This window comes from Ambystoma mexicanum, chromosome 3p (assembly GCF_040938575.1).
Source record: "Ambystoma mexicanum isolate Mex_15411 chromosome 3p, UKY_AmexF1_1, whole genome shotgun sequence".
Lineage (NCBI taxonomy): Eukaryota > Metazoa > Chordata > Amphibia > Caudata > Ambystomatidae > Ambystoma > Ambystoma mexicanum.
Genome location: NC_090925.1, coordinates 757,799,564 through 758,087,921, shown reverse-complemented (window position 1 = coordinate 758,087,921; position 288,358 = coordinate 757,799,564). Strand labels below are relative to the sequence as shown.

The 288,358-nt window shown below is 47.1% G+C and overlaps 2 long non-coding RNA genes across 2 annotated transcripts; one reads left to right on the top strand and one right to left on the bottom strand.

Annotated features, from left to right (window-relative positions):
* Positions 1-120,624: 120,624 nt before the first annotated feature.
* LOC138580815 (uncharacterized) lies at positions 120,625-267,556 on the top strand. Its single transcript, XR_011304350.1, has 3 exons — positions 120,625-121,141; positions 212,135-212,233; positions 267,210-267,556. It is a non-coding gene; the product is annotated as an uncharacterized lncRNA (long non-coding RNA).
* LOC138580814 (uncharacterized) lies at positions 161,276-288,142 on the bottom strand. The gene is made up of 4 exons (XR_011304349.1): positions 287,972-288,142; positions 177,409-177,487; positions 165,133-165,252; positions 161,276-161,521 (listed from the first exon to the last, which is right to left on the bottom strand). It is a non-coding gene; the product is annotated as an uncharacterized lncRNA (long non-coding RNA).
* Between the last annotated feature and the right edge of the window lie 216 nt (positions 288,143-288,358).

Sequence of the window (288,358 nt, the reverse complement as noted above, 5' to 3'; positions counted from 1 at the left end):
TGACACTTTTCAAAGAAGGAAGGACATTTTCTGGACAAAATGGTGTGCACTTTTAGCAAAAAAAGCTACTGCTGTAAAGTCTGTCTATACATTTTTACAATGCTCACTTGTGCTGGTCATTTCCAGTATACATTGGGCATACTAAAAATGCTGTGCTTGTCTTACTATGCAGTGCACATCATCAGAACCTAGAATATTCATAACACTATTTTTTTTGTCCTTTTGTGAAATACTCAAATGAGAAAGGAGAAGGGGACACATTACACCAGTTAGGCTGTCTGACTGTTTTGCATAATGTCAGAAAGCATGCTTGGAACATACAATGACCATAGATCTTTATATTTAAAAAAACATGTCTGTAGGAAGTTATGCTTGAATCACTAAGTAAATACTGCACAGTGCGGTTGGTGCTCATTTAATTCATACAATAATAATAAGGCTGTCCGATAGTGAATATATGATTCACTATCGGACAGCCTTATTATTATTGTATTAGTTTAAAATGGCCACAATACCTGTCACTCCATTCTTCGTTTTGCCTTTTTGTGTTTTACAAGAGGAGGGCCAGCGTGGCTGTTCGCATACTGAGTCCACAAGGCACAGACACCCTTGGAGAATTAAATAAATAGGTTACCGGTCACCAGCCCAAACTGTAACTGCTCAGCTGCAGGTACTTTAATAAGTTTGGTCTTAAGTTATAGCTGTTGAACATTGTGGGTCGTGTGATTTAGTTCTGCAGGTTGTAACATGACCCCTAGGCTGGTGTGTGAGGGACTTAAATAGGGAAGGGGCACCAAACTGACAGGCACCCATACCCCAGCCCCCCCTTGCACCGATGTCAGATTTAAAGTCGACCCAACGCAATGGCGTTGTTGCCTTGCGCTAGTGCTTGGGGGGCTTCCTCATAAAGCTGATGTCTTTGTGGTAGCAGTGCGTGGCAAGAGCTTTCTAGGGCCTGTCATTGCCTGCAAGTCTAATTATTATTGTGTCTAAGTTTCTGTGTGGTCATATGCTATGTGTGCACTGGCACATCGAGTGGAGGGGCACGCTGGCCACAAGCCACTTTTTGGGTGTATCCCTCTGTGGTCTTGTTTCTCCTCTTTCATTGTATAAGTCCTGCATGTCTGCACATGCACGCGCTCTACACAGTGTGTGCAAGTGTCCTGTGTTGTTCATTTAGGTTCACATGTGCTTAGGCACGCCTTATAGCCAGGGCGTTAGTGAACCAGAGATTGCAATACTTGCAGCTACAGGAGCTGTCGGTCTTATCCTCCCAACAATTATCCACTATTTTCCCTATGTTATTGTATCAATGTTATTATTATCACACATTTCAAGGGTTATTGACTGTTTAGCTAGTGTTTGCACAAAGTGCCGTCCCCTTTTAGAGAAATAGTATTATCTCAACATTTAGGAGCTCATTACGAGTTGGGTGGTAATGATAATAACAGCTGCTACTGCTACTTTCCAGCAATTCATCAGTTAGTTGGGAAAAACATCAGACAGTATTTCCATTAGATATCACCAGAGTTATTAAGAGCTGGATTTCCCAAACAGAAATCTGCAATTTTTTACCTCCACCAGAAAGGTGGTGGTAAAAATCTGAAATTGGTCCCAAAATACAGTGAAACAAGTTCTTAGATTGGATCATTTTAAGCGGTCAAAAGGTCAGCATCTCTAATGCCCTTGCATCAAGTAATGCATAAAAGGGTCAGAATGGTACCTTTGTACTTTCAAAAAAGTTACAGTAGTGGCATGGACCAGTACTGTACATTATCCATGTCCTCCCTCTGCAGTGGTTGATGTCCGCCAAGTAGAAATAACATGCTGAGATCAATTTTGGAGTAAGGTTAGTTTGTGAACTTATTTAATACAGAGCACTGTGGGAGACAACAAAAAACACACACACAACAAAAAACCCTGTTCAGTTTCGATGACCCCCCCCCACCCCAACCCCACAGCTCCTCTGGACAAACCTGACTTATGCCTTTGTGCCCAGTTAGTTTGAATACAGGAGCATGGAATATCACAGAGGGAGGGATATTTCCATGAAGAGATAGGCAGGGTTCTACCTCCCCCATTAACACAATGCTTTACTCAGTGAAGCCAGACAGTCCTAGATAAATCAAGGCCAGAAGCTCAGTCTAAGTAAGATCATTATGCAGCTGCAAGCAGTGAATACAATTAAGCTTTGCATTTTCTTTAGCAATGCAAAATGTATGAAGGAGGTGTAATGAAGTATTTGATCTGACGTTAGTATATCTTCCTTGTAACATTTTTGCTATAGTTGCCACAATGGGAAACACCTACAGATGAAGTGAAACATAACATTATAAATAGTACACATGATTTCAGGCCCTGAGGAAGCTCATTGGTAGAGTGAAACACATGTTGGACAATTCTCCAAGTTCTATCACACAGCTGATCCATGTGTACTGGATGTAATCCTAATGTGTGTACCTTTCTTGCATTGTTCTATTAAACCATTTTGAGTTCTTCTTATCAATATAGTTTTGTCGCGGTTTATTACGCAGTCACACTCAACTCAGGGAGTTCCTTTCCCCCCAATGAATGTGGCGCACAATAAATTACTATGATTTTGATTCAGTTCAGTTTGGTAAGGCCTCCAACCCGTCTCGAACCCAACCTCAACAAGTACCCTGTTCCACAATGGACTAAGAACCAGGCCGATGTCTAGTCAGAATATATATATTTATCAATTTATTTAAACCAAATTTGACAAACGGACTAACATCAGACTCCAATGCTGTGGCAACACAACAACAAAAATGACTTCCGGAAAGGCACCAACATAGAGATAACACTGAGATATGCAGTCACAATGATTTCTTTTTAAATCACCCACCAATGCAGAAAAATAACAATTCAAGACACACAGTGATGACTGATTTGGTTGTAACACTTTTCTCCCAGCAACCCCACTCTCCAAACATCAATTAGGCTTGACCCCCCTGAATGGAAGGCCAGTGGCAGAGAGTGAGAACACAATGGGAAAATAGTTTTAGGATTGTAATAAAATGGCTTCTTTGGAAAAAGGGATTCAAGAGGAAAATCTTTTTTCTTTTACTTCTTACCCCAGGTGCAATACGAGGGAAAGAAAAGCAATGTGAATTTTGTTTTTTACGGCACCTAAAAAGAACCACAGGACTTTGTGGTTTTGTTCAGAGCACAATGGGAACAAGGGGCACTTTTTAAAAATTTTTATTATTATTAAAATGTTATAGTTTAATTTTTTTAACTTTTCATTTGTCTCCAGCTTTCCAAGGTTTCCTTTTAACTCGTTACAAGTTTGCCAAAGCTTAGAATTTCTTGTAGAAATTGGAATATTGTGAGAATGAGTTTATGCGATCTGCCGTTAAGCATCTCCATCCATCTCTCTTTTGTCTCCATCGTCTGTTTACCGATCTTGTAGTAGGTGTCAAATCTGGATCTTTGTTCAGAGAGTTTGTTGCATTCCATTAGTAGGTGGAAGAGTGTTTCTGATTGTTGAGTATCTGAGCAAAAGCGGCAAAAGTGTTGGAGGAATTTGTCTGGTTTTGGCTAGATAAAAGCGTGTTGGTATTGTGTTCATTTGGATTTTCAGGTATATTGCTTGCATTTTGGCATCAGGGAAGATGGTCAGGTATGCTTGTAGTTCGTTAATAGATCTGATATCTATCTTGCATTGTAGATTGAGGGTGTATTTTGTTTTCTCTTCCAGGGTTTTTATCCAATCATTTTTCATTATTTTTGTTTTTGCGTGTTGTGGACGTAGCGTGAGCATTTAGTGGGAAATTTCTTCTGTTTTCGTAAATTGCTCTAGATTGTCTTTCCACTTGGCAAGTATCGTGTTGTTCATTGCTCCATCATGGGTCTTCAAGATTTGAATTGCTGGTGTTTTCTCATCGGTGAGGAGCTTGCGGTATAGGTCTAGTTGTTTCCATAAGACGATTGGGCTGATGGACTGTACTGCTACTTCGTGTCTGATCCTAGGCATAGGGAAAGAAGGTGGCAGCTGCAGGATCTTATGCCAGAAGAATGCTTCTAATTTTGTCCAGTCATAGTCCGTTGCGTTTATCATGGCTTCTGTTCCATAGACTATTGTTGGAATCACCTTTTGTTTATAGTATGTAGTTATGGGTTTGAATGAGTATTTGCCAAGTTTTCGCTGGATCACGCATCCTTGTCTTGCCAGAGACTGGGTCCTTTGTTCTAATTCAGAGTCCACTCTTTTTCAGGTTTGAATTGGTTTATATGGATTCCCAGATATTTGAATGTTGTTACTTCTTCAAGCTGGTTGTCATTTAGATAGATTTTTAGTTGTTTCCCATTATTATTGATCGATCTGGTCAGTTGCATAATTATTGTCTTCTTTGTATTGATGGTGAGTTCGTTAAGGTTCATGTAGTTGCTTAATTGACTGAGACTGTTTTGTAGGCCTGAAGGTGTCTTGTCCAGGAGCATAATGTCATCAGCATATGTCATGATTTGTCTTGTCCAGGAGCATAATGTCATCAGCATATGTCATGATTTTGACCGGTGTTGAATTGATCTTTAGAGGGTTGAGGGTTGAGGGCATCAGGTTGTAGATGAGTCTCAATGTCTGTGGTGAAGAGATTGTACAGTGTAGCTGCTAGGGGGCATCCTTGTTTTAGTCCATTGTTAGCTGATATTTTCGGAATTGTGTGGCCTTCTCGTGTAAGTCTTATTGTTATAGAGGTGTTTGAATAAAGTTGTCTGATTGGCCCCAAGATGTCATTAGGGCATTTCCATTTTTCGAGTTTGTTCCAGAGGTTTTGCCGAGATATCCCATCAAAGGCCATATGTAGGTCTATGAAGGCTGTGTAGATTTTTGTTTTGTTGTGTATTGCTTCATCTTTTATCAAGTTTAGCAAGAGTAAATTGATGTTTGTCCCGACATATGGGGTAAAGCCAGTTTGTCTTGTTGAAAAGTGATGCGTCTCCGTTGCCCACTGTTTGAGTTTTATTAGTAGAATCGACGTGAACAGCTTTCCTAGGGGGTCAAGTAGTGCAATTGGGCGGAAATTTGCCAGATCTTCTCTCGATCCTTGTTTGTGAATAGGTACAATGGTTGCAGTTTTCCATGATGTTTGTATCCGGTTCAGCTTGTTTATGAGTGTCATGATATTCCTCATTAGGTTGGCCCATGAGTGCGGATCTTTCTTTATCATTGCATTTGATGTCCCGTCAGGACCTGGTACACAGGAAATATTGAGTTTTTGTATCATATCAAAGATGCCTTGATAGTTGCAGATTACTGTCCGCTTTATATTCTGTCTCTTTGCTTTTGTTTCAGTTTCTGATGTCCGGGCTTTGTATATTTTTGTGTAATGTTCGATCCATCGCTGTTCTGTCACATTTACTGTTAGTTTTGTTGATGTGCTGAGTTGTTGTTCAGCAGATCCCATAGGTCATGGAGGTTATGTGTTTTGTAGGTTTCTAAGATTTCTTCTGCATCTTCTTGTAGTATCATCATGCGATGCGTTTTAATCCAGTTGTTGTAGTTTTGTTTTGCCGCTTTTATTTTAGTGAGCGATTCTTTGTCTTTCCTTTTCTTTAGTTGCCGCACGGTTTTTCTCAGTGCCCTTTTCCTTTTGGTGACGTCCTTGTTGTAGGAGAGCTGATGAGTCTCTGAGGTTTGTTGTGTAGTTGGTTTGTAATAGGGGTGTCATGGTATTAGTTTTATGACGGTACGATAACCTTCTTGCCAAATGACGGTATATCATGGTTATCGCGGTATAGCCGGTGGAGTTAACTAATCTTAACAAATATTTTCTAAAAGGTCATAAACTGTCAGATTTATCATCACAAACAAAGCCAGGCACCCAGGACCAGAATTGGGCTTTTCAAACATACTTTGCACTGAAATGTCACCCCTTGCTTCCACCAAACACAAACACACGTGTGGAGAGGAGGAGGGGAGAGCCCTGCTGCGACTGGCAAAGCAAACTTAATAGCTTTTCTTACGTGGTCATTTAGGCTTTTGGCTCCCCCACTGGCTACTGGTGAAGATGAACATGTTGCCATCTTGATAACCTGCACGCCACAGATCAATCGAGGCTGATGGTAGTATACGCGTGTGCGCATGAACACACACACGCACTCTCTCTTTATGTGACAGCCTTTAGTTTACTTGCGGGCCAAAAGGTGTTCAGTAAACACGGACATGTCACCTTTGGTATGGCAGCAGTGAATACCCACAGAGATGAGTGAATTTTGCAGTGTGACTTATTATATGTAAATTCAATGATAGAACCAGGGAAATCCCCCATTGTCATATGTTTAGCAAACTTTATCCATTATAAATATATAAACCCCAAAGCCGCCATCCCAAAGTAAACCGTTTTCCTTCTTGGCACTGTTTTTATTCTTCCTATTGCTAACATATTGATTGTGTCAGGCACGTGTGGTTTATGGAATGGCATTAAAAACTGCTCCAACTGAAACTACTTGGCAGATGGCACATCCAACAGTGCAAGACTGCACAGCACTTGCTTTCTGCAGCCTTTCCAAATCAGACTGAAAAGCACACTTAACGGTATAAACGGTATACCGGTATAAACAATGTGACGGTTATTATTGGTCAATTAAGTGGTTCACGGTATCTTTAACGGTATACCGTTATACCGTTACATCCCTAGTTTGTAATAGGGTTGAAGTAGCCATTGGTAGTTTAATTTCTGGTCGTCAGGTAGAATGGTTTGCATGAATTGTCTTGTGAGTGAGGTTATTGCTTGTTTGGTTATGCATAGTTTTTTTCCAGCTGTACAGACTTCTAGTGGGATAGGTCGAATGGGCTGTGGTCGGTGCGGGATGTCTTGGCCATGTACGACTAGTTGGTTATGGTTGCTCCTTGTCGTTGTTATTATGCTTGCTGTTTCTACTGTGGCTCTCAATTCTTTCGAAAGATAGATGTAGTCGATTATGGCGGATTATTTGCCTCGGGACCAGGTGGGTAGAGGCTTTTTGTTTCGTCCGTAGGATAGTCGATAAGTAGTAAGTTGCAGATGTTGATTTCTTTTATCCATTTTTTTGCACGGATTGTTAGTTTTTCGTTAGGAATAGATTGTCCATCTTTTTGCCATAGATCGAGATTTAGGTCTCCACATAATATGAATTTGATTCCTGCATATTTGCAGGTGAGGTTGTCGATTGTTATGAAGACACCATCCAAGAAAGCTTCGTTATTGATTGCAGCTGGGTTCCAATACAAGTTCATAATTGAAATTTTTCTTTGATGTTGAGTTATAGATGGGTCGGAATCTGGGCCTCTTCTTGTTGTTATTTTTATAACTGTATTTTGTATCCACGGGTTGATGTTTGTGGTTTCCAATATAGACCATGTGAAATCGATCTTGATTAATGTTAACAGACCTTATGAGGGTCTACCTTTAGTTCTTACTGGGGCTGGGTTGAGGAAGGCTAGGAAGCCGTTGCAGCATGGGGTGTTGGAGAGCCAAGTTTCTTGAAAGCAGATGATCTGGTATGAGTCAAATTCAAGTGATGAATCGTTTAACAAATGGGAGTTTACCCGTGTATTCCATGAGCACAGGGTCCAAGTGTTTATTGTGTCGATTGGTGGTTATGAGATGTTGCTCAGTTCTGTGGCGTCTGAGTAGGTTAGACTGTCTTCTGATTCATACTGGCGTCTGATCGGACGATCGCTGTTATAGCTCAACCTTGTTTCATCACGGTTGTTTGTACTATGCACTATGGTATGCTGGCATCTGACTTGGCGATCGTTGTTGTTGTTGGTTGTATCAGTATGTTCTCGTTTGGAATTGTAGTCCGCGGTCTTCTTGAAGTGGCCGCCCACAATTGCGAGGTTGTTTGGGTTATTGTGTCGTTCCTTGTGTTTGATTTGATGTAGGGATGCTTCTAGGGTTTTCTTCTGTGATGATTTCTCTGTGTTTTGTTTTGATATTGGGCGTGCAGCTAAAACCAAGTTTATGTAATGCATCTCTTGATATTAAGATTTGATCCATGGTTGTTTTGTTATGTAGTTTTAGCGATATTTTGTCATTGGAGTTATCATCTACAAAGGTGACTAGGTCAATGTCTCTGGTGCGAAGTTGGTTAAGGTTTGGGATTGCTTGAAACAGTATTAAGATGTTTGCTTTGTTTAGAACCAGTTTGGTAGACCTGTTAATGATATTTTCTATTTGCACCGTGTAGCTCTCTGTTGACTGAAATGGGTTCAGGAATATTGGTTGGGATAGATCTGTGTGTTCTCTCGGGTTTTGCCTCCCGGAATTTTCTTGTGCTGAACGGGTTGTTGAATAGGTGGTTCCGGTGCTACGTCTTGTTTCGTTGGCTAGTGAGGTTGAAGAGATTTCATCGTATGCTGGCTGTTGGATTGAGATGTAGGTTGCATCGATCAGTGATCTGTCGGAGATTTGTTCGCACGAGATTGTGTAACTGACAGAGTAGTTTGGTTGATATTCGTCAATGACTATTAGACTTGAGTCGTTCAATTGTCTTTTTGTTTTCATTTTTTCTTGTGTAGGTGGGTCCTTGTGCGTCGTTAGGTAGAGTAGATTGTCTGTTTCCGGACTTCGTTCCTTATGTATTATCTCAGTTGCAGCTGCTGGTTCTTTACTTAGATTTTGTGCTGATTGGTCCGGTTGTTTCGATGTAGAGTTCTTAGGTTGATTTTTGGGTGTTTTTTCTGTGGTTGGATTTTTGGATGTTTTTTCTGGGACCAGTTTTGGTATTGACAGGTTTCGGAGGAAAGCTTGTGAGCCCGTTTGCTTTTGTGTTTGTTTGGTGGGTTTCCTTGTTGGTTCTTTATCAGTTTTCCTTGTCGGGCCGAAGATACCAATGGTATCGTTGTCGGTCGTGTTTTTTGGGCCGTTTATCGGCTTTAATTGCTCTTTGCATGCGTTCGATGGGTTTTGTTTTTTGGGTCGGTGAGGATGTTGAAGGTTCGCTTGGTGTTGATCTGTGTTGATCAAGGTTCAGTTTTTCTGGTATTATACACGGTGGTATGTTTTCTTTGGTGAGTTCTGAAGTATGGGTAATTGTTGTTGTTGGTTTTTTGAGCAGTGCCATGAGTTCTTTGGTGAGTTGGATCTTTCTTCTTTGTCACCTCGTGCCATCTCGAATAGTCTTTGTTGCCAGGTTCGGGATTGTTCTGCTTCAGAATCTAAACATTTTCCTATTGTGTTTATAAAGTCTTCTGTGTGTATTTGCTTGGTATGGATCATTGCCAAGAGAGTGGCTTGGTCTCGTATATTGTCTTTTATTGCTTCGTGTAGTTTAAGCAAGGGTACCATGGATTAGGAAACCACTGCCAGCAGCATATTTTGTAATTCTAGCATTGTTGTTGGAATTCTCTGATTTTCGTTGTGGTCATTCTGAGGAGAGTGTTTTCCTCTGTCGCCAGTTATTGGGGTTGGATAATTTGTGTCGTTTCCTTGCGCTGGCGTATGAAAGGATTCTTCGACATCATACTCGAATTGCGTTGTTTTTTGTTCCTTTTTTATTTTGTAATGTAAATGATGTGGTGGTTCTTTGTGAGGTCTTTGTTTTTCATGATATTCGCAGTTCTGCAGGTTAGGTTTATTTGGTAGTGGCGTCGAAGTGCAGGACGGTGTTGCTAATTGTGTTGGATCGCCGAAGATTTCTTTCCTTCTTTCTGCACTATTCATGATGGATTCTATTTCAGTGATGTCTAGGGATAAACGAGCTGCTTTGCTTGATGCTGTATTCAAGGGGAAGTTGAGAGGTTCTTTTAGTAGTTTTTGAGCTGCTTGGGTTTGTAGCCAATGTAGTTTTGCCTGTTTCGCTTTTTCTTTTTTAGTCATCGCAGCCATCAGTGCTCCCGGGGTTTTTTCGTTTGACTTGATTGTTTAGATAGTTCTTCATTATCTGTTCGGTGTTGGGTGTTCGTTGATGTTTCAATTAATGACAGAATTGTGGTTGTGTTTGATTGTCTTTCTCTAGTTGAATCATAGGCAATGTTTGTTGATGTATTGGGCTGGATTTTTGCGAGGATTGGATCTATATCTGTCTCGCTCCGTTTAGTTGTGTCTTTCAGTTCTTGTTGCATTTCTGGTTGTCTGTTCGCTTGAACGTTCTCGTTTTCTTCTGTGTGCGCCTTGGTGGTTGGTTGGTTGGTTTGTTTGGTCGTTTTTTCCTGTAATTTGTTGATTTTCAGTTTGGTCCCAGCTGATTGGGAGCTGTAGGTCTTGAATGCTTTGCTTTCCTTGATTTATTTGGGTCAGGCCTTTGGGTTGTGCGCATTCTGGTTGGGGTGAGGGTTCAATTAGATTTTCTGAGGAATTCTGTTCCAGTTATCTGGTTGTTTGACTATTCTGTGATCTGGGATGGGTGTTTCTGGATTGTTTTGGGGGGATCGATTTTCGGTAGGATGTTTGCTTGAGTTCTTCTTTTGGAATGCTTGTTCCATTGTTGTTTGTGAGGCGTCTGCATGAAGCTTTCCTCTAAGACTTGTGTTTGGCCGTGCTGTCTGTTTTTTTTGCAATGAGGCAGACATGTGGATTCTTGACGTCTCTAGGGGTTTCGCTGATTTTGGTATTGGGAGAGTCCCAGTTTGCATTTCAGGGTGGAAATGTCTTTTAGTGCAGCAGTGGAAGGATTGGTGGTGGTCGAGGTTTTCTTGTTGCAGTGCCCGGGATAGGACTAATGGGGTGCAGGTCCCTGTAGTCTCTTGTATTCTGGTAAGTTCAAGATCGAATGTGCACTTTGGGTGTTACAGTGCGGTACAGGGTGCTGGGCAGGATCAAAGGGGATAAGGTCCCTGCAGTTTCCTGTGTTGTGCAAGTTTTGAAGTTTCTTGTTGCAGCACCTAGGACAGGATCAAAGGGGAGCAAGCCCCTGCAGTCTCCTGTATTCCAGTTGTTTTGGGTGTTCACATTGGCCAGTATGCTGCAGCAGAATGTTCTGATCAGGATCAAAGGGGAGCAAGCCCCTGCAGTCTCTTGTATTCCAGTTGTTTTTGGGTGTTCACATTGGCCAGTACGGTGCAGCAGAATGATCTGATCAGGATCAAAGGGGAGCAATTTTATTTTGCACCCTGTACATGCAAAGGCACAACCAGGTTTCACACATCTGATTTAAAATGAAGGGGATCAATGGGGAATTTCGTTTTTTACACTGCACACTCACGTGGAAACAGGGTTTTGGGATTAATTCTTTTGGCAAATCTTTATGTCTATACCGGCTCAAACACACTGGTATGAGCTTGTTGGTTTTGAATGCCAACACGACCCATCCCGTTATTTCTATAGGGGAATTAATTGTTTTACTTTAATTAAATATGCTAAAGATCTACACAAACAAGTAGGATATGTTGCTATGGGTAAATAACTAGAACTTTACTTGAAAAGTGCAGGGCCTACACAATCTATGGCCTTGCGGATAGTTTTACTTACAGGAGAGGCCTTGCAATGGGCATCAGGGAACAGCAGGGCACTGCTGGGACAGCACAGGTGTCAGTCAATGATTGTCTCCTTTGAAGCCTCCGAGGGGTCCCAGTCAGCTTCTATGTCTCCTGATTCAAGTCTCCACTGCAAGATTTAGGCCTCTCTGCTGGGATGATTCTCGCAAGAGTTCAGCAGCAGGTTGCCTCCCGGAAAAAGTGAAAAAGCCAACCCAGTTCTGAGTTAGGACAAGTGTGGGCGGAGAAAGCTTCGTCATACCAATTTGACAGGTGGGCTTAGCTTGGAGAACACTCTAAAAATCTATCAACATGGCAAGTACCCTAAATTTTCTAATCTTTACATGTATGAATATATTTTTAAGAACTACATTTTAAGGTGAATCAGATGATGCTAATCTGAACTTCGGCACACCCTTCATGTGCAGAGATACAGTTTTTCTTCATTTACTCGGGAGCCGTATCAGTGAAAAATATGCCATTTCATAAAATGTTCATTAATAACTTCAGTTATGTTTATCACACAAAATCATTTAATAGTATGGTTCAAAGGGGGTTACTATCACCAAAAGTCTGGAATGGTCGTTGTGGCATCTACGCTGTCCTTTTTATGCAATAATATCTATTTTTCCATTCACTTAAACTGCTGTTTTTTTCTTTATTTGCTTTCAGTTTCATTTTCCCTTAAGCATGTGACAGCCAGAGCCTGGCTCATGTTTATGTTCGTCTCCCCATTCAAGGCCTGATAGAATCTTTAATGGACATTTTATAGGAATTGTGACCTCAAATTTACTTCTGCTGATAGAACGGGCCTGGCCTTATTTGTATTTAACGTGGCCTACTTCTAAGCAGTGTATTTCTTTCTATATTTTGAAGTAATGATTAATAGCTGACAAACAGGCCCCTTGCTTCAGGGCAGCAGAGGAAAGGTCTTGGAGGTTAGGTTTCATCTTTGGAGAAATGACCAGCTCATGTACCCTGCAAGCAATGCCCTTTTAAACTCAAACACAAGGCATTTTCCATTCATTTCACAGTTTCAAAATACGTGAGTATTACTTCTGGATTATCCCTATGTATAGGGAAGTTATATGAGAAAAACCATGTTCAAACTTTGAAAGTCTAGTGAGCACTTTTTCTGAGCATACTGTCATTTGGATGAGGGAAAAACAACAAGGAAATTATTTTATTTCTTGTAAATGCAAGGAGCTTGATTTCAATTTCAATGACTGGAGCACAATCTGGTATTATATTTGAGATAATGTATGCACTGCTGTCCCTAAGTACAAGTGCCGCTCCCCATGGATTGAGTAAAATGGCATTATCAGCCACATGTCTTTATTTTCCTTGCTGAAATACATTGTGGTTTTTGGTTCAATAGGCCTCATGTCTGACATTTCCATTTCTTTGCTGGCTTTATATTTCAATGGGCATTTATAAATCACTCTGACCTCTTTATTTCTGGCCTTCAGGGGCTATATTACACAACACACATCCGTCTCCTGGCTCTTTGATTCCAATGAGACATAAAGAAGAGCAAGGAGAGAGTGGGGTTTCTGTTTGCTTGTGGCCTGAGTTCATTCCAGGGATCACCGTCGGAGCACATCCACTCTTTTCTCTGTCCTGAGGGAGTGGCACTCTGGTCTGCACTGAACGCTTTTTGGATTTTGGGTTTTGGTCCTGGACCTCTCCCTTAACGGTAGCTCCACGTTTGGCCTGTAAAGGCAAGGAGTTATTTAATCTGCCGAGAATAAAAAAGAGGTTAAGCATTTCCTACAGTACTAATTTCCCCGGTATTGATGTGGGAATTGACAACAAAACAACGAGTTATACATTACATTTCATGTGACCTATACAATTTGAAACAATGACAATTACTCTTGGTAACTTCCTAATAAGTATAAGTTGTTCTACTCCCTGTAAATGTGTGATTTTCTCAGTCTGGGTTCCCATTATTTACCTTTATTCTTCAGATGGTTCCTGGCTCTACACTCAGTGGGTTCTTCAATTAGTCGCAAGTTCTGTCTGGGATGACAGCTTTTCAACTGATTGATATGAACCCATTTCTCTTCCGTCTGTTCTCCTTTTGTGATGCAGATTTTATAGGCGACAGGTGAGATTTTATCAACAATTTCAAAAGCACAGCGCCAGGAGGGGAGGAGCTCCCACTTTTTCATCTGGTTCCTTTGGAAATTGTACAGGTAGACCCTGTCTCCTACTTCGTACTCTTTCTTGGTGGTCTTTAAGTTGTAGTGAGTTTAAGTCCCCTCTGACGACTTTTCAAAATTTCGCTGACTGTAAGCAAAAGAGTGCTGAAGGTGTTTTTGTAAATTCTCAATGTACTCATGGGTCATGGACACGTTGATCAGAGTCTGCTCTTGAGTTCTGTAGAGCAGATGCTGAGGTAGCACCATTTTTCGTCCTGTCATGAGCTTGAACTGTGCCATTTTTGTTGCAGAAGATGGTGTAGACCTGATGTCCATCAGGACAAGTGAGAATCGGATGTCCCAACTAGGTCCAGAGTCTGCCACAAACTTCTTCTAGATGACCACAATCATTTTATTGTACCTCTCAACTCCCCTGCTCGAGGCTGCGTGGTAGGCAATGTGGTGTTTTCTCTTTACTCCTAGTATCTTCCACATCTTTGTCATCACATCACTGGTAAAATGACTACCTCGGTCCGACTCAATCCTTTGGGGAAGACCGAAACGAGAGAAAATGTGATTGATCATTAGGGCGGTAGATGTTTCCGCCTTGCAATTTGGGGCCGGAAGACATTCCACCCACCTGGTAAACAAGCATGTCACGGTCAACATGTACTTGTTTCCTCTAGAGGAGCGAATCACTGGCCTGATGAAATCGACTTGCAAGTCCGACCAATGCAGCGCCATTCCCCTATTCTGTAGGGAAGCTCTGTGTGTGAGAGAACTTGGCTGAAACTGAGCACACACAAGACACCCCTTTAAGTATAGGTCAAGGTCCTGACCCATGTGTGGCCAGTATGCAACCTCTCATAAGATTTCTAAAGTTGTATGAAACCCCCTATGACCGGCAGTGGCCGCGTCATAGGTGTGATCCTAGGCAAATTACATTATCTCTCTGCCTCAGTTAATGTATCTAGCAAAACTGGAAGTGCGTAAAATAGTGATTGAGAGTTTAGAGTTACAGTCGCAACAAAAAGGCACTAGGTCATGTGTCTGTGCTAATGATTTGTCAAAAAAGAGGTGGTTGATAGAGCTTGGAATTTCAGTACGTTCCAAATTATTTAATTTAAATATTAGAGAGTGTGTGATAACACGTTGTTTATTACTCCTGGTAAGTTGCAATAAACGTCAGTATGCTCATCAATTCAGTGGGCCCTGAACAATAACTTGTGGTAAAGCTAACAAAAAGTCATCTCAGTGAGAGCTGCAATAGGCAAAGATGTGCTTGCACCATCCTGCAACTCATTGCGATACATGCATACTCCTACGTCCCGTCCACATTCCTCCATACTTTTGGGACATTCCTTCCTTCAGGAAGGGCCCCGAGCACTTCTTAGCATCAAAAAATGCCTTCCTGAGCTCCGCCCTGCGCCTCCCCCTTCAGACCTTTTCTCTGTGTGGTCGGGGTCAAATGCACTTGCATTGTGGGGATTTTTTCATCTTTTTCCCACTTGTCCTTCCTCTTCCTGCTCCGGTTCCACGGTCTTCTTCACCTCTGTCTATGCCGGAGCATCAGGAATTCGTGACCTGTTCTTCGTGTGAACGTTGCTTCGCTAGGGCGAGTCCCCATTCTTTCTGTCTGAAGTGCTTTGGCCCGGAACATTGGTGGGGCTCTTGTCTCTACTGCGACTCACTCTCTATCTGAGCACTCTAGCGTAGGCTCATCAGGTGGGAGGAAGTGTTCCAACGGCTACCTCCTCCTCATTTACAGCAGTTCATTGATGAAAAAAGGAGCGTCTGGTAAGTTCCTTCCTTTTTAGGGCACCCCAGCCAGGGGACTCCTTCCCGGGGTTTTCTGGGTCCAAGAGGGGTGAGGTTTTCCCTGAGGTATCCCAGAAGTGATCTAACCTGGATACCGAAGTTTCCACCGAGATCCCCCGCCAAGGGGATAAAACTGCCAGAGATTCCTCCGAGGTTTCCCTTCTGCGAACTAAAATTAAGCCCAAGATTTTTGGTAAAGTGACAAAAAAATACTGGGATCATTTCCGAGGATCCCCAAATAGGGGCTATAATTAAAACCAGCAGAATCGAGGGGTCCCATCCTGGGACTCTGGCTAACAAGTGTCAACCTAAGCTTTCAAACAAGGAATCTTGTAGTTGTACCAGTCCTGCTGAGGGGGCAAAGAAGGAGGGAAAAGTCCCTAAGTCTTTAAGCACCGGTCCTGCCGAGGCTCCCTCACAAGGGGCTAACACTTTTTCTGAGGCTTAAGGTGCTGAAAAACGCTCCAGGTCTTCCAGTACCGGCTCTGCCATGGTTCCCTGTCAGAGGGCTAAAATTGACTTCAAAGCTCCTACAATTCCTGTGGTGACAGTGACTTGATAAAAACCTGTGACGCATATCGCTTCAGGCAGTCACATAATGGTGGCCCAACCCACGTGGACAGAGGAGGCCATTTTGATGACCTCCTCCAAACCAACTTTTTCAATGGCTGGGGCCGATCAGCCTTTTCCAGAAAACAAGGATAATAGAAACCCCTTTCTCTCGCCAACTGACTGGCGTGCAAGGTTTCTGCTGCCACAAACAGTCTCACTTCCTCCTACGTCCGCTCCTCTAGTTTATGTGGATCCAGCTGGAGGGGGCGATCTTGGCAACCTGCCTCAATGCAATCTTGGGGATATGCCCTTTCAGAGCTGCCTCTACCCACTCTTCTGCCCAGACCTTCCTCGAAGGACGCGTTCTTTTGCAGTTTTCAGGCCCTCATGCACTCAGACCCGATGAAGGCTTACTCTAAGGATCTGTTCAAAGATATATACCCTAAGCTTCTCGAGCCGCAGCCTGCTCCTCCTCATCAGCAGGTTCCGGTAGTGCCACCTCCTCTTCCAGTGGAGCCTCCTCCTACACTGCCACCTTTGCCTCCGCTTTCACCGGTTTTTGCGATGCCAGTGGTGCAAATGGCTATGCCCAAGGAGTCTGAGGTGCCATGTTTCGCGGATCATCCTTCTGTTCCCGCCAAAACAGACAGGGAGCACGCAGACCAGGATAGTGAGGACCTGCCCCACTCCATCAGAGCTTTTCATGACCGGGTTTTGGATATGATGGAGTTGCTAGAAAATCAAGAGGGAGTTCTCTCAGGAGCATTAACCCTTACATAACAGGAGTGCACAAGTCTTTTTCTTCAAAAAAGACGTGCTGGCTGAAGCCCGTAAGGTCTGGGAAAAATTTCATTCTGGGCAGCATATAAATAAAAAGATTGATGCTCGCTATAAGCTCCACGCATCGGAGGACATACCCTTGGCTGCCTGCCCGCTTCCTTCATCTACGGTAGTAGCAGCAGCTACACTCCAGGCTAAGTCTTCTTCAACCTCCTCCACGGCCGCCTGACAGGTCGTATCCAAGGGGGACAACATTCTGGATCGCATCGGGCAAAAGTTTTTTTCCAATGCAGGTCTTCAGCTGCGTCAAGCGAATACTGAAGTTATTCTGGCGGCGGCCAACCTCATGCTGTGGAGAGTTCCAAGATTGTATCCCACAGGACAGGCTGTAAGATTTTAAAGAGTGCCTATCTGATGCCAGGGTTCTGGCTCAGGACCTGCTGGAGGCCACGGCCCATCATGTAGACACATCTGCTCAGGGCCTTATGGTCGGAATTGATATTTCCCCACAGACATGGCTTCTCGCCTCACATTTCTGACGTTTCTAAGAAGTCACACTACCTGCTGCACCTCCTCATAGGTATCCTTCCTTTCCTCTCCTTCCCCCAGAAGCTCACTGTCTCCAGAGCCCTGGTTCTCTCGAAGCTGGACTACTGTAACAGCCTCTACCTAAATCTGCCTACCTCTACTCTCCGCCCTCTGCAACTCATCCAGAACAGGACTGCGAGACTTGTCCTTGGCCTCAAGCCCCAGGACCGCATCTCTCCAGGACTGAAATCGCTACACTGGCTCCCCTTGGCTGCGAGGATTAAGTTCAAAACCGTCTGCATTGTCCACATGGCCTTCTGGGGCCTGGGCCAAAATACCTTCAACTCTCCCATCCTAAATATCTTCCTTCTCGTGCACTTCGCTCATCCGCCTCCAACTCCCTCAGGGTCAGCCGCTTCTCTAAGCAACGAGTTGGTGGGAGATCTCTCTCTGCCGCAGGGGCCTCCCTCTGGAACAGCCTTCCTGCCTCACTAAAACTTGAGGAGAACCATCTCCGGTTCCGGAAGTGCCTCAAAACCCTCCTCTTTGCTTCTGCTTTCTCTCCCTCTCTCCCCTGCTAAATCACTGAAATTGTACTAAATCAGCAACTGGGCCACTCACCAATCTCGGTCCTTGGCCCAGCCTCTCTCCCCTACACTGCCTTCCCGGCAACCCCTGCACTGCGGGACTGTCTCTGGATCGCTACAGCCCCCCTGCCCAGCACTTGTAAGCACTTATCTTGCACTTGCCACCAGCTGGCCCTTATTATTTATCTTGTTCGTTACTAACCGTGTACTGCACTTTCCCCCCTCCCTTTCCCCCTTGCACTTTTCCCGTCCCCTTAACCTTGCACTTGCGCGATCTGAATGACACCTGGCCTAGTAGGATCGTTGTCTGTCTCCCTTTGTCCCCCCCCTCCCTGCCTCGTCGCGCCTTGAAACACTTGTGCATAGGCACGTTACAAATGCCATATCATATCATATCATATCATGCTACAAAGTTCTCAAAGGAGGTTCAATACAAAGTACTCCACCTCCCCTTTGAAGGGAAATAGCTTTTTTTCCGCTCCTCCACCGACACGGAACTCAAGAAGACAAAAGCAAGCACATTGACTGCTAAATCTTTGTCAGTCCTAGCAAAGCAGCCTGCAGCTAAAGCGGCCTATACACAAAGGTCGGGGACCCAAACAAGATCTGTTTCAGGTTTTAGAGGTTTCCGGGAACGTCGAGCGTGCTGAGCAGAAGGCTCCTTTTCTCTCAGTCCTCAGCCTCGGGAGCTCTTGCCCCCAATAAATCATCCAAATTATGTTTTCGATCGGTCACACAAGACTCTGGTGGGAGGACGTATATATCATCTCATCTGGAGGCCTGGAAGACCATAACAGAAGACTGATGCGCTTTGTCCGTCGCCCGAACGGGCTACCACATCTTCCTTCCTCATACCCCACCAACTCACCCTCCTCTTCAACAGACTGGGTCTCCCTCCCTCAGAGTTGAGATACAAAAACTGTTGAACCTCAGAGCAGTGGAACCTGTTCACTTGAGGGAGCAAGGGGAGGGCTATTACTCATGTCTGTTTACAGTGCCCAAACCCAACCAGGCTGGTCTGTGCACTATCCTAGACCTCTCCAGCCTCAACCTTTTCCTTCCCCAAGAAAAATGAAACATGATCACACCCAGCCAGATAAGGTTCTCTCTCCAGAAGGGCGATAGGCTCAGTGTGGTAGATCTCCAGGATGCTTATATGCACATCCTAATTTGAGCCCCACATCGAAAATACCTTTGGATTTCTGTGGGAACAGAACATTTCCAATATCGAGTGCTACCCTTTGGTCTCAGCTCGGCACTGTGTGTCTTTACGAATATGATGGCAGTCATCGCAGTGTTCCTCAGACTGCAGGGAGTTCATGGCTATCCATATTTAGACGATTGGCTTCTGTGGAGTCCTTGCCCCCAGACTGCAGCAGTCAATCTTCAGTTTCTTCTCTAGCTCCTTTTCCAACTGGGGCTGTCAGTAAACTGGCGTAAATCGTCTATGATGGTGGCCCAGGACCTGATATGTCTAGGATTCCGTTGGGATACCATTAGTGCCAGGGTTTTCCTAACAGAGGACATAATTGCAGATTTGTCAACCACGTGCCATCTTTGTCTAATCTCCTCCCACAGGCAAATTCGCACTACTTTGTTGATGGAACAAAATGGGATCTAAATGTGCTCCTTACTGCTCTGTGTCACAAGCCATTCGAACCACTGCTCAATATGGAGCTTAAGTTTCTCTCATGGAAAGTGGCCTTCTCAATTGCAGTTACATCTGCTAGAAGAATAAGCGAGCTGCAATCTCTCTCTGTCTTGACCTTTCACAAGGATAAGGTTGTGCTTCACTTTCTTCCTTGTTTCCTTCCAAAAATTGTCTCGGAGTTCCACATAAACCAGTCAATCTCCCTCCTGTTTTTTTTCCTGGAACCAGGTCTTGAATGCAGAAAGGGTACTCCATAAAATAGATGTCAGAAGAGCTCTGAAGTTTTATCTTCATAGAACAAGTGATTTCAGAAGATCCCCACAACTGCTTTGTTACTTTCTTGGACCAAAAAGGGAAACTGACTTCAAAAGCTTCAATTTCACAATAGATCACTTCGTGTATCTCAGAGGCTTACACAGTTCAAGGCCTTCAGGCCCCAAAGGGCGTTCATGCATATTTGGTCCGAGGCAAAGCAGCTGCTGTTGCCTTCCAGAAATATGTCCCTTGGGGGTCCATACCCAGGGCTGTTTCGTGGGCTTCTCCCTCGGCTTTTTGTAAACACTATTGTCTTGACCTGAGCTCCCGGGCTGATGCCCAGTTTGGCTATGCAGTTCTTAAAAACCTGTTCCAGAAAGGGGAATTTTCATCCTCACGTTTCTCTGGTTAGTGTTTGGGAATCTCCCAAAAGTATGGGGGAAAAGGGACGGGATGTAGTAGTATAACAAAGTTACACACTGTAGTGACTACCTAACTCCTAGTCCATAGTCCCCTTTCCTCCATATACCCACCCACCCACCTTACCCTCTAAAATGTTTCCTCTATCTGCTAATGGACCTTCGACTTTGATGATAGAAAAGGACTGAAGGGCGATGCACAGGGCGAAGCTCAGGAAGGCGGGGTTACAGCCACGTGCGGTGGCCCCGAGTAAAAATAAAAGGATACAAATATGTTTTTGCATGCTTCAACGTGCACCGGTCCTGTCCCGATGGACGGTATGCCCCAAAAGTATGGAGGAAAGGGTCCCCAAGAAAAATTCAACATGATCACACCCAGCCAGATAATGTTCTCTCTCCAGAAGGGCGATAGGCTCAGTGTGGTAGATCTCCAGGATGCTTATATGCACATCGTAATTTGAGCCCCACATCGAAAATACCTTTGGATTTCTGTGGGAACAGAACATTTCCAATATCGAGTGCTACCCTTTGGTCTCAGCTTGGCACTGTGTGTCTTTACGAATATGATGGCGGTCATCGCAGTGTTCCTCAGACTGCAGGGAGTTCATGGCTATCCATATTTAGACGATTGGCTTCTGTGGAGTCCTTGCCCCCAGACTGCAGCAGTCAATCTTCAGTTTCTTCTCTAGCTCCTTTTCCAACTGGGGCTGTCAGTAAACTGGCGTAAATCGTCTATGATGGTGGCCCAGGACCTGATATGTCTAGGATTCCGTTGGGATACCATCAGTGCCAGGGTTTTCCTAACAGGGGACATAATTGCAGATTTGTCAACCACGTGCCATCTTTGTCTGATCTCCTCCCACAGGCAAATTCGCACTACTCTGTTGATGATGGAACAAAATGGGATCTAAATGTGCTCCTTACTGCTCTGTGTCACAAGCCATTCGAACCACTGCCCAATACGGAGCTTAAGTTTCTCTCATGGAAAGTGGCCTTCTCAATTGCAGTTACATCTGCTAGAAGAATAAGGGAGCTGCAATCTCTCTCTGTCTTGACCTTTCACAAAGATAAGGTTGTGCTTCACACTCTTCCTTGTTTCCTTCCAAAAATTGTCTCGGAGTTCCACATAAACCAGTCAATCTCCCTCCTGTTTTTTTTCCTGGAACCAGGTCTTGAATGCAGAAAGGGTACTCCATAAAATAGATGTCAGAAGAGCTCTGAAGTTTTATCTTCATAGAACAAGTGATTTCAGAAGATCCCCACAACTCTTTGTTACTTTCTTGGACCAAAAACAGAAACTGACTTCAAAAGCTTCAATTTCACGATAGATCGCTTTGTGTATCTCAGAGGCTTACACAGTTCAAGGCCTTCAGGCCCCAAAGGGCGTTCATGCATATTTGGTCCGAGGCAAAGCAGCTGCTGTTGCCTTCCAGAAATATGTCCCTTGGGGGTCCATACCCAGGGCTGTTTCGTGGGCTTCTCCCTCGGCTTTTTGTAAACACTATTGTCTTGACCATAGCTCCCGGGCTGATGCCCAGTTTGGCTATGCAGTTCTTAAAAACCTGTTCCAGAAAGGGGAATTTTCATCCTCACGTTTCTCTGGTTAGTGTTTGGAAATCTCCCAAAAGTATGGGGGAAAGGGGACGGGATGTAGTAGTATAACAAAGTTACTCACTGTAGTGACTACCTTACTCCTAGTCCATCGTCCCCTTTCCTCCATATACCCACCCACCCACCTTCCCCTCTAAAATGTTTCCTCTATCTGCTAATGGACCTTCGACTTTGATGATAGAAAAGGACTGAAGGGCGATGCACAGGGCGAAGCTCAGGAAGGCGGGGTTACAGCCACGTGCGGTGGCCCCGAGTAAAAATAAAAGGATACAAATATGTTTTTGCATGCTTCAACGTGCAACGGTCCCGTCCCGACAGACGGAATGCCCCAAAAGTATGGAGGAAAGGGGACTATGGACTAGGAGTAAGGTAGTCACTACGGTGAGTAACTTAGACACCAAATAAATGTCCTATCTAAATGAAGAATGCACATTGTTGCCCAAAAGATGCACAAATAAGTTGGCATTTAATGTGCATCTGACGAGATGCAAATGTTTCTGGAGGATCTGTCAAATGCACACATTAAATGCGCAAATGCTGACAAGAACATAACATTACGCATTAACATGCCCACCCCATCAGATGCCCCAAAAAGGAGTGCAAGTACCATAAAAAACAATCCAGGTGTTTCAGACAATGTATTTATGGTTCATTCTCTTATTGTCTTACGTGCATAGTAGGTCTCAGAATAAGACAACAATGCATATATTTAACTGTGCTGAGTCTACTGTGAATCACTTCCAATAGGGGAAAAGCTATACCATTTAAATGCCTCAGGTGGTAGTTTTGCCATGTCATTCAGGAGTGTCGCTGAGCGATGTCTATGACTGTGTTGCTGTAGAGTAGGATTATGCATTTAATTCACATAATTGTGTAAAAACTGTCAGTGTGATTGCTAGACGGCAACATAGAAAGTCCTCTACTTCCTAATGTCCTCTCATTGTTTTGACCGTAAATATTGCAAGATGTTGAACCACTGAAATAAGGCTGGGGCGTATGTTGGCATCATGTATTGCCCAAAAACATCTGAGGAGACTTGCATGTCATTGACACTAACTGGCCAGTGGCATGATCAAGTGGCAACCTTTCATCAGTGTATTATCCATCCTCAAACTGTTGTGCACTAGCATATTACTATTAGATGTAGCTCTCGGGGGGTGCGCCATAATAGTTAGAATTTGCATTCATGATTATGTTGCGAGCATCGCACATAATCTGTACAAGCAAGGAATGCCAGCGTCCCCTGTTACTGTACAAGTGTTCTATGTCTGCAAGGGTATGAGGGCCACACACATGGGTGCATTCATTGGCACCACACTGGCAGAACCCAGCTATGACATAAAATGCTGTCACTATTTCTACCCTGGTACATGTATAATGAGGCTTGTCTATATATACCCTGCCAGAGGCGAGGATCGCAGCAAGGCCTGTGAATGTGAGGATTGTGACATCACCACTGCCACACGACTGGTCCTCTGAAAGGAGCCTGTGGCCAAGAATTGCAAAGCTGACAGTACCTTGACTAGTGATGTAGCATGTTGGGGAGGTAAGGGCCCCTTCCCACTAGCACATCATCTGCCGTATAATTTGGATTAGGAAGCATTAACTCTTTGTTACCTCATAATTATCCATTGAAATAAGGTGATCCTCCTACGGGATATCCTTTCCCTAGTCATCCCCCAACTCATCAGAATGATGCCTACTCGTTTTGCCATTTTGGGACTCTGTACCTGTCTCTCTGTGCTGGGCTTTTATTCTGTGTTTTTGGGTGAGATTAGGGCACACTGGGCCTCATCACGAGTTGGGCAGAGCAGTAAAATGCGGCGGTAGCGCTATTACCGACACATTTACCGTCCCACCCAATCCTGTGTTCTGGGGTATTCACCTCTATCTCTGAGCTGGAGGTGAATGCGCCGGCTTCAAGGCCATTTTCTGTGCTATTACCGCTAGCGGTAATAGCACCCCCCAACTCCATTGGGTACAAAGGGAATTGTGATTTACTGCCCCCGCAACTCGGCATCCGTGCGCAAATTGCATGGGACTGAGTTGCGGTAACACTAATTGCACTGGGCGGTATCCTGGCGCAGTTAGCGCCAGGATACCACCCAACTCCTAATGAGGCCCAGTGTCTGCTTCCATGGTTGAAAAAAATTAGTTGCACTCTTTTCTGGGCCACTTCCTGTGCATTGTGAGAGGAGCAAATGTTGATCATTTTTGGAGCACATCTAGTGGTCGGGTTTTGTGAATCATAGTTTTGGTGCATTGTTGCTTACTTTCTGTGTTCACTCCCCTTTGCATGCTTATTAGGTGTATTTGCGTGCTTGCCACTTACTTTATGCAGCTTTAGCACACATTTTGCTCTCTTTTGAACTGAGAATGAGGCACATTTATTTATAGCACATTAGTGGCACATTTGTATTTTTGAGCATGTGGGCCGATGTTTCGTAGTCTAAACACAAAAGGGTGCACTTTATATTATAGTTCGTGACACATTAAATGCAGGGCTCGCAAAATCTCCTCCCCCACTCGCATAGGCAAAGAGATTTAATGAAAGGCACAGACCATTTGCATGGTCCTCGCCCTTCGTGGCGAGCAGAGGGATGTAATTTTATGGTTGCAGCTTTCAGTTGTTGATTGGCAAAAAACGGTATTTCTGCATTGTTATTTATAGTGTTCATTTTGTAAATTTGTATGCTTTTTTTTCTTTTTCTTTTCTTTTTTTTTCTAATTTATTTTTGTAATATGTTGGAATCTGATTGGTTTGCAAAAGGTTACATTTTTGATTTAGTCAAACGCAAATAAAACAAATGGCCCTCGCCCTTCATGGAGAGTATGGGGATGCGGGTAACGTTCATTTGCTATTCACTGCAAATACACGTTCTTTGGAGTAAATAGCAAATACACGCTTCACTGAGCACGGCTGGCCTCTGGGTGGCAGCATTTTACCAAATATAAATGTTAAAAGTTAAAGATATTTGTACCGCGCACGGTCACCAACGTCGTTGGTCCCCAGGTACTCTGGCTGATCTGCAAACGAGAAGGTAGGATGTGTTAGTAGGGTGAAGAGGGAGTAGGATAGTGAGAGGAGTCGTGTCCTTTGGCAGCTTCAACTCGGCATACACCGGGTGCTGAGCTTTTGGTGCGAGTATCGGGGGATGTCAGTCCTCGTGTGCTGTTGGTGTGGTTTATGTGTTGTGGCAATGTGGTGATGGGCATGCGGATTGCGGTGCGAGAGGTGGTTGTGTTAGTGTGAGTGAGATAAGTATGTAGAAAGTTTAGAGCTTTTTCGGTTAGTGGGTTAAAGCTTTCAGCCAATTGCAGCATGGCTGAATGCCTGGGCCTCTGGATTCCTACCTGGTGTGGAAAAGGCTAGATTCGAGAGATCCGCACAGTGGGGGGAGAGGCCAACACTCAGCTGAGCAGCTGAGCATAGCAGCCTGCTTCGACACCCAACGGGGGAATGGAAACTCCGACCTCACTATACATAGTTCACAAAAATGCTACAGTAGACTCGGCTCACCAGAACACAACAGGGAATGTTGTGTTCTGGTTCCTCTAGTGATTATCTCTTGAAATGTCTTATGGGCTGTCGTGGGGTGCATTCTGATCGAGTTTCGTTGTTTTGTGGGGGCCGAGGTCAGTCTCTTTATTCATCATCGATAAGCGGTGTGGGTGTTCTTTATGGGTGGTCTTCTAGTTACGCAGTGAAGTGCCAGGATTTGAGCAGTTTCCTGAATGCTAGTTGGTTTCTTGTGTGCCGTATATTCTTCGGTATGTCATTACAAGTTTTCGGTGCTTGGTGAGAAAACGAGGATCCTCCAAGTTTTTTTTTTGTTATAGAGTTTCGGTTCTAGGCGTATGTCGTTGCTTGATCTGAGTGTTCTTGTTGGCTGGTGTAGGCGTAGCTTGTCTCTCAGGAATTCTGCACCTTGGTTGTGTATTGCTCTGTGCGTGATGCACATGGATTTGAATTTTATTCGCTGTTTTATTTGTAACCAGTGCAGTATTTTTAGCGCAGGTGTTATGTGTTCTCGCCGCGGTAGTTTGAGAAGGAGTTTGGCCGCCGCATTTTGTATGCGTTGTAGTTTTTTTTAGAAGTCATTCAGGCATGCCCAGGTATAGGCTGATGGCATAGCCTATTCAGGACATGACCACAGCAATGATGGTAAGAGTTTTGTTGGCGAATGACAGGAACGGTAGGATCCTTTTTGCTGCTCGTAGGAGAAAGAACCATTTCTTGAGTAGAGCGTTTACCTGTGGCTCTAGGGTGAGGTTGTCGTCCATCAGGACCCCTAGGTTTTTTACAATCGACGATGGTGTTGGTGTTAAGCCGAGTTCTTTTGGCCAGGGGATGTAGTTGATGTCTCCTCCGGTTTTTGTGACGATCATTATCTCAGTTTTTCCTAGGTTGATTTTGAGGTGGTTCAGGTTCATCCAGTTAAATATATCCCGTTGGCAAAGCTCTAGTGTTGTGTTTTCTTCTCAGTGTCTTCTATTTTGAAGATTATTTGTGTGTCGTCGGCGTAGTTGTAGCAGGTGAGGCCATGTCCTTTGATGATTTTGATTAGTAGATATAGGTAGATGTTGAATAGGAGCAGGGAGAAGGATGAGCGTTGTGGTATTCCGCATGTGGAGTCTCTTGGGTTGGATTTAAAAGGTTTCATCCATACGATTTCCGTTTTGTTTGTTAGGAAGGATTTGATCCATAGTAGGGCGGTGTCTGTTATTCCCAATCCTTCTAGTCTCATTATGAGGATGTCATGGTTGACAGTGTCGAATGCAGCGGATAGGTCAAGAAGTATCAGGGCGGTGCTGTAGTCTGAGTCTGCGTTTGTTTTTTAGGTCATCCCATATTGAGAGGAGAGCTGATTCTGTTCCTCTTATTGGTCTGGATCCAACTTGTGCCTGATCTAGTAGGCAGTGTTCTTCTATTAATTCTTGGGTTGTTTTGTAGACGTACGTTTAGCAGTTTGGCTACGTAAGGCATATTGGAGATGGGCCTGTAGTTGGATAAGTCCTCTACGTTTCCTGTTGTGTCTTTGAGTAGCGGCCTGATGTACGCCGATTTGAAGGCCTGTGGTACTTTACCTGTTGAGATTGAAAGGTTGAGGACATTCCTGTTGTATTCCAATGGAGTTCCTTTTTTGAGTATTGATTTGTATATTTACGGGGGACAAGGGTCTTCGGGAGAGACTGATTTGTTGCTTTGGTTTACCAGTTTGATGAAAGTCTCCACTGATATTTCGGGGAAGCTTTGTAGTTTGTTTGTGTGTTTCTCGTGTGGGCGTGTGGGGTCCATGGTGTGATCTCATGGTCTGCTGTATGGTTTGTTGGATGGTAGTGATCTTATTTTTGAAGTGTTTTCCTAAGTCATTGCATAGTTTCCTCTATGGGGTTGGCGTGTTGTTACATCCTGGTGGGTTTTCTATTTCGTTTATAATTTTGAAGGGTTCTTTTTGGGTGTTTGGTGCTTTGAAGATTTGGTTGTCGTAGTGTTTCCTCTTCGCTTTTTGAATTTCCTTTTTGTACGAGCGGATATGTTGCAGAAATTTCACTTTGTTTGCAGAGTGGTTGTTGTTCCTCCATTCTGATTCTAGTTTTGTTTTTTTTCTTTTCATGGCGCTGATTAGCGTGGTGAACCATTTTGCCGTGTTTTTTTTCCGTGATGGCGTGAAGAGTTTTTCTTTGGCGATGTTGTCTAGAGTTGTTACGATCCATATGTGGGGTACGGCTACTTTTTTGTCCAGGTCTGCTTCTTCCATAATTGATGCTTGTGGTTTGCTAAGTTCCAGGAGTTCAGTTAGGTTGGAATTTTTGATGGTTCTCCAATTTCTTTTCATGGTGGCCGGCGGTTTGTCTTGTTTCTTGTTTAATGGAATGGCCATTGTGATTATGAATGGGATGATGAGGTGGTTGCTCCAGAGTATTTGAATTGGGGGTGCCGTGGTAATGAGTTTGTCGTTGGCGAAGATTGCATCAAGTGTATGGCCTGCTGAGTGAGTTGCTCCTTTGACTAGTTGTTGTAGATTCATTGCTGCTAATTGGGCGGTTAAGGATTTTTGTGTGGTTTTGGTTTCTTCATCGAACCAGATGTTGAAATCTCCGAGGATGATCAGATGATTGTACTTGATGGCTAAGATGGTGATTTCTTCCGTGAAGGTGTCTACAAAGGTTGCATCATAGGTTGGTGGTCTGTATTTCAGTATGAATTTCAGGTTTGTTTTGGGGTTTACTGATACGAGCAGTATTAAGGATTCACACTTAACAGTGTTTAATGGGTCTTCCAGTTTGATAGCCAGTTGTTCCTTGTGTATGATTGCTACTCTCCCCCCCTCTTTTGTTTTTCCTGTTTGCTTGGATACATTTGAAGTTTTCAGGCAGGCAGTTGTTGAGGGTGATCTTGTAGTTGTAGTCTAGCCATGTTTCGGTTACGAATAGGATGTTGATGCCTCCGTCTGATAAGAGGTCGTATATTTCGGTTGAGTGTTTGGACATGGACCTTGCATTTATTAAATTACAGTGGATTCTCTTGGTGTGGTAACGTTTGGTAGTAGTTTCTTGTTCCGGTTTGTGATTGTCTGGTCGTGGTGATGTTGGTTGGATGAAGAACAGCGAAGGCTGCTTCTTCATCAAAGAGGTTCACTAGGTTGGTAGTGGGACTGTTTAATTGTGGCGCATCTCCAGTGATGGCGATTGGTTCAATGTCATCAATGGCTTCTTATTCCTTGAATCGATCTGTTGATGGTAGGGTTGTTGGTTACCAAGGCTTCTTCGTCTTGTCTGGTATGTGGTGGCTATCGATGGTGCCCTTCTGTTCTTGTGATGTATGGGGTGAGTGGGTAGGTATCATTCCACTCTCTTTTCGGGGGTCCCATCTTTTTTCCAGGTGTTTTGGGGGATCATTTGTGTGCGTCCACATTCCAGTGTTGTGGGGGTATCAAAGCTCCGTAGTTGTTGCGAGGTAGGGTGTAAGATATAAGGATTTTTCTCTTACAAATTTGTTCTGGGGGTAACCATGTTTGGCTGGGTGTTTCCTGCATTTGAGGCTGCTTGTGCTGGGTGCCATTGGTATTGTGTGTTTGCTGCCATTGTTGCACGATCTTCTTCTTTTTCTCAGCGTCCCTTTCTGTGTCGAGACATTTTGGTTAACGGTGCAGAGGTAGTAGGGTAAATGGTCCTCTGATGTATTGTACAAGGACAGTATTGATGTTTCTCTTTAGTCTTGATGCGCTTGGATGCTGTCTGGGTCAGTCTGCCCTTCCTGTCAATAGGATGGGATTGTTTCCTATGGGTGCACTGTCGGGCCTTAGGTACTAAGCCTGCGCCTAACAGCTTAGTTAAGTACAATACTCATCACAGCCAGATTTGAGATTCCCGCACAGTGGGAGAGAGGCCCACACCAAACAGGTCAGTTGAGGACATTACTGAACATAGCTAGGTTGGAGATTCCTGTAAAGTGGGAGAGAGGCCTACACCTAACAGGTCAGTTTCCTATGGTTGCACTGTCGGGGCAATTGGATACTAAGCTTACGCCTAACAGGTCAGTTAAGTACAATATTCACCACAGCATATTTGGGATTCCCGCACAGTGGGAGAGAGGCTCACGCCTAACAGGTCAGTTGAGCAAAATACTTAACCCAGCTAGACTTGAGTGTCACTATAGTTGGAGCAGTTGTGTACCATATTAAAAAACACAGCTAGATTTGGGATTCCTGCACAGTGGGAGAGAGGCCCACTCCTAACAGGTCGGGTCAGTACAATACTAAACACAGCTTGATTGGAGATTCCTGTATAGTTGGAGAGAGGCCTATGCCTAACAAGTCAGTTGAGCAAAATACTAAACACAGCCAGATTTGGGATTCCTGCACAGTGGGAGAGAGGCCCACGCCTAACAGGTCATTTGAGCACAGTACTAAACACAGCCAGATTTGGGATTCCTGTATAGTGGGAGAGAGGCCTACGCCTAACAGTGCAGTTGCGCAAAATACTAAACACAGCTAGACTTTGAGTGTCACGAGAATTGCAGCAGTTATGTGTGATATTAAAGCACAGCTAGATTTGGGATTCCTGTACAGTGGGAGAGAGGCCCACGTCTAACAGGTCAATTGAGCACAGTACTAAACACAGCCAGATTTGGCATTCCTGTACAGTGGGAGAGAGGCCCACGCCTAACAGGTCAGTTGAGTACAGTACTAAACACAGCTAGATTTTGTCTGTCTTGATGGTGTGAGCGAGGGAGGCAATGGGGAATAATCACACTGTTTATAATGGTTTGCTTAAGTGGCTAGGATTCTAGGGTAGAGTATTGGCTCCACCCCTAACCCAGGCCACTCCTACCTTACTGGTCCTTGTAGTTGATGGTTGACGGCTGGCCACTGGCTTCCCCACTGACACCCGCCGACAGCGTCTGGAGCCGCCTCTGTTGCAGCCGCCCTTTGCTGTGGGGCTGCCGGGAAGAGGGTTGCCCTGGGAGGGTCAGTTATGCCAAGAGGGCCAGCCAATCAGAGGCACGGGCGGGGACGAAGCAAAAAACACGCAGGCCTTATGCCGAGAATGGTTTCAAATCCACTGAGATGAGCTGGGGGAGATGGCCAATCAGGGATGGTGGTAGGCAGGAGGGGGAGGAAACACGGAAGGGGAAGAGGGCTGGGGAGGGAGCACGGACAGAGCACTAGTGGGCCTGGGGTTACCAAGATATGGATGGAAATCAAGTGGTCAGGGGCCCAGAGGGTCTAGGAAGCTGGAGAAACACTCATCCGGATCAGCGGTCGGAGTGCTGAAATTCTCTCACTCTTTAACAACAAAAACCTTTATGAAGGGGCAAGGGCTTTTTTGGGGGGTGAGTAGGTAAAGGAACTTGCTAGACCTGTCGACTAGTGACATTTTAGAGTTTGCAAGGCTTGATTGAAGTGATGAGCAGATTTGAATCTGGTGATATTACTCTACCTTATTAGGTTGCAATAAACAATGCGTCAACACACATTCTCCAGCCACCTCTTTTTGGCAGACCATGAAACGGTGATTACTACGGGAAGTAAGTGATATAAAGATGTAAAAAGCTTGGACATTCTGTTGTTCCTAGAGGCGCTTGAGCTCACTGTGATGCACAAGTCTCCCGAGTTAACAGTCTTAAAAATATAGATGGAGGTTTGCAAATGGTGAGTTGGGGATATTGAATATGTGTGGGCAAGGGTTTCAAATTTGAAGAGGCTGCGGGGTTAGGGTGGCTGATATCACAAAATGCAACAAAATAGCAAATCTTTTTAAATTAGGGCACGTCCCCTGACATCATATGCCACATCACTTTTATTGTATGGTGTTTTTTGATCACACTAAAAGCACTGAGTTTTGGTGTGAATGGAGAGGAAAGAAGCACAGGGCGGGTAGGATATACGAATGGACGCTCCAGTGTACAGTTTTTCCACAACTCATAAAGGCGGGGAACCCGAGCGGCTCTTCCACTCAATGCCTGTCTTGTTTCTCTTCCTCTCATTGCCCCATCTCCACCCTCCCTCTTTCTCTCTAGCTGACTGCCTGAAATGCTACGAATGCAATGGTGACACCTGCAAACCCAGCCAGTGCGACACGAACGAGAACCGGTGCATGACCTTCAGAGAGGACGTCGGTATGTGGGCCAATCCCCAACCAGCGCTGGGGGTGCACGCGAAGGCTGCGCACCCACATTTCTCGGCCCTTTTCCTTCTCATTGTAACACCTTGACTTCTTTTTCCAAACTCTTGCCCTCTTCCCCCACTCCACCTTCCCTTCCCCTCTTTTACTCAAGCCGCCATCCCAAATTCCGCTCTTCGCCCCCAAACTGATGTGAAGGGTACAACTTTGCGATCTAATGCTGGGCAAGCAACTTACAGTATGAGCAAGGGGTATTTATGAAATGCTGTGGTAAAAAGGACATTTTAAAGAACAATGGCTCAGTGCTATTGGTCAGAACTTGATAGAATTGGACACTTTATGGGAGATGAGTTTGTGTAAAAAGATATCTAATAAAAACATCTTGCCAAGAATGGTGCTGATGAGATAATCCACCCATCAGGCAGTTTTATAGTAATGAACCCCTAAGTAAGCCTATGCAGTAACAACCCACATGAGGCCGTACAGGCAGTATTGACCTCCATCCAGAAGAATATGCAATAATGATGCTGTAGCGCTGACGCGGTCCATGCGTTAATGTCCCCTCAAAAATATCACCGCAATATTAAGCCATGGAACCTTCGGGGGACACCCCTGCAACCCCCATATTTTTTAAAGGGAGCGGAGGACACCCCCGCAACCCGCGGTTCCATTTACCCCATAAATTATCGCCATTGATAATATCGCCTATGGCCTTACCCAAAAACCATATATATGGCGATATTATTGGTGGGGATAATATTACCTGATACCGCAGGAAGTGGCTGGTGCAGCTTGCTTGAGGCTCTGAGTGCTTTGTGGCGTCTTGAGACAGCTTGACTGTTGACCTGCTGTTGCTGGAGTGGGACTTGCACTTGTATTACATTCTCCATGATTTCTTGTTCCCATTATACCCAGTTAGCACATCACAGCCAGGGTCCAGAATGCACAGTAAGTGCATCATCGCCTGCTTCTGTTACCCTAGTTACATTTTTCATTGGGCCCAATTAGCAAATCGTTGTCAGTGTCCACACTGCCTCTTTCACACAACATTGTCGCTGCACATTACCACAGATGCAGTCATTGGCAGTCCCCATGATGCCAGTTTCCAAGATTCCCAGATTGCACATCATTTTGGCTTACTGCACAAAAACCCAGACTCGCTTATAGTAGAAAAGGTTGCTTTAATGTGACAGGCCAAAGCTTACAAATAACCGCTTACCTGGCTCCATGGCCTTACAGACTAACAAAATATTTTAAACAACCAATTAATAATTCAACACTTTAATTTTCCCTTACAATTAAATAATTAAATAGTTCCACTTCCTCCCTAACTGTCTCTTTGTCCCTACCTTCTCCTTACCACTTCTCAAGGCGTCCCGCTTTCTCCCTGGGGCCATGCCCCTCCAGGTTCAATACCTGTTCCCCCGGGGTAGCCCGCTTGTGCAAACAGCACCACCCCCATCCTTTCCTTCGCCATTCCCCCATTGTGCTTCCCTCCCCCCACATCTAAAGGGGCCATGTCCCCGCCACCAGAAAAACCCTCCCCCGAGGTGTTCTTTCTGCCCCACCCCCCCCACTCCTTTCTAGTTCCAACTCTTTACCAAGTCTCTCACCAACCAGATCACTCTGACAAATAATACGTTTTTTCAAAGACTGACAAATGGACCCCATCCTCCCTAAATATCATGAAGCCTTCATAAACTATTTCTTTGTGGTCCAAAACCTGTACTGCCGCCGAGGCACACAATTTTACCATCTCTCTGTTTATCCCCTTCCTTGCCCGTTCTATCGCTCCCTCACTTCTCGTCCCCCTCCAAACTCTCCGCAGCAACAACTTAGTCCAAATTACACATGCTTGAGGCCACATTTCTCAGACCCATAACAAATCTCTTTTCATCTTTCTAAGAAGAGCCACACCAGTATCTCTTACCAGGTAATTTTCCCCTGCATGAATAATCACCCCATCTGGAGACCCATGTGGCCTCATTACAAGTTTGGAGGGAGCCATGGAGCTTTTAGCTCCATGGCTGCCTCCAAACAGGCCTCCTTTAACGGGTTCCTGCAATGGGGACTTAACGGGTTACCTCGACATAGGAGGACCCGGTAAGTCCTTCTTGCAGGAACCATTCCCCATTCCCGTTGAGCCCCCATAGGGCTCAATGGGAATGGGGAGGGAGGTAACAACGGGCACATTATGAGTGTCCCATTGTTCCCCTCCCTCTTCCCCTCTTCCCTCTTCCTCCCTCTTCCCCTCGCGGGACCCGGAAAGGACGCCTGGTTTTACCAGGCGTCCGATCTGGGTCCCGCGAAGGGAACCTCGTAATCGGCCCTGACACAATGAAGGGGGCCGGTCCCGTACCGCCAGGGTCATAATGAGGCCCTATGTGTTCCTTCAACCCAGCCAACATAGGCAGTAACTGATCCCAGCGGAGCCCCCCTAAACCGGACCATCTTACCAATATATCCTTATAGCTGCAACCCAATTGCCTGCCAAAAACCCTTTCTATGCTTTCTTCCCCGCCCACTTAACAATTGAATGGCCGACAATCCAGATTTGCACCAACTCCCCTGACCTCCGAGCAACATCTGAAAAAGAAATTACAAAATCACTTACAAGTCAAACCAACTTACCACAAACCACTCTCCTTAGGTCCTCTGTAAGCTTCTGTCAAACATCCCCTTTACCAAATCCCCTGACATACCCTTTGTATCTCCCGGACCTCCAACGCCCCAATCTTTTCAATTTATCCTCCGAAAAGCCCAGCCTACTACCTTCAGATGCTGCACCCATCCTAAAGGAATGTGTTCCAAAAGCCTCAGCCTTTTCCCCCTACTGCTACCAGAACCTTTTGTAGTACCGCCAAAACTTGTGCCGCTGATACCGGCGCCCCATCCTCATGCTGAAAAACCAAACCTGTCTTCCCCCCCACACCGCTCCTTCCACACCAAACCTGTCTGAACCGGGCATAAATCCTTGCTCCCCCTGCCCAGCAAAACCCAAGAGCCCTTTCCTTTTTGATCTGTCTTAGACCTCTTGATCTTGATGTCCAAACCTAACTCGGTAAATTGAACATCTTCCCATCGCAGTCCACCTACCCCACTTTTTCCCCCCACCAGCTCAGAAACCCTAAATGCCCTGAAGAATAGCCAAGTAAAGCAAGTCGCAAACAACTCTCCTTCACAGGCCGACCAGCAATCCCCCGCTCCCCCACAGCCTGACACAACCTTGTTAGCAATTCCACCCATACCGGTCTCCTCTTATCCTTTTCCCGCTTACTTTCCCTTGCCCATCCTTCCAACATCCTGTTTGCCATTTCTCCACCGCTCGGCTGAAAACCCCAAAACCAAATCCCATAGAAAGCAATCCCTGCCAATTTCCCCGTTATAGTTGCCCTGGACCAGCCCCTATCCATGCACCTCAAGAGGAAGTTAGTGACATCATCCCTTCTCCTTTCTTCCGCATCCCCCCTACCCTTCCAACTGCAAGCTCCCCCTCCTATAAAATCCTCCCAAGCTCTCCTGTATGCCTCTCTAGATGCCGGGGCAAGCGAACCCTCCACCAATGCAAGCGCTCTCAGCTTCCTATTTTCCACAGCTCCTCAGGAATCCGCTGATCCGCATCTGGAGCCAATCCATGGAATCTCTGCCATTGAAAACGAGATAATGCATCAGCGATGCCATTATCCTTCCCTGGCATATGTGTTGCCTTAAACACCACATTCCATTCCATGCAGCGCAGAACGAACTCTCTCATCAGTCTCGCCAGCCTCTGATCCTTTGCTAATTGCCTGTTCAATACATGAACCACGCATTCGTTGTCAATGTTGAAATTCACTTTCTTGTTTTTCAACTCCTTCCCCCACAACTCCAATGCAACCAGCAAAGGGAAAAATTCAAGAAATGCTATACTCCTTCCTTCTTTCAACCAACTCGATGGCCACTTCTCCGCACACCACTTTCCTCCCCAGAACACTCCAAAACCTCCCGCCGCACCTCCCATGACACCGGATCTCCCTGCAACCACATGGACATTCCGTTAAAGCTCTCCAAAAAGCACAAACGAATTCTAAAATCTTCCCGCACTGCACCTGATACTCTTATCCGATGATGTGGGCACTTAGCTCCCGCCATAGACGACGCCATGTTTCTACAAAATGTCCACCCTGGGGCCACCACCTTGCATGCAAAAATCAAATGCCCCACCAATCTCTGCATTTACACTAGCATCATTTTCTTGGCCCCCACCGCTTTCTCCAGCAATCCTACCAGTTTGCTCACCTTGTCGTGCGGCAAGCGTGAGGTCATGGCCACCGAATCCAGTTCTATCCCTAGAAATGTCAACACCACTGCCGGCCCTTCCGTTTTCTCTTCCGTTAGCGGCACCCCCAACTCCCCCCTCAAAACCTGAAACAGTTTTAGGATCTCCTCGCAATGTCTCTCTCTTTCTGCCCCGCTAATGAAAAGAAAATCATCTAGGTAATGCAGAACACTTTCCCAACCGGAACTGTATGAAAAATCCCACTGTAAGAATTAACTGAAACGCTCAAACAAGGCACAGGAAATTGCGCACCCCATTGGCAAAGCTTTGTCGATGTAGATGCGGTCTTCAAATTGCAAACCCAACAGCCAAAAATCCTGCGGGTGCACCGGCAACAACCTGAAAGCCGCCTTAATGTCACAATTGGCCATGAAGGCCCCGCACCCCTCTTTCCTCACCAAATCCACGGCTTGGTCCACACTTCCATATACAACCCCACATTCTTCAGGGGCAATGAAATCATTGACGGACATGCCCTCGGGCCATGACAAATGGTGTATCAACGGTGAACTCCCCCGGGGCTTTCTTAGGCACGACACCCAGCGGGGATACAACTAAATCACCTGGCAGATCATCAAATGGCCCCACTATCCTCCCAGCCGCTATTTCCTTGCCCAATTTTTGTCTTACCACCTCAACATTTTCTTTGGCTGACTTCAAATTTTCCGCCCAACAACGCACCATTGGTTCCTGATAACTTAGCCTTAAACCATGACAAAATCCCTCACTCAAAATCTTAGCTCCTTCCCTGTCCGGATAAAATTCCAACCACTTCTCCAGCACATCCAACTAATTGGAGTAAAAGACTTTCCCCACAACCCCTCTGCCTGACCCTCTCCCCCTCCCCCTGTCTCCCTGTTGCAATCACTAAGTGAGAGGGTGTTTCCCTGCACATTTGCTACATTCATGTCTGAACCTACAACAATTTCTTGTGCAGCCGTCCTTATTTAATGCCCAACACGCTGCTGATGACTGCCCTCTGCCTCCTCCCCTGACCCCCACCTGGGCGGGGCGACCAAAAAGGGCCGGAAAGGCACAGGCAGACCACTTGCTGTGTGCAATGTCGGGGCAGGCCTTGTTGGTGCCATCCATTGCAGCCATAGATCCATGTCTATTTCCCCCCAAAAAGCCTGACTGTCCTCAGCCATTCTTGCTCTGAATTCCTCATCATAATGCACCCACGCAAAGCCCCCGAAACTTGTAAACGCCTTCCTGATCACATCCATATACTTTAGCAGAGCCACACATCCCTCTGGAAATTTCTCACAATAGACACTGGCGTAAATAATAAATGCCGACGTCCAGTTTTCAATTGTCACTGGGACTCTTGGGCGCAAGTCCAACTCTCTCTCCTCTTCCTTATAACCCTCCTTTGCTCCCACTTCTCTATGAAGCAGCTTAAACACATCCACAAATTCCCCTGCCTGAATCTTATCCTTAGTCGCTGCCATCAAGTGCACCCCCAAAGGTTTCGTGATGCCCATATAAGGTAGCTTTTTCTCTTTGCCCTTCACTTCAGCTTCTTTTTCTTTTGAAACCTGTACCTCGAGCGCCAATGGCTCAACCACCTTGTCCGTTTGTACCTCCACCGAGCAATTTCCTTTTTCACCCCCCAAGGCTCCAATAGCCTGTACACCAATCTCTCTCCTTGCCCCTTGCAGACCAGACCCTTCATTTCCTGCCCCCGTTCTCGCATCCCCCCTCTGCCATGCAGTTGAACAGTCCCTTTCCTGCTCACCTCTTTCCGACCTGCCATCGCCTGTCTGTGGTCAGACCTCCACTCCGATGCTCCTCATCTCTTTTCTTACTGGGCTCCTACTGCGGGGACAAAACAAGTCAGCAGTCTCACCCAGCCAATTGTTCCCCCAACCTCTTGCCCCCCAGGCCTCCTGCTCCCGTCTTTCACAATCCCACCTAAAACCCCTTATTTCATTCCCCCCTTCCTTACCGCCCTATAACCTTCATCCTCCCAATGCCCCATATATTCCTCAATCCCAACTTCATCACCCCTGAAATACTATTGCTGATGCGAGCTCATGCTCAGGTTGCGTAGATCGTCTTCTTGTGAGCCCGAAGCATCCACCCTGCCACTCCTTTGGCGTCTTCTCGGCAGGGCTGCAGAAACCCCTTCCTGGTCCTCTTCTCTCGAGCGAGGTGTGCTCTCCTCCACCCTGTGGTCCTCATCGCTACGGGCCGTGCTGCGCCCTCGAGACTGTCCTCACGCTGACCGAGGAGGGGCCATTCCTAAACCCTCTCCATGTTCCTCCTATTGAACAGCAGGGGCTGCGCAGCGCCCTCCGCCAACAGTCCTCCTATTCGGGGGGGCCATTCCGTGCCCCTCCCTAACCTCACTAATTGATGGAGACCTTGCTCTCCTTCTCCCACCTGCACTCTTCCACAGGTATTTGCCCCCTTTACCCCTCTGTCCTGATGCCCCACTCTGCGCCACATCACCCCCATTGATGTGGCTCTCTTGACCTGCCCCTTTTTGGACACTCCTCATAACCCCCCCCTCCTCCTGGTCATTATTAACCCCAACCCTAACTGGTTCCCCACCCAAATGCATTTCTCCCCTGGATGCTCTCCTATCAATCTCCCTCCTCAACCTTCTGCCCCTGGATTCCCATGCCTCCACTCTACCAGCCGCAGAGGTACAAGCCACCACTGCCGCGAGAGCCCCATCTGCCGCTGCTCTATGCTGCAGCCTGTCCCCACCTACCTCCCCTTCTCCCGTAACCTCCACCTCCGCCCCTTCCAGCTGGATCTTAGATGCCCTGCTAAAAATCTCTAGGGCCTCCCTCAGCGCCCTGGCATCCTTCAAGCCTTTCTTACTAGCTCCCTGGCCCACCATAGTGCCCTGATAATATGACTGTGCTCTAAATATGCCCTTTCACCTAGCAACACTAAAACCCCCGAGCCAGCACCTACCTGTGGACAGCTACCCAGTACAAAGGAAAGCTGAAACACACTGCCTCCTGGAGGCACGCGGGCTGCAGCGCACTAGAAGGCCGAAAAAATTGAAACAGTCCCTTTAAGGAACCGCACTGCCCCCTCTGCCTATAGACAGCTACCGTGCCCGGATGAACTCGCAGCCAGGAAGCAACACTGGCTCCTGCGTGCACTATCAAAACCCTACCTACAAAGCCACACAAGGACCCGTGGCTCGGATGCACCAGACCTGATATTAAATTCACGTGAACCGCTACCGAGGAAACACGTGAGGCGGCACCTTTCTCCCCACCCAAGCTGTAAACCCAACAAGCTGAGAAAGAAAAACCCCTGCCTGAGCCACGTACTAACTGAGACCGCAGATGACTACGGTAAGAGGGGGTACCATATGTACGGTATCCCTACTATAATTAAATTTACTTACAATATAAATTAGAAAGCTAACTATACCTAACCTCCCCCAATAACACTACTTCACCTCACCTATGCTAACCACCAGCACTGAGGGCCCAGCTATGCAGGAAGGCTCGGGAGCAGACGACCAGGACTGATCAATCTGACGTCCCAACCGTCGGCTGCTTCCTGAACCTTCCCTGCCCCTCAAATACCCCCCAGTGGGCGCTCTGCATGCAGGCCATCTCGCTGGCCTGTGAAGCGCCAAAAATATCCCTTGGAGGAAACGCTTTGCGTTCCCCCCGGAGCTCCCCTTAACAATTTCCATTATGCCCAAATAGCACACAATTTCTATGTTCAGTTATGCCCACTTGGTAGAAGATTGTCAGCTTCAGAATCTAATGACCTGGATCTGGTCTGGAGAAAAAGACACCCTCACCAATTGTCTGATTCTCAAAAAAAAGAGAAACTGACTGCACACGGGAATTGGTTGCTTTGTGGGGGAGTTTGGGAGCAAAACACGCAAAAACCAAGCAGACAATATAGATGATTTGCAGCAAGCGTTTCAGAAGCTAGACGAATAAAACACACTGGCGAGATAATGGGCAGAATCAGTGTGAATGTGGAACATTTGCTTCACATGTGACCCACCTCCATGCTGTCACAAGCTGCTTATATACTCTACAGGACGAGATTGCACCGCATAGCGCCAATGTTACAAAGAGATCCATGTGTATATAATATTGGCCATTGAAGAATTGTCCATGATAAAGGTGATTGACAACTTGCAAAGGAATACATGCATGCCCTTTCCTGTAGCTCCAATTATGCAAATGAGGCCCATCCAACACCAATACTCACAAAATGATGCCAGGGCCCACACTGCCATGAAGGTCCCATCAACTCTGACTGCCACTTTGGTCCCGATGTCCCCAAGTACCATGCCGGTGCTGACAATCCTGAGCACCTTACTATTTTCAACACTGCCATGCAGCACCCATTTTCCCAGGCAGCCATGCTGACCTCAGTGCCAGTTTTCATTACTCCCATGTACGAAATAATTACAATTTTGTATTATTTCCAATTAGTACATCATGACCAGCTCATTTTCATTAAGTTGTGTAGAAACATTTCGAGCAGTTTCCATGATGCCTACTTAGCATATCATTGCCAGTTTCCATATTGTCCAAATAGCAAAGCATTTTCATGTTTATTAATACACATTAGTACCAGCGATGGTCAATCAGAATGTAACAAACATTCTGATTGGCCCTCGCCGGGGCATTACCCGACCGGGAATCCCTCGACCAGGATTCCTATCCTTTGTTTCTGGCAGGGGGTGGGGCAGCCCCTCAGCCAATGAGGAGGCTCGAAACAGAGCATTCCCTGCTGCAAGCCTCCACACAGCTGGAGGCTGACATCTTCCCCCACTGGGGATTCGGGTATGTATTTTCTTTCTTCCAGCCCCAACCCCTGCAAACTATCCCTTCCCCACATCCCCAACCCCACTTACCTTCCTTTTTCTCCTTTTTTTTTAGAATGAACACGCTGGGAACACTTCTGTCCCCAGCGCATCCGTTCTCGATGAGCGCCGTGGAAACAGAAAACAGACTCCGTTTTCCCTTTCCCGGCGCCGCCATTTATTTGACTTTTTTTCAGTTCTGTAAAGCTGCCTTGTTTTGGGACAGAAAAAATGCAATTAGTACCCCCGTCTTGCGGGCCAGGGTTCTAATAGCAACAAGCCCCTCGCCGCTGGGGCATTACCAAGTCAGGTAATGCCTAACTATGGGCCCCGAGGCATTACCTGAGTCGGTAGTGCCCCCTTTGCTCGGGGCTTATTGCTTAAGTAATACACATTACCAATCTCTCATTTGCCCCTTTAGCACATCGTGGCCAGTTTCCATTATATCCATTTGGTGCATTATGTACAACTTTCATTGTGCGTATTTAGCACAATATTGCTTGTTTCCATAATGCTAAGTTAGCACAGGCCTTCCAGTGACGTGTAGGGATTCTCACTCTAAAGAAAATCGGGCAAACAGATATAATTTATTAGTATTGATCCCCTCTAATACTATCAGCAAATATGATCATGTTAGGCAGGACAGCTATTAGGCCTTCCCATGTGCACAGTTGCCATATCACTGAAGGCATAGAGTTCACAGCCAGTACATCTTTGGCAGTTTCTGTTCAGGTCCAAATTAGCACGTCATTGACAAGTTAGCACATATTTTCAGTTCTCATAATGCCCCGTTAATGCATCATTGCTAGCTTCTTCAATACTTACTAAACACATCATTGCCAGTATCCATATTGCGCTGTTCTCCTGCTACCTACACTCCACAAGAACAAACCTGGATGCCCTTGCCTCAAAGGACGACAAACACTGTAGATGAAGGAAAAAGTGTTTATCAGGAGCCACTCTTCCAGGGTTTTACGACACAGCACAAAGGGGCACTCAGCCCTTTCGCCTCTTTCCAGCAACACCAGATGTATAGAAAAGGTAGGTAGGCTGATCCCAATCTTTCTTGTGCCCCGCCAAACAGACATAAAGGAACATCATTTGCCCCTGGTGAAGTCAGAACATTGTTGCTTAGTGCCGATCTGCTAAACAATAGTTTCTGTTCGTCCAAAGGTCTCCTGCATGTCTTGTCTCAAACATGTCAATGCCCATGCAGTTGGGTAATGCCCCCAGGGTCATAGATAGATGCTGGAGCCAAACAAGGACTATAACGGAGTCACGAGGGCCTTACCCGACTGATAATGGCCTACCTCTGAGGGTCATATTGCCATTAGTACCCCGGCATGTCATACCAGGGTACTAATTGCAATTTTTCTCGAGTTGAGAAACGGCGCTGCGACCGTTTCTCGTCTTGAGAAAAAAAAAGCACTAAAAATGGACGCCGGGGATCAGAAGAAGGGACTACATGTAGTCCATTCTCCCTTTCCATGGCAGCCATTGAAATGATTGGAACAGGGAGAAGGGGCTTCTCCGTTTCCATTGAAACAATGGTCGGGAACGGCGCGAGATGCACGCCACACCGTCGCTGGGATTACCATCAGGTAAAGCTCCTAAACGTACCAACTAGTGCGTTTATTTCGTTGACCCTTTTCCGCGCTGGGCACTAATTCCCAGAATTGCTACTTGCTTACACAAGGTGCTGAGAGAGCACATTCTGCACCAGTCACAGAGATCGTCCTCCTTGTACAGGAAAAGCAGGGGTGAGGGCTCAGCTGAACTTGAGTGCCCCTCAGAGAAGAGGAAAAATAAGAGTGAGCCAAATAAGTAGCAAACTCATTGTCAAATGATGTCCTCAAGCCTTGAATTGGTCTCCAATCACAAAATAAGTATACTCCCACACATGCAGCAATGCTAAAATCACCTGAAAATGGCCACCCTTCCAGAATGTAGGCCATCGCTCTTGTTCAATCATAGTCATAGAATTTCTTTTGTGAGAAAATGTGATTAACCACAATAGCACAATAGGGTCTGAAATGAAGATTTGATGAGCAGGAGCTAAAACCAGCTCCAGGCTGTTGGGCATCACCCAGTAGGCATCACATACCACTGGGCAACAGCAGACTGCAAATCTAAATCCCAAATGAGATGCACATTAACGTTTTGCCCATTGTGTATCATCCATTATATGTAAAAGTGTCCTAATTCCTCTTTGTTTACATTCTCCAACAGTCAAAGTTAATGTCACATAAGCATGTTTGTAATGCGCCAGTTGGCCTGTAGTGCCAAAGGTAGTTTCTGGTAACTGTTGGTTTTAAGCTAACCATGCTCTCCCAGGGTACAAGCAGGAGCTAAACAGCTTGTCACAATTGCGAACCCTGCCCAGGGCTGCACGCTATACCAGAAGATGGCGCAGGGTGGCTATTACACCTGCTGCTTTCCAAAGCCTACTTATCCCTAGTGCTCAGTAGATCACATACCAGCTCCGCATGTTATATGGTTTTAATGTTTCAAATCATTGCCAAGACCAATCTGGCAATGAGACTATCCCCATCACCTGCGGTCAAATCCTGCAAACTACTTACCACTAAACTGCCCATCTCTGACTCTCGAACTCTTCCAGCACATATTATTTACAGAGCCCCATGTCCTTTTGGTGCATTCGAGGAAGACATTTCCATAATACCATCCGACAACACCAAGGCCTCCTCACAGGTATTACTGCTCGGGGATCTCACCCTTGCCTTCAACAACCCCAATGATCAACAAGCCCTAGCGATAGCCAACATGCTCTCTGAACATGGCTTTACCCAAAGAGTGACCCAGCCCACCCATGATAAAGGCAGAACCCTGGGCTGGGTGGCAGACTTAAACTGCAATGCCTCTATAACCTCTATCACTCCTCAACTTTGGACTGATCACTTCCTCCTGTCCTTCACCTTGGTAGCTAATACCCCAACCATGAAGATCTACTCCATAGCTCCCTCCTCTCCTCACAAGGAATAAAAGGAACATTCCGGTTGATAAAATCTTACCTCTCGTAATCCCCACCCTCAACTCTCTGCCAGCCTCAGCCGACCCTTACACTTTAGTAGAGGAGTATAATGCTACTATGTCTAAAGCCTTAGACTGTATCGCCCCACTAAAGTTGCAGAAAAGCAAACTGAGAGCTCACCTGAACTCCTGCTTCACTCCCCAACACAAAATACTGAGAACAGAAAAGAGAAAATTTGAGCTCCTCTGGAGACATCCACCTACAGAGGAAAACAAAACCAACTTGATCAATATCTCTGCCCAATACAAAAAAGAAATCATATGTACTAAACAAGAGACATATAATAACAGGATTCACCAAGCCAGCTCAAATACCAAGGAGCTTTTTGTGATCCTAAGGGAGATGGAAGCCCCCATACTGCCCACAGACAGCTGCCTGCAAGGTAAACCCTGGTGTAGCAACATCCAGAATGCCCTTTCAAGCAAAATCACCCTCCTCCAGAACAAGATTGCTGACAAAAGAGCGAATTTACCCAATCCAACCTCACTTGCCAGCACTACAACGCAATCTACCAATCCGCCTCATCGCTTCAGATTCAGACGAGTCTTCATCCTTGAGGTAGAAAAAATCATCTCATCGCTCAAACCTTCAAACTGTCAGGGAGACAGCTGCCCAGCCCAGCTTATCAAAGATGCTGCGAGAGACTTGGCACCTTTCACTGCTAAATTTATTAATGCCTCTTTCTCATCCGGCACCGTCCCTAACAATCTAAAGGAGTCATGGGTCATACCCATCTGAAAAAACAATCTCTAGACCCATCCATACCCACCAATTACAGGCCTATTACTACAGTACAATTCCTTCTCAAGATCTTAGACAGAGTAGATTGCCTAAAAATACAGAAGTATCTAGAGACCAATCACTTCCTGGGAAACCGACAATCTGGTTTCAGGCCTCAACATGGTAATGTAATTGCACTGATTGATCCCAAAACCCAGATTGATGAGCTTAAAGGCAAAGGAAAAATAGCTCTGCTACTCCTCCTCGATCTTTCAGCCGCCTTCGAACTGCTGGACCATAAAGTACTATGTAAACATCTCGACTCAGTCGTTCACTTTTCACAGGAAGCCATAGCATGGATCCAATCCCTTGTGGCGTGCCGCAGGGTTCCTGCATCTCGCCAACAATGTATAACATATTTACAAAGCCATTGTTCAATGATCTCGACCTTCTGGGTGTCACCTACACTCATGCAGATAACACTCATACGCCTCACTGGGGACTATGACGAGGACACTCCCTTTTAAATAAAATGGATCTAATCATACAAGCATGGATGGCCACCCATGGCCTATGCTTGAATGACGATAAAACTGAGATCCTTTTACTTGGAACCACAGTCAACCTGAACAAACTTAACTCCAAATACACCTCATTTAACATAGATGGAACCACATTAAAGTGGTAAAAGAGATAAAAACTCTAGGTTTTTACGTCGACTCAACTCTCACACTTGGCAAATGCGATGGCTTCAGCCAAAGCATATACCTGCAAGCTGATCGGAGCCTGCAAACCGTTCCTAGCCAAGGTCAGCTGCACCATTCTAGCCAGAGCCCTTATTTTCTCCAAGCTTGGCTATTGTAATGCCTTGTTCTTGGATGCAAGCAAGCAAATTACCAATAATATCCAAATCCTCCAAAATAATGCCATCAGACCTGCAAAAGGGTATCACCTAATACAAATAACTGTGATTATATGTGTGTAACTTTGAATATGTATCAGCCTTGAAAAAGACGCACGGGTCGAAACATGTGTTGGCTGACCTTTTTTGGACTAAGAGTCAACACTATAAATACAAGACAAATCAAAAATCTTGCACCAGCACAAAATGCAAAAACCGTTTGGAAAACAAAAAAATATTTTCACCCAGAACCGAATTGCGAGGTAACCAGGGAAAACCCCATTTTGTAATTATGATCATAGCCTCCATTGGGCCCACTTCCGGGACCCCATCGATGTGTAATTCAATAATTAGCTACAGTGAGTCCTAGCTGGGTGCACTCTGCTCCCTACCAAGTGTATCAGACCTGGTTGAACATAGTCCACAAAGTGGGACCGGTGGAATGAGTGCTCGTTTGTTGACCTGCACAGGACTCCTGGGTGATGTTAATAGTCTCCCATGGAAGTAAGTGCGGTATCAGGTAATAATGTCCCCATACATAATGTCGCCGGGAAAAGCCATTGGCGACATTATATATGGTGACATTATGTATGGGGACGGGTTACAGGGATGTCCCCTGCTCCCCTTGTAAAAAAATAAAAAATCAGGACACCCCCGCATGTTCAATGTAATAATGTCTCCGCAAAAATCGGAGACATTTTTGTCAGGAGACATTTTTGCGGGGACATTATTAATTACATGGAACTGTAAGTGCAAGGCCATGATGCTAGTTGTAGTTCCATAACCAGCTCGGAAGCCCGTTTGGAAGAGCGATAATATTTGTTTTCCCCAAGTCCATCAAGTAAGCTCCTGTACTAGGTGCGTAATAAAATGCTTTGCCTGTGTGTGAAACATTACAAGTAATCTATAGTTATGAGGATCAAGTCCTGAACCCCTTTTGTACACAGGATTTATTGTGCGTTCCTTCCAAGATGGTGGCGTTTCTACAGACTGACCAGTGGAAGAGAAGAGTGTGTTCAAGGTTTTCCCCATTTCTTAGGACAGAGTTTGATTACAGCATTACACAGACCATCTGTGCACAGAGCGCTTGAGTTTTTGTGTTGCTTAATGTTATTTTCACCCTTGCTTATTGTACAGGACTGGGCACTTAGCCGCGTCTACCTATGCTTGTTTATTGTTAGCGCTGCGCTGCATCTCGGTTATTCGCTTCTCCCAATGTATATCAGAGATGGGATAAGCTTTTACTTAATCTTGCAAATTACTATCGAGTCATAATGTTGATGTTTATACCGTCTCCCTACTGTAACAGTTTTGTCTGTGCTTTCTACTTAAAGTCCATCTGTATATTATAGCTTTATAGACCTGCAGCGAGGGCCGTACCGGGCGTTTTGGGGCGTAAAGATGGAGTTAATGGCTCGTGCGAAGCGAGGGCCTTTAAAAAGGTATGAGGGCCCATAACGACAGTACGGCCCGAGGGTGACGTATATAAAGCTATTAGAACCCATGGGCAAACACACAAAAATGTTATGTAAAAATATATTTTTTTGGGGGTTAGCTTAAATATTCCACACGGAATATTTAAGTTTATAAAAAACATGAAAAACAACATGACAAAAAGAGAGGGATAGTAGAGAAAGGATAGTTGAGGGGGTGAGTGAGTGCACAATGAGAAGGGACGGGTCACAGGGAAGGTAAGTGAGGGAGCACAGCCTGAGGTGAATGCTCAGGCTCACGGAATGGGGCGGGGGGAGTGAGGGACAAGTAAAGGGGTACCTCTCTGACTTCACTGCGACCCCCAGCCATCATGCATTTAAACAAAAACGGAAAAAGCATGGTATTTGTAGGCAAGTGTTAATTTAAAGAAGGCCACTAGAGGTTGGTGAAGCACTGTTAGTGCTCAACTTTCCGAGCTACAAAAAAGCAAAGGCCAAATTTGCTGGCTATAATGAAACTACCAGCTATTCTGTTTCTTATAGCCCACAAATTGACCAATAGGAAATGGGTATTCACCGGCCCAGGGTTCTAATATAGCTTTATAGACCTGCAGCCAGGGCCGTACTGGGTGTTATGGGCCCTGAAAACCGAGTTACCTTTAACGAGGTATGGGGGACCATAACGTCCGGTACGGGCCGAGCAGCAGGTCTATAAAGCTATTAGAACACCCTACATTTTTTATGACAGTAGAATACATGAGACATGGTTAATTGAAGTAGAAAGAATTGCCAAATGATACATACAAGTTGCAGCCACATTGACTTGATTGTGTTTTTATTTTTATAGAGTGGTGGAAGGTTATTGGGTGGGAGGAGTATGCAGTTGAGGAGAAATCAGGTGTGTGTATGCCTGCCCAGTGTTCTAATTAAGCACCTTTCAGGTGCTTTTTTTTACACTACAAAAAACATAAGCATTGAAGTAGCAACACATTTCCACCACGCATCTGCACACACATAAACTTAGCATGCAATTTATCAACTTACATTTTCATATTCTTCTTCCCCATTACTCATTCCCATACAACAGTGCACGTAAAATGATTGCGGCAGAAAATGAAACCTCATGTGCTCTACATTATTAAAACATTCTGCTTTTACTTGTCGGCTATTTCAAATGCTTTCCTTGCAAAAGTGTTTCTTCCTGCTTAACTTGAGTGGGCGGTGCTGTGTGGCTCACGTTGGTTTCCTACGTGTAATACGTAACAGAACGTTAACTCTTTCTGTTCCGCAATTACACAGAAACCAATTTTTCAGCTTTCAATGGCCCACACCTGCAGCGCAGCCACAAGTAAGCAACGCCACTTACCATTGCAGGCTGTAATCAATCTGCGGGCTATACCGGTTTGTATAGCCCGCAGATTGAACAATCACAACCATGCAAACACCACTAGGGTGTTCTAATTCCTGGTGCAAGGCTGTGTTCCGAGCCGCTTGAGTGCTGCTAAGCAGCACTCCCTTTCCTTCCAAACTCCTCCTTCCCTTTCCCGGCCCCTCATCTCTTAGCACCTGTGTAGTTTCCTATGCGGGTGCAAGGGTGTTTATTTTTTATTTTTTTAAAGAAACTTACCTTACTGAGCGGCGCTGCACTGTAGTTTTCCAGTATGTTTCATGTTGATGATGTAACGTCATCAACATTGAAAACGGACTTGAGAAACTACGTTGCAGTGCCAGGCTGCGCCGCAAGGTACCTGTTTTTTATTTAAATAAATGAAACACCATTAGCACTCGTATATGAAACTACAAGGGTGCTAATGGCGATATGAGTCGCAGTGGCAGGCTGATCCTGCCGGTAATGGCACCGCCACCTACGTTAAGGGATCCTCGCTTCGCTCTGGCCGCTAACTTTGGGGGGTGGGATCGGGAAGTTAACTGCAGGGCCAGCCGCTGCCATGGTTTATATCGTCTCATTAGGGTTTCTGTGAGAACATTTTTACCGGAGATTGATGGGAAGCATAATAAAATACCAGTGATAGAAGACACACCAGAGCAGAAGTGGCCAGTTAAAATGACCTGGTGACAGTGACTTTCTTGTTGTGCTTTCTATCCCACTCCTAGGATCCCCCACTGGAGGTTGCACCACAGCCTCGCACTGCAGCGTCATCAAGGAGAAATATGAGAACCAGTCCACCTGCTGTGACACAGACTACTGCAACAAACAGGAGTAATGCGCTTCTTCCGGTGCATAGCCAATGAAGTGACACCAGCGGCGCCAAATAGGAAACTAGAAGAGTACCCTTCCTGACAGCGAGGACACCTATCAGACACCCTTCGATGCTCAATCTGAATTTATTTTTATGAACATATCTATAAACATTTCCTTTCTTGCTCACTAAGACCCAGATCCTCTACTTTGTTATTTTTCTGGTCTGCAGTTGTTTTGTATCATGTATAATGACATGATTTGTATCTATGTAAATGTTTTCATGCACTTATCTAGTTATGTGCTTCAAAGTTAGGTCCCTAACTCCATCATAAAGTATGGAGGGCCCTGGGCAGTCCTGGTAAGCCAGCCTTCCAGGGTATTTTTGCCAGACCTGTGAGCTACTTGGAGGCGGTACACAGTGGCGGAGTGGGAGTTGTCAAGTGCGTATCCTGGTCCATGCCCACTCGTTTATTCAGGAGAACTGGAGACCGAGTCAACCGATCTTAATTATAGCGACATGCCCTGGCCTCTACCATAACACCTTCCCCTTTCTAGTTGATGCATTCGAGGGCAGGAGAACGCAACCTTAATATGATTCCTGGGCTAGTGGGTCTTTGCAGGGTTCTCTTTGTTCGCAGGGATCTGTACATAAAAGCGCTAGAGAGGCCTGTTAGCAGCAAGAATAGAGTGAAAGTCAAGGTGCACTATGAAGCCATGGGGACCCGTATGGCAGCAAGAATCCCAATGCCATAAACCCAAACTATACTGCTTGACTAGCACAGTGGAAGCAGCAGGATGGGGAGCAGCATTCCCAGCACCTCACAGTACTGCTACGGAACCATTGCAGAGCCTAAGAAACAAGTTAGAACTTGCAACTGATGCCATGTTGGAGGAGGACAGAGTCCTGGAGAAAAAGCCCATAAAAGGCAGAGAAGAATAGATGGAGGGAAGAGGCAGTTCTCTGGGAGCCAGTGAAACATGCACATTCAAAAGACCAACCAGGGACCGTAAACGCATGAGAAAAGACCCAAACACCAGAAACACTACAGACAAACCAGCTCACCGAGGCCGACTAGTTAGGAGAGAAGCTCTCTAGATGTTCGATAAGCTTCGTACGACAACTAAGCTATTACTACTAAAAGAGCTCAATAGGTGGAAATCCTGAACTGAAACTTCCCAAGAGGGGTACTGTGTGCTTTGGATAGTGAGTGTGGTACTATTGAGGGGAGCTCTAGATCCCTTTAGTAGTGAGAGGGGTACTATATCCCTTGAATATTGAGGGGAGCTCTAGATCCCTTTAGTGGTGAGAGGGGTACTATATCCCTTGAATATTGAAGGGAGCTCTAGATCCCTTTAGTAGTGAGAGGGTTACTACATCCCTTGAATATTGACAGGAGCTCTATATCCCTTGAATAGTTAGAGGGGCACGGTTTATGGTCTTTCCATCGAAAGGGTTTCCATTGAAACCCTTTCCAACTAACATTTTCCACCCCAACCTCCGTTTTTTACCCTTAGAACCCCACCCCAACGAAAAATAAACCTTTACTCCATTCACATATGCATTTGATGCAAAGAAATGTGCATTGTATGCAAAAATTTTGTTGGCAAGAGTTTCGATGGAAACCCTTTCGATGGAAAGACCAGATACCGAGGGGCACTATATCCATTAAGAGTGAGTATGACACTATCTACCTTATTGGTGCAGAACCTTATACCCTTGGAGCAGGAAAAAAGGACGGGGCATTATCTTCATGGTTGGATTACAAATAGCGAGCTGGCCATGATATCCCTTTGAGAGTGAATGAAACAAAGAAGCAGCTAGGTGCTATATCCTTGTAACTTTGTTTGAGAACTAAGAAGTGGATGCACACTATATCTTTGTAACTGTGCTTTTGGGAAAGAAGGTATCTAGGTGCTATATTCCTGAAAATGTGTTGAGAATGCAGGTCCGGGGGACCAGATGGAAACCAGAATTGCTACTAGAAGGAGAACATGGACACCATATAGTTTCACCTACCCTGACATCTTTTAGAATTATAATTATAATTGCTCTTTTATAACGCGTTTAATACCAGCATGTGGTTTCTAAGCACGGGATTACGATTTAAACCTGTGTTGCGCTGCGTTTCTTGCATCCAAGACAAATGCGCTGTCCCTGAGCTATCCTTCCTCCCCGAATTATTATGCAGATCATTCCCAGAAAGGAACACTAGTTTTTAATTGTTGATGACCCAATGGCATTCATCACAACCACTTGCTGCATTCAATAAAACAAGCTGAAAGATACTATTTGGTGTCACTTGTTTTGTGCTTATGCAAAATATGCATTTATATATGTAGAAACGTGTTATGTATGAATGTATGCATGCATCCATGTATGTAGATGTGTCTGTAAGCATGCATGTATGAATGGATGTATGCAGATATGTATGTATTGTGGTAAGGCCAATCAACACACACATAACAATGAGATAGGATTTTCCTAACTGTTTATTAGAGGTTAAGGAAAATGTTGGACCAACCTCCATACAGGATCTGGGCTGTAAACTTGAAATGCTAAGGGAATATCTGTATTTATATATGATAGAATGGAACAACACAAAGTGGGGTCTGCTCCAGATGTCCAACATCTTCGGAGGTCAATGTCCAAAAGAAAGCTTTCACTGTTCTAATTCATTGCCCCACCCATCCTCTTGGGGCACACTATACTATAAAAGAATTGTTCAAGCGATGTGACCAACAAAAAGTCTGCAAACCTAATGCTAAATGTCTTTAGCCTCCAGTCTACCCTATTCTTCAACACAAAATGTTCCAAGGTTTAGCCAGTACAAGAGTTGGATAACCCTAATTTGCAAATGTCCAGGCCTACGTTATCAAAACAAAACTCTTTCTTGCTCGGAATGGTTTGGCAGGGACTACGCACAGTCGGAACTCTCTGCAATCTTATTGCTTTCGCCAGCTCATTGAAGGTCTCTCCAGGTATCGGTTCCGTATATCAGGTTCACTGGTTCCCTCTGTGAGGTTCTGACTGGTAGTTCTTCCTCAACCTCAGTTTTATTTTATGTAGGAAGTTTCACTGCACACTCATTGTCCCTGCACAACCATGGCATTCACAGCTTTCACTTTGGTAGGTCTCCCTGGAGCTTGGCTTGAATGGGTATTCTGTTCCCCCCTCATTCATGGTCTTGTTCAGGCAGGTAGTTTATGCAGCCTTTTAAGATTCGCTCGCCAAGGATTTCCCCTTTCCTAGGACTTCTGCTCCTTGGACCTGGAGTCTCCTTAGGACCAACCATCACTCGCCTACTTAGTCTCCGGCTGGTACAGACTTTAGGTTAGTCCCCGGCAGAGTAATAGCTGTAGGATGGCCAATGAAAGAGCTACCTGTGCTTGTCTAGCACGTCCAGGAATGGTGCAAAAGAGTCACAGTTTCTCCCTCCATTTCCGTCTCCTTCTTTCCCACCTTTCCCCTTCCTTTTACAGTGCCGCAGGGGATGAGGCACTTGACCATGCTCATGGGATTTGCCTAGACTTGATTTGGGATGTCTCAGGGCTTGGGATTGGTCCAGATATCTCAATGGGTTTCCAAAGGTCCCTAATAAACTTGTTTGCCTCTTAATCGGGGGACTTGCCTCACCTGTGTGACCGGCATCTATAACTGCAAGTCACAGTGTTGCCACCATCTTGGAAATTCTTTTGGACTGGCAGGGGCATCTGACACACTCCAGAACACTCACCTCGTCAGTTTGATGAAACTCCTTTCAACTGCAGACTTCTGAAACCTGATGTTTGTGAGTTCAAGACCTCTTCCTCAGCTGTTTTGCAGGTTCATGCTTGTAGTCATCCAGTACGTTTTCAAGTGCATGGAAATCTGGCTCATTTTGCTCAAGATGGAACAAAAAGGGCAAGGGGGGCAAATGTTACAGTCGAATGGAAGTCCATGGGGACCACTCTCTTTAAGCAATGCTGGCTGTGGCTTGGGTGGTGTTATTGAAATGGAGGCACTTGCCCCCTGCTAGTATTCTGAAGTAGGAAACGGTATCACCTTTGTGGTTCTCCTACTGTGCCTTGATGAGGAACACAAGACTGTAGGATCCCACTCCTTCCATGGCGTAGTGGCTGCTTCAAGCCAGTCCCTAGCGGCTCACCACCCTCGCATAATAGGATGGGGAGTTCCTGCAACTCAGCATAGTATGCATGTAACTACAAATGCATGTTTGCATACATGTGTACATGTATGAATGTATGAGTATGTTCATATGTGTATGCTTGTGTTCAAATATAGGTATGCGTGCAATTATGCATTTATTATTTGAACAAAAGCGTTTTACAAGGAGTTCAATGGACTACCTATAAAAAGTAAAGTTAAGAGAGGGGGTGTCTAGAAAATGGCAGCCTGCTAGCCGAGCTCCTGTTTTGCTAAGGTATCCCCGTGTAGACCGGGCCCCTCACCAGGAAAGGAGTGGACAAGTGCACCCTGGAGTATGGGGATCTGAGAGAGTGCTCCCCCAGCAAGAAGTGGCCGCGAGGAACGCCAGCGCAGCTCGAAGAAACTGTAGCCACACAGAGTCAAAGTCGGTAACTGCTGTGGCCCCATGGAGGCCTAAGGCGTCAGTACTGGGAGCACTCCAGGAATGCCAACAAAGCTGACCACAAGCATGTTCCAGGCCGCGGGAGGTGAGCTGCGAAGTCTTTCAAACCGTTTGGAATGGAGGAGCTTATAGCTCTGTAGGGGCAGCCTCCAAGCAGGAAGAAGTAAGCGAGGCCTGGAGAGGACACAGCGATGCTAAGATGTGGTGCCTGCGGTTTCCACTGCCCGGTGGAGCATGGAGGCGGTGGGACAGTGAGTGCTCCAGAGTGAATTGAGGCGCTGTCCTCGGTACAGGCCTCCGTCAGTGGAATGGGTGCTGAGAGGCAGCGCAGATTGCAGATCTGAGGGGAGCTGAGGTGAGCAGTGGGAGTGAGGAGAGGCCTGTCCAGCACACAGAGGGAATGGAGGTGAGAGGTAGAGGGGGCCACCATCTTTGGCGGGACAGACGGGAGTGGGGCGCTCTCCCTCCCTCCTGTGAAGAGGAGATCAACAAACTGCAGGGGTGGCAGTGATGGCGCCAGGCACTTTGGAGGCGAGGTGAATGGCCAGAAATAGGGGCAGACCCGACAGTGGGACCCTGTGGTTCCGACACAGAAAATAGACCGAAGAATACACAGTGTGGAGCCCAGGGGCTGCTGACCGGTGGTAGACTGGCGACTGCGAAGCATGGAAGAATGAGGGAGCAGTCCACCTGGGTTGACTGGGGGATCCCGTCGCAGAACCTGCCCACTAAGGAGGTGGTTGAGGAGTGATTGCAGAATGGGATGCCGGAAGACGGGGCAAATCCTCAGCATAGTGGGTAGCACACACACCAGTGGAGTGTACTGGCGGAGGACTAAAAAGTCTGCCATCCAGTAAGCAAGTTTGGCAGGGGGTCACGGCCAGAACAATCGTGATACAATGAACTACTGACCCTGCAGGCACTTAGGCGCTAAATCAGGAGGTCTGGAGTGAGCTTTTCCCAGACTATTGAGGGGCCTTTGTACGGGTCAAGGGGTGGGGAGAGGAACCAGAGGCAAGAGGAGTCTCCCTGACCACCCTTCCCCCGCAAAAACAGCAGTCCAGAGGCCAGCGGGGTGTGTACAACATCCCCAGATGGCTGAGGACGGAAGGAGATTCACAGAGCCTTCACCGCCTAGAATCAACGGACATTCCCAATGCCAGACAAGGAGGAGGTGCTAAGGAAAGAAATGGGCCTGCATAGATTTGCAAACATAAATAAACAATGATACTTTCACACTGCGCATATGTCCAAAGTCTTGTTTAATGCTCAATCGCATATATTGAGTTAGATTCTGAGTCACCCTGACACGTGTTTCGAGCTTCTGCTCTTCTTCTGAGGCTGTATTATTGTATGTCATGTGACATCCAAAAAACAACGGCATTTAATTTGTACACAGAATTAGGGGGTTGGGGGACACCAGGTCAAAACATATCATGTGACATCAGGGTTGCATGCCAATAATTTAACATTTTCCAGCGATTGATCCAACATTTGAAAAACACATAACAATAACATATTGATATTTCACTGCACCATATATCCAAAGTAGCAACGACATACACATGGGGAGTCAAAGACCCAAACCCAGTTTATGAATCAAAACCAAAGACAAAAGCGGAAAAACATGAAGATAAACAGACAAGAAAAATAAAATAAAAGTAGAGAGTTCATTGTATCATAATAATAAAATGTTTAATAATAGTTATGAGATGTATGACACCATATATGCCAATTATAAAGCCTAGTGTACCTTATAGGCTCTTGAATACAACTTCGACCCTACAACAAGGAACAAAACTGATAATAAGTATCCCATAAATTGATACAAACTGATAATACACTGGCCCTCATTACGACCCTGGCGGAATTCGGAAAACGATGGCGGAAATGCAATACCGCCATCGAATAGCGCTCGGTGCGACTATGACCCGTCACCGCAAAGTACGAAGCCACTAGCGACACCGTAGTGAACGCCAACGCCAACTGCACCAAGCACGCGCGCGCGCGCCATGCCAAACCGTAAACACCACCATGGCGCAAGGGTACGCCAATTCCGACCCTAGCGGACATGTACCTAACGCCATCAAGCATGGCGGAATGTACCATTCCGCCATGGTGAGAAGTACGGCATCGCGAATCAACCGTAAACGGCCCCACTGAGTGCCTGTACACCGCTCCCTGCCCACAAAGTACAACTCCCCGTAGGTGCAATGAAGCCACAATGCAACCAGTGAAATGTACAAGTCACCCATGCATGCCAACGAACAAAAGAAACACAAGAGGGGCCAATGGGAGCTGCAGGGCACAGATGGCACGAATACAGAAGCCATCCCAATGGACATGACCACAGTCCCCCACCAAGAAACGCACGCAAACACAGGCACCTGTGACCAGCAATATTCCGAAAATCACATCATTCCACCAGTCCACCTGGCTGACCGGCATCTGTTACACAAAACCCAATCCCCCGCCCCTGAGCATGACAACATTCAAACAGTCATATTGGCAGCCCCCATCCCTGACCTCACGGGCTTCGTAGGCAAACGCGCCCAGTACAGTACCACGCAACTAAACACCGAAGCTGGAACCCAATGCAGATCTCCTCACAATACATCGCTCCCCAAATAGGCATATGCCACATCACTTGCAAAGAAGAACGCTACACGGGCCAAATCAGAATAGAAATTTAATGCACAACAAAATCACCAAGCCCATACAGCCATTAGGCCATGAACTCCAAAACACATTTCACCATTGTGGGCTGCATCCGCAAGAAATGACCAGCCACTACTTGTGTGACGCCCTGTTCCATCATGGTACACAGAGCCACATTCACGTACGAAAAGGCAACATGGAAGCGCACAGAACCGCAGGGCCGTCCCAATGGGGAGGCACTAGTCCAGCTGAAAGGCCGAAATGTTGCTCCGAGCCACCAGTACTGCGTAAGGGCATGTGGCCCATTGGCGATCGTCCCATAAGATCGTAATGCTGCTCCACTGATTAACACGAAGCAGCAGGTGTCGGGAGTAAAACCCATCTGCAGGAGTGGCATACAGATGGCAGTGGCAAAAGGGGAGGAGATACCTGTCAACCAAAAGAAAAGAAAAAGAACAGAATGGCCATCAGAACTACATTCCAACAACTCACTTCAATGATCACACTAAATCCACAGCCATATGCATGCTAGCCCACTCCAAAGGTTCATCACCACCCAAAAACCACTTGCGACTCATAACTATCTATATCGAGGTGTAAACACCATCACAAACGAGTGTACCTGTGCATGCGTCTGTCAAAACAGAATCCATCAGATGGGATTGGTAACGTGCATGGACACAAGTGTCTGAGGGCGCGTCGAGACAGGGAGGGCTCAACAAGGCCAGATAGACGATGGTCCCACTATGGCAGCCCTGCATCACATAGCGTAGGGGAGGCGGATAGATCCCAAGAAGCCCTGTACATGGCAAACTCTGTATCAAATCACCTGCCCATGCATCCATTCATCATTCCCTCATCCCGGGATTAAAACGCCTGAATATTTACTCACATGACATTAGAAATATCCATTGAGTCTGTGCGTTATGCAGCCTGCGAAATCCACAGTGCCCCAGCCCGTAATTCCAGTGTAGTGAAGTAACATGTATTTGGGAACGTCCGGCCTCATCGCCCACGTCGCCATTGCGCATCCCAAACCATTCATATCAATCATTGCATCCTCGCCATGGCCCCTGTCCCAAGGACATTGAACAATAGTACGTTATATTTGCAGTCAGACCTGTGGGCATTTCCTCGCCGCCAGCTGAAAACCGAAAGCGCCGCCCTTCGAATTCCTCATTTGCAACATCACGTCGAAGAGGCATCTGTGGCCGTTTGAAATCACTAATTAATCCATCGAGTGCGGCTGTGTGTGAAAATGGCAACTGCCTTCACCCACAAATGGGACGCCCCGCCCGTCGTTGCAACTCGGTACAGTGATGCATGAGGGCCCACCGTTACTCGAGTACTACGTTCCACTGACCCTTCACAAGTCTGTTCGCGACTGCACAGATAGTATGTGAAACAATGGGACCACAGCAGAATGAACATATTAACCAATGTTACACGGCCATCGGGTACAAATACATGATTGCAATAGCAAGATGCCATTCCCCGAATTGCAGCGTTGTGCGCGGGACGTGCTCGGCCAAAGGGGAGAGCAGTTTGCACAGGTGGAATGAATCACCACAGGTGGAGGCCATACAGCCTGATAACACATAAATTGCACAGCCAGTCTCCTCCCACAACCACACCGAAATGCTACTGGCAGGACTCGCGATGTTGGCCCTGGGGGACATGATAGCACTGCAAGTACTCCAACTCCAAGAAGAAGACGAACACCAACTACAACCGGCCGCACGGAGGAGACGCAGGAGGAGGAGGAGGGCAAGGCAGGGCCAGCAAGGGCCGCCAGCACAGCCACTGTCACCACGCAGGCAGCCCGCAATCCCACGCCTCCGAGCACATCCGTTCAACCTCACTGATGAGCAGATCCACACCCTCTACCGTCTGGACCGGGACACCATAGCCGCCATTGTGGACATGACACAGGCTGATCTCGTCAGCATGATAGATAGCCCAACCGCCATCCCACCCCTACTGAAGGTGGTGTCTGTACTACACTTCCTGGCCACAGGCACCTACCAGCACACAGTCGGACAGTTGCATGGCATTTCTCAGCCACTGTTCTCACGGACACTATTGCAAGTGCTCGATGCCCTCCTGCAGCACGCAGACGACTACATCTCCCTACCATCCTCGGAGCAGGAAATTACCAACACAAAAGTGGGATTCCATGCACTTGCCGGCATACCGGGTTGCATTGGTGCCATCGACTGCACCCATGTGGAATTGGTCGTCCCACATGCCATGGAGGCCCAGTACCGCAACCGAAAACAATTTCATTCTCTGAATGTACAAATGGTGTGTGACTCCAACAGGATCATTACACATTGTTGTGCCCGATTCCCTGGATCAACCCATGATTCTATGGTCTTGAGGAACTCTACAATACCACGCTACATGGAGCGACACGCAGGGAACAGATCCTGGCTACTCGGTGAGTCTCATTACATGCATGATAATGTGGGGTATGTGATTCGCCAATGACCTGGCAGGAAGGGGGGGGTGTGCGTACGTAGCAATGGCATTCCACATCATACGTTTATCGTCCACATACAGGTGATGCTGGATATCCACTGAAGAGATGGCTCCTCACACCAGTCCGGAACCCACGGGACCAGCATGAGGAGGACTACAACCATGCCCACTCACGTACCCGTGTAGTCATTGAACAGGCATTCGGCCTACTGAAGGGTCGTTTCCGCTGCCTCAGCAGGTCTGGCGGGGCACTCCTGTACCGCCATGAGAAGGTTGCAAAGATGGTGATGGCATGTGTCATGCTCCACAACATGTGCGTACGTAGAAATGTGCCCATGCCCCCTGACGCAGAACTGCAAGCACCTGATGATGGTCATGATGAGGGTGGGGATGTGGCAGCACCTCAAGGAGTCTGCGAGGCACCGGAGGGCCGTGACATTCGTCAGCATCTCATTGATGTATGCTTCTAGCACTCACGCCTGGTGGCTGATACATGCACTGTGTGTGTCTGGGACATGCACAATATGGACTGTACGCCTATGATGGCCTAGTACACAAAGATCAATGTCCACACATCTCATTGGTTGATCGTGCACTGTTTATGGCATATGTGATATCATGTAGTACACCCTATCGACCCGCCACCCACGTGAGCCCAACACACCCCCTCCACCCTCCTACCTCCCCCCCGAACACCAGTGTCCAAAGATGCTCATTGTCAGTGGGCTGTCGCTATTGCAAGCCCCCTCTGCGGGTATCAGGGGCACCCCTGCCTGTGGAGCGCAGGTTCCTCCCGGATCTACGTTGGGGGCTGCCCTGGACGGAACTTGCAACGGATGATGTCTCTGCCTGCTCACGTCCATGCATGTCCCTAAGGGTTTGCGAGAGCTCAGTGAGCACACGGCGCACTGCGGCAAGTTCGGCACATACGTCCTTGGACGTCGCATGCAGTTCCCCCCTCAGGCTCTCGGTGCTTCTCTCCATTTGGACTCCCAGGCTCTCGGTGCTACTCTCCATTTGTGCCCTTAGTGTCTCTGTACCTCTCTTCATTTCTGCCCTAAGTGTCTCAGTTGATGTTTCTATGTCTGCCTTAGTGCCCCCACATTCATCGGCATGGTCCTTGAGGAGCGTGGCCAGTTGCTGCTGTTGCACGATTAACTGGTCGAGGGACTGTTGCCTCTGCTGGGCAATGGCCATTTGCGGGGGTGTCACAGAGGGGCTGTTGTCCTCATGTTGCCTTGCCACAGGGTTTGTGGGGGATGGCCAGTCGTCGTCTTGTGGGTGCCCCTGCGTGGTATCCTCATGTTGTACGGGATGGGACAGACAGGGGGATTGGGACAGGTCATGGATGGATCTGACTTCGACATCCCCGTCTTCTGTGTCGGAGCATGCTGCCATCAATGGGGTGTCACCTATGGTGCTGCTGCCACCAGAGGCAGTGCCTTCTGTGGCATCCATTGGGGGGACCTGTGGTGGTGGTGTTGTGGGCATGCTGGCTGCTGGGGTGCCTGTTGATGTTCCCTCCTCTGTGCTGCCACCTGATTTGTGCTGCTGCCGTGTCTTGATGCGTGCAGCTGAGGTGGAGGGTCTTTGGCCGTTGGTCTTGGCCCTCTTTGCAGGTGTGCTGGTAGGGGTGTCCTGATGCTCGCCGTTTGGATCGGACCCTGTGGTGGAGTAAAGGAGGGCGAGGGTTATTAATGGGTCTGTGGGTATTGGAATGGCATTGTATCACATGCATTGGGGTGGTACCTGAGGGTGATTTGGGTCGGGGCCTTGGAGGTGCTTTCATTTGTGTGTGGGGTGAGGGTGCAGTTGTTTGGCAGCCTGCAGTTAGGGTGTGCCTGCTGCACGTGTAGTGCGTGTTTTAGGGGTTTTTAATTATTTATGTATTTATTGTGGGTTTTAACGTGCGCTATCAGGCCGATGTGTGTGGACGTTCTCCTGGACATGTGTTTCTGTTGCACTATGTGGACACATGGTACTTCACATGGATGGACTTTGTGGATTTGGCATTGTTTTATTTGGCCCACCTACCTGAATCTTCGGATGTCTGCACTCCTTTCTCCATCCCTCCGACTCCCTCTATGCTCTCCATTCCGATGGTGGAGGCACAGATTTCTTCCCAGGGGGTCAACTTGATGGGTGATTCAGGACCTCCCCCGGTGGCTGTGGCAATGTTGCGGTTGGCAGAGAGTATGCTGCGGACGCGTATCCGCAAGTCGTCCCATCGCTTTCGGCATTGCTGTGGGGTGCGGGGTGCGGTCCCCACCGCACTTACCCGCTGTGCCACCAGAGCCCATATGGCCTTCTTGTTTGCAAGTGCCGTCCTGGTCATTTGCGTGCAGAAGACGACGGCAGCATTCTCCTGGAGGGTCTCTGTTAGCACGGTGAGTTCCTCACGGGAGAAGTGGACCTGCCGCTTGCGATCGCACGCTTTCTTCGCTACTTTTCCCATTTTTCTTGGTTTCGCTAGGGTGGATGTCGGGTTGGGGTGTGTCTCAGGGTAGTGTTTTTAGTGGTTGTGTGGTTTTAGTGGTTTTATAGGTGTACGGCGGGATGTTTCCCGTTCCGGGCCCATGTTTTAACTTCCGTTTCCGTATATTTCCGGTCACCGTACTTTCCGGTAGGCGCACACTGCGGTGTCCGCTGTGATGGGTGGCGGTATTGCACCTAGGGCGCCGTACGGCGGTGGTGTGGGCCGTTTTGGGGTCATTTCCGCCATCGCGGACTTTGCACTTCCGCCATGCCGTGGTGCTCGTGCCCGATGGGTCGGAATGGGCCGCACTTTGCTCCTTCGTGCAATGGCGGAAACGCTATTTACGCTGTGGCGGTCCGGTCAGTCACTTTCCGCCAGGGTCGTAATGAGGGCCACTGTGTTTATCCCGATTTCATCCCTATTCACCAAAGGGAAACAAGTGACAAATGTACCCATCAATTTAAATCTTCCTATACTGCTATGACCATAAAAGTCAAACACTCACCTATTTATATTCAAGTTGGGTGTGGAGTTGCAATACTGGTATCTATATGTCTTCGCCATTTGCGGTGAAATAATTGTCTGTTGACCAAATTATCCATGCCAAATATAGTTCCTACCCGATTCTGCACAAACAATATAGCGTGCATTGAGAGGTAAGTGCAGGGGTGAAAAGAAAGACACAAAACTCCCTGATCAGGAAAGTGGCTCACACCAACGCTTGCAAAGTCCCCACCAGATTACCTTTCCTAGTGGATGAACAACCGCCAGATCGTGTGATTTGCAAAAGGAGCATTATTCCAATCCAACATACCTGAACAGTCAACCTTTTGGCAATACGTGGGGAGTTTCAGAAACGCTTTACTCCGTCGCCTAGGTAATATAAGCTTTGATGGGCACAGCCCGTCACTGCTCAGATAGGACAGGGTGCCGAAGCGTCCACCATCTTCGAAGGGGTTGTAATGCTTGCTACAGCGTTACAAATGTATGATCCTTGGATTGTTTATTACATCGAGCTCGATAGTTCTCCAACGCTCTGCTACTTCTCTCAAATTGCCGTAATCATGGCGATTGAACGCTTGTGACCATACTCATTGTGTGGTTGCTTATACTGTTCTCATAGCAATATAGCACTTCACCTCACTACTTATATAAATATTAATGCAAACATTAACGCTGCCGTAGTCATGGTGATGGCACGCTTGTAACGTTCGCTGACGCGCTACTACTGCTCGGATATATCCGTAATCATGGGGATAGAACGCTTGTAACCATACTCATTGCATGGTTGCTTGTAGCATTGTCATAGCGATATAACAATTGACCTTGCTACTTACATCATTATTAATCCAAACATTAGCATTGCCGTAGTCATGGCGATAGAATGCTTGTAACCATGCTCATTGCGTGGTTGCTTATACCAGGCTGTGGCGTGGATGACTTCTTTCCTCTCCGACCGACCCTCCCAGGTCCAACTTGGGTCCTTCCTCTCTGATATCTTTTTCTCTACCTGTGGCATCCCCCAGGCTTCTAACCTCTCTCCTTGGCTGTTCAACCAATACCTGACACTCCTTGCCCACCGCATCGCTGCTCTCTTTCCCAATTTTCAGTGCTATGTGGATGATAACCACTCTCGGCCTCCTCCTCTCCTTCCCTCATCTCTGACTGTCTGTCTGCTATCCAGGAGTGGTGTGCCACCAATGACCTCTGCCTTAATGCCAGTAAGACTGAGATTCTACTCATCGGCACACCCTCTCCCTCCTTCCCTGCAGCTCTCTGGCTGGCCTCTCTTGGCCCTCTTCCTGCTCCCACCTGCAAGGCTAAAAACCTCAGGGTCATCTTCGACTCCACACTCTCCTTCTCTCCTCACATCTCCGACGTCTCTAAGAAGTCACACTACCAGCTGCACCTACTCAGAGGTATTCTTCCTCTCCTCTCCTTCCCCCAGAAGCCAGAGCCATGGTTCTCTCTAGAATGGACTATTGCAACAGCCTCTATCTAAATCTGCCTGCCTCTACTCTGCAACTTATCCAAAACAGGACTGCGAGACATGCCCTTGGCCTCAAGCCCAGGGATATTATCTCTCCAGGACTGAAATCTCTGTACTGGCTCCCAGTGGCTCCAAGGATTATGTTTAAAACCCTCTGCATTATCCACAAGGCCTTCTGGGGCCTGGGGCCACATTACCTTCAACTCTCTCTTCCTAAATAACTTTCTTCTCGGGCTCTTTGCTCAGCTGCCTCCAACTCCCTTAGGGTCAGCCGCTTCTCCAAACAACGAGTTGGTGGTCGATCTCTCCTTCCAGCCTCCCTGAAACTTGAGGAGAACCATCACCGGTTCCAGAAACACCTCAAAACCTTCCTCTTTGCTTCTGCTTTCTCTACCTCTCTCCCCTGCTGGAATTCCCAGCCGAATCTGCACTGGTTACCTGGCCACCCTTTCTGATCTTGGAGCCAGGTCCCACCTTTTGCACACCTGCCCTGCCTCCCTGTCAACCCCCTGCACTGAGGGAATGGTTCTGTATCCATACAGTCCTCCTACCAGCACTTATGTCTGCTCTTACCTTGCACTTGCCACCATCAGGCCACTTTTATTCATCGTATTTATTCTTCTTTCCCATGTACTGCACTTTCCCCTCTCCCTTCCCCCAGGCACTTTCCCTTTCTCCCTACCCTCGCACTTGCGCGATCTGAATGACACCTGGCCTAGTAGGATCGCTGTCTGTCTTTCCACTGTTTCCCCTCCCTTGCCTCGTCATGCCTTGAAACACTTGTGTATAGGCACGTTATAAATTCCATATCATATCATATCATATGGTGTGACACATCTCATAATTGTTATCAAACATTTCATAATTATGATACAACTAACTCTTTACTTTTATTTTATTTTTCTTGTCTGTGTATCTTTGTGTTTTTCCCCTTTTGTCTTTGGTTTTGATTCATCAACTGGGTTTGGGTCTTTGACTCCCCATGTGTATGTCGTTGGTACTTTGGTTATATGGTGTAGTGAAATATCAATGTTATTGTTATGTGTTTTTCAAATGTTGGCCCCTACCCCCCTTATACTGTGTACAAATTAAATGTCTTTGTTTTTTGGATGTCACATGATGTACAAAAATACAGCCTCAGAAGAAGTGCAGAAGCTCGAAACACGTGTTAGGCTGACTCAGAATTTAACTCAACATATGCCATTGAGTATTAAAGAAGACTTTGGAAATATGTGCAGTGTGAATGTTTAATTGTTTATTTAGGTTACTTAACGTTGGTGGTTTGAGCAGTAAACCCCGCAAACCGGTATACTCACCTTCTGCTACTTGTCCCTATATAATGCACACCTAATATGATATATTACTCAACTGTATAAGCACTTGGTTTTCCAGTCTCTCTTCTGCTCACCTTGGTTAGATTTGCATACACTACCACAAAGGAGAAGGACAGAGTGGAGCAGATAAAGGGGAAAGGGGTCAAAGGAACGAGAGACCCGGTGGAAGGTGCTGCCAAAGGAGATATACCTGACATCCTTGCAGAACTTGGAGTAATGCGATCTGAGGTGAAGTCAATGATAGAAGAACTTAAAGGGAAAAGACTAGAGGCGTTAAAAAACAACCAACTCTCAGCAGATATCCTGATGTTAAAGTACTATAGTCAACTGACGACTCTAGAAAAACAGAGTAGGGAACTTGAAATGAAGATGACCAATGTGGAGAACAGAGAAAGGAGGTGTAATCTCTGGATTTTAGGGGTTCCGAGGTGAAGGTGAAGCGCTGAAACAGATGTAGAAGACAGTCCAGGAGATAGTTGAAAAGTAAGAAATAGAAGAAGTTATCCAGGAACTCCACTGATGGAGAAAGCAGGACACTACTAAGGAGGATGGCCTGAGGAACATACGGGTTAGCCTGAGGGAGATCAACAGGGTGCCGCAGGGTAATGACTGAACACTCCCCCAGGGGCGCAGGGGGTCAGAGTGTTTCGATCATGAGCCTGCCATAACCTAAGGCCTTAGGGATGTTTTGTGTGTGATATTGTATGTTCATGTCCAGAGTGAAAGTTACATAACTGAGATACCCAGAAAAGATGGTGTTGGGGAGTGGGGTGGCGGGGGGGGGGGTTTGCCTGCACCCTTACCTACTGCCCTGGGAATCATGGGTGGGTGCAGGGATCTGGTGTAGGAGTGGAATTTGTGATGGAAAGGCTTGGGGGAGGTCTCCTGGTCCATTTTCTGCTTCACTGACACATCCTATGACAGAGCGACAGAAGCTCTCATTAGGGGAGGGACTGACCTCATTTCTGCCTGGCCATGCTTTAGAGCGTAGGGTTAGGGGAAATTCTGGCCTGTACTTGTTATTGGGCAGGGGTGAACAACAACAGTCCTGACTTGTGACAGACTAATATGGACATGGCATCCGGGAGTGTCCTTAGAAGTGTGAGGGCAATGGAACAACTGTCCGGGGTGACAGAGCCTCAGGCAAATACAAGAGGCAGGCGCCAAATAGGAAATGTAGGAAAAATTAATGTGAGGCTGAGGACCAGACGGTAAAGAGATCAAGGTAGGAGTATGGGGTACACAGTGCGATGGGGAGCAGTTGCAGGGATGAGTATGGAGGAGGAAGAGGGGTGGAGAGTGGGCACCCTCAATATAAAGGGACTGAACTCAGCCTTCAAAAGATCACTGCTAGCTAGGGAATTTAGGAAGGAAAGTGTAGAGATACTCATGGTTCAAGAGACTCACTACTGGAAGTGGAGGAAAGAGATATCAAGGGGATAGGGATTGGGCCCTCTTTGTGGTCCTCCCCGGAGATGAAAAAAGCAGGGATTGGCATAATATTTAGCAAATTATTAACAGTTGGGGAATTTGAAATCGCAAGCACTTGAAACCTGGGTGGACTGGTACATATAGGATATGATAGTCATTCCTTTAAGTGCATACTTTTTTAATGTATGCAATAATTATTTCAGACATTACAAAAACATCACAGTATGTTAGTGTGTATCAAAACAACAGTAACAATTCATTGAACCAGTCAGAAGAAAATTCATAAAATGTAAACTCAATCCTAAAAACAATGATAAAAGTGCAATTTGCTACATTCCACAGTTATATGTAATTGTTCAATTCTCATACTTCTACCGAACTATTAGCATGAATAGTCCTTTGCACAGGTATAGCACACTAATCCGTAAAGTGTTTGGTGTGCCCAAAGGGCAACCCAACAGCCTTATCATGGAACTAAAGCACACCACCACACACGCTACTCCCCCCAAAATGCCCGAGATCATACTCGGGCAGCACAGACTCAGAACACGCACACTCCCTTTAGCATTCATCTCCACACCCTTGCAGGTAACACTTAGGAACTGACGCCTAGGTTCACGCACTCACGCTAAGACCTGCCGCCCGCCACACACTATTACCCACAAGCGCAAAAAAAGGGCTCTGACGCTCGCTCCTCCCAGACATCACATGACCAATAAGACTACTCACAATACCAAAAAGCTCATTCCAACTACCGACCTCAAGCCACCTCAATCAAAAAAGCTCCAACACCTCAAATGTGCTCTATTAAATGTTCGCTCACTCAACGGCCACGCTTTAGAAGTCAATGATATTATTACCAGCCAAGACTTAGATATGTTAGCCATAACAGAAACATGGTTGCATTCTGTCTCTGGCCCTACTATCAGCCTAGCTGTACCGCCAGGTTACTCGGTCTTACGACAGGACAGATTAGCTAATACGGGAGGTGGGGTCGCACTTATTTTTAAAGACACCCTAGCCTTAAGACAGACTCCCACCACTGAGGAAGACACCACTGACATCCTCTCAGCCAAACTTACCCTTTCCCCTAAAGACACAGTAAACATTCATGTCATATATAGACCCCCAGACCCTGTCAATCCCTTCACAGGCATAGTTAACCATCTCATTGGAAAAAACATCAAACAAACTTCCAAAACACTGCTTCTAGGAGACCTAAACCTTGGATACAATGACAAACTTGACAAAGCAGCTACCACTCTCGCCAGAAACCTCACAGATCTAGGATTCACACAGATAGTTACTGCCCCGACCCATAATAAAGGCTGTATCTTAGACTGGGTGGCAGATCACAATTGTGGCTCCACCCTCAACTCTAACACAGCCCTTCCATGGTCTGATCACGACTGCCTTCAATTCTGCATCCCCATATCCTTATACTCCAAACCACTAATACACGCACTGGCTAAGCTAGCCAGCACCTCCTTTCTCCTCTGACCCCAACATTCTAGCAGAGATCTTCAAAGACACCCTCACCCATGCCATCAACGCCGCAGCTCCTCTTCAAAACAAAAAAGAAAAAAAATCGTTTCACTCTAACTCATGGTTCACGGAGGACTTATTAAATCTACGCCAATGCAAGCGCCAAGCCCTCAAAACATGGCAGGCCAATCCCTGTGATGCCACCAAAGTAGACTTTCTTTGTATTTCTAAAAAATACAAAAGTGCCATATTTAAGGCGAAGTCAGAAACCTACAATAAACGCATCATGGAAGCCAACTCCCACTCAAAAGAGCTTTTCAACATCTTTAAAGAGCTCACCGTCCCCCCAATCTGTACAGATGAGATTGTTAAGGATGAAGCCTGGTGCAATAGCATCCAACCAGCGATGTTAAATAAAATAGACCTTCTTCAAAACAAAATAGCAGAACACTTCAAGGCTCTGTACCCCCAACAGACCCTCTCCGTCAATACCTCTAAAGATAAGCACTGCTCCAAATTTAATTTCTCTCCAATCACCGAATCAGATGCTCTCCACATCCTCAAACAGCTCAAACCATCTCAATGCAAAGGCGATATATGCCCCCCAACATCATTAAAGAGTGTGCGGCAACCCTCACACCGATCATCACAGCATTCATTAACGCCTCATTCAAGACGGGCAAAGTCCCTGACAGCCTTAAAGAGGCGTGGGTATGCCCGCTCTTAAAGAAACCAACCCTGGACCCTGCCCAACCTAACAACTACCGGCCCATTACAACGGTTCCTTTTCTTCTAAAAATCTTAGATAAAGCTGCACACATGCAGATACAGTCCCACCTGGAAAACAACTCTGTCTTAGGCAAAAGGCAGTCCAGATTCCGCAAAGGTCATGGCACTGAAACCGCTTTACTAGATCTGAAGAACCAAATTACCCTAATTCTAGATAAAGGCAAGCCGGCCCTTCTGCTCCTCCTAGACCTATCGGTGGGATTTGACTTAGTCGATCATGCCATCCTCACGAACCATCTCACTCAGGCCGCACATTTTTCAGAACAAGCCACAAACTGGATCACCTCCTTCCTCGAAGGAAGAGTAATGAAAGTGTTTTCCAATATAGCTAACGCAGAGCCTACCACCATCAGGTATGGAGTCCCTCAGGGCTCATGTACGGCTCCTACCCTCTATAATCATTTTACCAAACCTCTCTTCGATAAATTGGACGCACTTGGGATCACATACACCAACTACGCTGACGATACCCAAGTGCTCCTCCCGCTCACAGGACTCTACCATCAGGACGCAGCCACCCTCCAGAATATATATACGCCACCATCCAAGCATGGATGGCCACGAACAGCCTATGTCTTAACGGAGATAAGACTGAAATTCTCATCCTTGGTCAAAAATCCACTCTCACGAACCTCGACCCACTCTACACCAACTTCTGCATAGACAATTGTGTCATCCCAGTTCTACCATCTGTTAAAACACTAGGAGTCCACATTGACGCCTCACTCTCCATGGACAAGCAAGTCAACTCCATTGTTTCTGCCTCCGACCCTTAGCACTAAGCTCATTAATGCCACCAAAACTTTCCTAACCAAAGATAACTGCCTTTCTATTGCCAGAGCCACCATTGGAGCCAAACTAGATTATTGTAATGCGCTATTGGCTGGCACCTCCAACTCCAATCTCAATAAACTCCAAACAACACAGAATAATGCACTAAGAGCAGCTCTCAATATACCAAAAAGGGACCACATCGCGCAAGCCAGAAAGGCAGCACACTGGCTACCCGTCAAAGAGAGCATTACATTCAAAATACTTACCACCGCACACAAATGTATCAACCTGTCTGCACCTTCATACCTGTCTGATACGTTAGCCAGATCTCACTCCACCAGACCAACTAGGCAATGCCACACCAACCAATTTAGGGTCCCACGCATCAAACGAGCGAGAGCAGGTGGAATAAGTTTCCCCTACATTGCCCCTAAGCTATGGAACGCACTACCTAGCACGCTCAGAGCAGAAACCTCTCTCACTGCCTTCCGAAAAAAACTGAAAACCACCTTGTTTAACTAATTCCTCTTCCTCTGTGTCGTTTACTCTTTTCTCCTCCTATACTGTAGCTACTACTCTTCTCTTGCAACTAAGTAATGACTTCACTGTATGCACGACAAGTCATTTTCATATCTGTAACAAGCGCCACGATGCCCTCTGGGCTGCCTGTGCGCTCAACAAATGTGAATAAATAAAGAAAGAAATAAAGAAATAATACTGCGTGGTTTCCTTTCTAGCAGCTCTTCTAAATGACTACCACTCTTATCATCTCTGTTTAGGGTCTATTAAATCACCCTCCATTTTCATTTGCAGCAGAAAGACAGTCCTCAATAGAATAGTACTTGTCTTCCTTAATAGGGCTTTCTGGATCAGCCCAACAACCTCGGGTGACACCTCGCAATGCGTTTCACATCTCCTTTAATTCACTGCGGGGGCAATATGTATAACAAACTGTTACTACCACCTTCTAATATACTTCCCAACATTCTCAAAATGAACACGTAGTCAGTGAACCTTCACATACCTGTGAGCCGTGTAGACTACTGTTCAGGATCTAAGCTCTGCCTTCGGTGCATAAACCTGTCCCTGTTGTTTCTCCTTCCTGTTGTTCGAGTAGATCACTACAAGACCGGGAACAAAATAATCACACATACTTATTAGATGCTATGAATCTCGTCAGTCAAATACACAAACACTGTGGTACATATTGCCCCTAGTTACTTACTTCGCGTATATGACAGCAAGACATTAATTAAGACTGTCCATTTTAACTGTTCACAAGTATGATCCAGGATAACATAATGTGCCACAATAGGGGCATCCAATACTTTGTTCCGGATGCAACTCTTGTGTTCACTTATCCTTGTTTTTATTTTTCTTATTGTTTTTCCACTGTACATCAATGGGCAAGGGCACCAAAAGGCGTATACCACCCTCTCTGAGTTACAATTCGTTAGTACTTTTTGTTGCCATTTCGTCCTCAATCCTATATCTATCTCTTTAGATGTACTTGTAGAGTTACAACATTTACATTTACACATGCTGTGTGGCCTTTCGCATTGGCCCTATCCCACATAGACGGGAGGCTAGGTTGTTTCTGTATTTTGGGGTAGATGTCATTGCTCATGACTTGATCTCTCAGATTGTTGCTCCTTTTAAATGCCATTACCGGTGCTTCCAGTTTTTTTCCTTTTTGCATACTTCTCCAATTTTTATTAATTATTCTGTTAATTTTATTTGACTGATCTGAGAATGTGTTTTCAAACACTAGTCTGTTGTTTTCCGTTTCATTTCTTGCGCTGTATTCCAAAATTGCATCTCTGTTGTTATTGTTGACTCTCTTGCAAGCTTTTTTGAAATGTTTCTGGGTATCCTCTTTTTGTATGTTTCTTTTTGAGTTTTAATACCTCCCTGGTGTAGTCGGCTTTTACAGAGCTTTTACACCTTAACCAGAGGAATTGTCCAAAAGGCACATTTTCCTTAAATGTTAAGGGTGGAAACTCCTCAAACTTGAGTAGTGCGTTCTTGTCAGTTTTCTTGTGGTAGGGTTTACCTGCCAATTTTTTATTTATTTTTTCTTCATAGATCATTAAGTCTAGAAAGTTCATGGTACCGTCATTCGATTCCACTGTAAATTGGAGACTTCTGTCTTGGCTGTTAAGCAAATCAATGAATTTGGCTACATCTTCCGTGTTCTTCCCATTTCATACAATCAGGACATTATTGATGTACTTTTTCCAGACTGTTATATTCTTCTTCTAGTTTCCTCCAACATTTCCACGTATAAGTTGGCTACACTAGGAGCTACTGTTGCACCCATCATGGTATCGTGGACCTGTTTATAAAATGTGGTCAGAAATGTAAACTAGTTTTCTGTCAACTTAATTTGCACACACCACAAAATGAATGAATGAGTGTTTTTAGGAATCTGTTTCTCATGTAGAACTTCTTCTAGCATCAATAGAGCTCTATCTTGCTGTATCATCATGTAAAGTGACATATCCAAACTGATTAGGGTATCTTTAGTAGAGTCAAACTTCATCCCTTCTACCAATTTGATAACTGCAGTAGTATCTTGTATATGTGACTTCATACATTCCACTAAAGGTATTAAATAGATGTCTGCAAATTTTGATAGAGGTTCCAACACTGAATTGATCCCCAATACTATTGGTCTACCCGGACGAGTAGTGAGATTATATGTATCTTGGGTAAAGTATAAAACAATGGTACTCTGGGATTCTCACTAGTCAAAAAACGTACCTCTTGTTTGCAAATCCACCCCCTTTCCAGGGCCTTTTCAACTTTTATTTTTATAGTTCTTTGTAATCTTGTTGTGGGGTCCGTGTCCAATTTGGCATCACACATTTCAACTTCCAATTTTCTTAAGCATTCACCAATGTATTTATCTCTGTCCAGGACCACAATCCTTCTGCCTTTATCCGCCTAGCATATCACAATTTGCTCGATATTTGCTAGACCTAGAATCACTTTTCTCTCCAAATTCGAAATGTTCTGAAACAGTTTCGTGTAAGTATTTTCCATTGCCTCGAGTTAAGTCAAGACTCTTTGTTCGAACACTATGGCTTCCGCACTATGACTGGATCAGTGGTGTGAAATCAGAGGGCGGTTTTAATCCCGATTCATTAGTAGTAGAGCCGAACTCTGCATCCTGGAAAATATGTACAAGAAACAGTTAGTTGAACATTAAGTTGAACATCCTCTCCAGACTACTTATCCTGTTTACCATGTTGCCTATCAAAGTTCCAAAATCCTTTTCGGAGGAGATCAAGGTTAAGCATTGGAGATTTTTAAGTAGCGATAAAAGCGAGGATAGCCTTCCGATCAATGGTGTTACCCAGAGAGAAAGGAGGTTCAGGGATCCCAGATATCGATTGCTATTACAGGGCAACTCCATTGCGAGTAGTTATAGACTATTTGAGAAACACGCTCCACAAACAGTGGGTCCAACTTGAAAACAATGTGGTTCGGGCAGTGACAATCAAAGGGTGGCTGTGGGTGCCCCAAAGGGTGGTGCCCAAGGTCATGTGGGATCATCCAGCCACTGGACACTTCTGGAAAGTGTGGAGAGACCAGAGGTTGAGGGACATGTCACAACTTAGCCATTGGCCAATAGGTGCATCTGGGCCCCCCGTTCTTAGTGGAAATGGAGGACCCTGTCTGGTTCCAGAAATGTTTTAAAGCAGTCTTAAAGAGGGAGTGGGGCAGCCCGGGAGACAGGTCCCCTTCATAAGCATTCAAGAGTTGGAGGTTTGTCTGGGGAAAAATTGGAAGGGGTCAGTTGAGCGCCGGCTAACTCTATTGGAGGTGAATGGCCCGGAACAAATATCGACCAAAGGTAAATGAGAGGTAGACCGTGGGCGTACTATATGAGACTCAGCATGGGCAAGGGTATCTAGACTATATAAGAAGGTCTCTATTGTGAGGCAATATAAGCTCTATAGCCTCAAGCTCTTGCATAGTTGACAAATTCCACGTGCAAGATTAGCAAGATGTATAGCAATACGAGTGGGCGATGTTGGAAAGGGTGTGGCACGATGGCCACATACTGGCACATGTGATGGAATTGGGAAAAGGTTCAGGTTTACTGGAGGGAAGTCCTGTCATAGATTAAAGTGTATGAGGGATTATAAAGGAGGCTGTGCCCCTTATTATTTTATTTGGGCTTCCCCCTATAGAAGAGGGATTTCATTAACTACCACATATGACAGGTTTAATGTTATTGGGAACGAGAGCATACTTAGCGAAAAACTGGAAGTGAAAACCCACCATCCAAGAGAGTGTGGCTTAATAATGTCAAAGAACTGTACCACATGGAAAGAGTCACAAAGAGGGTTCAAAATCTTGCTAGGAATATAGAGGAGGAATGGTACTTCTTCTGGACTAGGGAAAGTAAAGGAACCCAGCCTCAATGCAAGTAGCATAAGTTCTACACTACTTGTTACCATACAAGTCTGCTAAATGGTTTTTACAGGCGATCCCTACGGAATAGAGTTGGCAGTGTTCCAACGGTCCACGTAAGAAAGTAGGTGGTTCACATAAGATTGTAAGCTGTCTTTAAAAGAGTTTGATTGGTCTGTATAGTAATGTTTTTTCCTGCTAACTGTGCCTTGTGAATTTGATATAACATGTGCTGATGATGTGATATAAAATGTGTAATGCCAAGATGTTTATTGGCATGGAGCCAAAAGCAGAGGCATGTTCATTGGTAGTGGCCCAAAAAAGCAGTGGTAGTGGTTAGAATGAAATTCGACCGAAGGGTAAGATTGGGGGTTGCGAGTTGGACTGATCCTAATATAAGGGTCTAGGAGTGCTGTAGCAGAAAAGACTCCAATACTGAGAGTCAATAGCTTTCTAAAAATCTTTAAAATAATGGCTTTTAGTTTTGAGAAACCCAACCAGAAGCTCGCAAAAGAGTGTTTGACAGCTGACGTTTCAACTGACAAAGATATAGAATCCAACGCAACGTCGAAATCACCAATAACCAGTTCAGAAATTACAGACAAAAAAACATGAAACCGAGCAAAAGAATCAGTGATCATCATCGAGGGCCGATGCTCTGGTGCTACAAATATTGAAGTTGGTACTTCAGATAGTATCTTCAGGCAAGCATCATAAAGAAGGTTTTGCATATGTGAAAAAGGTTGGAAACAAGGAAAAAAATGAATCCGACACAGCAGAATGACCGCTGAGATCTCAGCTGGTAGTGGATGATGATGATGTAGGGGTTCCTGAGATTGATGACAGCGATGATGCAGGGGTGGAATCTGGCGATGAAGAAGAAAGTGACTCGGAGAAGTCAACCGATATAGATGCAGAAGAAAACAAAGGAGCCCAATCAGAAGTGACTATTCTGCAGGTTTTAAAATGTTGTGGAATAGAAGAGGCATGGTAAAGGGGGATTTGCTTTAGACAACCACCATAGGGTGATTTGAGAAAAAAATACATGTTGGGGTAAAAGTTCAATTTTTCTTTTTATCAGCAAAAGGCGGGAGCAGACAGTCCAGGGGACAATGATGCTAGCACATCTCTGGAAGTTACACCCGCAGCTCTAGGATTCTCCTGTGTGTGCTGTTCAAATATGAAAGAACTGTCAATAACTCATCAAATCAACTCCTGTGATCATATAGACAAAACTATAGAAGGGGGCCTTATAATTACATGCTTCGCCATAGGTGAGTACAGAGTTCTACGAATGGTGATCGCTGCGATTTTCAAATTGTGTATGATGGACAGGTGGTACAACGATTGTGAGGGTTGTGAAATGTATGGCCCCGGTCAGGTGCACCACGATTGCCTCATAATGGGCGATGACTATGTTCATAGGATGGTACGTCGTGTCTGGTACAAACTTGATCCTGGTAAGCTTATGCTTATGCTTGTGCATTATACATTGTCAAGGAAGTACAAGAGCCCCCAGAACATTTTAAGAATAGATTAAATATTTTAACCTGAATCAAAAGATTCAGGGAGCCGCCTGAACTAGTTGAAAACATGCATAAGCAGGGAGATGAGAACACAAGCACCACAATGACCTGGGAGTTATGTAAGCAGTATTATCGAAGATATTGTACACCAAAGTATAATGTTGCAGGTCTCAGAGCAGGCCAGTGCTTTATGAGAAAATATAAAATGCAGCAGTCAAGTATGAAGATGTGTTTTTGTAATAGTTTTTCATAGGTAGCAATTGTTATGTATTATTTTAGGAGAGCACGTTTCAACACCAGGTGGAGATCAGAGTGAGACCAGAAGTTAAATGCCTAGAAGACGCCTTCTATTTTCTGATCCCAGAAAAGATGTCCGATCCCAAACCATTTTTTTAGCCTACTTCTACGTGTCACAACAAACGTTGTGAAATTATTGATTAAATTGCAAATTAAATGAGACTAATGCCGCCCGCTTCTACAGGTTGTATAAGAGCCAACTTGCATGCAACCTGAGTGTTGTATCCTCACCCCCGGATGGTCGGGGTAAGGACCCGCACTCACTCCTGCATGCACGCACGCACACCGGACACACATGCAAGGACGATGCGGGACGCGTTGTTGCCTGGTCCGCGTCCCGCCGGGAACTGCTGCACGGGCACCGTTTATTCCTCTGCGCATGCGCGGCCGTGAACGAGGCTCGCGCATGCGCTGCACACTACGGGGACGTCACACTGAGGACAAGTTGGAACTGTGTAAATAAAGTTATTATGCGCACATTATGCACCATAGGAACCACGCTGAATACGTTTCATTTTTTCAAGCTCATGGAGGTGAACAACCGGCAGAAAGTGCTGCACGGCCACCTGTGAAAGAATGAATACCCTGCAGCTCACCCTGTAGCTCGAGCGATTCCTTTCTAAAGACCTTTTTGGGGGTGTTTGCGTGTGATATATTGCCTATGACTCTGGTCCACTGGCACAGACCTCTACGTTTGATAGGGAACACTGTGACAGAAGATCATTGGTTGGCATTTACTTGTTAACAGAGGACAAGCAAGTTTTTTTTATTCCTATGGACAGACATCCAAAAATAATTTGTACCCACAGACCATATGGAGATTTTTTTCTTTTTTTAAAACACTGCTGATAGCATTTTCTTTCAGACAGATCAAATTCAAAATTATACATCCTTCACGTGTGGAGCACATTGTTTATTCTGTCTGTTATAACGGTGTAGGGGTATGCTGTATAAAAAACCTTTTACACATGTATTCAAATGGAAAACAATAGCAATTTGGTCACCATGAAACAAAATCAGCGCCAATGTCAGACCCCGTCAGATAGCACAGCTAGTAGAGTGCTCGCCTTGACATCCGTGCAGAGCATGCTAACTCAGGTTCGAATCACGCCAGTGCCAAACTCAGCCTTTCATCCTTCTGAGGTTAATAAATGAGCACCTCACACCGTGGGAAATAAGCAAGCCCTCAGATACCTGAGACACACCGTGGGAAATAAGCAAGCCCTCAGATACCTGAGGGTTCCGTAGTGCTATATAAATGCACAACCAAACTCGTATCACAGTTTACAACCTTCTATTTCGTTTAACGAGTACAAATATTGTCACAGCATCAATTAAGCGCAAACACTTGAACTGTTACATTTTGCTGTAAACACCCGCACAATATGATTTTGTAATTGAGATTTTAATAATACACCCTATTGGAAATGCATTTTATTTGTCACCGCATGCGTATTAAATACAGTTTCTGCTCTTTAATTAATTGTGTATTTCTTTTTATTGTGTCTGACATCAGAGCCACTGTTGCAGTGTTCTACTATAAATGAAAAACAGACGTTTTAATAAGGCATTGAGTCAATCTGCCACAGAAAATGAAAATGTAATGTATCCTGCACGTTTATAAAAAATGTTTGGGGGGGAACTAGAGGGGTCACGCAGTAGAGCTGAGTGTTTGTACGCCTTACGTCCCGCGAGCGTGGTGACGTAAGGCGCATTCTAATAAAGCGCCCGCCCTGCCGGAAGGCAAGGGCAGTTCTGAACCCACACCACGCGTGTAGTGCTTTTGTTCGGGGCTCCTCAGCCCGGCCCCCATGCAGGCCCTGACTCCCTCTCCCTCCCACCGTTGCACCGGCAGGGCGAGACTTAACTAACACTGAGCTGCTAACAATGAAGCCCCTGGCTTTTCGGTCATATAGATTTGTATAATAAAAAAAAAAGACATGATGGAGCCAATTAAGCGCAAATTATTGAATGGTTAAATTGTAACGTAAACACCCCATACAATCTGTTTTTGTAATTATAAACACCCTGTTGGAGATGCATATTAACTCATTTAAATAATTAATTAACTGTGACCCTTTTTTAACATGTATCGCTTCTGAGGCGGTAAATGTAACAGTACGCATGGCAGTGCTTTGGGTATATATGAAGAGCAGATGTTATAGTTAGGCTTAGACCCAATGCAATCTTTCCTGCAAGTTTATAAAACGTTTGGGTCTCAGCACCTTCTGAACCAGGACAAGGGCTCAGCCAACACCTTATGTTTCCGCTGTAAAGAAGACATGATGACTGAGCCTGAACATCTGCTTCCAAGCACTGTGTGCCTATGGTCCTACTTATTGTGAAGAGTGATGCAATAAAGGGGGCGGGGGGAGTCAATCAAAGCTCTAAATAACTGCAGTCAGCAGTTAAGAATCCACCAAAATGTGCAGCTTACAGCACAAAAGAGCATGCATCCAGCATTGAGTTAGTGTCCAGAGAAGATTCCATGTGCCCCAGCCTTCCTTGAAGAGAAAGGCAGCCTCTTGAAGGTCCCACAGTGACTGCCCGGGGCGGACCTTATACCGAAGACCAAGTTAGGGGAGCTCCTAAGTTGATTTCATTGTATTATTCATCTAATATTTTTCACAGTCAGTGACTTGTTTTTTAAAATATAGAGCCCGATTCATAGAATATTTGCCCGGTTCAAAGTGAATTTGCACTGCAGAAAAGGGACTTTGCACTGCCGACACAAACCCTGATTCATGGAACCGTGCAAAGTGTATTTGTGCCGTGCAAATTCCGGGCAAAGTCAGCGCATGGTAATTTTTGCAGTACAAAATGACTTTGCCCTGACTTTGCACGGCAAAAATACACTTTGCACGGTTCCATGAATCAGGGTTTCTGTCGGCCGTGCAAAGTCACTTTTGAGCAGTGCAAAGTATTTGTATTTTGTATTTGTTTTATTTGTAAAGCGCAGCCAGGCCCGTGGGCAACCGGGCGCATTATTTTACATAAAGTTACAGGACGTTACAGTTACATGCAGTAGATCAGGTATGTACAGTTTGAACAAGGCAGGAGACACAAACTCTCCTCATTTACAAGACCTGGTTACAGGACGTTACAGTTGCATACAGTAGATCAGGAAGATGCAGTTGAACAAGGCAGGAGACTCTAGCTCTCCCCATTTACAAGAGGACAGTAATGGTAACGTATATAAATAAGTAGGGAGTACAATAAATACAGTAAAGCAGAAAATAAAACTAGAGATCTAAGGAGGTTAGGCTGTCATTGTGCCCATGTCCTGAAGCCAACGTTTCGTGTTGTGCTTGAATAAGTGGAAGGAGGGTTCAGATCTAAGAGAAGCAGGGAGTGTATTCCATAACTTTGATGCCAGTACAGGGAAGCTGGCACCTCTCGAGTTATGGAGTTTGAATCTTGGTATGGACATTGTATGTACTTGGGCCGCTCTAAGTGGTCTTGAGGACGTGTGTGAGGTGAGTTGGTTAGTAAGGTAGGCTGGAGCGAGGTTGGCCCTAGCTTTGTGTGTTAGAACAAGAGTTTTGAGCGATATTCTCTGTTCTACCGGAAGCCAGCACAAGTTGCGTCTAGTCTCAGAGATCTGTGACTTCTTAGGGATGTTGAGGGCTGCCCTAATGGCATTATTCTGAATTACTTGTAACTTGTTGATGTTTTTGTGGCTAGTACCTAAGTATAGGGCGTTACAATAATCAATTTTGGACAGAACTAGAGTTCTAGCAAGAGTAATGTAGTTAGGTGTGGTAATGAAAGGCCTGCAGGCGGTGATTAATTTACATGTGTATGCGGATGATGTTGCAACCGCGTTAGTTTGTTTGGAGAAGGATAGTAAGGCATCAAGGTAGATGCCAAGTGTTTTAGTGTTGTTGGAGACGGTGATGGAGTTACCATCTATAGTGAATGTTTTGAAGGCCGTGTTTAGTTTCTTCAGTTTAGCGCGTGTACCAAGGATTAGCAGTTCAGTTTTTTCGTCGTTTAGACAAAGACCATGTTGTGCCATCCATGCTTGTTCACCGAGTAGATTTCGTTAAGGGTTTTGCTGTCGGTTGCATAGTCACCGGAGATAGGAATGGGTATCTGGGTGTCGTCCGCATAGTTAGTATACGTAACACCCAGATAGTCAAGTATGTCGAATAGGGGCTTCGTAAAGACATTGTATAGCGTAGGGGACACACAAGAACCTTGCGGAACCCCTCAAGGTACCGCGGAGGGTTCAGCAGAGTCGGTTGAAGAGAAGACCCTCATAGTTCTGTTAGCCAAGAAGGAGCTGATCCATGAAGTGGCAGAGTCGGAGAAGTGTGCTGCAGATTTCAAATGGTGGCAGAGCATTTGGTGATTGACCAAATGAAAAGCTGCTGACAGATCAAGCAGTAGGAGGAGTGCTAGTTTGTCATTGTCTTTTAGTACTTGAATTTGTGTATTTGTGTGGTGAGATCTATCAGGGCAGTTTCCGTGCCGTGTCTCGGTCGGAAACCAGATTGCCTTAGTCCAAGTAGGTTCTTAGATTCTAAGTGAGCCTGTATTTGCAGGTAAGCTGCTCTGTCCAATGTTTTTAATAAAAAGGGTACCATTGTTATGGGCCTGTAGTTGGACGGGTTGGCAGGGTCAAGTATAATGGCCTTTTTGTAGTTAGAAGATGCTAGGGTTAGCTCATTCTTATTAGTTACTGAAGGACACTTTTTCCAGTGTGCTTCTGCATTTCTCTTAGTTTTACGCAATACCCTAAGATGTGGCGTGAACCACAAATTCAGATGACGTTGAAGTTTAGGTTTCCGTAATTTTAGAGGGGCAATGGTATTCAGTGCTTTAAGTATTACCTGATTGTAAGTGTCCACTAGGACTGTAGGGTCCAATGTGGAAGTGTTGTTGAGGAGGGGGAGTATTAAAGGAAGGACTTTATTAGGCGTGATGTCTTTCTTGTTCCTTGTGTAGGTGGCTGGAGCAATGATAGGTGCCGGGCATAGTGTAGTGGCTTTGATGGAAAAGGTTATTTTGTGGTGATCAGACCAAATACATGGTTCGTTAGAGAGGAGATCAATGGTGCAATTAAGGTTGGTGAGCCAGTCCAATGTTCTTCCTTTGATGTGTGTGGGCTTGTAAATGATGTGGGTGTGACCAAGGTCTGATAGAGTGTTGGCTAAGTCAGTAGCGTTAGTATTCGAGGGGTCATTAAGATCCAAGGTTAAAATCACCAAATACGATACTTTGTGAATTAGGTTTGGCGTTGGTGGATATAAGGAACACAATGTCCTCAATGAATGTGGATATAGGTCCAGGTGGTCGGTAGATGAGGTGCACTGTTGCTGTGTGGCTAGGTGATAAGGGTAGTTTGATAGACAAGGATTCAGCAGATGGGATTTGTAAATCCTGAATGACTCTGATGTCGATGGTGTTTTTGAAGATGAAGGCGAGACTGCCTCCCTTCACCTGGTTGGTGTTTCTGTCACATCTAATAATAGTATAGTCATTGGGTATGACTAGAGCCAAGGAGGGGCCAGATGCTGCATTTAGCCAAGTTTCCGTGACCAAAAGGAAGTCGAGCTTTTCAGAAGTTATGAAATCTGCAATGTCCAATGCGTGGGCAGGGAGGGACAGAGCATTCACTAAGGCTGCTTTGATGAAGGTGTCTTTTGCAGGGGTTTTCTGCGTTGGTAGGGGAATGTCAGGCAGTGTGTTAGAGGCCGAGGTAGTTTCTGATTCATTAGTCTGGTTGGCTGGATTGTATTGCTGACGCACAGGTTTATTTCTCTTGTGAGGGTGAGGCTGGGGAGTTTTTGTCCACAATCGATCGCCTAGCCTGAGATTTCTGAGTGTAATGCTCGGGTGGTAGGAACGTTGTATATATTGAGCATAGTTGCTTGCGATATTGTTGAGAAGTGAGGATGAGCTATTATATAGCTTAGGGTATGCGCACCGTTTTGATAGGGTGGCTCTAGAGTTCAGTCTAAGGTTTGTACTAGTAGTAGAACAGGGTTGATTCGGTGTTGGTCTCATAGCAAAGTGGTGTATCCAGAGTGCAGGATCATCCAAGTAAGGGTTATCACAAACCATAGTGTTAATCCACAAGGTGTGGGTGATAGTTACATCGGGAGTGAGGGTGGACGTATAATGACCAGTATGTAAGTGAGACGGGATTGTCCAGCATCTGGTGTAAATGTACAATAAGTGGAGGAGAGTGGTTAGGTACCAGTACATAGTGGAGGTGTGAGGGTGCAAGTAGGCATGAATTGTGTGTAAGAGCAAGTAGGCAGCTCAAGGCGGGCAGGATGGGCCAGAGGAGGAGAGCATGGAAATGTGTTTTGGGCAGGAAGTGCTGTTATACCGTGTATGTTTCTCAAGCATGCTAGGCAGGCATAAGAGTTAGTACACAGTGCAAAGCGGGTAGTGCGAATGAGATGGGAGGAGGCCCAATAGTATAACAGATAGTAACTTCAGTTGTTAGAGCATGGGTAAGGGTTAGTTACCAAGTGCAAATAGATGACATGCGCAACAATAGACATAATGCTCAATTCTGGTATCAGGTATTCAAGGCAGTGCACAACAATAAACAAAATGCTAAAATCGGGTATTAAACATTGCAATAGTCTAGATGCTTGGTACGTAATGACTCAACACAGCGGGTCACGGCAGGGTAGGCTAGTGGCAGGCACAGCAGTATGCTAATTACCAAGTACAACAAAATCAGGCTAAGTGTGATAGTAATGTTGAGTTTGTGGGCCAGGCAACGCAATGCCTTAGTACTGGGCGGCAGGTACTGACACGAAATCTATGCACTAATATTAAGTGATAAAGGTACCGTAGCTCAAAGGCAGACAGTGGGTAATGATGTAAGATAGAATAATAGCGGTCTGCTAGGCTAGGAATCGTAAAAACAATGTGATGATGCATTAAACAAATTACAGAGTACATAGGTTGTGGCATAGGAGGCAGGCACATGTAGCAGGATAAAAACAAGTAGGACATACGTCAGGAATCAGGGTGCAATAGCAGTTTGTTTGAGTAAGAATCTTTTAAGCAGTGCAAAGTCACTTTGAACCCTGCAAAACATTCCATGAATGAGTGTGTGTTTGTGTGATGTACTTTGACTATGCCGGCTTGCAACAGCAAACAAAAATCATTCTAAGTCAGGTGAGATTATGCATTAGCTGCAGGAAACCACCACACTTCCCTGCTCCTCCATCGCTCAATGAATGGAGAACAAGACACGTATGTTTAAATAAGAACCCATAGTGAATGCATCTCGAACTGCACATGGTGCGGCTATATTCTTCCCCACCCCCTCAGTACCCCACACTTTTCTGGGCGGCCCTTCCCCCACTCCTTGAATATGTGCGCAGACCTCTGAGCAGAAAAAAATACTTTCCTTTCAGAGGAATATTGTTTTTGATTAAGAACTATTGCTCTCGGGAAATTGATTTCTTCACAAGCATACAACACACTTTTCAAAAACAGTTCATCTGTGCCAATGACAGCGTGTGTCTGTATGTGCCTGCGGGTATATTCTCAGTTTGACTATGCTTATACTACTGCTCTTTTGTTTTCAGGAAGACTCAGAAGTGCTTGAGGCAATCCTGAATCAGACCCTCAAGGACAGTAACTCACCCAATTCTAGTGATAGTGAAAGTAAGCAATAGAACATTCTTAGTGTTAAGTGCTGCCCCCAGCCACTGCCACCCTGCATAATTCTGCAGCTGACAGCAGCCTCGTCCCCACCAGTCACCCAGACCAACCTCAACCCCTCCCCTCCCAACGTCCCTCAGCCCACCACCAACACCCTCCAGCCAAAAAACCCCCCCTTCGATCTTTTTACTCTTGAAAGTGCTAATGTGTATTTTTCCCGAAGAACGCTGCTGCGTATGCGAATGGACTAACAGCGCTTCTGAATCTGCATTTTCCGATGAGTACAGAGGGGGTTTCTCACCAGCTCCCTTCCAGCAGACCTACTGACCCCTCTATTACAAGGCCTGCAACTTCTCAGAATCTCTAACCAATTTCAGCACTCAAAAGCTGTAAGACTGGAACCTCCACAGGCACGTTGACCCCCAACAAAAACAAGTAAATGAGGTGAGAGCGGGCATGCACCGACTAACTCACCAACATTAAATAGAGGCGGTCGGATGCAGAGGGAGGAGGTATACAAAAAGAGGCAACCTAGTTCAAACGAATGGCCCAAGGCCGAATCCGCAGTGTCTCAGAGGCCCACTAAAGCTCAGGATTCTAAATCAACTGTAGAAGTTATTGAAAAGTAGAAATGTGTTTTTGAACACAACTACAAAAAACCTTTTGAACTACAAACAGTCACTCCTAAGGCGGCGTTTCAAAGAAATACGCCCCAGGCTCTTAGTGACACAACACACCCCCAGAACCATGATGCAATTTTGTTGCACCCTCACACAACAAGCACAACACCCCCTAATGCTACACACATGCCCAGACCTCACACTCCAGCTCTAGTTTTGAGAAATACCATTGCCAATCAGCAAATCATTTCTCTTGTTGTTACTAAGCAGGAAGACATTTCCAAATCTAATTTGCATGTAACAGAAAGCAAATCAAAGGTAACACTAGGATTTTCTTTTTTTTAGAACTCTCTTTATTGACATTTTGACAAAACAGTTCTCACAAACTTCCCCCCCAAACCCTGTCAGCAATCTCCCCATATCCATTAACAAACTTTAATCAAACTATTCAACTAATACCCCTTACCTCCCATCCCTCTTTATCTCCCCTCCCCCTCCTCCAATACCCCCGAGTCCTTAACTCCGCATCAATGACCACACACAGTCTTCTGTAATTGTTGTTCGCTGAGATTTGAGTAGGCCCACCTCCAGATCATATCCCCCTATTCTCCTCTTCCACAACTCCCCCATACTCTCCCTCTAATACCGGCAAGTTCATGGCGGGCGTAGGTAATTGTCCCTTGACAGATCATTTAGCAGTTGAGACCAGTGAACTGTTACCACCTCCCCATCAACCTCTGCCTCTACCTTCTGCAGCACCGTTAATACCACTAGGAATTTCTGATGTTAACTCCATTGCAGTGCCTTCGGGTCACACCCCTTCAAACTTTCAAACTTCAAACTTGCTGCGCACTCCTGTTTCCCCACCCGCCATCATCTCTCCTTCAATCATTACCAGCCGATGTCTGCATGGTTCACTTCAGTCAGCCCAAGACTTCCCAGAGCCTCATATGGTTAGGTATCCGAGCTCTGCTACTCTACACCCTCAGGGAACATATTTTGACTGCAGGATGTGAAATGTTACCTCTAATAAGCCGCCTTGGACTAAACACATTGCCAATCTGCGAAGCAATTCGTAGTATTGTAGGCCTGGGCCAGGAATGAATAGACCTTAAATACTGTGTAGAAATGAAACAGATAAAAGCAGCAGCAGTACTCTCAGCGGTGACTACCGAAGCTCAAATCCAAATTAATTCCCGGTCCCACCTCGTTTGATTAATGTCCAAGAGAATGCAGAGCGCTGTAGCTGGGTCTGACAAACAAAAGGAAAAATGGCTAGATACATCAGGAGTCGCTTGTGAAAAAAAATAAAGCATGCAAAAAATCTGTTAAGGAAAAAACTATTTATCTTACACTATGTGCTATATGCATTAATTGTATGATACAATCTTTTGTAACTACCTCATTATGGAGCTACCCTTGTAAGGGTTTGAAATATATGTATTGCATTATTTTGCATGTCATTTAATATATGTATTGCATTATATGCATGTCATTTTTGTTATATTAAAAACGGACCTTGACTTCTTCAGAAAAAAATAATGAAATCTGTTTTACATCAAGCAAAAAACCTAGAACAGGGATTAACTGTGTCCTATTGCGCTGGGGAGAAAAGGTGTTGTGTGCCAGCTGCTTGGTGAGTAGTATGTGGTAATCCTGATGCCACTACATAAATAGGCCTGAGATGAGAAACCACTCGTACTCCGCGCTTGACTAATATAATTAGCAACAATTGTCCATACATACAGTATCCCAAATTCTTCACCCAATTGGTATTCCAGTTTATTGTCTGGTATTACGTAAGCAAAAACAGCCAACACGTGTTTCGACTCGAAAGTCTTTCTCAAGGCTGTACATTCATATTTATAAACATGTTACTCCATAATAATCGACACATTAACATTGATTTGACCTTAGATATTTGCCATAATCATTGTGGAGTTGCAAATGGTCGCACATGGCGTCAAATAATTATGAGGTACAGTAAGTTGCGTAACATTTATCAGTACATACCGGCAGGAAGCAGGATTCCAGGAAGAGGAAATAAAAATATATACATACAACAATACATTATTACATGTTTGATAGTGCCACATTGGGTTATATGTGATATGTGCTCTTCAAAAATCCTTGTAGAACCCCATGCATCCTGGATACTACTTTGGTGTCCCTAAATATCTAACCATGGTTACTACCATGTATATTTGGTATTGCTATTGCCAAAGTGAGTTGTGCTTCCACCACTAATGCTATAATGATTCCTTATATACTCATATACCAGGTGATGTCACCCTTATTTCATCTTTAGTTCGCATATAGGTGCCCCTCTGTGCCACTCTACATGCAACTTATTAAGTCAATCCAAAGCTAAACTCACCAATTGGGTCTTAATAAGTTGCCCGGTAAGTCAAAAGACAGAAAATGTCTCTATCTTTACAACATACTAATCAAAACATCCACAGTCAAAATAACTTCCTTCTAGGCATAAGCTCCTGTGTACTTACAGGTAAGTGGATTGGAGCGTTCTTTTGAAAATAGGTATTTCATGTTGTTAATGTTAAAGCAACCGTTCCCCTCGTTGGAGTCCTGTAAAATATTACACAAATGCTAGTCATCTGTTGCCCCATATATTGTATCAACCACACGTTGTTAGATTTGCACTAAACTTGAAATGCTCATACTTACAAAGGTTTTGAGTGAAGTGTCCTGCAAGGAATCACTTCATGGACGCTCCTCATGTCTGTCACTCATGGAGCTTAAAGATTTGTTGTTAATGCATTTTGCAGGTGCCGTGTGCGGACGTGATGACGTCATCACGATTTGCCGTGCGCGGCCCGCTGGGAAATGTAGTCTAATTCCATTTTGTGTCTTTTTCTCCATATAAGATATTAGCGTTGTTTATTTACTGTTAGTCGCTGTTACATTGAATAAGCCTAGGTAAACACTTGTGAGCGTACCATAGAATCAGTGGACAGTTTAAAATTACAAACCAAATCACTCTGTGTAAGTCTGTGTCCCTCCGAAAGGTAAGTAACTCCATCCCTGTGTATAACATATTGTCTCCAATTGGTTCACATATATTTGCTGATCACCTAAGAGAATGGGTTTCAGCACAACACACTATTTGGCAAGAGTAAGTGCCTTTCCCTGTACTAGTGTATGAATGGATCATTACTCAACCAGAACAATGCCCGGCTGTGTGTCACATTAACCTGTTTAAGTGCCAAAGAATCCTGTTATATAATGTGCAATTTGTTGCTCCTTCCCCAAAAATTGTAGCTTGCTGATTAGCCGGTACAGTGACAGGAAGATCTTCTATAGGGCCCCCTATGCCCCAGAACCTGTGCAAAATATATATGTATTGGGAACCCTACGTGCTTGTAGGTCTCAGTTCAAGTGCATGTACGCCCCTTATCCCATCCATTATGACCATGATAACAATTTCCAAAAAGAAATACATCTCATGCTCTTTGTTAAGACCCTCAGTTGTACACCTAAATAAAAATATACATTTTGTTTTCATTCTTCAAAGTTTCAAAGTCAAATCACCTCCCTGTTTGCCAGTTCTGGCTTTCATCAACCCAATAAATCTGATATTCTGCTTATTGTCCCATTGATGCTCAGTTTGCCAATGCACTGCTAAAGGTAGCCTAGGGTCTTGACTACCAAGATTAACCAGATGCTCCCGGATACTGGTCCTAAATTGCCTAATGTTGCTTCCAATGTAAAGCTTGTGGCACACACAAATGTTTGTGTATACCACATGGTTGGTCTTGCAGTTTATGAGGCCCTTAATCTGTCTCTCAATAACTTCTTTGTGTTTAAAATTCAAGCAAATTTGCACATATTTCAGGTCCCACATTTGTGAAACCCTTTCGTTTTTGTCAACCAGTCTGCGCCAGACACACCCTGTTGTGTGTCTAAGAAAGAGGGACACAATGGGCCTCATTACGAGGTTGGAGGTAGCCTTGCCGGTAAAACCGGCAAGGCTACCTCCAAACTCGCATCCGGGTCCGACACCCGTGAATGGGCAATTACAGCGCTATTACGGCCCAGCCGTACCCGGTAATTGTGCTTTCACGGGTGCCAGGCCCCATACATCCCCATTCCCATTTAAGCCCCATAGGGCTCAATGGGAATGGGGAGCGTGGTAGCACCGGTACCGTTAATAACGGTACCGGTGCTAAAATCATGTTCTGGCCGCAACTGTCGGTATGGCCACCAGGTCAGACCTGGTGGCTGCAAGGGCAGCCGCGAGCAGAACTCGTAGTATGGCGGTACGGTAGCAACAGTGCCGGTAGCGATACCGGCGCTGTTGTTGCCTTACCGCCATACTTGTAATGAGGCCCAATTTGTTTCGTAATGTTTTGCACGAGTAAATTTAAATTGTGATCCTTTGTCAATAAAAGGTAAGCTATCCTTATCCATAAGCAACAAATGCCAAAGTTTTCTCATAATACTGTACAGTGTCTTATAGTCCTTGGAGTATTGCGTGATGATACAAATGCAACTATTACGGTCCTGTGTTTTACTGCCACCGGAAAGTTATATTGACTATGGATGTTTCGACTAGTATATTATAAAGATAGAGCCATTTTCTGTCTTTTGACCTACAGGGCAACTTATAGAAAGACCAAATTGGTGAGTTTAGCTTTGGGTGGACTTAACAAGCTGCATGTAGAGTGGCACGGAGGGGCACCTATATGCAAACTGAAGATGAAATAAGGGTGACATCACCTGGTATATGAGTATGTAAGGAATCTTTATAGCATTAGTGGTGGAAGCACAACTCACTTTGGCAATAGCAATACCAAATATACATGGTAGTAATTATGGCTAGACATTTAGGGACACCAAAGTAGTATCCAGGTTGCATGGGGTTCTACAAGGGTTTTTGAAGAGCACATATCACATATAACCCAATGTGGCACTATCAAACATGTAATAATGTATTGTTGTATGTATATATTTTTATTTCCTCTTCCTGGAATCCTGCTTCCTGCGGGTATGTACTGATAAATGTTACGCAACTTACTGTACCTCATAGCTATTTGACGCCATGTGCTACCATTTGCAACTCCACAATGATTGTGGCAAATATCTAATGTCAAATCAATGTGAATGTGACAATTATTATGGTGTTACATGTTTATGATATATGAATGTACAGTCGAAACATCTGTTGGCTGTTTTTGCTTACCTAATACCAGACAATAAACTGGAACACCAATCGGTTGAACACTATGGGATTCTGTATATATGGACAATTGTTGCTAATTATATTGCCAAAGCACGGAGTGTAAGTGGTTTCTCATCTCAGACTGTTTTACATCAACCCCCATTTTATTTTGATGAATAGAATGAAAATGTCGTTATTTGTGCGCTCATCAGTACATTTTATATCAAATAATTCACAAGAAAAACATTAATATACAGACCAATCAAGATCTTATAGACCTCTAACAATCTTATATGGACCACCTTAATTCTTATATGGACCACTACCACATTGCCAACCCCCTAACCCCAGGGGACCACCTGTCAAAACCAATTAGCGGACTTGTATGGTGACAAGCAGTGTACAACCTATACTGCTAATGTATAAGTAGAACTCTTAAGAGAGTGTAAACCACAAGGTGAGGAAGGGGGGCACAGTACTCAGGTGTCGGAGGAGAACATGCTGGCCCACGGAAAGGAGGTTTGGGGAGGGAAGAATGTAATTACAACTATTGGACACAGAAGGGGGTAAAGAATTATATAATGAATGTATACACACATGTATCTGTAAGAATGGTTAATCTTCCCCACGGTTGGTGGACTTGAGTGACTTCGATTAACTGTGATGGGACCCCATCTGGTGTTGTGTTGGCGAGGGTGGGAGATGTACCATGTCTGTTAATGGGTAGGAAAGGTGCAGGGAGGGGTGGGTGGGGAAGGTGGGGAGCACAATCGTAAATATTTCACACCATATGGGATAAGTTGAAGGGGATGGAAAGAGGAGGGGGGATGATCTTGAATTGTTCTTGATTAATTGTTGGTTTAATAAAACTCAATAGACTTCACTTTGGAAAAATAAAGTAAAGTTTACAAATATTGGAAATGCTAATTGTAAGAATATTTAAACAACGTCCAATTAATCACAAACCATATCCCACACTGCAGCACAACTTCAGAACATTGAGTTTTAATATAGTTTTGTTTAGTGATGTAGTTTGATTTAAGGTTTCATTTGTTGTCTGATAAGCTTCTTCTGATTTGGTAAATAGTTAACTTGGACTGCATGTGTGTAGTAACCGTAACTCCTTGTAAACTATTTATTTTCCTGTAAGTGCGTGATGTCCAGGACTATTTTCCAATGTCCTGATGTTGCTGTGTCATTTAGGGTTACATGATTCCCAAACAGGGTGTTAAATGTCAGTTTCAATGTGCGTTCTTACATGTCTGGATTTGTATGTAGGGTTGTGTGATATGTCTCCTGAAAAGGTACGTGTTGCTGTTTTGTCCATATGTGGTGCATGTGCCTAAATAACAGAATTGTTTCTGTTTGTTACTGAATGTAATGCGCCTGCTCTAATTGTGTGTTTTGGGTTTACAAGCACACGTTGATTGATGCGCGTATGTGCACGCTTGTGAATGGCTTAAAATCGGTTCTATATGATATTCCCGCTTTTTTACGGTCACATACCAAAAAGACCAATTTATTTCGGCCGATTTTGGCCAGCCCTTCAAAAGCAGAAATACCACATTCCACCTGCCCAACCTTCCAGTCAAGCTGTTCTGCTCGCCCCCTCCCCCACCCTCTCCCACGCAAGTCAGGATATCTTGGCAGTGGCGGGGGGGGGTTTCACCCCCAAATCCTCCTTTGCATCAGCCGTGCATCCCCCCATCTCCGTCCACCTCATGAATTCCCCCCTCGGTCCCACACCACACAGACACACGCAAACATGCAGTCACATTTAGTCTCACTCCCCTGCCACAAATATTCCTCTTCTCCCCCACCACACAAGAAAAACATACGGACATGGACACAGAAAGACACACAAACGCCAACACCCACAAAACCACTCATCCGGGACACCCGCAAATCCTCTTTAAGCCCACCACGCATGTCAGCTCCCGCGCGCACTCGTGTGTGGCAGGGGTGTGACAGTTCGCTTTAGAAAGACAGCTCTGAGCGCTCTCAGTGCAGTCTTTCTAAAGCGATTTTCTTTTATAATCGGGAAAGTGAAAACTATCATTTCAATCCATACCTTAAAATCACAATTCTTTCTAACAAGATCATAGAAATGTGTCTTATTGCGGTCGCGTGTGTGGCACAAGTGAAAACTGTATCACACATTGATTCTAGACCTACAGTTGTTCATTTGGAACACCAATGTCAGTGGACAGTGATTTAAGCATGTTACGTTTGCCCACGGCATGTGAGCTGCATATGTCATGCATTTTTAGACTCATCACAAAATTCCCACTTTACACTTTCTTTGGTCCATTTGGAGCAAGCCGAGCATTTTTTAAAACGTCCCTCATTAATTATGCAGATGGAACGATTCTCTAAATGGCCCTTTTAAGAGTTGAATCATCAAGGGCAGGCTTCAGTGATTATGAGTGATCAATTCTCAGATCGCAAACTATTGACTTTTGTACTTTTCTTTGGCATGCATAATCTATCACAAAAAAATCCTATTTCTGCACTTTTTAATATTTTAGGAGGATGTGCTTGTTTGCTAACATTTTGGCATGCAGTCCTTAAAATGCCCAAAAGAGAGTATTCTTCTTTGAGTCATAAGGACGGTGAAGAAATTCTGTCTTGACTCGTTTTGCTGTTTCTTAGGAGCTCTTGTTTATTGTCCAAATCATTTGAAACATCTGATTTTTGGAATCTTCCAGAAGGGCGAAAAGTGGAAGATGAAAAGTAAAGGTTTCATTTCCATGTGAGTGCTTTTCATTAAAACAAAAAAAATCTGTGGATGACCAAATGGAATTTTTCAATCCTGGGTGTTTGTTTTCAGTGTGGGACATACATGCCTGAAAGAAAAAAACATGTGTTTCTTTATTAGAAATATGAATTGTACATTTCTATGTGTGTTTTTTCTGTCGTGTATGCGTTCAGTTTTCGACTTCTACATAATCATAATTGCCTGTAAACATATACTTTGATAAATGATTGAAGACATTTTTTATCGAGTGCATCAGCTTTTAGTGCTGATTTTTAGAGTGGAGCAGGGATTTGAACTTCTGTTGCTCTGCATTGTCTTGCTTCTAAGACCAGTGCGTTACCCCTGTGCTATCCTCCCTTCGCAATGGAGGGGTTAATTTCCCATATTCAGGGTAATTCATAGAATTCAGCGCACAAGTGGCACACGCGGCTGGTGCACAGTGTGCGCGTGCGACTTTCTGCGCCAGCCGCGTGTGCTAAAATCCATTTCCGTGCACAGCGTATTCATGGATTTTAGCTTCCAAAACCAGCCGTGGCGCAGAGTGGCGCAGCGACCCTGCAGCAGCGCCAGTTACGCCCCCAACCCCTCCCTGTGCGCCATGCACAGCGCACAAATCCCGTACATGGCGCACAGGCCCCAACCACGAAAACGCCTGTAAAACTCCCTGCGTACCCCTCCGAATACACGTGCCCCGCTGCACGGGGAGTCTCACAATTGGAGCGGGGTACGTGTATTACTGGGGTTTGCGGGAAGTTTCACATGCAATTGGATCGGGCTACGTGTATTTCGTGGGTGCGCTGGAAGTTTCACACGCGATAAGCCCTCTGCGAGTGTGGTATGTGTATTACTGGGGTGCGCGGGAGGTTTCACACGCGATTGGCCCAGTGCGAGTGGGGTACGTGTATTTCGGGGGAGCGCGGGAAGTTTCACACGCGATTGTCCCAGTGCAAGCGGTCCTGTATTACGGGGGTGCGCAGGAAGTTTCACACGCGATTGGCCCAGTGCGAGCGGGGTACGTGCATTTCGGGGATGCGCGGGAAGTTTCACAAGCGATTACACTGTCAGAGCGGGGTACGTGTATCCAGTGGGGTGCGCATGGAGTCCTACACATGAATTAGCACTGTAGGTCCTCCCAGGTGTCCCCTCTACCCCCTCCATGGCCCCTGCAGGCATCCCACACCACAGGGGACTACCCTGCACCCCTGGTCATGTGCTGCAGCCAGTCCATCCACCATGGGCATGACCCCCAGCCAGGCCACATGTCACCTTGCACTAGTGACCACCAACTCATGTCCCCCAGCACCCCCACCCCCAGCAGTCAGGGCACCTGCCAGAAGGCCCCCACTCATGTCCCCCAGCACCCCCACCCCCTAGCCATCAGGGGCACCTGCCAGCAGGCCCCCACTCATGTCCCTCAGCACCCCCACCTCCCAGCAGTCAGGGGCACCTGCCAGCAGGCCCCCACTCATGTCCCCCAGCATCCCCACCCCCAGCAGTCAGGGGCACCTGCCAGCAGGCCCCCACTCTTGTCCCCCATCACCCCCACCCCCCAGCAGTCAGGGGCACCTGCCAGCAGGCCCCCATTCATGTCCCCCAGCACCCCCACCCCCCAGCAGTCAGGGACACCTGCCAGCAGGCCCCCACTCATGTCCCCCAGCACCCCCACCCCCAGCAGTCAGGGGCACCTGCCAGCAGGCCCCCCACTCATGTCCCCCCTACATGAAATACAGATGCACAATCATGTCCCACTTCTACACCAAAATACCACAGCACGCCACCCCATTCTTGGGACGCAATGATTTCCCAATCCACCCCACACTGACATCTCAAGACACAAACCAACAGTCAACTATGTACATCAACACATGTCCGTCACACACACATACTGGTTGGCATTGATTGTGTAAACCCACATTTCAACATGCATTAACCCAATGAGCTAATCCCACACATGGAACTAAAATATGAAAATGTATTATGTACAAAAAAAAGTTAATGACATGAAAGCACAAAAAAAACAGCAAACATGAAATGAAAAACATGTGCAACAGATGAGTAAATGAAAAGTATAACCAATCCAAATGAATCAGAAAGAAAAATAGTCCAAACTCTCCCTCCAACAACACAAATCCAAAGGAAACGTAAAAAGAAAAATCCATTGATCCATGGTTAAATCAAATGAAAAAGGTCAACATTATCCATTGTCCAACTATGTACAATCCATTGTCAAGGGTCCATGAGCCCAACGAAAGAAATGAAACCTACCTAATAAACTACCTAATAAAAAAACTATATACAAATGTGTGTGGCATAGTCCATTCACCACAAATCAAAGAAAAAGGAAAAGGAAATCTAACTCTAAAAACTATTTACAATGGCAGCGGGCTAGTCCGACAGCTCACTTTTTGATGTCCCGGGCCAGGGCATCATCGAACTCCCGCTCAATGTCCTGGTGGCGGTCCTCTTCCATGGCCCCAAGGGTTCGCAGGGACGATGACATGGTCACCTCCAACTCCCTGCGAATTGCCTCGAGGCACTCGGCCCGCATGGAGTTCTCCGCCCTGACCATTGTGAGCCGTGCCTCTTCCGCCCGCTGCCGCTCCGCATCTATGGCGTGGCCCATAGATGCGGAGCGGCAGCCCATGGAAGACACTTGCGGAGCGCTGCCCATGGAAGACACTTGGAATCCTGGGTCCTCCTGCCCTCTGGCTGATGCCTGCCCCTCCGATGTTGAAGGCCCCGAGCCATCATTGCTCCCACCATGTTGCTGCTGTGCCTGTGCCTGCGCCCTGGCTCTTGCTGCCTGCACGTCCTCCTCCGGCTGTGGTGCAGTTGTCGTGGTGGCCACCCCTGCTGGACGTCCGACTCCCGACTGTGGCAGGGATGTGTCGCCCACCAGCCTGGCCGCTGGGTCAGAGGCAGCTCCACAGGGTACCCAGGTGATACATGGGTGGGAAGATGGCATGGAGGACGACTGGCGCGTAGGGGGTTCAGGTGCGGAGGGGGTCGCAAGAAGGTCCAGCACACGGAGGAATCCAGCACCGGTGACCTGTCCCAGCAGGTCAACGTGGTCAAAGAGGCATCCGAGATGATGTGCAGTCTCTTCACGAAAAGACCGCAGGTCACCTCGCATGCCCCGTTGACGCAACGCTATCCCGGCCAGGACAGGCTCAACACGGTCCCGGATAGCCACGTCCGCAGGGAGAGGAAGGTCAGTTGTTGTGTGCTCATCCCCTCCCTGAAAACGGGTCTTGACGTAGGCATCCCTGCTGGTGTCAGATGATGCAGTGACAGGATCAGGGACAGGATTGCACACAGGCACCTCCGCGGCGGCCTGTGCTGACTCCTATCCCTGCCCCTGCACTGCACCACTAGCACCAGTGGAATCCCCACCTATAGACCCCATGTGTGTCCCTTCCGCGGCCTCCTCCTCCACCAAACCCCCCACCAACCTGGATGACTCCGTGCCATCTTCCTCCATTGGACCCTGTGGGGTCTCAGCTGCCCCTTCTGCTGCCGAGGAGTCCACCTCCGACCTCCGCCTCTTGGACCTACCCTCGGCAGCTGCGGCCTGGGACGCGGCACCAGACTCCTCACTCCCCGACAAGATGACAATCTGGAAGGGGAGCCGGGCCTTGCGTCTCCGGCTGGTGGTGCGATCCCTGCCGCTGTGCTCCACAGCACCCTCTCCGCCCTCTTCATCAGTTGACGCTGCAGACAGGGAGAGATAAAACACAGTCATCAGGGCACTGTACAATTGACTGATACACACATGACAGTTGCACATGAGTGGTAGTGTCAAACTTCAGACATGGCATCACACTCCACGACACACATGCCATTTCAACTCACACACATCAGCATTTCCACAGCAATATTGCACCAGGCAGCACCATCCATACTCATACAACAGCATGAACATCCGAAGGTGAGCCTGACATCACATGAAACACAGGGAGTGCACTCGACATGCACACACGCCACCACACTTACATGCATGTCTACATCTCCTACAACTGTCGCAGTGATGCGATCGCCATACATGTCACATCTGGCATTCAGCCTTCCACATATCAGTGTCACGTGCATCCATGTTGCATCACAGTTGCACACTTGTCAAATACACACATATGCACATGTACACAGTGCAGATACATGCAGCAGGAACCACCATCCATGTGTGACACCACAGCCATGCCAACGTACATACACAGAAATTCAAACATGTGTGCTCCCACACCTGCACAGCATGCTTACCAACACATACACCATCGATGTGTCTCACACCTAAGAGGACTCGCATGTGGCAGCCTCACGCCCCTGTTCATACACATCCCTACATGGCCCTATGAAAACACATGTGCAACCTGCACACTACTGGCACACCACCACATGCACAGCATCCAATCAGTATGCATGTACACTTACCGCTCGACTCCAGACGGGTCTGCCTCTCAAGGACCTGGACATCGAGCGCTGGGCATATGTGTTCCAGGACCCTCATTTGGTGGTCGGACAGGTGGCCCCAGCGCCCCTTGGCATCCGCTGCCTTCAAGAGGCACCGGGCCTTGTTGAGGGTCCTGGACCTGAAGTCCTCCCAGCGCTTCTTGACATGTTGTAAGTCGCGGACTGCCACCCCCTCTGCGTGGATGGCAGTCACGATGTCCATCCAGATCCTGGTGCGTCCTTCATTGTCAGCGCGCAAACTTCAAAAGAGGGCATCATACTGCCCCAGGACTTGCTCCACCAGGACACCAACTTCCCTGGCACTGAAGCTGGTGGCCCTCTGCCTCTCTGGCTGGGGGTTGCCAGTGGTGCCAGATGGTGTTGTGCCCGACATGGCAACCCCAGAGGCAGGAGTGGGTGGGCAACTGGGTCTTGGGGCTGGGCTGTGGAGCGATGATATCCCAGTCGGGAGTCTTCGGTTCCAGCAGGGTTGGTCACAGCAACTGCACTCCTGGCTGACGTGCAGGCAGCAAATAGCAGGGCACATGGGCAGCAGGCAGTCAGGCAGCAGCAGATGGCAGGTGGGAGCATGCTCGGGGCTCCGGGGAGCAGTAATTCGGCCTTCTGGGCAGGAGCGTGGTCTTCCATATGTTGTTGCGTGGCCAGCTTGATACGGAGTGATTTGGCACGTGAAAATCTTGCACGTCAGCGTGTAATTCGAGGAAAGGCCCTTCGCGCGTAAGCGCGTCAGCACACGTACGTGGTTTCATTGGACCAAAGGCCCTTAGCGCGTAAGCGCTTCTGTGACGTGACTCGCGCGGGCATTTCCCTCGTGACATGAGCATAGTGGTTCAGCACGTGTGAAAAAACTGCACGTCCGCGTGTGAATGCGTGTAATCTGAGGAAAGGGCCTACACGCGTAAGTGACATGACGCGTGCAGGCGTTTCCATCAAAACTGCACATCCGAGTGTCAGCTCGTGTAATTGGAGGAAAGGGCCTTAGTGCGTACACGCGCAAGTGACGCTGTACGTGTGGGCCGCTTTAAAAGGTACGTGTAGGACCCCATTCCCTTGTACATGCTTTTCGTGGAGAGCGAGTGGGTGAATTCTGTACTTCTTATCAGTTCACACGCGATTACTTCTCAGCGTTTCAAGTTCGTACTCCCTGTTACCTCTGACAGTGTTCTTTATTTTTTTTGGGCCTGTTTCCTCAAACAGCATTCACTTCTTCTTTTGTCCTGTCTCCTCAGACAGCGTACAGTTCTTCTTTTGGCGGGGGTGTTGCCTACGCGCACACGCATGTTTTTTTCATGTTATTTTTCCAGGCAGACGGTGAGTCGCGCACGCATTTACCAACTGTGCTTGCCCCGTGTGTCGCGTACCCCTTCAGAGGTCATTGTAGGCTGTGTGTAACACGCGTACGCTTGTTTTTGTGTTTCTGGGTGCCACAGCATAGTGCGGGTTCATTTTTCCACGCACGTGGTCTACGAGGGGTTGCGTGCATGTTACATTTTGGTTTAAGGGTGCCTGTGCGTTGCGTGACCCGTCATCTTCCCCCAGGGGTCACAGACAGCCTTGCTAGAACACTAGGGTACGAATTCCATCTAGTACCCTACCCCTTTCAACCCCAATTGCCCAGGACAATTGTTTACTGCAACTCCCATACGCACAACAACATCAGTGCCATGGTTGGGAGGCGACCAAGCGGTAAGGGAGGCAAAGGTGGCTGACCTCCAAAAGGTGGGCGTGGTGGGCGCAGTAGGGGACGTGGCCATGATTTGCAGGGTGCCCTTAGACCCCCATGTGTGGAGGACCAATCAGGGACACCCATGCCCCCCCCATGGTTGAGGGAAACGTGGCTGACACCATCCCAGCTCAGCCCTTGTTGGACCAGCCCATTGTGGCACCTGGCCCGGCACAGGATGACTCCCAGGCTGACTTCCAGGTCAGCAAGTCTAAGCCACGTGTGCCGGTGCAAGTTGGTGTCACCAGGCCACATGGATCTGGGGCAGCAATGTCATCTGCTGCTCCAAGTAGGCAGGGTGGGGAGGCTGCAGGTGCAGCTGCAGCTCTATCCACCCCAGCCCTGAGTCTCCCAGCCGGGAAAGTGTCGGTCCTGGTCCATCAAACTGAAGTTGCCCATGCCAACACCACACTTCAGCCAATGCCTGCACTAAGACCTATGGTCATTGTGCATTCGCACACTCCCAGTACCCAGTCCACCTGCGCTTCTGCCCCTACTGACCAGAGCGGCGGAAGCCACTAAGGCTCTGCTCCACCTTTGAAGAAGAGCAAGAAGGGTGCTCTGGCACTACAGGCTGAGACCCCAGACACGGCTACACAGTCCGGCACGTCAAGGATGCCTAGTTTTAATGACCCCGAACTTAATGCACTTGTGACCTGTGTCGGCACATAGCCGCGAAATGGTGGTGACTGCAGGGTGTAAGACCACACCTGGTCAACGTAGGGCACACTGGCAGACCATCGCTGACCGCATAAGTGCCGTTGGATTTGTGAGGCGCACAGCTGATGATTGCTACAAGCGGTGGAATTACCTGAAACGCAGAGCAAAGAATAAGCTGGCCTCAAATCATGCCGCTACTCTGGTGACTGGCGGTGGGTCTCCACCAGAGGACAACAAACTCACTGAACATGAGTCTGTTGCTGGGACCTTCGTCACAGAGGAACAGATCCAAGGCGTGGGAGAGCTACCTGATTACGAGGCATTGTCCGGTGAGTGCCCATGCATGTGTGTGTAATCCATGTGTATGTTGTTTGGGTGACGGGTTCTGATTGAGTGCCAGGTGAGGGTGTGTACTCCTGAGTGTAATGGGTCACCCATGTGCTTCCTCCAATCCATTCATGTGCCTTTGATTTGGGTATGACAGTATCCCTTCTGCCCACAGTAGCCAATTAGCCCCACATTACTGCTGTTGTACTTGTACTATCATCTTCCAACAACATTGTTCTGAATTTTTTCTGTGTTCATTCTGGCTGATTGTTTAGATTATCCCATTTTTCATATGCTTTTTTCATCCCTAATGCCACATATGTGACATGCTTCTGTCATTGTTTACACCCCACATTGTGCCACTTTAGTTACCTGGTTATGTGAATGTTTAAACCATTCAGGGCAAGGGAGTATTGGCCTGCTGAAATTTATTTTTAGGGCCGGTTTGCATGTGGAACATGATAGTTGTTTCCTGTCATGTTGAAGTGAGCAACCATTGATGTGTACATCTGCCTACAATCACTGTCTAATTGTACACTGGATGTGTTGCAGTGTGCGGCACATGCATATTTTGCAACACTATTCTTCATTAATCTTCTCATCATGTCCATGTGACATGGATGTGTGACAGTACTCATTCACTGACATATCGCTGTAGTTGTCTTATTTACCATGGCTATGCAACATGACTTCTGTGTGCTGGCATGTGTCATGTATGTGTATTGGACATGCCACTCACAGGCTGATATGTGATGCCAGTGCTACACAACATGCTACGAATGTGTTGCTTTTCCATCTTGGTGTCCTCATTGTCTGCCTTTTTGACTCCCCTTCAGAATCATTGACAGTGCATGCATGCCAGGGTTATAGTCATGTGGGACATGTGTTAACCATGGACAGGATCTCTGTCTTGTCAGCCTATGAGTGTGCTATGGTGCTGATGCCTATTTCCATTTCTTGTGTTTCATGTTTTTGCAGATGACGACGCACTTGAGGCTGGTGAGGTTCAGGAGATGGTGCAGACCCAGGAGGATTCTCAGCCATGACCAGGCACCAGTGGGGGACTTAGTGTGGTGGTGGGTGAACACACTTTGGTACTGCAGACCATACTGTCGAGGGGTGCCTCTGGGTGCAGCTCCCAGACCTCTATTCAGGTACTGAGTCGGATGATGAGACTTATGTGCTGTCGCAGGTCAGTGCTTCTGGCAGGGATTCTGTTCTGTCCAACCCACCTGGACCAGGGGTAGAACCCTCTATGGGGATGTCAGTGTTGGTAGGTCCGCCTTTGGCGGTTACGGATGCAGGGTCACACTTCACAGCATCTGATCCTGTTCCTGGGCCAGCAGATCAGAGCGGGAATGCAGTCCTGCAGCCTCAGGCAGTGCCAGCACAGCAAGGTGCAGATCGCCTTGCCCCAAACAGGTGTGGTGCCCGCCGAGGCGGTGGCCGTGCGCCACCAGGCAATACTGTATGGGAAAACTCCATGTACAGTATGGCAACCCAACAGGCAGCATCAGTAGAAATAATGGCTCTGCCAATGGAGAGGGTGGCCACTTCCATCATCCCCCCTGAAAGGCAGATGGAGCAACAACAGCAGGCAACAGACTCCATTTGCCAATCACACAGGGAATACATGTTGGCGTCCAACAGGGACCGACGGGCCCCACTGGGGACTCTGCGCGGATCCATATCATTAGAGTCACAGGGCCACAGGGTAGCCCTGAGGGTGGAACTCAATAACCTCAGGCAGAGTCTGCTTGAACTTGAGGCTTCCCAAAATATTAGGGCAGAACAGCAGCTGGCGCAGCTCACACGTTCACTCTCAGCTGAGCTGCAGGCAACACGTGAGGAGATCTGGGCATCCCGCAAGGCCATGCGTGAAGAAGTGCAGGCAACCCGTGACGTGCTGCATGGGGATCTCCGCACTTTAATCCTCCAGAATCAGACCTTCCAGACCCGCAAGCTTGTTGCCATGGAGGACCATACCAGGGCTTTGCGTGGGCTGCCTCCCATAGTGCCACCACCTCCTGATGCAGCAGCAGAGGGTGAAGAGACCGTCAGCAGTTCTCCCACAATGGCATAGCCGTGCAGGCCATGAGCCCATGGAGGTATTTTTTTTTCTCGCAACATCCATGCAGGTGGGTGTTGGTGTACGCCCTGTCCTCGAACCTCCTGGGTGGCCTCCCCCTCACCCTCCACATGGCCATTTTTTTTATTTAAATTTTTTTACAGTGTGTTGCCTTGTGTGGCTCCCGTGGGCATCCACTGTATTCCGACTTGGCACATGCAGGCTTGTCCTGAGTTTGGGTTAGATGCTTGGGTTTGGGAAACACACACCCCTCCTGCTTCCCGTTTCCATGGGCTTGCAAAGGGTGTGACCAAGTGACAGTGACTTACACAGTGACATTGGGCTCCCATGAGCTGTGTGGGCAGTCTGTAGTCAATACTGTGTGTACATCCCTAGTGGGTATTGTTGTTGTATTGTACACTGCATGGTGTATTGATATGTGCTTGTGCATCCATATCTTCCTCCTAATTTGCAGGTTCCTTCCTCATGTCTTCACATGGCCGTCTCCTTTGCAGATGGAGTTCATGTTGTATGCAGTACACTGACACATTTGCGTGGCAGCAACACTCTAAAGTTGGAAGGGGGTGATGTGCTGGCTTATTCAGGTTGTAAGACTACCACTACTTTGACTTAGTACTGTCATGTTTTTGAAATGTTTCATGGTGTGTTGCTGTATTGTGCTGGTGGTAAGTATTTGTTCATGTGTGCTGTTTGTTATTGATTACTGGGAGCATATTGTCTGTGGGCAGTTCCCATTTGGGACAGTGCACTTTGTGACACTTGTGTCAGGTCTTGTGCATTGCTTTGTTTGATTTCACATTGCATGACATGCCATGGTATGTTAGGTGGCGGAGCTGGGGAGGGGTTGGGTGACATGGCGGTATTTTCATGTTGTATTTTGCAAGGGGGTAGTCATTCATGCAGCATAAAAGTGTGTTTTTTTCTGACACAGCATTGGTTGTCTTTCGGCAGGTAGGGATGCACACAATTAACAATTCCAGGTGACCAATCTCAGGCAGGTATGGTTGTGACAGTTGACTGTCCCTTATGTCATCATCTTTGATTGTCAGCTGGTATGTGCCAGGGCTGTGTGCACTCCACAGGGGTGTGATTTTAGGTGAAGTAAATCCACCAGCTGCGTACGGGCTGCCTCACCACGTGCCCTCTCCCCTCCCATGTGCAGTGGCCGTGCTTGTGGTTGGGGATGTGGGGGCACCACCATGTCCACGGGCAGGCCCTGGCGTGTTGCAACATTGTGCAGGACACATGCTGCCACTATGATCCTGCACACTACTGGGGGCGCGTATAGCAGCTGCCCACCAGAGCGGTCAAGGGAGCGAAAGCGTGACTTGAGCACTCCGAATGTGCGCTCCACTATGCCCCGGGTTGCAATATGGGCTGTGTTGTATCTTACCTCGGGTGGTGTGGTAGGGTTCCGAATTGGCGTCATCATGTGGGTGCTCAGTGGGTAGGCACTGTCCCCTGGGGAGGTGATGATGGGTATCATTAGTGGGGTTGTGACATTACTCAGTATCTGACATGCATGCATGTGCAGGGGCATTTATACTCACCAAGCAGCCATGTACCACCATGCCGGCCAGCTTCTAGGTCCCGGTTTAGGGTTGACATTCTGTAAATGAAACTATCATGGGTGGACCCTGGATAGTTGGCATATACTGAGGTGATGATTCCCTTGGCATCACATACTACCTGCACTTTGATTGAATGCCAGTGCTTGCGGTTTCTGTAGATGTGCTCAGTTACCCTGGGAGGACGTAGAGCCACATGGATGCAGTCAATGGCACCTAGCACTTTGGGGAAGTGTGCCACTCCGTAAAAATCCTGGATGACAGCCTGCCTTTCTGCAGGTGTTGTGGGTAGGTATATGTGCCTGCGGACTGATGGGCGTGCAGTCATGATGGCCAACACCTGGTGCAGGCAGTGTGACTGCGTGCCCCCCACTATGGCAGTTGTCCGCTGGAATGAACCAGTGGCCAAGAAGTGCAGTACATTGAGCACCTTTTCCAAGGGGCTCAGTGCTTGGGAGCACAGGCTGGGTGATGTGAGGTCATCCTCCCACTCACTCACCAGGTCGAGTATTATGTGAGGTGGAAACCTGTACCTCCCATACACCTGGTCATCAGGCATCCCAAAAAGGCTGGTTCTGGGTGTAAAAATTCTGGGCCTGACTATCCTCCTCCTCTTCCTGCGGTATCCCACGACCACTGCTGCAAGGAATGGTATATTCATCTTGGCGTCTGAGCTTGTTTGTTGTTTGCGTGCACTTTTATTCTGCGCGGGTCCACATACGCCTGCTTCCTGCTGGCATACGTGTTTCCGGATTAGCGTGTCTTTTTTGGCGCACGCATTGGCCCCGTTAGATTCCATGAATACGTGTTGTAAACGCGCGTGTGGGCGTTCCACGCATTTGGCTCCTGTACTTCCCCCGTGATGCCCACATTTTCACGGGTTGTTCCCCATTCCGCGCGTTACGCCCCCTGTTCAGCCTACTTTACTTGTGTGCGCTGCGCTATGTGTGCTTTCGCTGTGCGCATAGCGCACGCTGTTTGGAGACGTGTGTGCCAGCGTGCGCTACGCAGGATTTTAGTGTACATCCAGGGATTGACACGCGCACAGACTTGCATGAATCGCACATTAATTCCATGAATCGGCCTCATTATGTCTTCCTTCTGGAGTGGTTGAAAAAAGTAAGATTAACTGGAAGCAGTTTTTCTTTCCGAGTAAGCTATGTACACTTTTCATATATAATAATTCCTAACAATAAAGTAATTTATTTTTAACAACAAAAGAGTTGCCCTACGGTTCCAATCCACTAACCTTTTGTTTGAGAGTGTATTTTGTTAAGTTGTTTGCGTTCAATTTTGCTTCTCCCACGCAACACGCTTTTAGAAGAGAGGTAAGACAAATAATGCACCAAAATTCTGTTTTCAGTTGTTGGGAGGAACTCCCAGGTATGCCAGAGGGATACTGGAAGTTCGCGGACTTGGAGGGCCCAACACCCTCCCCCAGAATACATGGAGGACTCAGTCAATGGCAAGTTCAAACTGCGATTTTTTACTGACAAAACCAACAGGGATCAGCACAGGAACAGAGAATTAGCCATGCACATCTTGCTCTTCCTCGGCTCGCAGGCCGGTTTTACCCTAAAATGGCATCAGCACTTCGTCACAACCTTCACCCTTCTCCAGAAAACCTATTGGGTGAGGTGATTGGGTACTGAGCACTCTATAACCTATACATGACACTATAGATGTTATTCGACTGGCCCTCGCATGTCAGGTAGATGGCTTGTCCCTTCCCCAAAATCCAATTTACTACATTGTTGCAGAATAGTGGACTTATCATTGGTTCTTGCCCATGGCGACCCACCCATAGGGTACTAAACTATGATTGGCTACAGCTGATATCCCAGGCCTAAGATCCAAAATGATTCTCAGCTCACTGTGTACCTCTTCAAGGTGATGATAAAGATTATGGGCCTCATTACGAGTATGGAGGTAGCCATGGTGTTATTAGCGCCATGGCTGCCTCCATGCCGGGCTCCAATACCGGGTTCCTTCAATGAGGAATAACCGGGTCATTCCAACATGAGGACCCGGTAATTCCTCCTTGAAGGCCCCTATAGGGCTCAATGGGAATGGGGAGGGAGCTAATAAAGGGCATGTTAATAACGGCCCGTTATTAGCTCCTTGTTCCCCTCGCGGGACCCGGAAAGGACGTCTGGTTTTACCAGACGTCTGTTCCGGGTCCCGCAAAGGGAACCTCATAATAGGTGCTCCTATAATGAAGGGTGCTGGTCCCGTACCGGCACCCTTCATTACGGGACCGTCCGGGTCGTAATGAGGCCCTATTTGTCTGTATTGTAACTTGTGTGCACCACCTTTGCTGTATGAGAATTTCTCCTTTTTGGCACAACACTTGTTACGTACTGTTGCATACTTGTTGCAGTATTTGTCTGGCTGTCTGAGAATGGCTCTGCTTTCCCACCGTCGCTCATTGCCCATTGTCTGCTTCGGCTGCATCACGTGTTTAGACACCACAAATTTGAGCTCTGCAGCTCTGAATTATGAGGATTTATTTGTATTGTCTGCAGCTGTTCCCTTTATCATCTGGGGATTGGAATGGCATCCGTATCTCTTGACCTTGGATGCATAGTCTGTCTCACACGTCTTGCTCTCTGTCCAGCTTGAATCATCTCAGCTCATCCCTTGCTCAGAGGCCTGAGGCCTACTGTAATTTTCCAAACCTTATTATGCTGTTTCTACAGTGTTCACGCTATACTACATTTTTCATAGGTTAGTCACACTTGGCTCTGTCAGGTCTCATAGGTACTCCTGTAGTTCCATAGGGTTATTCGCATTTAAGCATCTGCAAGCTTTGCTCAGGATCTCTTGTGCCTTGCGTTTTCTGCATTGATGCACTTGGCTAATGGCAAAAATAATAAAAGCAATGACAGTATGTATTTGTATCTGTCCTCTAACTATAGAACTGTACGCTCATGTTTTTCATGTATTCAAGTGTATGTTTATGTCCTGTGGTGCTGATGGTATGTGTGCTTCATGTCTAATGCTGGTATGTCGTGGCGACCCAATTGTCTTCAGCAACATGGCTTCTTGGTGCTCTAGTCCAGGCTTTCCATATAGGTGCCTTTAACCATGGCCTGCGGCTCTTCAGCCACACAGGGATAGATTTGTACTGCACCTGGTCTGTATGGCTGGCTGAAGGGATAAATATTTATAAATCATTGATCCGTAAGGAATTCGTCTGAAATAGAATGGATGAATGTGGTGTTTTCTTGACTTTCGACTGGTCATAAATTTAGTGGGGGGGGTGACAGGATCCCGACTCCCTCTTCACAGTATACATTTTGTTGTGTACAACTCTCATGCATGTGAACAATAAGTGTTCATTGCATATGTTCGTTAATTGTAAAAAAAAATGTCAATTCATGCAGTGTCAAGATTCGAACCTTCAAACAAAATACTTTATAACCCAAAAGTAAGTAACCCATGAATATATAATTTTGAGACAACCCCACCTGCCTTGTTGCTCTCTGTTTAATCACAAAGTGTGAAAGGAATCCTTTAGTAAAGTATGGAGTGTTTGTATTATTAGTTTTCTCAATGCTGTCAGTGCAAGTACAGATCATGAGTGTGTTTGTGCATGTATGTTTGTCGTGTTTATCTTGATCTATGCTTAGGATCCTTTGAGAAGGGGAGGAAATAGCAAGGTATAATAAACTGAGATTAATCCCATGTGTTTCATAGACAGAAAAGGCCCTTAATGCATGCCTTAAAATAGGTACAGTTTGAACATTTCACAATCGATTATCTCAAAATTGGCTGGTCAGATTTTCATAAACCAGTTTCCCTTGCGTTCTAGATGCTTGTCGTTGGTTGTAACAAATGACACAAGGACATTGAGCACTACGTCTTTTATTTGGTATTGTCAGGATGATGGGGTTGTATACAGTATCGCCCAACCTTTTACAGTACAAGAATACTATCCGGTCTTCTTTCCTGAGTTAGTCCCTAAGAAACCTTTTTCTCTCTTTGCTTCCTTGATTGAGGCCTCTAGCTTCTTGTCTTCTGTCTTCTGTCTTCTTTTGGGGCACCTTCTCTGTCTTCTAGCTCAGGGGCTCCACCCATTTGTTTGTTCTTTAGCATCTACATGGGGCAGTTTCATTTATTTTATTTTTTAAAGCCTGGGCCTACCCCATGAGCAGCAGAGGGCTGTACAAGATGTGGGTAGCCACCACTTGGGCTGGAATCTTTTAACAGTAATGTAGTACTGTGGCTTGTGGTCTATTGGCCCATTGGGATTAGTGCTTGATCGGTGTGGCTGAGGTGCAGTTTCTCTTTCTCTTCGTTCAGGCCCCTTACCCTTTCTTCTCCTGCCCCATCTGTGGATCTTTTCTCTTCCTCCTTGATCACAGCCTCCACTCTTTCTTTTTCTTGTCAGGGCCTCTGTCCTTTTCTGCTCTGCCTTCCCCTGGGTCAGAGCCTTGGTCTTCACCGTTACTATATTTTCCAAATCCATGGCTCTGCCTTTGCAGCCCTTTTCTTGACTAGGGCGGTGGCCTGGTCTCTATTCATCTACCCTTTAGTCGGGGCGTCTGTCTCCTGCCATTTACCACCTCTTTGTGGCCAACAAATTTACCTCTTTTTCCTTCAGTTTTGCCACTCTAGACTGTCCTCTAGTTACCTACTCTTGTGCCACCTGTTTTCTTCCTCTCTGCTAATATGATCTCTGGATTTTAGTATCCAGGTTTTGCACTCCATCTCGCCTCCCATGATCTTACGATCTGCCAGGGGCATGATTTCAGGTTTCTTGAACATGAACATTTCAGTTGCAATGGGCCCACAAGCAGCCCTGACACTCCTATGACAATTACAGACTCTTGCAGTGTAACACATGCAGGAAATATCATTTATATATAGAAATTATGTAAGGATATTAGTGCATTGGGGACTGGGCATGAGCACAGCCCTATACACACATACATTTCTACTCTGAGACCCAACTTCCCCTTTCAGTCTTTACTCTTCTACAACTCATCAAAGTCGGATGGGACCACAGTGGCTTGACAGATGTTGCAGCCATTGTATCCTCACATTCAAATACTATGCTGTCCAAATGAGTTGTGATGATGTATGGGATCACGTCACTTCTCCCCAGGGGAGAGCCCTTCTCTTTGAGGTTAGGGAGGTGAGCCTGTTACACAACATTCCCCCTAGGGGTGGCGGAAAGCGGGACTTCACAAGGAGAGGCTCCCCTCATGGGGATAAGGACTCCCGTTCTGTGATGGAACTCCCCAACCCTCTTGCCCTTGAGCCTAGGAAACCCATAAAGTTGGCTGAAAAACAATCCGAAAGCACTACTTCATGGTATTGTAGTACTCTTTCCTTTCTTCCTGTAAGAATTGATAACACCAAGACAGGGAAGTCTAAAATAAACATACAGGCTGGTCTAAGGCCATCTTCAAAGAATACTGTGATGGAGTTATGCAAACTACTCCTTTGCCAAGTACAGACGGTACTGAGAAGAGGTGGCTCTGATGAGGATGAAGAATGCACAATGGACACAAACAAAGAACTATGATACTCCGCTGGGGAGAACCCAGCTGTATGACATGAACATGGAGAAAGGACTCAATGAGAGGTGAAGTAGATGTGAAGCCTGGCAGACCCGGGAAGTTTGAACCTGGAAGCAAGAAGCTACATCAGAGAAGAAAACCTCCAATCGGGAGGACGCTGACAGCAGGTTGCAGGAGTATTTTGCAGGCCAATGCAGAGCAAGCCTGACTGGAAGCTGAGAACCGACCGATGGTGGTGTGACCTTGGATAGGTGGACAGACAGGCCCATTAACTTCGCCAACATTTTATATTAGTGATGTTTTAGAGATTAAAGGTGCACAACTTGGAATTGCGAGATCAGATTGTTGTTGTGTCACCTATGTGGTCAAAATGAGTTATTATAGCATCTTTTGATCTACTGTGTGAGCCTAAACAAATTAAATCATATAATAATACCACAGATTGCACAGACAAATCCTATATGTGGCAGTTGTTTATGGAAGGAAGTGACACAAATTGTATATATTTTATGGTAAAATGTTATCTAAGATGTAAGCAGAGCAAGCCTGACTGGAACCTGAGAAACAACCGGGTGGTGGTGTGACCTTGGGTAGGTGGACAGAGCGGTCCATAAACTGCACCGACAGCGCCTGGCCAGAGACACCGTATAGCCAAAGCACGGAAGCCTTATTTCTTCATGTGGGACCTGCTTTTTCCAGCTCTCCGTTTGAAGTACAGTTTGCTTAAACTAGGATGAGGTTACCAACATCTGGAACAGTGGGCGTCCCGCTGCTTCCTCATAGGGTTGGCACTAAGAGGGGGTATCTTCAAGAAGAGCGTTCGGCAGGAACACAGTGACCCAACACCCCAGGAAGGTGACGTGCCCCGACCAGGGAAGAGGTACCGGGAGGCACAGGAGACTCTTTAGGGGATTGGGGAAGGGTGCTGAATGTAAAGATGGCATCAGGAGTAATCTCGCTCATCTCAATCTTTCTCCCAGAAGTACCGAAAGCATTGGGAGTGATCTCCCTCATCTCAATCTTTGTGCCAGAAGTACTAAATGTAAAGAAGGCATCAGGAGTAATCTCGCTCGTTTTAGAAGTTGTGCCAAGAGTATTAAATGGAAAAAAGCCTCAGGTGTGATGTCACTCATCTCCAGAGTTGCGTTAAAAGTATCAATTATGAAGATTACATCACAAGTGAACTTCCTCGTCTTAGTTGTTGTGTCGAAGAGGCTACAAGAGAAGAGTGTATTAGGAGTGGTCTCCCTCAACATTCTAGCCTCTAGAGGATCACTACGGCCAGAGAACACCATGAGAACAGTCTCCTTTGTCAGAGTGTTAGAAGGAGTCAAGGACACTATGGGAACAGTTACCCTTGTTTTTGTAAACAAGAAGAAGGGGAAGGAAAGCACAGAACAACTGTGTATTGGAATCCAAAGACATGTATGACCTTTAAGCACGGCCTGAGAGAAGTCTGGGAAGAATTGGAAAGGGTGATAAAAAACTGTTACAGGAAGTTATCCAAAGAGCTAGTCGCTGAACCAACTGAACCAGGAGACTGGAGTCATTCTCCTGGTTTTACATCTAATTGTTGAATCAGAAACTAAGGCAAATATTTACCAAACAACAACCAAGAAACTGACCAAGTTAACCAGAAGAAAGTTGCAGGTGCTGAACTGTTGGACCTGGAGATGGGAGTCATTCTCCTGGTATTCTATCCCAGTGCAGAAGCTGATCTGCTACCAAAAGACTAATAGAGATACGCCTGATAGGGCTGATCCTATTGAACCAGGAGAAGGGAGTCATTTATCTTGGAACTATTTATGTTAGTCTATTTTGTCAGTGGTAGGCCTAGAGTAGGCTAATTTGGACAGAGGGTGCACTCTGGCCCTCATTACTAGTTTCCCAGTGCGGGAAACATGCTGGTAATTTCAGCACTGACACTTTTACTGCACCAGGAAACTACAAGTTTGCCGGTGAGGGTCACTGATATACCTCCAGCAAAGAGCTAGAGGTAAATCAGGGCCCCACCGGCAAATGCATGCTACTATGGGATTCCATGGAATGGGGATCTACCGGTGTTTCCGCTGCTTGTATTATCCCAGTAATACCGGGAGATCAGGTGGCAGAAACGGTAGGTGAGTTTGCCGGTATCCTCCTGGAAGTACTGGCAGGATGCTGCCAATCTTGCAATGAGGGCCTTTTAGTTGACAGCCACCCTGACGACGAGCACCTCTGTTATTCTTTTCCCTATAGAAAATCATTTAGGGATGGGGAAAGATAGGCCTTTTTCATAATTATTTAAATAAAGATGTCATTGGAAATACCACCACTCTGTCCGACTCCTTACTCCAACACGGCACAGAGTGTATGTGATTCAGGGTTAAACATTTTTTAGGGTGAGTGTTGTGAAAAATTATATGAGCACCAAGCCCAGCGTGCATTATGCACTTAGTGATTCAAGCATGCACCCCTTTATTCACAGACAAATATGTCACCTATAAAGCTCTGGGTTTAATTCTATGTTCCCCAAATGTTCCCTGATGTTAGGAAAAGCAGCCAGAGACCCTAATTGGAACTAATTGTCCCATGTATATGTGTATTCTAGGTATTTGCTCAGTTATGAAGTGTAACATTCTTTTTCTGGCGACATGGGAATTAACTTTGTAAAATTTTAAAAATAAATATTTTACACTGTTCATACAATTAATTAATTTCGTTTAAATAGCTTCTTCTGCCAAGAATACACACAATGTCGTGTCTCAAAAGGGCCTTCCATCTTGGAAAGGGTCAATCTCAAATTAAAGTCAATGCCCTGTCGTCCCTGAGCACCAAGGTAATGTTTAATTTTAGATGCTGGACAATGATATGTTGGCAGTGCTACTGAACCTGGGTATTTGTCACAATAGGCATAAATACTAATAATTAACAAAAAATATAAAACAGCAAACACAACTGTAGACCTTGCAGCCTGGTCCTCTGTTCCTTTACCAGGTCATGGAGGAAATTGGCTAAATATTTTGTCTGACATGCCAAGCTCGCATGTCAACATTGCAGACTGTTTGATTTAACAATAGAGCCTTCTCAGACATTTATTAGTGCCCCACCAAACTGAAAGAAACGTAGGCTATTGCTCCTGGATAAGTGCTGGAAGTGTACTTAGTCGGTTGGAACTCTTACTTTGTTCTATATTGTAATACTACTGTTCTCTGGTGGTAAGTGATCCTGCAAAAGATTACTCCGGTCAAAGGCTAACGCTTGCAGGTAACCCTTTATAGTAAGGTAACGGAAAGTGGCATGACCGAGGATGCATATTGCAATGGCACCCTGGCGTGTTTACTCTTGTCCAGGGTTCCACATTCTATACTGTTGTGAGGCCTGGCGGCTGGGTGGCCATGGGGTCTGTTTAACCGCAATAAATCTTAGAGGTACTTACCTCTTGGTGTTGGTGTTGACCTTACTCCACTGGCGACGAGCAAAAAAAGGGAAGCAGACACATCACACGTGCTTCCTCTCGCCGCACCTTCATGGTTGCAGCCCAGCCACACGCATAGCCGAAGCTGCACCACCCCAGCACAACCAGACCCCTCCAGCGGTGCCCTATGTTATGGGTACCACAGCGTTGGTATGATTCCCCCCTGTGAACTTAAGGATTTAGGTGGGGGTCGTGTTGGGAGACCTGCAGTGGTTGCGGGCATTGGAGTGCACCCATGCTACGAGATGCTCGAGCTGAGGTTGAAAGGTCAGAGGAAAGGACCCAACGCCATTACAGCATGTCGGCGGCCATCTTTGCATTGAAATCCTGTTTCGTTTTTCTGCCAGATGCCGAAGCATTCATCACAAGCCTGCACACAACCGAGCCAGCACAGGAGTGCACATTAGGAAGAACCAACCAGGTACTGTCATATAATTTATGGTTGAATTTAAGGAGGGCTGACTGAGGCTAGCAGTACAGAGCACCATCAACTGCAAGCCAGCTTATAGTAAAAGCAATTTGGAGGACCATGCAGCAAAATAATGCCCGAGCCTCCAGTACTACGGGACCTCTGGGTAGATGCATGCAAGGTCTACTTAAGAGCAGCCGGCAGCACTAAGTACACGGATGATGAGAGGGAAGTAGCGTTTTTAAATTGTTTAGGCATGGAAGGGATCAGGGTGTTTAGACATTTACCTGGTGAGGAGGTGAGGAGGTAAACGAGTCCCTAGTGGTGGGGAAGGAGAAACTGTAGCAAGCTTATATGAGACAGCTTAGAAGAAATTGGGTGTTTTGGGAAAAGGCCCAATGTCGTATTGGAGCAATATCCTTTCTTTTCGAGAACACAGGGTGCCAGTGAACCAATTGATTCCTACGTTACACCTTACACACCCTCATATCCACTTGCAAGTTCACAGGTGTACTGGATTAATATATAAGAGACCAGGTGATGATCAAAACGAGTAATGCCAAAGTAAGGGAGAGACTATGGATCGATAAAGACCCCCCTTGGGATAAAGTTATTGAGGTTGCAAGGGCCATTGAGGAGTCCTGTGCCAGTGCACAAGTGGTCACAGAGAAAGTGGACTGGGTGGCACAGGAGGGTCAGTGCAAGCCATGCTAACACCCAACAAGAGTGATGGAGAGACAAGGAGTAGAGTTGAAAAAGCAGATTACCACACAAACAAGGCCAACATGGGCAGGAAGACAAATATGCAGAAAGTGTGGGTGGACCGTTCACTCCACTGGTGCCGTGGAGTGTCCAGCCTTGGGTGTGGAGTGCAGGAGATGCAATACTAAGAGACACTATGCCAGAATGTGCAAGTTGAATGGTGAGAGTGGCGGTATGCAAGGGAGACAAGTGGTCAGAATGGTGGAGGCAGAAGGGGGTGCTGATGGAATGGTGGCACTTGTGAGCAGTGTGGCGCGTGAAGGGGTTCTGTTGCTTGTTGATGGGGCTACCAAGAAAGGGCTGTGTGACATTGTAACAATAAATGGAGTACAAATTGAAATGTTAGTAGATTCTGGATCACCATACACCATGATTTCACCAGAACTTTGCAAGAAGAGTTAAGGAAAGGAAGTGTCAACCCTCCAACCCCCTGATATCAACCCCAGTGCATATGGGCAGGTGCCTATCAAAGTTTGGGATGTGAGTGGGCTTAACTTGAGTTCAAATGGCGCATGACTGAAGGGAAGGTGAATGTAGCACACAAGGGCGAGAGTGTCCTGGGAAGGGAAGAGCAAGTTGCTTTGGAGCTAGATCTAATAGTAATGGTTGTGCTGTCAACTTCCGATACACCCTAACACTAGATAGCATTTACAAAAGTAATTCAAGATTTCCAAGGACAATGTAATAGTGTCATTTATTATTGTGCTCGATAACAGCCGACACTAGTCCGACCCTTGGTCGTACTCAACGCTGTACAATGCAAGTCCACGATTCAGAATTCATAATTCCATACATTTACATAACACAAAGGGTATATCCCATGTTAAGAAAAAACATTAATTGAGAAGAGGAAACAGACAAGGGGTGATATATTATCTGGCTGTCACAACATTATGTACCATACATTCATGTTATAGTTAATAAAATAGTGCATATTACACCCTTATTGCAAATCCTCTGTGATTAATCAATGACAAAAGTGAGTGGGAGAGGGAGAGTGCAGTTGACGCCGAGTTGACATGGATTAAGGATGGTTTGCAGGTCAGCTGGGAGAATGTGAATGTCAAGAAAGAAGGGAAGGGATACATGCATATTTTGAGTGAGTTGGCAGAGGGCCCTTGGGGCATTAGCAGGGGTGATAGGTTAGTTCTGCCTCTCAGTTTAAGGTCCAGGCTTGTCGAGTTGTCGCACAAAGGTCATTTGGGTAGGTCATTGACTAAAAGACAATTGCGAGAATCATATTGGTGGCCAGGAATGGACGAGGAGGTGGAGGTGGCCATGAAAGAGTGTGTGGCTTATGTGGTAAGCACCATAAGCAGGGCACTGCATTCACAGCCTATTTATCCTGTAGAGGTTCCTGGTGAAGTATGGTCAAATGTGGCTATGGACATCATGGGTCCCATAGATGGTCTTGGTGGACAGTTGAGATTCATGGTGGTTTTAGTGGATTACATGTCATGTGGGCGGAGGCCGCTACATTGGAAACAGTGACAACCAAGATGATAATAGAATCCCTCGGCAGGGTGTTTGACAGGGAAGGTTTTCCGGCTAGCATAGTCACAGGCAACAGAGTTCAGTTAGTTTCTCTCTGCATGCTGGAGTTTTTGCGCAATTTGGACATCAGGCATCATAGCACCTCTTTGTATAATCCTTATGCAAACGGGTTAGTGGAAAGGATGAACTGTTTGGTGAAAGGGGCTATTCAACTGGCTGTTGCCAATGGATTGGACTGGTGTGGTGTTGTCAGAGGCATTGGCGGCCTATAGATGTACGCCTTGAGCATTTATCGGTCGCTCACAATTTGAACTGATGAGAGGTAGGAAGGCGAGTTCAAAGTTGAGGACTGCTGCATTTGGGGGAGAGGTGATAGTGTGTGTGTGTGAAGAACCCAGGATTTGTGCCCAACGGTGGAAGTGTGTACATGTCTCCGTGCATAGTAGTAAAGGTTGGTGAAGGATATGTGGTTCTGGATGATAGGTCGCGATGGAACAAGAGGAGGGTAGTGGTCGAGAGAGTAGCACTCGTGGTGCCGGTGTCAAGTGACACATCTGGTTTCACTTTGGGCCCAGTTTGGGTCCCAGTTCGAGTTTGGTTGAGTTTGGTCATTGAAGTGTGTGCGGGTGTGTGTGAGGAGGGAGTTGTGAGTAGAGAGCAGAATGCGGTGGCTGTGGCAGAGAATGCGGACCAGAGGGGTTGTGTGGCGGGGTCTGCTGCTGGTGCTGTAACAGATTCTGCCAGTGGCAGATGCATTCCTAGGATCAGGTTGCCTCCGGTCAAATTGAGAGATTGTGTCTGGTGCAGTGGTTGAAAATGAGCTCTGGTATTTTGACAACCATTGTAATGCATTTCCTATTACCTTCCCTATTTTCCATTTATCGTTTTTGAAATGGTGTTTCTTTTCTCTTGTAGCATAATTAAGGGGGTGGGAAGGTTTATAATGGAACTTACCTCTTGGTGTTGGTGTCAACCTTACTTCAATGCTCATCTATGGACCAAAAAGGTATGGGAATAAGTTGGCACATGGTGCTTGGCAGCTCTGCTGCTATGGGTGGAGAATTCGATAGAAGAGCTATCGAAATTAGCCTCTACAGAGATTTTGACTTTTTGGTCAAGAGACACAGTAGCTTATTATGAAGCCTTCTGTGGTACTAAACCCACCTGTATGCGGTTCCATGTGTTAATATCCCTGTAAAAATATTGCCATTCAAAGATATTGCCATATTTTTGTGGCAATATTAAGCCATGGAACCTGAGGGGCACACCCCCGCAACCTCCATATTTTTTTAAAGGGGCAGGGGACACCCCACAACTCCCAGTCCCATTTACCCCATAAATTACCCCCACCAATAATATCACCTATTGCCTTACCCCACGACCATATATATTGCGATATTATTGGTGGGGATAATATTACCTGATACCCTGTATGTGTGACATGCAAGTGTCATAAAACAGTGACTAAATGATTTCTGTTCAACTGCGTTTATCCCTTTGAGATGTTTACTGGTGTTTATGTGTTTGATTTTACATTGATAGCCCTTCCTATTCAACCAATGTGGTGAGGAAGATAGCTTTCATGTTTTTAAACAAAGAAAAGCATGCTTTAAATGTCATGTCAGGACAGCTACAGAGTAGCACGACTACTGACTTCACACCCTGTGCTCAAGACTGGGTTAGTAGATTCTAGCAGTACTGCGGTGGTGTTCGGACTCGGATCTATGCGAGTACTGCACGCTCCTAAATGTTGGATACAAAAATACTGAATCTGAAAATGGAGGTACGCAGCGATCAAATAGATCACTCTTTCCTGCTTCCCCCCTGTCAGCTACCCCTTTTCCCATACTTACTTTTTTGCTGGGTACTTACCTGCTTTCCCTCTTCTCGTCCTTCATCCTTCTCCTCCTGACGTCAGTGTGTTATTGTGCCTACTATACATGTAATGGATGCGGGGGATACCCCTGCAGCCCTCGAACCCATTTTACCATTCAAGGAGTTCGGAGGACACCCTTGCAACCCTCACTCCCATTGTTCGGTATTATGGGATTCTGCACTTGTGGACCCAGCCGAATGCGCAGTAGAAGCGCATTTGACATTTTCTTTTATACATTTTCGGACAACATCTTCGGGCTCAGCCACTACTGACTGATTTGCTCTGCCATAGGATCCCATCTGTGTTGACATATATGGTATGTCCTTTGGCAAATGAAAGACTACTGGACACTTGTTTAGTAAATTACTTTATTTCATTGTTCCTTGTCTTTATTTTTGAAGTGACTTGCAGTTGATCAGATCTAGTCTCTGACCATGTTGCCTCATCCTTGCCCAAATGAATGATGCCCTACTCTCTCCAACCACTCACTGGCCAATCCTTATGCACGTGTCCTTTGGGAGGGCACAAAATGAACAGAAATAGTGTTTATACCAGCTGTATCATACGCCAATGTTCTGCTCTCTCTCACCCTCCCTCTCTCACTCTTCCTGTCCCTCATTCTCCTTATCTCTTCCTCTCCCACTGTCTGTGTTTTGTGCAAACCATTACATTCTTACATTTGTACGAGCGGCTCGAAAAATGTTTGCCATTTCAAACCTTAGCTCTAAATAAAATAGTTTGAATATTGTGAGCCGAACCCACATTGTTTAGGTAGGCTTGAATCTTTTTCGAGCCGATTCGCCCCTTCCCATTCAGTATCCCAGGGACGTGCGGTCACTCATAGGATGTTCTCTTGTTTGTAATGTCATAACTTTGGCAGTGATCACATAACTTGGAATGCTTTTCAAGGTCATCTGAACTCGAAATAAGCAATATGTCCAACAGCAAGTCATGCCGTTAAACCAATATTGTGTTGAAATGAATTTAATATAAGCCTGAGCAAGATTCTTTCACTCTGTTATTTCAGTAAACCTAAATAACAGTCCTTATCAGGGTTCTATTAGGAGTAGTTTCTTCAGACGCTTGCACTCAGCCCTCTTCATCCCCCATCCTCCTCTAACACATTGCTTGCTCCCCATTTGCTAGGTACCCCTGCAATTCCTAACAGACACAAAACATAGATATCTTGAAGTGGAGGACAGGTCAGGGTGCTAATGAGAAGTCGAGCAATGCAGGTGGGCCTGGCTTGGTATTTGGAAACAGACATTGTCATCATGTATGTCCTGCAGGAATGTCGCCATCACACTGAGGCAACATTATCCGTATGGGAGCGAAGAGGCAGACGTGGGTAGACTGTGCTCTGGTGCTGACAGGCCTTGTAAAGGTTCAAAGGAAAAGGCTGCAGGGTCTACAACTGTGTTTGTTATTGCACCAGTCCTCTCTGCATTTCTCCAACGAGGCCATGTCATTGATGACAATAAGAGGATTTAGCTCAAAGCACGTCATCTACCCAGGTTGCATGATAGAAGGTTATCCACAAGCTCGTGTTTTGATAGTGGGGTCCTTCATATGGAGACTAGGGAGGGCACCTGGAACTGCCTCAGCCACAGATAATTCCACGGCTCTACCGTAGTTAAATGAAATTGCCCTGTAGAATTCTAAATGATTTGACAGAGTTATGAAAGATGGCACACCGTTACGTTCCAAACTGTTTTCCAGGTGCCTAAAACGTACGTTATAAAAATGTCATCATTTCACCAGTGCAACCATTGGCTATCCGTTCCATTGGCCCTTGCCAATCACTAGCCAGTTTGTTGAAAAAGATGGCTGGCCTGAAGGTTTGGGTCTATTTGACCTAAAACATTTGAGCTAATCACATTTGATCGAATTTATTTGACCTTTTTTTTGGTCTAAAATGAGGGGGGACCCCCCAGCAACACCCCTACTTCCCGTCAACCTAATATATACCGTTGCCCACCCCCATATATATATGTATATTTAATTAAATTTGACTGAAAAAATGGTCAAACAAATTCGATCAAATGTTTTAGGTCAAATGTTTTTAGGTCAATTATGCTAATACTGGCATGAGCACTCAAAATGTTCCTATGGACCTTTCTGATACCGTAAGAAAAGGGCCCTCTTCCCACTGGAGCTTGTAGATGTTTCCTGGGGACTAAGGGAGTTCCAACTCCATTGTTTAAGCAATTTGAAAGCATTTGCATGCAGGGCCTTCAGGCCTCCCCTGAATCTGGCATGGAATCCCTTACCTCAAAGAAGCTGGCGATGTGGGTGCATTGTGGATCATCCGCTGCTTTTGGTCATCCCAGCTCAGAAGTGAAATTGGTTTTGTTCAGCGCCCAGCTTGGGGTATGATGGTCTGAAGTTGCCGGACATTGCCGTAAACATAACAATCTTTCACGAAAGTAGTCTGCTCTATTTGTGTTCATTTGCCAATCACCTTCTTAACGTGCATTTTTGGCATTTTGGTCAGAATGTTTGTCTCAATGTTGTTCAGGGGAGGGGAGTGGTACATCAGATATCTCAGGAGTCTTGTCTTTCTTGTACAGGACTCTATTGATCTGGTAGGTCATACCGTCTGGAAAAGCCTTCTCATTGCCTCATTTCAAATGGCAAGCTGAGTCTGGATCAGAAGAGGTGCACACACCTGGTAGATTTGAGGGGGGAGTTCATGGGGTCCTGCAGGCTTTCCCCCCCCCCGTCCATGGCCTCTGCATCCCCCTTTGTCAGGCTGGGATTCAGAAGATCACAAGGAAAGTTGTCAATGGTGCCAGGATCACTCACCCCCCTGAGCAGGCCTTTTCAAATAAACACTTAAAGACTATACTTATGTCATCTTCAGATGTTGATTTGGTGCTAATCTTTACTACATGAATGAAGTTGCTTGATTACAATTTTCTGAGCCTGGCTGGTAGGTATCCCACGTTGTTTGGCAGTGTCTGAGTAATGTTGCTTGTGTGTGAAGAGTGCAAATTTAGTCTTGGCAGAGAGAAGCCTGTTGCCCTAAAATTGCGCTCATGTAATGTTATTTGTAATTTTATAGTGACTTTTCCCATTGATATGGCCTGGAAGCGCTGTAGGTGAACGTCCTTGGGGACCAAAGTGAAAGGTGTGGGACATTTTTCAGAGGAGATTAGAATATGTGTGTGCATTTTAGCCAATACTAAGTTAGGTAGGGGTGGCCAAGTCCCTGTTAGCTACCCATGTCGAGCTGGCATGTGGATGGGTGCTTTGAGGTAGTTGGAGAGTATGCGAGCCAAGGAGACTCATTATGTGTCCAGTTAGACTGAATATTTGTCATGGGGCATAGCTGTTATTCTTATGGCAGCGGTATTATGCGATGCATCTTAAAATATTGTATGATAGCAGATGTGCGGTTGGGTGGCCGTGCCTTAGGCTATCTTCCATCAATATGGACTGCGATATGTACCTGTCTGTCCTGGCTGGTTTCTTGATTTCGTGGATGTGGCGCAGATTCTGTCCTGTGGTCTGCTGAAGTTTATTCTCTCTGTCGTTCAGTGCAATTCATGAGGGGGGTTCATTGCGGCATATCTGACAGAGGGTTAAATAACTCGAACTGTGGTATGCGTTCATCAGGATGGTGGCAGGGCGAGCCAGGTTTTGATGGCATTGCGGAAGGCGAGGTGATCCTCTAAGCAGTGGATGCCAAGGGGATTCGAGGGCCAGACTGTGGAGGCCTGGGTGGAGAAGGAGAATCCCCCCACTCTAGTTGATTTGAAGGAGGGTCACAGGGAGGAGCACGGCACCCGATCGCAGGCTTCTACCAGCTTGGCTGCAGGTGAGTTTGTGCTGAAGGCACTCCGGGCCCATCCAACGGAGGGCACAGTGGGTGATCCACATGGCTTTGAATGTGGCCTGTCACCTGACAGGGAGCCAGTGGAGAATACAGAGGGGCAGTGTGATGTGCTCTCTGGGGCCAGGGGCCAGAAGGAGCCTAGCTGCAGTGTGCTGGACCCGCTGGAGCTTTCTAAGTTGATGTGCAGGGGCTCCAAGGTAAAGGGAATTAGCGTAGTCTGGGTGGGAGAGGGTGATAACCATGATTCCTGTGACCCTGTGTGGGTAGGAGAGGTAAGGGAAATGCGTTTGAGAATGCAGAGCTGCAGATAGCAAGATTTAGACACAGAGCCGAGGTGGTGTGAAAGCGTCAGATGACCATCCACAGCGCCTTCCCAGGTTCCTCACTGAGTTGGATGCAGCAGCAAATTATGTTTCAGATCAGTATTTAGGCGGTCATTGCACTAGTGCTAGTACTTGCCATTGTGACTGTACATCCGAAGGCTGAGCAAGCTTCTTTTTTCTGTCCTTGGCACTCAGGTGTGTAAACCTTCACTTCAAGAAGGCCTTCAGTGAGCGCCACAGTTACCCCTGTCCCCAAGGGCGCCCACATTTTGTTTCAGATAATCTGTGATCCTGCTTTGGATTTTACTTGAAGGTCTTCAATTCTGAGCAAACTGAAGTTGAGATGCCACAGGAAGGTGGAGGACTTGGTCACTTTGGGTGGAAAAACCAGGGCCACTGGTGCGTGTTCTGAGAAGTGTTAGGAAGCAGCCACTATGGAATGTGGGTTATGGTTCTTGGATTGGAAGGGGAACTCTTGTAAACATAGTGCTGAGCTCTGGGACTCCTCGGGGTGTACTTCCGAGCGTCTGGGGACCTACTGGTAGCATGGGAATGGCCTGATGTTATGAAGAAGCAGGGGTCGAGCTCCAGGAGCTTCTCGCTGAGGCCACCCTCCTCCCCGATGGTTCTAGAATGCCTGTCTGTGACATCACTGCTGTCTGCCAGGGCTCAAATGGTTACTGAGAGAGGGATGCCCAGGTGAGTCACACAGAGAAAGCACGCGTTTTGTGTTCAGAGTCTAAGTGCCTCTTTCTGGTCCTCCTTCGGCCCACTCCCTGGCCTCCCTCCCCATTCCCTACCCTCTCACCACCTCCTGCGACACCCGTCTCTAACCATTCCATCTTACATCCCTGTTTCTATCTTTGCTCTCACGGACATCACCCTGAACACATCGTCTATCCCCCTGTCTCCTCCTCCTCCTCCGCTATGATCCCTCCTCTCTGCCACCTACTTCACTGTCTTTTCTGTTTCCCTCTCGTGGATCGCATTCCCCCTCCCTGGCCACACGCTTATTGCTTTCCTTGTCACGTGACGTTATCGCTCCCTTTCTTTCTCTCTCTCTCTCTTTCTTGCTCTCTCCCCTCACAAACGCTTTCTGACCTAATTGCCACTGCCACCTTGTATGACGCACTGACTTTTCTTAATCTCTTGCACCTCTCACGTTCTCTCTCTCACACTTTTCCCGCTCCCCCAGTATGGCCGCTCTCCTTCTGCCTAAGGTCTGTTCCTCATTCCCGCTTACCTCTCCCCTTCTTCCTCAGCCGAGTGAGTTCCCACATCTCCCCTCAATCGTTGCAGCTGAGAACACTGCTGTTGCTTCTGCTGTGGCTGCCGCCGCCTTGGGGTGAGTGCGTTCTGTTTATCCATCTGGGGCGGCATTAGAAACAGGGAGATAAGATAATATATATATCAATAAATAAATAAATACATTATCACATCAAGACCACTCTTCATCGCAAGTGCAGGCTAGTGCCCCTGAAAGCATGCTAGAGACCGTGAAATGGCAGCTATGGCAGGCCAGTCCCTGAGGACCAGAGAAGAGCCAGACACGTGTAAGGTCCATTCCTCTGAAAGTACAGTAGGCCTGGGAGTGGGAAGAGTCACTCCCTGCTGAAAATGTAACATGACTTGCTAAGCGTTTCAAAAAAGGTAGCAGGCGCTCCTCTCCAGAAAGAACACAGCATGATAACCGGTTCTGAGATGAGAGTTTGCAGCACACGCTTTTTGCTTACTGTACCTTTCACAGATGGGAAATAACCATTTGCATACCAGTCTTTGTCCCGCCCACATGGGCAGTCCAGCACCGAAATGCTATGGCAATTCCTCTCTGAACAAGAGTACCGACAGCAACCCCATACACGTATTTCAGCCTTGTTGGGCCTCATCAGTGAGGTGAAGCTGTCTTTCAGTGGCAATGACCTATGCCAATACCTTCTGGGACCCTCTTTGAGGTACAGAGTAGGCTGCAAAAACATCTTCCATATGGGGCTCTGCCCCCCAGGATAATGGAAGCTGGCAAAGGTTGCGGAACCAAAAATCACACCACCACCTAGCATCTGTGAAGTGATCTGACGTCTGACTCCTATTGACGTTCAGTATAGTGCACGTGTATCCTCCAGAGTGCAAATGAAACTATGGATCTCGATACCCCAGGGAGCATACACAGTACACCGAATCCATAGGGAAGGATCCGGGAGAGGGGGACAGGCTTCTCAGATTTCCTAAAATCAGGGCTCTGAGACTTGCGACTCTACAGATGTTTTAGACTTCAACCAGGGACGACTTTGGGCTGTTCAAGCTCTTCTGTTGAAATGGGCCCAAGTCTCAGCCTCTCCCCCCTCAAAAAGCCCTGCTGCCCTCCCAACCGCAAACAGCTACCCCTTGTTGGTAGTCTTTTGACTCGGCGACATACTCCTTTAATTCAGGATATTAACGGCACGCTTTGCAGCGCACACGTTGCAGTCGCCCTTTGCCGGTGGCCTCTGGCCGTCACCACCATCCGGCATCTTAAAGTATCTCGCAGCGGCTTTTTGTCACCGTACTGTCAAAGAGCGATTAATGGCTTTTCAGCAGACATATTGAAGCTCGTTTTGGAAGACCCCATAGCGTAAATCGAAGTTATGCCCGTCTTAACGCCTCTATTCACGCTATAGGGAATTTTAATTGTTTTTGAAGGTGGATTGTGGGGGCGTAACAGGAGTTACATTTTCCCCCTTAGTTTGCCCCTCTGCATTCAAAAACTGTCATGCCAGCATGAGATTTTCATGCTGACGTGAAACCAATGATTCCCTTTGGAAACCGCCTGCTTTTTCCAACAGGAAATGGTAAGCAGTTTCATTGTAAACACTACCTTCATGCTCACTGCTTACCATGCGCGCCTAGTAAGCAGTATTCACAATGTACATTTAACGCTGTCCGACATGCTAAAATGTCGGACAGAGTTTAATTGCAAGCATGGCAAGTGGTGCTCACAACTAATTGCAGCTTTTACTTCATTTAGACTGTGGAGTGCAAATGTGAAGGGCAAAAGGTGGCGTACACGCTAGCATGCTGCCTTTTGCCCTTTACATTTGCACCACGCAGTACAAATGATGAACATTTGGTAGCGGGGACCTGGCTAGACCTCAGTGGAAATGTACCAGGTTCATGCTGTTAAATTATGACTAGGACCAAAATGAACTTCGTGGCTCCTTTTTTTTAACTTCATTTTTATTTAAGCACCCCATAGGTACCTCTGACTGTTTTCACCAGCTGTAGTCAAGGGGGCCCCCAAACATCATGTTGACATGGCCCTCTGCCCAGTCCTGAAACATCTTCAGCCGGCCCTTACTACAATCCCCATAAACTCTCACCAATGATGGTGCTGGCTAGGGCTGATGGGATTAGTAGTCCAAAACATCTGGAGAGGCAAAGGTTTCAGACTCTGGCCCTAAACGTAGAGTGCTCCTCTGCCTGCTTCAAGGATCCTGGCACTTTTCTTCACAGACCAGTCACTTGGACTGGAAGTGAGACTTCAGCAGAGTTTGTTTCCCTGAGCTTGGATGCTCAGAAAAGCTTCTCACTATAAAATCTCCAGATACTGGCACTGGTCACCCAAACGATGGACAGGACAAGGGAAGTGGTGAAAGGCCACAACCCCAGAGAACCCACAAGTGAGAAGTCCAGTATTGGTACGGTGGGGGCTTAGTGGAACATGATGAGAACATACAAATCGAAAATAGCCCATTGCGGAGCCTTAGCAGAGCTCCCAATCACTGTCCTACCCCCAGTCCAGTAATAAAGTGGGGTTAACAGCGTCAAAGACAGCCAACGTGTCCATCAGAACCAGGACTACTGGCTACTCATTGCCCCTCTCATCCCCATGCACACAACATCTCCTCCAACACTATCCTATTGGTAAAGAGGGACCTTGTGCAGCAGTCTGAGATGCCAGAATGGAAATAGCCACGCCCTGAAGGCAATTACATATAATGCATGCGTTTACCATAGCACTAGAGTACAGTAAACCACAGAGATTGTCAACGTGATTTACATTTGCTTGTTTGCTTCAGCAAACACTTCATATTATAATTAGCTGTATGCCGATCAAACACATGTATTGTCTCTCTCTTTCTTTTTCTTTTTCTCCACTACCTCTCCTTTTCTCTTCCTCGCTGTGTTTTTGGAGTCATTTGTGGGCTGGGATGGGAGCCTCACTGACTGTTGGAAAGGAGGGGCTGAGAGAGGAAACCGGAACTGTAGGGGCACATGTTGGCAAAATGAGTAATTTGGCGTCAGAAAGCCGTTACGTTTACACGGAAACTGCTCCCCGCCGCCAGATTTTTGTTATTTGCACTGCAGCGTGCAAATGTAAAGGGACAAGGGTGGCGTACAAGTGTGTACGCCAACTTTTGCCCCTCACATTTGCACTCCACAGTGCAAAGTGAGTAAACGCTGCCTGGCATGCTGGCATACCAGGCAGCGTTTACTCTTGTTTGTGAAAAGCAGCGCTCACAATTGAAATGAAACCCTCCTCGAGATGCGAGCATGTCGGGTAGGGTTTCATTTCAACTGGGAACACTGCTTACCATGCAGGCATTTTAAGTAGTGTTCTGAATCCCAAATGAAAATAACCGGTTTAATTGTAATTGTACACGCTCCCTTCCCTGCTGGCGTGGCAGAGAGCGTGTACAATGGATCTCTATGGGGTCCGCCTGCTTTATGCTCCGGCATAAAGCTGGCAGATTCCTTAGAGATCACCAGCATCTGTGCCGGCATGAAAATCCTTGCCGCCGCAAATGCTGGAGCATTTGCATGGTGCAGAGGTGGAGGTGGAAAAAAGCAAGTTGCGTTCCGCCCCTCCTCTCTGCCATACAAATGTTTGAATATGAGTCATAATAATAAATAAATGAATCCGTAAAGGCTTTTACGCCATTCATTTACGCTACGTGCTCATGGAATATGAGCTCCTATATGTATAGTGACCAGATTTTCACTATCAAAAGTTGGGACAGACCACCAACATAACAACATTTCCAGTAGTGCTGCTGATGCTGGGGTCGGACAAATGATGTTCTTTAGCTTGTCATGTTATACGGCTTTCCCTCCCTCACTCTGGCTGCCCGCCTTGGGCCCTCTTCCTTTGCCTTCCTGTGAGGCAAAAAACCTTGGTATCACCTACGGCTCCACTCTCTCTTTCTCCTCACAACTCAGACGTTGCCAAAAATTTCCACTGCACCTCCTCAAAGGGACTCTTCCCTTTCTCACTTCCCCCCAGAAGCTCACTGTCTCCAGAGCCCTGGTTCTCTCTAGGCTGGACTACTGCAACAGCCTCTTTCTCAATCTTCCTACTTCAACTCATCCAGAACAGGACTGCAAGACGTATCCTTGGCTTCAAGCCCAGTGGACCATATCTCTTCAGCCCTGAATTCTATCCACTGGCTCCCGGTGGCTGCAAGGATCAAGTTCAAGACCCTTTGCATTGTCCACAAGGCTTTCTGGGGCTGGGGCCTCACTACATCCAACGCTCTCTTCCAAAATACCTTCCTTCTCAAACCCTTTGCTTTGCTACCTCCAACTCTCTATGGGTTAGACGCTTCTCCAGGCAGAGAATGCGGGGGGGGGGGGGGTAGTTCTCTCTCCTCTGCAGGCGCCTTCCTCTGGAATGGCCTCCCTGCCCCTCTCAAACTTGAGCCGGACCAACTGAAGTTCTGGAAGCAGCTCAAAACGTTCCTCTTCTCCTCTGTTTTCTCTCTCTCCCTTCCCTGCTGACATACCTGTCTGCTATACCGACTGGTTGCTTGGCTACCCTCAGAGTCTCACTGGGTACCAGGCTCTTTCTTGATCAGTCACCCTTGCACTGCCTCTGGGCCTATCACGCACTTAGGGGCTGTAACTGTAACCCTACAGTCCCTTGTTTCCTTGCACCACCCAGAGCCGCGCTGCCCTGGCTTCACTTACTCTGAGCATTGCTGCCCTGTTTCTCCTCCCCTCTTCCTTGAACCTCCCCCTTTCCCCTTGCACTTCTCGTTCTTGTACTTGCATGATATGAATGTTACAAGGCCTAGTAAGATCGTTTGTCTTGTCCTCTCTCTGTTCCCTCCCTTGGCTTGTCGCGCCTAGAAACACTTGTGTACAGGCGCATTATAAATGACTTACCATATCATATATCTTTGGCAAAGTGATTTCAAAACTTGGAATGCCAACCTAGGACAACTGAATCCGAAATACTATTTGTCCAACTGCATGTGATGCCATTAAAGAGTAATTCTGCCCTGATATTTGGGGAACTGTGTAGGCAAACAGCTACTTGCAGCAGTGATCCGAAGTGTTAGTTCTTACCCGGGCTCCATGTGGGCGAATGGGAGTTTCTGCAGACCCTCTGTAATTTATCCTCACTTTCTCCCTTCCAACCGTAACGCATTGCTTGATCCCTGTTTTCTAGAGCCAGACTAACCATTGATGACAGCAGTGTGACCAGAGGAAAAACACAGCTATCTGGAAAGGGTGGGGTGCTGTTTATTTATGATTAAACAGAGAATGAGGGTTAGAGCGACAGGGGTATCCGCTGGCCTGGTGTCTGAATACATACAAGAATGGATGCATTCTGCAGGACTTCCACAATCACACTAATGGCACACCTTTCATACGGAGAGGTGAAGGCAAGTGAGTGGGCTCTATGGAAGGCCCTAGGGTTCGGACAGCCCTTCTAATACTCCATTTAATACTGCATTCAATTTGTTCTATTTTTGTCAATTATTAGTGCTTGTGCATACTGTAACAAAGTCTCGGGTTCAGCAACACTACCAACCAATCAGTGGCTAGCACGAAAAATTAAACATTGCCTTGGTACTCACAGAAGAAGCAGATCATTGGTTTTAAACTGAGCCCGCCCGACCCTTCCAAAGCAGGAAGGACATTGAGAGATTTTTTTTTTTCAAACTTTCCAATGTTCATTTCTGATCGCTTGTCGTATATATTGTAATTATAAGAATGGTACACTTTTCTTACTGAACAAAACCTAAAATAATCATAACAATTATTTCCAACTGCACTCTTTTCAAATAACTCTTCTAGTAGCAGAAAGTGGAAGAGTGCAAAAAGCACCAATGAGGGTTCCGAGCTGCTGTATATCGTTTAACCACTAATTACAGAATGTTTACAAAATGCACAGAAGGCTTTGTCTTCATTTAATTTTTCAAAAGACTCTCCTAACATTAAACGTGTTTCTAACCATGAACTATATATACTTATTCTGACAGCCACAGTATTTGGCTTTGAAGATAAAAATGTTATGACACTGGCCACTCTTTTGAGTTCAGATGTTTTCAGAAGAGATGTCACTGAGAGTTGAAGATGGGTCTCAGAGTAAGGATTTCTGTGCATATGGGCATGTGCCCAGTCCACAACACGCAGAAACACGTAGACAATTATATGAGCCCCGGTCATTGCCCACCTAGACAGTGCCAATGTTCTACTTACTCGCAGGCATTCCAAAAGAAAAAAGAAATGCATTGGATGGACATTTTTTTAGATGGAATAATTTCGAAGGAGTGGCATTGGATGCAATGGTTTTGGATGAAATGACCATAAACCGTTAATTGCACATCCTTACTGTTCATGGCCTGTAAGAATGTCATTGTATTTTCCCTTGTTCCCTCCCTTGCCTTGAAGCACTTTGAAACACATTATGTATAGGCGCTATATAAATAATCTATCATATCAATCTTTCATATCATATCACATGCCTCAGCCCCTCTGGAAGCTGTTCAGCATGCTGCAGCACACCTCATCACACGGCCAAGAAAATTAATCCAGATCACCCCCATTCTGAGGGAGTTTCACTGTCTACACCTTCAAGCATGCATCATATTTGAGACTGCCAGAATCACCTACAAAGTACTCACAAGCAAAGCACCTTTCCCTGTACTTGCGCAATCAGAATGACACAAGGCTTAGTAAGGTCGTTGTTTTGCCCTCCCTTGTTTCCCCCTCCTTGTCTTGTTGCGCCTAGAAACACTTGTGTACAGGCGCGTATTAAATGCCACATCATATCATACTTGCCCGCAAAACCCACCATCTCCAGTGGCTAGTGGACACCAGAAGCCGCATCACAAGACTGGAAACAAAGAACTGAAAGAGGAAACACATAGAACACAGGCCTTTTACTGCGATGAACCATGTCTCTGGAAAATGAATTTCACAGAATTTGCTGGCCACACAGACCCCTGTGAGTATCTAGTTTGAAATCGTGCTAATGATCTCTTGCCCTCGGAACACCTCTGGGGGAAAGGGGAATGGGACAAAAGAACTAATCAGAAACATTTAGCAACATAAGCGATCTACAGATGTAAAACAAGATCAGCTACTGCTTGACTCCACTGTGCTTCCCCAAAACTCGTGCCTTTTTCTGCCCAGGGTGTATCATCATCAACTGAACATATCCACCCAGAGCACTGATGTAGAAATTGGGTTTGGCTCCTACCTGGAAGCTGGCTTGTCTCTGGAATAGCTACTCAGTAAGAAGAGTTGCTTTCAAAACAATATATTTTTTGTATCACTTCTTCTTGAGGTTGAGTTGCATACACTGCTTTCTAGTCCTCTGAATGACTAAACTACAGATTTCTACACTGGCTACCTGCCTCTAAATGTCCCTAAATCGGTTCTCCTATTTTTAAATACTGAAGTGTCATTCAGCTTTTTAAAATTGCTTCTGCTATGTACAGTTCTGTAGGTGCTTTGAACGTCTTCCCAACTGTATTGCCTCCACAGTTTGTGCTGCAGTTGACAGTGCTCCTTCACACTTGCTGTGCAGCTGGATCTTCTGGAAATCTCTCTGGACGCTGCTCCTGTGAGACACCTTTGTTCACCCCGAGACAATGAAGCAGTGTCCTCCTCAGGGATAACGTGAAAGAAATCTTAGTCGGATGGTGCGTATAGTTTCAGTCACTTCCCATCGCTCTGAGCCTGGGAGTTTGCTAAGTGCTCTCGTAATGCTTAGGTGAAGTAGGGCCACACTACTAGCTTTCACAGAGCCTTCAGCTAACTGGGGAAAAGTCTCGTGCAGTTTCACTGTGGACATTATTCAGAATTTAGAGGGGGCTGCCACATTGTCCTACACTGCACTCCCACCATTACTTCTCCAACAAGTATTCCCCAGACGACAAATCCTTTTATAGCAGAGGCCCATGCTGAAGACCTGTTTTTATAAGTGCAGTGCAGGAACCTGCTATCTGGGCTGATAGATGATGAAAGACAGTGGTAAAATGCGCCCTGCATTCCACATTTCCCTGCTGCTTCAAGCTAATTACCTTCTTTCTGGTTTTCTCCTCAGTTTTCGAATATGAGGATGGTCTGTTTTCCTGAATGGCAATTTATTAAAGAAGACAACCTAAAGCTCATGTTTAACAAAACATCAGGCCTCCCCACCCTTCCCAAGTACTACACCTCTTTTAACATTCCTGTCAGCAACTAGCCTTATCTGAGGTGTCCTACGTGGAGCATTGTGATGCATAAGCATGAGATCCATCCTCACATAAATGCAACTTGTGCTTCCTGCTTTCTACTTTACCCCAGAAGTGAAAGTCCACCATCTTGCTTTGGGCTTCTTTGGTAGTGAATGAAGGCTGAAATGTTGGGCCCATGTTCATGGAATTCAAGAGAGTCACTTCTGGCTCTGATCCTGTGGCCCATCGCCTCTACGGCTGCCATAAGGACCATCCTCTGCAGGTGGGCACTAACAGTATGCCCCCCCATTCGCCATCCACTCGGCTTCCAGGGATGCAATCTATGAAACCTCTGGACCAAAGCAATAGCATGTATTTGATGATCTGATTCCCAGGTGTGCTCACAATACACCAAGCATTGCAGTGTCTCCCGACAATAGTGGGAATCATAGATATGGGTGACCTCATAATTGGGTACACCATCTCTGAGCACAAGGGATGGAGGTGGCTTCTGACATCCTGGGAATCAGACTGGAGACTACTGCTATGAATCACGGGATGCATATGGTGCCATGCAGCTGGTAATTTTAGCTGGAATGCTATCCGTTTGATCTTGCGCATGATGTAAAAGGGCCAACTTACTTAAGCAAAAGTCTAAAAGGTACCAGATTTTCATGCAAGTGTCATAACGATAACCAGACACAATACCCAACTGTGAAGTCTGGATTTTCTCCGTGCTTACCGGTCACCATACATCTTTTCATTGTCCTATGCTCTCTTCAGGGCTTCATAGGCTGTCTTTTTATTTCTTTTTAATTCTAAATGGAGGGAATCGAGTGAGGGTATTTATGTCTTCTCAATGGATGCTGTTGAGAAAGCCCTATGGTGAATTCCGTAGGAACAAAATCCAGGACGAGACCATTAACAAAGAGGTTTGTAATGTTGTACGAAAATTAGGCTGGCAGTAATATGTGTACCCAGTTATCTTGAGTTGCGAGAGAAAAACAAATACTCGTTTTAAAATGTGCTTGATTCTTTCCATCTGGCTGTTTCATTGCGGGTAGAATCCTCAGGGAAGGACTCAATGGAGGACCAAGAATTTACACAAGAGGTTCCAGAATTTGGACATGTATTGAGGTCCACGATCATATATGATGGCAGAGGGCTTTCCATGTAGGCGAAATAGGTCCTACAAAAAGATCTAAGCTATCTCTTGCACTGTGGAAATCTTCATAAGGGAATCCACATTGTTCTCGAGTGGGTGACAGACCATCAATAAAGTACATATAAAGGATTTCCTAAGGAGCATATTGCGATGGTGGCTGAAACAAATTTCCGCATTAATGTGTTTTGGGGGTTTTGGCTGGCATGCGTTCTACGCAGGTGGACATATTGTCATTGACCTCTTTATACAAGATAGGTCACCCTAGATGCATTTCTTTGGTCTTGCTGGTGATCTTGATGCCCAATTTCCTGCTCACAAGCAGTCCTGACTTACTCGAAAGACTCAATTCTGTAGGGAATGTGTAGGAATGAAAAGTCTTTGTTCCTGAAATAATTACACTTGGCAAGAAATCAATTCCCATGTTTGCATTGCCTGTTCATTACTGGTCACCGTGAATACGTTTCTTGTGCTTGTTGAAGAAACAATGGCATTTTGCATACAAATGTTTTCTTGGCCAATCATTTTCAGGAGGTTATTTGTTATTGTGTCAGGGTATTTTCTGGATGGCCATATGCGACTTGTGTTTGCGTTTCCAGGAACATTTGTGTGATAGAAATAATATGCAAGGATTTACTCCTATTGTGTTTGTTTACTGTTGCAGTACTAAAACTGTTGTAAATTCTGATGTCCTGTTGAAAACTCCACAGGGAAGCGAGCCCCTGGGTCATTTTCTACATTCCAAGCATGCATATTTCGGGGGATGGAGTTGCTTTTCTAGAACAGAATTGCTATATTCTCTATCCAGAAGCATTTTTCAAATGTATGTTATTAGGTATTTGTAAGGTGCCTATACAACAAAGGGTGTTGAAAGGCGGCAGGTTTCAAGGTTTCTAGACAGACAAGCTCTGGAATGTACCCAACACTTTCCCAGGTTCATAGATATGCCCTTTCATAGAAAAGAAGAGACCTAAATAGGGAACTGAGGTCATATCAAAGTAGCACTCTTCTGGCTTTGCATGGAGATTATGATGATGCAATAGGCGCAGGACTTCGGGAATGTGCATGGCAAGTTGTTCGGGGTTGGTTGAGAATACTAAGATATCCTCTAAGTGCAGCATGGCCGTGTGATGATGCAGATCAGAGAAGATTCTATCCAGAAGCTGCTGGAACATGGCGGGGGCATTAGCAAGGGCCCATGGCATCATTCTCTACTGACAATGACCCAATAGTGTTCTATAGGCCGTCTTTCATTCATCACTGGCTTTAAGTCTGTGTACCTCGCCGGCCGAGCTATTTGGAGACCTTGGCCCCACGCATGACCGCCAACATATTCAAGATTAAGGCAAATGGATAATTGTCCTTGATAGTCATTGCATTCAAGTCCCAGTAATCCAGTCAGAGGGAGCTCCATTTTGTTCTTTTTGCAACTAAAAAAGTGAGACGCACCTCCAGGGGACTCATGATTACAGTATCACTCCATATCGTAGATTTGCTCGGATATGCTCTTTCAGAGGCTCTTTCTCTGGGGTTGATAAAACATGCATGCTGCCAAAGGATTCACTAGAATTTGATAACAGATCAATGGCACAGTTGTTTGATCGAAGCAGAGGAAGCTCTGCAGTGCATAACTATTGACTCTTCCGGTGGCGTCTTTCTTCCTCAGACAAAGGCATGTGGACTGAATCTACCTGCATAGTAGTTCATATTTTACGATGAGGGGAGATGTGACAACAAGAGCTTCAGGTTTAGTAGTCTTGCTTCTTCTTTTTTCCAATTTACATTCATGGACATAATAATCCAACTGGCCAACCAGCTTTTTCAAGGCAGCAAAATAAGCCACTGGGGACAATTAATCTTTAAGCTCCTCAATTAACCCATATCAGAATAGGGAAAGCCAGGCATCTTTGGGCCGGTCAGTCTCCTCCTCTAATTATTTTTAATGATTCACTTAGATCAGTACGTCCATGGAACCCTGCATCAATTCCTGTGATGACTCCCATGCAGGCTAAGCCAGATCTGGCTGGTCAAACCTTCTCTTAAATACCACCAGGCATCCTTAACAGGGTAGAGCACTGCCTGGCGTTGGCAATTAGAAAACCCACTTGCAAGGTTCAGTGAGGAATTATTGTGACCTTAATGCGAAACTAACCGTGCCGGAGTCCACGCGCTCACACAACCTTTTCAAAGAACCACCAAACCTACCCATGGGTAAAGCCCCTCTCAAGGTTTTCGTTTCTGTTTTTTTTGTTGCTGTGATTGTCTTAGTGTTGAGTTTTCTTGTCTAATGCTTTGCATTTCAATAGTTACATTCTGAACTGTATGTACCAATTCTTGAAGATGCTACATTTAACGCCAAGATAAGTGATATTGCAATCTGTCAGTGACCAGCCTTACCCGGAGTTTCCTTCACAGGTGGGACATGGAGAGGAACAGCTGATCCCTTGCTGATGCCACCCTGTTTCTCAGCTGAGGAGGCAGGTGGGGTAAGGTCCATTGCCTAAAGCATAGACCCCTTTGGGAGGAAAACCCCCCAGAAAAAAATCCTCCAAGCTGGAGCAGAAGATATTTCTCTTGGAACAGCTTTTTGTATCTGCTTATTGAAAAGGTGCTAGGGAGGAGACTTCTGCTGATGTCTTGTAAGGCAGGATGCAACAGAAAGTTGATGAGACACAGCACAGCAAACAGGGAACAATCAAGAAGTGGTTGGGGTCCTGAAAGAAAGAACAAGGAGGTCCAAAATAATCAAAATAATGGGGGACACAAACATCAAGCCACATGCATGGATGGGTGTGATTCATGATCATCTAAATGAAAGTTGTGCTTCCCGCTTCTGCCATTACCTGGAAGTGGAAGTACATCATCTTGTTTGAGGCTTCCTGGGTAGTGAATCTAGGACTCTTTCTTGGTAGGATTGTTGATAATTCCTTGTCATTAGGGCATAACGGCCTGGCAATCCCCCACCCCCTACTTATTCCTGGATCTCAGGAAGTTCAGATCCTAAGCCCGGACTACAGTGCTGTGGCCAGCCACCTCCAGTGCTGCCATAAGTCCACCCTTGGTTATACAGGGAAGCCAAAACAGTTCCAGGCCTATCTACAGCACTTTGGCCAGCCACCTCCAGTGCTGCCGTAAATCCACCCTTGGGTATGCAGGGAAGCCGAAACAGTTCCCGACCTACGAAGCTCTAAAACATTCAGACCGCCTCTTGCTAAAACAAGCACTTGGAGAAGAGAATCCCCTGACCACATCAGACGCTAAGAGGTATCACAGACCACATCAAAGCCGTAGTTGGCGCATGTGACCTGACATGGCTCCAGCTGTTTCTTCCAAAGTTACTTGCAGTGCCATGTTCTCCTTATCCTGCCAAACACACTTCGCTCACAGGTTTCTCCATGTTCATATTTTCATTTTTCTTCTCTATTCATGAATCTCCTCTTCTTCACCTACTGCTTTCTCCACCGCCAAAGTAATCTGTAGCCCACTTTCCTCCTAGTTACATTTCTTAACATTTCTTTCTCAGTCTTCAAACTGACCCCATAACAACATTGAGCACCATGTGTCATCATCGTTTTCACGTGTTGGCAAATGCTGGTTTTCTTTCACTCGATTTTCCTTCCCCTGTCCTCTTCCATCCTCTTTTTCTTGCACACAGCTTTAAACTATTGATGGAAGTACCAAAATCGCTCTCCTTATTAGCCTGCCACCAAGCAGCAATCATACCCCTCCTGAAATCTTCACTTCCTCTGTCTCTTTGCACCCTTTTCTCCAACCAAGACCATGGCTCTATCACCTCCTCATCATTGGTGGCTGAGAGGTAGTGGAGGGCTTCGGGCGCATCCTCTGACAAACTGGCCTGCCTCCTATTCCAAAAGCAATACAGACTCTCTGTCCTGTCCAAGAAGAGAGTCCACATCCAAGCCCGTGTCTCTGCGACCTCTAACAACACAGCCACATTCTTTCAAATCTGCCAGGAGCTGGCCAATCCTTCTGCAGTCTCCACTTCTCCTGTTCCCTCACATGCAGTGATGCCACAGACATTTTTCATAGGGGTGGCCTCACTGAAAATCTTGAGGTGACACACCAAAACAAACACACATAACTGGATGGTCTGTTGAGGCGGGGCAGCATTTTTAAAAGGGTGGCTGTGGCCCCCCTGACCACCCCTTGGTGGCACTGCTGCTCCCAGGCCCTATGTATTCTCACTTCACTACTAAAATTCAGGACCTCCTGTCCTTGCTCTCTTATTCCTCTACCTCTCTCAGGACCCCTCAGGCCACCTCTCCCTTTCCCCCTCCTTTCTGCTCTTTCTCTTGGACAACACCTGACAATGTTTCTAGATAAGTCCGATCTATGAAAGTGTCATCCAAACAGGTGCTCCCCTGTTCCTCCAGAACCATCAAGGACAACATTGACACACTCGCTCCAGCCTTAGCCGATTTGTGCAATCACTCTTCTGCCACTGGATCTTTCCCCTCTTTCCTCAAGCACTCCCTTGTGCACCCCCTCCTTAAAAAGCCATCTGCCAATCCTAGCTGTCTGGCAAATTATAGCCCAATCTCTATCACTCCATTCCTGGGCAAACTCCTGGACAAGCAGTCCATCTCCCAGCTTACTCTCCACATTGAATCTGTTGGTTGTCTCCATGACCATCAGTCTGGCTTCAGAGCAACCAGAGGCACGGAAAATGCTTTCCTAAACACCCGTGAAGATCTGCTCTCTAGCCTTCCTTCTGTCCTCATACTCCTTCACCTTTCCTCTGCTTTTGACATGGTCAATCACACCATCCTGATCAATCAACTCCGTGAGAACCTAGGAATCACAGATCAGGCCCTGGAGTGGTTGAACTTCCTCCTGGACCGACCCTCCCAAGTCCGACTTGGGTCCTTTCTCTCCACCACATATCTGTCCACATGTGGTGTTCCCCAGGGCTCTATCTTCTCACCCTGGTCCTTCAATGTCTATTTGGCCCCTTTGGCCGCCTGATCTCTACCTTCTCCTCTAATTTGCAGTGTTGAGCGGATGACACTCAGCTCTCTTTCAGGCTCCCCTCAGCCTCCTCTCCTCTCTCGCTCATTCCTGACTGTCTATCCATGATACAGGATTGGTGCCCCTCCAACGATCTCTGCCTTAATGCCAATAATACAGAGATCCTTCTCATTGGGACCCCTGCTCCCACTTTCCCTCTCTCACTCTGGCCGCCCTCCTTCGGCCCTCTTACTTCGCCTTGCTGTGAGGCAAAAAACCTTGGTGTCATCTTCGACTCCACTCTCACCTCTCCTCACATCACAGACCTTGCCAAGAAGGCTCACTTCTAGCTGCACCTCTTCAGAGGTATTCTTCCTTTTCCCACTTTCCTGCAGAAGCTCACTGTCTCCAGAGCCCTGGTTCTCTCTAGGATGGACTACTGCAAAAGCCTCTTTCTCAATCTGCCTTCCTCGACTCCGCCCTCTACAACTAATCCAGAATAGGACTGCAAGACCTATCCTTGGCCTGAAACCCAGGGGGCGTATCTCTTCAGACCTGAAATCTCTCCACTGGCACCGGTGGCAGCAAGGATTAAATTCAAGACCCTCTGCATTGTCCACAAGGCTTTCTGGGCCTGGGGCCCATACTACATCCAACTCTTTCTTTCAAAATACCTTCCTTCTCAAGCCCTTTGTTTAGCTTCCTCCAACTCTATAAGGGTTGGACGCTTCTCCAGGAAGAGAGTGGGGGGTAGATCTCTCTCCTCTGTAGGTGCCTCTGTCTGGAATGGCCTCCCTAACCCTCTAATACCTGAGCCGGACCACCTGATGTTCCGGAAGCAGCTCAAGACCTTTGTTTTCTCCTCTGTTTTCTCTCTCTCTCCCTCCTCTACTGACCACCTATCTGCTGCATCGACTGGTTGCTTGGCTACCCTCAGAGTCTCACTGGGTACCAGGCTCCTCCTTGATCAGTCTCACCGTGCACTTAGGGGCTTTAACTGTAAGCTCTACAGTCCCCTGCCTTCGTTGCACTTACCCAGAGCCGTGCTGCCCTGGCTGCACTTACTCAGAGCAATGCTGACCTGATTGCACTTCCCCTTCCCCCTTCCTGGCACTCCCCCCTACATTCCCCTTGCACTTTGCCTTGTCGCACTTGCACAATCTGAATGTCACACGGCCTAGTAATATTGTCTTGTCCTCTCTCTGTCTTCCCTCCTTGTCTTGTCGCCCCTAGAAATACTTGTGTACAGGCGCATTATAAATGACATATCATTGTTCCTACTCCACATCTTCCTGACAAAGTTCTTATTACTCCTTTTTTTGCTGGTATTTTCCCTAATGCTCCCCTCCTCCCTGCTTTCCTTCCCTCCTAGTCACCTTTTGGCTATCTGCTCCCTTCGCCTTCGACCTGGACCTTTCATCTGACTGTGCCTGTTCACCTTACCCCTCACTGTGCAAGCTGCTGAGTCTTGTTCTTGGCCACTCCCTATACTAACCCGGACACCTGTTATATACATTACCCACAACAAGCAGCTTAGGATTGATGCAGGTTGTGTCATGTCATGGTCAGTCTCAAAACTTAGAACCCCTTTGGGCCTCTGACAAGGTGTTATGCCCTTCCCCATTGCTCCATTACATCACCTCCTGTGTTTCCAATATCTTCTTTACCCCGCAAATCTGTTTCTGTCCCCAGAGCTTCCCTAACACCCCCTGATCCAAAGCTACCACTCCCTCCCACAACATTATGCTGAAAAACCCATTGCACTTCCTGTACTTGCTCCCCCTCACTTTTCTCTCTGAACAGGCCATGGCTGGCCCATCCTATTTAACTGCATACATTTCCTACTCTCTGCAACAGACTTAGCCCTAATATCCCCTGCCGACCAGACACAGTTGACCTCTGATAAGTTATGAACTTGCAACCTCTTCATAAACCTTCTTTTTGCTCCTTCTCTGTGATTACCACGTTCCTCCTCACTTGCTCCTCCTGCACCCTACTCCTTTACCCGCACCCTGTGCCTGCAGTCCAGCCCCTCCCTTTTGCCTATTAGTCCTGGACGTTGAGTCCCACAGTCCTGCCATCTACCCCTCCTCTAAACCTCCACAATTCCACACGCATCCCTCCTAATGCTGCCCATTGCTACTGTTGCAGTGGCACTATGCCTCTCCCATGTGCTAATGGGGTATTAGCCTACTTGACCTAAAACAATTGACCTAATGGCCAATTTGGTCGAATTGTGCATGGGTAATTCGGCCTTCGGGCAATTTGGTCACTTATATTGCAAAATACCAACCCTGGAGAGCAGGGGTTGCGGGGGTGTCCCGCGCTCCCCATTTTTGATATTTAGCAATTTTGCAGGTGCAGGGGTGTCCCCCGCTTCCTTAAAATTTGAGGCAGGGGACCAAAAAAAAACACACAAAAAATGCATGTGCGTTTAAATTGGGCCACAAGAAAATAAATTGCGATCAGTGTGCCACAATCAAAAAAAAAATGGGTCAAACATACCCAAACTGCTAATGGTACTGACCCTCTGTTGGCCTTCTTCCTGCCTCTACTCTTCCTCTGTCTGTGTTCATACGGATTTTGAAATGCACCTGCTTCATTCCAACTACATCTACTCGGATCCCACCACCACTTCCTGTTGCTCGTTCACATTCTTTATCAGTGGGGGCTCCCTAAATCCTGCTCAGATTGTGGTAGAGAGGCATTGTGGGTCACCTGTTCTACGCCCACAACCACTGCAATGCCAGACTCAACTACGCCTAAGAGAAAAGTGTGCAGTATATCTTTACCCTTCATTTCATGCCCAGGAAGAAGCATGAACAGTGGGACAATGCTGGACCATGTAGCTATGGAGATCCAACACCTACTTGCAAGTTCCCAATGGAATCAAACCTAGGGGTAAAAGGGTAAAGTGTGCTACATCCCTTCGATGAGACGAGTCTGTGCACAAACGTGTCATGTCATTGTCAAACATTGGAGGCAATGATGATTATGCAGCGGCATGTGCTGTGCTGATTGAATACCTCAACCCACAAGTGAGCCCTGACTTTGGGAGGTTTTTGTCTGTGCAGTCATCCAGAGCTCAGGCAAGTACACTTCCCTCTTTGTCCATAGGTCCGTCCTACCTCCTCTTTGAATTGTCATTGCGCTCTCAGACCCAGCTAGAACCTCTTTCTGCCATCTGAGCCTATCCAGGGCCTGACCTGGTCCTCAGGAACCTTCCTGCTCTGGCTGACGTGACTCTTCACACACCTTTGCCTCATCGAGCAGCTCTTCTGTGACATCTCAGTGTCTTCATTCTCTGGCTTGTTCTTTCCTCCTTCACCTCGCATCAAGGTAAGGTAGCTTTTCCTCCTGTTCTCTGACCTCCTCACTAATCCTTCTCCCCACTCTGATATCTTTTTACCCGAAAACTGTTCTCTATATCCAACACCCTGCGCTGTTGTTGTTGTTATCTCTTCATCCTTAGTTGTCTCCTATCTTACCACCTCTACTACTATCAGCTCCTCCTTTTCGGTTACCACTTCTTTTGCCTCCATTATAACCTCACCTTCTGTAGTTACCAACCCTGTTACTTCTACCTCCTCATTAGTTACTGCCTCGGCTACTACTGGCTCTTCCTGAGATGTTACCACCTTTGCAAGCTCTACTAATTCGACTTCTTCTCCATTGTAAGCACCCTTGCCATCTCTATTACTATTACCTTCTCTTCACTTGACACCACCTCTGCCTTATTTGTCGCTACCACCACTTTCCCTTCTGATCTCACCACCTCCTTTCATTCTGGTCTCACCACCTCCTTAATGACCTTCTTATCTAACACCACCTCTGTCACTAATGTTACTTTAACCACTTTCCTTAGCTGGTAACACCTTCACCATCTTTGTTACAGTGGTGTAACACAAAAGGGGGGTGCCTGTTAGCCGTGCTGAAGGCCCCCCCCAATCTTTGCAACAAAGCACGGGCCGCGCCACTCTCCGGGCATGCCTGGACCACCATGCATGTACAATGTGCATGATAATTATGCTGCTGCAGGGAAATGCAGTGAACTGCACTAGACGAAAGATGGATGTGTTTTAATCAAATCTCAAATCTTTTACCTAGGGTTCAAACAAGGGGCCTGCACATGTTTCCTGAGTCCTGACACCCAAATGTACCTGCCACCTCTGTGTGTGGCCAGTAATATTATGCATTTATGATACCACAAGGAAACATGTTCATGTTGGCTCTGCCAGTATCCCCATGTATGAGCATTCTCCGGGTGGCTTTGCCCTTAATGCCAGTAAACCTCTACTGCCACAAGAAGAAAACATGTTACTGCTGCTGCACAAATTGCTTGCCCAAACCCTGCACCACCATTTAGAAATACTCATGTTGACTTGGCCCTCAATGCCAGTAAAACATGCACTGTTACAGTAAGGAACCATTTCCTTGTTTGTCTGCGCATGTGCCTCCACCCAATATGTAAGAACACTCATCAGGTTGATTTTGCCTCTGACACCAGTAAAACATGCAATGCCGCAGTAAGAAACCATTTACTTGCTGACTGCACAATTGCCCCCAACCTCCCCATGTAAGAACACACATCATGTTGGCCTTGCCGCTTATGTGAGTATTAAATGCCATGCATAAGAAAGAAAATGTGCAGTCTGTCTGCCCTATTGTGCTATAAACCCCCACCCCCCCTCCGTGTAATAACATTCATCAAGTTGGCTTTGCTCAAAAATACCAGTAACATTTTTTTAAAAAGCATCCATGATAAAATGCCCCCTGCCTGGGCCCCAGCCTTGCATGCACACATTCATACCCATTCACCCACCAGCCACTCACCCATTGGTGGCTGGTGATTAAGTTAATTTGAGGGGTGTAAACATTACCCACAAATTATAATAGTTGTTTTTTCTTTTTTTTTCATGCCAGAGCGTGCGAGCGTAGCAAGGGAGTTTGAACCAACCACAAGTGGTTCATGGTGGGGAAGAGTTGCTCCTTCCCAAGAAATATTTTTGAATACTATGTTAAAATGGTGTGATACGTAGCACACTTTCTGAGAAAAACTGTTCAAAAAGCCAGGCAATTTGTAATTGGTTTTAATCCAAAAATCCAACAGATTAAAATCACCAACAGTGCACAGTAGCATTTCTATTATTAAAACATGTTCACGCTGGCTGTGCCCGTATATGTCCACTTTGGCAGCACCTATGTATATGCCAGTATGATATGATATGGCATTTATAAGGTGCCTATACACAATTGTTTCAAGGCGCGATGAGGCAAGGGAGGGGAAACAGAGGGAAGACAGAGACAACTACTAGGCCAAGTGACATTGAGATCGTGCAAGTGCAGGGGAGGGGGGAAGGGGAAAAGTGCAGGGGGAAAGGGGAGAGGGCAGTGCAGTACCTAGGATAATAGTGAAATAAATAAAGACAAAAAATAAAAGTGCGGCCAGCTGGTGGCGAGGGTAAGTGCAGACATCAAGTGTCAAGTGCTAGTGTGGGCTGTAGAGATACAGAAACAGCCCACGAGTGCAAGGGTTGCCAGGGGGGCAGTCCATGTGTGCAACTGGTGTGGGGAGGGGCCTGGGCCCGAGATCAGAGGGTAGCCAGGTAACCAGTGCAGTTTCAGATTCAACCAGGAGATCAGCAGGGGAGAGGAGGAGAGAAAGCAGAAACGAAAAGGAGTTGAGTGGCTTCCCGGAACCAAAGATGGTTCTCCTCAAGTTTCAGAGAGGCAGGGAGGCTGTTCCAGAAGAATGCCCCAGCAGAAGAGAGAGATCTAGCACTAACTCACTGCTTGTAGAAGCGACTGACCCTGAGGGAGTTGGAGGCAGATGAGCGAAGAGCTTGAGATGGAAGACATTTAGGAAGAGAGAGTTTATTTACGAAGAGAGAGTATTCCCATGTTAGAACATACACTTTTTTACTTTGCGCATAATGACAGTAATGATACTATAAGAAAATATGTCCAGGTTGGCTCAGTCAGTATCCCAGCAAAAGTCATACTCATGTTGGCTTTGCCATTCAAAATGACATACCACAATAAGAAAACATGTCCAAACTGGCTGGATGCAAACGCCAGTCTATTCATGTAATAAGACTTATCATGTATTATTAGATCATTCTTGCTTTATCATGGATGGCTGTCTATAAAAAATGTCATGCCACAGTAAGAAACGGCTAGACTGGCTGCACCCGAATGCCAGTCTAGCCAAGTAATAACACTCATCATGCTTGCTTTAACATACATGCCCAGTATAAAATGGCATGCACAGTAAGAAACGGCTAGACTGCCTGCACCCAATTGCCAGGTAATAATGTATCATGCTTGAAGCTTGCTTTATCACGGATGCCCAAAAATACACAAACCCATCGCAACCTAACAACCCCTCTGCCACCAAATCCTACCCCTCGCCTGCCAAAATCAGCTCTATCAGCAAAAAGTCACTGACACATGCAGGGAATGAATTGGGTCGGAAAAAGATGGAGCTGCATTTCGGTCAAACTTGTCTTGCCAGAACGCCAATTAGTGTAGACCCGAGGCCCAAACACTGCCCCCCCACAAGTTGAGCAAGCACTCTGTCCCTGACTTGCCTGAGTCTCCTGAACGCTCTGCATTTGGTGTCTCAATGCATGCAGTGATGTTGCCTTCACAAACTGCCCTGCTTTCACTGTACGACGTGCATCTTGTACTGCCATTACTGTATAGATGCACACAGTACCTAATGGAACATTCACGTCAACTAACTTGATGGCTACTGCATGTGGAACAAACCCACTTAGCATAGCGCCGCAGCTGATATCCTACCACCGCCGCTCCCAGTGCTACCTTTGCATTGTAAGCAGAACCCGTTTATAGCTTCGCACTTCGTATCGTGATATTAACCTGCTCCATATACATGTATAATTTGTACAATGTTTTCCATGAGCAAGCCACCCACCTTGTTTGTCTACTTGTTTTCCAATTCCGATGCAAACTGCAAAGGTGTATTCTTTTATTAATTAATCTGTTTGTAAACACTGACATGCGTACCTTACGCATGGCTTCTCAAGTGCCATTGTGTATGGTCTGGTGAGCTCTCTGCAAACATCGGCCTGTTTGCACATTGTCTACATTCCAAAATGTACGGCATAGAATAATTGCACTGCATACCCGTTAGTCTAAAGTCGTTAGCAAAAACGACAAATACCTCATGATGGGTCGTCACTTAGGGGCCGCCAGAGGTCGCAACTGCGACCTCTGAGCTCTCCCTTGTGACCTCTGTGGTCTCCCTTGCGACCTCTAAAAAAGAAGTAAAAAAAAGGTTTTTATTTGTTTTTTTTGGTAATTCAAGCTCCTGGGCTGTGGCCAGCACCATGTGGCTCTTTACTGCTGGAGTGGCTTTCTTGTTCAGGCCCCTTAAAAAAATTAAGAAAAATAAGAACAGGAGTGCCACAAGTCTAACAGTTTCAGCACTGTCCCTAAATAAGAAAGAATATGAATACCAAATAATGGGGGTCATTCTGAGCATAGAGGTAAGGTCCAAACCATGCCGGTAATGATTTACCGGCATGGTTTTCCGCTCCATGCCATTCCGACCCCACAGACCGTAAATTACGGCACGTAAATTACAATGCCGTAATTTACGCTCTTGGGTCGCGCGCGCGCCCCACGATGGCGAAATTAACGGCATGGCGTAAACCGGAGCTGATTCCAAGTAAGGAGCACACGTAAATTACGGCCTCCTCAAGGCCGTAAAATACCTTACCGGCATGGAGTACATACAGGCATCTCAGAGAAGGAGTAAAGAACCCTGAGCAGTGGGACCCAGAGCCACAGGTGCACACATGCAACACAGATGGAGGCCAGGAAGGAACACACCCACACACCACCCCCCTCCCACACCAAGACGACACCAATCGAACAAGCAAGGCCACAACCACACAAACCCCTACAACAACACCACGCCCCCCACTGAGGAGACACAGGGAATAGAAGGAGAGGGGAGACAGGCCCTGCATGCAGCACCAGTGCAGCCTCCGTTACCACCCCAGCAGCCCCCATGCACACGCAGCATGTCCGGCCGCTCTAGGAGAAGTCCTACCAGATAGACACCCCTGACCACCTAGACTGTGACACCGTCACCACCATATTGCGCCACAGACACAAGAAAAGCGAGCACTATACAAATGTACAGTGCCAACCCGGCACAAGTGATGGTGTTGCCTGTGCCCCACACCCATGCCAAAGGCACCCACCAGCACACAGTGGCATGTCACAACTGTCCATTATGCGGCCACATATACAAGTGCTGTTACACCTCCCCAAGCACACAAGGGTCCACCAATCCCCAACGTGGACCACCCATGAGATACACAACAGTAAAGCTGGAACTTATGCAAATGGAGGCATGCCAAATGACAATGGTGCCCCTGACAACACCCATAGGTCGTATGTGGACCAGCTTGGCATGCACGTTGCGGACAGCAACTGCAAACAATACCACTCCCCCTACGTGCAGATGGAATGCAACGCTACCAAGAACCGCACACATGGGTGGGCCCGACACCAAACAACTACACATGACTCAAAGGGCCAGCTGATCACCACCCACCGCGCAACATGGCCCAAAATGCAGAACGACCTGTCTGGCTGGCTGTTGAGTCATCTGACTGTGTCATGCAAGTGCACTGGTGCCACGGGGTGGGTGCCTGCATGAACAAACTGCGTTGAAACGATGAAGCCATTGTACGGTGTTCACCCCGACAACAAACCTGCCACAGAACCAGTGCAACGGCACATGTGAACAGATTCCCACTTTGCCAGAACAAGGCACCCACATCACACTACATCTCCACCAACTGACAAGGGCTAAGCACACTACACCAGCACCACTCATTAGCGACACCACAACCGTAAGCGCATATCGGAGGACACACTGCACATGCACAATGTGGCATCCCCCAGCCTTGCACCACATTGGAGACCCATCCCTGGGAGTGGAATTCACGGAGGGCTGCAGGGGTACGATAACACGTCACCGGCATGGCACCCCCATAGGAGTGTTGGGAATCACCATAGAATGGATCAGAGCAGGATGAATACCATGCTCCACAGACTACAGCCATCACACCAAAATAAGAATAAACACAGTACACAGCACCACAATGATCCGACGTCAGGACAGCAGCATGCATCAAAGGAACATGTACCTCAAGATGTCCACACCATCGTTCACGGACCATCATGTAGACACAACACCCCACTGCATTACATTTCATCGTACACATATTTGTGACCCTGACCGTGCCCAATACATCCATGGACATGTCCAGATGGCCATCATTGAAACCCTGCCATTACATCCGAGTACTGTCCTCCACCATGACAGTCCACACACCCACCTCATTTGGCGACACATGCAGCTGTTGTTGGCTGTCCCTTGATAGCAAGCCACATGACTCCTGTCATGAACCCCCTGAACAGGGCCATGGGGCAACCAGACTATGGCCATACACGTGCATGCGTGTAGATGAAGCAGTCACCAGGCTTGCGTGATGCACATATGTGCCGGCGAACCAGGACTGGTGGCTGACCCCTCCAATGATATTTGGTGTCAAATGGGCCCATGCCATATGTGCAGATGGACAAAAAGTGCATCCCTACGTGAGCGGCTATCACCCCTGACATGGTACTGCTACAACCACAGGACGATGCGGTGAAGGCGGAGGGTGAAGTGCCAACAAAGGTCCATTGAGGCTGTGCACTTGAGGGCCATGTAATGCTCTGTACCTAGAGTGGACAAGGTCTCCAGGACACAAGTCAGTAGAGGCTGTCATGACATGGGCACACAGGGCAACGGATTTGTGCATACATGTACACCATGCACTGGCAGTAGTCAATGAACAAATGTGCAATGATGAATGTCCACAACGGTTGAACTTTGCAACACCAATTGTGTATTGTGATAAAAAAAGGAAAACAAAATAGTGCTTCCATCAGCAACTGTCCATGCCCCCTCCCTCCTTCCCCCCAACTCCAGAACAAACCATCACCCACCTCCCCCCTCCCCCCCAACTCCAGAACAAACCATCACCCACCTCTCCCCTCCCCCCCAACTCCAGAACAAACCATCACCCACCTCCCCCCTTCCTTCCAACTCCAGAACAAACCATCACCCACCTCCCTCCTCCCCCCCAACTCCAGTGCAGTCGTCCCATGTAGGGTGTGGGGCCCACATGTGGCAGGAATGGCGAGTGGCTAATGTCTCTTGCCCCCCTTGTCTGGGGGAGGCAAATCCCGGTGACGCAAGGAACGCCGAGTGCGTCTCTCCGGGCTGCATTGCGTGGCCTCACTTGTCGCGGATGTGCCCTCCTCGGTATTGTTTTAGCCTGCCTCAAGGGCATTTGCTATGCGATTCAGGACATGGCATAGCTGGGTCGTGTTGTCCGTCAGGGAGTCGCACAATCTGGTGGTGCAGTCAGTGAGGGACTGCCGCATTTGATTTAGTTCCTCATGTAGTTCAGCCCTGGCCTGGCGATTGTCCTCAATATAGTTCTCAATGAGATCGCTCAACTGGCGCACTCGGTGCTGGTCATGGGAAGGGGGACCATCTGAGGATCCACTGGCACCAGCATGCCCTGCAGGGGGTGGTATGGGTGGACTTGGGGGAACAACGTCATACCCCTGCAGGTCAAGTTCAACACTGTGCACAGGGGATTGTGCATCCCCGGAGTAACTGCATGACGCAAGGGTCACGGGGCATGGCTCCGGCATGTGCATGCTGTCCTGGTCGTCCTCCGACATGGGCCCCTGGATGGGTGGCGGGCTGGGCTCCCACTCATCCGGTGCGGTAGCAGCAGCCTCCCCTGAGACGCTCGACTGTGCCGAGCTAGGGGTTTGCACAGTTTCTGCCGCCGATGCTGTGTGGGTTGCTGGTCTGCCAGCTTCAAGTGGCCTTTCCGTAGGTTGGGGGTGGTTTTTTTGGCTGTTGGCTTCGGCCTGGCCCTGCCAGTACCCGCGGAGGTGCTTGGGCGGCTTCCCTGGGGCTCTGTGCTGTCATGGTCTGTGCCTGTGGGGGTAGGAGAGAGGGACAGCATTAGTGTATGTGCAATGTCCTATTTGCATACATGGTTGCATGGACATTTCGGATTTCGGTCATTTATGGTTTGTTCTGTTTGGGGGTAGCTATAGCAGTGGTACATGTGCATGGTGATGACATATACACATGTCTGGGAGTGATTCATTGTGCCCTGTTCATGTACATTTTGGCTGCTACTATGCCTACCACGCTGGACAATGTGCATGATGGCCTGTGCAAGTCAATTCACTATGGTTGATGTGCGTTATGTACTCGCACTTGGCCCATCATTAGGCGGCACTTGCCTCAGCATTTGTTGGATGGGGGGAGGGCAACACGAGAGGGTGCCTTCGATGGCCCCTGGGTCAGTTTACATCATGCAATGGACATTGGCAGTGTACACCAGCGACACTCACCTCCTTCTCCAGAAGTTGTTCCCCCGCACTCCATGGTCCCCACGCCCTCAATGGATTCCGTGCCAATGAGCTCCGTACAGTTCTCCTCCCAGGTCTCGAGTTGTACTGCGGTGCTTGGCCCACCTCCCGTCTGCAAGGCCTGGCTGCGGTTGCTGGATAGGAGGCCCCGCACCCGCACGTCGTCCCACCGCTTGCGGCAGTCCCGGGTGGTGCGGGGGGTGTTGCCAATAGCGCTCACCCTCTGTGCCAGTTCCGCCCAGATGGTCTTCTTGCGGAGGGTCGATTCCCTCCGCATGTCGCCACTGAAGACTACATCAGCATGCTCTGCCAGGTGGTCTACCATGGCCTGGAGTTCATCGGGGCAGAATCTCTGCTTGCGGATGCGATCCACCGCCCTTTTTGGTGCTTTCGGCATGTCCTGCGGTGCCTGGTCCGGTTCCCAACTTTGTTTTCCTCACAGGGCTGCTGGCAGCTCAACACAATGGATTGTGTTTTTAAAGATGGCCGCCGCTCTCCTTCCCATTCCTGTGCGATGTCGTAATTTCCGGTTCCTTTTTTTTTTCGGTTACCGTAATTTACGGTCACCGTAATTTACGGTCACCGTTATACACAGACGCTAATGCTTACAGGGCGGTGTTGTACTTTACGTGTCGCTGCATGCCGGTAGGGGTTTTTCGGAGGGTTTTGCGGCAGGTCGCGCGGTCCTTTTCCGGCATGGCAGAAAGCGCGTGTCCGAGAGCTCGGAATGGGTCGTAATTTTCGACCTACAACCAGCACGGTGTCGGACTTTACGCCATGCCGGAAAATTCCGATACTTAACGGCATGACTCGGAATGAGGCCCAATGTGTCTTTCTGGAATTCTATACAATAATTGGTAGACTCATTAAAGGTTTATTTCAGACACACTTCAGGGCGTGAGTCACTGATTTAGTCTGTTCTTAAACACCTCAACTCAGCCTTTCATCCTTCTGAGGTCTATAAATGAGTACCAACACAGGTTGGGTAATATTGGGTGTATATTTTTTCTATATAAAGCGCTTAAGCGTAAGTGCTGTATAATAACACATCATTATCATTTGGTCATGGGCGTCTGCTTGCATTCACAGTAATTTGATAATATGGGCCTATACACACTGATCTTAATGATACATATGGTGATCCATTCTTGTATGAAATGATAATCACATTATATTGATATCGTAACCATTTTTTCGTAGTGTACAATGCTATGTGATGGCACTTTCTGTTTTGTCAACGGGTGAAAGGTCGTGTTCCATCGCTTCCCGCGATATCACTCCAGGGTGGGGTCAAAGGACATCACTTCCTGATGTCATCAGGGGGTCAAGGGTTGTGTGATGTCACTTCCGCTACCCCTGGCATTTTGGTGAAAAGACATCCCTGACCTCACGTCTGTTGCTTCCCTGTTTTACTGCCTATTCTTATCAAGTATTCTATAGCCTGCCTAGCGCTTCCCATAGCACTATGTTTATATAGCTCTCACTCTGCAAGAATTGTACCTTTAGCCAAATGTTTTCTATTGTATAACGTGATACCCAGAACTACACCAGGTATCCTCCTATTAGCACCCACCAGACAGCACAACTCACAGCGCTATATAGTATTCTGTTCCAAGTGCACGGTTCTGTATTATGTTATACGGCATGTTGTAAGTGTATGACATTGCATTGTGCATCTTGCCTATACTGTATACCCTTTTAAAAGAGCCTGCTAAAACTACCATTCACCCTAGATCCCATCTTAGGCCGCCCAGCAACGCCCGGAGGCAATACCTGCCAAATGCATCTCAGACTTTGTAATCCATTAGGCGCAATGCTAGGCACGCTGGCAACATTGCTACTAATAATGATGCATGCCCAACAGCAGCCCCATCGTCCTAACACTTCCACTGTAGCCTCGCATCACCGCCCACTCACCTTGTCCAACAAAATGACCACCAACACCACAGACACCACCCCATGCTCCAGAGGCACATTCATACAACTAGCATAGGCCTAGCGCGCTTATACTGCCCTAGACGCCACCCCCTGCCTTGGCCCACCCCATTCTTGCCTAACATACCAGCCTACGCCACCGTACCTATCATCACCTCCATGTCACCCATCAACACGCCTATCCTAGGCATAACACGCTGCGTCAGGCTCTCCTCCAGAACACACAACTCACTTGTACTCACTAAACCTATACTAGGTACCATGAGAAAAATAAGACTCTCCTACAGAACTTCCAAGACCCACACCTTCCCAAACATCTCAAACAACACAAGCAGACACCAAGCTACCAGCAATTATAAAACCACTAACCCTAGTACACTGACATCCCCGAAACCGAATGTCAAACAACATAAAACTCATTGCAACACTGCACCCCCTCCACCAGTACTCGCAGATTAAAAACCTCTATCTGCCCCACATATAGCACCCCTAAAAGGAGCACTGCTCAATGTAAGATCGCTAGGAGCACAAGCCATCGACATACACAACCTTATCCTAGAATACGAACTTGACTTCCTAGTCCTAACGGACACTTGGCTCCATTCAGCTTCAGGCCCACTACTCACCATCGCCATACCATCTGAGTATACAATACTAGGATCAGACCGCTAAGATACCACAGGCGGTGGAGTTGCTATCATCTCCAAATCTTCTCTCCAATTTAGAGAATGCAAAACGGAAACAATACTGGGATACCAACTCCTAGCTCTCAAATTAGCCACGGACCCCAAAACCACTATCAACTTTCTAATAGTATACAGATCCCCCAGCGCAACCAGCTACCCAGGCATCGAACTACCTCTTCTCATTTCCCCTCACCTCAAACCCAATACCAAATTGATCCTCCTAGGAGACATTAATTTAGGGTACCACGATATCTCTGACTTTTAAGCCACCGCTTTCCACAATGCCTTCTCAGAAATGCAATTCTCGCAAATTGTCAACTCCTCAACCCACTCAAGAGGTCAAATCCTAGACTGGATTCTTACACTGGACACCACAGTCCTCGTAGAAGAGATCCTAGAGAGTTCCAGGACAGATCACTTCCTCATCAGATTCAACATCATCTTAACTAAGGACCCCACTCCACCCATTACCCCTTCCACACCCATCTTAGTGAGAAACACACAGAAACGCATCCCAGAAAACCTATCCTCCTTGCTAAACAAGTTACTCAATGCTCATCCTCCAGTGGATTCCAATCCTGACAACATCTCACTGCACTACCACACCTGTCATAAATCAGCTATAGAGGAAATAGCCCCTCTCTGACCCAAACTTCCCAAGCCTAAACACAGCAATTCATGGTTCAATAATGACCTCATCGAACTTAGAAGGAAAAAAAGGGCATTAGAACACCTTTCCAGGAAACACCCTACTAGCGAGTCCAAAAAAGAACTCCAGCTAATATTCAAAGCCTAAAAATTGGAAGTATTTACCCAGAAAGCCAATTCCCTGAACTTACGCATCACCAATGCCACCTCAAATCGTAAAGAGTTATTCTCCATCATCAGAGAATTAGAAACACCCATCTCCCCCTCCTAGCTTAGCTAAAATGAGTAAAGAATTGTGTACCACCATCCAGGATGCTCTAGCCTCTAAGATAAACACACTCCAAAACAAAATAGCACTGCATAGAAAACACTTAGTACCTACAACTGAGCCAATCACATTAGCTTTGACTCACACCACAACCAATATTCCTGAATTCCACTTCACGCCAGTGAACACTGATTTAGTGCTCAAAACCACAGCTTCACTCAAACCCTCCGACTGCAAAGGATACCGTTTGCCTGCCAAATTAGTCAAGGACTGTGCCACCAACTAGCACCCATCATGGCCAACTTCATTAATGCCTCATTTAACACTAATACCATCCCAGCTAATATCAAAGAAGCCTGGGTCACCCCCCTCCTCCAAAAACCTTCCTTAGACCCCACCTCCTCCACCAACTACAGGCCTATCACCACAGTCCCCTTTCGCCTCAAAATCTTAGACAAAATTGCTTATACACAAGTCCAATCCCACCTCGAAAATAACCAGCTACTAGGAGAAAGACAATCAGGCTTCTGCCCTAGACACAGCACGGAGACAGCATTAATGGATTTGAAAAACCAGATGGACGCTATCAGGGACTCAGGGAAACTATGTATCCTATTATTACTTGACTTGACCGTGGCCTTCCATTTAGTAGATCACAATAAACTATGTCTAACGTTAACAAACAACTTCCATTTTTCAAAGGATGCTACCGCCTGGATCAAGTAATTTCTCGCAGACCGTATATCCAGATCCTGAGTAGCAATAGGTGATCTAGCAGCAGACCCAATAACTGTTCCACTGGGAGTCCCCCAAGGATCCTGCCTCTCCCCAACGTTCTACAACGCGTAAACAAAATTACTCTTTGCAGCACTTGACGCAATGGGAGTAATATATACCAACTTCGCAGATGACACACAAATACTTATCCCATCACAGGCAATCTCGAACAGGACGCCATCACTGTCAACAAAATGTACTCATCATCCAGAACTGGATGGCGACCAATAGCCTCTGCCTTAATGGAGAAAAAAACGGAGATTCTTATAGTAGGCTCCCCAGACCGACTAAGTAAGCTCCACCCACAATATTCAGCCATAGTGATTGATGATACCCAATCAACATCTCCAACCAAGTCAAAACCTTAGGGGTTTACTTAGATTCTAGCCTTACTATTTGCAAACACATTAGTGCATTCTCCTCATCTACAGCATACACGGCTAAACGCATAGCCTTAAGTAGAGCCTTCCTGATGTCTCAAAACTGCATCACTCTTGCCAGAGCCCGCATCCTGGCCAAGATTGATTACTGAAACATTCTCCAATTAGAAAAAAAAACAAACAAAATGCAACTACTTCAGAACAAAGCTCTTAGAGCAGTGCTAGGCATAAAAAAGAGGGATCACATTTCACAACCTAGGAGAGAGGCCCACTGGCTGCCTATACAAGCCAGGATACTACATAAAACCTCACCATAGCACACAAATGCGTATGGGGCACTGCACCTATCTACCTTAACCAATGCCTCACCTGCAAAATCACAACTAGAACACTCAGATCTAACACAGACCCGCACCTATGCATCCCCCACTCCCAAGAACGTGAGAACAGGTAACTCCAGCTTCCCAGTAGCAGCCCCTAGAATTTGGAACTCAATACCAGCCACTATTTGCAATGAGCCTTCCCTCAAAACCTGGCTCTTTAATACATTTTAAAAACCACAAGCCCTCCGCTACACTATACAACTGTGAATGTAAATACTAGACTGTAAGATTGTAAACCTGTATTACTGTGTAACCGCACAATTTTTCTCATGTCAAGCCATTCTTTCGTGTAACTCTCTGCGTCTGCTTCAAGTAACAATACTGTATGCCTGCAAATATGCTAACATGTATTAACTAAGTATCCAAGTAATCTTGTAACCTACTCCTTGATACCCCAGGGTTTGGGCGTATAACCAAATGCAATAAATAAAATAAAATAAATAAATGAAAGCCGTCCTTTGCTCACCAGGACAGTCAAACTCAAACATATTAACAGAACAAAGCTTTATATACGTCTCCTGCTTTGTACACATTTTACTGTCATGATGACTATTCTGACAGATCAAATGAGCATCACACCAAGTGTGCATTGCATGCTCAGAAGGAATGCACATTTGAATTACTATCAATTGGTGGTTATTTTTCTTTTGTTAACATACTTCTATTTTATGGCAGCTCATGTGACATTAACTTAGATTGAACCATACCATCTTTACCACATGTTAGTATCCAAACAATATAGCTGGGGAAAGTAATATTTTAGTATAACTGGAGTATCACAGTACTTTTTCATTACAAATAATTCTGTGCATAAAAATAACAATATCTTTTTGTTTTAATCGATCAAAGCTCCACTTTGACCCCTTTAAGTCTTCAGCTTATTCAATTCAGGTTTAAGACTTTGCAATGCAACATCTGACAGATGAATGCATCAAAATAATTGGGGGTCATTCTTATGTTCCCAAAATTCACTTTGTTTTCATGCAAAGCAGTCAGCATCCTATATTCAGGGCACCCATGTTATTTGAAACCTAGCTCTACCCCTGAGTACCCCCACTCCACTGACAATACGCCTCCCCACCTGATCTCACCCTTGTACATTTGCAGCACTACACACACCACACAAGGACACCAATTCACACCACATTCAGTCTCTCATTTACTCCATTCACAATGGCAGCCAGAGCCGGCCCGAGGCATGTGCCTTCTGTGCTGTGGCACAGGGCCCTGCTGTCAGAGGGGGCTCCGCAGGCACCAGTGCCTGCCTTGACTATCCCAGGTCACATTATTTTAAAGAGGGGCTATGCTGCTTCCTTGGACAATTTGAGCTTTTCTGTTAGTCCAAGTGAGGCGACTGGGTCACCTCCTAATCCCCTGTGATGCTCTTAAGGCAAATGCTCCCTCCTAGAGGCCCATCAGATGCTGCAGGCCTGTTACGCTCACCTGGTATCCACGGGGACGCCACCCAGCCAGTTGGTCGCTGGTGCCCTTCTCAATGATTCCCTGGTGTGGTTCTCAGTGGAATTCAGGCTGGAAATGAAGACTATGTTTAGGTCTAGATGACCAAGGTAAGTTTTCCCCCACCTCCCTTGTGATTTCAGCCCCCTCCGGGTTCTCTTCTCACCTTGTTATCGAAGTTGGTGGGCTCTCCATCCTGCTTTCTGAGCAGGGGTGCGTTGTCTTTCGAGGGCGCGTGCGGTCCAGTTACTTCACTGACAGCTGCCCAAGTAATGTCTTTCAGATAGGTCTTATTGCGGTTTATGGTGTTGTTATTTTTGCAAGCCTTTTCTCTGTTCGATAATGTCTCTTTTTATCTCCTTTAGGTGCGCGGAGCGTCCACTTGGCGAACTGGGTAGGCTGGTTCTCACCGATAACTGATGGTGCACAATAGCGCTATGATGCGGTAAGTAGGTGCTTTGCGCAGCGATGTCTTGTCTTCACTGACCTGTGTTTTCTCTTTTTCGTAGGTCACGGTGTGCTCCCAGCGCGGGTGGAGTTCCGGAGCTATGCCGGTCGAAAAGCAACCAGCCATGTAAGTCTCTAAGCAATTTGTGGTTGTAATGTCTCTACTACCTCCTTTAATGATGTCTTTCTTCCTTTCTCAGGTCCTTCGATCTGGGCGGCGAACCCTTCCAACAGAGCTGCCCAGGAGCTGCGAGCAGTGAAGGATGGAGATTGCAGGTAAGATTCTGCAGCTAATGATGTTCTTTGTTTTTTTTTGCAGGTCCGGATTTTGCCAGGCTCGTGAGAAAGCTGGACACGGTGAGCGTCACGTTGTTAGTAGCAAAGTAACGCAGAGCGTGTTGTCTTGTCCGGGTGTGGTTTAAATAGCCTCAGCAAAGTAGTCCAGGTAAAGTAGTCCGTAGGCCACCACACCCAAAACACTATACCGCATAGCTTGGTTCTAGGAATCAAGCCATGTGGATGCCTCCATGTTGGCTGAAAGCCTAAATAAAGTAGTTCCTTAAGCAGATGTCTTTCCCTGTTTATGAGCCTGGTGTCAAAGGTGCCAGGACTGGCCCCAAGAGGGCCTGAGAAGCAGACACCAGGCCTTATTTGCTATCCGAGTTCTGATTCCACCTGGCCAATGGGCTTGCCAGTGGGGATCAGGGCTGTGGGTCGTGACAAGGCCCCATCATTACTGTTTATTACTTTCCTTAATCTAGCCTAGCTTTTAAAAAACGAACGATGTATAGTTGTTTAGCCATTTATTTCCCATTATCACAAGCAATGTATACTACTGTGACCTAAACTCCTCCCTTCCATTCACTGCACCATTATCAAAAATAGCCACAGTCATCAGTAAAAACACTGCCGTTCCACACATTTCTCACATGACCTCATTCATTTCTAGTGACTCTTCTGCTACACATGTGGATGGAGTGAGATGCCTGATGTTCCAAAGAACTCTGATGTCCCACCTATTCATCTACACCTATGGACACCAGAACAATGGGCTTTCTCCTGCTTCCTGCCCTTCACACCAACAGTTTGTGCTTTGAAGTGGCCGTAGGAGTGCAGTACAAATCCTGCAAATAAAAATACAAATAAATACATTTAGCAGTTTAAAAATGATTACACCAATTCCCGAATTGATCACAAGTGCTTGCATTTTTTTAAAGATCAATAGCCCATTGATGCTATGGTTAGTCTATGGGGCTCTCACTACCTCTGCCCCTGCCCTACCACTAACCCTTTAAATAGAGGTAATTTCAGCACATAGAAAAAAGTAAGCTGATTCTCCAGACATTACATTCATACACAGAACAATATAGAAAGAAAACAATGAGACACACGGTTATGTAAAGAGAGGACCCTCTACTCATCAGCCTTGACATCTGTGGATCGGACACAGAGACAGGACAAAGAAGGAGCATGGACGCCCGGGTGCAAATTACAACCATCTTTAATACAGATTCAAGAGACAACTGGAAGGCACGCAGATCTGCTTCAGTCAGCTTGCTTTTATATGCTTTTCTCCAATGACATAATGCTTTAATATAAGCCACCCTTTTCTTCGATTGGTTGGCTTGCTTGTCAGTCACTAATTCTGGCAAGCACCGGTTGACTGACACTTAAACTGATAAGCTTGCTTTAGGCCCAGCCGGACACCATTACACATCCTTAATCGCCTGCCAAAAAAACAGCCCTTATCTACTTCTCGAGGCCCTGACAAATTAACTTGGCAGCTTATACTGTGAAAACCTTCATGGGGCTCATCTTATTTGTTACTAAGTAAGCAGCTGTTCTATCTAATTGGTAGCTTTCCCATGCACCGATCTGAGTTGCTATCAATCATGTCTGCTTTTCTTGCCAACATTTCTATATATACCAGCACAGACATACGTTATCTTCCAGTGAACTGATGCCAAAGAATTATTCACTCTCAGAGTGATTCAGCTTCTTCCTACCTGATCCCGAAGCCATTTTGTATTTTGGCATCCATTTTAGAATCTATCTCAGTCTGTACAGCCTAGCTGTTCGGCCACTCTACCAAACTGCGAACCAATCTACTTTTGTACATAACTCATTTTCTATCCAGTTTCCAGAATATATTATTAGATATTCATGATGTGCGTGTAATACCCAAGACACCCTCCACTCTGACCCCAAAAATATATTTTGCCCTATATGCACTCTTTCTTTATCTTCAAAAAGCGCTAAAATCCTGATTTTTTAAATACTGAATCCATTGAAAACCCTATCATGTTATCTATATTCAGTTTGAGGAGAGAGGGGTCTAATACCTTTCTACAGTTATAATAACCATGCCTGCACACAAATCAAGACTCTGTTCGAATGGTGGAGGGAAGGTGTTGAGGGATGCCGTGCCCCATCTTGACTAGGCAGCCATACAGCATACACTCACTCAATCACATACTCATAATTCACCCTTCATGCACGCATACAAACATCCATCATAACCATGAAAACACCCTCACTCACATGCATGCATGCATGCACATACACTTAAAAAAGTATTTATTTCTTACCTGCTTCCGATGAAGGACTCCTCTACAAGGTGAGCATCTGGCTCCCTGAGCTGCCCACGCTGACAGGGACTGAGAAGCAGGGGCTTTGCAGCCCCTGCTTCCTTGTTCCTGTCATGCACAAAAGGTCATCTCCATTACAAAGAAACTTTCCCATTGTCTCAGGAATGGATCTTTCATCCCACGGCGCAACAGGAACATGTCTTTTTGAAAGAAATAATTTCTTTAAGAAGTAGAGCTCCGACTTCTGAAAGAAACATTTCTTTTAGAAGCTTCTGGAGGCTGGACCCTGCCCCAGGACATAGTGTGGCGAGGCTCAGCGCACTGTGGGAGCTGCAGGGCCCCCCACTATGCCAGTGGTCTGTTACTACCACTCCCTTCTTCCCTTTTGATCTCACTGCAACCTATCACTCTTGTTTTAAAGCCTCTGTTGTCATGTTCCCATCATCTGCTACCACCTCTGCCACTTCTGTTATTACCACCACTTTTTGGCCCCTCTGATCCCACCCGCTCCTTCACCTCTGCCGATGTCACCTCCTCTCCTCTGCTGCCATCCCCCCTATCTTTTTCTCTCCCCTGCAGCGCTTTCCATTCTCTAATCTTATTTAAACATAAGCCCCCTTCTCCTGAATACTACAATCCTGATGAGTCTGTCTGGTTTATATATGGCCCTCCTTCCTCCACCCCAAGTGGGAGTTACAATGTCAGTTTCACAGACTAGACACACACTAGGGTTCTCTTATTAAGTCATTCTTTTAGGGATAAACTACACAGTGTTGCTAAAATAATAAATGCGGTTAAATAGAGGTGTCCTTCCGTGGTCCAAAGTGAAGGAACAGTGCTTAACAGTGCGCAACAGAAAGTCCCAGATGTTTTTTCCAGCTTAAATGCTACATCCAAATATTATCTTCTCAGTAGGTATCTACTCACTTTCTTCCACGATACGCCACCCAAGCACTTTCTCCTGCAGGTTCTTAAGTGCGGGTGTCCAAAGGATCTGACTCCCCTTAAATTCCAGACTTTTGAATATTCTGGTCCTCCATGGTTGGACATAACCTGGCCCCTTCAATAGTCTTTCCTTTGGATCGTCATCACTGGTCTACGCGAGAGAGGCCCCTGTTTCATCAGAGCATAGGAGGATGGCTACAAGGCCCAACAACAGGTTTCCTTTCCCAGCTACCTTGGGCCCTAGCCAATACCCTGGTCTGATATTCCTTGTTGCCATACCACAAGCTCGTACCTTTCACCATGCCTCAACCCCTTCTGATCAAGGTCCCACCACTATCCCACCCTGTCTGCCTAACATCCCTAGTCTTCAACTCTCTCTTCAACCTACACCCCTCTACCTTCTGTCAATTAATCTCCTCAGATTTGGCCATATCCTAGGTCACCCTGCGTTCATTGTATTACTTTGCTCAACCACCTCCACCTTGAACTCTCTAAGCAAGACCATCCTAACTCAACTTCCTTCTCTAGCTTCCTCTCCTTCCAACTGATGCAGTGCTGCCTTCTCCTTGAATTCTCCAACCACCCCCTTCTCTGCTCCACCTTCCTCTTTGACATCATCTCGTCTAACTCCTGATGTTCCACTACCTACCTCTCAACTTCATCACCTTCCTAATGCTTCTCATCAGCCACCTTGCTTCTATGATGTTTGTTTGTGTGTTTGTTTGTAAAAATGATCTCGAGGGCCATTTGTTTGAAACTTTTTTAACACATTTCCTCCCAAATTAAAAACGGGGGGAGACCCCTCTGCCTCACCAAAACCCTCGACCATAATTAAATACCTACACCCAACCACCCATATATATTTGTGAGGAAATGTGTTAAAATATTGCGAACAAATGGGCCTCGAGCAAATGGGCCTGCAAAGAAATGGGCTTGAACAGCCTCCTCCAACAACCTTCCCACCACATTCCTATTATTTCGAACATCTCCAACAACACTCTCAGCCTCTCTTTCTTAGCATTTTCAACCTCCTTCCTCAACTCCCTGGCTTCCTTCTTAACTTTAGAAACCTCCTCCAGCAATTCCATTTAACCTCCTCCTTAACCTCCATCAAAGATGTAGTGCCCAGCTTACTTCGAAATGTAGTGCCCTGCTCACTCATGTCCCTCCCCCCCTGTAAAATATAATCACACTTACACTGCACTCTGCTTTTCCATTCCCCTTTTCTATCTGGATTACTGCCTTTGTGCCCTACTGCAGCTCTATCCAAACCCCATCTGACCTCATCTCCAACAGCTGACCAACTGCCTGAGCTTAGACTGTCATAACCCCTTTCCTTGGTTGGCTATCCCAGTGACAGCCTGCAGCTATGGCTCAAGGGCGGGGCTCAACTGGGACTGGCTGAGGCCACTTCCTTCCTGTGGCACCATTGGGGGTGGCTCAACTGAAACAGAGGATATAAGAGGTGGGGCTGCCATTTTGGATTTCATTAGGATGCCCGGCCTCTCTCCCCCTGAGTGCTCTCTGCTGCTCTCTCCCCATGACTATTTCTGGGTGATTCTCTCCATCTAATGCTTGTTTTGTTGCTTGCCTATTTCCCTCGGGTTAGTTTGAATAGGATCAACTCCTTTGGAGAGGGAGAGATGCTGTCATTTTAATTTTTCACTTTTGCTATTACAAAGGAGGGTGCACTTTCTCCCCCCTTTTGGCAAGGGGATTGGTTTTCCCTGTGTTGTTTTCCCAGGGCTTTGAGCATCACATTTGTGGGTTGGTCCTCTCTCCCCCTCACCATGCTGTTGTCCTTGTGACACTAATTGTGGTTTCATGTTCTGTTTTATGTTTTCTTTTAATAAAACCGAGGGAATATGCAACATACAGTCCTCCCAGTCAAGCTCTATGGGAAGTGGTATTGTCTTTGCCCTCTAGGATTTGACTGGCAGTTCCCAATGATGGTCTCTCTAAGGTATCACTGGTTGTCTTATCTGGATCCAGGCCATTTTTTTTACTTGAACACAGAGGGGAATTCAGGGCGTTGTAGTTTTCTCTTCCGTTGGTTCCAATAATGATCTGGCTATTCGGAAATGGAGTTCTCCCACGTGGAGCAGTTGCCATCCAGTGAGCCATTTGACTGACCCCTACTCCAAGTAGGTGGTGCTGCAGTGATAAACCAGAGGGTTTCAGGGTTACCCCACTAGGCACCCCCGAATCCCGCCAGTGGACTGCATCCAAGTTCCTGCCTTATGCTGGTTGCACAGAGCTAAGGGCTTCTGCTTTCTCAGTGTGTGAATTCAACATTGGAAACATACTGGGTAAGCTCTTCCTGTCAGGTCATTAAATGATCTGTGAGCACGGGTGAACTGTTAGATCACGGGTCTGCAACCTTTAGTGCTCTCTATGTTTTAGACTACAACTCCCATGATCCATCACCATTGAGTATACTGTCTCGGGTTAAGGGGCATTGTAGTCCAAAACATCTGAAGGGCTAATGGTTGCAGACCCCTGTGTTAGACTGTATTTTTAGAAGAAGAACTTTCTGCCAATGGACAGTGACTTTGTGACTTTGTTTGTTCTTTGATACAAACCACGGTTGGAAAGACGCAGGTCTCAAACATTGCATCTGTGGGGCTCTGACTCATGAAATGTTCCCTCTATGTTGTGAAATTACTTGCCTGATGTTCTGGACAAAGTTTTCATAATCCTATAACCCAGGCTGGCAGTGTCTACTGAATGGAAATATTTTACTTCAAAGCGAAAGGTATTTTATTCATCCCTAAATAATTTGAAGGGTTTTGATTAGGGATTAAACCTTTTGGGCTATCCTGCTTTTATAGGTTAGAGATGTGGGAAGGAACTGGACTGCTAGGACTGGCCTGCACTGGGGCAATATGATTGTCCCCTTTTCGTGCACCATACACCAGGGCAAAGTGACCAGGCAGGAGATCCTCCCCACACCTCTCCCAGGTCTAACGTCCACTGGCTCATGGTACCCGTCCACTCACTTGTGGTAGAAGACACTGAAACAAAGAGAAGACTGAATAATGAACAGGCGAACGCCAAACGACATGCAAAAGAGCATCCCATACACCCAGGTGACCTAGGACTAATGCAGGACTGGCACCCCATGGGAAAGGTAGTAACTGCCTTGAAACAGTTCCACTGACTAACAAACAAACCAAATGGACTACAATGACCATGATGACCACTGAAAGCCCAGAAGGATCTATGGAACTCAACTCAGCGTCCCCAACACAGCAAACCAGTCGTCCCACCAACAGAAACAGTCAGACACCGCCCCAGGTATATTGTGAACTCATCACGTGATGTATATCCCACAGCAACTCCTGAAGATGAGCCAGCCTCTTCTTTGCACTTCCAACAAGCGGGAGCCAAGAGTTGAGGTGCCTTTTGAGGGATCACCTCTGCAGCTGCCACTGAGCAAAATACTATTAACACAGCCCTTTAGCCAGCTCCACCCTGACCCAGTGCAGTTTATTGTAACATTGATGGGGAATTGATGTGGAAGGCCTCCGCGCCTGTTTGCTCCCTGTTAGGTCTTGTTGGTGGCTGCACATTCGTACTAAGGCATGCACACAAAGGCCGCTGTGGATGAGGTAACATCCCCGATAATGAAGGCTATGACCCTACACTCGAGTGGAAGACTATGAAAAGAGTCTACAGAGAAATTAATTCCGAGCCGTTTAGTTGTGTTTCCGAAGCTGCAGGGAGAGAATGTAAACATCTAAGTGAGGGAAAAGTGTCAAGTGTGGGGTGAAAACATCCAGTTTTCTTACTAATTTCCTCCTCTCCTTTCCTAATGTGTATCACTGTTGAAGGTGGGCACCCAACCACGTGTCCTCACAAAATGCAAAAGTAAGATAAAACATCCCGTCAGGGAATGAGACCAAGAGAAAAGTTGCAAGGATAACAAACTTTATATAAAATAAAGTATGCAAGCAAAGCCAGTGAGCGCTCTGCCAAAAGTTACACGGGCAGCACATTATAACAAGTAATTTGGTAATAAATTATGTAATCACATACAGTACAGAATCACAGTCCGGATTTCTGGGGCCGCATGGCAGTCTGCTCTATAGGGGATGCCAGGCTGCCATTGGCCGGTGCTTCCCAGTCGATCGAGTGGCACATGGGTCTGCTGGGCTCATCTTTGCTGTGAAGGTCAAAACAAATGTGACAAATTGCTAACTAAGCTAAACAACAGGAACTGATAATATGAAAATAATGGCGAACATACAAGTCTTGGCATCAATGAGGGTACTTAGAGAAAATGGGCTAATATATTGCCAATCCGACCTTTACATTCAGGGCTTCATTGATACCGGGGTCCCGCTCCCAGGTGTCTCCCCCTGGGGGTTTGATGTACTATTTATGTTTCCTGATGTTTCATGATACGAACAGACAAGTGGTAGTTTGGGGAGAATATACTGCTTCACAGGATTAAGTCTATGGTGGGAGTTCTCGAATGGTCAGTGCAAGGGGGTCAGATGTGTATCAACATGAAAGAGAGTTGGGGGGCGTGGCCAACTGGCCATGGAATAAGACGTGCCTGAGAGAACTGCTCCGTGGATCCGACATTGATTCGTGAGCACATGCACTAATAATTGACAAGCATCTGCAGGAATGGAGACACGGATGTGTGAATGGGTCTTCTGTCATTACTATAAAAACCAAGGGAATCGCGCTATGCAACAGAAGAGAAATTGACTTAGAAGCATTCGGCGGCTCCGCAACAAAGTATCCAAGATGGCGGACAACAAAGGAAGTTCGGCCGCAGCAGTGGAAACAACGTTGCAGACCCGAGCGCGATGCGGATAAGGGGACACTGTCCCTCGGAGGTCGGGTGAATCAGTGCACCTGGAACGGAGAGCGGGGCCTACCGGCGAGGACGCGGAGCCACTGTGTGGGGCTTGGTGCGACGGGCGAGCCCAGGACGTGAGTGTGGAGGCTGTGTGTGTGTGGAAAGGTGGGGACTGGCATCTGGAGCTCGCGCGGCCCCACCTTCTGCACAGGACTGTCGGGCTTGCGGCTCCTCGCCGACCGTGGAGGGGTACCTCTAGACAAAGAGGCTTGTGTGTGGAGCTGAGGAGCACAGAGGACACGAGGGAGAGCAGCTACCGGGTGCTGGACCGACGGTTCCGGGATCGCAGGTCAAGAGCATTATGGATATTTAAACGCACCCGTACGTGTGGGACTGGTGCACAGAGGCTTGCTGCCTCAAATAAGTGCTGGCAATCAGATGGAATCGAGTGAGGGATTGGCGTCGCCTGACGGGCACTTTCCCTGCACGGTAAGCAAGGTCAGATGAACAGCGGCTGGAACAAAGCGCTGCCAGCACACAAGTGGATGCGCAACGTACTGGCCCCATGATAAGGCGCCCCTTGCTCTGTGCACACAGTAATGACCATTGGTTCAATCATAGCGGAGAGGCACTCGCAGCGAATAATGGCTGAGTGCAGGAGCTGCTACTGGTGAGAACCCTGAAGGAATAGCGTGAGCCCCCGGGCCCGCGGCTGCATCCACCCGCAGAGCGCTGCCAGGCGGAACGCAGCTGCTAGGAACAATTGATGAAAGGCAAATTGGGCGGTGTGGGATTCGAGGGAGCTGCACAGCGTGGGTAGTAATTAAGAGAAATCCCGACAATTACGAGCTGCACACCTACGCAGAACGAGGGAAGGAAGCATGGTGATACAGCAAAGTAAAAGTAACGTAGGAACAGCTCTTGAGCAGAAGCACTGGTGCGGCCCATTGAAATACCCTCACTCATAAGTACGTATGAGACCTGGAACCTGTGGCTAAACTCGGACTGTGGCGGCTACCGGCCATTGGAGGTACCAATTGAGCACCTCTTACAACCAGAACTGTACTATAGTGCTGACTGAACAAAAGTGCCAGATGCCAAGGGAAAGGAAAGGCCTTCTCGCTCAGGCTGCAATATAAGCCTTAGTGGCTCCACTGCCACACTATCCCTGAGGATACAATCTACAGGAGGCTGTAAGGCCAATAGAGAACATGGGAGGACATAACCCACCCGAAGCCATAGCTCAGTGCACTCGGGTCCACACAGGGCACCCCAAGATAACAGCCCAGGCCTGGAGTGACCCACTGATGTTACAGCGGAACAGAGTAATAGAATTGCCACACCAAGAACAAAGTAGCCTTGGACACTTGAGTCAGATCACAAGATGGCGGGGAGAGTGGTGAAGGCCAAAAGCAAACAACCTACGATGGATGCGTTTGCTAAGTCTTACGGCGGCGTCGACGCACACTGGCACAAATGCACCCATGGAAAGTCCCCTGGGGATCGAAAACCATCAGATACTAACGGCCATAACGGAACTAAGAGACTCATGGGGGATAGCAATGGCGGACCTGCGGACCTCCTTGGAGGCTAAAATAGATGCAGTGGGGATAGAAGTCAACCGACAAGATGTCAGGGCGCTGGCAGATAGAACAAGCAACTTGGAAAGTGTGGTCAAAACTAACACGGACACCAGCACTGATAATGCAAAAGAGGTCCACATACTAAAGCAGCAAATGGCCAACCTGGAGACGCGTGCAGAGGAGGCCGAAGGGAGAGCGAGACAGAATAACATCCGTGTGGTTGGCCTGCCAGAGGGAGAGGAAGGCCAGGACGCTACGGATTACGTGGAGAATATGATCCTGCAGGAAATAGGGGCCGATAAACTCTCACAAGGATTCACAGTGGAGCGAGCGCATAGGGCCCTCATGAGAAAACTGAAGCCAGGAGCCCCTCCCCGTGCAATAATTGCCAAGATATTGAACTATAAAGATTGCGAAAAGATTTTGGAGTACTTTAGAAAAGGGGGAACAATTGAGAGAGCTTCGACTACTATCGCAGCGTATCCTGATTATGCAATGCTGGTCCAGCGGCAGAGGTATAGCTATGTGGTGGTGAAGAGGAGACTGTGCAAGGCCGGCATCAAATATATGCTTCTGTACCCTGCAAGGTTGAACGTGGTGCACAAAAGTAGAATGTTCTTTTTTGACACCCCGGAGGAAGCTACTACATGGTTGGACCTTCAGGGCTGCCCGGAACGAGATACGGAACAAGCCCAAGAAGAGCAAGATAAGTGACTGAGACGTTCTATATATATTGGAATATCACACTGATGGGTATCCCAGTAGAGACTTGAAAGACACTGATAGACGTGTAAGAGTGGGCGGTGTTGGAGCCAGGTTATGATATCCTTGATACTGCTGATATGTAACTGACTGGAATATAGAGTATTGGATACATAAGTAAATTGATAACAGCATGCGGTTGAATTGAAGCAAATAGGAGCGGCAGAACACAGGCTCCTTACCCCCCAAGTAATAGTAAAAGTAGTAGGATAGCCATTAGGGCGACCTCACCCTGTTGAGCTTCGAGTACAGGCTATCGCCAGAAAGAGCTAGATGCGGGGGTGCCTGAGATCCAGGGATGGAGCTGGGCAACAGTTTGGGCAGGGGGGGGGGTAAAGTTGGGGAAGGCAAGGGAGGTGGGAGGGAGAGGGGTAGGGGTGTTTGGGTTGTTTGTAGTTAAGGGAAGTTTGAAGTGGGGTACGAGCCTATATAGACTGAGATGGAAATTGGAGCTGGACTGCACCGGTGGGAGGGGAGGGGGAACTCTAATAGGCCATGGGGGACCTTAAAGTAATTACTTGGAATGTCAGAGGACTCAATAGTTACCTAAAGAGGAACAAGGTCATGTTGTACTTACGTAGACAAAAGATAGACATTGCAATGTTGCAGGAGACTCACCTGACGCAAGAAAAGATGGAGATGGTGGCTTAGAAATGCAAAGGGGTTGTGGCTGGCTCATCATATTCTGCTTATGCGAGGGGAGTGCTCTTCTGGGTGGCGCCGCATGTCCCGTTTCAGCTGTTGCAGGAAAGGGCAGAGATGGATGGGAGGATGGTCATAATAAGAGGATTGGTGGAGAATAGGGAAATAATCTTTGTAAATACATACACCCCCAATCAAAATACGGCGGCATATTTCAGAACCTTGTGTACTAACCTAAGCATGTGTATGGGAAGTGCGGTGATCTGGGGTGGGGGCTTTAACTGTGTATTGAACCCTAGGGTGGATAGATCAGATGGGAAGGTTGATAGACCTGCCCCAGCTGCTAAAGCGTTATAGACATTGTTGGATGACTTTGGTCTGGAAGATGTGTGGAGGATGAGACACCCCCAAGAAAGGCAATACTCGCACTATTCCATCCCGCAGCAGTTGCATACGAGGCTGGACTATATCTTTGCTACATCGGAGGTGGTTACAGAGAGTACACAGGTGGAATATAAAGCAAGGGTCCTTTTAGACCACTCGCCCCTGATCCTCGGATGGCAATACAGCCCTCCTGAGACCAAGGATTCCGACATGGCACCTCCGGGTGGAGGCACTCAGGGATCCCTTTTTTAGGGAGGATATGAGGGAGGAGATTATAACCTACTTCGAGATGAATACTGGTAGCGTGGACTCGGCGGGCACATTGTGGGAGGCCTTCAAGGTTGTTATCAGAGGCATGGCCATTGCTAAATCGAAAGGCCTACAAGGTGGGATCTTGGCTGACCTACAAGAAACAGAAAGGGAACTGGAAAAGGCATTAGGAGGAGGAAGCAACACAGGGGGAGACATGGAGCTGATACTTAAACTGCAGCAGAAATGCGCGGGGCACTGGGAAAGACTGTGTAACGTCAACTATAAAAAATATATAGAGAGACAGCACGCGGGAGGGGATAAAACAGGAAGGCTCTTGGCATGGTTATAAAAGAGCGAAACCCCCAGACACACGATTAGAACAATAACAAGAGAAGACGGTAGTGTAGCGGATACCCAAGAGGACGTCAATCAGGAGTTTGTAGATTAATATAGGTTACCATATGGGGATGAGGGAGGAAATAGTCATGGGATGATAACTGAAACACTGGAGGACATAGGATTGCCAAAGATAAGCGCTGAGGAAAGAGAGGAGCTGGACGCACCAATTACTTTGGAGGAGTTAGCAGAGGTGGTGAGGCAACTGTCCACTAGTAAGACCCCGGGGGCTGACGGGTTCCCAAGTGAATTTTATAAAGTATATAAGGAGGAAGTGCTTCCCCCAATGTTAGAAATGCTAAATGAAGCGTTTGAGCTGGGACGGCTGCCAGAGTCACTCAGAGAAGCGATTACAATACCGCTTCCCAAGCCCAATAAACCTGGGCATAGCTGTGGTTCCTACAGACCATTGTCGATGTTGAACCAAGACAGCAAGATATTGACGGCTGTCTTGGCGAACAGACTGCAAAGAGTCATTGGCAAACTATTCACCCCGACCAGACAGGCTATGTCCCAAATAGGAATATAACTCATAATCATAGACGTCTCCAACGGGTTGTTGAACTGGTGAGTGGGAATGAGGGCAAAATGGCAATCGTGTCCTTGGACGCAGTAAAGGCTTTTGATTGGGTCAAGTGGCCATGGCTGCTGGCGGCCCTGGCAGGCTATGGAATGGGGCCTGGGTATATACAGTGGGCGAGGATGCTATATAGTGAACTGCTGGCCAGAGTTAGAGCAGGAGCAGTGATATCCGAAAGATGGCAACTCCATAGAAGCACCAGACAGGGATGCCCATGGTCCCCAATGCTTTATATACTAGCCCTGGAACCCCTAGCAATATACCTTAGACAACAATACGATATTATAGGCATTGCGGTGGGTGGGGAAACACTTGATCTCCTTATATGCGGATGATTTGCTACTGTACTTGAGGCACCCAGAAGAAAATTTCCAGGACATCTTGGAAGTGATGGAAAGATATGCGAGGTTGTCTGGTATAGCGGTGAATCCTCAAAAATCTAGCATTTTCCTGTTAGGCGGCTATAGGGGGATTCCAGTGGGACAGTTACCAGTGTTACAAATACCATGGGCGGTCAGTACTTTCTGTTATCTTGGGATAGACGTGTACCATACAGTGGAAGAGGAGCACAAGCACAACACAGAGATAGCCATTAAGAAAATCGAAAATTGTATGAAATTCTGGGTGAAGTTGCCCCTAGCAATGATGGGACGTGGGGCAATGCTAAAGATGGTGGTCTTGCCCAGGCTCCTGCACTATTTTGGAAATATACCATACTTGATACCCAAGAAGTTTTTCACTAAACTGAACAGTATGTGTAGGGATTTCCTGTGGCATGGCACGCGAAATAGAGTGGCACTATGGAAGTTGCAGAACTGTTATGAAAAAGGGGGGATAAAACGGTCTAATTATGATGTCTATTATGTGGCGATCCAACTGCAGTATGTCGCCAAATGGCTCTCAGATGAAGTGACCCCCGAATCTGGGTTGTTTGGACATGATTGCGCTCCATTTTAGTTGAAAGAGATGATCTGGCTGCCCAAGACAGAAATGGAAGGGTGCCCCAAGATGATGATGCTTGGGTGGAGGATGGCGCCGGGCATGCCGGATGATGGAGAACCCATTCCCGTGCTCCCTGCAGTTACCACTAGTTGCACTGGCAGGGGGAGATAAGCAGCTGAGGATGATAATCATGAACCACTGGGAATCGGTTGGGCTAATTACTATGGGGGATATCTGGCGAGAGGGGACCATTGTAGATTTTGGAGCACTAGGAGAAGAAATGGGGTTACACACGGGCCAATATATTATGTATTACAGAATGGTGCAGAGAATTAGAAGAACGTGACCTGAAACGGTACTGGAAGAAGAACCAGATGCTACCATAGGGACAATATATGATATAGCGGAAGGTGGGCATGAGATCTCCAGACTGTACGAGATGATGATGTCTAAGGTTGGGAAGGACTTAACGCAATTAAGGATAGACTGGGAAGCGGAAGTAGGGGCCCCGATAGAGGACGGGATGTGGGAACGAGTCCTGGGGTACCATAAGAAGGTGTCAAGGAATGCGAGATTAAAACAGATATAACTATATATTACGCCCAGGGCATATATGACACCCCAGAGGATATCAAGGTTTGCAAATGCAGGACGACAAGCATGTCCCAAATGCGACAAAGAAAGGGCTGGCATGGTGCACATGTTTTGGTCATGCCCGGTTATTGAGCGATTCTGGGGTGAAGTAGCACAGAAATGAGCGGAGAAGGGGGTCATGATTATTATAGATACAGTCTGGGCCTGCTTGCTGGGGGGGTTCCCCAGATCGCAGAAACTAAAGCATGTTAGTAAATTGAAAGACCTAGCATACGTACCATATAGCCACCAGGGGGCGCATGAGCATGGCTGCCTGAGCCTGCGTCTCCTTTCTCAGGCTGAATCATTCTTACATTAAAGCAGTTTAAATTGCAATTCTGCAGTTCTCTTTTCTCCGTTCCTGTTACTCACCTTCTGGGGCTCCTCCGGCTGCATTTCCACCGAAAATCGGATCCGCCTTGGCCGCCGTCGACTCGAGCCTCGGAAAGGCCTCCTCCCACTCCTTCATTCTTCATCCATCACCGGGCCGACCCTGCGAGATCCTTCCCGCCTTGCAGCCATCTGGGGCAGTGGTCGTCTCCTCCAGCCACCGATCACCCGACGCCAGCAACAACTCCTAGATCCTTCACCCGCCCTGTGCAGCTCGGACCCCCTCTCCTGGCTCGGGGTCTGGGTGCTGCAGAGGCCATCCACGGAGCCAGCATTGGACCAGCCTCAAAGTCTTTCCTGCTGCCAGACCCCGCTCTGCCCGCCGATCCCGCCTTCATTGCGCCGGATTCTGACCTCCTCTTCTACCCGCAGGGTCCAGGTGAGCACTGAGGGTTGGTCCGACCTGATCGGAGTTGGTTCGGGCCTCGGAGTGGCCTCCTCCCGCTCTGCCTCTGGGCCCACCCTGCGGGATCCTTCCCCCCTGCAGCCATCTAGGACCCCAGTCTTGTGCACCTGCGCCGGCGGCAATCCTTGGACCCTCTGCCCGCCCTGTGCAGCCCCCGTAATTCCCTCTCCTGATCCGGGTCTGGGTGCTGCTGCGGCGGTCCACGGGGCCAACATTGGACCGGCCTTGAGAACTCTTCTGCTACCGGACCCCTCGCGGCCCTTTAGTGCCCGCCCTCATCGCACCTGATCTGGACCTCCTCTTCTGCATACGTGGTCCCGGTGGGCCCTGAGGGCTGGGTCCGAATTTGTTTGGTTTTGATTTGGCCTCGGAGCGGCCCCCTTCTGCCCTGTAGTCGGGTTGGCACTGCGGGATCCTTCCCGCCCTGCGGTCATCTGGGGCGGCGGTCGTCCCCCTCTACCGCTGCACTACCTGCGCCGGCAGCATCCCCTTGGACCTCCACACACCCAATTCAGCCCCTGGAGCCCCCTTGGATCGGGGCTTGGATGCTGCTGCTGCCATTCATGAAGCCAGCAACTGGCCAACCTTGAGAGCTCTCCTGGCCGACATGCCCTCTTCTTCACACAGGGTCCGGTCCCTCCTCATCCACACACTGGGTTCCGGTGGTCCTGCTTCACTGTTTAAGCCCCCTCTGTACTATGCAGGGCCCGACCTTGCCTGGACAGTTCTGTGCATCCACTCTGCAGCCTCACAGCTCTCCGCTCATCTTCCAACCCCATCTCCACTCTGCGGGGTCCCGTGCCCAGACCAGACTTCGGATCATCTGAGTCCTCCACCCTCTGTGTCCATCTCCATTCTGCGGGGTCCCGTGCCCAGATCAGATTTCAGATCCTCTGGGTTCTCCACCCTCTGTGTCCATCTCCATTCTGCGGGGTCCCGTGCCCAGATCAGACCTCGGATCCTCTGGGTCCTCCACCCTCTGTGTCCGGACCGTGTCGGGGCTACACAGAGAGTCCCCACTATGGTTCTGAGTCATTCCGCCCCCTCAACGGCCCCCTCCTCCACTACGTAGAACCCTTGTGTGCCTCCAGCTACAACTGATACCAACTTTAAGACCTCCTGTATGTCAACCTTCCCAACTATTGACCTTTGACCCCTGCGTTGTGGTAGCGCTCTTCCCTCTACTCTGACTCTACCACATACAGCAGTCTGCTGGTCTCCCCAGCCGCCACTTTGAGTACCTACTCCTTATGAATTTCTGGGCCCCTGCTGGTCATCTCTCTGAACTGGATCTGTAACCCTTGTATCCTGTTAGCTCACACTCGGTCGGAGCGGTCTGAATCCGCTACTCACTTTCTTGTCTTAGGCGCCAGTTCTCCTCCAGCCACGACCTCGAGTGCCTACTCCCTCTGACCCTATTGTCTCCAGCCGGTCATCCTCAGTACTGAGCCCCTGACCTCCTTGCCACAATTCGGAACTACCTCCTCGCTTTCCTGCCTCAAGAACCTGGACTTCTCCTACTGCAGTCTGAATCTCTTGGATCCTCCCAGCTGTCTCCTACCACTGACTCGAGTCCACCTTGGACGCCATCTCCAATTGGACTACTCAAATTGAATTCCCAGTACCGGTTCCCACTGACCCTATGCGATCCGTCATATCTTCCTTCCACCTCACCCTCTCCCCTCTTCCATCCCTTCCCCCTCCTCCTCCCCCTTCTACTCTCCTCCTTCCTCCTTATGCCTAATCCCCTTCACCATCCTCTCCCACACTCCCCCAGCCACCCCCCTTCCCCCTCTCACAGTCCTTACCTTCTCTACCCCCCCACTGCTAAACACGCTGCCCTCATGAACATTGCTCTATGGAACGCCAGATCCATCTGTAACAAAGCTGCTGCTACCCTTGATCTATTCTTCCGTCTTAACCACCATTTCCTCTGCCTCACTGAAACCTGGATTCCTCCTCATAACACCTCTGTCCCCACTTCCCTCATGACCTCCTCTTCCTCTTTCCTCCATATCCCTTGCCCCTCTCGCCGCTTTGGTGGCGTCGGTCTCCTGTACCACTCCAAATTCATCTCCTCCTCTTCATCTCCAACTCTCCCCTCTTTCCCTTCCTTTGAATTCCTCTACAAGTCTTTCTCCACTCCCCATCCTATTTCCTTCCTGATCATCTATCGTCCCCCTGGTCCTCTCTCCTCCTTCTTTGAAGACCTAGATCAACTCCTCTCACTTATTTCTCCTTCCCCCTCTCCTCTTACTGTACTCGGCGACTTTAATATTCATCTTCCTTCTTCCCCCCAAACTTCTCCCCTCCTCTCCATCCTTGATTCCTACCTCCTCTCCCCCCTTCCTTCATCCCCTACGCACTCCTCTGGTTCCACTCTTGACCTTATCTTTAACTCCTCCTATCCCTCCTCCCCTGTCTCTTCTCTTCCTGTTTATCTCTCTGACCATGCCTTACTCTCGTTCTCCCTTTCTCCTCTCTCACCCTCCACTAATACTAATCCCTCCCCGTCAATCTACTCACGTCGCGACCTGCGTAATTACGATCCTACCCTCTTCTCCCGCACTTGCTCTTCTTCTCTTCCATCTCACCAAGACTTTGCACTACTCTCTACCGATGAGGCTCTCTCCTCCCTTTCATCTTCTATCACCTCTGTCCTAGACCAACTCTACCCCCTTTCTCTCTTCCGCCCTACTCATAAACCTTCTCTACCCTGGCTTACTTCACATCTCCGCTCTATGCGGCGCCTTCTCAGGCGACTCAAGAGACTTTGGCTCAAATCTCCCTCGCTTTCTAATCAAACCTCTTACTTCTCTTAGCATGCACTTTACAATTCTTTGCTTGCAACTGCCAAATCCTCCTACTACTCTAACCTTCTTCAGTCTAAAGCCGCCCATCCTCGGTGGATTTTTCAAACTCTTTCCCGTCTTCTCTCTCCTCCCACTCCTGATCCCTCATCCAATTCCACACTTTCTCCCTCTGACTTTGCCAACTACTTTTCCTCCAAAATCATCTCTCTCAGACAAAAAATTAACTCCCTCTCTGACTCCTTCTCTCCTCCTCCCCCTTCTCCCCCATCCTCCACCATGTCTGTCTTCTCATCTGTTTCCCCTTCTGATATCTCCTCCCTTCTATCCAAAGCCCACCCCACGTCTGCCCCCTCTGACCCTCTCCCCTCTGTTCTCATCCCTTGGATCTACCCTCTTATTGTCCCTTACCTCACCACTTTCTTCAACTCCTGCCTCTCCTCATCTACCTTTCCCTCTGCTATCAAACATGCAATGATTATTCCTATTCTTAAGAAACCCTCTGCGGATCCACTGCTCACTGCTAACTACAGACCTATCTCTCTTCTGTCTTTCCTTTCTAAAATCCTTGAACGACTTGCCTACTCTCAACTCTCTTCCTTAGTCTATACTTCCTCTCTCCTTCCTCCTTTTCAATCTGGCCTCCGTCCCAAACATTCCACTGAAACTGCTCTCACCTCCATTCTCAATTCGCTCCTTTCTGCTCGTCATACTAAGCAATCCTCTATTCTTATTCTCCTTGATCTTTCTGCCGCTTTTGACACTGTCGATCACCCACTCCTGCTCCATTCTCTCTCCTCCTTTGGGTTCAAAGGCCCTGTTCTAAAATGGCTATCCTCTTACCTTTCCGCCTGTTCCTTTGCTGTTTCATGGGGAGGCCAGTCCTCTCCTTCCTTCCCTCTAATTTACGGTGTTCCTCAAGGCTCTGTACTTGGCCCTTTCCTCTTCTCTCTCTACACCTCCCTCATTGCCCCTATTATCTCCTCCTTTGGCATGTCCCATCATTTCTATGCGGATGATACTCAACTCTTTCTCTCTTTCTCCTCCTTCACACCTGACATCCATCTTAAACTCTCCTCTTGTCTCACGGCCATTAAGAACTGGATGTCCTCCCGCTTTCTCTCTCTCAACACTGATAAAACCGAAGTCCTTTTCTTCCCCTCTAATACTCTTCCCCTCCCTCTCCTCCCCCTTTTATCCATTTTCCTCCTTCTGATCTCCCTATCTCCACCCATGCTCGCAATCTAGACGTTCTATTTGACTCCTCTCTCAACTTCTCGCAACACATTTCACTCACCTCCCGCTCTTGCCGATACCACCTCTATAACATTCGCAAAATTTGTCCCTCCCTCACTTTCCATGCTACTAAACTCCTAATCTCCTCACTCATGTTTTCCCGCCTCTTCTACTGCTCCACTCTACTCTTCGGACTTCCCTCTTCTCATCTTGCCGCTCCTGAATCCATATACCACTCTGCTATTCGTACCCTTTGTCTTCTTACCCCCCGTGATTCTATCTCCTCTTCGTTCTCTCACCTTGGCTGGCTACCTTTCCACCTACAACTAAAATTCCACTTTCTCTGCCTTGTTTTCAAATCCCTCCATGGTCTTGCTCCTCCTTATCTCTCCTCCCTTCTCTCCTTCTACTCCCCCTCTCGCTCCCTTCGTTCTGCTGACCACTTCCTTCTCACTGTACCCCCTTCCCCCTGCGCTTCCTCTCGGTTCCGCTCTTTCTATCTTCTTGCTCCTATGCACTGGAACTCCCTCCCCCTCCCAATCCGCTCTTCCACCACCCTCACCTCATTTCGCACCTCCCTTAAATCCCTTCTCCTCCATTCCCCTCCGTGAAGCCCCCCCTGCCCTCTCGACTCCCCCCTGATTTCACCTCTTCAATTCCTCTCTCCCCTCTCCCTTTACACTCTCTCTCCATTCATTCTACATTCTTTCAATCCTTCTCCTGGTCCCCTCAACACTCCAACTCCCACTCCACTTCCCCCCCTCTCGGGTAATTGCTGTTCACACTGTTTTATGGAATGATTCAAGTTGTAATTTTTTGCTCACATTGTTAATTGTTGTTATTTCTGTGTACTTGTTTTTCAAATGTACAGCGCTTTGGTGCAAAGCGCTTAAAAAATAAATAAATAAATAAATAAATAAATAAATAAGTATGTGCTCGCAAAAAGGAGGATTGCCATGGGATGGAAGACATGTCACAGGCCACGGGTGGAGGTTTGGTGGAAAGAGTTGCAGAATTGGGCGGAAGCAGAAACCATGGAATTGCAAGAGGCGAGCAGTGTACGAGGAGAGGAGGAGGCGGGAACCCTGATGGCCTGGAAATCATTAATAGAGGAATTGCTTGGATCAATACAAGATCTGACAGAACCCACAGAGAGGGAGACCCTGCCATGTGATGCAGGAACAGAGTGTGGGAAGGAATAGGCTCGTAATGGGGGGTGGGATAAGGGGAGCAGTGACTGAAATTAAGCGTTGTACAAATGTGCTGTTTATATATGCACTGCAAGTTTGGTTTGTATTGTTTTTGTTTGAATAAATCAATAAAATGTTTTAAAAAAACATGAAAGAGAGTGGAGGGTCGGGGACTGATGGTCCCTGGCCTGGCGGGTTGGGGATTGAGAGGGCATGGCCAGTTTAGTGGAGATGGATGGGCACTTGTGCAGGGGCCTGCTTCGATCTCACGCTCTGCAGAGAGCACATTCTGTGGAAGTGATACTAAACAATTGCAACAATAAATGGCTGGACTTCCGTGAGAACAAGGCTTGTGCTGAGCTGGCAGTGGGTGGTGATGACTTGGGCTCTCTGTGCGAGGTGCTGGGGAAGGGAGAGCTGAGTTTACAAAGGGATGATTCTGGACCTAGTAAAAAGATGGCGTCTGCTCTAATACAAAATGGTGCCCGTTGTCCAAACTGTGAGCTGCATTATTCGTATAAGCCTCTATGTTATACTATGTTATATCCTAAGACGACGTGCCATGAGGGTGGGTGTCTCTCCCCCCTTGGCCTACACGTGCTGTATTTACTACGGGAAAGGCTAAGGGGATGGGATAGGACCCTCTTCTTTCCAGCATTTTCCCCTTTCATTACTCCTAAAGTAACAAATACCCTCCCCCAGTATTTCTACATTCCTCAGCCCGTTTCACTGCTTCATCCCATGTGGGGTACCTTTAATGGGCATCCATGCTCTACAAACACTTCTTAGACTCCCCCCACGTCGTGCATATTCTTCAGGAGTACAGGTCAGGTAAATACATACTCCATCCCCGTCAACCCACACCTCCTTGTAATTCTCAAGATCATGGGGCTGTTTGATAGTGGTATGATGGTAATTGTCTACCTCATCCCCTGGGTGGTACATTGCCACCATGCATTATTTGGGCTCATCATTCTCACCAGTTTGTACCTGGGCTTCCCTAGTATCATGATGCATTTTGTTAATATTCCTTTTACCGATTGTCACCATCATCATTGCACTACTCAGAACCGCTTTTGTGAAGCATCGGAGGCCTAACTGGCACACGCAGAAAGATCAGCAGGAGGAACACAATGATGGGTATCAGCATCTTCATGATTGTTCCAAGCCATGAGGGTCTCCAGCTGAACGGCATATTAAACTAGTCATTTTCTTGCTCTCCACCTTCTTTTCTAATTTTTACGCCAAGTTCATGCACCGCTGCGATCACATGTGATAGTGTCCCATTTTCAGCATCTGAAGAAGGTACGAATGTGCCACATGAACTCCCGATTTTCTTGCAAACACCACCTTCCATTGCAGTAAGGAGGTCTAACACATAATGATTCTGCATCGTCATTAGTCGAAGTGCTCTTAGTTCCACTTTGATGATGTTAAATCCCTCCTCAGTGTCGTTTGCCAGCTGGATCAGCTCCCACTACACTATCACCATTTGGCGTTTGCTCTTGCTTGAATGCTGGGCACAAGTGATACGAAAAATGTCTCTGCTGAATTGAAAAGTTTGTTTTTGTCGGGGATCTGTGCAAGGAGGTCAGAGGACTCTTGAGACAGGTAGATGGAGGCACGCTTTATCCGGAACAGACAATGCCGTTGCTCATCTTCAGGGAATATGCGAAAGATGGGGGGTTGTGCTGCTGTTGGCTGAGGTGCCCCTTTACTCCCTGGAGGCACCATTCCCCCTTCATGTGTTCTTCAGGTATCACCATCAGTGCAGAGTGCAGTGTTCCAAGCATACAATAGCCCCTCCATGATGGTGGGAGGTGCAAGAATGCCTGTTTATCACAAACCCAGTACTAGTCCATTAATGCAGCAGTGCCTTTCCGAAGATTAGGGATGATGAAGGTTCTGTTGAAGCATGTGTTAGAACCCATGGACACCTTGCCTTCCACCTAGAATCAAAGTTCGTTATTTTCTTCTTGCTGGACCTTGATCGGTTTCTCGAGGACTGTGACCCATGTCAGCTTGGTGATGTGCTCTGTCCATATTTGTGCGCATGTCTTGTTCATCCATTCCAGTCTTTCGTCTGACAGGCCACGCAGCCCTTCAGCTTTGCACATGTATGTTGAGTCCTGCTGTTTGTTTTCAATGGAGCCTGTGCCCTCGATTGCCAGGATTGGTTCTTTGAAGCATTTCACACCTTTCAATCCCTCCTTGCAATGCTTTTTGTCTGGCAGGAGGCGCCTCATTCTTACTGTGTGTGCCTGGAAGGAGCTCTTTATCCTACATAGTGCAAAGTGGATGAGGCATTGGGCTTCTACTAAGGGGGCTTCTTGAGGCACTAAAACCTTGGGCGTCCCAGAAGCATGCGGTATTGAAGAACACACGTAGCAGCTGCCATTGGTCGCTCATTTTCCTGTGGCACTCATATCAGAATACCAACTGTTAGACTGCCCAGGATGACGGAGGTCCTCCACTTTATTTAGTCCTAACCATTGGTAGGCATCGTATATGTGTTGGCATGCCTGTGTTTTCCTCCTTTTATTATGCAAGAGAGACCCTTGTACATTTGCGGGTTGCTGACTGTACATTGGAAAAATACCAGTGTCTACATTTATATTAATATTTGTGGTTTCTTGTCGGAATACCATAGTGGGAGAGGAGGGGCCTAATCTCATATTGGAAACTGGGGTATGGAACACATTATATAATTTATTGAGCATTGAGGTAGATACTATGTTAGGTTGTGAGGTAGCTTGTGAAACTGTAAACATGGTGGGGGGGTGACAGCTTCACATTTAATGCAATTGATGTGCGCTCCGTTCCGTTGTCCATAAATAATACAATTTCTGGGGTCACTTTGGTCACATTTTTATGCAGACTCATTAAAGTTAAGGATATATTGCTGCCTCCCTTCCATATCACCCCCCTTCTTTTATATGGACCCCCAGATAAAAGATGCTCCGCAATATATTCCTAAAACAAGCATAACTATTGAAAAGACAATTGCGACCACAATCATAACTGTATGCTCACGTGGTGCTTATCCTATTCCCACTGCTATCTGACTGTACATAGTTAACTTTAAGTGGCGCCAACTCCAACATCGTTGCACCTATAGAAAAGGATACAATGGGGGGCATTAATAACATTTTAGATGGGTTCGAGACATAAAGGTAGAAAAGGAAAGTGAGAGAGGAGAAAGAGAGAAAAAGAGAGAGGGAGATATAGAGAGAGCACTTATTGTTTACAAAACATATTACATTTAATGTTACTCTTCATATTTAAATACTTTTCAGGTGTTTCTTTTAGCCAGTAACTCTTTCAAGGTACTGCAGCATTTCTCTCATTGTTAGTCAGTGTTTCTGGTGCTACACTGTCGTGTGCTTTTCTGACGTCTGAGCGGTGGATCCAGTAACTTAATCCCTTTACTTTTACAGCCAGGGGGGTACATTAGATCACCTTATAGGGTCCATGGTATCTCGGCGAGTCCCATTTTTGCACAAAGCTCCTTACATACACTAGCTCTCTGGGCATTAATGGTTGTGCTGGGCTGTCTGATGCTGCAGTCATTGTATCTGTCTCATTGTCTCTTGTGAAGGGTGGGGCAATTTGTTGGGCAATGCATCTTACTGCACGTGTCAGGTATTCTTTAAATTCTTCTCCTACTAAAGTTGCTGTTCTGTTTGCATCAGATACTCTTCTCGTTGGTGACACTGGCATTTGCATGCGTCAGCCAATTACTATTTTGTGGGGGGACAGTTGATGGTCTTTACTGGGCAGGGTGTGGAGTTGGAAGAGGGCCAAGGGCAGGGGGTATACCCAGTTCTTTTTGAGAGAGTGACACAGTTTGGATAACCTACTTTTAAGAAGGCCACTTATTTTCTCGACAATCCCATTCGCTTGTGGGTGGTAAATCAAGCACATTTTGTGTTTTATTCCTAGCAGTGTTGTCACCTCTTTGAACAGATCATTGATGAAGTGTGTTCCGTTGTCAGATGATATGATGTCACATATGCACCATCGAGGGACTACCTCTCTGACTAGGAACTTAGCAGCACACTTCACACCTGGGTAGGCGCAAGGCCCTGCTTCTACCCATCCTGAAAAGGGAAACACCACCACAATCAAATATCTTGCTCATTGCATCTCTCTCCCATGTCTGCATAATCAATGTGCAGCTCACGGAAGGGACCCACAGGGCGGGGCTATGTTCCCCTTAGTGTTCTGAGAGTCATCCCTGAATTAAATACTTGCCATGTTGTGCACTCGATCACAATTTTGTAAGGTACTCCTGGAGATTTGGGATAGATCTATCTTCCTGGAGATCGGCTGCTATATGCTGTTTTGAAGTATGTGCTGGGAAATGCAATTGTTCGAATACCACATACAATAGTTCTACAGGCATAACAACCTTCCCTGTTGTGTCCTGTCTCTACAGTAAATCAGTCGGTGACTGTGTGCACCCCCTTTTGACCCATAACTCTTGTTCATTTGGGGGTGCTCTCCACTGTAACTCTAGGATTTGTGCAATAGGTAATGAGTTATAGCCCTCTGTTATTAGCTCTTCTTGTTTGATCACTAATATGCATTATGTGCTCATTTGTATGGGGAGACATGGGCTTCTTTGGCTGCCGTGTCTGCGGCTGCATTTCCTACAGATATTTCGTCATCGTTATGTGTATGGGCTTGGGTATTTCATTAGGGCTACTACAGAGGGTTGTGCGAGTGCTTCAATCAATTTATTCAATAACTCTGCATGTTGTACCGGTGACCCATCAGCTCTCCGGAACCCCCTCCTTCTACATCTGGATAGTCCAGCATGTACCATAGTGGTCACATAGGCTGACTCTGAATATATTGTCACTGCACATCCTTTGGCTGCATGGAGGGCCTCAATCAATGCTACTGGCTCTGTGGCTTGGGCGGAATAATGCATGGGCAGGGGTTTCTTAACCAGTACCTCATATTCCCCATCTTCCAGTCTCACTGCTGCTGCTCCAACATGTTTTTCACCTGTTTCTTGGCGAATGGATGCTGATCCATCTATGAAGAACACTTCTCCTTCCTGTAGTGCATTTTCCCTCGCTTTAGGAATGTAATTTCCTTTTCCCTCGTATGTGGCACAATCTTGCTCTTGCATATCTTGGACAGCGCATGCCTCTTTGAGGAACGTGGCTGGGTTTACTGATTGACCACAAAAGTGATGGGTGGAAGGTTTCAAATGAATCTAAACCACTGGCAATTGCTCTGGGCCAACCTTCCACACCACCGTTTTTTAGCCCGTCTGCGCCATTGCAAAAGGGGACCAGCCATGTGCAAATCAGTCAGCAGCTGCCGCCACCGAAGGTAGCAGCCCAGCCCGAACTGCTAGGCCAGGTCTCCTCTGCACAGAAAACCAAGCATCCCCAGACATGTTTCGGCCTTGTTGGACCTCCTCAGTGAGGTGCAGCCTAGTTCCCTGTGGCGCAGCGAGCAAGGGACCCACGTCTGGGCATACCCCCTCTCACAAGGAGAAACAAACTGACCACGAAAGTGATGGGTGGAAGGTTTCGAATGAATCTAAACCACTGGCAATTGCTCTGGGCCAACCTTCCACACCACCGTTTTTTAGCCCGTCTGCGCCATTGCAAAAGGGGACCAGCCATGTGCAAATCAGTCAGCAGCTGCCGCCACCGAAGGTAGCAGCCCAGCCCAACTGCTAGGCCAGGTCCCCTCTGCACAGAAAACCAAGCAACCCCAGACATGTTTCGGCCTTGTTGGACCTCCTCAGTGAGGTGCAGCCTAGTTCCCTGTGGCGCAGCGAGCAAGGGACCCACGTCTGGGCATACCCCCTCTCACAAGGAGAAACAAACTGACCACAAAAGTGATGGGTGGAAGGTTTCGAATGAATCTAAACCACTGGCAATTGCTCTGGGCCAACCTTCCACACCACCGTTGTTTAGCCCATCTGCGCCATTGCAAAAGGGGACCAGCCATGTGCAAATCAGTCAGCAGCTGCCGCCACCGAAGGTAGCAGCCCAGCCCGAACTGCTAGGCCAGGTCCCCTCTGCACAGAAAACCAAGCAACCCCAGACATGTTTCGGCCTTGTTGGACCTCCACAGTGAGGTGCAGCCTAGTTCCCTGTGGCGCAGCGAGCAAGGCACCCACGTCTGGGCATACCCCCTCTCACAAGGAGAAACAAACTGACCACAAAAGTGATGGGTGGAAGGTTTCGAATTAATCTAAACACCTGGCAATTGCTCTGGGCCAACCTTCCACACCACCGCTTTTTAGCCCGTCTGCGCCATTGCAAAAGGGGACCAGCCATGTGCAAATCAGTCAGCAGCTGCCGCCACCGAAGGTAGCAGCCCAGCCCGAACTGCTAGGCCAGGTCTCCTCTGCACAGAAAACCAAGCAACCCCAGACATGTTTCGGCCTTGTTGGACCTCCTCAGTGAGGTGCAGCCTAGTTCCCTGTGGCGCAGCGAACAAGGGACCCACGTCTGGGCATACCCCTTCTCACAAGGAGAAACAAACTGACCACGAAAGTGATGGGTGGAAGGTTTCGAATGAATCTAAATCACTGGCAATTGCTCTGGGCCAACCTTCCACACCACTGTTTTTTAGCTCGTCTGCGCCATTGCAAAAGGGGACCAGCCATGTGCAAATCAGTCAGCAGCTGCCGCCACCGAAGGTAGCAGCCCAGCCCGAACTGCTAGGCCAGGTCCCCTCTGCACAGAAAACCAAGCAACCCCAGACATGTTTCGGCCTTGTTGGACCTCCTCAGTGAGGTGCAGCCTAGTTCCCTGTGGCGCAGCGAGCAAGGGACCCACGTCTGGGCATACCCCCTCTCACAAGGAGAAACAAACTGACCACAAAAGTGATGGGTGGAAGATTTCGAGGGATTTCCTTTTGGACAATATCATTAAGTGGGCAAAGGTCCTGGATCATACACCACAACACCCCTGTCGCTTTCTTAATCGGGTACATGGCCAGGTTGCATGGTGAATTTGAGGGGACAATTATTCCTTGCTGAAGGAGCGCACTCAGTGTCTCCTGAATTCCTTCCTCCGTTTCTCTGGTCAGTGGGTATTGCTTGACTCTGGGTAGTATTGCTCCTGGCTTTAGGGTAGTCTTTACAGGGGTCACTTCTCTCAAAAGACCAACATCATGGGGATTTGTTGTCCACAAATGAGGGGGCACTTGCTGCATATCTGGGTCATAGAAAGAAGGTGGTGCGCTGATGAGAGCCATGGGGGATGGGCTTGGTACCTTTCTGTACTGTACCATGACTTCACATGGGATGCTTATTTCCAAAATAATTTCCCCATCATTGTTGTCATCAGCGAACAGTTCCTCATCAGTTAGCTCGCGCAATGGTATGTTTGGTTCAATGCACAACACTGTGCGCCATTCGCATCCATGCATGTCCATCCCTATCACCGCTATTCTCTTTGCAGACACTTGTTCTCCTTCTAAGTCTAAAGACAATATTGTGCCGGCAACCATCTCAGGGGCAGCTACAATTGTTGAACTTTTCTCGATAGCAAAGGTGGCAGCTGCGAGAGCTTATTCGCAGACGAAGTGACCCTGCATTACTGACTCAAGTGTGCCACTGTAATACGCTAGAGATTTGTGCCCCATGGAAGTTTTCTGTGTCAACGCAGCTGTTATAAGGATCCCATTTGAATGCGAGAACAAATAAAGGTCCTGCTCGTAATCAGGTGTGGCTGGAACTGGGGCTGTGCTAATCAATTCTTTTAAACTGTTGAATGCTGTTTGCTTGTCTGCTGTCCAAGTTATATGTGTCTTGTCTTTAAGTGCCTCTTTTAGAGCCTACAAGAGGGCCTTGTGTAGGCAGCATAATCTAGTATCCATGCTCTGCAGTAATTGCATATTCCAGGGAACTTCTGCATGTCCTTTGCAGTTTGTGGTCTGGTTGAGGCGCGCACTGTTGCCGCTCTGTCGGGTATTATTCTTTTGCCATCTTTGGAAATCAATTGCCCCAATTACAGAACCTCAGGCAGACAGTACTGCAATTTTATCTTGTCTACCTTATACCCCTTTTGGGCGAGTAACTGGAGAAGGACAATAGAATCTCTTCGACAACTTTCTTCACTTTCACTGCAGACTAGGTCATCTACGTACTTAATGATAGTGCTCGGGACTTGAATATTGCCAAGATCTTTGTGCAATATCCTGTTGAATGTACTTGGGCTTTCGCAGTACCCCTGGGGCAGTTGACTGTGTTCATATCTCCTCCCGCCCAGTGTGAATGCCATGAGATATTGTGACCCTATATCGAGGGATACTGAAAAGTAGGCATTCTTTAAATCGACCACAGTGAAATGAGTGGCCTGTTTTGGAATGCTACAGAAAATGGAAGTGGCATTCGGGAGAAGAGGGATTTCCTTTTGGACAATATCATTAAGTGGGCAAAGGTCCTGGATCATACGCCACAACACCCCTGTCGCTTTCTTAATCGGGTACATGGCCAGGTTGCATGGTGAATTTGAGGGGACAATTATTCCTTGCTGAAGGAGCGCACTCAGTGTCTCCTGAATTCCTTCCTCCATTTCTCTGGTCAGTGGGTATTGCTTGACTCTGGGTAGTATTGCTCCTGGCTTTAGGGTAGTCTTTACAGGGGTCACTTCTCTCAAAAGACCAACATCATGGGGATTTGTTGTCCACAAATGAGGGGGCACTTGCTGCATATCTGGGTCATAGAAAGAAGGTGGTGCGCTGATGAGAGCCATGGGGGATGGGCTTGGTACCTTTCTGTACTGTACCATGACTTCACATGGGATGCTTATTTCCAAATAATTTCCCCATCATTGTTGTCATCAGCGAACAGTTCCTCATCAGTTAGCTCGCGCAATGGTATGTTTGGTTCAATGCACAACACTGTGCGCCATTCGCATCCATGCATGTCCATCCCTATCACCGCTATTCTCTTTGCAGACACTTGTTCTCCTTCTAAGTCTAAAGACAATATTGTGCCGGCAACCATCTCGGGGGCAGCTACAGGGCAAAACACAAAATCAGAGGGCACTCTCCATTCTTAGCTGGTGAGCTCAGGCACTGCTCTAGCCAAAACCCTGATCCCGGACACGAACATGTCAGGATTTACTGGTATTCCCCTCACCTTCAGTTCATTGGCCATCGTATGCATCAATAACATTGCTCTGAGGGCACACATGCCTGGGGTGAAGCAAACAATCCCTTGGTCAGTAAATTATATGGTCATATTTAGCTTGTCCCAGTAAATTGACAGGGGAACTTTCTTAGTAGAGTAGGGGTGCCCGCACTGTTTTTCCCCCTATCTTGACATCTTGACATTCACGTCTGTATAAGGACTACAGCCCCAGAGAACCCTTGCGTTTCGAGAGTTTGGCCAGATAACGGAAAATCACCTTCACATATGCATGATTTCTCCGCCCCGAGTCCACCATAAAGATGAACTGTGTGTTCCCTATCTCTGCCCCCACCAGTGGTTCCTCTTCCGGATGCAAGGTAGCGCATAGGACTGGACACGCAAGTGCTCTCTGTGGGCTGTCCTAGTCGGGGTGGGTGTCTGTCCCCAGGCAAGATAAAATATTTTCACTGAGCACACACGCCCCTTGGTATGGTGCCTGTGTACCTTTCGGGTGGTGGCAAAAGGGTTGTTGTGCCATTGGACCATCTGGTTGGGGCAGTTTTGCTGTGATTGCATTGTATATGGGGGATGGCACAGTGTATTGTAGCCAGGTGGTGGCGGGGATTGCTGCGCATATTACAGGGGTTGCCCGTAGGCCCCTTGTGGAATGCTGTGTGGGCTCCCAGGATGAGGGTGTCCACGTTGGGGTAGGCTGTAATAGGGTTGGTTATATTGATAGTTTGCACCTTGCCTGCTGCGGCACTCTTGTGAGAAGTGGCCCCACCTCCTGCACAACCAGCATTGCCCTGGATTCCCTCCTCTGGGCCCTTTTCCCCTGTGACCCCCTCCTCTCTGTCCCCGGGACCCACCTCGTCCTCTTGCAGGTCTTCCTTGCCACTGGAGTCCCGTGTATTGTTGCTCTCCTCTCCACTGCTCCTGCCCATTGTCTGTCCATTCTGCAGCTATCCTTGCCTGTGTAGCCACTGAGACACCCCCTCTTCTCCCAGCTGCTCTGAGGGCAGTGCTGCTGTTACTGACGTGACCTTCACTAGCTTTGTCTGTACTAGTTTCGCTTCTTCTGCTTATCTCCTCTGAATTGTTTCTTTTTCCCTATCTTTGATCCTCCTGCAGTGGTGTATTTTTTTTTTGTAAATATTTTTATTGGCATTTATAGGGTACAAAAGTCAAACAGTTGCATAGCATTCGCCTGTTAATATCTCTGTCAACTTTTTCATTTAGAGTAACAACAGTTAAACAACATTTAACATTATCCGTCTTTAGTGATTCAGTTCTGCTTTCAGTTTGTCCATTGGGTGTGGGGTGTAGGTCCAGATCCACCACTTGCATTGTAGGGGTGAGACCGTGAACAGTTTACTATTTTATGCATTCATGTGATATGTTAAGCATGTTACATGTTCCACTTGCATTTTCAGGGGGGCATGTCATCGGATGGGAGAAACATGTCCCTTATTAGCGCTTTCCATGCTTCATATGTGATGCTGTTCCCTCCCTCCTCTCCAGTGAGGCCTGCACCCCAGGTCTCTGTTTCCGCTGCAGGCCAGCGCTCCAATTCCTTGCACCACCTATTAAATCGCGGGCCCGCTTTCGATTTCCATGCCATTGCGATTGCCCTTTTTGCCAGCACACACACCATGTCCATAAGCTTCACTATGTGTTTACATTTGTTTAGCCTGGGATATGTGCCCACGAGGCACTCCTTCGGAGACCAATACTACCTATTAATTCCTGCTTCTTTGCATGCTCACTCTATTTTGGCCCAAAAAATCTCTACTTTCCCACATCCCCAAAACATATGCATCAGGTCCGCCACCTCTCGTCCACACCACGGGCATACTGGCCTAGTTTGCCTATTGAAGCCTGCCATCCGGAGTGGTGTCATATATGTTCTGTATAGGACGTTCATCTGGACCAGTCGAAACCTGGCATTCCTGGACACTTCTTTTGGGTGCATCAGTGCCCTTTCCATCACTCAAGCTATATCATTCTGACAGCAGGGGGGTCACCTCTGGATCTTCTGGCCACTTGTCCCATTTCCCTTTAGCCACTTGCCTTATTCTCTGGTACCATAAAAATTGCCCTCTTGGTAACCCCTCTTTTTCGTGCAGTGATTCTATTTCTCTAAAAATTCCCTCCTCATACATGTCTCCCCAGGTGTACAGACCTGACTTTTCCCAATATCTGATGACTGGGAGATCAACTTCTACTTTGCCTACGTCGGCCATGATCAGTATGTCAGGCGAGTAGGGTTGTCTGTTGTAGCACAGTTTTGGGCTCTGTTCCATACTCGCTTCCCCAGTTCTAGTAGCATGGGGGTGGGCTCCAGGTAGGTTGGCGGGATCCAGATGATTTCTCTTAGTTGTGCTGGGGCTATCAAGTGTTGCAGTATCCCTGTCTCTGCTGTAGCATCATCTGACAGCCATCTAGCCACATGGCTGAGTTGAGCCACCAAATAGTATTTTTCTAATTCTGGGAGTTGTATGCCACCTTCTTTGTCGTGAAGTGTCAGTGTGGTTAATGATAATTTGTGGCAGTACGCCACCCATAGGAACTCTCTGATCAAGGCCTAAAGTATACGAAAGAATGTTGCTCCGATATAGTGGCAGATATTTTGAAAATAGTATAGGAACCTCAGCAGGATGATCATTTAGTGATCGAAGCTCTGCCTATCATTGAGGGGGGTAGTTTGGACCAGAACTTCATTGAGTTACGCAGGCCCTTTATCACTGCCACCGTATTACACTTGTGTATTTGTTCTGAACTGTGCCTAAATTTGACCCCTAGATAGCAGAACGTTTCCAGTTGCCACTGTATTCCCACCTCTGGCAAATCCCTGGCTTCCACACCCCTCAGTTCCGCTAACGGAAATATGCAAGACTTCCGTCTACTCAAGCATATTCCCGAATAACGTGCATAATTATCTAGTACCTCCAGCACCACCGTTGAATTGTTTTGGGGGTCCCTCAGATAGAGCAGGACATCGTGTCACGCTTACCAGGAGACCGGGGTTCACTGTTCGCGCTCCCCCTCCCTGGCGCCTCTACCCGCGTTTCCGCGTTTGGGGAGGCGCCGGGGGAAGAGCTCCAGGGACAGGGGCGCCAGCTCCGCGGCGCTTGCGTCGGGAACCGCGATTACGGTTCCGCGCATGCGCCGTGGGGGCGGCAGCCGAGGCGTGGAGCAGCTTGCTGCTCAAGCCTCATTCTGGGGCCGCCGGCGCCTGGCAACCATCAGGCTTGCGCTCCAGGCCTCGCAGGCGCCGGCGGCCCATAAAGGGAGAGACGCGGTCGGGAGCAGATCGCGTCTCAACGCGTTCTGTTCCGGATCGTGTCCTCGCCTGCTCCCGCGCTACTAGTTAGTGCTTACCTTGTCCCTTGTTCCTCTAGACCTTACCTTCTCCGTTGCCGGTCTTCCCTCCTGTTGCCTGGGTCCTTCCTGGCATTATTCTCTGGTCCTGCTTCATTCCTCCTGGTTCTCCTTCTTGTCTGCCTTGGTTCTCTGCCTGCATCCTTTCTCCCTCCTTTGGCCTGGCCAACTTCAGTTTTCTCCTGAGCCATTTTGGATTCACAACCTCTCAGCTTCCATTGCCTGCTACGGGTGTGGCCTTCCACACCATTGGACTGTACTCCTCCACACCCACTGCCTGCTACGGGTGTGGCCTCCCACACCATTGGACTCTCTACTTCTCAGCACCCATTGCCAGCTACGGGGGTGGCCTCCCACACCTTTGGACTCTCTACTTCTCAGCACCCATTGCCAGCTACGGGGGTGGCCTCCCACACCTTTGGACTCTCTACTTCTCAGCACCCATTGCCAGCTACGGGTGTGGCCTCCCACACCTTTGGACTCTCTACTTCTCAGCACCCATTGCCAGCTACGGGTGTGGCCTCCCACACCTTTGGACTCTCTACTCCTCAGCACCCATTGCCTGCTACAAGTGCGGCCTCCCACACCTTTGGACTCTCAACGTCTCGGCACCCATTGCCAGCTACGGGTGTGGCCTCCCACACCTTGGGACTCTCAACGTCTCGGCACCCATTGCCAGCTACGGGTGTGGCCTCCCACACCTTGGGACTCTTAACTCCTCTTCAAGGATTCCCTCCAACCACTTCTTCTGTCAACGCTGTGCAGAATTGCCATCTCTGGAACCTGGTTGTGGCATTGGGAATCGGTCCATCTTCCACCCAGTTCCCATTCAGGGTGGAGGAAGGGCTGGTTGCTTGTGTTACCAAGTCTTCTCGTCAGTCTGGCTGCCCCGTCGAGACCATCCAGAAATACAGGTACGCAGCATTCCCGTGATTCTCATCTTAACAGATTGAGACGCCTTCCTTCCGATTTGGATATGGAGGACACGCAGGACCTGCGGAGTGAGTTGCAAGCCCTCAGGGCAGAGATGTCTGCCCTTCATCAAGAAAATCAAGTCCTACGACAGATGGTAACTCAGGGGACAGGAGGTGTTCCACAGGCCGAAAGTTCATTGGCCCATACTGCCCCAATCAGGTTTGATGGAGACCCGCGTCGAGTGGCGGAATTTTGCAACCACTGTCGTATCCATTTCCTTTTCAGGTCAACCTATTTCAATAATGATAAGGCCAAGATCGGTTATATCTTGGGAAACTTAACTGGAAACGCCCTAGCTTGGGCGACACCTTTTGTGGCTACCAACAGTCCCATTCTTAACGATTTTGCTGCTTTCGAGAAGGCGTTTCTGGAGGTCTTTCAGACACCAAACCTGGCTGCCGCAGCGCAGAATCAGTTAATGGACATCAAACAGGGCAGCTCAGACATAATAACATATATCAGTCGCTTCCGCCTGTTGGCTACGGATTCGCAATGGCCCGAAGTTACGCAAAAGACCCTGTTTCGCCGGGGGTTGAGGAAGGAATACAAGGAAGAACTACTTCACATCCCTGAACCTGAAAGTCTCCAACTCTTAATAAACCAGGTGCTTCGCATAGACCAGAGACTAACCGAACGAAAGACCGAGAGACGTCGACTAGAGAGAGTCGCTCCCAGAACGGCCAGTCTTCCCGCCGGCGCCTTTGGTTCGACAGAATCTGGACCAGAACCCATGCAGTTGGGTGCCGTGAGAGGGCCATTATCAGAGGAAGAAAGAAGGAGGAGAAGAACATTACGATTATGTCTGTATTGTGGAGCCGCTGGACACTATTTGGGAATGTGTCCTTTACGGCCACAGAAGAAGAAGTCGGGAAACTAGAGGACCTGTCGTGTGGAGGAGAGGCAACGACAGGTCTCACCCCTTTTTCAGACCTTTCCGCCTTTTGCTCGATTCTTCTTCCCATGCAACCAGCTGTTCTATTAACCTTGAAGATTCAGATTCAACTGCCCGGCCGGACACTTGAAGTATTTGGGTTATTGGATAGTGGAGCATCGGGCAATTACATTGATGATGAGTTTGCTAGCACTCATAAGATCCCTCTTTTGCCCAGACACTCAGCCCTTCCTGTGGAGGTTATTGATGGTACTCCCTTATCCTCTGGACCAGTTCGTCTGCACACTGTCGGACTAAGACTCAGGATCGCCAATCACGTGGAGAGGCTTGCTTTGGACGTCATCAGGTCACCTACCTACAAGTTGGTCTTGGGGTTACCTTGGCTCCAGCATCACAATCCAGTCATTAATTGGAGGGCTCATACCTTGACCTTCTCCTCCACCTCTTGTACTTCGGGATGCAGCTTGCCTGTCCAGACTCAGGCTTCTTCAACTAATCTGGAACTCCGAGACAAGGGGACTCACCTTTGTTCTGCATTGCTGATTCCTCCTGAGTATGCTGACTTCGAACAAGTGTTTGCCGAACCGAGTAATATACCCCTGCCACCTCATCGATCATTTGATTGTGCCATAGAACTGTCTCCGGGAGTTGAGATTCCGCATGGCAGGCTGTACGCATTGTCTCGGGAAGAGAGACGAGTATTACAGGAGTACTTATCGGACTGCTTGAGTAAGGGGTACATCGTACCATCCAAGTCTCCCGCTGGGTTCCCTCTGTTTTTTGTAAAGAAGAAGGAAGGTTCCTTAAGACCCTGTGTGGATTACCGGCTCTTAAATGATATCACCATCAAGGATCGGTACCCTCTACCGCTGATTCGAAGTATCCTAGAGACCTTACATCAGGCTCAGATTTTTACTAAGCTAGATCTTCGAGGGGCATATCATCTGGTTCGAATCAAGAGTGGAGACGAATGGAAGACGGCATTCAAGACTCCTTTTGGGCATTTCGAATATAGGGTTATGCCTTTTGGTCTGTGCAATGCCCCTGCGATTTTCCAACGGCTCATGGATCACATCTTTGGGGACATAATTGGAATCTCTGTCTGGATCTATCTGGATGACATCTTGATCTTTTCCCGATCTAAGGAGGAACACGTAAGTCATGTACGAGAGGTCCTCGATCGGCTGCTCCATAATCACCTGTTTGTCAAGGTGGAGAAGTGTTCCTTCCATCAATCCAGGATCGAATTCCTAGGGTTTGTAATAAGTCAGTCCGGTATTGGAATGGATTCCAAGAAGGTAAAGGCAATTCAAGAATGGCAACAGCCACATGACGTAAGGTCTCTGCAACGCTTTCTGGGATTTGCCAATTTTTACAGGCAATTTATTCCACGCTTCTCTGAAATCTCAGCACCTCTTACGAGATTGACAAGCAGCAAGATAACTTTTCTGTGGGATTATTCCGCTTCGCAAGCCTTTAACGCCCTGAAGTCAGCCTTTATGGCTGCCCCGATCTTACGCCACCCACAGGATGACTTGCCCTTCATCGTGGAAGCAGACGCTTCGGACTTTGCTGTTGGAGCTGTATTGTTGCAAGAGGATCCTGCTACGTCAGTCGAACATCCCGTGGCTTACTTCTCTCGCAAGCTGAATCCTAGTGAGAGGAATTATGCAGTAATTGAGAAGGAGCTATTGGCCATCAAGATAGCCTTCGAGGAATGGAGACACCATCTGTTGGGAGCCCGTTTTTCGGTTGAGGTCCGTACAGATCACCGTACCCTACAGTATTTACGCTCTTTACAATGCCGGACACCCAGACAGGCTCGGTGGGCCTTCTTCTTTTCTCCGTTTGTGTTCCATATTACTTACATCTCCGGATCCTCGAATGTAAGAGCAGATGCCTTGTCTCGGTCTTTGGAGAGAGAGAAGAACGAAGACAGCCCCAGTCAGATTCAACCTCTGATTCCTTCTCATCGTTTTCTGTCGACTGTATCGCCACTCTTAAAGTCGATATCTGATGCCACCCGGTCAGATCCTTGGAGGTCGGTCTTGCTTCAATGACCCTCTATATCTGAAAGTCATGGCCTTTTATTCCTTCGGAAAAGACTATACATCCCTAAAGGGGATATTCGCCATGGCATTCTGCATGGAGTTCATGATTCCCCCATTGGAGGGCATTGTGGGATTCGTGCAACACAAGAGTTACTATCACGACAGTTTTGGTGGCCTGGCTGGGCTGAGGAGGTTCGGAAGTATGTACAGGCCTGTCCCATCTGTGCCCAATCCAAGGTTCCCAGACAACATCCTTTAGGGCTACTTTCTCCTACTGAATTGCCGCCATACCCTTGGCACTCTATTGCTACCGACTTTATTGTCGATCTTCCCCCTTCTGCAGGACATACTTGTATTATGGTCGTAGTGGACTGTTTTACAAAGTATGCCCATTTCATTCCCTTTAAGAAGATACCCACTGCGGTCCAGATGGCCACTGCTTTTCTTCATGAAATCTACCGTTTACATGGTCTTCCTGAGAAGATCATTTCAGATCGAGGGTCTCAGTTTCTCTCTTCCTTTTGGGGTAAGGTTTGTGGTCATCTCGGCATTCATAGAGCTTTAAGCTCGGGTTATCATCCACAAACCAATGGTCTCACGGAGAGGACTAATCAGACCTTGGAAACCTATCTCCGTAGTTTTGCTAATGCCACACAAACCAATTGGAGTACCTATTTAGACCTAGCTGAGGTCTCCTACAATAATTCTTTTCATTCTTCCATTGGAACCAGCCCCTTTCATTGTTCTATGGGACAACATCCCAAGCTGATCCCTTTCCACCCTGTACCAACCAGTACGGTTCCTTCCGCTGACGCCTTGGTCTCTACAATCCAACAGCAGCATGAATTGGCACGTACCTCTTTGGCGGCCGCTCGTGACCGCATGAAGGTTCAGGCTGACCGTGGGAGGCGGATGGAACCCGATTTCCAGGTTGGTGATAGGGTTTGGCTGTCCTCTAGGAATCTGCCTCTCCGCAACCTACCAGTTAAATTGGCTCCCCGATACTTTGGCCCATTTAGGATTGTCAAACGCCTATCCTCTGTAGCTTTTCGTCTCCAGCTGCCTCGTTCATGGCACATTCATCCTGTTTTTCATGTCTCCCTCCTGAAACCCTATGTGGCAGATCCTTATGGTCGTTCCAGTGTTTGTCCGGCCCCAGTCCTGGTACAGGGGGTTCCGGAATTCGAGGTTCAGGAGATCTGTGATGCCCGCTATCGCAGGGGGGTGCTCCATTTCCTGGTTGACTGGAAGGGGTACCCGGCCTGTGATCGCACTTGGGAACCCTCTCGGCATGTGCACGCTCCGCGCCTTGTGCGCGAGTTCTATCGGCGGTTTCCCTGGAAGCCTGGGGCTCCAGATCTTCCTGGGAGGGGGTATAGTGTCACGCTTACCAGGAGACCGGGGTTCACTGTTCGCGCTCCCCCTCCCTGGCGCCTCTACCCGCGTTTCCGCGTTTGGGGAGGCGCCGGGGGAAGAGCTCCAGGGACAGGGGCGCCAGCTCCGCGGCGCTTGCGTCGGGAACCGCGATTACGGTTCCGCGCATGCGCCGTGGGGGCGGCAGCCGAGGCGTGGAGCAGCTTGCTGCTCAAGCCTCATTCTGGGGCCGCCGGCGCCTGGCAACCATCAGGCTTGCGCTCCAGGCCTCGCAGGCGCCGGCGGCCCATAAAGGGAGAGACGCGGTCGGGAGCAGATCGCGTCTCAACGCGTTCTGTTCCGGATCGTGTCCTCGCCTGCTCCCACGCTACTAGTTAGTGCTTACCTTGTCCCTTGTTCCTCTAGACCTTACCTTCTCCGTTGCCGGTCTTCCCTCCTGTTGCCTGGGTCCTTCCTGGCATTATTCTCTGGTCCTGCTTCATTCCTCCTGGTTCTCCTTCTTGTCTGCCTTGGTTCTCTGCCTGCATCCTTTCTCCCTCCTTTGGCCTGGCCAACTTCCTAAGTTTTCTCCTGAGCCATTTTGGATTCACAACCTCTCAGCTTCCATTGCCTGCTACGGGTGTGGCCTTCCACACCATTGGACTCTACTCCTCCACACCCACTGCCTGCTACGGGTGTGGCCTCCCACACCATTGGACTCTACTCCTCAGCACCCACTGCTTGCTATGGGTGTGGCCTCCCACACCGTTGATTCTACTTCTCAGCACCCATTGCCAGCTACGCGGGCGGGCTCCCACACCTTTGGACTCTCTACTTCTCAGCACCCATTGCCAGCTACGGGTGTGGCCTCCCACACCTTTGGACTCTCTACTTCTCAGCACCCATTGCCAGCTACGGGTGTGGCCTCCCACACCTTTGGACTCTCTACTCCTCAGCACCCATTGCCTGCTACAAGTGTGGCCTCCCACACCTTTGGACTCTCAACGTCTCGGCACCCATTGCCAGCTACGGGTGTGGCCTCCCACACCTTGGGACTCTTAACTCCTCTTCAAGGATTCCCTCCAACCACTTCTTCTGTCAACGCTGTGCAGAACTGCCATCTCTGGAACCTGGTTGTGGCATTGGGAATCGGTCCATCTTCCACCCAGTTCCCATTCAGGGTGGAGGAAGGGCTGGTTGCTGTGTTACCAAGTCTTCTCGTCAGTCTGGCTGCCCCGTCGAGACCATCCAGAAATACAGGTACGCAGCATTCCCGTGATTCTCATCTTAACACATCGTCAGCATACAGTGAGATCACATGGTTTCTGTCATGATGCCTACCCCCGGAGCGCCAGGCCAGGCCCAGCACCCCCGGAAGCAGGCATCATGCCCTCGGGTAAAAGCCCAGCGGCCCCTTATAGGGGCTCTTTGGACTCTGTCCTGGCGCCTTTGGCGCCAGGCTCATGTTGGACATCAGTCCTGGCGCCATAGGCACCAGGCTCATAAAGGGAGGTGTTTTGTGCACTTACCTGATGCAGACCATGCTGCACGCTTCAGGCCTCCCTGAGACCTGAAAGGGACTATTTTTTCATAGGGACTATTTTTTCACTCGGGCGTGGCCAGGGAAGGATACATACCTAGTTGGGGAAGGATACATACCTGGGACTTCTTTGGAGGCTATTTAAGCCACGCCCAGACAGCAGCTCATGCTTCGCGTTGTTCTGCTTCCTGCAGCTTAACGCTCACCGTGTCTGCTCCTGCTCCTGGACTCCAGCCACGCCCGCCTCGAACCTGGAAGACCTGCAAGGAAGGAAGAGAAGAGAAAGGTGAAAACCAAGGACTATTTCAAACTTCTTACCTACATCCGGAATCTTCTCGCCAGCATCCCTGAAGAAAGACTTCCATTTAAAAGCATCGCGTTGCTCGCTGCAGCGCCACGCTTCACTCACCTGTCCTCGAGACATCTCCCGGCTCCATCGCGGCTGTCAGCATCGGACGCCACATCTCTGCACCTAGGGGAGAGAGGAAGAAACAAAAGGTGAGCAGAAGGAACACAGAAGGAAAGCCTGATTAACAGCCATAAGACTTACCAGCATTTCTTCCACATTTCGGGTCGGCGCCGCCCCGTTGGCAGGTACCGTACCCCGGCCCCTATGGGGAAAGGACAAGAGACATTTCTGGGGAATGATAAGGACATTTAGAGGGATCGCCCTCATCACTACTCACCTCGGCAGTTTAACCCCTCGACGCATCGCCTTCATTCTGCACCTGAAATAAAGGACAGATCACAGGTTAGAAAGACAACATAAAGGGGGCCTCACTTTAACTTTGAACTTTCATACTTACGGCGCATCGCTCAGGAAAGTCAAGTGGATTTTGCCAGCGCCATTCTGAAAACCAGTGAAGTAACTGGACGAACACGCGCCCCTGCACCAGAAGCAGGATGGAGAGTTCATCCTTCCAAACCATAAGGTGAGCTTAAACCGGGGTTTGGAGGAAGTTAGAGAGGAACGAAGGGGGAAGGGGGAAAGGGGGGAGCTAGCACACTATTCTGCAGACTGTTAATCCCCTTTCTCATCTGCAGAAGGATATTCCTACAGGCCAGGCAAGCACGATTTGGAGGTCCTGTCCAATCGGTGTTCTGGGTCCTGCGCATCACGCTAGAAGAGGCCACAGCAATCCAGACTAGACCAGCGCCCCTGTGGGAACCAGGTGAGCGTTACAGTTTCTCCCTCCCACCCGTTTTCCTGCATCGTAAAAAATGTTCTTATTTATATTGCAACTGGTTCTAGCCCCAGGATTCCTTGCCTGGTACCTCTCCTTATAGCCCAAGCTGCCAACACTGTTCCTCCTGTTTTGACCCTCGCTGTCGGGCCCATGTATAAAACTGTAATCCATCTCACAAAGCCTTCTCCGAACCCAAACTGTCTCAACACCTCTATCAAACATTCCCAATATATAGAGTCGAACGCTTTGATGGCATCAAGTGACATCACCACCAAGTGTTCCCTGTCCTGCCCTGTCTGTGCCATGATGTGTTGCAGCCCACGTACATTGGCTGTCGTGTTGCGGCCAGGTAGAAAGCCATTCTGATCTTCATGTACAAGGGTCTCTATTACTCTAGCTAATCTTTTGGCCAATATGGCGGTCAATATCTTAATATCGTAGTTGAGCATAGCCAGCGGATGATATGAGTCGCAGTCATCCACTGGTTTATTCAGCTTGAGAATTGGAACTATTATAGTTTCTCTCATGCTCTTTGGTAGGATCACCTCCGCATACACCTCGTGCAGCAATGGGGTCAAGGTCGGCTCATACGCCTTGCAGAATTCTGGGGGGACTTCATCACTTCCAGGGGTTTTGCAGGTGGCTAATGATCTAATGGCCTCCATTACATCCTCTGGTGTGATTGCTTCATCTAATGCCTCCTGCTGTGTCAAGCCAAATTTTGGTAGTTCGATCTCTTCCAATGTATCATGAATGTCACCCAGCAGTATCTCGGTATCGTGTGCGTACAGCTTAGCGTAGAAAACCACAAAGGTGTAATTTATTGATAGTTGCATCCTGTGCAGTACCCCTTCCTCATCCCTAAGCTTGGTTGTGAGGTGTCTCGGGTGCTCCCTCTTACATAACCATGATAGAAGTCTGCCTCTTGTGGTGCGCGTTATGTAATCAAACCTGGAGAGCCGCCCCCATGCCTCTTGGCATTTGGTTCTGGCTTTAGCTAGTTTCAACTCTTCCTCTCTGGTCCCCAGATTGTTGTTCTCTACCCATTTGATTTCCTCCTCCCGCTCCTCTAGTTCCCCTTTCAGCATTTTCCTAATACCTCCCGCTCCCACTATAATTTTGCCGCACATTACCACCTTCAGGGCTTCCCATATTATGTTCCATTGGTCTACACTGCCTCGATTATTCTCTATGAACTCTTCCAGCTTATCCCCTAGTTCGTCCTTGAAGATTTGATCCGTGAGCGCCACAGTGGAATTGGGGGTCTGGGGCTGCCATTGCCCAGTGCATTAGTAGGGGTGAGTGGTCCGAGATCGATCTGCCCAGGTAATGTGATGACTCTACTTGTGCCAAGTGTGCCCTGTCTATAAAGATGTAATCTATCCTGTGTATAAGCCATGCTTGGAGGAGTAGTACAAGTAGACTCTATCAGTGGGGTGCCATTCTCTCTAGACGTCCACCAGATCTAGTTGTTCTAGTGTTATGTTCAGCGCCTGAGGGGTTACCTCTGCCCGTATTTGTGGTGGTTCAGATCTGTCCAGGTCCAGATCCTTTACACAGTTAAAATTCCCCCCCCCCCCCATATAAAGAGGCCTTCCCTGTGTTGGGTTATCTTGGCTTGTAGCATGTTGAGATGTGCTGGTATTGTAACGCTCACCTGATTCCCGCAGAGGCGCCGGTCTTGACTGGGTGAATGCCGTATCTTCAAAGGTGATGTGTAACACACGGTTGGCTCTTTGGGCTGGACCTCTGTGCACTGTATGTCTGACTCGAAGAGTAAGATGTCTGCAGATAGAAAATATGGGATTAATGAACTGGGGTTATTGGGTGCCTCTCTCCTCTTCCCTTTCTTTTCTCCTGTAGAACCCCAAAGGTTAACACCCTCACCTTAGGTAAGTGAACGCCGAGCTCTCCATCTGCCTCGGGGCAGGGTGCCGTAACCAGTTTCTTCACTGGATAAGGGTGCAGGCCTCTTGACCTCAGAGGACTGCTGTCCGTCGTTAACTGCATGAACGGTAAGTTCTGGGCACTTCAAATGTCTTAAAAGTCTTTTGTAATGATATCGCTTGTTTTGCAGGGTTCCGGCGATGGCGGATGGCGGGCTGATGAGAGTTGAGGATCGAACCCGCGTGAGGAATAGCAGCGCCTGGAAGCACGTAAGTAAGCGCATGTAGCCTGCTTCACGATGCGCACTAACTGTCCCTTTTATCTTGCAGGTACAAGTTCGGAGCTTTAGAGAAGCTGAAGGGTGCTGGAATACCCACTGGATTCGGCGTGGGAAGGAGTAATGGCACGTGAGTAATAAAGTTGCCCAATGTCTTTAAACGCACCTTCTTTTGTCTTTCAGATGCGGGATGCAGCGCCGAAGGCCTCCGGAGCGTGCGAAGAGCTGGTAAGCTTTTGTCTTTCAGATGCCGGAATGCAGTGCGAAGACCTCCGGAGCATGCGAAGAGTAGGTAAGCCTTTGTCTTTCAGATGCCGGAATGCAGCGCGAGGCGTTGGTGACAGCCGATGGACCAGGTAAGAGATGCGCTGCCACTGAAGACCGTAGTGCTAACCTGTTCTTTCTTTGTCTTTACAGGTGCTGCTGAAGACTGGATTCCAGGATGGTAAGCCTTTGTTCCCTTAGGCCCAGGATCAGAAGCAGAAGACACGATGAGCATTCTGCTGCAGAGAATGCAGAATAACGCAAAGCAATATTCATCCATCGGGTGTGGTTTAAATAGCCTCCTGTAGTGCTTAGGTGTCTCCTTCCACAGCCACGCCTAGGTAAGAAAAGAGTTCCTGCTTTCCAGAAGAGTTCCAGTGTTCTGAACCTAGGGAGTGGCTCCTGCCCCACCCAACAGGAAAGGTAGTCCCAAACAGAAGAGGATCAGGGGTTCAACTGGCAGGTAAGTAAGCAGCATGGTCTGCTGCAGGTAAGTCCACCCAAGCATTATGAGCCCGGCGCTTCCAGTGCTGGGACTGGGCATCTTTATGAGCCTGGTGCCACTGGCGCCAGGACAGGGTCCAAAAGGTCCCAATTGGGACTGGCTGGCACTCGGAACCGGGGTTGTGGGTCTGCTTCCAAGGGAGTCGGGCAAGTCCTGATCTTTTGGAAGCAGAGATCATGACAGCACCCCCCCTCAAGGCCCCTCCCAAACCGGGCTTCTCCGGGGGTTTGGGCTTGTTAGGAAATGTTCGATGAAATCTTTTGATTAGATGAGGCGCGTGGACATATTCTGCAGGTTCCCAGGATCTTTCTTGGGGACCGTAGCCTTTCCAGTCAATCAGGTAAAATAGTTTAGATTTGTAGATCTTGGAATCCAGGATGCTTTTGACTTCAAACTCGAGTTCTCCATCAACTAGAATAGGTTTTGGAGATGTAGTTAGTCGGGTTTGAGGTTGCACAGGTTTTAATAGAGAGACGTGGAAGACCGGATGTATGTTCATGTGAGGGGGCAAGTCCAACTTGACCGCTACTGGATTTACTATGGTAGTGATGGAATAGGGACCAAGGTATCTTGGGTTGAATGTGCGTGGTCCTTTTAGAGGTAGATATTTGGTGGATAACCAGACTTGATCTCCTACTTGATATTGGGGGGCTTCCTTCCGATGTTGGTCTGCTCCTTTCTTGTATTGTTCTTTAGCCCTTTGAAGGTGAGAAACGGCTTCCTTAAAGGCTTGGGTGATTGTAGAATGCAGGTGGTCTACTGCTGGTGTTCCAAGATCTTGGAGTGGATCCAACCCCGAGGTTCGAGGGTGACTACCGTATAAAAGAAAAAACGGGGTCTTCCCAGTTCCCGAGTGGACAGAGTTATTGTAGGCATATTCGGCTATCCAAAGGATATCTTTCCAAGTTTTTTCAGTTTGTTGTAGCATGCAGCGCAAATACTGTTCCAGAGTTTGATTGGTCCTCTCGGTTTGTCCATCGGTTTGAGGGTGGTGGCTGGTCGAAAGTCTCACATCAATTTGAGCCGACCGACAGCAACTTCGCCAAAAATGAGAAATAAATTGACTACCTCGATCCGAAATTAGAACTGAAGGAAAACCGTGCAGTCGGACGATGTTTTCGAGAAATTCTCGGGCCAGAGTTGCTGCTGTTGGTAAGCCTTTGAGTGGAATGAAATGCGCCATCTTGGAGAATAGGTCCACGATTACTAGGATCGTATTGTATCCGGAGCATGGAGGTAGATCGGTGATGAAGTCCATAGAAAGCGTATGCCAAGGGCGAGGCGGGATGTCAATAGGGCGTAAGAGGCCGGCTGGTTTTTGCTTTTGACTCTTGTTTTGGGCGCATACTCCACAGGACATTATAAAGTCTCTGATATCATTTTTCCAAGACGGCCACCAGAAGTAGCGCTTGATCTTTTCCGAGGTCTTGGTCATACCGGGATGTCCTTCCATTAAAGAATCGTGATAACAAGAGATTACCTTTTTCTGTAAATCTGTGCTGGGCAGGTATAACCGTTCTTCGAAATATAATAGGTTGTCCTTCACCGTAAAGTCCTTTCCCTGCAGATGCCAATTCTGTATGTCTGCTGGAGTTACCAGTAGCCTGGCTTTATCCTTAACTTCCTCTATGGATTGTGTGGCGATTACACCTAGAATTCTTTGTTCGGGAATGATAGGTACAGGTTTAGGATTGATCAAATGTTCTTCCACTCCCATCCGAGAAAGGGCATCAGCTTTACCGTTTTTTGTACCAGGTCGATAGGTAATTATGAAGTCAAACTCGGCAAAGAATAGTGCCCAACGGAGTTGCCTAGAGGATTGAGCTTTTGCGGTTTTCAAATATTGCAGGTTTCGGTGATCTGTAATCACAGTAACGGTGTGTCGGGCCCCCAGAAGATAATGCCGCCAAGCCTTAAAGGCGGACTTGATAGCTAGAAGTTCCTTATCAGTAATAGTGTAATTGATTTCAGGAGGCGAGAATTTGCGGGACCAAAATGCCACGGGATGCAACTGATTGGTTACTGGGTCCTTTTGTGATAGAACTGCCCCATGGCAAGGCTCGAAGCATCAGTTTCAACGATGTAGGGGAGTTCTGGGCGAGGATGTTTTAAGATTGGTGCAGAGATAAATCTAGTCTTCAAATTCTGGAAAGCTTGTTCCGTCTCGGTAGACCATTCAAAACGTTTGTTTTTCTTTAACAAGGCGGTGATGGGCTGGACTATTCGAGAGAATTCGGGGATAAACCTGCGGCAAAAGTTAGCGAAGCTTAACATGCTTTGAACACCTTTTACGGAGGATGGCGATGGCCATTTGAGAATTGCATCAACCTTCTTTGAATCCATACGCACTCCGCTAGGTGATAATATGAATCCCAAGAATTCAACTTCAGTCACGTTGAAAACACATTTTTCCAACTTAGCGAAAAGTTTGTGTTGACGCAATCTCTCGAGGACCATTTTCACGTGTTTCCGATGTTCAGTTTCCGATGAAGAATAAACGAGGATGTCGTCAATGTAAACAACAACACACACATCTATGAGCTCTCTGAGGACATCGTTCATAAAATATTGAAAGGCGGCCGGGGCATTGCAAAGTCCGAAGGGCATGACCTGATATTCAAATAGCCCATACTTGGTGCGGAAGGCCGTCTTCCATTCATCGCCCTCTTTTACTCGTACCAAGTGGTAGGCTCCTCTAAGATCCAGCTTTGTATATATGCATGCTTTTCTGACTTGGTCCAGGAGTTCAGGGATCAAAGGTAACGGATATCTATTCTTAACGGTGATCTGGTTCAGGGTGCGATAATCTATACAAGTTCTAAGGTCCCCTTCTTTTTTTGGAACGAAGAACAAAGCTGAGGAAGCAGGGGACTTGGAAGGACGAATAAACCCATTCGCTAGGTATTGATCCAGGTATTGTCGGAGGTGAAGATTCTCAGGCTCGGTGAGGGCATAAATTCTACTACAAGGAGGAGTAGATCCAGGTATCAGGTCTATCTGGCAGTCATAAGACCTATGAGGAGGTAGAGAGTTAGCCTGATCCTTCCGGAAAACATCTTGGAATTCTAGGTATTCAGGAGGTAACTGGGGAGCCTCTGAGGAAATTGCTGCCAGTGCAACACCAGGTCGAGGGTGACAAGTAGAGACACATTCTGGAAACTGAACCGTTCTTGCTCGCCAATCGATCTGAGGATTGTGCTTCTCTAACCAAGGAATTCCTAGAATAATCTGGAACTGAGGGGCCTTGATCACATCGAACACGATCTTCTCATGGTGTCCATCTTGACTTACTAGCGTCACTTCTTGGGTGGTATGCGTTACTGGTCCGGAGGCTATCTCCGTACCATCCACCGTAGTAATGACGTCCTTTACAGCCTTTGGACAAAGAGTCAGATTCATCCTCAAAACCATTTCATGATCCACATAATTGCCGATGGCACCGCTGTCGACGTAAGCTTCAATCGCATGTAATCGATCCGGATGTTCAGGGCTAATGAGGACCATAGGTATCACGAAATGCGAGGTCACGGAACTGGTTTTAACGCTCGGCAAGAGGACCTCTATTCTTGTCGGGCGAGGTTGTTTCCCTGCTCAGAGTTTGTGACCCTGGTAACTGCAGCTCCTACTGCCTTCTTGGCTGGTTTCACCGGACACTCTCGAAGAAAGTGCCCCGAGTTTCCGCAATAGAGGCATAATTGCAGCTGTTTTCTCCTTTCCCGCTTCTTTTGTGTTAGTGGTCCTTTCAGGCCCCCTATTTGCATGGGTTCCCCGGAGTCTACTCCTTTGGTAGGAGTTGGTGGTTTGGAAAATACTCGAGCATCAAACTTGGAACGATCGGCCTTCCTGTTCTGCAGTTTGTGGTCAATTTGAACGACTAAGTCAATATAGTCCGAACAGTCTTGCGGGGGATTCACTACTTGGGCTAACACATCTTTGAGCTCTCCACGTAGACCTCTATAAAACAGCGTAATCCTTTTGTCCTCAGGCCATCGAGTTTCCACTATCAGTCTGTTGAAAGACGCAATATAAGCCAAAAGGTCTTGATTACCCTGTCGCAATGAAAGGAGCTCATTGTCCAAGGCCTGCCCCTGTGAATGTCTTGCAATCAGTTTTTCCATACTGAGCTGAAAAGCTTGGAAATCATGGAGAACCGGATCATCTTGATTAACTAGAGGGATCAACCAGTCTGCCGCATTGCCACTAAGGTACGAAAGCACGAAAGCTACTGGATCAGTTGGAAAGGCTGCTGGCCGGCATAAGAAGTGCAACCGGCACTGATTAATAAATACTGCAAACCTCTTTGGGTCACCAGAAAATCGTTCGGGCGGAGCCAGAGGTACATTCCCAGGTAGGTTGATCTGCACTGGGTTCGTAGAGGATGTTGAAGGAAGATTTGCCCCTGATGCGGGTAACGGAGTTTGTCCGGCTTGTGACTGTAGCAATTGTCTAGCGAGATCGTCTGTTCGCGCCTTGGAAATAATCAGTTCCCTTCTTAGAGCATTCGTTTCCTGACGGGCTGCATGCACTTCTGCTCTTAGTTCCCCAAGTAACTGGGCTAGCTGGTCGGTATCCGAGGTTTCCATAGCACCTGGGTGGGAGTTTTGCGATTGGCTTTGCGTTCTGTAACGCTCACCTGATTCCCGCAGAGGCGCCGGTCTTGACTGGGTGAATGCCGTATCTTCAAAGGTGATGTGTAACACACGGTTGGCTCTTTGGGCTGGACCTCTGTGCACTGTATGTCTGACTCGAAGAGTAAGATGTCTGCAGATAGAAAATATGGGATTAATGAACTGGGGTTATTGGGTGCCTCTCTCCTCTTCCCTTTCTCTTCTCCTGTAGAACCCCAAAGGTTAACACCCTCACCTTAGGTAAGTGAACGCCGAGCTCTCCATCTGCCTTGGGGCAGGGTGCCGTAACCAGTTTCTTCACTGGATAAGGGTGAGGCCTCTTCACCTCAGAGGACTGCTGTCCGTCGTTAACTGCACGAACGGTAAGTTATGGGCACTTCAAATGTCTTAAAAGTCTTTTGTAATGATATCTCTTGTTTTGCAGGGTTCCGGCGATGGCGGATGGCGGGCTGATGAGAGTTGAGGATCGAACCCACGTGAGGAATAGCAGCGCCTGGAAGCACGTAAGTAAGCGCTTGTAGCCTGCTTCACGATGCGCACTAACTTTCCCTTTTATCTTGCAGGTACAAGTTCGGAGCTTTAGAGAAGCTGAAGGGTGCTGGAATACCCACTGGATTCGGCGTGGGAAGGAGTAATGGCACGTGAGTAATAAAGTTGCCCAATGTCTTTAAACGCACCTTCTTTTGTCTTTCAGATGCGGGATGCAGCGCCGAAGGCCTCCGCAGCGTGCGAAGCGCTGGTAAGCTTTTGTCTTTCAGATGCCGGAATGCAGTGCGAAGACCTCCGGAGCATGCGAAGAGTAGGTAAGCCTTTGTCTTTCAGATGCCGGAATGCAGCGCGAGGCGTTGGTGACAGCCGATGGACCAGGTAAGAGATGCGCTGCCACGGAAGACCGTAGTGCTAACCTGTTCTTTCTTTGTCTTTACAGGTGCTGCTGAAGACTGGATTCCAGGATGGTAAGCCTTTGTTCCCTTAGGCCCAGGATCAGAAGCAGAAGACACGATGAGCGTTCTGCTGCAGAGAATGCAGAATAACGCAAAGCAAGATTCATCCATCGGGTGTGGTTTAAATAGCCTCCTGTAGTGCTTAGGTGTCTCCTTCCACAGCCACGCCTAGGTAAGAAAAGAGTTCCTGCTTTCCAGAAGAGTTCCAGTGTTCTGAACCTAGGGAGTGGCTCCTGCCCCACCCAACAGGAAAAGTAGTCCCAAACAGAAGAGGATCAGGGGCTCAACTGGCAGGTAAGTAAGCAGCATGGTCTGCTGCAGGTAAGTCCACCCAAGCATTATGAGCCCGGCGCTTCCAGCGCTGGGACTGGGCATCTTTATGAGCCTGGTGCCACTGGCGCCAGGACAGGGTCCAAAAGGTCCCAATTGGGACTGGCTGGCACTCGGAACCGGGGTTATGGGTCTGCTTCCAAGGGAGTCGGGCAAGTCCTGATCTTTTGGAAGCAGAGATCATGACGGGTATACCATGATTAGGAAAATAGGAGTTCACTATACAGCTCTCCGTCTGCTCAATGGTGCCCCAGAGTACCATATACCTTCCCTCTTTATCCGCTTCCACACCCAATACTCTAAAGGGCACCCTGGGATTAACCCAAGTGAACACTCCCCTTGCATACTTGGAGTATGCTTCCCGTGTCCGTTTCCCCCCAGTGGTCTTTTAATTTAGCCATGGCTTCTGCCGTGAGGTGTGTTTCTTGGAGTAAGGCTACGTCTTCCTTTTTTCTGTGCAGGTAGGATTTGACTCGATTCCTGCGTAGGTAGGTGCCCATCCCTCTCACATTCCAGTTCATTACTTTAAGTTGTGCTGCCATTATTCATTGCATTCGCATCTTTAGTCGACGTCCCAAATCGCTGGTCGCCATTTGAAGCTGCTCCCTCTATGTTCTGAGTCCCCATTCCCCAGTTGTTGTCATTGCTTATGGCCCCCAACCCTCCATCCCTTCTCAGCCCAAAGACTTTAAAACATTGAGAACAATAATAACAATAAACACAAACCAAATAACTGCACCCAGCGAATGCATCATGTCTGCCACGCTCGGGCGCCCCAGCGCCATCTTGTCCCTTCCAGGGCATTGAGCGCAAGGGTTCACATTCTGGCAATGGGCCTGCACTGGTTGTTTCGTTGGTTAGGTCCTGGTGTTCTGGCAGGGAGGCCGAGCATGTCTCTGAGCCGTTTCTGCTTAGTGTGGTATCTCGACATCCATGGATCTTCAATGTGCAGTTCGTTAGTAGAGTTCCAGTGCAGCCGCTTTCCCAAACGGCCACGTGTTAGTTTGCATTCCAGCTCTTCAAGTGACCGGTTCTTTCCCTTCCGCTAGGTTGTTGTGCTCCAACCACATCTGGGCTGCTGCTGGTGTCTCCAGAAATATGGCTCTCCCTTTGTGAATTATCTTCAATCTAGACGGGTACAGTAGCATATATTTCAGATTTAGCTGCCTGAGTCGTGCCTTGATCATGACAAAGGAGTTTCTTGCACTCTGTACAGCCGGCGTGTAGTCGGTGTAGATGGTTATCTTAGAGGTGCCACGCTCAATCACACCGCCCTCCCTGGAATGTTTGAGTATGATCTCTCTGTCTTGAAAGTTGAGGATCTTTGCGATTATGGAGCGTAATATGAGCCCGTTGGTGGTCTTTTCTGAAGTGATCTGTGAGCTCGTTCAACAACAAAACCCTGTGATAACTTGTCTGCACCTATTTTCTGCTGTATCACGGTCTCCACATATCTTGTCGGGTTGGAGCCCTATGTGCCTTCCGGAATCCCCAGTAGTCGTATATTGCTGCGTCTAGCTCGCCCTTCAGCTTCCTCAGATCTCGCTTCCAGCATTGCGAATTTTCTTTCCAGTTCAAGTACTCTGGTTTTCAGGTCCACCGTGGCCTCCGTTGTATACTGGGGTCCAGTTTCAGTGACTGCTACCCTCTCCGTAAAGTTTCGCGCATCTTGTCTCATCAATTGCATATCTGAATTGATCTCATCTATCTTCGTGTCTATAAATGTTCTCAAAGCTGCAATGACATCTAGTACTTGACCGTCTCGGCTTTCTGCGTCTGATGTTTTGTGGGTCTCGGGTGCAGTTGCGCCTTCCTGCTGTGTGGGCCGTGTTTTCGTCACTGCAAAGGAGTCCATCATTGTGGTCTTTGATTTGTCTTTATTGGATGGCATTGTTGTTTGAGTGTTCCACGGGGCGATTATCCGGGCAGTGGGTCCGAGTCGTTTGTGCCCCACCTTTCGTTTTGGACTCTGTGTGTATCAGTTTGGTATCTTCTATGCCTAGCTCTTTGCACGCACAGTTGCTTCTCCCTATTGTTGGTTCTGCGGTACGGTTGTGTCTATTGGCAGGGCTCCTTTAAGTTTCACTTGTTTGTGTCTGTCTTGCCCAATGCCAGGAGACTTGCTGTCTGCTTATCAGCACTTTGCTCTTGTTGTTGGAGTGATTCGAAGCTCCACCACCTTGCATTTATTTGCTGTGCAGTCTCTCTTCTCACATCACCTTCCTGAGTTACTGCGCAATGCCAGTCTAGTTGCTGAGGCTTTGTTTGCTGATGCTTGTTTGTCAGTGCTCACCCAATGCTGCCGGACAAACTACATTGTTGTGCCAACCACCAGTTTGGTCCTAGCCTTCTTACATCCTCAGCCCCTTATCTGGCTCTCTTGCCTGCAGAATGTGCCTCTTCGCGCTTCATCCTTGGACCATACGGTCCGCGTCTGCTGGGTGTCTAGCTCTTTGTCGATAATTTGTTGCGTGCATCAGTGAGGTTTTTTACTTCCTTCTGTGCCTGTGTGCGTTAAACGGGTTGCCAAGTTGTGTTAGGCAGCTCTAAGGTGAAGAGTGGGGCACACGTCAATGGCTCAGGCAGCTGTGTTGGAGTTCTGTTGTGCTTTTGCTAGTTGGTATGATTCAGGTGTGTATTGTATGGCAGGCTCCGCTATCCAGAGGGTATGCAGTATGTTCCTTCCAGTCACACGACTTGAGATTACTGCTGAGATCAGGTGCCCCTCGGGTGTTTCCACACAGTCCCTAGTAGTGCCCAGCTCAGCCAGCTGCAGTGGTCTAAGTGCTGCACAGCGCACTATCCGCTGGAATGCTCCTTGTCAGCGTAGATCGGTTGGTTGTTCAGGGTCCCCCTGGAAGGTAGCGTGTGCAATTGTTGAGGCTTGAAGCCCGTAATAGCAGCACTTTCATGCAGGGGCGTTTGGAGGGGGGCCCACCTCGCACCCTCTACTCAGTGCTCAGGAAGTGAAAAGCATTGCCGCTAAGTGGAGTAGTTTATGGCTCCAATTGTTAATGGCCCCACAATAGTATGCCTCTCACCTCACTCGTGTTAGGGCTGGCTGTTACTGCTCTTCGTTCCACGCTGCAGCTTTCCTCCGGGCCACCCTCTCTACTTCTGCGGCAGTCCGCTCTCACTGGGCAATGAAGCTTCGGTTCCTGACTTCCCTGGGGCTGCCACAGCTGTTCGTCGTCTGGCGTTTGGGAGGTCAGTTCACGCTCCGTGTGCAGCTTGGCTCTTCGCTTCAGTCCAGGTTCGTCCTCGGACCTGTCTGAGTCTTGTTTGTGCCTCAGCGCCTCAGCTCTGCTTTTACTGCAGCGCTCGCCGTCCATGGCACCACTGCAGCCGTTGTACCTCTCCAGCAGCAGCAGTTCAGGACTGTCCGACTCCTATCGCGTTCTGGGTCTGTTTATTTTTTGCACTCACGACCCAGCACTCAGCACAAGATATTTGTCACACACTGGGAGGGCCCGCACAAGGCTTACCTGGTAAGTAGTTGGTTCCTCAGTAGACTGGCCGCAGTTCCTCGCCCATCACCCCAAATCGGCACAGGCTCCAGGTTTCGGCTGCCATCTTGAGAGACCCAGGGGGGAGTCTTTTCAGGAGGTCTACCTTGTTGTTCCCAGCTCCGATTTTGTTCGCGCTTGGCATGTACACGCTAAGAATTGCTTTATCAGCCTCTGGGTGTCCTTCACTTAGTTGTAGGTGCCGACTGCCGTTAGAGGATCAGATTTTAGGATCACGGCTGGAGATCAGCACTTCAGCCTCCCCACACCATGAGTGCCAGACCACTCTCCCTACAGTGGTGTATTATAATGCCCTGATCTCAGGCCAACCTTTGGATTCTATCCCTGCTATTTTGTCAAGGGCCTTCTGTACTTCTTTTAGAAGGCCTCTCTTACTAATGAAATAAAATAGGGAGGTCGACTGGTTCCACGCGGTGCCTGTCTCCACTCGCCACATCTCTTGGACCCGGAGAATGAACTGCGCAGCACCTTCCTGATCCCCCATAATGCACTGGATTATGGAATGTAAGTCGGGGTGTCAGGAAAGGTCCTCCGCAGGGCATCCTGCACTTGTGCTCGAACATTATTAAATTATGGCCATCATGAATGTTGTTACTTATAGTCACCCATGGGAAACCTGCTTTCACCCACTGAGTCTTATTGATCTCCTACTGCAGACACCAAAAGGCTTTTACTATCTCCTATAGCAAGGGGCACACCCGCAGTGTTTTTCTCAAAGGTGTAGATCCATTTTCCCGCACCCGCCGTGTGTGGGGGGAGGGACTTTAAGAGATTATTTTTGTCCATCTGTGCCCAGGCTACATAGTGGGGGTGCTCTTCTCCTTATGGATAAGGGGCATTTGAAGCTTTGATTTCACCTCCCCCCACCCCGTTCAACCCTGTCCCTTTCTTTTTTGCTAGGGCCATTCTTCCCAATCTGTTTTGGAGCCTCCCTTCCCATGTCTCTCCCACTTTAGGCGTGGCCCACTACAACTGCTGTATCCCTCCCACAGCACCTTCTCCCGATTCATCAAAATCACTCCAATACTCTTCATCCCTCACCAAGGCCACAGTGTTGTATCCCAAACTATCAGTTTCCCCTTCCCGTTCTACTCATACCAGCCGTATGGGCGCACTGTCAATCCTGAAAAGGAGGTCTGCTGATTTCCAGTCATCTTCTGGTATGGGAAGGGTCCACCTTGGTGGTTGGGGCCTTTCCCCTGACCCTCGTGTTGCTTCACACACAGCTCGTAGTCAAGCTAATTCTGTATGGGTGGAGGTTAATGCCACCAAAAGATCTTGGATACTTACTCCAGTGAGGGCAGGGGTGGTAGTTGATGGGTCATAAGGTGGCGGTGGGGCCTTTCTGGGTGTATTTGGCATACTTCCCCCAGATACATAGGTTGGATTTGTATACCCCTCTGCTGGTCTTGTGAGTAATGGATACATTTTCTTGGGTTTCTCTTCCCCCTTCTCCTTTCCTCGCTTGTCTCCCTTCATTACTGCTGGCACCTCTGACCCTTTTTCCCTCTTATTTGTGGCAGGAGTTTCTTTGAACATTCTCCACAAATCTAACACCTGCCTTCTGTTTTGGAGTTGCTTCCCTTTCTACTTCGCTGTCAGATACGTGGATAGGTGCTCTAATGTTCCTTTATCAAATGACCCATCCTCCGGCCAAGCATGTAACAATCCCTCTTCCTTGGTTTCTGCCACCCATTGACCATGATACTTCTTAATTTGTTCACTATAGAGTGGGAGGTGCTTGCAAAAATGGGATAAAGGGGTGTCCATCCCCATGGTTACGGATCTTTTACCTTTTGTGTTCAGTTCCCTCAATACTTAAAGGGCTTTTTCTTCCCTGTGCCCCCTTTGTTATACTTGAAGCCTTCTTTTTGCAACAATCAATAACATGTTATAACATCTATCCTTAACATCACCATATACTGCACAATTAAGTACAAAGAACATGGAACAGTTTAAAAACCACCAAAAACAGACCAAGAACCAAGAACAAAGAACAAAAAACATACACCCCACCCCCTTGTTTTTAGAGCAATATTCACTTTCTCACTTACTCCTCATTCACATCACGTCTGCTCCTCCTGAGCCTTCCTCCACATATATAAAAGACACTGAAAACAACAAGCTAAAATAACAAGTTAAAACAATAGCCACTACTTATTCCCGAGCCCTCCAATTACATGGGGCTCCTACTTTTATCTCCATATTTATTCTCCACAGTGGTCGGGACGGTGCACCGTGGCACCGCCTTCCACCCCCTCTCGGAGCTAGGTTCCCACATCTCCTCTGTATTTTCTCCTTATTTCTTTACTAAAAAACTAATGGCCATAAAAAAGAAAAAGCGCTTTGCTTCAATAATCATACAATTCATTCACATTCAACCCTTGAGTGCTTCCTTCAATCATACCGCTCAATATTCCCCAAATCCCACCATTTCTTTGTCCTTGCAATTTATACTCACGTGCATGTGTTCTTCCAAGAGCCTCCATTCGCGGTCTGTCCACAACGTTTGGACCTCTCTGTGGGGCTGCACCCGGCTCAGGCAAGCAGCAGGCCATTAGCAAAGCAGGAACCCACAAGAACCTTTCTTCTTCGTACTTGTTTTTGGGGACGGATCTGCCATAGGTGGGCGCGGTCTTGACGGAGAAGCCCTGGTTCTCACTCCAGGTATGGGGGACTCGAGGAAATCACAGTAAGGGGTCACCAAATGAAGGTGGACACCCAAACATGTGTCCTCACAAATGCAAAAGTATGATAACACGCCCCGTCAGGGAATGAGACCAAGAGAAAAGTTGCAAGGATAACGCACTTTATATAAAGTAAAGTATGCAAGCAAAGAACTCTGCTGTCCGAGAGCACTCTGCCAAAAGTTACACAGGCAGCACATTATAAGAAATTGTATCATTACATACAGTACAAAATCACAGTGTGGATTGGTGGGGCCGTATGGCACAGCCTGCTCTATAGGGGATGCCAGTCTGCAATTGTCCATTGTTTCCCAATCGATCGAGTGGCACGTGGGTCAGCTAGGCTCATCTCCGCGGTGAAGGTCAGGACAAATGTGAGAAATTTCTAACTAGCTAAGCTAAACAACAGGAACTGATAATATGAAAATAATGGCGACCATAAAAGTCTTGGCATGAATGGGGGTACTTAGAGAAAATGGGCTAATATACAGTCAGGGCTTCATTGATATCGGGGGCCCGCTCCCAGGCGTCTACCCTGCAGGTTTGATGTACTATTTATGTTCCCTGATGCTTCATGATACGAACAGACGCGTGATAGTTTGGGGAGAATATACTGTGGCACAGGATTAAGTTTATGGTGGGTGTTCTGGAATGGTCAGTGCGAGGGGGTCAGATGTGTATCAACATGATAGAGAGGACTTGTGGGGGTTGAGAGGGCATGGGCAGTTTAGTGCAGATGGATGGGCACTTGTGCAGGGACCTGCTTCGTTCTCACGCTCTGCAGGGAGCACTTTCTGTGGAAGTGATACTTAACAATCGCAACAATAAATGACTGGACTTCCGTGAGAACAAGGCTCGCACTGAGCTGGCAGGGGGTGGCGGTGTCTTGGGCTCTCTGTGCGAGGTGCTGGGGAAGGGAGAGCTGAGTTTACAAAGGGCTGATTTTGGGCATAGTAAAAAAGATGGTGTCTGCTCTAATACAAATTGGTGTCCGTTGTCCGAACTGTGAGCTGCATTATTCGTATAAGCGTCTATGTTATATCCTAAGAGGACGTCTCATGAGGGTGGGTGTCTCTCCCCCCCTTGGCCTACACATGCTCTATTTACTGTGGGAAAGGCTAAGGGGGTGGGATAGGACCATCTCATCCCCAATACTGTTCCTCTCCCCATTTCTCTTTCTCACTATTTGATATTTTTCTGACCGTTTACTATTCATTTCTCACCCTTTGTCCCCAGTTGTTTCTTATTCTCCCAATATCAGCCTGTTCTTCTTCTTATCCCCACATTATATTTCTTTATTTACTATCCTCCTATCTCTTCTTTTATCAATGACTTGCCATCTTGTTGTTCTCATTTCCATTTTTCCTGTCGCTCAGTTTCTCCCCATTCAACCGCTTTTTCTCACGTTCCCGCCCCATTTCTCCCACTGTTCTTTATTCCTTTTCTCTTTTAATCCTCTTTTGTCCGATGTTTGTACTATATTTTTTCTTCTCTTATTATCTTTTTTCTCTCTACTATGTCTCACTTTCCATGTGTTGCTTTCCTCTTCATTCTCATTACCTTATCGCAGTTTAAATGTTTTATTTTTCAAAGTGGTTGTTCGGTGATTGAGAACCATTATATCGTTCTGTTTATTATTTTATATATAGAGAGATTGTATGGATTTCTTGGGAGCAGTCACACTATGTATTTGTACAAAACAAAAGTTCCCCAGGTTTTGCAGCAAACTCAATGCACTCCCTTTGTCTTCCAATTTGTTTTGCCTCCTTTTTGATCAGTTCCTCGGTATGGAGTGATTTAAACAAATTGAAAATAATGAATTCAATTTTAACTAAAACTAAAACAACGACAATAGTATCAATTTTAAAAAAAACATGTGGGGGCGGGGTAAGTGGTTAAAATAGGTGGGGTTGGGTTTGGTTGGGTTTTAAACATAGGGAAACAGACCCCCCAATGAACCCCTGAAATAAAAAAATAAAGAAATTCGATATCTTTGCGTTGTTTTAGGTTTGTTGAAAATGCATTCTTGATGTATTCATTCGTTAAAATCACATGTAACCAATTCCTCTTCCTCTCTGCCTTTCTTCAACCTCCCTTTTTACTCTTTTTATCTCCAAGTCTCATCTCTCATTCTTCCCATCTCTCCTTACATTGCATCTCATATGTCTCCCTTTCTCGGCTCCTCTTCCCTTTTTACTTTCTCCGTCTCATCCCAGTTGGATCACTGATGTGTTATGAATGCTCGGAGGAGATCTGCAGCCCCAATCAGTGTACACCGACAGAGAACCGATGTATGACTTTCAGAGAAGTGGGCAGTAAGTACCCTGATTCCCTTCCTGATGAACCGCTTTTCTTTTAATCATATCCAAAGAGGTATATTTAAGCATATGGCACTGGGGATCCACCCTGCTGCTATTCATTGTGGGAGCTGAAGTATATCATTTCAGTAGGGTATTTTGATGCTTGGTCCAAAATTACTTTTTTAGGCGGGCTCAAGTGCTGAATGTTATTGAGTCTGTTTGGGTCAATGACGTAGAACTTCTTTACGATTAAAGGTTTTTAGTTCTTTTCAACTTTTAGTATATCACACAATTCATCATTTGTTACAAAAATGCAATATTTATTTTGTTAATAAAATATATCTTGCTTATGTTAAATACTCTTCTGTTGATTTAATAAAATATACATTTTTATGTATTTATATTTAGTTTCATAAGATATGTTTCTTAAGAAGTTTCCACCTTCACCACATATCTAGAGTTTGAATCTATATTACACAATCTTTTTTTTTTCAAAATTGTTTTTATTGTTTTTCAGTATTACAAGCTTTGCAGATATTCATATGTTACATGCTCTTGGGGCTTGTAATAGCACACAAGAAGAAAAACCATAGTTAATACAACTAAATAATAAGAAACAATAAAACTTTCTCCAAAAACAGAACAAACAATAGAGAGGGGGGGTGGGCCAGGTCCAAGGGAGGAACGGGAAGATTGAGTCTTTCACAGTTGGTTTATCGTAGAGCTGTCGGTATGTCTAGGTGCTTGGGCCCGGGAGGGGCTCTTTCAGGGGATGCTTCTGCGGATTTGTGCGACTTGGCCTGCAAGGTGTTTAGCGACTCTGTTTTAAGCGTAAGTCCTTCGGTTCTCTGGATGTTCGTAATGCCCCTTTGCTTTCAGTCCTGGGTTTCCATCCAACGCAGCGTTGGGGACTGTCTTGGCATGCCGGGGAATTGTTGTGTGTAGTCCAGGAAGGGGGCCCAGATACGCTTGAATTTGGTTCTGTTACCGAGTCTGATGGCCGTGACTTTTTCCGCTGCTGCTATTTCCCAGCATTTGGACCACCACATTTGTGTGGATGGACCTTCCGGGTTTTTCCATAGTCTGGCGATGGAAATCTTGATGGCTGTCAGGAGGTGAGAGCAGAGGTCCGCCATGCAGCTTGTTAAGGGGAATTGGCCATCTCCCGTCGCCCCCAGCAGCACGATTCCCCAGTCCCAGGGGATAGTGAGCCTGGTTATTGTTTTGATCTGTTCGAAGGTATTTCTCCAGAATTGGGTGGCTTTCAGGCAGGTCCAAAAGAGGTGGAACAGGGTTCCTCGGTCCGAGCAGCCCCTCCAACATTGTGTGGCAATGGCCGGGTTGCACTTGTTTAGGATCTCAGGGGTGCGGTACCACCTGAAGCAAACTTTGAACGCCCCTTCTTTGTTCGTCACACATTTGGAGCTTTTGTTTGCCCGGGTACAGATGTGATTCCATTCCTCCGGCTCGATCGTTCTTCCTATGTCGCCTTCCCATTTTAGCATGTATGGCTCTCCTTTGGTTGGATCCGTCCTGTCCAGTAGTTTGTATAATGTGGAGATTTTCCGCCTCGAAGGGTTGGCCGTGAGTGTGTGTTCTAGCGCTGTCAGTTCTCTACTGCCATGCTTCTTGGCTAGCTCGCTCGAGAGCCAGTGTCTCAGTTGTGTGTAGCAAAACCTTTCCGTCTCTGGGACCTGAAATTTGGCTTTGCACTCCTCGAAGTTCAGTGGGTATCCATTCTCAAAGAAGTCTGTCATGGTCTTCAAGCCCCCGTCTCTCCATTTCGTGAAGTGGTTTGGTGAGATTCCTGGGGAAAAGTCTGGGTTGTCCCAGATTGGTGTGAGGGGTCCCATTGTGCTTCTGCACTTCCATAGGCGGGCTGCCTTTTTACAGCTAGCCACTGTATTTCTCATTGAGGGCAGAGGGCCCGGGTCCTGGGTACCTTTGGTTTCTTTCATGTGAGGCAGCGCCTCAATCGGGGTCTTGCTCCAGTCTTCTTTCATTTGTAGCCACCGGGGTCGGTTGGTATGAAGTTTCCATGCAAAGGCAGGGGCCAGCTGAGCTGCGAGGCAGTACCTGGCCACGTCCGGGACCCCTAGGCCGCCCATCGTGGCACTCCAGAGCATGATGCGCTTCAGGATGCGTGACTTCTTTCCTTCCCAGACAAGGTGCGGTACGTCCCCCTGCAGCTTTTGGAGGGCTTTTTTTTCGAATGGTCACTGGAGTGCGAAGTATAGCAACCTTAGGATGAAATTCATTTTTATGGCCGTGATCTGACCGAACCACAAGATTTCTTGTTTTCTCCAGCGTTCCAGGTCGTTTTTTAACTCTTTGAGAAGTGAGGGAAAGTTTGTCTTGTACAGCGTCTCCGTTTTGTTGGGTATCTGGACCCCTAGGTAGCTGATGCTCCCCTTTGCCCATGGGATCCGATATTCAGCCTCCAGTGCCGTTTTGAGCTTTTAAGTTACATTGATGCCCATCGCTATAGATTTTGTGATATTTATTGTGAACCCTGAGGCTGTTCGGAACTCTTCCAAGGTTTGCCATAGGGCACCTATGGATTCTTTCATTTGGGTTAGTGTTAGTAGCACATCATCCACGTATAGGGCCACTTTGTAGGATTCCCCCTTGATTGTGAGGCTTTGTATCGCTGAGTTAAGGCGGACTCTGTTAGCAAATGGCTCCATTGACAGGGCGAATATAAGTGGGGACAGGGGACATCCCTGCCTTGTGCCTCTGGTTATGTTGATTCTGTTTGACCTGGCTCCGTTTAAGCGCAGTCTCGTGGAGGGGCTCTGGTAATTGGCTAGGACCCACTTTACAAAGTTCGGGCCAAAGCCGTAATGCAACAGGGTTTCCCTTATATATCCCCAGTCGAGCATGTCGAATGCCTTGTGCGCATCTAGGGAGAGGACTGTCAGCTCTGAACCCATCCTGTTTGCCGATTCTATTATGTTGACAGTTCTGCGGATGTTGTCCTGAGTGCCCCTCCCTGGTATGAAGCCTGCTTGATCTGAATGGATGATGTCGGGGAGGAGCGGGAATCAAAAAATAGGGCTCCTGGTGTGGAACCTATTCTACCCAGGAGGGTTAACTAGGAAAACAAAAGATACAAATGAATAGGTCCAAGGATGCTAGTCTCAGAACAACACCTCCACATGTATTATCAAACTCTGCATTGCTAAGGAAGGAATCACTCTTCAATAGTATGTTGTAGAGATAAATCTCATTTTTTTAATATTAGAGTTGTGTGCAAAAAGACATAAATCCAACATTTCGAGAAATTAAGGCATCAAAATGGTTTGCTAAAAACAGAACAATCAGACAAAAAAACAGAAAGATATTTACAACACACAGTGCCAAAAAACATTTTCTGGGACAATCTCCAAATTTTGTGTGTGCAACAAACCCGACTCCTATTAGGATTTGCCAAGAAATTCACATATTACAGTGTACATATTCAAGTCAACATTTGTGGAAAACACATAGAACAATGGTGGGTACACAAAATTATTTTTCTTGCGTAAACAGCATTAATGTGCTGTAGTTTTGGGGGGAGTAGTGCGTCTACACCAGGTGTTTCAGCCGTTTCTAGGTGGGCTAGTTGTGCCTCATCTTTAACACGGCCTTCATCAGGACGGAGTTCTGTGTAGATTGACGTCTGTGGTGCAAGGGAAGGAGACTACAGTCAGGGGGGTGTCTGAGCCAAAATTATTTAGTTTGAGTGAATCACGTGTGGTTGATGTAAAATCAAAAAGCACATAGCTTACCTATGGGGTAATAGATTTCACAGGCGCTAAATTTGAGATCTGCTAGCCGCATGGGCTGGTCTCTGTATGATCCTGTTGCAAATAACAGAGAACGAGAGAAGCAAAGGGAGGTTGAAGCTAAACATGTCCCCGTTTAAAAAGGCATGAAAAAAAGTTCAGGGAAAAAAGTCTTACCTCTCGCTGGAGGTCGAAAAATGCTGATCCAGGGTGGTATCAGTGGGAAACAGACACGGCTTGCACAGCTAAAAAATATATATGGCTCAAGGTGAGTGTGGTTACCTAGTAAACACTGTCTCATATATATATAGCAGTAAGTGCAGGGTTTATTTTAAAGTACCTGTGAGGGTTGCAGCATGGGCAGCCTGTCTGCAAAAAAGTACGAGCTGGAGCTCCTCAGGCTGCTGAGTCACAGATGAGACTGCAGGGGCCTGACTGCAAAGCGTTGGTAACGCTGTTGCTAGGTCCCTGTAGGTATTTATATGTGGGCCATCTTGGAATGGCCCTAGGATCGAGTGGGAAACAAAATGATGGATTCTGCTCCATCCGGGGGGGCACAAAAAAAGCTCAATCAATTTTGGGTGTGATTAGTGTCAAAGCGTGTCTAAAAAGTTAATTTAGACAATATTGTTGACAAACAGTTGTCATGGCAACCGTAAGCATTGCGGATTGGCATTGGTTTTTTATACTCTGAAACAACATAGCTAATGGCCCCATGAGGTTGTGATTACCGAAAATACTTCATTTCAATATGTTGTGGTATGGATCACAAAATGTGTATGTGTCTCAGGAATCTCAGCAGAGAAAAACCATTATTAAGTAAGTGGACCGTTTGTATTGTATTACTAACAGCCCGAGAGGGTGAGAATTAGGGCGTGTCGCCTGGAAACTTAATACATAGTTTCATAATGACAGAAAACATTTGGAATTAACAAAGAAAGTGTAGTTTTTCATGTAGGTGATTTCATACATTGACCAAAAAAACACACGCAGTGCCATAATGTCTACTGACTTCTGCATTTCATGAAATGAAAAATGATCATAGTGTTAAGAAGTTCATAGCTCATACTCAATCACTGGGCACATGTCATTACAGGAAAGACTTCCATTCAACTGACACATTTAGACCAGCCTGAACGGAGTTAAGTCTGTGGGCGCACCTTTGTTCTAATTGGGTCAGCGTTTTGTTCAGATCCCCCCCATGCTTTGCTGGTTTCACTTTTTGGAGGACAAACCATCTTATATCAGTATCACTATGGTTCTTACTGATAAAATGCTCTACTAGGGGCTTGTCTGCTACCTTGTTCCTGATACAGGAACGATGTTCAGAGATGCGCATTTTGATGGCACGTGTGGTTTTTCCTATGTAGAGGAGTTTGCAAGGGCATTGTATTACATATATGACACCCTTCGTGTTACAGTTTGTAAAATCTTTCATTATCCATTTAACTTGTGCATGTTCGAAAGATTTCTTTTGTAGGGTCAAAGGGCATGCCACACATTGACCACATTTGTGATGTCCAACTATCGGAGGTAAATCCCATAGTGTGTTCTGTGTTTGTGGGGGTGGCTCTATGAAGGTGTGTACTAGAGCGTCTCTTAGATTTCTGTTTTTCTTGAAAGCAAAACATGGCACATTGTGCAGAGTGCCGGGGTGCTTCACCAAATGCCAGTTCTTCTTGATGGTTTTCTGGATCAATAGGCTCAAGGGTCCAAAAGTGGTGACACATACCAGTCTTCCCAAATCTTTTTTCGGGTTGTTTTTCAAAACAGATTTCTCTAGGTGTATGTTTGGCTCTCTTTTTGGCTTGGTTGATGGCCTTTTTTGGATAGCCTCTCGCTGCAAGTCGTTGGGTTAGTCCTTCCGCATGTTGTTGGAATTTTGCCAGGTCTGAACAATTTCTTCGTATACGCAAAAATTGTCCGTAAGGTAAATTGTACTTTAATCCCATCGGATGATAACTTTGGAAGTGCAACAAAGTGTTGCGGTCCGTGGGTTTTCGAACAACTCAGTTTTTAGTCGATCCCCGGTCTTGTAGATATGCAGATCCAAGACATCTATTTGGTGGTGGTCCCAATGCATGGTAAAATTAATGTGAGTATTTCCTAAGTTGATCCAACTGTGGAACTGTTGTAGTTCCAAAGGTGTCCCTGCCATATAATAATCACGTCGTCAATGTATCTCTTCCATAATGAGATGTTTCCTAGGAAGGGGTTGTCTGGCGTGAAGACATGGTTCTTTTCGTAGCGGGCCATATATAGATTGGCAATGTCCGGGGCGAAAGTAGCGCCCATACTCAAACCTTTAGTTTGTTTGTAGATTTGGTTCTGAAACAGGAAGAAATTTTCAGACATTGCCAATCTAGTGCACTCAAGGATGAAATTTGTGGGGGTAGAATCTAAGTCTTCTCTGGTGTTCAGGATGTCACGAATGGCTTTTAGACCTTCTTGTTGTGGTATCGATGTATATAGAGCCTCGACATCCATTGTGACAAGGAGGCTATCGGTAGTGAGGATGATGTCGTCAAGTAAGTTAATAGTGTTTGTGGTATCCTTTAGGTAGGAGGGCATTTTGATTACAAAAGGTTTTAGAAAATAGTCTGTGTAAAGGGACAAAGGTTCCAGGAGGGATTCGCACTCTGATACAATTGGTCTACCGGGCGGTTTTTCTGAATTTTTATGCATCTTTGGGATGATATAGAAGGCTGGGATGCGTGGGTTGATTTTGTTCAAGAACATCTTCTCATCTTCACATATCCAACCTTGCGTGAGGGCGTGTTGAGTGAGGCTTGCAATTTCGTCTTGGAGGACCTTGGTAGGGTTGTATTCCAAAGGTAGGTAAGCTTCTCGATCGCCCAGTAGTCGTAGGCACTCAATGTTGTAATCAGAGGTATCCCAAACGACTATGCCGCCCCCTTTGTCTGCGGGCTTGATTGTGATTGATCTGTCGGTTTCCAAATTTCTCATAGCAATCCTTTCTTCTTTGTCAAGGTTATCGCTGTAGAAGTTGTCTTTTTTAAAACCAGCTAGTATGGTCTTGGTGACTATCTTCTCAAAAGTTATGATCTTGACGGGAGTCGAGCCAGGTGGAGGATAGAACTTGGATTGTTCTTTTAAACCTGTGGTGTTGTCTGACCTATTCTGTGGTTGTTGTTGTCCAGTGTCTCTGCACGAAGGTAAGCAAACTTTAAAAAAATGTTTCAAACGTACATTTCTGAAGAATTTCCGCAGTTCTAATTCAATCTCAAAAGGTTGTGCCTTTTGGGCAGGGACGAAGGATAAACCCTTGGCGAGGAGCCTTCATTCTGGTGGGGTCATAAAGCGGGTGGATAAGATGAAGACTGGTATCCCTGGTTCTGTCCTTGGTTTTGGTACCACTGGCGCGTTCTCATTCGCTGTCCTGGTTGCATCGGTCCTCTCCTGGGTCTTCCTCTTTGTCCGCCCCTGGGAAAAAAAGGTTGTGGTTGCTGTTGCGCTGTAGATCCCGGTAGGCTTGAGCTACTTCCACTCCCACTGGAGGAGGTCCCCGAAATTGACTGATCTATTTCTCTGATTGTAGTTTTGGCTTGCTTGTAAATCTGTGTAGTATGTAGGTCTGAGAAAAGGATAGGTTTTTTCTTCTGAATAGTTCGCTAGGTCTTTTTTGAACTTGTCCACCTTCCTGTCCAGTGTCAGATTTTTGAACTTGGTAATTTCCAACTCCAATTTATCCAGCTTATCCTTAGCATCCTGAATGGATTTGTCTTCGAGAAACTTTTTTTCCAAATCGATTAATTCAGCGCCTTGTTTTTCACATTCCTCTTTAGCCGTGTCTATAACCAGAATCAACCAATCGCGGCTGCATTTATTTCCAACCCCACTAAAGTGTTTCGTGAACTTAGGGTTATCTGTAAATACCCTGGGGATGTTCCATACCCGGAGGCCTTCGGGTATTATGCCGGCCCTCAAGTATTCGAGCATGAACTTGCCATGTAGCTCTGTTCGAATTATTCTTTTTTTCTTTTGATTGAGTATTTCTAATTGGTCCTCAGTCAAAACTCTAGTGAGCACACCCTCCTCGTTTCGTAGTGTGGAGGTGGTCCCTAGAAGGGGAGGAGCGGGGCCAGCCTATTTGCCAGTATTTTTGCAAATATTTTGGCGTCATTGTTTAGAAGTGTTATTGGTCTATATGATGCACATTGCATCCGGTCCTTCCCCGGTTTTGGGATTAGCACCATTAGAGATTCGCTCATGGCAGCCGTGATGGAGCCCGTAGAGAGAAATTAGTTGTATAGGTTTGCCAGTTGGGGTGCCAGAAGGTGAGCAAATTTCTTGTAAAATTTTGAGGTCAACCCGTCTGGTCCCGGGGCCGTATTTTTCAGAAGGCGGATCATCTCGCTTACTTCTTCTGCTGAGATTGGATGCTCTAGGTCTGTCATTAGGGGGTGCGGCTGCTTCTTTGGGACCAGGGCCAGGAATAGTGCAATGGCCAGGCTCGGCGTCGGGGGCCCTGTCATGATTTCCTCATGATGTTGTACCATTGTCTCAAGCTTTTCTGCTTCCATGTGGTGAAGGTTGCCGCTTTTATTGACCAGGCATTGGATGTGATTCCTTGTTTGCAGTTTTTTCAACTTGTGCACTAGGAGGCGGTTTGCTTTGTTGCTGTTGAGGTAGTAAAATTGTTTAGGGTAGGTTAAGGCTCTGGCAGCCTGGTCCGCTAGGTTAATTTCCGGCTCCCTTTTCGCTCTTTTTAGATCTCGGTTTGTTGTTTTCGTGTGGCGCTTCTTGAGCTTGTTTTCCAGTTCTACTACCCTCTCCTCCGACCTTTGAAGATTTTGTCGTCTGAGTCTTGCTGCTGTGTCCATTGCCGGCAACCGAATTACAGGTTTCATGGCATCCCATACAGTTGCTATTGGAGTCTAGGGTTGTGTTTTCTTTGAAGTAGTTCAGAACCACCTCAGTGAGGTCAGAGCTGGCAGCCACGTCTGATAGGATATGGTCCTGCATTTTCCATTGCCGTTGGGTGGGTTTTGGAAATCCCTGCAGTAGCATATTCATTGTGACCGGCGCGTGGGCTTAGATTGCTATTTGCCCAATTTGGACTTCCTCCGCATAGGGGGCCATCGTGTGTGCGACAAGTAATAGGTTGATCCTCGAGTACCCCCTGTGGACGTGGGAAAAGAATGTGTAGTCCCTTTCTCCCTGGTTGCGTAGTCTACATATGTCAATCGTCTCGGATTCCCATAGGAATTCGCCCATGACCAGGGCTTTGATAAAGTCGTCCCTCGAAGGTAGTAGAGTCTTGTGGGTGCTCGGGTCTGGGGGGAGATTGAAGTCTCCTCTAATTAGTAAATGGCTGATGGAGAAGGCTGTGATGGGATTACAAAGAAACTGGGCTGGAGATTGCCACTATGGTGATCGGGAGTTCGACCAGGAGGCTTTTTAGGAGTAAGTATCTCCCCTCTGGGTCTCCTTTGGTAGTGATCTGAGTTAGCGGCAGGTTTTGGCTCAGCAGTATCGCAACCCCTCTTTTTTTCTGGTGGCGGAGGCGAGTAATATTTAGGGTAACGTCGAAAACGTATCCGTTTTTTCGTCCTCCGCTATTAGGTGAGTTTCCTGAAGGCAGACTATGTCGGCTGATAACTGGTCCAGTCTGTGTTCCACCGATTTCCGTTTTCTTGGAGCGTTGAGGCCCTGCACATTCCACGTCGAGATGGTGAGTGTTTTATCTAGCAAACCCATCTTTTGGGCCAGTCATAGTTTGATTTGTTGTCTTCCCTGATGGTTATTTGTTCTCTCCTTGTAGGTTCCTTTTTCCGTAATGCCTCCCTTTTGCCTTTCCGTCTGGTCCCCTCCCTCCTCATGACCCCCACTTCCCTCCTCCCTCCTGCCCCCAAAAAATAACAGGTTTTCCGGACCAACCTTCAACCAACGGGGCAGTTGGCCGGACTGCAGATGGAGGCAACTGCGCCTCTTTTGCTAAACAGTAAAGTGTGAGAATGTTCAGCGTTTTGGTCTTGGGTGTTGAAGTAGCAGGAGTTTCTGCAGGTGTTCAGGCCTCCTCCCCAGGCCACCATGCATCATTTTGAGTCCTTTGATCAATCTAGCATGAGGATCAGGGGAGATGGGGGGGTCCATAGTTCAGATCAAGCTGCAATTATCTCAGACTTACTCCCTGCCTGGCGTGTGTTCGGGATCCTGGGGGGGGCATAGTGGCTTCCCCTAGACTGAGGTTGTAGCCAGAGAGGCTCCTTTCTTAGAGATTGTTACTCTTCTTACTTTTTGGTCGGGGGCCCCACAGTCTGCGGCGTCTTTCCACCCTAGTCCAGGATTTGAGGGATTCCCGTTGGGGTCTTTCCGTGTTGTCTGCAGGTCCCCCGGTGTCCCCCGTCTCGTTGTCCGGGTTCATGAAGCGCTCAGCTTCTCTGGGGGAGGGGATGAGTCGTGACTTGCCTTCCCATTTGAAGATGAGAGCCGTGGGGAACCCCCAACGATAGGTTGTCTTCCTCTCCCGCAGCCATTCGGTCAGTGGTTTAAGGGCTTTTCTTTTTGCGAGGGTGGCCGCTGCTAGGTCTTGGTAGAGGGATATTGAGGCGTCTCGGAAGCAAATTCGGGCCGAACTTCTAGCTTTGCGCATAATTTCTTCCTTAACTCTATAGAAGTGGACTCTCGCTAGGACATCTGGTGGAGAGGTTGCATTCTGTTTAGCGCTGACCCTATGGACTCGGTCCAGTTCTAGGGGGGCTTCATCTGAGAGTGTTAGAATGAAGCAGAATAAGTTGTTGACATAGGCCCATAGTTCCTCCTCAGGGACGGAGCTCGGGATTTCTCTCAGGCGGATGTTGTTGCGCCTCGACCTGTTTTCCGCTTCTTCCTGTTTGCTTTTGAGGGTGTCACACCTGGCCTCGAGTGCAGTGAGCCTGTCAACCCCTTCTCTGATCTCAAAGTTTTGCTCGTAGAGAGTTGTTTCGATTTCTTCTATTCTAGCTTCGATTTCGCCAACTCTCTTGTCTAGGGATGAGATTTTTCTTTTCAGTTCTTCTGTGCCTTTTTGATATTCCCTAGTGATGGCAGAGAGGAGCTCTTGGAGGTCTGCTTTCGTGACTGCTTGGGCTGGCTGGTCGTGACTGGGTTCAGGGTGTGCATTTGAGTTTGCATTGTCGTTGCGTTCCCCTTTCTTTGATTTCTACCCCATGGTTGTCGACAGCAGGGTGGCTATGTCGGCCTGTTTGGAAGGTTTAGGGTTTCTGGACATTGGGCCGCATCACAAGTCTGGTGGTAACCCTTAAATGCGGCGATAGCGCTATTACCGCCGCATTTAAGGGTCCGCCAGATCATGGCTTTGGCGGATTTCCCCCCAGCTCTGATCTGGGGGGAAATCTGCGGCAGAATTGCTGATTTTCGGCGCGATTACCGCCGGCGGGAAATCCACCGGTGGTAATAGCGTGAATTTTCCCCGTTGGGCGAAATGGGGAATGAGGAATTCCGGAATGGGCCCAATGGGGAATGGGCAATAACCCTTCCGCCAAACCCGTGATCCGGCGCTAATAGCGCCGGGGGGTTTGGCGGTAGGGCTATTAGCCCAACTTGTGATGAGGCCCATTGTTCTGTGCTTTTGTTGCTGGGGTCTGGTTCAACCCTTCGTGTCTGGTAGGTGAATTTGGTTAGTAAGAGGCGCTCTTCTAGCCCCGGCCCCAACCTCGCGCCTTGGAGATTTCCTGGGGTTGGTGTATGTTATTTGGTGGCTCCTCCATGGGGTGTTGAGTCGTGGGAGCCCTCAGTGCCCCTATGTTGTTCTGGGACCCTGGAGAGTCCCTTGCATGGCTGGAAAGTCTCTGGCCCCCACCCAGGAGCTGATAAGGACGCTAGCGGCAGCCAGCTGGGTCTTCTCTTGCGGCAAGATGGATGGAGGTGGGGAGGACGTAGGGGGAAACGTGCTCCTTGGTCCTTAAGCCCCCTGCTCTTGTTGCCCCCGCTAGGTTCATGGCCTGTTGGGCGGGGGACCTCGGGCTCCCACAGCCAGCAGGCAAGGGCAGGGAGCACCAATCTGATTTTGGGTCCCCTGGCAGGAGTGGAGGGGAAGGAACGCGGCTGCTTCACTTGGGTCAGCTTCGAACTGCTGACTGACTTTGAGACGCCCTCCCGTGAGGATCCAGGGCCCGCCGGGCCTTCCTCGCTGTCCGTGGAGAGGGGGGGGGGTTCTGCCTCCCCAGCTGATGGTGGCTGTAGGGCCCACTTGCAGGGTTATTGGGGACTGGCTGGTGCGGCAGGTGCCGCCCTAACTTAGTCTGGGTACGGGTGCGGTGTCCGGGATAGAGGGATGCTGGAGGTCCGCCTCCGCTTCTCGTGTCAGTCGTGTGCTGAGGAGGAGTCGTGGCTGCAGGGCTTCTAGATTCCCCAGAGCGGCTCTGGACGCCGGCTGCGCTGACTTGCTGGCGGAGGTGGGTAGGAGGCCTCCGGGCCCGGAGACGTGGGCTGGAGATTGATTAGGGGGCCGATGGGAGCCTTCACTGTTCTGCTTTGCGGTGGGTCCCCCGGCGCTGCAGCTGTCAGCCTTCGGTCTTGCCTGGTTGGCGTTTTGCTTGCCGGAGCAGCTTGGTCTGCTGAGTCTAGGCTAGTGCAGGGTCTGTATTACGGCCGTGCCCGACCACGCCGGCTGCCACCCATGGGTGAACGCTCCCCCCGGAGGCCGCTCACAAGGTTGTCCAAGGTCGGAGAGGGGATATCACCGCCACTGCCTTATTAGGTTATCCCTCATCCCCATGTCAGGGCCGATCGGGCCGTGGGGATCGATTCAGACACCGATGCCGTCTGCCATCTTGGGAGCTCGCTGGATGCGCCAATTTGCCTCGTTGGGGAGCTCGGCCGAACTCTGTCTCCGCAGGGCCAGGAACGTTGAAAATGTAGCACGGGCTGCCTTAGCCCTGCGGCTCTTCAGGACGCCGAGTTTTTAGGCAGAGGATTTGTCCTTACTGGGGCATTTTTGTTAGACGCGCGGTCTCGGCCAGGAGGTCTCAACGGGCCAGACCGTGTGTCATGGCATCAAGCCACACCCCGACACAAAATCTTTTTTTAACAAAATATTAACTGTAACATATGTCTTCCGAGGTCATTGTCTCCCACCCTCTGGGGATGGTCAATTTATTCTTAACAAATTGGTTTTGGACATGTTGAAAATGTTATTTGGGATGCAGTCATGTGTACGGCTACATATTTTCATTAATGTGTTCATTGATTGGCAACATTGACTTTTAATACCTTTTCAATTAAATATCTGTTTCAGCAGTTTTCACTATCACTTAACTGGATTGTCTATATATGTGCTAAATTGTTATTCTTTTTAAGGGAGTCGAATTGTTCTGCTTATAATCATATGCAAATCTGCTTTCACCACTAGAGAAATGGTTCCTCATCTCCAATCACTGGTCCGTCATATGTATATTGTGCCTGAAGGTTAGGTTGCACTATATCTGATTCATTTCCTGCGATGATTAAGCTTTCTTAAATGTGTTTGTTGAGAAAAAATATACAATCTACTGTCCCGTTTAACCTCTATCATCTGATTAGTGGGCATACAGTAGTTGTGTGCTGTGGGTATCATAACATTTCCAGACCTGATTAAGTAGAGGTAGAGTACAACTTCTGAATATAAATAAATAAAAAGAACATATAAGCAATAAATAGAGAACAAATAAAACACCCTCTTAACAGAATAGGCAGGATTTATAATTTCAGAATGAAACTATAAATAAAAACTCGTTCACCCTCTTCTCAAGAAACCCATAGCTGACCTCTCCATCCGGCTAACTATCGCCCAATCTCTATCTCTCCTTTCCTGGGCAAACTCCTTGAAAAGCTGGCCATCTTGAGCTTAATCTTTACACTGATTCTGTTGGTTGTCTCCATGACCATCAGTCTGGCCTCAGAGCTGCCAGAAGCATGGAAACTGCTCTCCTAAACATCTGTGAAGACCTGCTCTCCGACCATGAGTCTAATATCCCATCTGTTCTCATCCTACTCAATCTCTCTTCTACCTTTGACACGGTCAACCATGCCATCCTGCTCAAATGCCTCATGATAGCCTGGGTATCACTGATCAGGCCCTGGCCTGGCTGACCTCCTTCCTTTCCAACCAAGCCTCCCAGGTACAACTTGGGTTCTTCCTTTCCTCCATCTCACTCTCTACTTGTGGTGTTCCCCAGAGCTCTAACCTCTCTCCCTGGCTTTTCAACAAATACCTGGCACCTCTCGGCCACCGCATTGCTGCTTCAGTGCTATGCGGATGACACTCAGCTCATTTTCAGGCTCCCCTCTGCCACCTCCTCTCCCTCTCTCATCTCATCTCTGACTGTCTGGTATCCAGGAGTGGTGTGCCGGCAACGACTTCTGCCTTAATGCCAGTAAGACAGAGATCCTCCTCATCGGCACACCTGCGCCTTCCTTTCCTATCACTCTCTGGCCAGTCTCTCTTGGCCCTCTCCCTGCTCCCACCTGTGAGGCTAAGAACCTTGGGGTCATCTTCGACTCCACGCTTTCCTTTTCTCCTCACATCTCTGACGTCGCCAAGAAATCAAATTACCAACTGCACCTCCTCAGAGGTATTTATCTTTTTACTCTCTTTCCCCAGAAGTTCACTGTCCCTAGAGCTCTGGTTCTCTCTAGGCTGGACTATTGCAAAAGCCTCTTTCTAAATCTGCCTGAAACTACTCTCTGCCCTCTGCAACTCATCCAGAACAGGACTGCGGGAATTGTCCTTGGGCTCAAACCCAGGGATGGTACATCTCCAGCCCTGAAATCTCTTCATTGGCTCTCAGTGGCTGCAAGGATTAAGTTCAAGATCCTTTGCATTGTCCACAAGGCCTTCTGGGGCCTGGGTCCGCAATACCTATAACTCTCCCTTCGGAAATACCTTCCTACTCAAGCTCTCCACGCCACCACCTCAAACTCCCTAAGCGGCAGCCACTTCTCCAAGCAATGAGTTGGGGGTAGACCCTTTCTTTGTCTGGGGCCTCCCTTTGGAACAGCCTCCCTGCCTCTCTGAAACTTGAGGAGAACCATCTTCGGTTCCGGAAGCACCTCAAGACCATCCTCTTTGCTTCTGCCCTTGCTATTCCTCTTCCCTGTTGATCTCTGCCTGCTTTGGCACTGGGCACTTGGCTACCCTCTGATTTCGGGCCCAGATCCCTGCCCACCGAACCGCATATCCGCGCTGCCTCCTTGCAACCCTGCACTTGTGTCTGTATCTGCAACCCTGCAGTCCCCTTCCTGCACTTATTAGACACCCGCTGTCTGTGACTTATTCTTGCACTTACCACCTGCCTTTAGCTCTACCTGTTATTGTTTTGATCACGTGTTCAGCACTTTCCACTCCTCCCCTGCCCCTTGCACTGTCCCCATTCCCTCTCCCCTGCACTTACGTGTTCTCAATGTCACTGGGCCTAGTAAGATCATTGTTTTTGTCCTCCCTTGTTCCCCTCCCTTGCCTCGTCGCGCTCTGAAACACTTGTGTATGGGTGCGGTATAAATAAAATATCCTATATCATATAATGTATTGTGCTGTAGGAATTATAGTCACATGCTTAATGACTACTATTCTATGTATATTAATTTAGGTAAAATTATGGTATCAATAACTTGATTAATATAGGAAAATGAGGTTGCCATATGCAAACTTGATTGTTGATTGGCCCTGAAGAAGGTGCAGTGTATATTTAGAGACCTAATGCTAAAAGGTGTAAGACTTTGGTTTACAAAGGTATTTGACTGAACAATGAAAATACAAGAATGTTCCTATCTTAATGCAGATGTTGATGGCATTCTTCAATTAAGTATTATGTGCTTTCTTTTGTATTTTAATTGCACTGAGCACATTAATGTTCCCAATTCATTTGTTCTAAAAAACAAAAACTGAATTTATCTTTAAATGTATCTTTAATTCTTAGATATGTAAAGAAGGTGGGAAGTTCTTTTGTAAAATTAAGAAATATATCTTATCAAAATCAATATATTTTTGCAAAAATTTAGATTTGATTTTTGCGCAAAAGCAAAAACAGAAGCAAAAAGGATGTTTTACTAAAGCAAATGTTGATTTTATTTTCATAAGTGATATATTAAGTTATATAGAAAAGTTTGTAAAAAGAAGAAAAATAGAAGTACTAGAGCACAAATCCATATAATTTAAAGTGCCTCTTGGGAATATCCTAGAGAGAGTATTGTTTATCTCCGGATCTCACTTGACTTTCATAAGTGGGGTTAAGACTGAGACGTTTTAACCTTGCTCAGACCTTGCATGGTTTGAGGATGTTTGGAGGATAAGCGCGGAATCTCTCCAGGTAAAATGTACACCCTATGTCCCCCGACCGCCACTGCACTGCGCCACCCCTGATATGCTAACAGTTCCCATGTATAAACGTGCTCGGATTGGAGGACGAGCCTTTTCGGTGGCAGCTGCAGAGCTGTGGAACGAACTTCCAATGACCATCAAGAACATTTCGAATCATCCAGCTTTTAGAAAGGCTGTCAAAACCTTCCTTTTCTAGGCTTGCTGGCCTCTGACCAGGATCTCCTCCCTCTAGCGCCATGATGCCCTCGGGTGACCGTGCGCTTTATAAGTGGACCTAACATAACATAGATATATCTGTGCAAGTTCTGTCCTGGGCTAATCCCTGGATTTTTTTAGACCGTTTTTCATGTTTAATTTGCACCCAGTCTAGGGCGTGCGGCTCAACCCTGAGATTGTTTTGTGAGTTGCTGTTGCATTCCGTGGCTGCAGAGGCTGCCTGGCGCGCCGCCCTGGGACTTCATTTTAAGGTGGGACATGACGCCGCTGCTTAAAATGTGCACGCCTTTCTCTGCAGCTCGGCCTACAGCAAGTCTATCAAGGACACACTCTGCTGCTTACTGTGTGTATGTGCTGGCGCTTCCCTGACACGATTATATTAATATGGGTGCTGTGCCTTAGTTGTGCAAAGCATTTTGGGATGCATCTCAGGCATCTTTTCTGAGGGTCACATCAGTGTTAATCTGTGCAGAAGGATGTTCACAGCCCAGTTTGGCTACTTTTATGTTGGCCATAGTATAGCCCAGGATTTAACAAGTGTAAGGCCTTTAACAGCTTAGATTAGTCTGACTGCATGACACCAACAGAAATTCACTGCACAAATGCGATATGATCCATCCGGTTTATAGTCACTATTTCAAATAACATTTGGTCGAAAGTCAAAATGTCAAAAAATAATGTGGACATTTTTTTTTAATGTCTTTTTTAGTTTGTTTTTTGTTCAAAATGGGGGGGTTCCCCCCAAATCCCTTATTTTAATTTTTTTTTCTGTTTTAACCCTTTTTTTTACTTGCAGAACCACAAAAAAAGTAAATAAAAAAATAAGGCATTTGAAATTATTTTTTTAGACATCATTTTTTCAACATTTTTGTCATCGACCAAATGTTTTCGACATTTTGAATGGACACCCATCCATCCTATTTATGGGCATACATTCTGGACGATGTCAAATTTGCAAGAATATATTATGGTCAAAATACTCAAGCATAAAGCACCATGGCCTTTTACCATCATTCTTAGAATTTGGTGGTGTGGTAAAAGTAAATCTGCTACTGCCAAAAAAGTGGTGGTCACCAAAATGAGGCCCATAATCGTGTCTTCTCCAGCATTGGATAGGTAACAAAAAAAGGGAGGGGCTCCAACCACATAGAAATGCTTGTCACTCTAGTCTTGCTTAGAGTGTTCTTACTGTGATGTATCAGTATGTTATTTTCTAATAGTGCTTCAAAAGTAAGCCGAGTAGCCAAATAAAAGGGTTATTTTATTGTGGATATAAATTCCAAAGATATACCCTGAGCCACTGTTTACGTGCCCAAAACATGTTGCTTTTATTCAGCAAAACCAGTCCCCGAGGCTGGATTTATATCAGTCATATTCATAGTACAATGAAAGAACAGAATATGGATACTAAGATACTTTACATAAAACTAGACCACATCACAATGTATAAATCACGAGTGTGTTAGTATTGCTTTGTGAAGTACATATTTCATCATATTCACATTGTCGCAAAGTAATGGCCAAAGAGACAAAATAAGAGAATTAGCACATAATGAACCAATAATCTGCATTGTTGTACACACATTCCCTGGTGTTAATCCAGAGTAAGAATGTGTTCATGTATATGCATTTCGTCTTTGGAAAGAAGGAAGTAAGTGAGAAATTCAAACTAGTCTAGTAGTTTTAGGTTGACTATGGAGCTGAAATTAAATAGAGTAGTCAGTTCTTAGGTGGGTTAAAAGTATTTCCACAGAGTACCAAACCGCAGGTCTACGCCAGGGGGAGGAGCCCCCTAAGGAGTTTTGGTGCAGTGTGTTAGCAATTTCTTGTGCTTGAACCACAGGCGTTCCGGCTTCTTGTTTGAAAAGCCTTCATCTGGGCCTCTGGGTTTGTTTCTCTAGAGGAAAAACAGAGTAGGAAAAAAGGGGGGGGTGGGTTTTTGAGGGCAATGGGGGGAAAGAAAAGAGGAGAGAGAAGGGGATAGGGAGAGAGAAACGAGACTTAAGATTAGTCTCTTGATATCGTAGGGTGTATTCATAAAAAACCCTAATTGCTGCATTGCTTTTTGGCCAGATCATACATGATCCAGTTTGTGTAGCTGGGAAAAATCAGGGACTAACCTCTTAGGTAGGCTTCGAGTGGAAGCTAAAATATTAGTTTCCCTTCAGCTTATGATGGTAGTGTTAGGCAGCAGAAAGAGGCTGGTTCTACATCCAGAGTCAGGATCGGCGTCTTCTAATGTTGATGACCCCAAGGGTGGTGGAACACGATGGGTAGAGAGAAGGGGAGGGTGGATGTTACTTCCCTCAAGTTAATTTTTCATAGTGGTCCAAAAAATAGCAAGGTGTGTAAAAAATTGGGGAGGGGGGGTTTACATACCTATTGATAATCACATTAGTGGCTGCCTTGGATGTTGGTTGAAGGTAGAGCGGGATACCGTCCTCTAAAATGGAGAAGCGGTCGCTGTCTAAAGGTCCCGGTGCCAGGTGATGCTGGTCTGTTTAAAAATGGGAAACAGAAAAAATTGCAGGTCGCAGTTGAAGCGAGTAACTAGGATTAGGAGTTTGTTAGAAAAAATGTAATAATAGTGGGTACGAGTGGCTGACTGAATCAGGGAGGCTATCTGCAGCTGTTCATATATTACCTCCAGGGAGGACTGCTTTTTCGTCCTTTCAGCCGGTCGCCGGAGTCATAGAAGAGTCGCTGCTCTTTCCTCGGTGTTGTTTCTACACTACGAGGAGTGCTGTGTCCAAAGCTTTGAGCGCATGCGGGAAGGAGCAATGTTGCTCGCATCGGGCATGCGCACTGTATGCATTCAGAGCTTGGAGTGGTTGTCATGGAGAGCTGACACCGTCGGCCGCGGCGTGAGTTTGGGCGCTGTGTGTGTTCCATAATGGAACAGTGTGACAACGAGGCCACCTCTTCCCGCATGTGCCTAAATGACGGCTGGGGGGCAGGCGGCCGTGTAAAGGGGGCGCAGGCGGCCGTGTTTAAACTGGATGAGAAAAGTCAGGGATCGCCATTAGGTACTGGGCATTATTCTATGCAACTCATTGTTAGGGTGTTTGTGGGGAATGGAGCGGGACCAAAGTATCCAGTCTGAGTGGAAAGGCTATCGTGTACAGCTACACAGTGGCCATGTGGGCCCCCAGGAATGCCGATGAGGCGTGGGTGTGGCATGTGTTTGGTACAAGTGTATCCACTATCAGAAGGTTTAAGGACAGGGTTATATGGGGGTCTATGCGTCACATGCATATACTATTCGGTGTATGGTCATTCCTGAGGTCGTGTTTGGATGGGTGTGGTCCAGATAACCCATGAATTACATATATATTGATATACATATACATCCTCACCCTCTATTGCAATCAAGTAAGTATCAGAGGGGCTTAGAGCCACAAAAACCCAGAGCGAATACAATTGCAGAAGTCAGTAGTAACACATAATGTTGCAAGCCAGGATACAAGATGGAGATGAGAATAGAATGATTCAGGGCCACCATGAGTACAAAATGCAAAGGAAGTCCAGCATGAGAGTTGAGAAAGAGTGATGCACCGTGAATGAATGAAGTCCATAAAAGTCAAATCCAGCATTGGCCACAAGACGGTGATGGTGAAGGAAGGCACCAGGTGGGTGGGGCTTGCTAAGTGGTGAAAAAGAGCAGCACGCAGGAAGGCACCAGGTGGGGGGGGCTTAGGCCAGGTGACCTAGATCCACTTGCACCTGCTCCCCATCTGCAAAGGAAAAGAGGCTGGAGGGCTCCTTAAGTAGGGAAACAGAGCGGCGAGCAGGAAGGCACCAGGTGGGCATGGCTTGCTAAGTGGTGAAAAAGCGGGAAGCAGGAAGGCACCAGGTGGGCAGGGCTTAGGCCAGGTGACCTATATCCACTTGCACCTGCTCCCCATCTGCAAAGGAAAAGAGGCTGGAGGGCTCCTTAGGTAGGGAAACAGAGCGGCAAGCAGGAAGGCACCAGGTGGGCGGGGCTTGCTAAGTGGTGGAAAAGAGAGGCAAGCAGGAAGGCACCAGGTGGGCGAGGGTGCTAAGTGGTGAAAAAGAGCAGCAGGCAGGAAGGCACCAGATGGGCGGGGCTTAGGCCAGGTGACCTAGATCCACTTGCACCTGCTCCCCATCTGCGAAGGAAAAGAAGCTGGAGGGCTCCTTAAGTAGGGAAATAGAGTGGCAAGCAGGAAGGCACCATGTTGGCGTGGCTTGCTAAGTGGTGAAAAAGAGCGGGATGCAGGAAGGCACCAGGTGGGCGGGGCTTGCTAAGTGGTGAAAAAGAGCGGCAAGCAGGAAGGCACCAGTTGGGCGGGGCTTGCTAAGTGGTGAAAAATAGCAGCAGGCAGGAAGGCACCAAGTGGGCGTGGCTTGCTAAGTGGTGAAAAAGAGCAGCAGCCAGGAAGGAAGGCACCATTCGGTATACTATTCGGTGTACGGTCATTCCTAAGGTCGTGTTTGGATGGGTGTCATCCAGATAACCCATGAATTACATATATATTGATATACATATACATCCTCACCCTCTATTGCAATCAAGTAAGTATCCGGAGGGCTTAGAGCCACAAAAACCCAGTAATCCGAGTGGGTGGGTATAAGCTCACTGCCAAGGTACATTCGCCTCATTTAGGCCATGTGTGAGGGTCCGAAGTTTAAAAACCCACCACGCTTCTTTGTGTTTTAGTGCATTTTTTGTGTTGGTGTTGCCATCCACTTGTCGATGACCCACCAAGACAGATCATCAGGTCCATGCTGGTATTCTAGGAAATGGGACTCTAGGGGTGCATTGTGTACTTTGCACCGAATCCTGGAGCAGTGTTCACTGATGCGTTTATTAACTGGTCTTTGCGTTTGGCCAATATATCTGATCCCACAGGGGCATTGTATAAGATAAATGGCATTACATGTCTTATAGTTAGAGAAGTGCTTGAGTATTCAATCTTTTTTGTCGATTTTAAAGGATTTAGTTTCGAAGTGAACTTACAAGCCACAAAGCTCCCACATGGGTGATGCCCCGACAGGTCTCTCAAATTCTATATGGAGGATTGTGTCGTCTAATTAAGTTGAGAATGTGTCAGATGTTCTTTTAGGTTTTTGGCTCGTTTGAGCGCCATCCTAGGAATGGGTTCGTCTGGGAGGCTAAGTTGTATAAGCGGCCAGAATTTTATGATTGTTTGCTGTATTTTAGTTGTGTCATGTCCAAAGGTAGTGACGCATGTAAGTCGATCTTCATTGATTTTATTTTTTGGGGTCAGTAGCTTCTCTCGTGGAGTATATAGTGCTCTTTCGCTGGTGTTCCTGACTAATTTCTTTGGGTAGCCCCTGGATCGTAGTCTCGCATCCAATTCTGCTGCATGTAGTTTGTACTGATTAGTGTCCGTGCAGTTTCTTCTTAGCCTGAGAAATTGGCCGTAGGGGAGGTTGTTTCTCAAGTTTCTGTGATGATTGCTCGTATAGTGGAGCAGGGTATTCCGGTCCGTGTTCTTCCTAAATAGGGTGCAGGATAGTTTGTCATCTTGGCTCAGTATTTGTAGATCAAGGAAGTTGATGTAATTACAGCTGTAACTCATCGTGAATTTTAGTTCCACCGTTATTTGGTTGATCCACTCATAAAATTGTTGAAGGTGCTCAGGTTCTCCATGCCATAGAAAGATGATATCATCGATATAGCGATACCAGTTGCTGAAATAGTTCCTGAAAGGGTTTTGGGTAGTGAGTATGTGTTTTTCTTCGCATTCCGACATGAAGAGTACGGCCAGACTGGGCGCAAATGCAGCCCCTGTGGCAGTGCCACAAGTTTGCATAAAGAAGTTGTCGTTGAAGGAGAAGACGTTTTTTGTAAGGGCCAGCTCCAGGAGTTCCACAATAAAGTTTACTGGGACACGTTCCTGTGTCATATGATGAGTCAAGTGATTGCGGATACATTCCAGCGCAGCCTCCTTGGGGATACTGGTGTAGAGAGATGTAACACCTAGAGTTACCAGCAGGTCCTTAGATTTGTCAAATGGTTCCTTATGGTATTATTAATTGAGGCTCATGGACTCCTGTCTGAGTTTAGTAGTGCCAAACAAAAGCTCAACACCAATCATGCCTTTTAAAACTTAGGCGGTAAGACATATAATCTAAAACAAAAATCGGAATGTTAATCACTTCAAAACGGTTCATGAGTTCTCTTGGTATCTAGTACTATTTATCCAAAATAATTCATTGGTATTTATGACATAGTGGCAGCCACGGATGTCAGAAAGAGACCCTTGAGTTCCCTAATTCAAATGTGGCTATATTGCCTTAAGTGCTAAATTGTAATCAACAGCGTTTGTTGCTTAATATTAATATTAGTTAAGAGCTTTAGTTCTAGGACCTTAGCAATTCCTGATAGCAGCTCAAAACAAATTATTTTACTGTGTGTGTAGGGTGGAAACCCATCCTCCATCCCAATTTAGTGACTTGTCTAGTGTTTGGAACAACAATGAAGCTTGTCCAATTTTAGAGTGAATCAAAGGGGTAAATACCTCTGCTGGGGCGTGCAGGAATTACAGCACTACTAGTCACTTTCTTCACAGTTATAGTTAAAAACCTTTCAAGTTTAACAGTGTCTACTGCATATGTCATACATCATTGGACCCACAACTAGGTGGTCCTATTTCCCAACCGGTTCATGTTATATTACACCACCATTCGTGCATACATTACTGCAGAAACACTCCCATTTCGTGATCCGAGTTCAGGCCCAGTTAGATCGTTCGAAATTGACAAATCATTCTGCTTCCAAGTTTGTCTGAGGGTGTTTTCCCTGTGACCTCCTCTTGCTTCACAAGGTATATGTTTCAATCCTACAAACCGGAAATCATCCTTGTTTCCCATCTGATGGTTACTTAGCCAGTGCACAGGGAACGGGAATCTGGCATCGTCATGCTCTAAGTTACTAAGATGCTCTCTTATTCTTACTCATAATTCTCAGATAGTACTCCCAATGTAGGTGAGTCCACATATACAGATTAGCAAATAGACTATACATTTTGATCTACAGTTGATGAATTCTCTAATGCTATGTGGTTTTTCCACATTGAAGTGTACCAATTTGGTTTCTTTTGCAAATTTGCACACAAAATCCCTTAAAATCTCTATTCAACCATGTTCTCTGTATATTTGCTGGTTTGATGTATGATGAAATTAGCACTGTTTTCAGTGTCGGGGCTCTTGTATACACAAACATCAGGCCCTCTTGAATGTATTCTCGTAAATCATCATCTAAGGTAAGAATATGCCAGTGTTTTTTTAAAAGTTTTGTGTACAAGATTGCTTTCTGTTGAGTACTGAGTAATCCTTCTTACTCCCTTGTTGTTTGTTTTTCTCTGCTTTTAGGCTTCAATATGTCCTGCTTCTGGAGGTTCAGTCCTCTATTTTTTGCATTGTCCACTAATTCTGTGTTGTAGCCTCTTTGTCGAAATCTTTTCCAAACCTTCTCCCTTTCTATCTGGTAGTCTGGGAATCGTGGTGCAGTTTCCTCTTGCTCTAATGAATTCCCCTGTGGGAATATTCTTGATGACACTGGTCTTGTGGCAGCTTGTTGCTGAAAGAATCGAGTTGGGTTCTATTTGTTTTCTAAAGGTCCTTGTAATAATTTATAGCTCGCTAATGAATAAGTGTACATCTGTCATGCATTCCGCATGGCGGCGTTTGTGGGACATCTGGAAGCGCCATTAGCGGTTCCGTTACGTCAGCGGCCGTTCGGATTCAACGTTCTAGTTGTTCTCCAAGATGGCCGCCGCATCTATTTATGCAGGTTCGATCCTTTCCTCCTCGCGTATCACCTTCTACGCTCCGCGAAGGTAACGCTTCTGTGTTTGTTCATCCTTTGTTTTCGCTTCCCTTCTGCTATTGCTTCTCCCCCGAGTCTCTCAGTCTCTTGCTCCTGACGCTGCTCGCGTCCCTTCCTTTCAGCCCTGTTACCCGCTCGGATATCTTGTATTTCCCCTCCTGTGTTTCCCAGCTACTTACCCGTCTCTTCTTGCTGTCCGGTCTGGGTTTCCTCCTCTCTGGGCAAACTTACCTCTCAGTTCTCTTGTTGGAATCTCTCGTGGATCTGCTCTATTATCAGCTCCAGATCTCCTGCATGCCAAGTATCTTTTCATCCAGACTCTACTCAACCGAATACGCCTCCAACCGACCTACACACCGTGGAACCAACTAGCAGGGTTTTTTCTGCCATTTGGCTTTTTCCCTGCTCCGGAACCGGCTCCCGGGAGACCCCCCTGTCCGGTTATATCATATACCGACAGTGTGGCATCCCAGGGAGCTCGTCCCTTTTTGCACGATAAAAAGACCAGGAAGAAGATAAACACAGAGAGGCAAGAGAGACTGAAGAAGAAGTACCAAGACGATTCCTCAGATCTCTCAGGTGAGGAGAAGGGGAAGGGAGTTACATCAGAGCCTGACAACATCCCAAAAATCAATTTCCATACTGTTATCAGTATGCATGAACTTGATTCCAATGTTGTTATCATTTAAATGCTCAACAAAGTCATACAAAGTCTTCTCATCACCCTGCCAGACCATGAAAATATCATCAATATATCTAGTCCACAATTTGATTCATCCTATAAAGTCATTGGGCCTCACTACAGGCCCGGCGGTAACCCGCCGGTGCTACCTGCGGGTTTGCCGCCAGACCAATAATATTGTACTGGCCCCAGACTTTGCAGTGCCACCATGAGATTATAACTCCGGCGGCCTGGAAAGTCAGGCGCCGGTAAAATGTAAGTTCCCATCCCCATAGAGTCCTATTGGACTCTATGGGAGTGGGAATACGGAAGCACCGAAACCCTTGCTAACGGTGCTGGTGCTTCCGTGACCGGTCTGCCTGCTGTGGCACTGTGCCCAGCAGGGACCTGTTGTGCACAGTGGCTCTGGCAGGCAGACCTGTAATATGCCAGTCTGGAAACAACGGTGCCAGTGAGCTTACCGGCAACCTTGTTTCCGGACTGGCAGGGTCCTAATGAGGCCCATTGTCCTTGTATACATATCTGTCCTCAAAGAATCCCATAAAGAGATTTGCCAGCGAGGGGCATCATTTGCCCCCATTGCTACCCCCTGGTCAGTATATAGATGTTATTGTCAAATAAGAAGACATTTGTCATTGTGAAATTTAGCATCTATTTTATCATAATGAGATGCATCAAATATGAGGCTTATCTTTTGCCAAACACAAAGTCGATGGTTTCCAACGCCTGATCAATGTGTACAGTGCCTTCACATCAAGAGTGACATGACTGTATTCATCATTCCATTCAAAGGATTCAAGTGTCTGCATAGTATCACACAGATAAGATGGTATTTTTATAACTTCTGCTTGCAAGATGGCATCTATGTACCGGGAGAATCTTTCGGTGACCCAACCCATACCACTGACTATTGGTCTTCCTTCAGGTATCTGGTCAAATGGTTTATGCACTTTAGGCAAAACAATAGATGGCAGGCAACCTTGGATGTTTAGTTTTTGAAAATGCTTGTTAGTTGTCAGTTAATAGACCTATGTGTCCCCATTTTGTTACTAATTCATGAGCTAGTGTGTTAATTTCCCTGCTGGGATTATTTGGTAGTCTCTCATAACATTCTGGTTCCTTTAGAAGATTTTCTGCCATGCAAATACAATCTAGCCTGTCCATTACTGCAATGTTCCCTCCTTTGTTGGCTTGTTTGATAATGATTCTTTCATCCTTACTCAGTACTTCCAAGGACTTCCCCTCACACTGCGTTACATTGTCACGTCTCCTCCCTCTTGTGTGGTTGTCAGTCATCCGATGTATATCTCTTGGGACAGCTTCATGAAAAAGATCAATGATGTTTTCAGGTTTCAAGGCAGGGCTGAAGCTAAATGAATCTCGAAGTTCGCTCTCACTCAGACTTTTAGGGTCGATATTTAATTCTCTCAAAATGTCCAATTCGTCAATGTCCTATTGTTCTTCTACTGACATTAATATTTTAGTATTACCGGCATCTTGTACCATCACCTCACTATCCATTACTCCAACCTCTTGTATTTGTCTCCAGGGTTGTTTTGAATGAAAACATTTATTTAGCTTAAGCTTCCTCACAAATTTAAATAAGTCAATGTGCATGTCAATCCAGTTATTTTTTTATCATCAGCACAAATGACATCCCTTTGCTAAGGGTAGATATTTCACTGGCTGAGAGTACTCTGTGGGATAGATTTATTGCTAAATGATTCCCTGTCTCTGTCTCTGCTCCTTCTGGGACTAGAACCTGGTGATCCTTCTTCTGGGATGAGTTTCCTCTAGCTCCCGCCCCCCTCCTCTTCCTCTATTACCTCTCCTGGTTTTTGGTTGGTTGTGGTATTTGTAACTGGTGGATCCTGAAATCCCACTGGGCAGCCTATCCAGAAGAAGCAGCACCTACAGGAATATATGTAACACTGCTCCCCAACCAATCCTGTACTAATGTAGTACCCTATGTTAATAACCTCACCTGTGACGCTGTTTTACTTTATAATTCTATGTACGTGTATTGTTTGCCAGAGCGCTCTCGAGGCAGCAGAGTTCTCTGGATGCCAATTTTATATAAAGACTTATTAATCTTGCAACCTCTTCTCCTAGTCTCATTCCCTACTGGGATGTGTTATACTTTATAAGTTTAGATTGGTAAGACGGGGAGTGAGCCTTTACATTTGGTGACCCCCGCAATGTGATTGAGAAGGGTGTGCTGAGAGAGGCCCCCGTGACATGCGGCGAGATCCGGGACGCCCCCAGCAAAACCATTGCCTTCGTGAATGACCAGTGTGCGCACAAAAAGAAAGGTTCCAGGGCTGCACGTCATCTTTGCAAATACACAACTGCTCGCCGAGGCGGGTCATGGCTTGGTTAGGGTGCGGCCCCGATTGTGGATAGACCTTGAATGGAGGCTCTCGGACTACCCCGGACACGTGAGTACTGGTGGCGAGATTCTCAAGTGAGGGACAAAATTGTGAAATAGTTGGTGTAAAGATAAGGGCGAGAGAATAGGGGGAATTGAAATTTTGGCGTTAGGGACTGTGTGAGTGACACTGTTAGGCTTTTCTTATCTATCATTTATATGGCCATTAGGTTGTTGTGGACGAAGAGATAAAAAGGAATACTGGATCCTGGCTCCGAAGGAGGGTAGAAGGCGGCGCCACGTAGCATTGTCACGACCAGTGCAGGATATAAGTGGAGATAGATAAAAAAACGTAGGAGTCACATATATTTAGTAGGCTCGGAGTAGTAATTTCGAATATTCTTTTTCCGTGTGAGCAGAATTCTTCAAGGAGGTAGCCTAAGGGGGCTCAGAGGTGGGGAGTGAATGAGAAAAGAAGAATAAGAAATAAGAGACTAGAACAAAACAAAGGGGTGATGCACACCAGAGGGTGGCACTTGTTACATGTTCAATGTTGTTGAAGTAAATTGTGTTGGTCTGTTGACAAAACATGTGTGTGTTTATGTTATCTATGAAATAAGAATTGATGAAAAGTGTGTTTTGTGGGTCCTGAAATAAGGTGTAAGTAAAAAAGGTTATTGACATTCAACTTGGTGCGGGTCAAAAGGTATTGAAAAGAGTACTGGAAAGGGTCTTTTAGTTGCATTGTGTAATACACCAAGTATAAGAGTGAAAAACACAGAAAATTGGCCCAAGGCATTATGGGAGGGAGTACACTGTTAGCACATATTTGTCAACACCTCCCCTTGTACAGTGAAAAAATACAGAAATACCATGAACAATGGCTTATATAGATAAAAGGAGAGGGCTCGTCCCAAATATGGCCAGAAGGAGGGTCCTTTGAGAAAAGAGTGTTAAATCTTGCAGCAACCCATTTGTTAGTAAAAAACAGAGGTAAACAACTGCAAAACAGACGTGAAATAACAGATTTATGGAGCATGTTTGAAGACGGGAGAGGAGGGAGTAACCGTAGAAGAGTGTACAGTAAAAACAGGAGAAAATGACCTCACCAAGCTTTACCCATTATTAACGAGGCCCGCAGCAGGATACAGTGATCCCAGGAACGTGGCTACGCCGAGTGCCCCGACAAACCCAGGTGCCATGGCCCTGGCACCTTATGACCCATGAGGGCTATACGGGCCCACTAGTGCCCCTCCGGTAGACATAGCGCGGCTTAATGGGGATTTAGAAAGACAACTTGCCAGTACACAAATGGTTATAACACGACTAAGAGCACTGTGTGATAGGGGACAGATGTTGCCCGGGGAGGAGAGGTACCACCCAGTGTAGCCAGTGATTTCACGCCTCCACCCAGCGTAGCAGGGGAGCCTACACCCTCCCCACCGCCACAGGGAAATGTGCCTAAAGGACCAGAACATGAGTGGCAATCAGGAGAGTTCTTCTTCCATTTAAATGACAAACCAATAAGAATAGTGCGAGCAGAACCCGCAGATGACCAGGCAGGAGAGGGACAAGGAGAGGGAGATACGGATAGGGAGATAGATGAAGTGTGGAGTGATCTAGATGAATACGAAGAAAGGGTAGCAGCGGCAGGTTTTTTGCTTCCATTACGGGAAGACCCAGAGGATTGGGAGGGCTCCCAAGATGGCAAGGGAGACTGAGGCAAAGAGTAGGAAACATGTTGTTAGGCAAAGCAAATAAGGTAACGGTAAGTAAAAAAGGAGGTAAGGCTAAACTACAGATGCCTCTGCTACATAAGGGAAAAGGGAGGCCCCATTACATACCATGGGCACAGATGGACAAAAATAACCTGTTGAAACAGCTCCCTCCACTTTCGGGTGGGGCGGGGAAGTGGATACATGCATTCGAGAACAAAAAAAAACAGCAGGGGTACACTAGGCCATAGGGGATGTAAAAAGCTTATTGGAGCCGCAGTTGGTGACCAAGCAGACAGGGTTTGGGTGAAGGCCCGTTTCCCGGGACTAACAATAAACTGTGACCGCCATAATGGGTCGGCATTCAACAATGTGGGGGCGCAAGTGTGGGATGCATTACGGAGAACCTTCCCAGACACCCCAGACTTAAATTTAGTAATGCAATGCACTATGGGAGAGGAGGAAGAGGCTGCGCAATTCATCCTTCGGGTACAGGATATGTGGAGATCAGAAACAGGCACGGCGTGGGTCTAATCCACTGCCCTGTTTTATTTTATTATTAAGCGAGGGCTCCCAAAGGAGGTACAGAAGGCCTTGGATAAAATAGCTGGGATAGAAACCAAAGGGTGGCCGGAGATTCAGAGCATAATAGTACACCATTGTAGGAGGATCAAAGAGAGAGAAAAGGAGATAGCACAGAGAAGGTTGGCAGATGAAGCAAAGTTGGTCCAGAATAAATTAGTGAAGATCGCGGCAATCACTTCAGTGCTACCCACTGAAAGGCAGGGGGAAGGAGAGGAGGGGTCAGGAAATACACCAGCAAGGAAGACAGGAACTTGTTCTGCAAACGGACAAGAGCAATGGGCGGGAGAGGAGCAATACGAGCAATACGAAGGACCCCAATGGCAGGGCCGACCCGCAAGAGGACGAGGTGGGTACCGGGGACAGAGAGGAGGATTTGGGGGGATGGGAAATAGAGGCTTTGGAGGACAAGGAATGAGGGGAGGACCCCAAGTATCATGCTGGAATTGTTGGGAGGTGCAGACATTTTTCCAGAGAATGCCAGATGCGACCGATGGGATATTACCAAGGGCCGCCTCCCATGGGTAACAAGCAACAATTTGGTCACCCACATCCAGGAAGTCCCTATGGGTTACCAATGGGCGGGAGTGGGCAACACGAAGAGTGCTATAATGAGTACCCGCAGAGAGCACAACAAATGGCACCCAGACAGCAACCTCAGCAGCAAGGTACGCAACAACAGATGGCACGTCAAAACACAATGGGAAACACACACACTAACATTTTTGCAAAAAATGCCAATGGTGCACCGCACCTTTCCATGGCACAGCAGTGGTAGGAGACAATGGCCCTCATTCTGGTATGGTGCAAATAGCGTGTCCGTGTAGTCACAAGCCCGCTAATTGAGGTCTATTACAACTTTGTGGGCACAAGCTTTGCACCATGCCGCTAAGGGCATTAACACCATGCCGTAAAATGCCTGAAAAAGGCCCTTAGCGGCATCATGTATAGTGCAGATTGCACTACCGACATGAACCAATGCGGCATTAGCGGTCACCGCTATTAGCGGTCACCGCTAATAACGGTGACTGTAAATAAGCAGAACCGGAAGAAGCGTCATCGCACAGGAATGGGAAGGAGCACGGCGGCCATCTATAAAAAAACACAATCCATTGCCATCCTCAGCAGCCAGGACCTGTTGGATACTGCTGTTCGTGAAAACTCATCCTCCAATATACCACTATGCTTAAGGCTGTAAAGAAGGGTGCTTCCCGCCAGCTTAAGGAGCACTTCAATGAAGATGAGCTCAACATGCTAGCTGACACCCTGCAAGAACATGCAGACGTTGTGCTCACCCAGAGCATGAAGAGGGAGGCCATAATACGTAAAAAAGAAATCTGGGCACTTGTGGCGCAGAAAGTAAGTGCAGTCGGCAATACCCCCACACTATCAAGGACTGCAGGAAGCGGTGGGACGACTTGCGGCTGCGAGTCTGCAACATACTCTCTGCCAACAGGAGCCAGGCAATGGCAACAAGCTCCCCCATAAAGCTGTCCCGATGGGAGGATACCTGTGCTAGCCTGATCGGCATGGAGGGCATTGAAGGGTGTTGGAGACATGGAGTGTGGCGCCACAACATCGGCTGACGGAGGTGAGTGTCCTAACAAAACACTGTAATGCAGAGTCGGACGAAAGTCCACCAATATGTCTTCCAAAGGGGCAAGCCATGGCCCAACACACACACATTCCCAGAAAAGTTGTCGGACGCAGCACAGACACAAGCAGTTGCCTGCAGCAAGGCATAGCCGTACCTGACACATACCACACAAAGATGTAAATGGCATAAGTCACACTGCATGCAGGCCCCAACAAATACGGATGTCACATACCATACGTCTGCCCCAACATGAGTGACCCCGCCGTATGCCTGCATTACCCACCCATGTAGCAAGCAACATGACCATCCGAACTCAAATGCCTATTACTCTCGATTGTGTAGATGATCAATTGTACAAATGTATGCATGATGGCTATCACACCATCACTCATGCCATCCCTCTCTTCGACCCCCACAGGCTCAGACCATGACAGCGATGCGCAGGACTCACCCCCACAGCAAACCACACCCCGGAAGAGGGCCCGGGGTGAGGCCAACAGGCCTTCCACTTCAAAGAGCCAACCTAAGGCCCACCGTGCACCACCAATGAAACCACCTCAAGTTGCCTGGTCACCGGTGCTGCCAACGGCTGTTGAGACGGAAGCGCCAACACCTGTTGCACTGCCACAGGACACAGCCAAGGCTCCACACTTGGCAGAGTCCAGTTCGGTTGGGGAGGTGGCAGCCACAGCACCCCTGGCTGAGGAGGAGGCACAGGAAGAGATGTGGGGGCCCGTGGAGGACGATTCCTCTGATCTGCCCCGTATACCCAGTCCACTGCCATCCCCCCAAGTCACATCCTTGGAGTCAGACCACGGCACCACCCCGGAGCAGTCTGGGGGGGAGTTTATCAAGGGACCATGAGTCCCATAGTGGAGCGCAGTGATGACGAACATGAGACCCAAGCACCGTCCACCTCCACAGGTGCAGCGGCAGGGCCGCAGCGTTATGAGGATCTGACTGCCCTTGTGCGGCAGTTCGTGGATGACAATACCCAGGCAAGGCAGGAGTGGAGGGAAAACATCGCCTCTCTAGGCAAGACAATTACTGACAACACTGCCTCCATGGGCAAGATATTTTCAGACAATACTAGCCGGCTGTGTGAGGAGGTATCCACCCTGCGGCAGGTACTCAGCCGCATCGCCAATGCCATGGAAGCAGAACGTCCAGCACCCCAGTTTGAGCAGGTGGCCACACCATCGTCATCAAGCTCAACCCAGACCAGCCCACTCCGCAGGTCGTTGCGCACCCTGCGCCGGCCAGACATGCCGCCACCAGCTCCAGAGAGTGCAAAAAAATAGACTGGCCAGCCTGATGAAGGCATCAGACATTTGTTGGGACATGTGTGGGGGAGTTGTGGGGGTGGACGAGGGGGGTGAGGGTGTTAGGGGAAGTTGTGGGGGGAGGAGGAGGGAGGTGAGGGTGTGTGGGGGAGTTGTGGGGGAGACGGGGGGGTGAGGATGTGTGGGGGAGTTGTTGGGTGAGGGTGGTGGAGGGTTAGTGCACTATCACTTTCATTGTTCATTTTAATACACCCGTTGTGTCAAAAGCAAGACCTGAGTGGACATTCATCATTGCGCTTGTGTCATTTATTCATATACAGTGCATAGTGTGCATGGACCCCCACACCCAGTGCCCCCTGTCCAACTGTCATGTCACCCTCTGCAGCCATGTGTGTCAGTAATATTGTGCAAACAATGACTGACCCACAGCACGTCCCTCCTGTGCATCAGCACCGCAATGATGTGCAGCCACTTCTTCCTCATCCCCTTCATCATCACCAGGTGGTTGCAGTTCATTGTCAGGGAGCAGGGGCACATTGCGTCGGATACACATATCGTGCAGCATGACACATGCCATGATGATCTTGGCCACCTTCTCATGCGTGTAGAGGAGTGCCCCACCTGACGGGCTAAAGCAGCGAAACCATGCCCTCAACAGGCCAAAGGTCTGCTCAATGACCACACGGGTACGGGTGTGGGATTGATAGTAGTCCTAATCGTGCCTGTTCTGTGGGTTATTGGGCAGGGGTGAGGAGCCACGTCATCAGGGGATATCCACGGTCACCTGCATGGGAGGCAAAAAAAAGGTATATGTCAGTCGATTCATGATGGACAGCTGTACTAGTCACACATGCCGGCAGATTATCCTTGGTCACATGCACATGTCCCTGGTAGTATGCACGCCATTTTTAGGCCCTCAATGTGTCTTGTGCCATGGAATAATGGTGTGGGTTAAATCTTCAAGATGATACACGGTGTGCTCTGCCGTCTTGTAGCTCATGCATTGTGTACGCATTCAGCTGTGGCCGTGTCCATTTAATGATGTGTTGTGTTCTGTAGGATTTTCTGATTGGAAGCATTGGCAGTAGGCTCTGCAATGTTAGGCATTCAGCGCTGATTTTTCCCATGGTGACATGCAGCATTCCTGTGGTTGATCCGGGATTATCGGGCACAACAATGTGTGATGATCTTGCTGATGTCGCATGCCATCTGCACCCTGATGGAGTGGTATTGCTTGCGGTTGCGGTACACCACCTCCATTGCTTGCGGGGCCACCAACTCCACGTGGGTGCAGTCCAGGGCACCTATACATTTTGGCATGCCTACCAGTGCATGGAGGCCAAATTTTGTTTCAATAATCTCCTGGGGAGTCCGTGGTAGGGATATGTATTCCATTGTGTGCTTGAGGAGGGCATCCAGCACTTGCTTCAGAATGCGAGAAAATAAGGGTGGTGATATGCCATGCATGTGCCCCACTGTGTGCTGGTAGGTGCCTGTTGAAAGTAAGTGGAGCACAGACACTGCCTTCAGTAGAGGGGAGATGGTGGTTCGTATTTCAATGAGGCTGACAATGTTGTCGTGTATCATGTCCAGGATGGTGTGTTGTGGTTCTGCTCCGGGGGTTGGGTTGAAAGGACTGGCTCTGATGTTTGGGATTGGGGGCTGCCTGCGTGGTTACGCTGACTGCACTGGTGGGGCATGCTGGGCCTGTCTCACCCTCCTTCTCCTGCTGCGTCTCCTCTGTGGTGCCTGCTGTTGCTGTTCTTGTTGTTGCTGCTGTTGCAATGCAAGCATGTCCTCCAGCTCAAGTTTTGATACTAGTATTCGAATTATCTTGGTGTGGAAAGGGGTGTGGTGTGTGGGTGTGCTCCTTTTGTACAGGCCCAGACTCCATTGCCTCCACCTCTGTTAATGGTGTAGACCTGTGGCAGTTGGCAACACTGCACATAGCATTTTATGGTTGGTTCGCAGTGCCGGTATTTACGGTATGCCGGTATCCACTATTTGCGCCTTCATGATGCCGGTATTTGCTTGTCCGCCTGACTTGTGGTTTACTCCCTTTAGCGGCATGCCACTATTGCCGGTTTTATGGGCCGCGTGCCCGCGCCCATGCCGCTATTAGAGGCACTGTTATTTACGGTGCCGCTAATAGTGGGTTGGCAGTTCGGAATAGCTTAGAGCGGTAAGCGATGCTGGTAATCCTTTACCGGCATTGTTTTTCCCTTACCTCCAACCTCGGAATGAAGGCCAATGTCTTCTCAGTGCCCAGAACAGAGACTTACCCAGACTAGAAAAGCCCACAGAAAGAACTTGCGTGTCCAGTCCTATCAACTACCCTACGTACAGAAGAGGAACCACTAGTGGGTGTGGAGGTAGGTAACAAACAGTTCATCTTTATGGTGGATTCGGGAGCTGAAAAATCGTGCCTCCTGGAAGGCCAGTTTCCGCTCTCAGGAAAAAATGTGGAAACGCAGGGGTTTTCTGGGGCTATTTTGAAAGTTCCTTATACAAAAGATTTAGACATAACGGTGGGGGGAAAGACTGTGCGAGACCCCTATTGTATCATGAAGACTCACCAATAAATTTGTTAGGAAGGGACCTCCTGAGCAAATTGAATATGACCATCTCCTTCACAGAACGAGGGATAGTGTGCTCCACTCCAGGGGTATGCGCAGTAAGAGCTATGTTAATGATAAGTACTATAAGAAATGAAATAGCAGTGAGGGGATTGCCCATATATATCGACATGTTCATTTATGAAATATGGGTACTTGCTAGAGTGTTGCCCGAGATAACACGAAAAGAATGGAGAGTGCCATCTGATTTTGTGTTCCGCCCCATTGTAAACTCAGATGTTGTGCCCGGTACAATTATGTCTATTTATTTGGAAGGGGTACACGTTTCAAGCAAATGTATTGCAGTAATAGGACTGGACCCACATGGATGCAAATGGAGAACAGTGCTGTGCATAGATTCAAATGTAGCTTTGGTGATTTCACGGATGAGGAATTGTTCACTGACAATGATACTGATGGGGAAATTATAATGGAAATAAGTGTACCTTGTGACATAATGATCCAGCACAGAGAAATACACAACCACCTCATGGCCAGCGTTAGTGCACCACCCACTATATTTTATGAATATATGGAAAAAGTACTGACAGAACTATGGACAACAGGCCCACATGATGTAGGGTTTTTGCAAGCGGTCACACCCATAAACATAAAACTGAAACCAGGTGCAATTCCACCTAGAATAAAGCAATACCCATTTTCAAGAGAAGCAGAGGAAGGAATAAAAGAAACTATAAATGTATTATTCCAATAAGGTATAATAGTGCCATTGAATTTACCATGCAATACAGCGATTTACCTGTTCAAGAAATCAAGGGGTGGGGCTTGGAGGATGATACAGGACCTCTTCCCACTTAATGACATCATACAGAAAGAATTCCCTCTAGTACCTAACCCTGCGTCCATTTTTTGTAGTATCCCAAAGGAGGCCACATGTTTCACAGTTGCATATTTGAAAAACGCCTTTTTCTCAGTGCCACTCGACCCCAGTTGTCAGTATCTTACCGCATTTACATTGGGGGAAACAGATATGAACATTGTAGATTGCCACAAGGATACTGTGAGAGCCCAGGCATCTTCAATAGGATTTTGCATGAAGACCTTGGTAATGTGGATGTAGAAAGCACGATAATCCAATATGTGGATGATCTCCTCATCTGCATTAAGAGTGAAGAACAGTGCAGAGCAGATTCCATTACATTGCTAAATTTACTAGCTACAGAGGGGTACAAGGTGGATAAAGGGAAACCTCAATACTGCCTAGCAGAAGTGTTATACCTAGGGCAGTTGATTTCAAAAGATGGCAAAAGAATTATCCCAGACAGAGCAGCCTCAGTACATCACACAATAATACCAAAGACAGTGAAGGACATGCAGAAATTTCTTAGCATATGTAATTATTGCCGTGCATGGATACTGGGCTATGCGGCATACACACGCTCGTTATTGCAAGGATTAAAAAAAGCACAAAAGAACAGCGCCCCAATAAAAAGGACCCAGGAAATGATGGCACAATACTTTAAATCAAAAGATCTCATCACACACGCCACAGTTTTAGCGAACCCTGATTATGACCGGGACTTCTACCTCTTTTCACACTGCAGTGGAATATTGATGACAGCAGTTCTAACACAGAAAACATCACTAGGCCACAAGCCATTGGCCTACTACAGCAGTACATTAGACTCAGTGATTCAGGGCCACTTCGCGTCTGAACAAGCTCTCGCAGCAGCGGCCTTTGTGATAGAGAAGAGCGCCACAATTGTGATGGGTTGTTCCGTGCCGCAGTATGCGGTGCACTCACTGTTTGCCATTCTTGAAAGATCGAAATCGACACTCACGACACAAAGAGCAACAGCATATGAGATCATAATATCTAGCACAAACATCCATGTGGTTAAATGCAAAACTGTAAACCCTGCCACATTCATTACAGAACCTTGCACTGTAGAAGACATGCAAGTACATGATTGTGCCACATATGAAGGAGAAGAAGATGACATTCCAAAGCAAGTGAAAATGCCCTCGAAGGGGGGAGATATATTTCGTGGATGGGTCAGCGCCAATTGACAGTGAGACAGGAGAAAAAAATGTAGGGGCAGCAGTAGTGAGAATAGATGGGGAAGAGTACGAAGTTATAGTGCAGAAACACCTCCCATCACACTATTCAGCACAAGCAGCAGAATTGATTGTGCTTATTTAGGCACTACGTACAGCTAAAGGTTGTGCAGTGGCAATATATTCTGACTCGGCAGACGTGACAACAACGGTACATTCAGGGTTGTCACGATGGCAAAGAAGAGAGTTTAGGAGGGCAGATGACTAACCTGTACAACATGCAGCACGATTGAATGATTTAATTGAGGCATTAGCAGAACCCTCAGTGGTAGCGTTGGTAAAGTGCCAGGCGCACACCAACAACACGGACGTGATCTTGTGCGGGAACGCGGCAGCGGATGCTGCCACAAAAGAAGCAGCGTACTTTAATGTTCCCCAACCGCTAGAATGCATTGTAAAAACACCCAAGCAAGAAAAATAAGAGGAAGGGTACAACTGCACCCGCATACTGCAAATAATAGAGTTACAAAGACGTGCACTCCCAGAAGAGCAAGAATTATGGAACAAACAAGTATGCAAACAGTCACCCACAGATTTAATATGGCGACAGGAAATGACAGGAAAAGTAATCATGCCCGTAGAATTATTACAAATAGCCTTTCAACAACTACATTTTCCAACGCATTTAACAAAACAACATATTGCAGCGGACATTCAGGAAGAATGGTTTGTCAGTATACCGTATACTGTATACCTACAGTATACCGCCATCCTGGGGATAGGGTGGATAACTTGTACCACACCACAATCAAAGAGCCATGAGAATTACAATGGTATAGAGAGGTCTGGATGGAGATGGGGAATATACATGACATGTACACCTGATGAATATGCCAGAAGAGGTCAGAGCTTATGAAGCGTTTGTAGGGCTTGGATGCCAATCAAAGGGACACCCGCATGGGACGAACCAGTGCAAGAAGCAGAGTACTATCGGAATGAAAATAATCGTCATTAGATGGAGCCAATTCCATAAAAAATCTTCTTTATATTTGCAAAAGAATGTAGGCACAACGCGTTTCACCGGCTTCCACTGCAAAGAAAGATGGATAACAGCTGAGAAGCTAGCCTCTAAAATCAAGCAACCAAAACAAGAGTTGATATTGTTCTTGGATTGAAAATGATCCATGCAACACCTCTTTACTTTATTTTGGTAATTTATACTGCTCACCACAGGACATGGAGGCTTGCTTATGGGCGCAACAAACACAAACGATGAACAGAGCCAAAAACATAAAGCTTAGCTAATAGGAGGGGGAGGAGGAGAAATCAAGAAAGAAGTGACTGCTGAATTATCTAATAGGTATGTTTACAGGCCATTACACTGGTTACCTCCACACTATTCTATTCCCTGGCTAACCCTACTAGGTAAATCCCTCACCTGCTGCATGTCAAAGTCCGTGCAGGAACAGTGTTGGAAAAAATAGAAACTACCTGGCTCACAACCTTTCTTTCAGACCAAAGTAGAAAGCACCTGACCCTGGATAGGCCTTTCCACCTGTAATGGGGTGAATGATGGCATTGCTCAGGCTTATCAAATATTGCAGGTAAACCAGTCAATCAATGATCATATAATACATAAGCAGATTAGCAAGTGGGGGCACCTGTTTGGGGAACTGAGCTAGGAACCACCCTTTTGTTTGTGCCAAACCTTTGGTTGGCTAATCACAAACTCCAGCGCAATCCTGCAAAGCCTGAGATTGTGCTTATGGACCTATGCATCTTTCAAAAGATCCACTCAAGTATCCTCTGACACCCACAATGTTTAGCTTACCCAAAAGCTTTGCAAAGAAGATTAAGAATTTATGAATTATCTGGGACCCTGAAATGAAACTAGTTTACCCAAGTCAATGAAGTTATTAGGTCCTCATCCTTCTCCCTATGAATGTTGAGACACACTCATCCCTTTCTTCCGTGCAACGCTCATGTGATGGTGGTTGGCACCTTGGTGAACTCTTGACTGAACTACGCCAACACCTTTGATGACCTGCCGTGTTGCTTACAAACCACCCAACATGTGGCTGTTAGTCTTATTTGCAATTTACCTAAGCTTTCTTCTGTCTCTATCACACAACAAACACTACATTGGTTGCCCATTTCCCAACAGATTATTCTTAAGATTTTCTGGCTGTCTTCCTGTCAGGAAGTCTTTTAGTAGGTCTATCAGATCCCCTGGTATACCTTCCTGCCAGGTATCTTCCCACAATATCAATTTATGGATTTAACTTCAACTGATTGGTCCGCCAGGACTTCTTTTCATCTGATTTTCAGAGATCACCTGATATACTCTCCTGCCAGGTACCTGTCCACAACGTCTGTGTCTTCTGTGTATTTTAAATGGATTACCTGGTATACTCCAATGGCAGGAATCCCTTTCTGGGGTCTGCAGATCGCCTTGTAAACTGTCCTGCTTGTATCCTCTCCCCAAATGATTACTGCCAGATGTGCTTATTTCACCAGGGCTTCTTTTTTAGTTTTGTCACTGTCTTTCAGTATAGCATGGTTGTGTTCCTTTACTCTCTATACATCCTTGGCTTAAGGTACTACTTCTTCCAACTTACCCCACACTACTATATGGAGACTTGTTCAAGATCGATCCTTTTAATTCCTTCATTAGCATTCATTGTGGCAATACTTGCTCCAATCTTCCCCATATTGACATCTCGTACATGAGGAGTTGTGCAAATTCTGTCTTTATTTTCCATTTGCCCGGGATTCTAAATAAGTTCTTAATGGCTCACATGCTTGTCGGTATGCCTCAGCATCCCCAACATCTCTGGGCAGACTCACCAGTATTTGGCAATGCCTTTGACCCATGGCACATTGCTGAAGTGAAGCTTTCACCGCGGGATAGCGTTGTCGGATCTGCAGACCTCTTCTCAACTCTTCCGCTGGCTCTGTGTTTGTTTGCCAGTAAGCCTGCTGATTCTGGACTCGTCCGCACTGCTGGTAGCTTGACTGTGGCTTCTGGTTCTCCAGCGGTCCTCTTGCGCTGCCTGCAGTGTCTTCTGTGGCCACACGCCACTCCTGTAAATACTGCCTACAAGCAGCAGTCTGAGAATACCTGTTCTCACTAGCATGGACCATTCCTGTGCTTCTGCCTTCTCCCGAGGTTCTGCCTCCTTGTTTAGCTTCTCTCTCTCGCAAATATGGTCACCATTTTTAAATGTCCCAAATGGATCTCATTACAACAACAAGCTTGTATGTTCAACTTAGTGTTTCTTTTGATCCATATTAACAACTTCTTCTTCTTCTTCTTCTTCTTCTTCTCAGTACTTAAGGCTTTTTGGAAGTTGGAGGATTTATATGACGTTTGGGATTTTTGATTAGCCCAAAAACATCAGAGACAGCAGGTGTTATGTGTGTTTTATGTACATATGAGATATGAATGGTATTCTGCCTAGAATGTTTTGCATAAAGGGATTTTAGAGTTTTGCAATGGGAAGGATTTGTATAGTGACAACAGGCCATCAAGAATTTAGAAATTATAGGCTCTTCTTCATAGGGAAAAAAACAATACAGCGCCTCTCCTGATGGGGTCACCACATCTCCCGACAGCCCTCTCCTCCCATGTGATCCTCCCTTATAATACCCTCTGGGCTAGGATCAGATAGCGACTGCCGTCTCCTGGCCATATGGGAGGAGATCTCTGGCTGGGGATCATTGATGACTCCACAGGATTCATCACAATGGTATCAGAGGAGCTAATGTGGGAGTTTCACCCCACAGACTTTTTGTGGGCAGTCTCTGGAGGTAGACAACTCGCCAATTCAGCAAGTGTTTTAAGTGCTCAACTTTCCTGTGTAACCACTCTCCCCCTTCAAGCGATTCAAGTGATCAACCGTGCGCTAATGCCCTTTTCTGTCTGAGTGCTTGTTGTTTTCTAGTGCAATTCAACCCCCTGAGAGGCGCTCTCTGTGTATGCTAAGATGACAAAGAGGAAAGCTAACTCCTCCATATCACCTAGAGAAGGACCAAAAAAATCATATAAGCTGCCCTTTAAAGACGTAAATCAATTGATAACAGGGATTAAAGATTTGCAATGCGACATAGATGATCTGGACAACAATGGGCAAGCGAGAAATGGTGTGAAATCGAATTGAGCCATCCGTATGACACTGGTAGATCTGATAAAGCTTGACGAAGGAGCTGGCAAGAATAAAGCTATCAAGGACTCCGAAGGCAGCACTAGAAATCTCCTCAGTGGCAATGCACTTGCCAAGGAACCTCTGGCTGCCTTCAAGGTGGGGAGTACTATTAACCAAGAAGGAAGAAGGAACTACTCTATTCCAGCCTGTGAACCAGGACAATATGGCCAACCAGCAGGGGGTACAATTGAGGGGATGCATGTCTATAATCAGACAGAATGTTGTCCAGTGCTCAGGTGGGCGGATGCAACTAGGCACGGACGATTACATCCAGCTTGCTTTGACCAGTAGCTCCCTGATGTAAGGCCTGCTATCCATCAAGCTTTGCTCTTATACCCCAAAAGACTCAAAGATTATGCTAAGACCAAACCTCCCTAGATCTCAAGGGTTGGGAGGAAATCCAGGGTTGGGTCCAAGCTGTAGAGCATCAGCAACTGCACGACCATGGCCTAGAGGGTGTGGACTGACTAATAACATCCGTGGCCACAGCGACTACCTCACATCCTCCCAAGCCCATCACCTGCATCCTTTAACATTCTATCATGGTATATTGCAGGCCCTGAAAGCACCTACAAAATTTGAACTGGAAAGATTTCATCCACGGGTTTGACTTAATTTGCTTGCAAGGCACCTGGGCAATGGAGACGAAAGACTTTCAGGGCTGCAGCACGCTCTCAATCCAGGCAGCAAAAGTTGCCCAGAGCAAGGCTGAGGGGTGGTCTACTGATGTGGGTGAGTTTTAATCAAAATTGGTGCTCTGTTGTTTGCCCTATTGACAGCCCAGATTTGCAATATCTTGTGGTAACGGTACCAGATGGCAGGACACTTCACTAAAAACTTTATCTGCGATTCAGGAAATAGTCCACTCCATGGACATACATGACAAGGACCCTCCACTTATATTGGTTATTGGTGATTTCAACCTCTAACACGAGCATCTGAATGATCTGGACGAATTGTGGGATGAACAGGATTTTGCATCAGGGATTCTAGCTCTGTTGTCCGATTATCCCCATCAAGCCCACTCGCAGGCTGCTGAACCCGCGCATAGCCTATTTGGGTTGAAACTTAGAGCTGTCAATGTCAGGATAAAATCTGAAAACCAGCCAAAAATACTTTTTTTGGGCACAATAGGCAATAAAAAATCAATTATATTCGTATTAGTGTTGGCGATTGGGCTTTAGTGGAGAAATGTGATGTCTTGAATCGACTCGAGCGCGACCATAAGCAAATCACAAGCACCATCAGTTTACTAACGTGGGGTGGCACTTGCATTCAGGAATGTGGGAATGCAGTTGAAGTGGAAGTGGCGGGCCACGCTAGACGTAGTATACAATGGTCCACTGCCAAAGCATCCACTGCAGACCGGCTAGCTACTCTTCCATTCTAAATAACATTGAAGCAATTTCTGATAGAAAGAATCGCGATCAGAGCATATTACTGAACTACTCAGCCATGTCACTTAGCCTCTACTCTGTTTTCACAAACTGGCTTGGCAAATTAAGCAGAACATGCTTTAAAAAGCTGCATGGTTCGACTAAGAGTTCAGACTGACTAAGCAAGGCCTTCTATCATGTCTAAAGGAGGAATTAAAGGCAGACAAGATATGACTTCAAAATCTTATAAATCTTGAATAAAGGAAATAAAGCCGACTATTGCTAAATTAGATGGGATGACATGTATATCACATGCAGGAATAGTGACGCTTGCTCATTTTAGAGATTGGTGATGGCAAAGACCTGAATGAGCCAAACGACCTACGGTGTAGCAATCGCACCATCTACCTGGCAGAAACATTTTGGGAGCGATACAAGATGGTGTCCAAATGATCTCAGACACTCCGTCCCCTGCACACCTTTTGGCTGAGGATCAGCTAGTGAATAGTATATAGTATCACAGTTCATATAAGTATTTCATTGAAGAAAATTCATAGAGAACATTCAAAGAACATAAATTAGATGGCGCCAATTTCATAAAAAAATCTTCTTTACATTCCCAAAATAATGTAGGCACAACACGTTTCGGGAACAACACTTCCCTTCATCAGGTGCAGTGAATCTACAATACTACTTATTAAATAATAAGTAGGTATTTTAAACAAAAAAGTCGTAACCTAAATTAACATCATAGTGACTATACACTCAGATCACATAGAGAGAATTCATGCTGTATTATTTCAAAATAGAGTCATTCCAAAGAAGTGTTTATATATTGAGCAGTGAATGCTATGAGAGCCAGTAGTAATAGGTAATTTAATGACCAGTAAACGTAGTGGAACGCCAAGATTAAAGATTTAAGAACTATAGATATAGTACTGAAGTGTAATTGTATAAGACACCACAGAATTTTCAAAATATATCCATTGAAAGTAGTAAATAAACCCAAGCGAACCAAGTATTACCTTGTAATTCAAGAGTGTTGTAAAAAGGCACATCATTGAAAAGGTAGAGTGGAGATCCACTCCTCATAGAGCCTGTAGGGAAGGCAGAACATTCTGTGTAAATGGATGAGCATTATGTAATGGGCTTATGTGTATTAAGACATGTATGAAATCAACTGAAATGAATATTTACCCTCTTGCAAGGCGTATAAATCGTGAAAATCTAGGCAGAACGAGTCCACCATCAATGCACACGTGTCAGTTTCGGGAAAAACTGTAAAAACTGTAAACTGGCAGCGGCATCAGAGCGCTTGCTGTAACAGGCGAGATTAGTCTCCAAATCCATTGCATGTATAGCGGAACACCGTTCCGTGTATGATGTTAAAATTATACTAAAATATACAGGAGTGGGTAAGATTGCAGTGATACTCACTAGCAAAGTTACAATGTAACAGTTTGTACAATGCAGTACACGCGAGGGAGGCCGTCAGCCATGGGGAGTTTACTTGGTTAATAATGTATCTATGGCAACTGACTATGATAGTCAAAGAGGGACACTGATATAGAACAGACATAGAAACAGGATAGGGATAGGGAACTCACACATTTGGACTAATGGCTAGTCATAATAAAGGGCTTTAAGGTGTTCCACCAGGCTTTCTCCAGGATATTACCAGGGAAAGTGTTCCTGTTCCCCACTAAACCTTTATTCACAATTGTTTTTATTTTTTTTATTTCGTATGAAAATTGTTTTAGTTGACATTTCAACTTTTTCAATTTGTTCAGCATATTATGAAATATATTGAATAATGTCACAATTTAAATTCATTCATCACTCACAGTTATTATTCGTTTCAGCACATGGTAATACATTTCCCACACTCAGACTTTGATAGAGTCATATGTTCTAAGGCCGGCTTGTCATTCACCGGTTAAACTTATATATAGGATTTAAGATTCATATCTCAGTAGCTAATCTTTTCTAGTTTCATGATATTTAATGAGCATAGCATTACATTTTCTTTGTTCCAGTCTCTTATAGTTGTGATATCTTACAATAGAACGCTAATACAAGCAAAATAAATATAAATAAATATTAGTGATAACATTGGTTAAAATTCTAATCACATAAATCCATTTCCAGTTCCTTCGATGAGCGTTATCTAATATAAAAGGTCCATTTGGTCTCCATTGGGTTGATGTTTCATCTTATTTGTTATTATTAACTTTTGTGCTTTGAAAAACTTATATTTAAAACCATTATTTACTATTTAATTCATTATTTTCCAAAATTGTGTGCTGTCCTTGTTTCTAGCGGCTTGGAGTAACGTATCCCATTTGTTCTTAACAAGCTCCTTTTTCTTGTTGATGATTAATGTTTTATGCTCTTTTCTCAAGGCCTGGATATCTATTAGCTAATTATCGTTTTCTTGTTTTCTTGTTTCTGCACTCAGCATCATATCACCCTTCCCTATTTAACATCTGTTGAGACTTTGCCAATGGTAAAGGTGTGCGGTATATGACAACTTAACATAACATAACATACCACCCTTCCCCATTTAACTTCTGTTGGGCTACCACTTTTCTGGAGGTTTTGTGGTATATGCAGTTATTGTGGTTATCATTTCTCCAAATATATCCAGGGCTATTTTATAGTCTGTCGGGGTGAGTCTAGTGGATCAAGTATCTCAGAATAGAAATTGATTAGGCATGTATGCTCCTCTAGTTCTTTATGGCGAGACGTGCATTGCCTACAATCTCAACTGGGATCTTAGCTACACTTATTGGGTTAAGTGCCATGTAGTTCTCCCTCCCACTTAAATTGAATAAGTAATGGGCGATTATTACTTTCATGTCATTCATCAACTTTAAAATACTCTACAAATTTCCAGTCACAGGTTTGCACAAAGATATAATCGATATACAACATTATAAAGTGGGTTTAGCTGGCTGATCATCAGGGCACCTGCCATTACATGCCCACATCCTGAGGGTAAATACAATCCTTGCTTTTGTCTAGGGCATATATCTGAGTCCTTTTTGGAGGCGAGCAATAAGGTCAGGTATCGCAAACACCAAATCCTCCTCCTCCATTATTCCTTCTAGCATTGTTTTCTTTTTTAACACTGTTATTTATTCGCTAGAAGCAGACAGACACATGATATAAAACAGGTTGCATAGGTGTTAGGAAAGATTTCCATTTATTTGTAATTTTCCCTCTAGTTGTGAACCCCCCAACCTTTTGCCCTTGTCTGACAATCCTAGCCTGACTTTTGCCAGTGGAGCCCAGCCTTCTGCTGTACTCTGCTGGGCTTTTGCCCATTTTATTATGGGGAAACTGACATGCCCTTAAAGACAGTCAGTACTGGGAGACTTTGTTCCCTTTAGTCTTTCACCTTGTTGCTAGTCTCTAGCAATATTTTATCAGTGCGCAAAGTGCCTTACAGTACAGTGCGCTGAGGTCTTCCTTTCATTTTTAAGGCCCTGGACACCCTCAAAGGATTTTTCGTGCCTTGGACAGAGCTGGTGGCAGCTGTTACTTTTCATGTATTTTTAACCCTTTTCTATGGTCCATACAGCGTTGGGCCCAGGACAGTGGGCGGTGCCTAAAATGGCTAGGCCATGAGGTCCTTTGTTCTGTCCTTTGGCCAGCTTGTCCCTTTGCCTTCCCCAGGTCGAGCAGACCCGTGAAATTCCTTATTCAGTCATGCAGACCCCTGCGCAAACGGAAGCTTTCGCAGGCTTCTGCATGTCTTTTGTGTGTGCCTCCAGGTTGTGGGCTGGACTGTCTAGTTCCAATACACATCCTGGGTGCAGGGATGTCTGGTGTGCTGGAAAGACTGGGACCACCGTGGTCCGTGATTGGTCCATGTCTGGAATGGCTGTATGTGAGCAGATCGCTCATTGGGTCCTCTTCGTTTTGGCGCAAAGGAAATTCTGGATAAGGGAAGGCATTTTACTCCCATTCCAGGTCGATCTCTTGAGTTCACACTGGACTTCGGATAGGAGACAAGTATCCTGAAACCAAGAAGCAGAGCCAAGCAACGGCTGGTGACCTGCAGGAAGTTTTGGCACCCTGAGCCCGCTGTCATCCCATTGGACCCCCTGTTTCTGATCGAACCTAGAAGGTCTGCAAAGGTTCTGTGACACATTGGAATATTGGGACTAACAATTCTCAGCACCTCCAGCTTAACCTGTAAGCAAGCCTTTTTGGAAGGGTTCCTGGACCGCCCAGTGAACTGACCAGCGTGCAGGGGACCTTTGACCTGGAACCACCGCCGTCTCGAGCTGACACTTGAGCATTTGGAGACTGTAAGCTCTGGGTATATGGCACTCTCTTGCCGAGTTTTGTACACCTAGCATTGCTAGGTCTGGAATTAGGAGACTATGTCTGAACCCGAGCATACGCGGCCACTGTGTTGCCTAGCTGTGGTGACAAACTTTGTGGGTGCCTTGCTGCTGTACCCCCCTGTGCCCTCAGACTCGCTGCAGTGGAAATAGCCCAACCCCTTCCCCAGGAATGGTGAAATCGCCACTGTCCCTCCACGGAATCATTCCAGGAACGCAGCCCCTGAAAGCTGCAAAGCCGTGCAACTGCAGGATTTGAACCTGTGTCCCAAGTGGACTCAACTGCCGAAGTTTGGTATGGAGTGCGCCGAGGGTCAATGAGTACTTGCAACCCTTACCGGTGGCCCCTGGCTCATCCATCCATTTTTATGCACAAGTGTCTCCTGAGGGCCACTCTCCTTTATCGAGGTAGCCGGTGCTCCCAAGCTATTCCCAACTCTTGGATCCTGTTCTGCCCTCTTGGGGAGACCCTCCTTGAATAGTGGGAACTTATTCTTCACTGCCTCACCCACCTTCCTGAGTCGCTACAACCCCCGCAAGAGACCCCGTTTAGGCTCAACCGCACGATCACCTGCACCAGCACCAAAAGTACTTTTGAGCACAAGGCTCCACTCATTTTAGGGATTGGATTGCCTCTCAGTTAGGGTTTGATTTATGAAGGGCTGCCCAAATGATATTTGCACTGTATTCTCACTTTCTTTGCAGGTTGTGGACCCATACTGTGTGCCATTCTTTTAGGCCATTGGTGACTGTATATATGTTTAATGGTAGTGTTGTGTTGGTTTAGCTATTACTGCTGGTATTTGCTGTGTGTTTGATTTAAAGTGCCTTTAATAAATGTATATGTATTTTTGATATATGCACCTGACTGAGAGTAATTTGTAGTGTCATTTACTGTGTGTGCTCATTGTGGGCTTTCGATCACCCTCACCCCTCCTGAGACCTATTCATGACTGCCGACAATGCTACCTTGATTGGTCTGGCTTGTCCAGAAGGTTACCCTGTTCCAAAAAACTAGGCTGCCCTTCTGAACCTCTGCCCACCAGGTCAGAGTTCATAAATCCATCTTAACAATAGGCCACAGGTGAAAGAGCAGGATCAACTCACAAAAGCAATTTCCAGTCTAGATCCCCGGTACCCGCAGATGACCACAATGTGTGACTTCTTGAAGGGTTGCTCTTTAAAACAAGGCTAGATAGTTGTAAAGATTTAGTTTGTATATCACTGGGAGTGTATTATAAATCCGATTAATAAAAGGGAACCAGGTTGCGACATAAGCTGTATATCTCCCCAGTGATAATGTCTTGATTTTCTCTGAAGCAAGAATCTCCCACAATTTGCCCTGCCATATCTGTATAATCGGACCCTGTGGGCTTTCCAATTTCTCACCGAGGAGATCTTTGCTGCCAATAAAAGGTGGGTGATGAGGGCTGCTACATTAGCCCTAAGTGGATAGATACCATCTCCCCGATCACCCAGCAGGACCCCCAACGGGTCGATTGGCAAACTAATTACTGTGATCAATTTGATGTGTGAGAGAATCTCCTTCCAGAAGGAGTGGGATTTAGGACATAACCACCACATATGGAGATACGTTCCAGTAGTCTCACAACCCCTGCAGCAAGATGCTGGGTACGACTGATTCATTTCATTGAGCCTCTCTGGGGATAGGTATCATCTGTAACATACTTTTAGCTGCCATTCCTTGTCAGTAGTACATTGAGAATCCCAGTGGTTTCTTTCTCAGATATGTCTCCTGGACTCCACACCAATCTGGTGACCCAGTTCCTGATCCCAACTTGACATATAAGGCAGCTGTTCGTGGAGATTAAATCGGTCAAGTAGCTTATAGAGCATTTTGACGTTCGCTTTGATCAGTCCCAAGAGGTGAGTGAGTTCCATCACACCCAACGCTCTTGTCCCTCTCCACTTGAACTCCGGGTTAGAGGCACAGTGATGCAGCTGGGAATAGCTGAACCTCTCATTCTCCTCCAAAGAGAATTCTCCTTTGCACTCCTCAAACCTATGAGGGAACCCCCCACTATATAATTGCCTCAATTCTTTCAACCCACCTCTCACCCATTGGTTAAAGTCTAGTTTCCGAAGGCCTGGTGTGAAATCTGGGTTATTAAAAATGGGAGATAATGGTCCAAGCCACCTAGAGATACCCCACCTCTCGATAGATTTGTTCCAACATCCTACAGAAAGTCGTGTTGCTGATAAAGGTGAGAAGGTTGCCAGAAACTGTGCCACGTTACTGAAAGGGAGCTGTGAAAGGGGAACATGAGTACAAGCCTGCTCTTTTTGAAGCCATCTGGGACCTGGTGGTGGTTGGCCCCAAGACAGTACATGGGATAATTGTGCGGCCAGGTAGTATTGATGTATATGTCTGGCACACCCATACCACCTAACCCAGGGTTTCTCAGTAAAATCTTCCTTATGATTCGGGCTCTCTTACCCTTCCAAAGGAAAGCAAGTATCTTATTTTGAAGCCTATGTAACCTGTTAATCGGGATGAGGACTGGGAGCGCTAGGAAATGATATAACAGCGCTATACTATGTTCATCTTTATGGCTGCAACCCAGCCCAACCAGGAAATCTCCTGGGCATTCCATTGATGCAGTGAGTCCTCGAATTCTGTAAAAAGGATGGATGACTTCATAACAGGTTTTAATGGTCGAAGGGATCCTAATACCCAGGAAATTGATTGAGTCTTTTTTCCAAATTATTGGTCATGAGGCTGATATGGCTTTTATCTCGGCCGGTGAGATTGCTAAAATTAAGCCCTGCAATTTCGGGAAGTTCACTGCGAGCCCCAAAGTTCATTCAAAGTTCCCAAGCTCCTCCATCAGAGCTGTGTAATCGATGTCCCACCTCTGTTAATGTAACTAGGACATCGTCTGCATGTACGGACACTTTATGTTCCCTCCCTTTGTGCTTTATACCCCTAATAAAACTATTATTCCACACTCGGGTGCAGCAGGCTCCATAGAAAGGGAAAATAATAATGGGGACAATGGGCAACCTTGCCTCGTCCCTCTGGCAACCAGGTTTGGAAGGGTACTAACAGTGTATCAATCTTTGAGAACACTCTATGGACATGGAAACACTGTGTATGATCTCTGTTATTGAGTTGGGAAGGGTGGGCACTGCTGTGTTTGTAGAAATTCCTTTTTAAACTCTATCATATATATATATATATATATGTATTTTGTATTTGGGGCACACCTTGAGACCCTGGCACAAGGTAAGGTATAAGCAAAAGACAAAGGGATCAGAAATTAATCTGGCCCTAGGTGTGCTCTCCCACGCTCTCCTACCAGAGTTGCTCAAGTTTTGAATCAGTGCAGTAATATTTGTTACAAAATCACCACAACAATTCCCCCCAACATGGATTGCAACAGATGTCATAGAGTGAAAGCAATTGTCAAACAATCCGAGACAGAAGGCCGATCAATTACACCTCACAACTTGCTGCCCGTTAACACCCAGCACCGAACTGGAACTAATAGGTGACACAGACTACCTCTGAACCTCAGTGCAGGAGACTCACATACCCCGTACCTCGTTTCGCAGAATATTCACCACCTCCTCTCTGCTCAGGTTGTGTCCTCCAGAGTATAAAGAGGTTTTCTTACTTTGTGGTCTCTTCCAACCTTTGTCCATGTGACCATTTTGGAGACCCCATGCATGGATGCAGAGCGCACAGTTTTTTGTGTGTGGTGAGGTCTTGTAAGTCTCTGGCGGCAACAGTTGTTCGTCTTCCTTCATAGTTTTTATCACCCAATTGCAGTCTGAGTAAGAAAACAGCAGTGCTGTAAGGAAGCCCCATCGGTAGCTGGCAGAGCCATTCCATCATAGGCTTCAGATTTTTATGTTTGGCTAATGTCGCTGCCGCAAGGTCTTAATTTAGAGTGGTTGTTGCTCCTCTAAAATTGATCTTGTTGAGTTGTCTAGCTTTCACCAAGATCTGTTCTTTGAGCGTGTAGAATTGTATCCATGTGAGAGCATTTGGGAGAAGACCCTGCCTAGGTGGTCCAGATGGGCGGACTTGGTGGCTTCTGTCCAGCTTTATCTCTTCATCAGCAGGAGAGGTGAGAATATGGCACACAAAAAGTCCTTTATATAATTCCCTAGGTCGAATCCGTTATCCGTTATCCGATATTGCACATTATTTCAGCGCAAGGGGTTCTCTGCACCCTCCTGTCTCGCTTCGAACAGCTGCGCCCTGGCTTCTGAAGCTTTGATTCCCTGGGCCCACTTACTCACGTCATATGTTTGCTCACAAAGAGTTGTCTCTGTCTCCTCAAAGCGACACTTTGATTCGTCTATACGCTTGTCCAAAGAGGTAATCTTCTGCATCATCCCCGCCATGCTCCCTTAGATTTCCTTCTTGATTTTGGGCAACCAGTGTTGGAGATCTGATTTTGAGTCCCATTGAAACGATTCCATTGGGCTTTTCCCCTTGTGGACCTGTGCTACCGCAGTCATTTCTTTCTTCACCTTATCCTACCCTTCTAGTACGGAGGCGATGTCCATGGATTTATGTTCCTTGCTAGGAATTGCCATTGTAAATGCCCCTCAGTAAGCCCAGTTCAGAGTGAGCCCTAGGATCACTAATCAGATTAGACCGCCACACTTTTTTCATGGAAAATATATTGAGATAATTGCAAATTAGGGGAGACAGAACCCTTGTATGAGCCCAGAGGGGCCTATGATGTTGATGTAGTGTCATTTGCTGGAAGGACCCCTCATCTCACACCACAGCCAGACCCTCCACTCCTTACCGCAGGCCCAGTCCTCATCTCAGTTCCCATGCAAGAGCACTGAGAGTGCCAGCTCAGTGATAACCCTTCAACTTGCTTCAGGGAAAGGCTCCAGGGCAGGCCAGCAGCTGTGACTTCACAAAGCTTCACAGCTTTCAGGAATTCGATGCACAGTCCAGGAGACTCCACCAGCTTGCCTCACTCCTTCTGTGGCACTAAACGATGGAGCTAGCTAGGCCCCTACAGCACCTGCTCCATGCCTTTCATCGTGTGAGCCGTCCGTTTATATCGCAGAGAACTGCCTCTGCTTTTCCTCAGAATGAATGCTTCGATATGATCACAGGCCAAATATCATGGCACACTACTACAAGGAATGAATTAGAGCTACCTGCATCCCCCAGCACACCGTGAGTACACATGACTGCTTCACTGTCAGAGAAGTATCTCCCTGCAGGTGGAGATCCAGGAACCAGGCTCCTCCCATTACAACAAGCCGACCAGGGAGGGCTCGGGCCAGAGCCAATGGCAAGGAGGCCATCAGTGTCAGGCAGCTTGTCTGACCAGGCCTCTCGTTCAGTACAGACACTGTGTTGGTAAGAGAGGCGGATCGCAGCTCGTCCTGGCTCGCTCGTTTCAAGGTTCACAGTGAGCTCCCGCTATCCAGTCTGGGCCCAGATGACGCACCAACACCATATCGGTTAGCTCCCTCAGCAGTTAACACTGCTCTGCGCCGCCATCTCCAAAACATCATATGGATGACACACCATAACCTGAAGTCTCGCCACACATTGCTGTATAGTGTTGCAAAGAGGTAGGTTGGGTCTGACAACAATATGAGGGTCAAAAAGTATGCTTAATTTGGCCCTCTGTTAGCATCATCACGGGAGACACTCAGGCGGCCATTTTGTCCCTAACCTCGCCAGGCCAAGCCCCCTCCTTCTAGCATTGTTAAAGTCACCCAATAATAAAATATGAATTGATCCCTTATACATATTTCTAGCACGTTGTATTCTATTCTTAATTGTATCCAATGTCTTCATGTTATTAGTGATAGTGGGCCAGTTGGATATAGTTATCAAAAGAGTTATACCCCATATAAAATCCCCAAACACGTGGTTATTGAACATATACTGTAGGCATGTATGACTAATTACCTGAGCATCCCCAATGAGTTTCATAACATTGGGTAAAAATAACAGCAGTTATTATTTTTTTTTGTTTTGTTTTATTGGTTAAATAATTATCAACCTTTAACAAGTCAAATCAGTCAGTGTCATTTCCCCTTTCCCTCCCTCCTTCAGTATTTTCACCCCTCCCACGGAGTTCATCTGAGCCCTATTTTAGTCCATTTAATATCGATTCTATAAATCTTAGGGCTTCCAGGGTGGGGCCAATTTTTTGCACCGTCAATATTCGTTCCCAATATTCATCGTCCGTTGACGTGTTTATATTGACCACCCATTCACCTAAATAAGAGTTCCTTTGGGTGTTTAGTGCGGGGCAGGCTAGCATCCAATGTTTTATTGATTCCAACTTATCTGTATCATTACAGAATTGACATCTGGCCTCTTCCACTGGCATTTGCTTCCTTAGGTATTGGACCTCCCTGGTTGGCAAGATGTTTAGCCTACATCTCATCAAGAGGTCCCTATATTTCGAAGAGCGGAACCTTCGCAAGTACGGCGGGGGGTCATTCAGTGCCTTTCATTCCCAAATGATATTGTGACATTCTATATTCTGCCGCTTTAAATTGTCCGTTAGTTCCCAATCCTTTTCCCATAGCCTTTTCTTTGCTTTGTCCGGGTTTTCTTTCAACGTATCGGTTTTGATATTGTGACGCTCCATGATTTCTAGGCAATTCTGTTTCCAGGTACTAAGGTTAGGATCTGGATTTCTTGCCTCTTTATTTGCTAATAGTTTAAATTTGATAGAGGGTTTATCTAGAATGCACTTCCGAAATAATGAGAGTGTCTTCCACAACACTATCGACTCCATCGATTGTAGTCTCAATTCGTGTCTGGTTGTAGACACTGGGAGGCAATTTGGGAGCCTGAGTACCCTTCTCCAGAAGAGTGCCTCAAGCAGGCCCCAAGTCTTCCAATGAAGATTTAGCAGAGATTCAGCCCCGTAGGTCAAGATCCCCACAACCTTTTGCTTATAGAATAGAATCAGTGGCATCATAGAAAAGGTTCCGTAGCGTCGATGTAAGGCATGGGCTTGATTCGATAGTTTTATTCACTTTTCTTTGATAAAATTCTGTTGTGCCATCTCATTGATATTTTTGTTGATTAGGACCCCTAAGTAGACTGTTGATTCTACTATTTCCACACCAGTTATTGCTGGACTTAGAAGTGGGAGGAGGTCGGTAAGAAATGTTGTAAAAAAAAATGGATATTATTATTATGTACCAGTCATGTTAGCATGTAAGCAGCAATGGTGTATATACATGTTCCCACCAGCAGAGGCATTGCACAGTGTATTGCGTCTAACATTACCTCAAACATATCTCCTGACTCTGTGCACATCCCGATAGGCTGTACTGATACCATTGGCAAATCATAAAAACCGGCGGGAGAGGGTGGGGGCGGGGAAGTGGCCATGTTGGGGAGGGTAGGGGCGGAGGATGTCACATCGTCGCATTTAAAAGCCAACACAAAAACGGGTGAAACAAATCAGTCTTTTTTGTGTTCGGTCTTTTAAATGCAGTATTATCACATAGACGGACTACAATTATTACTGGTGCCATTAGAGGACCTCATATTGGCACAGTTGTCATTGTTAACTCGAACCCTAACCGTTTCTGAAAACATATCGATTAGTGTAAATGATAAACTTGAAGTAGTACCAAGGGGTTCCTGTTGGCATCAGAAACAAAACCATAAGACTGGTTGCCAGTGCCCTTAGGTGTTATTATTGACTTGCATTTGCTCTGGCTCAGCTCCAAGGCCTTGCAATGGCATCAATCTGTCATGAGATCTCTGAACATGGGTAAAAATAGTCTTTACGGTTGCCTGACATCAATACAATGGCTATTGGGCACACTGATAGTGGCCTGGGTGGTAGGGCAATGCCCAACTGGCCAGTGTGCACTGTTGTATCTGGTAGTTTTCACTGGTCCAATGTGCTTAAAAAATACTCTATTTGCAACACAAGTCCAAAGAATGCACCCTAGGGCGTTAGAAAATTGGCACATTTAGAGTTAAAAGAGCCAGCTCCTTGGTGCCTGGGGCTATTTCTTTTCCTTGTAGCAAACTTACAAGCCTTTAGTTGTAATGTCCTCTCTCTTTTTGGTTTTCCAATCACGCAGGTCGTCCTACAGGAGGCTGCACCACTCAGCAGCACTGCAACACCATGATGGACAAGTTTAGCTACCGTGTCCAATGCTGCGACCAGGATTTCTGCAACGAGAGGGAATGAGATGTGCACCATGCGGGCCGAGAGTGAAAACGATCACCATCTTGGACAAACGCTGGCACTGAATTCAGAGATATATATATATATTTGTCAAATCGCTGTATAAATATTTTTCAGTTTTTTTACTACGAAAACATTGTGTCTGTATCTCTGCAAGGGTTTTCTCTGTCTGCCTGCACTCAGTGCTGGTGCTTCTCAGTAGTGAATCTGCCGGTGTCTCTGGCATGGTGGGTGTCTCTGCCATGGCTGGTGTCTCTGGCATGGTTGGTGTCTCTGCATGGTTGGTGTCTCTGGCATGGCTGGTGTCTCTGGCATGGTTGGTGTCTCTGGCATGGTTGGTGTCTCTGGCATGGTTGGTGTCTGTGGCATGGTTGGTGTCTGTGGCATGGTTGGTGTCTCTGCATGGCTGGTGTCTCTGGCATGTTTGGTGCATGGTTGGTGTCTCTGGCATGGTGTCAAGTTGGGAAGCCCGAGAGGGCCGCGTACCTGATGTCTTGGAGGTCGATCTCGCAGAGGTCGCCAGTCTGGAGCTCGTGAAAAGATGAACAAGTGGCACGAAGAACCAGCCTCTCCACCACCCACGAATAGAAATGGGTGGAGGATGGACCGACTCCCAATATCACGAAGGCACTCTTCAGATAACTGTGACAGTGGGACTGTGCAAGCACAGACTGGTGAGGCCAAAGTTTAGGTGAAGATTGCTGACAAGATGAAGTCCGATGACAATACTCCGGAGGCTCAAGAACTGCAGTAGTAGTCAAAATGTCCGACGCGGCAAGACAGGTCAATACCGCAGAAAGAAAAGATCTTGGCAGATGCTGGTGGTCCGACAGGAGCAGGCAGACAGGGAAGAGGGAGACCAGATATAACTAGCAGTCAGGCCCTAAAAGGTGCCTAGTAGGCGGACCCAGAGTTGACCTGGAAGAGTTGCTTGGCAGGGCCCAGGTAAGTGATTGGCAGGTTCTGGACGGGATTATGGCAGGAGTGAGCAGGCAGGCCCAAGACAGGACCCAGGTAAGGGTAACTGGCAGGCCCAGGGCAGGTCCTAGGTAAGTAGTTGGCTGGCCCAGGACAGGGCCCAGGTAGGGGTAAACAGGCAGGCTCAGGGCAGGACCCTGGTAGGGTAAGCAGACAGGCCAGGGCAGGACCCAAGTAAGGGTAAACAGACAGGCCCAGGGCAGGACCCAGGTAAGGGTAAACAGGCAGCCCCAGGGCAGGACCCAGATAAGGGTAAACAGGCAGGCCCAGGGCAGGACCCAGATAAGGTTAAACAGGCAGGCTCAGGGCAGGTCTCAGGAAGGTGGATGGCTGGCCCAGGACTGGACCCAGGTAAGTACAGAAGCACAGGAACAAACAAAGCGAAGCGAAGCAAACCGCGTTGAGACGCGGCTTGCCTCGATTCGTGGCCTCTTTTATGGGTCGCCGGCGCCCGAGAGGCTTGGAACGCAAGCCGCTTCGTCTCCGGGCACCGGCAAACCCACAACGAGGCCTGGAAAGCAAGCCCTTCCAAGGAGGCGAGCCCAGTCCACGGCGCATGCGCGGAACCGCGACAGAGGTCTCCCGCGCATGCGCCGTAGGCCGCCGGGCCCAACACCCAACGCACCTCCCCTGGCGAGTCCCCAGACGCGAACGCGCGGGTAGACTCGCCAGGAGGAAAAGGGAGCGGCAGACTCCGGTCTCCCACGTGACATGACACTATGCCCCCTCCAAGGAAGACCCGGGGCCCCAGGTTTCCAAGGAAACCGTCTATAGAATTCACGTACCAGACGGGGGGCATGCACGTGCCGGTGCGGTTCCCAGGTACGATCACAGGCCGGGTACCCTTTCCAATCAACTAAATAGTGGAGTACCCCCCTGCGATAACGGGCATCACAAATCTCGTGAACCTCGAACTCTGGAACGCCTTGCACCAGGACAGAGGCCGGGCGAGGACAGGTGCGGCCGTAGGTATCAACCACGTAGGGTTTCAACAAGGACACATGGAAAACGGGGTGTATATGCCAAGAAGGGGGTAATCGGAGACGGAAGGCTACAGAGGACAGCCGCTTGGTAATAACGAAGGGCCCAAAATATCGGGGAGCCAGTTTGATGGGCAGGTTGTGAAGCGGCAGGTTCTTAGAGGATAGCCACACCCTCTCACCCTCCTGAAAATCTGGTTCTACACTCCTCTTCCTGTCTGCCTGTATCTTCATCCGATCTTTGGTTTCTCTCAGGATCTTGTGTGCTAGTTCCTGTTGTTTCTGAATGTGAGTGACATAGCCATCAGCAGATGGGACTGTACTGGAAGGAACCGGATGAAAAGGCATCAATCGAGGATGTAGACCAGTAGAGCAGAAGAACGGACTGACTCCAATGGAAGCGTGAATTGTATTGTTGTAAGACACTTCTGCAAGATCTAAACCAGCTTTCCAGTTGGACTGAGTAGCATTAGCAAAACAGCGGAGGTACTCTTCCAAAGTTTGATTGGTCCTTTCGGTGAGCCCATTGGTCTGTGGGTGATAGCCCGAGCTTAGAGCCCTATGAATTCCCAGATGACCACACACCTTGCTCCAGAATAAAGAGAGGAACTGGGTCCCTCGATCTGAAATGATCTTCTCAGGTAGACCATGTAACCGGTAGATTTCATGCAGGAACGCTGAAGCCATCTGGGTTGCTGTAGGGATCTTCTGAAATGGGATGAAATGGGCTAGCTTAGTGAAACTGTCCACTACCACCATTATGCAAGTAAACCCATCTGAAGGAGGTAGATCCACAATGAAGTCGGTGGCGATGGTATGCCATGGGTAAGGTGCTATTTCAGTAGGTACCAGCAATCCCAACGGACGTTTTCTAGGTATTTTGCACTGGGCACAAATTGGACAAGCTTCGATATACTTCTGGACTTCGGTAGCCCAACCAGGCCACCAAAACTGTCGGGATATCAACTCCTGTGTGGCTCTTATCCCACGATGTCCTCCTATAGGCGAATCGTGGAATCCATGCAAAATGCCATTCCGAATAGCTCCCTTAGGGATATACAGCCTTTTTCGAAAAAACAAAAGCCCATCTTGTTCAGACACAAATCGACGACTGAGAAGAGTCGCTCTTTCGGAATCAGTTCGAGTGGCGTCCACGATGGATTCAAGGTGAGGAGACAAAGTCAACAAGAAATGTTGAGGGGAAATCAGTGGCTGAGCTGGGCAGGACGCCTCTTCCACATTCCCTAGGGATCTAGAAAGTGCATCTGCTTTCAAATTGGAGGTTCCCGGGATGTAAGTAACATGAAATTCAAATGGAGAAAAGAAGAAGGCCCACCTGGCCTGACGAGGAGTTCGACATTGCAAGGAGCGAAGGTATTGCAGATTGCGATGATCTGTCCGTACTTCCACGGAAAAGCGAGCTCCGAGAAGGAAATGTCTCCATTCCTCAAATGCGGTCTTAATAGCCAACAGTTCCTTTTCGATCACCGCATAATTTCTTTCGCTGGGATTCAGTTTGCGAGAAAAATAGGCCACTGGATGTTCAACCAACGTAGTCGGGTCTTTCTGTAGGAGGACAGCACCGACTGCGAAGCTGGAAGCGTCAGCCTCCACAATGTAGGGTAGCTCCTCCTGTGGATGGCGCAGAATCGGGGCTGCCATAAAGGTTGACTTCAGGATGTCGAAAGCCCGAGAAGCCTCGGAATCCCACGAGAAAGCGATTTTGCAGCTGGTATGCCTGGTGAGGGGCGCAGAGATCTGAGAAAATTGAGGGATGAAGCGCCTGTAGAAATTAGCGAATCCCAGAAAGCGTTGAAGGGACTTGATATCATAAGGAGGTTTCCATTCTTGTATGGCTTGCACTTTCTTGGGATCCATCCCAATACCTTCCTGATTAATCACAAACCCCAAAAACTCGATGCTGGATTGGTGAAAGCTGCATTTCTCCACCTTGGCGAATAGATTATTAATGGACAACCGACGGAGGACCTCACGAACATGTTCTACGTGCTCGTCAAAGGATTTGGAAAAAACCAGGATGTCATCCAAATACACCCAGACGGATAAGCCAAGTAGATCACCGAAGATGTTGTCCATAAATCGTTGAAAAACAGCAGGGGCATTGCATAGGCCAAAAGGCATGACTCGATACTCAAAATGCCCGAATGGTGTCTTGAAGGCTGTCTTCCACTCGTCCCCGCTCTTGATACGTACCAGGTGGTAAGCTCCGCGTAAGTCCAGTTTGGAAAAGACCCGAGCAGTATGCAAGGATTCAAGGATGCTGCGGATCAGAGGTAATGGATAACGATCTTTTGCTGTCATATCGTTCAGTTGCCGATAATCAATACAGGGTCTCAAAGTGCCTTCCTTCTTCTTTACAAAAAACATGGGGAATCCTGCGGGCGATTTAGACGGCACTATGTATCCTTTTTGTAGACTCTCCGACAAGTACTCCAGAAGCACCTGCTTTTCGTCTCGTGTTAGGGCATAAAATTTCCCATGGGGGATGACACAGTCCGGCAGCAATTCGATGGAACAGTCAAAGGAACGATGTGGAGGAAGAGGTATATCGCCAGGCTCAGAGAATACCTGTTCGTAGTCGATGTATTCCTGTGGAATCAGAGACGTGGAACATAGACTGACCCCTCTGCCGTATGTTTCCAGGGAGGTTGAAACGGCCAGGGTAGGAGCTGGTAGTTTGCATTTCTGAGTGCAAACAGTGGATGAAAAGGTTAAAGTCTGAGTTCTCCAGTCTATCACCGGGTTATGATATTGCAGCCAAGGTAACCCCAAGACCACTTTGTAGGATGGGGACTTTATTACGTCCAAGGCGAGTTCTTCACTATGGTCCGTAATCTGGAGGACTAGACCTACTGTGAACTGACAAACGGGCCCGGAAGACAAGGGAGTTCCATCAATGAGCTCCACGGTTAAAGGAATGTGTCTGGAAATTAATGGTATCTTGTGTCTGGCGGCAAATGTCTCGTCGATGTAGTTGCCGGAAGCCCCACTGTCCAACAGGCCTAATACTTCCAAATTCTTGTCAGGCAACTTAATCTGGATCTTCAAGGTCTGTAACACTGCTGGTTGCATGGGAAGACGAATCGAACAAACAACTGAAGGGTCTGAAGATGATTGAGACCTGTCGTTGCCCTTCCAGTACACGAAAGGTCTCCTAGTTTCCCGACTTCTTCTTCTGCGGGCGCAATGGGCACGTACCGAGATAATGCCCGGCTGCTCCACAGTAAAGACATAAACGTAAAGACCTCCTCCGTTTCTTCTCTTCCTCAGACAATGGACCTCTTATGGCTCCCAGTTGCATTGGCTCCGATCCAGATTCAGTAGGACCGAACGAACCTGCGGGTAAACTGGACGTCCTGGGACTGTTTCTTTCAAGCCGACGTCTCTCAGCCTTTCGTTCGGCTAATCTCTGGTCAATACGGAGCAACTGATCAATCAACTGTTGGAGGCTCTCTGGTTCGGGGATATGGAGTAACTCGTCCTTGTACTCCTCTCTGAGGCCTCGGCGGAACAGAGTCTTCTGCGTAATTTCTGGCCATTGGGAGTCGGTAGCCAAAAGTCGGAAGCGGCTGATGTAAGCTATAATGTCAGCGCTTCCCTGCTTGTAATCCATCAATTGATTCTGTGCAGCGGAGGCCAAATTAGGTGTCTGGAACACCTCAAGGAATGCCTTTTCAAAAGCAGCAAAATCGTTCAAAATGGAACTGTTTGTAACTACAAACGGAGTTGCCCAAGCTAACGCATTTCCAGTTAGATTTCCCAGGATATACCCGATCTTGGCCCTATCATTGTTGAAGTAAGTAGATCTGAAAAGGAAATGTATCCGACAGTGATTACAAAATTCAGCCACCCGTCTCGGGTCTCCATCAAACTTGATAGGTGTAGTGTGAGCCAAAGATCCCTCCACCAGAGAGGTACTAGGCGCTCCTTGGGTTATCATCTGGCGTAACGTCTGATTCTCCTGGCGCAGGGCGGTCATCTCGGCCCTGAGAGCTAGTAACTCATTCCGCATGTCTTGCGTATCATCCATCTCCAGGTCAGAAGGCAGGCGTCTCAATCTGTCAAGTTGGGAAGCCCGAGAGGGCCGCGTACCTGATGTCTTGGAGGTCGATCTCGCAGAGGTCGCCAGTCTGGAGCTCGTGAAAAGATGAACAAGTGGCACGAAGAACCAGTCTCTCCACCACCCACGAATAGAAATGGGTGGAGGATGGACCGACTCCCAATATCACGAAGGCATTCTTCAGATAACTGTGACAGTGGGACTGTGCAAGCACAGACTGGTGAGGCCAAAGTTTAGGTGAAGATTGCTGGCAAGATGAAGTCCGATGACAATACTCCGGAGGCTCAAGAACTGCAGTAGTAGTCAAAATGTCCGACGCGGCAAGACAGGTCAATACCGCAGAAAGAAAAGATCTTGGCAGATGCTGGTGGTCCGACAGGAGCAGGCAGACAGGGAAGAGGGAGACCAGATATAACTAGCAGTCAGGCCCTAAAAGGTGCCTAGTAGGTGGACCCAGAGTTGACCTGGAAGAGTTGCTTGGCAGGGCCCAGGTAAGTGATTGGCAGGTTCTGAACGGGATTATGGCAGGAGTGAGCAGGCAGGCCCAAGACAGGACCCAGGTAAGGGTAGCTGGCAGGCCCAGGGCAGGTCCTAGGTAAGTAGTTGGCTGGCCCAGGACAGGGCCCAGGTAGGGGTAAACAGGCAGGCTCAGGGCAGGACCCTGGTAGGGTAAGCAGACAGGCCAGGGCAGGACCCAAGTAAGGGTAAACAGACAGGCCCAGGGCAGGACCCAGGTAAGGGTAAACAGGCAGGCCCAGGGCAGGACCCAGATAAGGGTAAACAGGCAGGCCCAGGGCAGGACCCAGATAAGGGTAAACAGGCAGGCTCAGGGCAGGTCTCAGGAAGGTGGATGGCTGGCCCAGGACTGGACCCAGGTAAGTACAGGAGCACAGGAACAAACAAAGCGAAGCGCAGCAAACCGCGTTGAGACGCGGCTTGCCTCGATTCGTGGCCTCTTTTATGGGTCGCCGGCGCCCGAGAGGCTTGGAACGCAAGCCGCTTCGTCTCCGGGCACCGGCGAACCCACAACGAGGCCTGGAAGGCAAGCCCTTCCAAGGAGGCGAGCCCAGTCCACGGCGCATGCGCGGAACCGCGACAGAGGTCTCCCGCGCATGCGCCGTAGGCCGCCGGGCCCAACACCCAATGCACCTCCCCTGGCGAGTCCCCAGACGGGCAACGCGCGGGTAGACTCGCCAGGAGGAAAAGGGAGCGGCAGACTCCGGTCTCCCACGTGACATGACACATGGTTGGTGTCTCTGCATGGTTGGTGTCTCTGGCATGGTTGGTGTCTCTGTATGGTTGGTGTCTCTGGCATGGTTGGTGCCTCTGCATGGTTGGTGTCTCTGGCATGGTTGGTGTCTCTGGCATGGTTGGTTTCTCTGCATGGTTGGTGTCTCTGGCATGGTTGGTGCATGGTTGGTGTCTCTGGCATGGTTGGTGTCTCTGGCATGGTTGGTGTCTCTGGCATGGTTGGTGTCTCTGCATGGTTGGTGTCTCTGGCATGGTTGGTGTCTCTGCATGGTTGGTGTTTCTGGCATGGTTGGTGCATGGTTGGTGTCTCTGGCATGGTTGGTGTCTCTGGCATGGTTGGTGCATGGTTGGTGTCTCTGGCATGGTTGGTGTCTCTGGCATGGTTGGTGTCTCTGCATGGTTGGTGTCTCTGGCATGGTTGGTGCATGGTTGGTGTCTCTGGCATGGTTGGTGTCTCTGCATGGTTGGTGTGTCTGGCATGGTTGGTGTCTCTGCATGGTTGGTGTCTCTGGCATGGTTGGTGTCTCTGCATGGTTGGTGTCTCTGGCATGGTTGGTGTCTCTGCATGGTTGGTGTCTCTGGCATGGTTAGTGCATGGTTGGTGTCTCTGGCATGGTTGGTGTCTCTGCATGGATGGTGTCGCTGGCATGGTTCGTGCATGGTTGGTGTCTCTGCATGGTTGGGGTCTCTGGCATGGTTGGTGCATAGTTGGTGTCTCTGGCATGGTTGGTGTCTCTGGCATGGTTGGTGTATCTGCATGGTTGGTGTCTCTGGCATGGTTGGTGTCTCTGCATGGTTGTTTCACTGCCCCTGCAATGATTCTGCCTGCATCCTTGATTTGGCAGTAGGCCTCACTATGATGTTGGGGGTAATCCAGACTCATTTACAGATACCGATACTTGGTCTGGGGGAATTATCTCGAGATTACAGGTGGGGTAACGGCAGAGTTAGTCCCCACTTTTGGAGACCATAGTACTCCAAGACCTTCCAGACTTTGTAGGATTTACAGCAAGCGGTAATTCGGCCATTGGTAAATCCTCAATGTGGGGGAGTTACCCCCAGCTTATAACATATGCTGGAGGTAACTGCTCCGCTTTATCGCTCATCACCAATCTGGGAATTTGGTGGTGCTTTAAAAGTGGCTGGAAATTAGTTGAGCCAAAAAAAGGGGGCAGTAACAGATTTACTGCCATTTCCTTACCACATTTCTAAACTCATACTGATGCCCAATTCCTGTGTCTCTTCTTCACTTACATCTATATTTCTGCACTAGTTGTGTTCGCGTCTCAGGAGTGCCTGAGTTTGCACCTCTGCAGAACCTGTGCCCGTATCCCTTCAGGGACAGTGGCTGTATTACTGCAGTGAGTTTGTTTTTATATTGTCAGTGTCTTTATAGTTGGTTTGAGGGTGGCTGCAGCTATTGCATGTGCATATCTGCTTCCGAAGTCTGAGTATCTTTGCACTACTTGTGTCTATATTATATTTCTACAAGGGTTTTCTCTGCTTCTCTGGGGTTATTGGGTGTGTATCCCAGCAGTCACACAGTCTGTATTTCTAGAGCGATTGTGCCAGTGTCCCTGTGGTGATTTTGTCTGTGTCCCTGTGTCACTGCACCCCTTGCTTCTATTTCTCTTGCAGTAATTGTGTTGGTATTCCTGCAGTTGTCATTTCTGCCAAGCTATAGAGCATTGGCTTGTACTCGCACATTTGCAGAGGATGTGTCTGTCTCCCTGCAGTGATCCTGTTTGTATTTCTCCAGGGGCTTTTTCCATATCTTTGTAGTGACAGTATCTGTGTGTCTGCATGGACTGTGTCTAGGCCTCTGGATACAGAGTTGTCCAACTCCAGGTCTCGAGGGCCGGAATCCTGATGGGTTTTCAGGACATCCCTCATGAATATTCATGAGTCAAATGTGCATACATTTAGAATCACTGTATGCAAATTTATCTCATGCATATTAATGGGGGGTATCCTGAAAATCCGAAATGGTTCCTGCCCTCGAGTCCTGGAGTTGGACAACCCTTAATCTGCAGTGATTGTGTTTGAATCCCTGCTGTTATTGTATCTCTTCACTGACTGTGCCTGTGTCTTTGTAAAAGACATATCTATATCTCTGCAGCCCCTGTCTCTATATTTCTTCAGTGGGTGTGTCTATTGAGCTGCACTGGTTGTATCTTTTTCCCTGCAGTGTTTGGGGCTGTATCCCAGCAAAGGCTGTTTCTGTCTCCTGGCTTTTGATACATTGATGTATCTGCAGAGACTGTTCTCTGCAGTGTCTTTGTATCTTTGAAGTGATTATGCCTTTGTTTGTCCACTTCTCATGTCAGTGTCTCTGTAGTGGTTTCGCCAGCATGTCTGTAGTGGTTTGACCCGTGACATTGCAGATACTGTTTCATAGCTCGACAGTGCTTCTGTCTGTGTCTTGCCAATGATTGGAACTGTAGGTGCATAACAAATATCACTCCATCTGTGCATTAATTGTGTCTGTGTTTCACTGAGACTTGGTTTGTACCCCCACACTGACTTGGTTTGTATCTCTGTGTCCATAGTGCCTGTATCTCTCCAGTGACGTTATTCATATATATATTTGTGGTGAATCTTTCTGTTCTGTGCAGTGTTGGGGTTTCACTGTAGCATTTGTATTTGTATCAGTGTTTGTACAGTCTTGGATCGGTGCATTAATAGAGAGTGAGCCTGTGTCTCTTGATCAGGTGTCTCTTGTTCTCAGCAGCATTTGGGTGCAGTGATTTTGTCTGTTACCCTGCATTTAATGTGACTATATGCCTGCAGTGATGCTGTCTGTCTGTTTGAAGTGATGGCGTCTATTTCTCAGCAATGGCTGTGTCTATACATTGATTGTGTGTGCACCATTGTAGATAGTGTGCTTGTTCCTCCAAATTCACTGTGTCTAGTCTATGAGGTGAGTGATTTTGGGAATCCTCATTGATTGTGTCTGTATCTCTACAGTCATTGAGCCTGTAGCCTTCCAGAGGATACTGCTAGGAAAGATATCTATAAATGCAATATCCCTCCATATTATGAACCCCAAACTTTTTGCTTTTGTTTGGCTATCCTGGCTTGACTTTTTCCAGTGGAGCCCAGCCTTCAGATGAGCTACCCTGGGCCTTTGCTCATTTGTTATGGGGAAACTGACACCTCCTTCAGGCTGTCAGTTCTGGGAAACTATGTTTCCCTTAGTCTTTACTTCGTTGCCATTTCTTAGTAACTTTTTATCAGTGTGCAAAGTACATTACTGTACCGTGCACTGGGATCCTTTAGTTTTATGGCCCTCGATGTCCTCTAAGTAATTTCTGGTGCATGTACAAGTGTGCCTAGAATGAACTGGTGGCAGCAGTTTACTTTTCTTGTATTTTTACTACTTTTTGTCAAACCATCCCGTGCTTTCCATCGATGGCTCATGACTGTGGCCAGTGCTGAAAAGGGCTGTGCCACATAGTCTTTTGTTCTGTCTTTTGGCCATCTTGTCCCTTTGACTTCCCCCAGGTCGGGCTGACCCGGGCATTCCTTGTTTGGGCATGCAGCCTCCCACGAAAACCACATCTTTCGTGGGCGCCTGAATGTCACGTGTGCTAGCGCCCAGGAAGAGGGTTGGGACTGTCCAGTCCCAATCCACACTACTGGTGCCAGGATGTCTGGTGTGCATGTATGCATGGGGACCACAGTGGACCATGATTGGACCAGGAACTGCATGCATGCAAAGGAGCAGATCTTCTATTGGTTGTCCAGATTCGGTCATGCATCGAACTTTGGAGAGAAGGGGCCCTGCATCCATTCCAGGTCGATCTACAGTGGTTCATCTTGAACTACTGAAGGAGCCAAGTATCCTGTGATCTGAAGCAGACCTGTGGACCCGCCAGAGATGAGCTGGAACGTTTGGCACCCTGAGCCCGCTGTTGTCCCATCAGACCCCTGTTTCATTCTCGGCCTTAGAATGCCTGCAAAGGCGCTTCAACCCTTTTGAGTAGTGGGAACAACTACTCTCAGCATCTCATGATTTCTTGCCAAAAGAGCCTTCTCGTAGTGTTCTGGGCCATCCAGTGAACTGACCAGCTGTGCCCTGGGACATCGCATAGGAGCGCCGCCGTTTTGAGTTGAGGCTTGAAACTTTGTGAATCCCTAGATTGTGGTTCTCGACACTCTCCTGCCAAATTCCAAAGGCCTGGCTCCTCTGGGTCGCGAACTAGGAGAGTGCATCACGCTGCAAGCCTTTGCAGTTCCAGTGTCACTGCATTGTGGTGGCAGTCGCTGTGAGTGGCTTTCCCAGCTTCTCTACTGTGACATGAGTCTTGCTGCACTGGAATTTTCTTCTTCCTCCCTTCGTGGGCAAAGTTGTGGCCACTATCCTGTCACGGTCTACTGTCTCGTCCCACAGCCTGAGAGCCAAGTAGGAGACCAAAGACAAGATTTGGAACCTCAGATGACCTCGACTAAACTGGCATAGTTTGGTCTGGATTGAAGCAACTGGGCAGTGAGTACTTGCATAACTTACCGGTGGTCCCTGGCTCATCCTTTTCTTTTTACGCACAAGGGTTCCTTGGGATCCTCTCTTTGGCTGGGATAGCCTAAGCTCCCTGGCCGGACTCAGAAACTGCTCTGTCCATGAGGGTAGACCCTTCCCTGGCAATTGGAACATTTTCTATCCCAATCAGGACCCTTACCTAGCTGTCCCAGCATCTTGAAAAAGTACTGTCTTCGCTTTATGCACGACCATGCGTTTTTACATACTGCTGTATTTTGAACACAAGGCTCCCCACTTCATAGGGCTGGACTGAATAAGTTAGGGTTTCCATCCTGAAGACTGCCTAATGGTTAAATTGTGTTAAGCCCCTCCTCCCCCTTCTATTTCAGGTTGTGGATGTTTTCCTCCCTTTTTCGCATTAAGCTACAGTGATTGTATATATGTTAAATAGTGGTATGCTTGTGTGGTAACTGTTGCATTCTTCACTTGGATATTTGTGTTGTTTTATTGGGCCTAAAATAAATGTATATGTATTTTTGATATACACCTGTCTAAGAGTATTCTGTTGTCTTTACTGTGTGTGCTCATTGTGGGGTTCTGATCACTCTCACCCCTCCTAACACTCAGGGCCCGATTCATGGAATAAAGCTGCGCCGAAAACAGGGCGTATGCGTGTAAAACGCACTCAAGCGCCCATTTTCTGATTCATGGAATACATTGCACGTGGCTTACCTGAGACCTGCGTTGAATACGCGTGGGTCCAACACGTCACTGCAACACCATTGAATGCCTTGCGCGAGATGCCCAGTGAAGGCACACACCGTCCAGCGCACACACCTAACAAGGGGGCGGAACACGTGGAATGGGAACAACAAGCGTAAATGTAGGCATTACGTGGGAAGTAACACAGTAAAATACTCGCAACGCCCACACGCGCACTAACAACACGTATTCATGGAATTGAACAGGGCTCTCCTGCGCGCAGGAGAAGACGCGCTTATCCGGAAACACGTCCGCCAAGCAAAAGCAGGCGTAAGTGTCAATGCGCACCTAAAACAATGCATAAAAAGCACACGCCAACACAAACACACGTATACAGCTACGATTAATATACCATTTCTCGCAGCACTGATCGTGGGACACCGCAAGATGAGCATTATTTTACCCAGGACTTGCCTTTTTGGGATGCCTGATGACCAGGTCTATGGCAGGTATAGGTTTCCACCTCATATCATCCTAGACCTGGTCACTGAGTGGGATGAGTGGCTTCACATCACCCACCCTGTGCTCCCAAGCACTGAGCCCCTTGGAAAACGTGCTCAATGTACTGAATGTTTTGGCCACTGGGTAATTTCAGCAGACAACTGCCATAGTTGGGGGTGTTTCACAGCCCACACAGTCACGCTGCCTACACAAGGTGTTTGCAATCATGACTGCACGCCCCTCAGTCCGAAGGCACATATACATGCACAGAACACCCACAGAAAGGCAGGCCATGGTCCAGGACTTTTATGGGGTGGCACACTTCCCCAAAGTGCTAGGTGCCATTGATTGCATCCATGTGGCCCTACGTCCAGCCAGCACATCTATCGGAATTGCAAGCACTGGCATTCCATCAACGTGCAATTTGTATGTAATGCCAAGGGAATTATTACCTCTGTATATGCCAACTATCCAGGGTCCACCCATGATAGTTTCATATTCAGAATGTCACCCCTACACCGGGCTCTGGAAGCTGGGAGGCATGGCAATACATGGCTCATTGGTGAGTACAAATGGCCCGCCAATTGCATGCATATTTCATGCAGACTAAACCACATCACTGACAACCCATCTCACCTTCACAGAGGACAGTGCCTGCCCTCTGAGCACCTACATGATGATGCCAATACGGAACCCCACCACACCACCCCAGGTAAGATACAACGCAGCTCACATTGCAACTAGGCCCATAGTGGAGTGCATATTCGGAGTGCTAAAGTCACGCTTTCGCTCCCTTGACCACTCTGGTGGACAGCTACTGTATGCATCACCAGTAGTGTGCAGGATCATAGTGGCAGCATGTGTCCTGCACAATGATGCAACACAGTGTGGCGTACTGGTGGACATGGTGGTGCCCCCACATCCCCAACCACATTCACGGCCGCTTTGCATGGGAGGGTAAAGGGCATGTGGCGAGTTTGCCCGTACCCAGCTTGTGGCACAGTTTTTCACCTAAAATCCAACCCCTGCGGAGTGCACACACCCCTGGCACATGCCAGGCCACAATCGATGATGACAAAGGGACAAAGATCTGTCCAAGCCTTACCAGCATGAGAATGTGGCTTTGGAAGTTCCACATTGTGTGCATTCCCTAGCACTAAAAGCAACACAATCTGGCGTGTACAAAAGCGACTCATGGAAGAAGGAGCTTCCAACCACCACCATGCCAAAGCAACCATCTAAATGCAGGTATATCACCCAAACCCCCACACAATTCATGTCACCTGTCCCACACAACGTTCCATGGCATGCAATTCCCAAGCAGAGAAACAAATGGCTAACACATAATACCACTGTCCTAAAGTGATCAACAATCAACGGACTATGTCCATGAATCAACCCACCATGTCAACTAAACCCAGCAATGTACACAGGAACAACAATTGGCCAGTACAACATACAAAACACAACACCCAACAGTGAAGTCCTCCTCCCGTGACCAGACATAACTGCACTCGTGCTACAAAGTGCGGTGACTTGTGCATGTCACCCTTGGACATACGTGTGTCCCAGACAACCAAAGGGATCATCAAATTGCATACCACCGTAAGGACATGATCAATGAAGACAGACAAGCAAATACATGAAGTTACCACACCAACAAAGTATGGGACTAAATGCACAAACCAAATGGGACAAACAATCATGATTCCCACTAGGGGTGTATACACATGTTGGACTTGAGACTGCCCACAGATATCATAGAAGCCCATTGCCAAGGCATAAGTTACTTTCACACGTTGCACTCTTTGCAAGCCCATGGAAAGGGGAAGCAGGAGGCGCACATGTGTCTGGACACCAAGGCACAAACAAGGAGGCTACCGACACGAGACGAAAGACGAGCCTGCATGGGTCCAGCTGGAAACCACAGTGGATGCCTTTGGATGCCACACAAAGCAACGAACTGTCACATAAATGCACAATAAACAGAAAAAGAAAAAAAAGATAAAAAGAGAAAAATCAAAATTGCCCATGTGGGACTTTTACCCAGGAGGGAGGAGGTGTGAAGAAAAAAAAACCTCCATGGGTTAATGGGCCGCACAGCTATCAGGGATCAGGAGACCTGTCGCTGCTGCCTTCATACTCTGGTGGTGCATCTGAATGTGGAAGTGGCACAGGAGGTACACCACGTATGGCCCTGGTCTGGTCCTCGATGGCAGTGGCCATGCAGGACTGAGATGCCTGCAGCTGCAACCTGATGGCTCAGAGGTTTCCATGCAACATCTCATGGGATGCACGCAGTTCCTCTGTGATGGCACGAGTCATCAGTTGCAATTGCTGTTCAGACCGCCTACTGCTGGATGCCTCGAGTGCAGCCAGTGTTGTTCTGAGGGACCAATACTCCAACCTCAGGGCTTCCCTGTGGGCCTGACCCTCTGCAGCCAAGGATGCACGCAGATCCCTCAGGTTCACCCGTCAGCTCCTGTTGCTGGCCAGCATGTTCAGCCTGTGTGAGTGGCATGTGGACCGCAATGCTTGCTGCTGGTGCTCCACCTGTCTAGCCGGAGGGATCATGGAATTGGCCAACCTATCCATGCCCTGAGCCAACATTTCCTGTGAAGCAGCCTGTTGTAGTGCAACAACATACATGGACTGCTCCCACACAGTAAAGGCAGTCGATGCACAGCCACTGTGTTGGTGGACCCCATGCCTGCCCTGGCCAAGGGAACCTGGCCCTTCATGTGATGGCGCTGCCTGTGGCTGCAGGACTGCATCCCTCCCCTGATCAGCTGGCCGAGGCCAGGAGTCAAGACTGTGGAGCGTGGCTCTGCAGCCGTAACCACCACAGACGAACGCACCAACACTGACTGGCCCTGTGAGGGGTTTCTCCCTCTTCAGACGCTTGGGATGCAACAGGATCCACACTCCAAGCACTCACCCGCGACATCACAGAGGCATCCACATCTGTTTCACCACTGGAGCCATAGGCTTCTTCAGATACTGACTCAGACTGACTTGCAAAACCAGTGGATTGCCATGGGCTACCACCCCACGTCCTCCACTGGTGGTTGGTCGTGGCTCACTATCCTGTACCTCCTACACCTCCTCCTCTGCCACCAGTGCTTCATCACTTGCACATAGACAGAAAAACACATGATTAGTCATGGAAACAGCGTAGACCATACACATAGCCACCACAATGTCGACATGCAAGACATCAACCTGCCCTGTCACAATCGTACGCAGTGTCAATGCAAGTGATGGACAGGATGAAAGAAGACATGGACATGTGTGGGAAGGGCAAAAACACATTTGGTGCATGATGCCCAGCACCTGCTCCAACCATGGAGCACCTGAATGGCATAGTCCATACACCAACATCCATGTTGTAAACACACATATGCCATGTAGCATAGCCATGCCTTGATCTGCTAAAAGCATCAGATGTAACATGCATACCACTGTCACAGAGCCATGAATGAGGGATGTGACATGACATGACCTGTAACACAAAGACTCCATACACACAAGTCCCACAAGGTGGCAAGATGAAAGGCTGTAGTGAAATGTTGAATGTGGCCACACACGTCCCATGAGTCCATGTCACATCGACACCAGTCAAGTCAAAAAGCACGTTGGAGGCGATCCCAGTGGATGTAAGTGGGAGTGGCCCGTGCACCACAGGTGAACGTCACACAAATCAAACACAACACACTAGGGGTCATTAGGACCCTGGCGCTAAGGGATTAACGGTGCCGTAAAAGGCCGTAGCGCCGTTAACCCCTTAGCACCTAATTACGAGGTCCCTTTGCGGGTCCCGACCTTAACGGCTGGTCTGGACCAGCCGTTAAAGTAGGGACCTGCAAAGGGATTTATGAGGTAATTACGGTACCGCAATTTACGGTACCATAATAACCGCCTTCCCCAGTCCCATTGAGCCCTATGGGGCAAAAATGGGAATGGGGAAGGGCCAATGTTAAATGGGGAATTACCGCCCCGCCAACCTTGGAATGGGGTGGTATTTCCCCATTTAACATTGGCGGACTCGTTACAATACCGGCAGCAACCATGGTGCTAATAGCGCCATTGGTTACCACCAGTGTTGTAATGAGGGCCACTGACAACCCATGGGAATGTAGCGGCCAGGTTGAAGCGGAAGTGCATGCAACATGTGTCAATAGCGTGAAGAGGGTTGTAGGTGTACATCCAAACTCCCCCGAGTGTGGTGAATGGCGTGGATGCAGTGCACGTGTAAAACTGTCGGCTCAGAGGCCTGTGCCCAAGGACAGAGTTTGGGCAGGTGACTAGTGCATTTCATCATTTATCGTGGACGTCAGCAGGGGTGGGGAGTAGTGACAGCAAAACACATGTCCAATCACCATAAGTGGCACCTGACCTTTACTTTACTTTTACTTTAAAACATTTATAATGCGCATCCATAAACCCATTGGTGTGAGGGCGCAGACAAGACTGACGAGAACAAAGAACACATAGCTGTCCCAAGAAGCAGGAGAGACAGAAAGGGCTTAAGAGCAAAGAGGAGCAGGAGCTAATTAAAGAGCGGGGTCTTAAGCTCTTTTTTGAAGGTGCTCAGTAAGGATGGATTTCTTAAGTGAGATGGCAGAGTATTCCAGAGCGTAGGAGCCACACAAAAGAATGCTCCCGCTTGGACCTTCTTGGTTTGCATCTGGGCTGAAAGATAACATTTTGATTATTAGATCTTAAGTTTCTGTGGCAGGGTTTTTCCCTAATATGCTTTTGAAGATGGGGGGGCATAGCCCCCATGTGACACTTAGAGGTAATGACCAGCAGTCTAAAGGAGATTCGCACCTCTACAGGGAGCCAATGTAGAGCCTGTCATGCTTCCATTATGTGAGAGCGAAAGGAGAGGCCTGTTACGACTCTCACTGCTCCATTTTGTACCACTTGAAGTCTACTGATGGTTGCTTTGCTAGCCTCCGCCAGCAGGCTACATCAGTAGTCTATTTTAGAGCCTATTATAGTTTGTGCAATTGCCTCAGCATTCTGGTTGGAAATGTAAGGTCTCAAGTGAGCCAGTAGCTTGATGTAATGGGATGCAGATGCGACCGTTCAACCTACATAAGCCTTCATATTTAGTGACTGGTCCAACACCGCTCCCAAGATTTTCACTTTCGGGAGAGTAGGGATTTCCCCGTCCCCCAACTGGAAGTGCTTATATGCAGGGTTTAGTTTGGCTAAAATGCCCTCAGAACCCACTACCATGAGTTCGGTTTTACCCCGGTTGAGGGCCAGATTATTCTGCATCATCCAATGCTCGATGATGGAGAATATTCGGGTAAATTCAATTTAATCTGAATCATGATGTCCCATGAGGTGAATGACACATTGCGTGTCGTCGGCACAATTGGAAAAGAGGACCCCCTCTTGTGTAAGATGAGCAAAAAAGGGGACCATGAAAATGTTGTAGATGCAAGGAGATAGGCTGGCTCCCTGCGGGACTCCAAAAAGCACCGGTATGGCAGGTGCCATCGCCTCACCAGCGCAGACCCTACTGATTCCGTTGGATAAGAACGATAGCAGCCATTTAGTGGCCGCCTGGGAGCAGTTTGCCACTGACATCAACCTATCGGCCAGAATGGTATGATCGACCAAGTCAAATGCCACGGATTGATCCAATGAGATGAGTAGAGAGATCTGCTGATTGTTCAGTCTCTTCAGAAGTTGCGATTTAAGGTCCAATAGAGAGGTTTCTCTCGCAAAGCCTTGTCTAAACCCTGATAGGAGAGGATTGAGAATAGGGTAGAGATTTAGATGTTGGGTCATTTGGGTGTACGCAACACGATCTTGAATTTTGAGCAGGAATGGGGTATTCGTTATTGGCCTATAATTGGTAGGGACACTCTGATCCAGATTAGGCTTTTTCAGTAGCAGTGTTACCCAAGCCTGCTTCATATCGTCCGGAACAATACTGGATGCAAAGGATGAGTTGACAAATTTGCAAATGGCATGCACTAGAGAGGGCGAACAGGTTTTGATAATAGTCAATGAGCAAGGGTCACCTGTGGGGTTAGTAGCCTTAGATTTAGTAATAATCGAGGCTAGGTCGTCCTCTGATATGGGGGTAAAAACAAAAATGGGTCTGTTGAATGTTTTACCATCCCTAAGGACCCCCATGGTGTCAATAGCAGTCTTTTTAATAGCTATACCTTCCCGAATTCCTTCCAGCTTCCTTGCCATGGCCATTTATCATCTTTGATGATGGTAGATGCTTTAGGTCGGGGAATTAGCTCCTGCTCTTTGAGAATTATGAACAGTTTTTAACGTGGGTAATAATAAGCAGCGCTCTGATACCTGAGGGTTTGTAGCGCTATATAAATGCAAAATTATTATTTATTATTATTATTATTATTATTATTAAGTTCACTAGAGTCAGAAGATGCTTGAGAAATTCTGGAGTTATGATGCGACTTCTTAGCTGCTATTTTTGCGAATTTGTATTTTTTGGATGCATTTTTATAGTCTTGTAGTGCTAGTGGGGATTGATTCACTTTCCAGATGTGGAATAATTTGAGAGAAGCTGCTTTAAGAGTTTGAAGTTCATTGGAGAACCAAGTATTACTCTTTTTGGTCTCCGCAGATTTCTTCTTCCTTTTAAGTGGGGCCAGTGTGTTAACCACCAAGTTCAGTGTGGACTTGAGTTTCTGGGCTATAGTGCATGTATCATCCATCTCCAGGATCGGCAGAGCCTGTGGTAACAGTGCTTCAATTCTTTCCTGAGTCAGGTGTTTAACATTGCGTTGTAGCACTGTTTGGGTGATATTCGATTTGATTTTAGTGGAGAAGGGAACAGTAACAGAGAAGTGCACGAAGGCATGATCTGACCAAGGGCACGGGGCCACCCGCACATCATGACATGGCAAGTTAATAATAGAGACCCAATCTAGTTTGTGACCTAGAACGTGGGTAGGAACTTGCACCAATTGACTGAAGCCCAAGTCTGTGAAAGATTGTGAGAGTTCAGTAGCTATTGGGTCATGACCCAGCCAGTAATTTAAGTCTCCAAGCACTATAAAGCGAGCATTAGGCTTCAATAATGGAAGGAGGTAGCTGGATAGCGCCAGGGTGAAATTACCTGAGAGTGTGGGACGGCGATAAATCAGTATGAAGTTAAGCGTGGTTTTGCCATTCATACATACCGATTTTTTAAAGTAAAAATTCAACTCCATCCATAAGATGGCCCTTTATTTCCCAGGCTGATAGAGAGTTTTTGAGAATGAAGGCCACTCCTCCTCCCCTTCCTGCAACTCTATCCTGTCTGAGCATGTTGTACCCATCTGGAATAGCTAAGTGCAGTGAGGGGCCGGCAGCACTGGAACCCCACGTTTCCGTGATGGCACATACATCTAGTTTATGAATGTCTATGTAGTCAGAGACCTCATGAGCATGCTTAATCAATGACCTAGTATTGAGTAGCATGCAGTTCAATGAACCAAGAGGAAGGGGAGTGTGACATATGGCGTTTTTTTTCTCCATAGGAGTAAGCAATAAGGGAAGCGTTCCATAAGACTCTGCCTTGCTTTCAATTATAGGCGCGGTGACAACGCTCCAGGGTGGAGAACAGTCTGAAGGAAGGGGGGGGGGGGAGATTGAGTGCGTAGCAAATTGAGAGTAGTATTAGGTATGAGAGGAGGCAGACTTACTATAGATGTGGAGGAAGAGATGATCTGAGGTTTTGAGAATATGTTTCTTGCTGCTTCAATTGTAGCCAGCACTTCCTGTAGCCCCATCTTGTGCTGCACGGGTGCCTAGCACCGAACCGCCGACACGTTCCGGCCACGGACCGGCACAGACCGGCTAGCCCCCTTCGCACCGGCACGTTCGCGCCGGGTTCAATGAGAATTAGGGAAAAAGAACTACAGAGGATGATGGGAAATGTAGTTTTCCCGGATGCAGTGCGTGCAGGAAAAATAAACTTTCCTGTTTCAAATCGCACTGTGTGAACAAGGCATGAATAAAGTAATATGTGCAATGTCAGGGATGGCAGATGCACCAATACAAATTACATTCAGTAAAATGCGTAACATGTT